This window comes from Arvicanthis niloticus, chromosome 23, assembly GCF_011762505.2.
Source record: "Arvicanthis niloticus isolate mArvNil1 chromosome 23, mArvNil1.pat.X, whole genome shotgun sequence".
In the NCBI taxonomy this organism is placed as follows: domain Eukaryota; kingdom Metazoa; phylum Chordata; class Mammalia; order Rodentia; family Muridae; genus Arvicanthis; species Arvicanthis niloticus.
This window is the reverse complement of record NC_133430.1, coordinates 40432544-40690777: the sequence shown is the minus strand read 5'-3', so window position 1 is coordinate 40690777 and position 258234 is coordinate 40432544. Positions and strand designations below refer to the sequence as shown.

Here is a 258234-nt window from a genome sequence, read left to right as displayed (position 1 = left end):
CAAAAAATAAAACCAAATTATGTTTTAGATGCCCCCAATCCCTCTTGGGACCTCTGTCATGTCATCTGTGGGATGTGACCTTCTTGCTTTATATGCGGTATGGTTCTGAAAGAAGGTGGGGGAGAGAAAAAAGAAGGAGGGCTTTGGGAGGTGATTACATAAGGCTCCAAGGTAGACACTCCAAGCTTGAATCCTTATTTTATAGGATTCAACCAGGAGATATCTGCATAGTCACCACCTGTCTCCTACTCTGGATGCTTTTTCATCTCAAGCCTGTCACTGAGAAAGCCATCACCAGATGTAGTCCTTAATCTTACGTTTCCAGAACCCAATCCTAATGCCCCCCCCCTTTCTTTATAAACATATATCTGTGGATTCAACACCCTCTTCTGACCTCTTCTGGCACAGGGCAAAGATGTGAATACATACATACAAACAGAACAGACACTCATGCACATAAAAAAATAGAATAAATATATCTTCTTTCAAAGATTTGATCAAAGTATGTTTCCACATTGCTTTTCAGGGTGCCTGTTTCTTAGTGTGCAGGCAGAGAATGTCATTTCCCTCTCTTTCTGGGGAAATGCATCATGTACCCCCCCCAAAAAAAAATAAAAAACTGCCAATAAAATACTGCGCCATGCCAAGAAATATTAGGCATATCCTGATTTCAAAGATATTGGATGTCACATGGTAGGTGTAAAGGAATCTAAGATTAGAAGAGGCAAATCTGAGGGGGGGTGGGCTGTGAGTTCTTAGCAGCATTTGGAACCAGAATCCTGAGGGGCTCAACTTTCTTCCCTAGTCAACACTGGTCCTTTGATCTGACACCATAATTAATGTGCTTTTTCAGCCCAAGCAGCAGATGAGGTTGACAGTTCCATTTAACCCTTAAGGTCCAGTTTACCATAGCTGGAAAGTCGGTATATAAACTTCACACAAGGTAAGTTTGTGTGAAGAATCAAGCCCGCTGGGCCAGCCAACACATTATGAGAGCCCAAGTTACTCCACAGGCACTAAACTGACTGCTCTGTCACTTACAAAGACATCCTAAGAGGTGAGGAGCAACCCTACTTCACCATGGTTCCCTGCTGCTCTCAGAATGCACATTCTCTGCCCAGGGGTCAAAGTCATTACTGGCATGCCTCCTGTGGGTGATTTAAAAGCCACAAATGAAATTACACATTTTAAGGAACTAACAGAATCAATCACTTTCTACAAACAGATACAAGCCAGGTCAGTTTCAGCCCTTACAAAGTTGGAGATTGCTTTTCCTATCTCTTATTTGCAAGGAAGGAAACTTCTGAGCTCACAAAATGAAGATGAATAGTGAAGACTTTCAGAAGAAATTAATTTTATTGGAAAGTCAATTCTTCTTCTGACAACACTAGATATTTGTGGGACAGCTCTTGGTGTTATTGACTCAAAGAGATAACGTTTGTCCTCGATGATGGTGCCGTTGCTATGGTAACATCTTTTAACAAGACTAAAAATAATGAAGCCTGTGTCTAACTTTGCTAGGACAAGTCAAGCCTTTCTCCAGAACCATCTGAAAGAAGTATCTGTCGGCTGCCACAGATTTATTTTGAATTAAGGGGCATGTCATTTAGGGGCTGAATTGTTTTTATTTCCGCCTGTTTCCGCCTGACTCCGCCACTTCTAGATATCATGGCTCTGCAGGGCACTGCAGGCACATGTCTAACCAAGAGGAAGAAAGATGAGTTTAAAGAAAGATGAGTTTAATGAGTCACAAAGAAGCTTTCTTTATTGCAAGCGCATCCTGTATTCTCCTTGGATCGGGTCCACAAGGCTTCTGGGTCCCCAAGCCGTTCTTCAGTAATTCCACAAGGAGTCTCACAGACAATGGCAAGATTGTTGTTAGCTACATTTGGAATCGATAGAACTCTATCTGGTGAATATCGACTGTATTCAGAAAGGACTCGGGCTCTTGGCCCCATAGTCTTCACGAATGTGCCTATGTGTGGAGAAGGGAAGAGACGAGACTGACTACTCTGCCCAACACTCATTACTTCACTTCACAGGTCTGAATCAAGAGCCTACTATGTTTCAGGCATTTTCTCCCTTCCTCAATTCACAGGTATGAATCAAGCACCTACTGTGTGCCGGGCTCTTCCCCCTTCCTCAATTCACAGGTATGAATCAAGCACCTACTGTGTAACAGGCACCTTGTCCTTTTCTCTTTCCTTCTTTTCCTTCCATATTTTACTGAGCACCTCCCTGAGTGTTACAGTTACAATGAGAACACATCACCATGTGTTATGAATAAAGCTGGGAACCTGATGATGTGCAGTTGTTCCTTGGGATTGAAACACTCCCTTCTGGAGGGACAAAGGAGGTTGCCAGACTCACAAAACTCATGAGAAACTTTATAGACTCAGGAAAAGCACAAAGCATACAAGATCAAGTCCCTTTCCCAGGTTAGATAGTATGGAAAATGCAAGAAACACATGGAATGACCAGGTTGCAGTTACTAAGCAATTTAGAGACAAGTCTTTGTTTAAATAAAGTTTTGGTAAAATGCATAGAGCATGAATCATTTACCCTTATAGACCCCATACAAAAACATTTCTAAGAACTGGGATTGCCATGTGGAATTCCAGTACAATTGGATAGACTGTGGAATATTATCTTAGTTCTGCACCCATCCACACACTTTCCCTCCATGTGGAAGATGACCTATTACCCCAGATTCCTCTCATTTATTTATCAGTGGTGTTTTAAGGTTTTGTGAATGGGTTCTAGTACCTTTCCAGACTTAAGATCCAATGATATTTCCCTTTTCTTTTTTTGCATATCTTACATCCTTTTCTCACTTGTCAGCTGCACTCCGGACTTTTTTTTTTCATATTATTTTGTTGGGATACTTTTATATAAGAATCTAGTCATCTGGATACTAATATATAATCTAACCCTTTCTAGCCTCTGTGGGCATCCCCACTTATGTTATATGTGTGCATGCATACACATAACCACATACAATACACATAAATAAAAATAAAACTTTTTCTAAAGTACAAATGTGAAATACCATAGGAGGCAGCAGGGAGAGGAGCCCTTTCGTCCCAGGCAAAGGCAACAACATGTAATGAGGAAGGGTCTTTTCCTGTGCATTGCTATATCCTCAAGGATTATAGCTCTGCCTGGATGACTAATTAATTACTGAAACCATCTGCTGAATGAATCACTAAAGACACAGCAGAGAGGATGGTGAGGTTCTGGTTCCTCATAGCTTGGAAGAATTCCTCATAGCTACAGAAGAATCTTAGAGCACAGGCAGCAGGTAGGGCAGGGGCTGGGTGCTATAGGCGACCCTATAGGACACAGTGAGGGCATGGACTGGACCATCAGGAACAGGTGGCTCCACCACCAGCTTCAGCTGATAGATGCCATTCAGGATGCACCCCCATGAAGCTGAGACATTGACAAAGAAGGAATTCAAGAGCATGGACATGGTGTGGTTTCCAGTAACCACACTGTAACTCTCACACTGAGGTGAGAGGTCCAGTAATTGACCTAGTTACCAAAGTACCAGAAATAAAATTGAATCTATTTAACCTTACATGCTCATGTGTTAATATGTAATCTTTGATGAATACTGGTGTACTGGTGGGTTGTGTCTTTTTGTTTTGTTTTTTTCATGCTAAGGTCTGAGACCTTATAATTCATAAAACATCACATTCAAGCTCACCATTAGCTCGAGGGCTTAGAGCTACATGAGGGGCAATCACGATGGGTGGTGTCCAGAGAGTTTTCTTCTGTCTAAATCCTCTTCCTGTGGCTTACCTACTCATTTTTTCTAACAGCCTATGAAGTATTAATATCAAACTCTACAAGAAAGATGAAGCTCAAAGATGTTAAAGGAGTTAGGCATGGCCTTCCAGCCACAGAGCAGAGAGCCAGGATTCCAGTTCTGCTCTGAGTTTGAGCATCATGGGTAGCTGTGGGCACTCGTCCAGTGAGAAACCACAGCCTGCACTAAGGGTGTCACTCACTGAATCTACCTTAAAGAAATAAACAAGATACTGGGCTTTGGTCCAGAGATGCTTCTTATAGCCGGCTGAGGCCAATGCACACACTTGTAACTGACCTAAAAACCAAGAGCAGATGTCAGTGGATTGGTCAAACCTAAACAAAACACTTGAGTCACCTCCTCCAAGGTACAGGGGACATCACAGAAAAGAAGGGATGTAAGAGCCAGAGGACGGGGTGGACAATCAAAAGATGTCTCCTGACCATGTCATTTACAAACCCACTATGCCTGTGGTGACCCGAATCAAACTGAACCTGCCAAGATTTCACCATGGATGAGAGAGGACATGAGGGAGCCACTCTGTGAAAGGCTGCAGTTGACGGTCACTGCGGGAGAGGATACCATTTTCTTCAGTGGTGTACCCACTGACAAGTTGTCCACGCTCCGGTTAATAACACTCCACTCATGTTTGTGTAAGCATTCTTAATTCAGCTCAATGGGCCACACACAAAAAGATGACTTGTGAGTAGGAAGGGGAAACACTGAGAAAAACGGTGTTAGCAGAAGAGGGGATGAGGGGGTAGTGGGGTGAAAACAACTAAAATTCACTGTACTCATGAAACCATCAAAGAATTTTATTTAATAAAAAAAAATTAAAAGACAAATAGCTAGGTTCTTGCCAACTGAGCCTAGGACAATGACACACAAGAAAACCTCTACGTTTAAGGCAGCAAGGAACCCATGCATGGGAAAGAGCCTTTTTAAAGACTTTATCAAAATGCTTATTTATCCAGAATCAAGATTTCTGCTCTGCCAAGCTTAACGACTTCTCTGAGAGGCCAGGCTCTGGAGTGTGCCTTTGTGGCTGACTGAATCACCGCTGAAGAAACTGCATCAAACTGAATCAGAGTGACAAATGCCTCCCAAGTCGAGATAGCCTTGACATTCAGTGAACGATGAAGCCAGAAGAAGAAGCAACTCCAGAGAAGAGAAACTAATAAAAATCAAAAACATTGGGAGAATCTCATCACGAAGCATCCAAGTGGAAAAAACTCAGCACCTCAGGCCAGACAGGCGGAGGCTAAAGTGTAGGAAAATACAATAAAAGGTCACAAAGCCATGACAGCTGGGAGCACAGTCACCAGCAGGATTTGTAAGACTAAGACCTTTTCTGTCTGTGCCTATGGCTTCCTGGTTCTGGAATCAGTGTCCCTTGGGATCAGTGATATCCACCCCCTACCCACCCAAGCCCTGGAACACTGCCCAGAGACTGGAGGTGTAGACTCAAGACCAGAGCAGAGTAAAGGCCTTTGCTCCAAGATTATGAGGCAGAATGGAGGGCAGCAGAGGTTCAGAGCAAGCAGCACAGACAGAGAGCCAACCTGAGGAGTGAACATGAACCTGTTGGTTCCAGGCATTTGTGCCTCATTGCCTACATCTGCCTACGAGGGTGTCCAGCACCATTGTCTCCTGAAGACATCACTCCCCACCCTCCCGAAGCTCATCTTTCTTTCCAGACGCATTCCACTTTTTAATCTTGCATTCCCCACCTCTGTAAATAATGTCACTGAAGATTCGTTGAAGACAACTACCTGTGGCATATCACTACACACACACACACACACACACACACACACACACACACACACACACCTTAGACTGCCTACTTCAGTACCCTTGATGACACTTCTGGTGCCTGACCCATCCTCCTTCTTGTTTCATTGTAGCTAGAAAGACCTTTTCTCAGTCTCATCCTGACTTGTATGCTCTAGCTAAAATTTTTTATTCTTCCTCATAACTCAACATAAAACACAACCCGAAACAGGAGTTCTCTCCTCCTGCCCCTCCCAAAGCTCGTTTCTGCCTCTGGCTGCAACACTGATCCTCTGCCTCAGCTGCTGCTGTCCCACCTCTGGGTAGTGGCTGGGTTGATGCTCTCTTCCTTCAGCCCTCCCTGACCCTTCACACACGTGTGACATGGGTGTCCACACCCACCCATGTTTCTCATGCCAAGCAACCCCCTGCAGGGTCCCTTTCATACCCCATATCACCAACGCCCCACTTGCTTCTATGTCCTACCGAGCCATTAGCTCCAAGTGGCTATGTGAGATTCTTCCACTCATGTTTTCATCTCCAGTGTCTGTGGTAAGTAAGCCCTGCCAGTTGGGTACACCAAGAAATATATACTGCCCATATAGAACTTTATCGCCATTTTCTACCAAACTTAAAACTTTGTCATAGAGTTTGATAAATATTTCCAGAAAATTGAGTAGTCAGGCAGCCAAGATGTGGTTCCATATCTAAATGAGAATTGAGATTTGAGAGTTTGGCAGTATGATGTCCTCACAAAATGCCAAGAGTTTTGAGTTGACCACATGTGAGGCATGGACAAACCTTAGCAACCAGCACCCTGGAGGCACTGGCCTGGGTAGCAGGGCCAACCTCATAATCCCCTATCTCCACCCTCATCACATGATACTGGACCGCCCATCTGAGCAGGATCTTCCTATGTGAGTCTATGGGTTCTTTGGTTTCTATGATTAATCAACAACTTAAAGAAAAGAAAATGAAGTATTTTCCTCTTCAGAAAATATGTAGAATATGAGAAGTAGATTTGTATGACAGCCTGCCATTTGGTGCCACCACTCTGTTCTTCTCTGGCTCTCTCTGGGAAAGGGGAGCTTGGCTTTTCTGACAACCTGATGGATTGTGACAAAATTGCAGTAATCCTCTCTCCTTGGAGGCAAAGTAAACTTCATAATGTCTCAACTCCCAGTCACTGGTGTTGCCCTCTTGGCCTTGTTCCTGCCCAGGACCCTGGAAATAAGAGGCATAATTCAAGCATGCCCAGCTTTGTTGTTAATGCTCTATTTTCCAAATTGTCTTAAAAATCAGTGAGGCCTGCCATAGACTGAGCCAAGGGTGGAAGCTTTAGAAACACTACACACACCACACCACACCACACCACACCACACTACACCACACCACACCACACCACACCACACTACACCACACCACACTACACCACACCACACCACACCACACCACACCACACCAACAGAGTTCAGCTCCATTTACCACAATAATTATGAATCTCATGCCTCCATTTTTAAAAATCTTAAGACTTTTACTTTTTGACCCCAATCTAATCCGTCCCTTTAATTCAATGATGGTGTTGGTGGGGTGGGGAGAAAAGAATTTATCTCCATTCACACTTTCCTATAGCCAGTACAGATAAAAATGCTTGTGATTGCTCTCCTCACTGGAAAATAAAGATGGTGGTTCAATATCCTAAGAGTTTAGTTTTCCGGCAGATTTGATCAGGTAGAGTGGTTCCAGTGCTAAGTTCCAAGCACAATCCGCCAAAGGGGGCAGAAGCTTAATTGCTTAATTGTCAGCTATAGAAGATCTAACACTGGGAATGCCATTCAACAGTGTCATCAGAACTCGGGTCTTTCCTGCCCTGCTGCCCTCTAAGTATGGACAGGCCTCTTCACTCAAGTCTCTGTGCTCAAAACAACACCGAGGTAAAAGAAGAGAAGAGACATCTCATTGAAAGCATCTCTCTTTAATGTTTTTTTTTTTATTTTTATTAGTAACTTTTTAAAAATGATAATCAAAAGCTTTATAAGTTTGGTAATGCTCAATAACAATATGCCCATACAATTAAAAGTGTAACCCAATACCCAACCTAGATAACTCAACCAACTACCTTTGACTGGTGGAGACATGTGAACATCTGCCTCCCTGTTCCCCCACCTTGTCTCCTAGCTCCTCCTCTCCCCCTCCTCCTCTCCTTACTCCTCCCACCTTAGCTCCTCCTACATATCATCCTGTTAAAATTTAAAAAAAAAAAAAACTTTTCTCTCAAAATACAATTAGAGCATAACTATATCAATTTGTATCAGTAAGGTACAAGATAGACCTAATACCCAGTCCATCATTTTGTTGACTAAACAGAACCTCTGTCACCTCTCCTAACTAGAAGACTTAGTTCTCAACCTGGCTTTTTTCTTGGCTTTAAGATGAATGTCAGCTGAAAACCATCCTCTCAAATATTTTCTCTCAAAGTAAATAGCTGGGACTGGCTATGAGACTATAAGTCTTCAACCTGTCAGAATTCCAGAATGACTGAGTTAACTGAAATTATGGGAAGCACAAAGCATAGCTTCTAAAACTTAGCCAATTTATAGAGACTGCTGAACACCTAGACAGCCCCTATACTACAAGACGTTGGAGCATCTGATCTTCAGCCTTCTGGCCCAGGATCATCTGACAGACCTAGTAATGCAGAATTGTTAAGGGCTGATTACTCTGTCTTGGCAGATATAATCAGTTGACTGTTCAGCAAGTGTGTTCTTTTCTGGACAGTATTGTGTCTGTAAATGAAAAGAGAGGCAATTCTTGCCCAGTGGCTATCTCACCACAACTGGAGTAACTCCAAAGATGCTCAATTTCTTCTTTGAATCCACAGACAGGGAAGCTGTCAGGAGCAGACAGGTCTCTAGTCAAAATGAACAAAATTAACACAGAAATGTTTGCAACATCAGTTCTGTGGACTTCTGACGTTTTGAAAACCAATTATCCATGTAAGGCAATCTGGACTGTTGTCTGCTAACTCCTCTCAGCTATTTCTAAATAAAATATAGAAAACACCCTAACAATAAACTCAGAGCCATGAATTTGCTTTAGGCCCTTAACTAACAGGCTAAACATCTCAAATCAGTTAAAAAAGGATTGGGTCTAAGCCTTGTATACCTAAATGTGTTATATAAGCACAATGCCTATGAGAGTAACAATATTAATCTCACTTTTATATCAATAAGAAAGTTATACCAATGAATACCTTAACTTTGAAATCAAAGTAAGTTTTGTACCATTTAAGAAATTATAACTTCATCTTAATAACAATTATACAGATTTCTACCAATAGGTTATGGCTATGCAATAACTCCTAGCTATTCCTCTCTGTTCCAACAAAACCAATACTTTTCCCTAGAAAGACAGCCCAATATTAACCACCTCAGTCTGCAAGCCCAGGGAATAGGGGCACCGACCCTTCATTAACTTCTTCAAGCTGATTTCAGGCATTGAGATATTAAAAGAGGGGCAGGGGGGAGAGTAAATTGATAAGCCTCTGACGCTGTGTCTTCACTGCATCCAGCTGGAATTCCAGGACATCAGAGATTCAAACAGGTCTGCTCAGCTTGCTTGATGAGTAGATACACCAAGGCTGTGTATTCTGCAATATACAGTTCTCAAAACAAATTTTAGTATCAAGATAATTTTTTGTTTGAATTCTGGAATCTAGTCTTCTGGTGACCTGCCTCTGTCATGTCTAATCCATATAATTCTGGGAGTTTCTATGAGGGTAATGGGAGAGCTCCCACCATCCTCCCATTCCTGTCTCCCTGCTCTTGAATACCCAACACTAGGGAATCCAAACTTTCAGGCACCAAGGCCCTCCACTTCCACTGATGCCTGACAAGGCTACCCTCAACTACCTATTTGGGTGGAGCCATGAGTCCCTTCCTTTGTGTTCTTGGGCTGGAGGTTTTAGAATGGCTACTCCAGCTTGTTTCTTAGGACCATTTGCTTGAAAACTTGTTTTCCAGCCTTTTACTCTAAGGTAGTGTCTGTCTTTGTCACTGAGGTGGGTTTCCTGTATGCAGCAAAATGCTGGGTTCTGTTTATGTATCCAGTCCATTAGCTTATGTCTTTTTATTAGGGAATTGAGTCTATTGATGTTAAGAGATATTAAGGAACAGTGATTGTTGCTTCCTGTTATTTTTGTTATTAGAGGTGAAGTTATCTTTGTGTGGCTAACTTCTTTTGGATTTGTTGGAAGAGGATTACTTTTTTGCTCTTTCTATGGTATAATTTCCCTCCTTGTATTGGAGCTTTCCTGCTATTATCTTTTGTAATGCTGGGTTTGTGGAAAGATATTGTGTAAATTTGTTTTGTCCTGGAATATCTTGGTTTCTCCATCTATGGTAATTGAGAGTTTTGCTGGGTATAGTAGCCTGGGCTGGCATTTGTGTTCTCTTAGGGTCTGTATGACATCTGTCCAGCATCTTCTAGCTTTTATAGTATCTGGTGAGAAGTCTGATGTAATTCTGATAGGTCTGCCTTTATATGTTACTTGGCCTTTTTCCCTTACTGCATTTAATATTCTTTCTTTGTTTTGTGCACTTGGTGTTTTGATTATTGTGTGACAGAAGGTATTTCTTTTCTGGTCTAGTCTATTTGGCGTTCTATAGGCTTCTTGTATGTTTATGGGCATCTCATTAATTAGAATAGGGAAGTTTTCTTCTATGATTTTGTTGAAGATATTTATTGGCCCTTTAAGTTGAGAATCTTCACTCTCATCTATACCTATTATCCTTAGGTTTGTTCTTCTCATTGTGTCCTGGATTTCCTGGATGTTTTGTATTAAGAACTTTTTGCATTTTGCATTTTCTTTTACCGTTGTGTCTATGTTTTTCATGGTATCTTCTGCACCTGAGATTCTCTCTTCTATCTCTTGTATTCTATTGGTGATGCTTGCATCTATGACTCCTGATCTTTTCCCTAGGTTTTCTATCTCCAGGGTAGTCTCCCTTTGAGATTTCTTTATTGTTTTTACTTCCATTTTTATGTCCTGGATGGTTTTATTCAATTCCTTCACCTGTTTGGTTGTGTTCTCTTGTAATTCTTTAAGGAATTTTTGTGTTTCCTCTTTAAGGGCTTCTACCTATGTTTACCTGTGTTCTCCTCAAATTCTTCAAGAGTGTTATTTATGCCCTTCTTAAAGTCTTCTATCATCATCATTAGAAGTGATTTTAAATCTGAATCTTGCTTTCGTGGTGATATTGGGAATTCAGGACTTTCTAATGTGGGAGAACTAGGTTCTAATGATGCCAAGTACCTTGGGTTGCTGATGCTTATGTTCTTGCACTTACCTTTGACCATCTGTATCTCCTTAGTGCTACCTGCCCTGTCTCTGACTGGAGCCTGTCCTTCCTATTATCTTGGTTGTTTCAGAACTGTGTGGGGTGAATGTAACTAATGGGGTTAGAGCTGGGGCCCAAGATCTGCTCAGTGCTCAGGCGCAGACAGGAAGGAACCAGTGCTCCAGGCCTGGAGTGAATTCCTGAGTCCTAGTGGGTCCCAGTTACTCCCTGTTTGGGGCGGGTGTTGCTGTCTCCTTACCTAAGGTACTGCCTGGGTTAGAGCTTCTGGGAGGCCCGCTTCCTCTGGGTTCTGTGAAAACCTCTTTAATATTTTTTAAGTTCTATATGTTTGTTTGCCTGCACATGCATTCGGTATCCACAGAGACCAGACAAGGGTGTCAGATCCCCTAGAACTGGAGTTATAGACAATTATGAACCAGTGTGTGGCTGCTGGGAATTGAACCCTGATCCTCTGGAAGACAGCCAGTGCTCTTAACCACTGATCCATCTCCCTTTTTAAAGAGAGGAGATAAAACAGAAGTTTCCCCATAGACTTCCTCTTTAATCACATTGGCCAGTGCCGGTCACATGGTCATGCTGTGCTATGAGAGAAGTTGAGAATAGGGGCCCAGGCATTTTCTCCTTGGAAATTAGTTGATCAGCTCTGCTGGCCAGAGAGAAAGGCAAGAACAGCTGTGGGGAGACAGCTACTAGACTGTGGGGTGTCGGAGTTCAAATCAGGGTGAGAACCATTTGTTTGATTGCCTCTCAAGCTGTACGATCTAATTTAGCTTCACTCAGTAAGAAAGCCAACATTTCATCTCATCCTGTGGTTTCTCAAATCTTTTCCTATTTATTTCTAAGCTCAGAGCAAGGGATGAAACATGATTACTCATTGTCCCAGAACACTAACAACGCTGCCAGAGGGGCACTGTTGACCTAAAGGAAAATTAGCCGCCACCCACATTGAGCCATGCATAGTTTATCTGGATAGCAAGAGGGCTGGATGAGAAGTTCATGGAGGCTCCTTCTAGCCCTGAGATCCCATGGCCTCATGCCAGTATTCAACTGTCTCCCAGGGGACTGAAGCACAGCAGCTAAGACGTGTCAGGAGAGAGAGACAGCTGACTCACACTGACTCCCATTGGCCTTGGGGATTCAAACATAGCAAATTACAGTGATTTTTCAAATCACATCGACTTAGTAAAAATAAGAACTGGTGGATAGGTTCCAGCATGTTCTTGAAGGTAGTCCTATAATGTTTACAAGAAAATTACTGATCCCTGAAAATGAGATTTTTAAGGAAAACTAAACAAAGCACTAAAATAGATTTTCCTCCATCTTTGTATTGAAACTAATGTCTAGAGTTTACAGAGTACAGAACAATACATGTGGACAGGGCTTAAAACAAGTCCTTCACAGCCAAACATCAGCCTATGCTAATCCATACACAATAAAATAATAAAATAATAATAATAACAATAAACAGCTAAAATTTTTAAGTCTTTTTCTGAGTTCAGTATAGGCCAATAATCAGCATTGTCTCTCATTCTTCAAAATAATATTACCTAGTATTATTTCTATTTTATATATGAAGACACAGACACTATATAACCTGCCCAAGGGCTTATTGCCCAAATTGGTGGGACCAGAGTTTGAACGTGATCAGTTTCTAGAACTCACCCTCTTGACCATTATAATTTATTGCTTTGATAATATTTTAATGTTACTTTTTATGTTTTTACATTTCTATTCCACACTATTATACAGAGCATGTTTTTCTCTTTTTCATAATTTGGCATCAAAGATAGGTAGACAGACAGGATGAGGTAGGGGGCTGGAGAGATGACTCAAAGATTAAGATCTTTGGCTGCTTTTGTTGAAGAATTGGGTTCTCAGCACTCACATCAGTCAGATCATGATTTTTTGCAACTCCAGCTCCAAGAGATCTCTCACCCTCTTCTGGCTTCTATAGGTAACCCCTGACACACACACACACACACACACACACACACACACACACACACACACTTGACATATATACACAGAGACATATATACATGACATATATACATAGACATAGAATTAAGGTTAAAGCCGGGCAGTGGTGGCACATACAATCCTAGCACTTTGGAAGCAGAGACCAGTCTGGTTTATAGAGTGAGTTCTAGGACAACCAGGGCTCCACAAAGAAACCCTGTTCCCCCAAAATAATAATAATGACGACAATGATGATAGATAGATAGATAGATAGATAGATAGATAGATAGACAGACAGACAGATGAATATTAAAGTTAAAAATAGAAAAAAGAAAGGAAGAGAGAACAAACAAACAAACAGAAAGAAGAGAGGGAGGAAGTGGGATGGAGGGAGGGAAGAACAGAAAGAAGGAAGGAAGGAAGACTGACAGAAAACTCATAACATTCTTTTCATCCACGGCCTCGCCATCCTCCTCCAGGAACATGTGAAGACATCATATACATCTGCACATGAGAAACACGTAGTTTACAAAGGAACAGATGGTCAGCATGGAACAGAACTTGCCAGCCATGGCTCATGACTGTAATTCAGGAGGTGAGGCAGGAGGATTGTTAGGTAAAGCTAGTTTAAGGTCAGCCTAGGCTACAGAGGGAGATTCTGGCTTGGGACATACTCATCAACCAGGATCAGCTAACAGCATCCCCAAAATCACTCTCAGTCAGCAAGCACTTTGCAATCTGAGAGACAGTGTCCACTTGATGTGGCCTTGACCACCACAGAAAAGGAAAAGAACACATAGAGTTGTGTGAGCCTGGTCCATGACTCCTGTCCACACTCCACTGGTTTTTGCTTATTCTGATGGTTCTAGTTTGTAGCTGCCTGCAGCCACGAGTACCAGGTTCTCCTGAGACGAAGCCTGGGAATTAACGGGAATGGAGGGCGTGAGAAACGTGGGGCCAAGGCAAAGTATTCTGATCAAGGCCCGAAGTTTAATAATTTGCTTTCACATATAAAGGGGAAGACCCACCCCCCAGAGTCTCTTCTCGGTTCAGCCCAGGAGCTGGGCAAGGAGATAGCAGTCTGGAAGGTGTCAAGGCTAGCTCAGCAGGCAGTCCATTCTTCTTAGTTCAGGTAGCAGGCTCCAAGGCACCAAGGCTGGTAATGCAATACATCTCAGGTCCTACTGTTGTTTGGTCTATTGTGATAAAAGATTTGCAGGCCTTCTCAGGTCTGGGGGAAGGGCACAGTTTCCCCCCCTTAATTTTTTAAGATGGCAGTGCCAATATCTGGACGGGGCACAATATTTCATCCCATCTAGGGTCTAGAGTGGCCAGGCAACTGTGCCTGGCTTAGGTTGGCATTTATATTACTCCTATATTACCCGTCATTGAGGAAATCATACATAGCATATTGAGGTATGCCTCTGCCTTAGGTTTATGGGAGCTAAAAATTACTCCTATAATTACCCATCATTGAGGAAAACATACATAGCATAATGATGTATGCCTCTGTCTTAGGTTCATAGGAGCTCAAAACACTCTTACCCATCATTGACTAACTGGCCATCATTGGCACACTCTTTAGACCAAGACCACATTCAGACCAAAGGACCTGTGGGCATGCACTAGATGCAGCTCTTCACAGCGATGTGTAACTGCCATGATGAATAGCTGAGCTTGTTGAGAGTGATCCTGTGTGAGGGCAATCAATCTGCTTAAAATACAAGGTTCAAAGGTTAAAAGCAACATGATTATCCAAACAATATAGAAAATAAGGTTGGAAGTGGATTAGCAGGGATTAGACACAAAGTCTGGCCACCAGGTATATAGTGGGTGGCTTTAAGTCATGATAAAAAACACTCTTCAGTAAGAGTGGAGATTATATGCCAAGTTAAATCAGCTAGTTGATAAAGATTTTGACCCATCTTTATCATTAGAATCATAATTATTAGGCTCAAGATCTGTGTCCACTTGATGGACCAGTCTTTCAGGCAGCCATCAGGCTCCAATTTCTTTTTCTGAAAAATGTAGACTGACCCACGACCCCAAATTAAAACAGGATTGGGACCATACCAAGTATTGTTAAGGAGCCTTTCCATAAGACCCTGGCAAATAAGTTGGAAGTAACTGGATGCCAGTGGCGATCCGCTGCAGACTGACCTTTAGCATCAGTTTGCAGAAAATTTAAAACAAGACAAAAGCAAGGTATGCTTTTGGTGACCTTGTGGGGTATAATTCCCCCTTTCTAGTTTAAAAAAAGTAAATTTTTTAGAATTACTTGTAAAAGAAGGGAAGGAGCACCATTAGCTGCTTTTTCCACACTCAGAGAGTTATGAAGACTAGTTTAGCCAAAACAAGCTGAATCGGTTGCCTTACATTGCTGTGACCAAAATGCCTATAAGCAAAATTATAAAGAAAGAAAGGAGGTTTGGGATCATGGTGTCAGAGGGTTTTGCTCCAATCCACGTTAAAGATATCACAGCAAAGTAGTTAATGGCAGTAAAGACTTATCAGATGAGGAAACAGACAAGTCAGAACCAGAGAACCATTATTAAACTTCAAAGGTCCATTTACTTGGACCAAGTAAAGCCCACCTCCTAAAGGTTCCATGGCCCCCCAAAATGCTGCCATCACCTGAGAAGTGAGCAATCAAAACATGTGTCTATGGGGGACATTTCAAATTCAAACCATAACACAAGGGCAAGGAATGAAATTAGTCTATATAGCCACAGTGATGAAATAAATGTAGAGAATATTTATCATCATCATTCCTACCATACCTTCTTCAAAATAATATGGGCCAATGCATTCAAGATTCTAATGAAAGTGGCTTTTACCTTAGAATTTTATACCCAGCTAAAGCCTAAATTGACCATGAGAGAATATTAGAGAAACATGCAGACGTGCAAGCTCTCAGAAATTGCATATTTCACATGCTTCTTCTCAGTACTCTATCAAGCTGGGGTGAGGGGGTGATGGCATTTGATTGGCAGTGACAAGAAAATGGGATGGTAGCCTGTCAGACCTCAGTGGCCTGATTTATAATGCACTATCATTTCCCATAATACTGTGTCTATAAATAATGTCTAAAATGTATAAGTCAAAAAAAGTAGCAGTAAAGGTGTATCGCTTGGAAATAGAGAAGTAAATTATAAGAAAAACAATTTAAAAGAGTTGAAAATATTTGGTCCAGAGTAACAGAACTTGGAGATTAGTGAAATGGAGAGAGAGAGAGAGAGAGAGAGAGAGAGAGAGAGAGAGAGAGAGAGAGAAACCAGCCTTATTGTCCTAGGGAAGAGAAGAGCTAAAATCTAATTGAGAGGTTAATTCAATATGATCTGCCTTAGAAGAGGAGCATCTCATAGCATCAGTTTGGTTTTGTTGACTAGGTAGAAGACAATAATAGTGACCAGAAGAACTGGGAGATTAGAACTGTGGGCAGGTGAGTTCACTACACATTGACCTGTAAACAATGCCCAATTTAGGAACTAGAGACGTGGTTCAATGGTTAAGAGTACTATTTTCTCTTCCATAGGACCAGGGTTCAGTTCCCAGCACCCACATGCTGGCTAACCACTTTCTGTAGCTCCAGTTCCAAGGGATCTAACGTCCTCTTCTGGCCTCTGGCATGAAGGTGATGAGCAATATCAGATGTTGGATAGAGATGGGGTGGATGAGATCTCCTGGAAAGACATACAGTTCAAAAGAGGGCAAGAAACTAAATCAAACATCTCATAGTTCAATGCTCGATCAGCTGATGCCAGGCCCAAGGGCTCATCCCCTCAGGACTTGCACAGCGCCTTTACCTAGTAACCACCATTTTCAAGTCTGTCTGTCTTTCTCTCCACATGAAATACAACTAACTTGAAGTTATTGACCAAATTATTTAATCTTCAGTTCAAAAATATAACTAACACTATGCACATGTTCAATAAACTACATTAAACAGTGTATATATATTATATAGTTTGTTAAAAGACAAAAATAGAAAGTCTAATGTGTGAAATTCAAGACAGTACCAGTCTTCAGCATGTTCTACTCAAGCATTTTTATTTTATGTGTATGAGGGTTTGTCTCCATGTATTATGTATCTATGTCTGTGTACCATATGCACACAGTGCTTAAGAAGGCCAGAAGAGGGCACAGAATCCCCAGGACCTGGAGTTACAGACAGTTAGGAGCTGCCACGTGAGTTCTGAGAATGGAACCTATGGAACCTGGCTCTTCAGTAAGAACAGTAAGTGTTCTTACTGCCATGCTGTCTCTCCAGAACCCCAACTTAAGCATCTATCTAAAAAATCTCTTCTCTCTGCCTTCTCTTTCTCTTTACTCGTGTCAGAGTACTGATTCTAGCAGCACAGTGTTTGCCTGGACTTGGGACAGTGTGGTATTCGTGTTGGGGTCCAGCTGTGGTACTCCATCCTCCCTTTCCTCCCTCTTAGGGTGTCCAGACACTGCTGCACACTGGACTGAAAGGATAAAGTGGATTCCAGAATGGATGGGGTCTGCAGGATCCTGGTCTGGCAGGAGTGAGTGGGGTTGAGGGAGAAGGCCTTCTCTGAGGAGCTTAGTGTTATAGCTTTTTTAGACAAAGGTCTTCTCCAACGATCTTCAATGAAACAGCTCTCTGAGACAATCTTATTTTGTGAACACACCTTTATTTGGGATGGGCTAGTACATGTATACTTTATTTGGAATGAATCAGAGCTATACATATGAACCTTGGAGAGTGGGAAGGGGTCTTTCCTAAGATAAAGTTTCATTGGCTTGAGGATTAAGGTATTGTGGATACCTCATTTGCATGGAGAGGGATCCCAGGAAGTTGAACCTTTAATTTCACCAGGGATTACATAACATTTTCCAAATAAAGTGTTGGTTGGGCTCCACAGATCAGAAGAGAAGAGGAAGATCTGCTAAGAAAAAAGTCCTCCAGTTTTTTCAGCAAGCTCAGGAAAGCTGTCCCAACATGGTAGACTACATCATTAGTAGCAAGGTGCAACATGATAGGATAGGGAAAACAGAGAGGTAATGGTGTAGGAGGGCATTTCGACCTGAAATTGCCAAGTGGGCACGAAGATAAGACCACCTACAGTGTCAATTGTTTCTGTGTTCGTGGAAGCTTTCATCAAAGACAAGCGCTAAATGAAAGGCAACAACCGTACAGGACTTGTAGATGCCCAGTACTGTGTTACCAGCCAGGGAAGTGAATTAGCTCACAAGCAGACAGCAGCAGAGCTGGGCTGGCTCCAGGCACAGAGTCCAGGCCAGGGCAGGCAGCTTCTTTTGCTGCAAAATCATCCCTGTTCATTTCTGAGCTGGTAGCCAGGCTCCTTTCTGATGTGTTGTTCCACACAGTTGGCGCTTGCTCTCGCCTCTGAGCTTCCTTCCTCTAGAACAGTGGTCCTCAACCTTCCTAATGCTGCAGCCCTTTAATACAGTTCCTCGTGTGTGGCAACCCAGACTGTAAAATTATTTTCAATGCTACTTCATAACTGTAATCTTGCTACTATTATAAATCACAATGTAAATATCTGTTTTGGATGCTCTTGGGGGATCCTGTGAAAGGATCATTTGATCACCAAAAGGGTTGAGACCCACAGAGTTCTGAAGACTTGAACATCAGCCCCAGAATCCATACAAAGACGGACATGGAAGCATATGCCTCTTCCTCTATAATCCCACTGATCCAATAGAGATGAGAGGGAGAAAGGAGAATCCCTGGACACTCAAAGGCCAGCTAGCCTTGTGGACCAGTGACAAGCCAAAGTCTAGAAGGGAAGGCCCAATATCTGAGGTTGTCCTGTGACCTCCCATGCATACTGTGGTATATATATACCCCCACATGCACAAACATACAGAGTTGAGGGAGAGGGAGAGGGAGAGGGAGAGGGAGGGGAACAGAGAGAGGCAGGGTGGGGTGGATTTAAATTTTCTAAACACAAAGTTTTGAAAAAGGCATCTGTGTGAAGAAATCACGACAACAGACACAGGTCTGTTTGCTCAGCAGAGCATCACACTCTGCTCTCCAGCCAACTCAACAACTACTCAGATTTCTATTATCCATAACCATGGCTTGTGACCAAGGCAGAGCACACATGGCTTATTTCTCTGGGCTTCTTTCCCTGGTAGCTAAGGCAAATGCAAATGGTGTTATCTGGTTTCGAGTCCCAACAGTGTACAGACTGTTCCCAAATCCCAACTTTCAAAGGCAGAATGTGCTCAGAGGGCCATTAGGTAGGTCTGAGAAGGAAAGGCTTTAAGGATTGTTTGTCAGGTAGAGGGGAGAGGAGGTTATGAGCAGGGATTTTGAGAGTTCCAAAGACTTCCATAATCTCTGCCATTAGGAACAGGCTGCTTAACTTCACCGAGCTTTCGGGACGGCTTAGAATAGCCAGGGTCACTAAGAGTTGTCAATCTAGCTGGTAGAAATACCCTACAGTGAGCTTCATCGTGTGTTCACTTCAAAACAGCAACAGTGACTTATGTGGTATGGTATGGACTAAAGGAGCATTAAGAAAAATACTTCAATGGATGGATCTGGAAAATACAATAACTGAGAAGAGCCAGATTCAGAAATATAAAAATCACATTGTTCTCTCATATGTGGATCCTAACTGGCAAATATGTATGCATGTATAGAAGGTAATACTGGCTGAATAAAGGCTATAAAAATAGATGGAAGACAAGGAGAAGGAACCAGGGGTACTGAGAAGGGGGTAGAGCAAAAGGCCCCATGTGAAAGCAGGAAGGGACAGAGGGAAAGTAGACATGGGAGAAGAGAGGAAAGGGGCACTCACAGACAGAAATTTTGGGTGAAAATGCTATAATAATGTCTAATATTTGTATGCTAATAAAATCAAGTTTTTTTAAAAAAAGAAAGAAAACAGCCTAAATACTCCATAGACACGTTTCCTCCTGATGAAAAAGGGAGAGCTACAGAATGTACACACCAATGAAGACTCTCTCAAATATGACTACCATGTGACCCAGCTATACCACTCCAGGGGACTCTCAGTCCACACACCACAGAGATCTCTGCTTGCCCATGTTATTGCTGTACTGTTCTCAGTAGCCAGGAAATGGATCCAGCCTCAACATCTATCAACAGACAAATGGATGAGGAAACCTTCTCCAGTGAGGCGGCTCCGCCAGTAAAATGCTTGCTACACAAGCATGAGAACCTGAGTTTATACTCCAAGGCATGGCAGCACATCACTGTAATCCCAGCACTGAGGAAGTCTGAGATGGGTGGACCCCTGCAACCTACTGGCCAGCTGGCCTGCCTGCCTAATTACCAGTGAAAGACTCAGTCTCTGAGATCAAAGCTCCTGAGAAACAACACCTGAGTGACCCCTGGTCTCTACCTGCATACACAGGCACTACATACCTGAACACACACACTTCATTCATACACACAGAAGAGAAGATGAAAATATGGTTCATAGATACAATGGAATTCTACTCTGCCGTGAAGAAAAAGCAATAGGGGCATTTTCAGGAAAATGGGTAGAACTGGAAATTATGATTTTTAAGCAAAGTATCCCAGTCTCAGAAACGCAAATACTAAATATCTTCTCTCTGATATAGATCATAGATTTAATTTTTAATGTATAAAGGTGTATGTGTGATGCGGCCCAAGCTGCCCCACACTTGAGGGCCAGAAATGTTGAGAACTGCACTACCCCACGTTTGGGGGCCAAAATGTCGAGGACCACTCTGTCAGTGTTTGAACCCTCACTGCCAAAAGCCTTGGGGGCTAAGTTGTTAGAGCCTGCACTGCCCCAGGCTGTTCTGGTCAGCAGGTTGAGGCTCAGGAAGTGAGGACGGACTCGAAGAATGGAGACCAGACAGAGTGTGATTCAATCCCGTTTATTCTTCAGTCTCTCTTCCTAGTCCAAGTCCCAAGTCTTGAGTTCCTAGTCCCTAGTTCCTAGTCCCTAGTGCCTCCAAGTTCCAAGTTACTTCTTCCAAGTGCTAAGTGCCTAGTGTCTAATTCTAAGTTCTTCCTCCAACTGCCAAGTGCTTAATACCTAATAATCCTTCTTCCTTGAGTTCTCTAGTCCAAGTGTCTTCTTCCTCAATGCCTAATTCCTACTCCAAGTTGTACTCCTCTCTTCTGTCTGCCTCTTGCCTTTTATATGTCTCACTTCTAAGCCACGCCTCTAAGTCATGCCTTTAAGTCATGCTCTTAGGCCTTGTCTCTAAATCTGATCTCTAAGTCATGCCCTTAAATCTCAACTCTAAATCACACCTTTAAGTCTCACACACCCAAGGGAAGATCCTGGGTATCTAAAACAAGATTTTATCAGAGTGTGCTCAGCTTTTATAGGCTAATGTAATCAAATCTCTTGTCAGGGTATATGGCTCAAGATGGCTGCAAGGATGATAGCCGCCTTGTGTCAGCTCCCCACATATGTGGGTAGGTGGGCAGTGGTCATGAAACAGAAAAGGTCTTAAGGGGAAAGAGGATAGGAGATGGGACTACACTAGGAAAGAGGGAATGGCAGGGGAGGGAATGGAGGGGGTGTCAGCAGATCAATATTTGGAAACACTGTGATGAAGTCCCCTACTCTCTATGCTGATTTTAAAAATTCATATAGCACATAGTAGGAGCTATCAAAGCTACCAGAGAGGGCTCTGCTGAGTCAACACATCAAAGATATCTACACACGGACAAAAGATAAATAACCAAAAGAGTTATGTTGTACCAAGGGTTTAGTGGAGTCGTGTTGTACGTTTCTCACATATCCAATATCACTAAAGAGCCCAGGAACTTGGCCAGATGACCCAAGAGAAGAAAGTACCAAGGGTGACATTTGAACCTCACCCCTGCTCCTGTAAGCAAGTCTAAAGGAACAATTTGGATGACAAAAAGAAAAAGAAAAAAGACAGAAAAGTAGAAGGGGACGGTTGGAAATAGGGACGGGTCAGAGTAAGTGGGAAGGGACAATCGAGGGTAAAGACAATCTGTGAAAATGTGATAATGAAGCCTAGCATGTGCCATCAACATGCTAATAAAGTCATGGCAAAGAGTGACATCATTCTGTCCTAAACGTGTCCGTGCTTTGCATCGATTGAGACTGAAATGACGACATGCAGTCCCTGGTACAGCACCGATCACACTCATGAGCATAACCTTTGTTCTCTGGTTCCTTGATCCTGTTTAAAAAAAAAAAGAAAACTATTGAGGACCCTCCCCCGCGGAGATTTCTGTCTATCAATGTTTACTATGGCACACATGAACATTTAGAAGTTGTTTTTCAACACTAAGCTATTGGTGCATTTTTCAAATAATAATAATAAACCCATTGCATGTGAATGTCAGTAATCAGCACCTTCATCTTCTCCTGTGGCTTCAGCCTGCAGGCTTCTGGTCAATGAATCATGCCATGGTGAATAACTGACCATTCTGCGCTTTTTTTGAACATTTTTTAATTGAGTATTTTATTTATTTATATTTTAAATGATATCCCCTTTCCTGGTTTCCCCTCTGCAAACCCCCTATCCCATGCCCCCTTACCCTGCTTCTGTGAGGGTACTCCTTCACCCACCCACTCCTGCCTTACCACGATAGCATTTCTCTACACTGGGGCATCAAGCCTTCACAGGACCAAGGGCCTTCCCTCCCACTGATACCAGATAAGGCCCCTTCAGCTTCTTCAGTCCTTCTCCTAACTCCTCCATTGGGGTCCTTGTGCTCAGTCCAATGGTTGCCTGTGAACATCTGCCTCTGTATTTGTCAGGCTCTGGCAGAGCCTCTCAGGAGACAGCCATAAGCACTTCTTGGCATCCACAATAGTGTCTGGGTTTGGTGTCTGCATGTGGGATGGATCCCCAGGTGGGGAAATCTCTGGATGTCCTTTCCTTCAGTCTCTGCTCCACTCTTTGTCCCTGTATTTCCTTTAGACAGGAGCAATTCTGGGTCAAAATTTTGGAGATGGGTTGGGGGCCCCATCCCTCAACCAGGAGCAATGCCTAACCTCTGGATATGGTCTTGACAGGTTCTGCTTTCTAACCTAGCCTTCCCCCTCCACTGACTGGGAGGAAAGTGTGAATACATGCTTATTCTATCCCATAGCCAATCCCTTCTTCCCTCTAACATCCAATCTGCCATCCTAGAACTCCACGAAGTTTTGCTTTCAATTGTAGTTTATACAGAATGGCACAGTTGTACAAACAAGAGAAACTTGACTTGGTCATGCTTAAGAAAAACAAAGGGGGCAGGGAGGTAAATCAGCCATCATTAGCCAAGGTAAAGTGATACTAGTCTGTCCTAACAGTCAGAACCCCACAGCACCTGCCCCTGACACACCAAGGAAGAAGCCCCACTGTGACCTGATGGATAAAGTGAGTTCTACCTTCCTTCCTCCCTTCTCCCTTCCTCCCTCCTTCCCTCCCTCCCTCCCTCCTCTCCCTCCTTACCTCCCTACCTCCCTACCTCCCTACCTCCCTACCTCCCTACCTCCCTACCTCCCTACCTCCCTACCTCCCTACCTCCCTACCTCCCTACCTCCCTACCTCCCTACCTCCCTACCTCCCTACCTCCCTACCTCCCTACCTCCCTACCTCCCTACCTCCCTACCTCCCAGATTGGAGATACCACCTTTTCCCAAGGGCCAGAATGTGGTTCAGATGTGAGGTTTGTGTAACCTAATAAACACGCACCAGATAAATCAGAGGCAAGAGCCATGAGCCTGAACTTCTCCGTGTTAGTAGTTGCTCTGTCTCAGTAGAGACAACAGCTAGAAGCTTGTGTCTGGGTAGAGCACATGTCACCTGGGCCCTCTGGCAAGCCTGATGATATCTGTAGGAAAACCAGATTCGCTGAGAGCTCCCAGATTCCATCTCATAAGCTTGAGGCAACTCCAGGCTAGAAAGGGACTATGCCACAGCATCAGATCAGCAGTCTCAGCACCTGAGCCACCTTTCCTGGGTAAGTGTAGCTACCACCCCCCATCTAAGAAGCCTCTCTTTGCAGCAAGTGGAGACAATCATAGAAAACCACAACTGGACATATGCAGACATGAATAGATCATGCTGGAGCCCAGCCCCAACAGATACGTCTCTGTCACAATTCCTGCCTCTGTGAGTCAGGGAACATGGAGGATGGGGCAGAAAGAGTTCAAGAGCCGGATTATCAGGAAGACTGGTGAGACTGTCTCTCCTAGAAATGGCAGGGATATTGGCAATACCAATGACCACGTTAGTGTGGAAAGGGAGATTTTCACCGAATCTCACCCCTAGACAAAGAATTACAAACAGCCAGTGTCTGCTAGGAGAGAGAGAATTAACTCTCCTGAGTATGAGCCCTCCCTTGTTGTCTGTCCAGAGCAAAGTGGTCAACCCTGACACCATATACACATGAACGACAAAAATAGACTCACCCAAGTTGTATTTGTAAATTACACACACACACACACACACACACACACACACACACACACACACACAATCAGTAATACTCAAAGAAAAAGAAGCTATCAACTTGAGACACTCAGGGAAGAAACATGGAGGGATTTGGAGGAAGAGTATGGGGTGGGGTGGCTGGAGGGAGGAAAGAGAGGGGGAGAGTGATGTAATTCCATTTCAATTTGAAACATTTAAAAATGAATCAATGATTTTTTTTTTAAAACAAATCTCTCAACCCAAGCACTATCACAGTGGTGAAAGCAACTATAGCCAAAGAAGCCGTGGCCAGGGGCCATGAGCCGGAGGCAGGAGCAGGAGAGTTTCAGTCCGAACTACAACCATCCTCCAGTGGCTGACCAGAAAGTGGGTGGTCCCATTACATGCCAAGCCCACAAATGTAGCCTTTCTTGTTCCCAGGGACCCCCACCTCCCATTCCATGAGACACGGAAGGCTCAAGCTCTCATCCCCCTCTCTGGCTGGCAAAGTGAGGGCTTCTAAGTCAGGTACTAATGGGCACTTTTCTGGTCACAGATCTCAGAGTGCTACAAACAGGAGGTATGCGTCCCAGTCCTGGTTCCCATTTCCAAACTGTCTCTGCAATGGTAATGACTGTGGTCACATTTTCTCAAACTTATCTAAGGACAAATTAATCTGGTCCCAGAAGTCATTGGCTTTTCATACAGACAGCTCCGACTGGCCTCTCAGAAGGGACTCGTGCACTCACATTCCTCAGGCCAAATAAGTGTTAAGCTAAGATAACCTCCAGGCCGGTGTCCTGCCTTAGCTTCCTTCCATTTCAAAGACCTTGAAGTAGCCATCCTGGATGCGTAACACAACTCTGCATGGTTTCCTCCAGTCCGTTTTGCTTCTGAAGGGCCCGCCAAGGGTCCCAGCACACCAAACAGTGCAGGAGCACCGTGTCTCTGCCACATGCTCCTTCTGGAGTTGCCTAGAGCTGTCAGAAATCACCAAACTATAGTCTTTTATTTTTACAGATATGAGAGACACATATCCAAACTCAAAGTGACAGCAAGGTGGGTTCTGTCTGAAGCGTGGGTGGAGGCACATTCCATGCCCCATTTTCAGTGTCTGCTAGTTCCTGGCAAGACTCATTTGTCTTAAGGGCTGGATAACTCTACTGTGTACCACCTTCTGCTCTGTGGGTGTGCTTGTCTCCTCCCTTACAAAGACACTTATTCTTGAATTTAAGCCAATCTAAAAACAGGATGGCCTCATCTCAAGATGATTAACACTGTAAGGCTCGCATTCACTGATTATTTGTGAACCTCTGAAGGGAGAGAATATACTGAAGCAACCCTGCTCTGAGAGAATGAAGAAGAGGCCAGCTCTCATAAGGGACATCCCGAAACAAAGTTTCCTTCTGCCAACCAGCCTGCCTTCAACTATCTACAACTATCTACTATCTATCTCTCAACTATCTACACTCCAGGTGTGACAGAGACAGACTGGCATAAAATTAACAGGAGAAAATAGCTGCCCAAGTCTTTCTGTAAAGGCTTGGCATCTTCTACTTAACCAGATGCTTCAAGATGGCCTGTTTCTCACCACAGCTGAGAATACTGTTACACTATGACCTTGTCTCTGAGATCTGTTTCCTATTCACCCTCAAAAGGAAACAGTTAGGCTGGCTAGAAAGTTGGACACATTCTCAGCAATAACTACAATGAAGTAACTTTACCCATGGAAAGAGCCTTTCTAATAGATGAGGAGAGACTGAAGAGGTGGCTCAGCCCATGAAGTACTATCCTTGCACGTGTGAGGACCTGAGTTCAATTCCCAGAACCTGTATGTAAAGAAAGCTGGGCATGGGGGCACATACATGCAACCCCAATGATGCAGATCCCTGGTCTCCCTGGCCAGACAGACTAGTCTACTTGGTGAGTTCCAGGCCAGTGAGAGGCCTCACCATTTAAAATGAAATAGCAACAGCCAAAGTTGTGTGGCCTTCACATGCATGCATGCACAAATGTACATGCACCGGTATAGTACACACACATGTGGGGAGGGGGAAAAGAGAGGGGAGAAGGGAGGAGAGGAAGGGAGAGAGGGAGGGTATGGGGAGCCAAGGCGGCTATCATCCTTGCAGCTATCTTGAGCTATATACCCTGACAAGAGACTTGATTACAACAGCCTACAACAGCTGAGCATACTCTGATAACATCTTGTTTTATATACCCAGGATTTTCCCTTGGGTGTGTGTGACTTAAAGGCCTGTGACTTAAGAAGTGAGACTTTCTCAAGCTCCATCCATTTGCCTAAGAATTTCATGAACTCATTGTTTTTAATAGCTGAGTAGTACTCCATTGTGTAAATGTACCAAATTTTCTGTATCCATTCCTCTGTTGAAGGACATCTGGGTTCTTTCCAACTTCTGGCTATTATAAATAAGGCTGCTATGAACATAGTGGAGCATGTGTCCCTGTTGTATGTTGAAACATCTTTTGGGTATATGCCCAGGAGTGGTATAGCTGGGTCCTCAGATAATACTATGTTCAATTTTCTAAGGTACCACCAGACTGATTTCCATAGTGGTTGTACCAGCTAACAATCCCACCAACAATGGAGGAGTATTCCTCTTTCTCCACATCCTCGACAGCATCTACTATCACCTGAGTTTTTTATCTTAGCCATTCTGACTGGTGTGAGGTGGAATCTCAGGGTTGTTTTGGTTTGCATTTCCCTGATGACTAAGGATATTGAACATTTCTTTAGGTGCTTTTTGGCCATTCAAGTTTCCTCAGTTGAGAATTCCTTGATTAGCTCTGTATCCATTTTCTACTGATATAGATTAAATGATATAAATTAAATGGAAACTTCTCTAAGGATGAATGGTATTTGTGGTCACTAGTGATTTTGATCAACTTGACAGGATCTAGAATCACCTGGAAGACAGACCTCTGGATGTGCCTGTGAGAAATTGTCTTGTTAGTTGAGGGAGGGATGACCCATTCTTAGAGTGCGTGGCACAGCCCCACGGGGCAGGGTGCTAGACTGAATAAAGAGGTGAGTCAAGCATAACATTTCTCTTCCTCTGCTTCCTAACCACAGACACAATGTGACCAGCTGCCTTTAGAGGCTCTTATCATGGCTTCCCCGTCATGACGAACTGCACCCTAAAACTGTGAACAGCCCTCCCTCTCTCTGTCCCTCCCTCCCTCTCTTCCTTCCACTGATTTTATTATTTTGTCACACAAATGAGTCATTATTACACTACTGATACCAGAGCAGTGTCCTGTGCAGAGAGTGACTGGGCCAGTTAACTGAGATGGAAGGACATGCAGATATAAGGTCATGTAGCTGGTGTTCATGGCTTCATGTTAAATTAAGCCCCTGAGATGCATATTAAGTTAGATAGGCATGATCATTAGGGAACATAAATGTCTATAGATTTGCCATTTTGATATTTGCTACAGAAAAAAAAAAATGTTGCAGACTCAGGGACCAAGGATAAACGCTGTACAGCACTACTGAGCCATGAGAGGTCCTGAGCCAGAGTCTCCAGGCTCATCTTCAAGATGTGTCCCCAGGAGTGGACAAAGGCCATGGTGTTCTAATGACAGCTCAGCTTGTTAGAAGCAGAATAGGGTTGCCAGAAGGGCTTTCCAGCCCCAGGTGTCTTTATCATGTATCTGGATGGTTAGGTGCCCTGGATGCCACTACAGGGAACAGGAAACAACTCATTTTACTTGAAGGTCAGACTGCTGGAAGACATATGCGGGCAGTGGTCCAAGGGCCTGCTGGGTAGTCAGTTTCCAAATGGGTTAGGATCATGAAGCACAAAAACACCTCCACATGTTCCATCCCTAACACCCGCCATTCTTACCCAACTGTATCCTCACATTAGCTAAAAATTATCCCAGGATCCCTGTGTCCTATTCACCCCCCAAAAGAAAAATGGACAATTAAGGTGATTAGATGATAATATTTTCCAGAAGCCTCATAATCTATATCCATGGCTTCCAGGGAATTTATCCTCAATATTCAGCAGAGACACTAAACCCCAAAGGCATACAGACTCTCAGAGCAATGTGTCCATGGCAGTGGAATAACAAGGTCAGGACAACAGCAGCATCCGTAACCCAGAAGATAGCTGCCATTAAAGTTATTTATACACCTAACAGCCTTTCAGAGACATTCTTGTTGCGCCTCACAAAGCCCCATAATAAAGTCTACGGACCAATCGAAAATTTGGGACTCAGCCATATCAACAGGAGCCAAGAATGAGATTTACCTCTAAAAGACCTTAAGGTGTGGCTTTTGTTAAATGTTATGAAATGCTTGCACACATTGACAAAGGTATCAGCAAAAACACAGCCACAGTGGAAAGAAAGGCATAGAGACCTTTCGACATTCCAAATCCTCATCACGGAAAGTCAACTGAAAATCAAAACAAAACCCTAAGCTGCAGGGCTGGGGAAACAGCTCAGCTGGTAAAGTGCTTGCCAAACCCAATGTGGTGGTCCTTGGGGCTTGATGGTCATCCAGCCTAACTGGTGAGCCCATGATCAGTAAGAGACGCTGTGTCATAAAGCAAGGATGGCAGTTCCTGAGGAGGTTGATGGCTGTCATGTACGCTTCTGCTCTTTTGTCTACTTTGTAACTAATTTTAACAAGTGGAGAGCAATAACTCCCACATTTCCAATTTCCTTATTCTGATACTTGACTTAGTCATTCAGCAGACATTATTTCCTAAGGATGCAGCTCTCGTTTCTCTGATGTCTCTCTCTCCCTTCCCATTGAAACAGTTATCACCAGTTTTACTAAGCAGTAGTCAGAGCCTGTGGTGTGACTGTAAACATCCCCCGCCAGTCTGGGGATGTGCTACGCTTGCACTTCGGCTCGTCTATAATCTACTACCCTTCTCTCTTACCGTCTTCTACACTGCATCATCCCCTTTCAAACCTCACACCAGTTTCTCTCCTCCAAGTTCCTCTCCTTATCTGCTTTCTTAGCTTCCAGAGTTTCCCCTCTGCTTCCGTCTGCACTGGCTCCTCTCCAGGCCTGTCACCCACCATACTATTTCATTTTCCTTCCTAGGGGGCATCACTGTTTCTTGAATCCTGTGTCTTCCATTTTCTTGCTTTACCTTTTGTTTTCCTGGAGTATAGCCTCAAGCAGCTTTAAGCCTAAATAAGATGCATGAGAAAAGAACTTAAGGTATATGGGATTCTAAGTTGAGAAATCCCTTTTGTAAATCTTTAAATTCTTAAAAATTGTATGTCTGCACAAGTACATGGGTCATGATATACACATGGAGGCCAGAGGACTGTGTGGAGCGGATTCTCCCCTCCCACCATCACGTAGGTTCCGGGTACGAGGCTTGCATGGCAAACGCTTTTCCCAATGAGCCATCTCATCATCCCACTTTTTACTTGGTGTTACTTTTAAGGAAGTCAATGTCACTCTGATGTTTGATCCTCCAAATATGTTTGCAGTCCACTGTAAGCTTAGAATGTGTGCTCTGTACTTTTCATGCTGTGAACACTGCTCAATTATGTATTGTATTTAATAAGACTCTTCTTCCTTTAGCGCCTAGTAGATTATCTCAATCTCAACTTTGTTTTGTGGTTGGAGATGTGGCTCAGTTGATGAAGTGCTTGCCTAGCATGCTCGAAGTCCTAGGTCCAGTCTTCAACATCATGTAAGTGTGGTGATGCGCAGCCCTTAGGGGGTAGATGCAGGAGGATCATAAATTCAAAGAGATCCTTATGATTATTTGAATTTAAGAGCAGCCTTGGGCATGTGAGACTGTCTCAGAAACAAATACACAGCCAACTTATAAATTCTATTGGTAAATTACCTGTGCTGCTTTTGCCTGTCTCCTCTGAAACTCCCTGTCCTGTATCATGCTGGTCCCCTGGCTTACAGCTAGCAGTGTTAAAAACATTGCATTCTTGAAAACAGCTAGAAGGGTAATCATTTCCAAGAGACTCCAACATTTATACAATATTTATCCCATTGTACAAAAATGCCTGTAGTGGGAACAGAAAGCCAGAAGTTCATTCATGGCTCAAACAAGAACTCTGCCTGCCTCTACTCCTCTAGCACCCCTGGTCAGATGTTACTCGCTTGCTCTTTCAAGCTGGCTACTCTAGTTGTCTCTGAGCAATGCTTCCGGTACCTGCTTTGATGAGACCTTGCTTTATGTCTACTTCTTTCTCTCTGCTTCTTGGTACTTATCCTTTTACTTCTGCTTGCTATATACTCAAAAAACTCACTTATCCAAAACGAAAAGCACCGCTACCAGTTTTGAACACGGGCCACACAGAACAATCCAGAAATTGGAAACATCCTTCAAAATAATGTATAACTGCAAGCTAATCAGGGGAGAACATTTTTTTCAAAGTAGCTCACTGAGGGATTTTCTTAAAAACACAAGTGTCAGTTGTAAACAAACACTAAGGCTCTCTGAGTAGAAGAAACCTAGGAATCATTGCAACTGAATACAAAGTGGAGGATGGACAAGAAAGAGGCAGGATGGAAAGACGGGAGCTCTGCTCTAAGGCTCTGACTCACACCACAGTTCACCTGCCTGCTTGTTGAGCCCACTTGTTTTGTCTACAAATCTGGTTCCATTTCCATGACACCTGAGAATAGGAAAACTAGAGGCAGGAAAACAACCTGGCGGTTGCTGCGGTTGCTGCGGCTGGAGTTGGCAGAGGGATTTGTTTTGAGGGGCAGCAGGGAGCAGTCTTTGGTGGCAGAGACAGCGGAACTTCTCTGCATGGAACTGTGGGGGTGACAACAGACTCTGTGCTTCTGTTGGAACCACACAAGTTCGTCAGTGAAGTGAACGGTTTGTAAGTCTCCACTGCTGAGCAGGATGTGAAGGGAGAGATGAGAAGCAGTCTGTGACAATGAACTGTATTACAAAAAGAGTGCAAAACCACACTCAGGCAGAGACCATGCATGTCACCTCCGAAATCATTCTCCAAATATATAATTTCAGTCTAATCAGAGAAAAATATCAGAAATGCCCATTTCCAGATACTTCTAAAAAGTAACTGACTAGAAACGTTCAAAGGTGGAACTCCCCTAGGTTTGAGGAAACCAAGGAAATAACTGAAGTGCAGGCTGGCTTCTGGAAGAAGGGGGTATCAAAGGCAGAGACTACAGAAATAGAACAGGCTCGGCACCACTGGATCTAAGAATAACGTCCAACAGTGGTAGAGGACTCCAGCACAGAAGAAGGCTGGGTGACAGGTAGCAGTGAACACAAATGGAAAGTACTCAAGGGAACTGAACTCCTTAAGAAAAAAGGACACTACTGGGTATAGTTTCAGATTTTATGAGTTGCTAGGCTGAAGGTAACATCAACAGAAAAATTTGTGTTTCTGGCCAGAAGAACCTAGAAGAGAGGTCAAGATATTCACAGCAAGTGAAAACTAAAACATAGCCCAGAAAACCAAGAGCAGAAACCAGCGGTACAAATCAGGGGGAAGGCGGCCAGACTCTGTGGATAAGGCTCGGCCCTGCAGCCACAGAACTTGGGAAGGTTAAAGATGTGGACTGAGGGCCGGTGCCACTGCCACAGGACTTGCAGTCTAAATTCTTCCAAGTTAAATATCTGCTTGAAAATTAAAAAACTATTCCTCAGAGGAATACATACAATTCTAGAGTGCTCATAATGTAATATATAAGATAACAAGACACAAACTCCAACTGTTCAGTATGAACAACAGGAATAAGTGGTCAATTCTTAAGAAAAAAAAACTAAACAAGAGTCTGAGCCCAACCAGATGTTGACACTTAAATATGAGAATTTTATTACAGTTACAGTTATGCATATATGTTCAGAAAAACATGCAATGAATAGACAGACCATCTCAACTGAGAGAAAACTCCAAAGCAATTAGAAATTCTAAAAGAAAAATCCATTTATAAAAGGACATTACGATATGGCCTGACGAGTGAGGAGAGGGGATAGGAGCTCAAAAGTTCATCAGCTATAGTATACTTGGAAGAGCTTTTTTAAAAGGCAAGTTTTCCATGAGCAACCTGCCCAGTAAGCTCTAATAAACATACACAGAAGTATCACCGCTGTCACAGATGGAGAGGAAGTGGAACATCACTCATTGCTGGAGGAAAAGAACTTAGCGGGGCTGCTGTGGAAAAGCTTCACAGCTCCTCCTCCGAGAGGTAGAAAGGGGCTGACAAGATGGCTCAGAGAGTAAAGGCACTTGCTGCCAAGGCAGACAATCTGAGTTCAATTCCAAGGACCTACTTGGTGGAAGGAGAGAACCCACTGCCTAAGTTGTCCTTTGACTTCCACACACATGCCTCTATTGTTAACAGCAATCTAACCCTACCAATATACGCAGAAGAACCAAGAACAGATATCCAAACAAATGTCCAGTTATTCACAATAGCACAAAGTGGACACAATCTAAATGTTCATGACCGATAAACAGAAAGCATGCTATCATCACACAAAAGAAAATAATTCCTCGAAGGTTCAGAGGAATTTCTCTCAGTTCTGGACACTGGAAGGCGTTAGCATTTGGGGAAGACCTTCTTGCTGCATCAGCTCAAGGTAGAAGTAACAGAGAGGGAGAGACGAGGGAGGGAGGGAGGGAGGAGAGGAGAGGAGAGAAAGGGAGGGAGGGAGGGAGAGAGAGGGGGAGGGGGAGGGGGAGGGAGAACGAACAGGCCTGGACTTGTCCTTTCATAACTGACCCACTCATGCTGTGATGAGATCATTCCACTCACATTTGTCAGACCCTCATGGACTGATCACCTATGGAACACCACCTCTAAATGTTATTGGAGACTCCATTTCCTACAAGTTTTTTTTTTGGGGGGGGGGGGACACACATTCAAATCATAACAAATATAAGACTTGGTAATATCCAAGTAATGGTTCTTCTGAAGTTACCAATTCCATATATTCTCCATGACAACCCACCAACACTTGCTTTAGGAACCTCATGACATCCCCTGGTTTTGTGTGGAAATACAAAGGGTCCACCATACTGAAATCCTTTAAAATAAATGCCAAATTAAAAGGCATTGATGATACCATCATAAAACTATAGGAGAAACTTCTGGGTAAGAGATGAGCAAGATTTAAAGCCACATTTCTGTGACACCTTCTTGAGGCAAGACTTCTGTCATTACCCTGCTACAATAACTAGAAGCTCACAGTGGAAAACAATGGATCTAGATTCCCACACTTAACAACCTACACACAAGGAAATAACCCAAAGTGAGACTTATGGCTTCTTGAGCTCAGACTAACTATATATGGAACATCCTAGATCGATGACTCCAGCCGTCTTAATTAGCCACGAGAGCAAATCCCACAGAAGGCAAATCCTTTGCAAAGAAAGGACCATGGCAGCTTTAGAAGGAGTACAAATGACTTCCCATTCTTCTGAGCTGGCTCTGCAATTGCTTGGCCAGCAGGGGGAGGTAAAACGGTTGCTATGAGTTTCTGGAGTCAGGCCTCAAAGTATGGGTAGTTTCCACTTCCAGCTGCCACTTGTCGGTCCAATGAGGAAGTCCTGCGAGGAAGAAATGGGACATCTGGTGGCACTCCAGGCCAAGGACAGCATAAACTTGGCCAGCCCTGCTAAAGTGAATCTGTTCCTCCTTTAGATATCCCAAGTCACACTAAAGGACCAGATGGGATATTCCCACCCATCTTACCCCATGCTGCAGACTGGAAGACAGAATAAGTGAAACACTGCTAGAGTGACAGCTGCTGGGCCACTCCCCATGGTCATACATCCCTAGACATGACGTTTCTCAAAACTGAAACCTGGGAACACCCGCCCACATACACACACGTCAAAACTCAGTTAAACATATTAGTATGACTCAGAAGGCCACAGGGTCGACAATAAAGACAAGCAGGCAGGCCCCTGCACCCTTCACTGCTTATTTATTAGGGACACCCACAGTACAGAATCTCACACAGCTGGGAGAGGGAGGATTACATCGCTTTGGGGAGCACCTTTGCTTAGTCTGTAACCACTTTTGAGAGAGTATATCATTTTCAAAGATGAACACTTATTTCCAAGTGTGTAAGCTGCCAGCTGCATCCTGCTGTCTGAAAATAAAGAAGCCTGGTTCAACAGGGGCTGGAAGAGTCTTAGATCATTTTTTTACTTTGAAGTGGATTAGAAGGCTTCCCCGCCTGGTTGAGGCAGTTTGTAATTTTCATATGCAACTTTTCATGTTGTTTCATTTTCACATCTATGCACAAACAGGTGCTGTTTTGAAAAACCAAGAACACCACACTCATCCACAGGTAAAACTGTGGCTTCCTAGCGGGGGGGAAAATGAACATTTGCTGCCCTCTCCTGCCACAACAATGAAATGAGGAACAGGAGAGGCTGGAGCTGAGATGAAATCCTCAAGCCTAAGGGGATGGACATGCCATTCTCATTATACTCCAATCAAAAGCCAGACAACAAGAGAATGTATTGGTAATATTTATATTTGAAAGTCCCCCATTGATACATGAGGTTTAGATTACAACTTATTTACAGTAAGTGATTTTGTTTGTTTTTTTAAAAAAGGGATGGGTTGAGAAAGAAAGAAAATCGAGGAGAGGATGGGGAAGAGAGGAGGGAGGGAGGAAGAGAGGAAGGAGGGAAGCAAAGGAAACCTATATTCACAGACATCATACACGGGTGTTCGTTTCCAGGAGAGATACTACGGCCGCTATCGTGCACAAGCAGCAGCACAGATGAACATTCCGCAGTTCAAGCTCTGATCATCCTCCTCTCAGGATGCACAATCCTTCTTTCAGGAGATGCAGAGGAGTATAAAACGCGTTGCCAATATACTTATTACAAAAATCCTTTATGGCTCTTCCCTAACTCCACGCAGAGAAGCAGCTGAGCCAGAATACAAAAATAAAATATTCATGTGCAAATAAAACATCATTGATCATATCTCCTGCCACCTTTCAGAGACAGGTGACCGTCACTTTGTGAAAATGTTGGTTAATAACATCAAAGGAGAGAAGCTCTTCCTTTCCTGGGCCAAGTCAGTGTATCCAATTAAAAGGGAAAACAAGGCAAGAAGGGGACGACCTTTGGACTATTTAGTGATGCTGATACCGACCTCCCATCCACACACCATTCCCTACCCCCAGTCCTACAAAAACTTAAAACAGCTTTTAAAGCTCTAGGTATACTTTATTTCCCTCTCCATAATGTGACTGAGCCTACGGTTATGTATTCCCTATAGGGGGTGTGAGTACAAGTGCTCCCTAGGTCTGCACCTTGGACTGTCACATGCATAGGAGGTACAGAATCAGCATGATCCTGCTACTTAGGGAGAGAGCCCAAGGAGGACCCCTGCTCCTGCATCCAGTCACATTCAGGGGATTATTCATTTATTTTTTTTTATGTTCTTTTATTTAAAAAAAAAAACAGTCAATGTTAGGAAGAGCAAAATATAATGCAAATTGCAGTGGACAGTAAGTAAGCAGTGACAAGGGAGCACTGGGGAATGGTCACAGCGAGGAGTGGACACTTGATCCAGAGAAGACGGTCACTCCGCTCACACAGCTGCTACAGATCTGCAGCCTGCAACCTCGGCCGGCGTCATTCTAAATCACAGGTTTATATTCTAATTTTTTATTCCAAGGACACTCTTAGTCCCATCCCTAAAACCAATATGGTAGGGATAAGGCTGGAGTGGTCACCACTCACTAACTACAATATTTGCTATTGAAAAAATATATTTATATATAGTTCTGGAAACTATGAAGCAAACAAACTATAACGCAGAGCTGAGTTTGCCACAGCTAACTAACTCACATTAAGTGACAGCAGGATTGCCCAGGGAGGGTCAGACGGGGGGGGGGGGGGGCTGCTGCAAATGCAGCAAGTATGTCCTTAAATATGTCACATAGTGCAACAATCAAGTTACCTGGGCTAGCTTCTCATCACCACACACAACATGACAGAGGTCACATTGTCACTTTTGGTTAAAAAGGAAAATGAGTGTTTCTTCTCCGAGATTGCCCTGGGAGTTCCGACAGACAGCTCTCATCACATCTTTAAATAGTCTAAAGCTTAGCTTTATTCCTCTCAGTTGAGAATGGCCAACAGACAAAACTGACAGAAAGAGTGCCAGTGCTGCCTGCCCTTAGCTCTGAGGACAGGACACAGTGCAGAAAGAGGTCCTGGCCTTTCTCATGTCAAATGAGCACATTTCATCCCCAGGAGGGGGATCACAGTAAGCAAAGTCCATACTATCAAAGATCTGTGTAATGAAGACGGAAACGGCTAACCCAGAGCTAACGGGGCTGAGCTACGGTCTACGTCCTAACATCCATGTGAGCTCACAGCTCTCTCTGACACCTTCCAGGTACTCTTTAAGAGCCCTGTGCATCCCACTCAACCATCTTGGACTTGGTGGTCAGCATACCTTTAAAAAACAAAAAGCAAAGAGACCTAAATGAAAATATCCATAATTAGCTTTCTTTTATGTACACATTGTGACTGACAATCTGGAAATACTTCATAATTGAAATAGGTCAGTGGTTTTTCCCCTCCTTTTCCTTGGAAACAACAAAGCTCTATATAGTCTACTTTACATTTTAAAGGAAGGAAGAAAATATACAAGCCCATATTTATACTGTATTTCTACTAAGAGCAACAACAGCTCATGTGTATTCATGTTAGCTATGATCACAACTCAACATATATGAACACAGAATCGGCTCTATGCCATAAACACTGCTGGATGTGATGGTTCGGGGTTATGGGCTCACGCTGTCCCGTCTCTAACAAGCAAAAGCTTCCTGGAAACAAACCCCACAACACACATTTGCCAGTACACAGCAATGCAACCACGTCAGGTAAATACATACAGCACACCTGTACATCGGCAACTTACCTACCCACGTGGGCCTCTTCCTTTAACACACAGCAGAGAGCCAGTAAGTACATCTAGAACACAGCCCTCCGCTTCCTTTTTTTTTTTTCCTTAAACAATTTGGTCACGATGCACCTTTGATATAAAAGCATTTTTTAAACTTTATTATTAATACTCAGGACATTAGGAATTTCCAGATTTTTTCAGTAGCATTTGTAGAACCACTTTGGTAACAAATACAGTAGTTAGGAATATGCATCCAATTCAGAACGCATAATATTGATCCTGAATCCTTTCTGGCTAAAAACAGGGCTGGCGCTGTGATGAGCTATAGAACAAGAATCTACAGAAAGCCACTGGACCATGTTTTGTTTCTCCCAGAGGCTGCATCCTCTTTTGCTGAAACACTTTGTAAGTACACATTAGAAAGTAAGGCAACAACTCCAAACAGTTCGTGCTGTTTGCTCAACTCGGTTCCCAACTGGATGCGCAGTCCTGGTGCTCAGCTTCATGGTTCTATCGTTAGTGCTCTGTCTTTCTTACTTCATAGGATCCAAAAGGACGTTCTCTGACATTTCTAAATTGTCTCTGGTCTGGATGCACACTGACGTCTGCAGCTGTCGCTGCAGGTGCTGAAGCCTGCGCGTCCCACTGCCTGTTTTCAAAGGATTCAAGACACTGATTTGGACTCACCATATCTGATACGAAGCCCAACATTCCCTTTGCTACCATGCTTATCACCTCTTCTTTTTTACTCCTAATCTGAAGACTAAAGGAGTACCAGGAACACCTGGTTGCTGGGAAGATGCTCACCCAGCAGACAAACTTCATCAGGGACTTCTGTGATTCACAGCCCTGTTCCACGTGGACTTTTGACTCATGAAGATGTGCAAAAGGAAAGGATGTCACATTACAGTCATGTCCAGAGGAGGGCGCTATACAAACTTATAAATGACAATCTTTTCTTCCTTTACTATAAATACATTTAACAGCTTAGCAGAAAGACAAGCTAAATTTAAGATTGTTCACATTTGAAAATTGTATCATACTCTCTGCTAGTGATAAATAAGGAACTCCTGATAATGGAATTTTAACATAGCAATTTCCCCAACAGATCTCTGTAGACCTTTTGTTTGTTTGTTTTTAAAGAGGGTTAGAACAATGATTATGTATGCAAAGTTCTGAGAGTCCATCTACTGTCAACACTTTGAAGTCCTTATGTTTTCCTTTCCTTAGAGACAGGTATATACAGTGCTGCTGTAATAATGAGACAAATGTGAAATCTACTGTAAAGTTGCACAATACAGAAAACTGTTGCTCCATCCTTCTACTACACAAGCGTGTGACCCACGGGTTAGCGTGTCGCTGTCAGGTTGTTGTTAAGTTGGAATTATCCCATCGCGTCTAAGACCTCTCTTTAACTCCAGATCTTCCAATTTCTTCCACAGTTCTTCACGCTCCTTTTCTTTCTTTTTCTCACTGGGGAAAGAAACAGAAAACAATGTAAACAACCGAGGGGAGTTGACGAGAGTACCCAACAGAAAGCCTTCCCTCACAGAAGCCTGGAAGCGGCTCTGAAGCGTGCGTTGTGCGTTCATTCGGCAGCCAGCTTCTTGCTTTTTCCTTTCCGGTCTTTCCCTTCTGTGGGTTCTATTCCGACACTCCCTGACAGAGGTTGTACTAATGAACAGAATGGAAATCAAGTCTACTTTAAGGTCTATATTAACATCATGTGTAGATACAGTATAAATTATAATCCAGTGTACAGTTACTGAGAAACAGAACTAGAGATGATTTCTAGTATCGTGTATCTTAACACAATGTGCTTAGTGGCTTTTAAATGCTAATGGCCCAGTTAGAACCCAACCTGCTATTTGTTCTCAAACTCTCAAAAGAGAGGCTGAAAATGACATTGACAGACAATGGACAAGATCCAGAAAATACATTCTCTCCTTTAATTGGGTCTATTTCCTACACAATGCATACTGAAACTGGTCATTTCTGAAAACACATAATCAAAACATACTTATGTTATATATTTATAAATTATAAAAATATATTAATGATCTGCATAAACCCTTGTGGACACTGGAATTATCGTGTATTAAAATTTTAAGTGAGCAAGCCTTCAAACTTGGTTAAATACCAATTTTGGTTAAATACTGATATGTGGTTATTAAATAACAATACATGGTTAAATACTGATACTTGGTTAAATACCAATACCAGTGATCTCCAGAATTTCAGACTGAATTGTTTGGCAAAGTTTACCACAATGGATAAGCCAAAACAGGTTCAACAATCTAAATCTGTCAAAGGCATTTTGAAACTTCAGTATTTTCTTTAAAAAAAGTTTTAATATCAATGAAGTAGAAAGTACATAATCAAAGAACACAAAACTGTATTATAAATTAAATACATTCACACTTATTAAAAATATTTCATCATGTGAATTCTCACCATTCATTCATTTCATTACCTCTAGCTTACTGCAATGAACTGGTGAAAAGACAACACTGTGAATTCACAAATGCAAACAATCCCTGCGCACGGCGCAGCCTCAGACTTGAGGAACTGGTCCTTGCATACCCTACTTCAACAACAGTAGTCCTTTACTCAAAGACATTCATAAACATAATATGAACTTGGAATGGAATTCCAATGCTAAACACTATTTTAGTAATCACTAATACTTTGCAAAGTTATATTAAATTCTCTAACAATAGGAAGAAGGGACTGGAGAGGTGGCTCAGTGGTTATGAGTACTGGCTGCTCTTCCAGAGGACCTGGCTTCAATTCCTAGCACCCACATGGCAGCTCACAACTCTAACTCCAGTTCCAGAGGATCTGACACCCTCTTCTGTCTCCTGCAGGTACATGGCACACAAATGTGCAGGAATACAAACATTCATATACATAAAAGAAAAATAAATCAACATTTAAAAAGAAAAGCCTTGAGCCAATAAAAAGTAATTCTCATCTTCCTTGAATTAAGATAAAAATTTTTAAAAATTAAAGAAACCCAAATAATCTGACCTTCCCATTGCACTTGAGGGTTATTTAATCATACAACAAAGACATCTGTAGCTTCACTTCATAATTAACACTCTAGCAATTTAGGCCTTCTTTAATGTTTGGCTATCTTAAACGCAAGCGGCACAGTGTGAATTTCAGCAAGCATAATGGTTTTCAAACATTTACTTATGCAATAACTTTGACCTAAAACAACTGCATTTAAAGGCATACTGGGCAAGATTAGAAAAGTCTCCAGTCCTTATAGATTATTTTTTTATTTTTAAAAAATAAAAGTTGGAATTTATTCAGACAACTATTTTAGGCACTGGAAAGATGGCGCTGCAATTAAGAGCCTAATGCTGCCCTTCCAAAGGACCAGGGCTCAGTTCCTAGTACCTCCATGGTGGCTTACAAACGCCTGTACTCCAGCTCAGCTCCAGGGGGCTCCCAAGTCCTCCCTCCTCTAGCCTCTGCAGGTACCAGGCACATATGTATTACACGCATATACTTGCACACAAAACATTCACATGCATAAAAAAAAATTTTAAAAGATTTAAGCATGTGATCCCACACTCAATGGAGCTGAGTCAGGAGGATCACTTGAAGTTCAAGGCTAGCCTAAGCTGCTGGCCTCCAGACTCTGGACTCTCAGGTGTAAGCAAGCTGCTGGGGACTTACCACTTGCTTGACAGTATACTCTGGGGATAACATCAATCTAAATACATGTTCTTAGAGAACACTGATTTAAGTGCATGGACATAAGTTCTACAGTTCAAGCAATGTTTAAATGACTTCTCTGGTTGCAGAAAAGCAACTGTTTGGGAACTTTTTCAACTGAAAACCAGTGCATCCTGTTCACACTACCCTAATCTGTAGCTGACGACATGACATCATCTTCTCACTGAAGCTGCTCACTCGAGCTTACCAGTTCTACAGGATGCAGGACGGTTTGTCCTGTGACTGTCCTTTGGATGAATGTATGCTGAGGTAGCATGCTGCTGTCATACTCATGACTACTTTAGTTTTAAAACTTACAGTCTCGGCTTCAGACATTCTCATCCTTGCCAGAGAAAACCCATGCTGCCCATGGCCTCTTCTTCCAGCCCGAGCAGCCACTGGTCTGCTGTTTCTATGGGTTTTTCTCTACTGGCCTTTCATATAGATAGAATTATATAGTGAAAAACGGTAAATATTTCTCTTGTTTTGGTTGATTTTTGTTTTGTGTTGTTTTTTGAGACAAGGGTCTCAGGTAGCCCAGACAGTCCTTGAACTCACTAATAATGATCTTGCTCCTACCTCCCAAGTGCTGGGATTCCACACGTGTATGCCTGGCTGCTAGGAGTCTACATAGCCCTGATGTATTTAGCACCACCATTTCTCCCAGAGTCTATCTGTCGGTGGGATCTTATGACCTTGGCACACTGCAGCGCTGGGGCCCTTCCCTGCACACAGCACCAGTGCTGCCTTCCCTGCCCCAGCATGACAGCGTTAGAAGCTCACTCCACCCACCATTCTGATTTCTAATACTTTAAAATCTGCTTTGAACTGAAGCCATCAACTTCCTGTCATTAACTATGAGCTCACATTTGTCTCTTTCATCACAGCCCCAAACATCCATGTTCAATTACTAATATTCAGTTACTGTCATTTCTATGGAGAAACCCATACTTTATCTCCTTGGTACAACCTTCTATGTTTGTTTGTCTGGCAAAAAATCATCCTTGCCTTTTAAAAACAAAACAAACAAAAAACAATGTTCATTAAAGAAATCCATCACTAAGAACCAACTGAATATTCTAGCATATTGAATCAATTTCACATTTCTGTCTATTCTTTGTTCTTTTAGTTAAATCCATTTAATTTTCAAGTGAGTATTTAGCTTAGAAATTAAAATATTATAAAATAACTTCTTTGTGGAAATCCATTAATGAAATCAGTTAATTTGAAATACAGTCTTTTATGAGTGTGTGGGGGGGGGGTACACACCATACTGATATGAGTGCTCACACACACTGATACTGGAAATCGAACACGTTTAATCCCAGCACTTGGGAGACAGAGGCAAGCAGATTTCTGAGTTTGAGGCCAGCCTGAACTGCGAAATGAGTTCTAAGATAGCCAGGGTTACACAGAAAAACCCTGTCTTGAAAAACAAAAGCAACAAAATAATAATAATTATAATATAAAAATAAAATGAGAGAACCATGCAAATAAAAATATAGCCTTAAGCACTTCAGTATTTTCTAACACTAGACCATTAAAGTCTATATTCTCTTCACTGCTCTTTTAAGTTATGATGAATTTGATGGTTTCTAGACTAGAAAATTGGTTCTGAACAAATAGCGCCTGGCTTCTCCTGAGCTGGAGTAAAGTACATCAGTTTAATTTTAGTTTCGGTGCACTGTCAAGAGGAACCAGCCCACAGGACTAACATGGGCCTGGAGGACTAGCTATATGCCAGGCTCTTAAGCTGGTAGAACAAAAATAAAGAGAGAAAGGCAGCAGGCATCATTAAAATCACACCATTACAAAACCATCTTACTTAGTGGTGCATTAACGGGCACAGCTAAGGAGCATGCAGAGGGAATGAATAAGTAAATAAAGAATCTGCTGGTTATGATCTGATATGCAGCTGGGTAACTTTAACAGAGTTCAGAAAGGACTCAAGAGCTTTATGCACAGCAGACAAAAGAGCTTTAAAAAGTTACCGCTGACGATCTGACTTGTATGTGGCTGTCAGCTCATCAAACATAGTGCTGTTCATTTCCATAAATGCCTTCAACACGTTGTATACCAACGCCACAATAGCCCTGTGAGGCAGAAAGAGAGAATGTACCAGTTAGTCTTCACAATGCGGTGCTGAATAGAAAAGCAAAAGGACAGTTGTGGCATGAGCCAGGCCTCCTCTAGTGTACATACATACCAACTTTTACTGTTTTCCTTTGACAGGGTCACTCACTTCTAAAGTGCATTCCGATCACCATAACCCACTACCCAACCTCTCTCCCAACCTATTACCCTTACTGCCCCTACAAATCCCTTTCCCGAATACATGTAGCACAGGCCAGCCTCAAACTTAGTGTGTAGCCGAGGATAACTTTCAAGTCCTGATCCTCCTGCCTCCACCTGTCTAGTGCTGAGATTATGGACATGTATTAGCACACCTGGTTTCCCACTCCCTTTTACACAGTTCATTTCCACATCAAGAGATGCAAGTCCTTTACTGTTCAATCTTCCTGAGGGATGGCAAAGTTAAAACCCAACTTTGTTCTTCCAAATTATTGCTACCCAAGCAGATATGCTCATAGCCAATGCATAACAAAAGGCAAGTATAAGATAAAGCTGCTTTAAGGGATGGGGAGATAGCTCAGGCAGAGGTGTGTGTGTGTGTGTGTGTGTGTGTGCGTGTCTGTCTGTCTGTCTGTCTGTCCAGTTGCTGGTGTGCACCCATAATCCCAGCACATGGGAGGCAAAAGTAAAAGCATTGAGAACTTAAGGGCACTGTGGGCTACATATATAAGGATACTATCTTAAAACAAAGAAATGACAGACAGACAGACAGAGCGAGCAGTCATACCCTATAAACAAGTACCGGTGGTTAAAAAAGAACAATTACTTTTACACTCAGAAGCTGTCCCTGTGGAAACGAGTATATAAATCATTTGCGCTCAAAGCCAGGCTACCACATGCCTTCAAGCTGCTTTCCAGTGTGGTTGCAGCAGTCTGTCTGTTCCTGCTCACCCTTTCTGCTGACCCAATATTCGTGCTGAAAAGTGTCGAGCTGGTGCCAGATGCTCTTGGCTATGGCGCACTACTCTACAGCCCCAGTCCATGCTGCTGGACTGTTCTTATCAACAGAATACACACTTGAACAATGAGAGGACTGTGCTGGGACAGACTTGAAACATTCAGACTGGGCAAGGGAAAAAAAGGTGTTTCCCTTTTCAAAACTTTCAAGGTTGCTTCATTTTGCCACAAACTCCCCAATCTTACTTAGAAGGTGTCTGTACAAAATGAGGGCTCGTGTTAGTGGGAGGTCTGGTGTCTGCTGCCCAGCTTCTGCTTGGTGCCCAAAAGAAGGGAAAGTTGAGCTAAGGCTCAAGATTGGCCTTCTTCCCAAGGGAAGCACTGGAGAAGCACTGGATCTGGGCGGTTACTGACACTGCCTAGAGCTGCTCTCCAGAACCTTGAGGGAAAGTCTGCACAACGGGGCTTAACAGCTCTCTTTCAAAGTTCTATTAATATATAAAGTATTATAGTTAGAAAATTGAAACAAGGTGTTTATTTTACAGCCCCATGCAAAAAATTAAAAGACAGACCAAACAAAACTTTCCTTTAATGCATAGAGAAACATGCAAAGGCATCTCAATATAAAATAACTCTCCTAGGGCTAAATTAAACTTGTCCTTGAAGATTATAAAATTGAGTCCCCCTATAGAAATCTAACTGAGCTGGCTGCTGGGAGACAACGGATCTTCCTATCAAAGGTAAATCTCTTCAGCCCACTTCTTCACAGCCCCTCAGTATTTCCTGACGCTGGTGTTGGAGAAAGCTCTTACGGGCCTCACTTCCTTTTCCAGCCTTGTCTCTAGCACTGTCTCCAGAAGGCCTTATGCCTTTGCCCTCCCGAGCCCACAGGCTTCCGAACTCGACAGGCACTTTTAACAACCTGTGTGTCTGTTTACATGGAAGAAAATGGACCCCTGTCTGAAGGGGCATTCCTATCACCACCATCTAACAAACTCCACTAGGAATCTATCTGAAGCCAAGTACAGCCTTTCCCCAGCACTCAGGAGGCTGAGGTAAGAGAATCATGAGGTCAGTATGGCCTGTACAGTAAGATCTTGCCTTGAAAAAATTAACATGTTTAATTTGAGCCCTGCCAGTGGAGCACCCTTTGGGGCTCCAGCACATTCCCAAAACACATCTGGCTACCTTCAGACAGGACAGAATTCTCTCAAGTAAAAAGATATTTTAACTAAACAGTACTACTTTGTTAAGATATCTATTTGCTTTTTCAGTCCCCCAACCAGTACATCTCCTGAGGGATTTCTATCTTGTCATGTGTGCACCTTTAACAGCCACAGCATCTGGTGCACAGCGAGCTGCGAGACATTTTACTAATAAAAAGGGAAGGGGAAGGGACATAAGACCAAACAGGAGAGGGAGGACAGAAAGGGAGGTGGGGGGAGGATGGAAGGAAACTAAAGACATACGGATTCCAATGCTCTTTTGAAATCCTATAAAGGCTGGAGAACATGATGGGAAGGATGACGTTAGAGTTTTCTTCTATCAAACTCATGATGTATTCATTATTCCAATAATAGAGTGCCCTTTCTGCCACCTTTAGGAAAGAAACAGAACAATTATAACACAAGTTATAATCTTTTCAACCAAAAGTATTTTAAAAGGATGTTTTAAAATCATTCAATCAAAATTATAATTAAATATTAATAACTCTTTACATTTTGTAAGATTCATGATATTTCAGGAAGTTACCAGGTGGCTCGTCAGTTTGGGGAGAAAGTTTTCTTGGGTTTTTTTTTTCCCCCTACCTGTTAATTTATCATCTGTTTAAGTCTGTCTACACATCTCAATCTATTTCCACACTCTTCCCTACACAGTTCCCACTCACACTGTCATCAGCTCAGATTTCAGAGCTGCTTGTCTGGCTTAGGTCTTGTTATACTGGGTCTTAAATGTCCCCAAAGGCTGGTGTTTAAATGCTCTGCCTGCAGCCTGTGATGCTGCTGGGAGCCGGGAGGCCTTCAAAGGTGGGGTCTGGCTGGAGGAAGACACCGTTTGCTTATTGATTTGGATCCTGTGCTCTGTCCACAAAACTCTACCTTCACCTGCTGGGTCTATGTTCCTCATCTTGAGCTTGATGAACTCAAATGGCTTCTTTTACTTATGTAAATTGAGAAATCATGATTTAAAATGAAAAGAAGCAAGATTTCACACACTGGCACACTGAGAAACTGGAGCCTTTCCAGCAGGTTCAAAACACTGCTGACTTACTGGGTACTGGTCTCTGAGCACTTAGAAACAGTCCTCAAGGAACACTAACACACAGAAGCCACTATGCTGTGAACACTCATACATAACTGCTCTTATACCTTGTAACTGGTGCTATTATTCCAGTTTTATAAATGAGACTTAAAGAGCTAGGTGGTAAGTCACTGGCACGCAAGGTCACATGGCTAGCAAGTGGCACATGCAGCAGCCTGCTCTCAACTCTTTCCTGCTGGTTCTGTTTGATGTAAATTGTGATGGGGGCTGCCGAGCAGAACGACCAACCTGTACATACATACACAGGAGCTACCTAAGATCATGGCAAAGAGTCGGTGTGCATGACTCCAGGCTCCTGGCCTCCAGGACTATGGGAAATAAATTTCTGCTGTTAAAGCTATTTGGCCTAGAGCATTTTGTTATGGCAACCTGAGCCTACTATACAATCTTTCCCACTTTCTTCTTTTTTGTTAAGTCAGACCCAGGGCCCTGCAAGTGCTACGCAATGCTCATCTAGTGAACGTCATCCTCACCCAACAAACCATCGCTTTCTTTCTGGCGCTGAGTGTCCAGTGAGCTTCTCTGACATGTTCTTTGTGAAAGACTCTTGGCTTCCACTATACCAAAGAGCCTCATGAAAATAGAAAACTAAGCAGTCCTTATGTTTGAGCACTATAATTCAGTGTACTGTGCACAATCTCTATACACTGTTCTGAACTTTTCTATTTGTGTCCAGTCTGGATACCACACAGAGTGATGGTCTATCTACTTTTCCCTTTTGTTCTGTGGGGTCTAAGCACTAGGTTCATACACTAGTATGTCTTTAGATTTAAACATGGGAACAGTCAGGGCCTCAACCTGACAGCTTAAAGGACAGTCCACCATCGAATTAGAAGTGTGCTTCTGTGCTGATGAACAGGGTCTTCACGAGGAGCAGGATGATGAGTCTGCTAGATCTGTGAGGTGGACGTTTGGTAAGACAGCCACCGAGTAAGACTGTCTTCAACTCTGGTCCCATTCTCTCCTGTGTGGATTTCACAGCAAAGCTGCCAGGACCTCCTTCGAAAACACCAAGCACACCTTCCCTGTGTTCTCCCCAGACAGCCACAAGGAGGCAGAACAGGCTATGGGGAGGTCATGGGCTTTTGCTGTTTCTGCAATAAGCCACATTTAAAGTAAAAATCCATCGGCATTCCCTTGTACATCTGGAACCTTGAGCAAGGCATGCGCAGCCTCCTCAAGAGTGGGACAGACCTCCGCCGGACAGCAGCCAGCTTCTCTTCCCTCCTCCTCAGGATTACTGACTACTCCTCATACACTGAGGAAACCCCAGCAGCTCACTTCATCTAATTTACCCAAGTCCAGTTATTTTACAGCTTCCACCTTTGGTATTGACATCATGCCTTCTTGCAGGGCATTATGAGAATTAAAGTTAAGAGACAGAGCCTGTTAGAGGCAGATGCTCAACAATTTGTTAACAAGTAGCAGGGGCTGGAGAGATGACTGAGTCACTAAGAGAGTACTGCCTGCCTTTTGCAGAGGAACCAGGTTCAGTATCCTGCACCCACACGGCAGCTCACAAGCACCTGTAACTCCAGCACCAGGGGATCTGAGGGTCTGAGATGCCTCTGGTCTCTGTGGGCACTGTACTCATGTACACATACCCAAAGATAGACACAAAATTTAAAAAAAAAAAAAAAAACAACTTTTTTTTTTAAAGTCGCTAGTGTCCACGACGGTTGTTTTTCTGACACAAATGACGTTTAACCTAATGAGTTTGCATGGCACACACCACTCTGACTCATGTTCCCTTTATTACTAACCTGAAAATGGGGGCTAGAAACACACTTGGCAATTTGTTTAAACAAAGGTTCTTGGATTTTAACAAATTGTGACGGTTCAATCACATCCAAGATTTCTTCCAGCTCCCGAGGAACATGACCTATAAATAGGAACAAAACAGAAAATGAGATCCACCACTAAAATTTCCACATGATCAATTTTACTTATTATTTTAACAAAAATGTACACATATAGCAAAAAACAAAAACCAACTGAACCAGACATTATTCTATTTGTTTTGGCCTGGGATGATGGTTCAGTGGGTAAGAGTACTTGCTATGAAAGCACGAAGACCTGAGATCAAATTCCCAGCACCCACATAAAAAGACAGGCCAGACCATAAGCATGCCTGCAAGCCCAGCGCTATGGGGTGTTGAGACAGGAGCATCTCCAGGGTTTGCTGGCTGACACTAGCTCCAAATTCTATGACAAGTCACTGTGTCAAATGTTCTTTTCTGGCCTCCATGTGGATGCCCTACCCATTGCCATACACACAAAGAACATACCCGCTTCACAAAGAACTCGGCACAGGGTCTTCTGTTACAGCAGATTACTACCCTCTCACTCTTCAGGCCTTTGGAACTCCGCCCACTGCTAGCAACCAAGATATTTAACACCCAACCCAACCCCACTTTTAAAAATAATGGCTGGCACTCCAGAACAAAATTGCATTAGTCCACACCACCACAAAAGAACACATAGTCACTCAACAGGCAGCTGTCATCTTACTAGCAAACTCATTCATGTTAAGGTAGCACGGTAACCATATCAGCACACACTGACCTGTTTCCTATGCTTATATGCACACATGTGTACACACTCTCTCCCTGTCCCTCTCCCCTCTCTCTATAGCACAGTCAATCTCATGGCCTCGGGGCTGTATGCAAAGGAAAGCTTGACGATCACACAATGGAGCAAGATAGATTTAGATAGTTGTATAAGTAGAATGAAAAATAAGAAATAAAGACTATTCACTAAAAATAACATTAGAAAGCTAAATAGGCAATGAAAATATGAAGGATGGCACTCTTTCATATCTCAAGGTACAAAGGGCAGCACAGATCGCCTTCTCCTCGTGCTGTTAAGAAATGAAGTCATTTGCTGAAGCTGTACGGAATGGCCTTAGGATCACAGCTGAGGTGAGGAAGTGGGTCTTCCTATAGACCCCATCCTTTATTGACACATACATTCCCTTGGGACATAAAGCTGACAGGTGGCCTCTGCTTCCAGGCTAAGAGAGGGCTTCAGATCTGTGGTGGAGACAGTTAAGATCCATTCAAGCTACTGCTTGGGGACTCCTTACAAACACACACGCTCAGGTGATTGTCGTGTCTCATTCCCAGTGTGTCACGCTAATGGTCTGATGTGCATTGTGAGACCAGACATTGCAAGCCCTCACCCACAGTACAATTTAACATGGGAACTGGAGCAGGATGTTCAGGAATCTACCTACAGTGACAGCAAACCTTCAAGCTATGTAGAGTCACTACAAAAGTGACCTCAATGGAGCTAAGTAACTGGACACACCATGGAGCTTGGCCAGGGTTATATGGAGAGAAGCCCAGGGTTCAGAGTTCAGGAGGCAGGTTCTAGTCTACTGGCAGTGTGCCTGGGTGTGCTACTTAACTTCTCGAAGCCCCAATTTTATCACTAGTAAAAAAATGAGAACCCCGCCTGCCACAGAACTACAAAGCCAGGTTTGAGTGAGGCGTATGCTCATGCATGCTTGGCCTCACAGTGAGAGCTTGGTAAAGCACTTACTGTACCACTGGCATTCTCTGATCTTAGGTACCTACCTCTTTTTGACTGCATGTTTTAGGCCAAAATTTCATTAACCCTCTAATAACCTAAAAGGAAAAGAAAAAAAAAAGAGGCATTTAATGTTTGACATGATTTTAATGAAGATGGTTTTTTCTTAATTTTTTTTCATATTATGGAAAGGAAAAAAAAAAAAAGCTTACTGGTTCTGTAAGGGAAGGGTCTTTCTCCAGAAACTGTACTATACAATACGCCAGCTGAACAGGAAGGAAGAGGAAAGGACGGAGCATTAATTCGATCCAATGAAAGGTGGGAGCACACAGCACACTTCTCCAAAGCATCCACACTATGGTTTAACCTCACAATCACTTCATCTGAACCCTCATGAAAACAACTGGAATCCAACTATGTTGCCAGGCTAGTCTGGACTCCTGAGCTCAACATGATTCTCCTACCTCAGCTTTTCGAATAGCAAAGACTGCAGCTAAAGCTATGCTTTTCAAGTCAATGACAAAGTAACAAGGCTCCAGAGGAATTTTGTTCTTAAAGGGCACTGAGACTAGATTTTGGAGGCTACTGAAAGGCAGGGCAGCCTGAAAAGATCTCACAGACATTCAAGTCTGGGCCACCCCTCAAGCTCTGGGCTTCAGTTTCTATGGGAAAGAAGGCATTTTGTGAAAACCCAGGCAAGTGCCTATGGGGAACCTGCAAACGAGGCTTCCTGAAGAGATCAAAGGTTATACTTGCCAAAGACAGAATCTGGGGAGTGTTCCCAGTCTCAACAGGAATGCTTTCAAATAACCATGAAATGTTACATCTTGCTGCACAGACTAAAGAGAAGTTTTCTAAAGGGCTAGAAAAAATTCCTAAACAGGAAACCTATCCTCTTAAAAAACAAAATTTTGATGGTGTGCTAAATCTGGAACATATGGACTAATTCTTTCCTCAAAATACAGAGTTTCACATTTAAGAAGGAACACTGCTTAGAAAAATGTGTTACATTTTAATGCAAACTCAAAAGAGAAGGGAGCCAGAGCCTTAGAACACTAAACTTAAAAATACCACTCCATCAATTATGCCTCCAGTGACTGGAGTGCAGTGCTCAGCACAGCAGTCACAATGAGGGCAGCCCAGGGCCTGAGTCTCAGCACTGCTCCTGATAGGTGTGGCTCTGTTCTGAGACAACACACTGTACAGCCAAGGCAATCCTTCTGCGTCAGCCTGTTAGATGCTGAGACGACATCTGCGAGTGGCCACACCCCAAAAGATCTGATTTTTAAAGTAATGAGGGATTTATAAAAAGAACAATGTGCAGTGCTGTGGTGAAGCCCAAGGGGGCAGAGGGCAGTTAAAAGCCCAGGGCACAGTGAGACAGGACTAAGTATTCAAGAACAGTCAGCTCGTTACAAGGCCCCAAGATGCCTCCCTCACCCAGTACACCCTCACATGCCTTACATTCACATGCATCCTACTATGGGCAATCTTTGCGACAGGGAACCTTGTGAACATGGAAGTCTGCGATGAAATAACAGAGCAAAGCCTATTCCTATCTTAAAAATAGTTCCATGATTCTACTGTGTGGGGAAATAAAAGGCATACTTTCATACTTTTCTTGGGGAGTATTTTAAGCTTTAACATAACCTTTCCTTTAAAATAAAAATTTAAAAAAAAAGGAAAGAAAACAAATTCTTCTAAGAAATAGTCCACAAACTTTTCATTTTGTTTCAGAAGGTGTACTTAAAACTAGGTGTGGTGGCTCACCCCTGTAATCCCAGCACTCAAGGAGGAAGAAGCAAGACTACAAATTTCCAGCCATCTCTGGCCACAGGGGAGACTCTATCAACAAAAGAGTTTGAATTGGAAGCTCTACCTGGGCATGGAAGAGTGACAAACTCCTGACAGTGTGTAAAGGGAGCAACACTTTCACCAGGAACTGTTTGTGTTCTGCCTTAAGTGGTAGAGCGAAGCCATTGATAATACTGGGAAAAAGAAGAGAGAGGGTTAGCAATGTTAACCCACACACTGAACCCGGACAAGCTGTTGTTATGAGCTGGCTAACTCTTAATTTATATTTGTCCAAAAAACACAGCCAATCCCTCCCACCAATGACATTCAAGCCTTTTTTTAGTTAAAGAGATCATTTATTAAGCAGGAATTTTAACAGAAGTAAATTTGATTATGAACAGTAGACAGTGCCCGAAGCTTCTTACCAAACCATGTTTTGCCCTCCCTCTGTTCCTCTGTACAGCTGCCCACCAGCTAACATTCTCTTAAAGCAAGAGCTGTCTGTCTCCAGACCGCCTAGCTGCCCTGCTCTTTCAACATCCTTGCCATCTCCAGAAACCATTTCTCTTCATTCCTGAAACCTCTGCCAGCCTTGGGAGGTCACTGAGAGGAAGCAGGGAGACCCACCTTTTCCTCCTCTTATTAGAAGGAAAGACTAAGCAATTGCTCTGCCCAGCTCTATCAGCTGCTTGGTTCTACCTCTGAGGGCAGCAGCTGTCTACAGCTCCACACTTGGCTATGCAGTCTTTCCAATTCATTATAAACCTGCTTTCAGCAGACATGAGAAAGGACAGGTGGCCTACATGCTAGGCCTAGAGAATAAGGTGCTTTGCTGTCACTGGCCTGACACCCAATCAGACTTCATCACTGAAAAAGCTGTGAGCTTCTTCGGGTCATTTGTGGGGAAGTTAACAATATGTAATTATGGAACAAAGAACAAAGTCAGCTCTTTGGAGTCACTTGGGAAACAGGCTAAGCACAAATGAGAAACAAGGTACGTGGATCAAGAGCTCCAGGCCCGCCAGCATTCCCTTCTGCCCCGGAACAGGACCTGCAGAGTGAGGCTCACCTGAAACCAGCAGTTAATAGCAAATTCTTACCTTCCTAATATTTCCAGCAGTTCAGCTACACCATTGAAGTGTTCTGTTTCATAAACAAACCTGAGAAGAGAAAGAAGAGAGAAAAAAGGAGGGGAGGGGTGAAAGAGTAGGGAGGGGAGGGAAAGAAGTTAGCACATTATCTTCAGCTACTGAAGGTTTACTTAATGTTTTTGCAAAGACATCAGCTTTACCCTCTTACTGCTCACCATCAACTTACCTTAGAAAAATATTGTTAATTTGTTTTCGGATAAATGCTCTAAGCCCGAGAAACTTGCCATAAATCCTGTGCAAGACTGTTTTTAAATAGTCCCGTTCTCGAGGGTCTTCACTGTCAAATAGCTCCAAAAGCTGTTGGTGTTATGAACAACAGTAGAATAGAAGGCTGTCAGAGACGGTTTTAGTAGAGAATTTAGAAATTCTATTGTTCATTATTTACAATCCCTCTGTTCCTTTCTTCCCTCTTCAGAAAGCTACACCGCAGTAGCCTTTGGGGAAGCCAGCTACACTGAGAACAGGGTTTTCTATCCTGGGAAAAGATCATGCTGCAGCAGCAGTAACAGCCACAGCCAATGCAGTACTCACGTGACCAATAGACCATTTTCTAAGAAATCTACATAAGTGAGTCCTTCTGTGAGGTAGTTTTATCCTGCCTTACAGAGGAGCAAACTGGAGCCCAAAAAGCTTAAGTAACTTGCTGGTGATGCTGGGATGTGAACCCACAGAATGCTTAAAGTCCTCAGTCCTCAACTGTATGTCACTAACTCCTGGGTTTTTCAGTACACACAGGAACATGAATTCAAGTTAAGCCCTTCAGCTATACCAGAAGGCTCAAGAAGATCAAACAACCTAACCCAAAGCAGACACTGAAATTCCCAATGACCCCAGCAATGTTGTTAGTCTGAATTGTTATACAAGTCTGCCCAGGGTGGAAATCTCAACAAAGTAAACATGTCCTATGCTGTGTGAATGGCATGATTTAGGTTTGGATCATTTACAATTTTAGCCACAGAATTCTGATAACATGGTCCCAAGTCTTATGCCATAAGAGAGAAAACAAGTTTAGTCTTAAGTGAAGTAGATTGAAGTAGATTCAATCTAATTCCTGTAAGAAATCCCAAGGTTCTTGTTTTGTAACACATGTTGAAGAGATGGGAACAAAGCTCAGTGACAGAACTCATTCATTCATATTCATTCTCTCTCTCTCTCTCTCTCTCTCTCTCTCTCTCTCTCTCTCTCTCTCTCCTTCCCTCCCTCCCTCCCTCTCCCTTTCTGTCTCTCCTTCTTTCTCTCTCTTTGTGTGTGTATGTGTATGCATTTATATATAAGCATTATATATAGATATATATGATTATAGGCATTATAATCCCAGTACTCAGAAAGCTAAGACTAAAAGACCTTGGAGTTCAAAGATAGCTAAATTAACAAAATCAGCTGGTTCTAAAATTTATAAAAGTCACCTAGAGGGCCAAAGCAAGTTTGATCTCAGTTTTAAAATTCAATATAAAGCTACAGTAATCATGAGTATGCTACTGACATGTGGTAGATATGTAAGTCAGCAAAACAGAGTAGAGTCTACCAAAAACTTTCAAATTCATGGTCAACTGGTTCCATGGGATGCCAAGACACTTCAGTACAAGAAGAAGGTCTTCAAGCAAAGGTGCTGGGACAAGCAGATAGACACATATAGAATGCTAAGTCAGACCTCGAGCTCGTACTACAAATTCAAATGAACTCAAAATGGATAATCAGCCTAAAGACAAGAGTAAATGATAAATTAAAGAAAACATAAGAATAATCTTCACATCTCCAAATCAAGTGATTTTTTTTAACTCGGACAAAAAATAAACAAAACAAAATGAACTGAACTGAAAACATTGGGGATGGTTGTAGAATCCTGTAAGTATGTTTAAAATTCCTCAGCTGGTGGGCTGGGAGGTGGGAGATAGAGACGCCATCTCCAGAGCCCATGTAAAAAGCTGGATGGTACATGCTCATCATCTCAGCACTGGGAAGAGGAGACACAAAGATTCCTGGGGCTCACTGGCCAGGCAACTCACCAGCCTCCACATGCACACATGTACATGTGTACACACACCTGAGCCCCATACATACATTTAGACACACAGATGTAGACTACTGAATTGTAAACTCCAAAAGGGTGATTTTATGTTATATAACTTACAATTTAACAAATCTGCAATTTTGTAAAAATGATACTGGGAAAATTTCTCTGAGTTTCTCATTTATACATAAATGAGTCCAAGTAATGGAGCTGTAAATGAGGCTGAGCCTGTCAACAAAGAGGAGGCAGTAATCAAATGGACATCATTTTGTTTCATATTTTTGTTTGATAAAAGACAGTTCTAGGCAAACTTTATTAACTAAAAATAAAGTAACTTCAAATACAGCAGGAAGTGAAAACTAAACAATAGCCTGGACAGGGAACCAGGGCACAAGTTTGGCCTCTCACTGCTCGCATCCATCATCTGTTCTATCTGTTCATTCTAAGTGAGTGTTTTGAGTGAATATTAATTGGTGTATACTGAGGCCTAGCCAATGAGCAAGGAGGTGCCAGGGATCTAGTGATATGCAAGTCAGATGTACTCTGCTTTCAGAGTCTAGTCTAATGGTGTATAAATAAACAAAAAGCACAAGTATTTCAGTGTTGTACAAATGTGTGATGGATCTATCGCCTCCTCGTGGAAGGGTAGAAATAGAGAGCACTTTCAGGGAAAGTGATACATACAGCCGTACACACACACTATATACACTACATACATACACACACTATACACTACTTATATACACACACTACATACATACACACATACTATATACTACATACATACACACTATACACTACATATACACACACACAACATATACACACTATACACTACATACATACACACACTACATACACACACACCACATACTACATACATACACACACTACATACACACACACCATACACTACATACATACACACACTATACATTACACACATACTACATACACACACTATACACTACATACATACACACACACACAAGAACTGGGACAAATGTTTATATTTATCAGCTTTTTGCTACTATAACAAACTACTTATTAAAAAATGATTTTTTTTCAATCTCAATTTGAAAGCTGACTGTCCAAATGGCATAACATACATAGCTCCACAGCAAGGGCCACTAGACCACACTGATATGGGGGTGAATTATACAGGTATACAACAATAAGGAAGTGAGTAGATTACAACTCCAACCAAGAACGAAGAGAGAGACTGGTATCTTAGAAACCCTACCAAGAGTGTGCCCCAAATGCCTTAGGGGCCTCCCACTCATCTCCACATCTTAAAGGTTCCTCATCATTTCTCAAACTATCACCTTGACTACCAAGTGTCCAAACACAAAAGACTCTTGGTTGGGGGCATGTGGGTGGGTTTTGGGGGGGAGGGTTGTCACTTAAATCATGCCCAAACTAATACAATGTTCCCAGGGAATATGGAATAGGCCAGGCAGCAGCCTAACTGACAGATGACACTTAGCAATAACAGTCACATCTCTGCCTACTTAGCAATAAAATAAACAAGGATGTATTGAGGTCTTTCATCATGCCATACATGTCCTTGCTGCTGGGCACACAGAGTGCTGGACAAACTTCCAGCTAACTATGAGAGGTAACCAGCAAGTTAACAATTTACTTGCACAGGTAAGCATTCTACTTAGAAAAAAAGGCATGTGGCATTAATAGGCCAGAAAGGAGAAGGAAGAATCTGTGTGCTTCAGCCCGACTCATTATCTATCTTGTTATGTAAGAGATACTCGAAATTACACAAGACAGCTAACCCACCTACTGCATTCCAGTCCTTAGCTATGGAAATTATTAACCATTTTAAGTTCTATTTTTAATTGGGTTTCTACTTTAAGTGAAAGGGCTTAATGAATAATGTGCGGCTAACATAAGAAGAGGTTTGTGGGGGTGGAATGGTAGCAAAACTTGAATGATGCATCACCAGCGCTGCTGGAGCGCTCATCTTAAGTGTAACAACTATACAATTAAAGATTAACTAAATACTTCACTAGGGTTTCAAAAACAAACAAACAAGAAGGAAAAGGCTGTCTTAGTGAGGACCTTTGCAGAGTCCTCTAAACACACCACCTTCTGTGACAAAGATGAACTGTGGTATTCAGCTGCCCCCGCTGGCCTGGACAGCACAGTTCTGACAACAGGATGATGGGGCTATGGCATATAGGCCAAAGGGGAGACGCAGGAGCAGTTCTGACTTCCACACAACTTCTCCATATCTATAGATTATGTCATCCACCATACCATAATCAACTTGTCAAAGAAAACCTCGAGTTTACAAATTGTTACAAAGCAAAGAGAGATATGTTAACGCACTGAATCCAACTTGAAAGAAAAAAAGAAAGAAAGAAAGAAAGAAAGAAAGAAAGAAAGAAAGAAAGAAAGAAGAGAGAAGAGAAAAAGAGAAGAGGAGAGGAGAGGAGAGGAGAGGAGAGGAGAGGAGAGGAGAGGAGAGGAGAGGAGAGGAGAGGAGAGGAGAGGAGAGGAGAGGAGAGAAGAGGAGAGAAGAGGAAAGAAAAGCCTCCTTGAGTCTAACAGAAGTCAACTGTGTTAGGATTTAGAATGAAAATATAAACATACACCACGCTCTCCTACCTCACCCCCACCCCGTACTTTACCTACTGTACCCCTAACCCTCAGCAGAAGGACCTGGAGAACATAGCAGACTGTCAGATTTTGTGTGGGTTTCCCAACCTGGAAAATGGACAAAAAGTAGCAGGGTCTCCATCCTCCAAGCAGGCATGAGCTAGATTTGATGACCCAGCAAGGAGAAGCACCGGCCAGAGCAGCTTCACAGTCTACTGTCCATACCCTTTGCACCCGTGTGTTTCAGTGTTCTAAAGAGTTACAGTCTGAGACTAGAGAACATGACAAGTGTGCCATCTCAGATATCATATACTGCTAAATGAAGCATTACCAAGGTAACCGGAGTAAGTGCACCCTGCGTACTTCAGTGAGGTCTCAGCCAGTGCTCTCTCCCCTCTGAACTCCCAGTTTGAGGGTAAGGCAGAAGACCAGGAGGTCTCCTTTGAGGGACACTCGGATCCTGAGGAAAGACATAATAATAATCTAGGGGTTCTCAGGGCTGGCAGGGTCCTGCTCGACTATCCTGCTGTGAGCCACCACATGCAGAGTACCACAGCTGTAAATACAACATGTACACACGCACACAACCCAGAAGCACAAGCATTAAGTGGGTCATGGTACATGAGCAGGTAATGATGGCTATTATTTAGAACCAGTAGACAGTCTACCAAATGAGCAACTCCAAAGAAAAAAGAACACTGCAAGGAGTAGGGAAAACTTGCAAAAAAAGCTCAACATTCTCAGAGCTCCAACCCTATTAGGTTCCTGAAACAAATGAGAGATGCTGTAACAGATGACAATCACAAAATTTAATTTAAAAAAAAATAAGAGCTTTTGGAAGTCAAAATGAGGAGAAAATACACATCTTGGCAGAAGGACTGTAACATTAAGCGGCAAGCTAGTACCTTGCAGCAGTCAGCAGGGGCACGTGGAAGAAGAGACGACAGGTCTAGAAGCAGAGCAGAGACTAGGAGACAACCAACCAACCAACCAGAAAGAATGAGGACAGGAAAACAACATAAAGAAAGCAAATTATCTAAGAAACAACTCAGTGCAATTTCCCCAAGGCATTGTGGGGTGGGGAAGGCATGTATGTGTCCTTCTATAAATACAGCTCATGCACAAGAAATGAAGGTCTCAAAAACCTCCAGAGCTCTAAAAAAGACAACAAATTGTACTATGCTCATTTTCTCAATACCAACCCTGAAAGCCATGAGTCAATGAAGCGATTCCTTAAATACCTCAGGACAGATTACCAAAACAATGTATGTGAGTAGTTAAGTATATGTGCAAAATGTATGTAAATAGTAAAAAGTGTTACCAGACAAGTAATCTCCAAGAATCTGCATCTCACCCATGCTTTCCTCCAAAACATCAAGAGGTAAGATGTAGCAAATGAGACAAAGTTAAGTGAACAAATACATGTCCCAAAGAAAGGCAAAAGGAGTTCCCAGGGTGAGGCTGTGGGCAGAGCTGGGAAAGCAACCAGTACAGACTAGAAAGAACAGGATGAGCAGGACTTCAAGAAAAAGAAAAGGCCAAGACAGACAAACTGGCATGTGCATGTGTGTGTGCCTGTGCATTTGAGACTGTGTGTGTGTATGTGTGTGTGTGTGTGTGTGTGTGTGTGTGTGTGTCTCCTAGGAGAATTAAGGGAGGAACAACTGGCCAACAGAGGAAAGAACCAGGTGAAACATGCGGCAACTTTTAACTTTAGGGTTTAAAACGCTCCATGCTAGGTGGAGAGACTGACTGCTGGCTTTTCCTGGCGCACCCTCAGGTCCTCTGGCTGTCCTTCCCACCTTGCCATTCAACCCGGAGTGCCGCACAGGGTTCACTCAGCAGTAGATGGAGTCACTCTGAAGCTGGGGCTTGTACGTAGCTCAAGTAGCTCATCAGTGAACTCTGGTAAACTGGGCTGGCCAGGGTGTATAGCATAGGGATTCCCCCTCCGCCCCTCTGTAGTTTTTTAGATCTCTTGGTAGTCAGGGTCTTACTTTGTAGACCAGGCTGACCTTGAACTCACTGAAATAATCCACCTGACTACTCAGTACTAGGATTAAAGGTGTGAGCCACCACACCCTGCTTTTTTTTTTCTTAGCTAGGGAAGTGTTCCAGCTCTACTTATAAAGCTGAGGGAAGGATGCCCTTAGCAGCCTTCAGACCCACCTGAAGACTTGCTGCCTAGAAGTCTGCCCCTGGGCACTAGGCAGGAATAAACGTGTTCCACTTCTCAGTAACTCCCACCTGGTGGACAGGGACTTCTTTTCCTCTTCTATCCCTGGAGGACCTCTGGGGACTTGTCTTCATTGGTAGCTCTTTCTCCAGCTACCCAGCGTTCGGTGGTTTACATGCCTCTGGTATTGTGTGCAATATCTTTGACTGACACGTGTATCTAACACTGAAAAGTAAGTGCAGACTGCAACTTGCCTACTGTTCTCTACTCTGACAAGCCAGCCAAGCCCCCAGCCAGGGACTCGAGTCTGCCTGGTCTTCTCTTACCCTCCACTTAGAAGGCTCCACTGCTGTGGCCAGCTGTGGCCCTCTCGTTCCCTGCTTTACCCGTCTACCCACCTATCTTCTGTAAGATTGTCTAGCATGTCAGCTGCAGTGCAAAGGTAAGTAGACAACACCTGATATTAAGCAGTCAGTTGGTATACTGGCCCTGTTAGCAGTGTTGGAGTCAGGCTCCAGTGGGACAAAGGGGTTTCTCACAGTCTTTTTCTCTCAGAAGCAGGGAATTTATATTCCCTTTAATGCCTTGACTCAATTTTTTCCTCATAAAATAGTCACTGATAAGCTAATTTTTAAAAACAAATGCCATTAAGTATGCTACATTGTGGTTTAAAATGACTAACAAGTTCTGGGAAGAAAGATACTTGATTTTGAATCTTAAATTTTTTTTTTTTAAAATTAGATCTGAATGGGCACAAAGTATGAATACTGTTTCTTCATGTAAGACCTGTGGAAAGGGTTTGAAGATTTGCAATGGGAGAAGTATTCTGTCTAAATAATTAAAAAATAATAATAATAATAATAAAGGTATTTAAGCAAAAAAAAAAAAAAAAAAAAGTTCATGCTGGAAGAGAGAGTTTTCTCTCACAGGGGAGCGACCGTACTTTGCCGGAAGACCACACATCCAAGACTATGTGGGCAGCACAAATTGGTTAAAAGGTGGGGCAGAGAGCTGGAGAAATGGCGTAGTGGTTAAGGCCCTGCACACCTCTAGAGGACACAAGCTTGATCCTAACATCCAAATCGGACATCTCAGGTCCTCTACTGCCTGTGCACATGCCTACAAACATATTCACATACTTACACGAATATACATAAGGAAATAGTAAAATAAATCTGTATTTTAAATTTATTTTAAGTATTTTTAGAAGAATACAAAGTGGGGTGGGTGGGGAAGAGGTCTGTGAGGAAATGGGGTAGGAATGTGATCAAATCACAAACAAAATTCTCAGCAAACCGGTAACATTCTAAAAAGAAACCCAGGCTGGTTGTAATGGCACAGGCCTTTAACCCCAGCATCTGGGAGGCAGGGACAGGGGAACGTACACAGTGAGTTCCAGGCCATACACACAGGCCTCCATAACAGACGTGTCTTTTAAAAAGAAAAAAGTTAACCTCACCCTAAAACAAACACAACAAATTAGTCCATAATAAAAGAAAGGCACTCACAGCACCTGGGATATAAACATGACCACACACACACAGCCATACAAATAAAAATAGTATGCTCTAATTTAATTAGATTTTATGTCACAATTACAATAGACCTGGGAGAGGAAAGCCTTACATACTTCTCCATATAAAGCAGCATTTTTGAGAACAGCAGAAATTTTCAAGAAATCTAAGTGTAAGAGTACGTGCTTTTCAATTCCAGCACTTGGGAAGTAAAGACAAGATCCAAGTTCAAGGGAAAGGTAAGATGGAGGGGTGTGGTTGTGGTGCTGAGTTAGTTGCAGGCAAGATGGCTCAGGGCGTAAAGGTGCTTGCTGCCAAGCCTACATTCCTGAATCCAATCCCCAGGATCTATCTGGTAGAAAGGACAGAACTGACTCCTGCAAGTTATCCTCTGACTACCATGCACCACACATGTGCAGGCACAAACTAAGTGCTTTCTATGCATTATTTTACAAAAGACACGTTCAAGCAGATAATGAATAAAACTGGATGTTCTAAATGTCTTCATCCAAAGACACAGCACTACAATTCAAGCTCCATGTTTCTGGCTCTGCTGGCAATAGCTATTCTGAAATGAAAAGCTGAGTCCCTTGGAAGTCCCTGGACCACATGCTGCACACTTGGGACCCACAAGCATTGCACAGCTAGCTCTATCAGCAAGCCAAGGTCAGCCTCCATCACTGTCCATCAAGTCTTTTCTATATACCCTCCAAACATCATGTGTTCTCTATGGGTCTTGCCTTAGTGCACCCGCGAGCACATGTGTATGTGTGCATGTGTGCGTGTGTGTGTGTGTGTGTGTGTGTGTGTGTGTGTGCGCGCGTGTGTGCGTGTGTGCGTGTGTGTGTCTATCTCAGCTGACATCACTCTGCCAATCGGCTGGCGTCTGTGGAAGCAGCAAGAAACTACAGCACACCACTGTAAGTTTTTTTGGCATGTTTCTCTCTAGGGAGTCCTGACAAATGAAGCTCAACTATGCAATGTAAGGTAGACCAAATATATGCGCATAGTTAGGGAATAATCTTTCATCACATGTCCTTTCACATGCTTGCTTTCTCCTGTGTCTACCTCAGCTAAACGTTCCTTCACTTGTGCTTGCTGCAGCAAAACAGCATCCAACTGACTTTCCAAAGAACCCTTAAGTTTCCACTTTCAAGTGTGGGTTTCTGGCAATCATCAGGCTTGATAGCAATCCTCACTGGCCCCTTACAGAGGTCTGGAGTCAAATGCTAGTCTAACGATGAGGAGGAAATGGGGTGTTCTGTTAGCTGGTGAAGCTAACACCCCAGGCAGAAATGTATTTTCTAGTTTATTTGCTGTAGCCTCTGGGAGACAAATGTAAATACTCTGAGATATTCAGGGAACTTGTTTGGAAAATATCTTTGTGTTTGAGTGGGGATTCAAAGTCTCAAGGACTTTACTTCAGACAAGAAGCTAAAAGTCATTCACAGCTTTGTTTGGGCAATGTCCAGCTTTATCTTGAGGCTTTAAATACATAACATCAAAAGATCACTTTTGAGGTCAAACTTAATGATTTGTGTAATTTGCATAATAATTATGCCACTTTGGTCTAAATATAACTGCAAATGTGAAGTGCAAATTACTAAATAGCTATCTCCAGCAGTAGGTATGTTATAGGGATTCTTGACTTGTGTCTCTTAGCAACCACTGACTGTGTGATTTAGAGAGCAGTTGAAGGCAATCTTTAGAAAGATGCTGCTAGAGAGCCACAGTGATTCACCCAAAGAAACAGTCCACGGCTGGCAGTCAGCCTGTTTCTAGAAGAAGGGGTGGGAATGGCGGTCAGAAGAAACCATTTCCCAAGACCCCTTAAGTAAATGAAAATAACCTTTATTAACAGCAAGCGTTGTTCCGTGAGCTGTGGCAGGCTGCAACTTACACAAATCTAAAAGCTACACTGCCACATACATGGTACACTACACAGTAGCCATCTTTGACAAAAATTAGATGATTACATTTTTAAAATGATAGAGGTTCTATAAATCTCAACTTTATAAAAATCACAATGTTGCTCAAGTAGGGCAGTCAGAATTTTCCTGGATGAATAACAAGGCCCTTCAAATGGAAACTCAAAAACTCTGGAACAAAACCCAACAAGACAGGCTGTTCTGTCTGGAAATCATTCATAATCCAGACTTCCAGCTTTTCTTTAAAAGCCCAAGGAGCCCAGACACCTGGCTTGCTCACTGTCTGGCCGAGATGATGCAGGCTAGTGGGAGTGGTCAAAACAGAAGAGTCACCACACTCTGCCATCACAACCACACTGCCTCTGTGTCGCCTGTCCTCTGTAAACATCTAAGCATTCATTCCTGCTTCAAACACACATTCAAACACAACACTGGTCAGAGGACATAAGTTGGCAAAGTGGAACTGTTAATTTAAAAGAAGAAAAAGATGAGCCATCTAAGCCATAGGGTACCCAAGAAATTTAGAGTAAAAGTCAGATGTCAAATAATCATAAGATGCTTGGCAAATATAACAGGCTAATAATGGATAACTTCACAACCTGAAGCCATAAAAGAAAATACAATGTAAAATGCTATCAAGGGCTGGAGAGATGGCTCAGAGGTTAAAAGCACTGACTGCTGCTCTTCCAGAGGTCCTGAGTTCAATTCCCAGCAACCACATGGTGGCTCACAACCATCTGTAATGGGATATGACACCCTCTTCTGGTGTGTCTGAAGACAGCAACAGTACTCATACATTAAAAAATGAATAAATAAATTGTAAAAAAAAGAAAGCTATCAAATGAAAGTTGATCTTCAGTGAAAAAAGTGATAGCAGACAACAGATAAGCAGTGCTCCCAGCCTTGTTGGGAGCTTCACTAACTGCATCCTGACATTAAAACGGACCTGCTAACATACTGTGGCTATCTGACAGCTACTTTCCAGATGAAGAAAGTGACAGACAGCACAGTAGTGCAACTTGCCCAGGGTCATACAGTGAAAACTACTAGAGCTGGGCTTGGTGACATGTGTGTGCATCCTTAGCACTCAGGAGGCAAAGGCAGGAAGATGGTCACAGGGTTGAGGTCGTCCTGGTCTATCCAACAAGTCCCAGGCCAGCCTGGGTGACACAGTGAGACTCTATCCTAGAACAAATAACAAGTCAGTCTGAACTCAAACCAGCCTCTAGACTTAACCACCTACCCACTCTGCTTCATGGCAGGGAAGAAGTCAAGTACTGAACAGGCACTTGAGATGCCACAGAAAGCAAGCTCCAGATTTTAAAAGGGCAAGACCAGAGGCTAAAACGAAGGAAATACAATGAATACCAGTCATAAAATGACTATAGAAACATAGGAAGGCTTAATGTGCAAATAAACTGTGGTTTCTGAAAAAGGCAAAGAAAATGAGAATGTACTTACAACAGAAGCCTCCTTGTTCGTTATGGCATATAGGGTTCTTTTAAATGCAAAACAGGGTAGACAGATCAAAAAAACAGGAAAAAGACAATCACATGCTCTCCAGAATTATCAACAATCTGATATATTTCCTTCTAAAACTGTTACTACATAATGCTATGGTCTAAACGTGCTCCAAACTCATGTTTTGGAAACTTGTTTTCTAATCCCACAGAGTTGGAACCATTTGGGAAGTGTTCAGATCACAATAATACCCATGAATGGAGTCCCACCATGATAAGAAAGTGACTGCAGGAGTACCCCATTTGCACCCTGTACCTTGTACCCTTGCCATGTGAGAACCCAGTGACAGGATGCTGGTCAGATGTCAGTCAGCACACGGATGTTGAACTGATTTCCAGATCTGTGAGAAGGGAGTTTCTGCTCTTTAGAAATTTCCCAGTCACAGGTACAGCAGTTTCAGCCTGAACCACATATTTGCTCTCAGTTTTGCACCATGATCCGAAAATAGTAAAGGGAAAGTTCCAGAAATAATTACAAAGTTTTAAACAGTCGTTCTGAGTAGCGTGAGAAAGCCTCAGTATCCCTGTGCATTTTACCCAAACATGAATTGTCTGTATCCATGTTGGGTCATCAGTGCCAGCTCATGCCCACCACTGCATCGCAGTACTTAGATACAGGAGTCAGTGTTGCCTATGGCTTCAAGATCCACTGGGAGCTCGAAGCACATCTCTCATGTAAAGGAGAAAAGGTCTTTAGAATTAACTAAGACAAAAACACAGACATGCCTTTCCCCTAAAACAACAGACCCAGACTCAAAGGCTAAAGGATTCTATAATGTGCATGTACCACTTCAAAACAGACCACAGATCTCATTCTTCTTACTAATGAATGTTCTACCACACGAATGCCTATAGTTTCTCCAATCAATCCTGATGAAGACGTATTAAGTTGTTTTCTAATCCTGTAATCAACAACACTGAAGCATTTGGTATCTTTGTAGGCACATTTGGTTGTATTGCATCAAACCGCTAGGTTAACACTTGACAGAATGCTATGAGATTTCCTCCTCAGAACTGAGCACTTTAGTAAACAGATGCCATGTGCACTTTATCACTTACAGGCACTTATCTTCCGATGGGCTTTTGACTTACTCAGAAGAGTCCCCTCCACCCAAACCTCTGTTATAGCCCTTCTCCTGTCCCAACACCACAGTTTAATGTATCTGAATCAATTACTTTTTTTCTTGCAGTACTCAGAACTATTTAATTAGTTATCTTTTTCAAAAATGTATCCCATGAACTATAAAGATTCTAAATTTTAAAACCCAAAACTAGAATTTTAATTAGGACTATACTAGCTGGGTACTATCATGGTACATGCCTTTAGTTCCAGCACTCAGGAAGCAAAGGTACGTGGATCTCTACGTTAGAGGCCAGCCTGGTCTACAGAGTGCATTCCAGGACAACCAAGACTACCCAGAGAAACCCTGTCTCAAAGTGTGTGTTTAGGGGGTGGGGAGAACCTATGGAACTATACTAAATATACAAACTAACTTAGATTACATAAATATATTTATGATGGCAAATTTACTTTAATCTAGCAATATATTGCATTCCAAAATTTATTCAATGCTCTGTAAAATGTTACTGTTGTTTCACATATATTTAAATTTTTGTTTAAAAACTAGGAATACAGTTTAGCAGTAAAATATATAATTAGCCAATGTAAGGCTCTGGGTTAAACTCACAGCACTAAAAGAGTATTCCAAAGGGTGAAGGTATTTTAATTAATATTAGAACCAAGCAGACATGGTGACATGAAAAGGGTCTGAAAGGATGAGTATTTAATGACAATGAGATTCCCAGAGAGAACCAGGAAGTGACCTGTACACGTCATTCCATAAGAAGCCCACTTGTGACTTAAGAAGACACTGAGTCTCAGAAGTATCACCAATAATGTGTTTTATATTGAAGGCAAGAACACTGTGGATCCATACTTCCAACTAAGCAAAGCAGATCAAGCAACTGCACTGGGGTGGTGTGTCTTACTTTGCCTACTTCTAGCCTGTTGATGCTGCAATTTACGTGATGTGAGTGAGCCACCCAAGCTTAGGACGTGCTGTGAGCATGCAGAAGAGCCCCTCCTCAGCTCTACAAGCAGGAGCAAACTGGGAAATTGGGGTGGGGGGGGGAGGTTATAAATCTCAGAGCCTGCCTCTGGTAAGCTACTTCTCCCAGCAAAGCCACACCTCCCAAAGGTCCCTAAACTCCACCAAGCAGGAACCAAGTGTTCCAATACCAGAGGCTGTGAAGGGACATTTCTCATTTAAGCCACCACACTTCAGCCTGTGAAGACCTCCCAAGGGCTGAGCTGCAGGTGTGTGACACTTCTTTAAATGACAGTTACACAGCTCAAGAATGAGGTGAGTGCTGTAAGCACAGGCATCTAACCCATCTCTCTGCTGTCATTATAAACAAAACTGATTTTCAGTCATTACTGATGCATGAATCTGCTACAAAGAGGACACTTCTAAAAACCCGTTACAGGCCTCTACCAGCCTTGAAAAATACCACAATTCTAATCAATGACTTAAATGAGGTCAAAAGTCAAGGGTACTTAAGGTCATAAGTGTCATAAAGATGCAAGGCTGTAGATAAAACGATAATAAAGATCCATAAATGTCTCCAAACTGAAGAGAGCTGACACTCCATAGAATGCACGTCAAGTTTCACAATTAGACTAAAAGCTATATAACAAGGAAGAAAACAAACCACCATAGCTTTACAGCAACATGCACAGTCTACTAAAGTCAGTCAAGACCAGAAGTTCAACATAAATTAGCAAAATCATTCAACCTCAAGAAACATTATGAAGTTCCCCTTTAAGAAATTGGGAGTTTCTTAAAGGTATGTGCAGTAGTGGCACATACCTTTAATCCCAGCACTTGGGAGGCAGAGGCAGGCAGATTTCTGAGTTCAAGGCCAGCCTGGTCTACAGAGTGAGTTCCAGGACAGCCAGGACTACACAGAGAAACCCTGTCTCGAAGAAAGAAAGAAAGAAAGAAAGAAAGAAAGAAAGAGAGAGAGAGAGAGAGAGAGGGAGGGAGGGAGGGAGGGAGGGAGGGAGGGAGGGAGGGAGGGGAGGGGAGGGGAGGGGAGGGGAGGGGAGGGGAGGGGAGGGGAGGGGAGGGGAGGGGAGGGGAGGGAGGGGAGGGGAGGGAGGGGAGGGGAGGGGAGGGGAGGGGAGGGGGAGGGGAGGGGAGGGGAGGGGAGGGGAGGGGAGGGGAGGGGAGGGGAGGGGAGGGGAGGGGAGGGGAGGGGAGGGGAGGGGAGGGGAGGGGAGGGGAGGGGAGGGGAGGGGAGGGGGAGGGAAAGGAAGAAAGAAAGGAGAGAAAGAGAGAGAGAAAGAGGGAGAAAGAGACAGAGAAAGAGAGAGAAAAGAAAAAGAAAGAAAGGGAAAAAAAAGAGAAAAAAGGGAAAGAAAGAGAAAGAGAGAGAAGGAGAGAAAAGAAAAAGAAAGAAAGAAAAAGAAATCGGGAGTCACAAGGGAATGGAACACCAAGCTGAACTGGCCTGATCAAGCTCCAGACACAGTGATCACAGGTATATTTCATACTTTAAGACAAAAGGACTTCTACAATCTACTGAAGGACTCAAACTCTGACAAATGAGAAAGGCTGATAGAATTGAGGACTCAATCCATGATAGAGAATGCACAGGAACAGCTGTACGTCAATGCACAGGGCACACCAATGTAGTGCCAGAGGATTCTAATGTGCACAGCAAAACTCTTTCTCTGTGTACCCAGAGAAACAGGTATACAAGCACGTTTGAGTGATGACCAACTCGCCTTCCCTGCCCCCAGCTGGAATCTCAACGTATCCAGGAGTACCCATAAAGCCTCAGCTCTTAGCAGCCTGCCTGCTCCTGGTACTCTGTTGGGTTGGAGTCTATAATCCTGCTACACTTTGAACAAAATATTAGCTGTGGCTCAATGAGGATATCCTGAATTCTGAATTTAGTCTAATTAGAGCAGGGACATGAGCTCACTATGAAAGTTACTGGCTTTTACCCCTGATATGAGATCAGCTATCTGCCATAATTATGTATTTTTCTTAGGTTCTGCTTATATAAACATCTCAGTGGGAGATAGGTATTTTCTTCCCTATGTGAGGTATCCCATATGGCAATCAGAGGAGCAGTCCATATAGCACTCTCCACTTCAGTATCCACTGTACACTGTATGATATTGCAGTGTCTACATGAATACTGAATATTATATATGACAGTGTCCAGGTATACATGAGTAAAGACAATAGGAACAAGGAGGTACTCATTAAAATTCAGTTTCAGCAAACTATCCTGAATCTCAGGCAGAAAGATGTAGTCGATACTTTAAAGATGTAAGATGAGAAACCAAAAAAAAAAAAAAAAAAAAAAAAAACACAACAGGTTCTCTAGGATGACTCAAATAAATAGGCTAGAATTAATCTCTGCAAGAAAATATTAAAGTGTTAGATTGAGCCATTTCCCAGCAGTGACAACTACAGTCTTCACACTTTGATTACCTGTGCTCTGCACCCACGAGCATGCCTGCTCATTTTAAATGGATCTATCGTGAAGTGCTTTAAGAAACCTTTCCTAGATAGTAAGTTTGAAAGCAACATAAAGACTCACACACTGGACCTGAAAAAGAGCTTAGCAATGAAGGCACTTGTTGCCAAGCCTGATGAGCGGAGTTCAAATCACAGACCCCACAAGGCAAAGAGAGAAATGACTCCAGAGGAGTTGTCCTTTGACCTCTCCACTAGAGTTGTGATACACACATGCCCATACAAATACACATAGACACAAAATAAATAAATGTAATTTTTAAAGGTTTGTTCACACTCGTCATATAAATATAATTAAACTTTTAAAAAAGAAAACTTACAAAGATTTAAGAATAGATATTCCTGATGTTTAGCATAAAACTAAATTCTACCACAAATAATTTTTAAAGTGACAAATAATACTGTCACTTTTAATGGGCAATAACAGAAACTACCTCATGTAAACATATTTATTTAGGAAACAACACAATCTCACTGGCAAGATTTCTGCTGTTTTTAACAATATCTAAGAAAATGCGAGAAAGAGTTAGTAAGTAAATTACATGCATTCAACTACCAAAAAAATTGCTTACCTGTAATACAAATTTCTGATCTATGTATTTTTTGGCAATGCTGGGTTGGAATTCTTGGCTTTCCAAAAATCTTATGAAAAATTCATATACAAGCTGCAACAAAAAGATTATAGTTAACTTAAATTAGACTTCATTAAGAATATTGAAAACCACAAAAACATGTTACACTAAAACTGACAGGGTTTAGGACATTATGTTTAATTAGCCTATCAACCCATGAATCACGTAGGCCTTTCTTGTGACTCACAGTTATTGTTATAATTCTTAACTTTTAAAATTAAAAGAAATATAGCTAGACAAAGCAAATAAAAATCCATATTCTTATCATTTATAGGGAACCTCGCTGTCAAAATTCTCTCTCTCTGTGTGTGTGTGTGTGTGTGTGTGTGTGTGTGTGTGTGTGTGTGTGTACACACGCTGCACAGGTAGGTAAGTAGTTCAGGGGTAGATCTCTCCTGCCACCATGTGGTCCTGGGGATTGAACTCAGGTCACCTTGATGGTAAGTACACCTTGACCTCCTGAGCTATCTTGCTGGCCCATTGTTAACATTTCATGTCCACCTCTCCCTCTGAAACATACACCTGTACTATATATAAATAAATATTTGCATATCTTGATACTTTTGCCATTCAAACAATACATTATGAATAATCTGTGCCAACAGTATCCAAACCATCCTTTTTAGTAAATAAACCATTACTCATAATTTATACTGAATTCCATCCATAATTAGGTAATCTCCTATGCAGATATTTAAGTAGTTTCTATAGTATTTCTCTAGCAAAGTGCTCCCCAATTCATTTTATACAGAACACACAGTTTTTTTAAATACTTTACAAGTAAATATTTTTAAAGGAAGATTTATCAGATCAAAAGATTCCCAAACACTCTGGACTGTTCATAATCACTGCCCGATTTTCTTTAAGGACGTGTGCTGTCAGGAGCTGGTGAGATGGCTCAGCATTGAAGACCACTGACTGCTCTTCCAGAGGACCTGAGTTCAATTCCCAGCAAGCACATGGTGGCTCACAACCATCTGTAATGGGATCCGATGCCCTCTTCTAGTGTGTCTGAAGACAGCAACAATGTACTGATATACATAAAAGCACTACAGCTGGGGGCACAGATCCTCATTTGGAAGCAGCAGTCTCACAGGCAGAACCTATCTCAACTGCTCAGATTAACTGCGCAGGACCTATGTATTCTCTTTCTTTGTATAACAGGCCACACAGACTACACAGCGGCATTACTGAAGTACAACTCTTAAGAGAGGAAACCTGGGCTCAAAGCCCAGCTCTGTTCCTTCCTGACTGTAGAAGTCTAAGGATGTTTGTCTTCTGAATTCTGTTTCTTTCACTTTGCAATGGAAGTAATAATAAGATTAAATGTAATGTTACACACAAAGGACAGTTGCAAACATAATCACCATTATCTGCCTAAAACAACATTCATGTTTTTTTCTTACACACTTAAAATTAGCAAACATACCCAAAAGCATTCATTTCATATATATGTGTAAATATTTAATTTATATATTTTATATGTATTTATAAGGAAAGGCTGAGAAATTTTAAAATATGTATCATTTCATTTTATAATAAAATGTATTACATGTTAACATAAACACACACATATATATATAAAACAAATGTTCTTTAAAATCTTTATTATAAAGAAAGGAACTAAAATATGTATGCTGACACATGCCTGAAATCCCAGCACTGAAAGACTGGGCAGGAGGGCTGTGAGTTCAAGGCTAGGCTTTCATTTTCAAGGGAAAATCTTGACTTAAAAAGGTAAGATAATACAGAATTTCATTGTTTACATTTTGAGTAACACTCTTTAATACCTGATATAACAGAAGACAAATTTATAACCACTTCACTATTCAAGCTGTTGAGACTTATTGTTAATGTATAATTTTTTTAAAAAAGTCAAGGTTTGGTGAAAAAGTATTTCAGAGTCTTCTCACACAATTATAGATCTTCTTCTTTAATACAAACATCAAATCAACCATCATTTCTGAAAGCAGAGCTGCAGCAGCTTAGAAGTTATAGCACATGAGCAAGACACCTGGAGCTCAGCTCCAAGGACTCGGGTCAGGATGATGGGCATAGCGGCTCCTGGAGCTCCAACTTCAGAAGGCAGGGGACATCCTGGGAGCAGGCTGGCTAGCCAGACAAGGTGCACCACTGAGCTCTGTTTGGCTGAGAGACCCTACTTCAAAGGATAAAGGTGAAGAACAATGGAGGATGATTCCCAATTGCAGCCTCTGGACTCCCTGCACTTGTATGTACTTACATTCATACATATGTACAGACACACACACAGAGAGAATGCAAAAGGTAAAAAAATAGAAAAAACAATGGGTTGTAATACAGAATCTGAAATGATGCCAATGAACTATTCACTATATCACAGTCTGGATGGACCTTGATCATGTATGCTCCTAACATGAGTTATTTTCCAGTTGGGAAATATTGGCTCACTGACTCAGACTGAGTTTTCAAATATTGACACATTCCATTTCACAATATCTTTTTTCTAATCACATTTTTATTTTCTCCCAAGAACAGTCTAAAGCTTGGTATATAACGAATATCTACTATAAGACAGATATATGCTATACTACATAACAGATACACACTGTAAGACAAGTACAGACTTTCTAAAGTTCAAATTCTAAGTTATGCTTCCAGTATTCAAATTCTATCGGTGGTAAGAAGTGTTATCAATTTGCCCTCATTGTTTTAGAGAAATATCTGACAAATACCTAGGTCTTAACAACCGTTTGTTGTTTTGTCAAGCAGCTAGTCTAGCCTGCCATCCAGAGCAATTACAGCATCTTTCCGCAGGACCACCACAGTACTATGATTTACACATACTTCTCATGTCACCATGCAGAATATTCTTAAATGTATAATCAGGGGTCAAAATTTAATAGAATCAGTCATTTTGCATGCTCTTCAAATACACTTTTAAGTGAAACGGACACCTTTAAATGTCAAGTGAAGGCAGGGAATGCAACTGAGTAGTTGACTAGTTTGACACTTGTCTTTATTTGTGCTAAGTCAACAAGCATTTTTAAACACCACTGTTGGATGGAGTGGTAGCATACACCTTTAATCCTGGCACTTGGGAATGAGAGGCAGACAGATCTCTCTCTGGTCTACAACCTGGTCTACACAAGGAGTTTTAAAAGAACCAGAGCTACATAGTGAGACCCTGTCTCAAAAAACCAAAACCAGCATCAAGCCCACATTTTTTATAATGAGCAGTACAAACAGTACAAGGATGAACAACTATGATTAAAAACAAAGACGTAATAGGGGCCAGAAGAACTGGCTTAGTGAGTAAGTGCTTGCTGTCACACCTAATGAGGGAATTCAATTCCCACAGAAAGAGAGAGAAGCAACTCCCAAAAGTTGTCTTCTGACCCCCTCTCTCTCCCTCTTCCTCCCTCCCTCCCCCACCGAATAAATGTAATTTAAAACTTTTATTAAATGTTAGCAGGCTGCAGTCAAGAGGACTGACTGATCTTCCGGAGGTCCTGAGTTCAATTCCCAGCAACCACATGGGGGCTACAACCATCTGTAAAGGGATCCAATGCCCCCTTCTGGTGTGTCTGTAAATATCTACAGTGTGTGTGTGTGTGTGTGTGTGTGTGTGTGTGTGTGTGTGTGTGTGTATCAAATAAATCTTAAAAAAAAAAAAAAAAAAAAAAGGTGTTAGCCTTGTGGGCCACTAAAAATAATCGAGGGACGTCTAAGGGTCCAGAAATACTACTAACAAATATTCCTATAGAAGTCTGGTGCTTCAGACTCTAACACTTAAATTTGGTGTTCCTAGTTCCAGGATTAAGCTCGGGGTTCAGCTGTGCCTACTGAGCCTCACTGCCCTGTCCCCCGTTAGCACTGAAGGACTTTCTCGAGCTGCTGCAGCACGGTGCTGTGTGCTGTAACGGCAGCTATGTAGGAAGCCGAGGCATGTCTAGTTGTAGATGTGGCCTGGGGGACACAGAGATAGCCCATGTCAAAATGGGGGATGGTAGGGGAGACAACTAACAAAACTACGTGGGATTTTTTTTCCTCTTAAAAACTTTCTAAATTCAAGAGGAAAAGTCTTTCCCAGTGATGTGTGAGGGGCTCTTGTCATAATATGCTTAAATCTTCACTCCTCACACAACTGCTCTCTTTCAACACACTTGTTTTTCAACTCTTACAAGAATTCCAGACTTACTTAAATGACTCCTTGTTCTGAATTCCACACAAGGTAAAAAAGATCCATCTCCTAGGCCTGATTTAGCCAACAGGCTTTCTACTTAGACTAACAATTTGATTTCTCTATCCTGGTCCCTTGAAAGCAGTTGTAATATAAAGTAACTTGGTGGAAAACCTTCAGATGCATTTATGAATAAGCTCAAAGTAGTTCTGCACTTAAGAAACAAACTGACCTCAGAATAAAACAATCTCCCTTGAGTTTCTAAAGTGAAAACTGGGGTGGGAAAATAAATTACTATTTGAGGTCTCCTGAGGAAGCTCTGTGAACACAAAGCTCACCCCCTGGTGTCCAGTCTCACTGCAAGGCACTGAAAGCAATCCTTAAACAGAGGTCTTGCAAAATAGTATTCTACTGGAAAGGCAGATCTAATCTCAGAAAACCCATAAACAATAAAATAACCATAGCAACTGTGTCATACCAGCTTACAATATATCAACAGAATTACTAAAAAAAAAAAATTAAACAACATGTGTACAAATAGACCTCTGATATTACTTTATCAAACACCTTGTGAACTTAATATTTTGTTGTCTATTTCTAAGTATTTCCAAAGATCCATACATAGACAGAACAGACAGACAGACAGCTTAGTGTTTCTGTATGAGTCACAAATTTTGCACAATAGTCAGTTAGTTGGACAGTAAAAATGACCAACTACACACTAACCAATCTTGTGACTCTCTTCTTCTCTACAGTTCTCCCACAATCACGCTTTGCTTTTCTCTAGAATGTGGTCCAGAAGCAGCATGTTGTGAATTACAGAATTCACAGTCAAAGGATGTACCTCCACACTATGTCTTGGTCAGAAAAAACCTCAGTTGGTATACCAACTACAGAGCTATTAGACGGGTGAAGCAGTACACAATTCTAGCACTTGGGAAGCAGAGGCAGGATGGCCAGTCAGAAGACAGCCTGTACTACAGTGTGAGCTTAAGGCTAGCTCAAACATCATAGGGAGACCCTATCTCAAAAAAAAAAAAAAAAAAAAAAAAAAAAGGAAGGAAGAATAGAAGGAAGAATAGAAGGAAGGAAAGGAGAGAGGGAGGGAGGGAGGGAGGGAGGGAGGGAGGGAGGGAGGGAAGAAGGAAGGAAGGAAGGAAGGGAGGGAGGGAGGGAGGAAGGAAGGAAGGAAGGAAGGAAGGAAGGAAGGAAGGAGGGAAGGAAGGAAGGAAGGGGAGCAAGGAAATGCAGGCCAAGCACTGCCAGCTCCCAGCATGTGCCAAAGCCTTGGGTTTATCCCTAGAACTTCAAGGACAACAAGAAAATATTGAATTTAGTGATATGCTATTATGACATCAATAATCTATCACAAAGATAAAGTTTGAATTTCCATGTTTTTGTGCATATGATTGATATATATGTATACACACACACACACACACACACACACACACACACATATATATATATATATATATTTGTAAGGGTTGTACATCAAAATATAAGAGTCATTTCTCTGCTTCCATCTTGAGTTCCCGGGAGTAAACTTGGATTCTGAGACAGGTGCAGCAAGCACTTTCACACTGAGCCATCTTGCCAGCCTAAAGAGATTTCTTAAACACTTTCTGAATGGTCTTGTTAGTTTAAGCCACATTATTGAGAAATGAAAAAGTGACTAATTAGTGCAGTAAGGATACCCAAAGAAAACCAAGGACTCTTGGGAAAAGTCTGGAGCCTGTACCAGGATGCCCACACAGATGGAGCTGAGCAAGCAAACACTCTCCTAGGAGTGGAATGATGTGAGTTTCACCTCCTATTTTGCTTTTTATTGTTTTATCATTTTAGACAGGGTCTCACATAGCCTTAACTGGCCCTGAACATGTTACACAGCTGAGGATTACCTTGAGCCCCTGATTGCCCAGCCTCTCTCTCCCAAGAGCTGGGATGGAAGGTATGTGCCACCATGTCTGCTATTTCTGTGATTCTTAAAAGTAAGTTTTCTTTACTTGACCCAACCTTAGTCAGACATATTTGCCTCAGAGCTAAGAAAGAACTGGAAGGATTATAGGCTTGAACAAGATGTCAGCACGCATAAAGCCTGCCCATTTTATAAACATTTCTGACTTCGTATCTAAAAGGGCAAAAGTCTCATACACCAGCTCTCATTGTAGCTGTAGCTTCCTATGAACCAGCAATAATATTCCCACAGAAGGTCAGGAGCTAGGATGCAGTCCTCACATTATTGCAGTAGCTTGGGAAATTAATTTAGCCTTCTGTTTTCTATCATTATGTACACTTTTAATTGCAGATTCTTTATAATGATGTCTTAACAATTTTTTAAGTTCGGGAAGATAAACTGAAATATTAAATTAAGTCTTTGCTGAATTTTAGTGGAACTAAAGTGAGTGTAGGGAATGATCTGCAGATGATGAGAATGGCCTGGCTCCTCACGGGGATGCACACAGATGGACAACAGTCTCAAAAGAATGAACATTTTAAAAAAATTCTATTTTCTCTCAGACTAAATTTCAATCCAATTGGCTAGTATCAAACATTACGCTGCCCTTGCCCCAGTAAATAACCCTTGACCCATGCTCATGCAAGCAACCCTAATTCAACTCAGCAGGTTTAATTTAAAAAAATAAAATAAAATAAAATAAAATAAAAAGAAGAAGCAGGATCAAGTCAAGCATTAAAGCACACGCCTTAATCCCAGCACTCAGGAGGCAGAACCAGCAGATCTCTGGGCTACACAGTAAGTCTATTTCCAAAACTGAAAAGAAACTGAAAAAAAAAAATCAGAGTAGGATGCAGCCCTGCTGAAAAAAAATCTCAGTGACAGAAGGAGGGGTGACAGGGAAGGGAGGGAAATAACAAAAGTATGTTATGCTCATACAAGAAGTCGTTAAAAATGCTTTTTAATGACTTTTTAAATTCTTTTTAAAAAAGAATAAAGTATAACAAGATTTCCACCATTGATTTGTTCTTTTTTGAATTTTGTATCATCTAGAAAATACACATGAAAAACACAATAGGCCTATAAATTTCTTATATCTTATAGTATATATAATTCACCAGATGATTAAAGAACCATCTAACCTAAGAAAGCACATAGTATTAAAACTAATGTAATTTGCCCAACCTTGGTACCTCTAAGAGGACCACACAGTATCACAAGCCTAGGGACAGGTTGTGAAAAATAGGCCTGGAAAGAGCCCTGTAACCAGAACAGTATGCAATGGACCCATAGCAACAACCTATAGGTACTAAAAAAGGACTAGCCAAGTTGCAAATCTACATAAAAAACTCTAACATGGGAAAAACATACATTAGATTCCTCTAGGCCTTTCACCATGCTCAGTGAGTGAGCACTACACACACAGTGGCTCCTGCCAGCTGGGTGCTGATGGGCAGGGCTACACTCCTCCTCTCCTACCCTCTCTCTCCTTCCTGTCATTTTTCACTGTCCCCTAAAGACACTCCAACTCAATGGAAAGAAGGCTTTAGGGGGCCGACACATTCAAGAGGCTCTAGTTTCTTCTTTTAAGGAATGCTGGCCTCAAGAGAGGACACAAAAAAATAAGGAGCTGGTGTGTAAGTAAACTAAGTAGGTGGCCTGGCACCGGTGTCCCGACAGCTTTCTCTGCTCTTCCTCTTCCTCACTGCCATTTGGCTTTGACCTTTGCATAAACTAAGGAAACTCACTAACTGATATTACAAAGACAGACAAAATGTCCCCGAGCACCGACTGCTTAAAAAAAAAAAAAAAAAAGAGGTACGTAGTACTCTGTGACCTCATCACATCTAGCTAATACAAATGTGAAGAAGTCTGTTCCTGTCTGAAACCCCACAGGCAGGATGGTAAAGTGGCTCAGATAGGGGAGATGAGGGAGTAAGACCTGCGGGCTGGACCTGCAACACAGAGACCCAGTGGATCACGCAAAAGTACTGCACTGAAGCCCACTGTTCCTCTCTTCTGGCATGCTAACTATCAAGCTCAAGAAACACAAGAGCATTCTTCAGTTTGCCTTGCTGCTTCGTATTCTAATTTGATCTCTTCCTTCCAGGAATCCCTGTGCTAACCAGGGTAATAGCTAATGGAGTTTTCTTTTATAACATAAATGAAAAGTCAAAGTACCTGTAAGTGGGGCCATGATGCCTCGAGGGTAGGTTCGTCTTCTTCTGGGTCGAATTCATTGCTGTCACTAGGAGGGAGAGTTCTGAATATATTGCAAGATACCTAAAAATAAACAAGCAGCAATCAGCTCCAAGTACCTCTGGCAGATGCTCTGGGGACACAGTGTATTAGGGAATGCCATGGAACTGAAAATAAGGACCTCTTTCCACGGGCTTCAGGCTGGGACCACCTCGAGGCAAAGCTGCAAAGCCCAAGGGCCACATCCGGAGGTCTCCTGAACAGGACTTCTTGTCCTTGCTGATCAAGTCCTGTGTCTGGGCATGCGTGTCCCACCAGAGCCTGTCTTGTTTCCATACAGTCAAGTGTGCCTCTAACAAATCCGTTTACACTAATAGATGAAGAACTACTAACGGCTTGCAAACACTCCCTGTCCCTGGCTCATTCACAATTTCCACATTTATTGTTAAACTCATAATAAAATTTCTGATATTCACACAGATTTTAAAAACATTGAATCAGGAAAGAAATTTAAGAACCTTCCTAACATCCTTTAAAATCAAACCTAATCTTGCCCCAAATGGTTTGCAAATTACTATGGAAGCTGTATGTATGTCTAAATTTCTACAAACTCACCATTTCATTGCCACAGGCAATATCTAAATTAAATGCTGACTGTTTAAACAAACGGCTGTAAGGCTGGAAACTGTTGAAGATGGACAAATAAGATTCAATGTATCTCCTACTACGAATATTACAAGACTCCTCACAAAACACATTATTTCTTAAATACTGTCAATGCTATTCTGAGTTTCTTTTCCATTTCCTTGCTAGCTCTTCTCCTCCATACTCACCTAACCTTGTAATCAAGCATAACCTCTGATCTGAAGACTCAAACAGGAACAGCAGGGAAATGAATGGAAGCAGAGAGAAGTAAGTGACTGCACATCAGAAGCCGTGCAGGACTTCTACACAGGGTAAAAACTACTGTGCTGCTTTGGATTTTGTTGTTTTGTTTCACTGTGTAACTCAGGCTGGCTGCAATCTCAGAGATCCCCCTGCCTGCCGCTGCCTCCAGAGTATTAAGGTTAAAAGTACTATGCCTGGCTGCTGTGCTAGTTTGAAAAAGAAAGGAGAAAGGCTTTAGAAGTCCCATAGGTTGGTGTGTTTCTCTGTTCAAGCTCTTTATTAGTACCTATGTGTATACATTGTTCTAGGCACTAAGAAAATAACAGTGAACAAAGAAAAGCCCACCCTTCATGAAAATTCTATTCTACTTAAAACTGCAATGCCCACTTCCCAGATATGAACACTCAACACAGATGCAGAAGCTATGAAAGGTAACCAAATGTTACTTGAAGTACAACTGGAAGTCGTGATGGAAAGCAGGGAAGCCACATGACTTGATTTTACCTTTTAAATCAGTCGAGTAGCTTCAGAGAGTTTAGGTGTATAAGGACAAAGGTGCCTCAAACTAGAAGGTGCCAGAGAAAAGAGTATATGTGGAGAGAGAGAGAAAGGATAAAAGATGGGTATGCAAACTGACTGCTCTTCCAAAGGCTCCAGGTTCAATTCTCAGTACCCATGTCGTGGCTCACACCTTTTTGTAACTCCAGTTCCGGGGAACCTGCCATCCTCTTCTGAACTTCACGGGCACCAGGCATACACATGAACACATGCAGACATGTAGACACACATTTTAATTTTAAAATTTAAAAAGTTAATCTTTTTACAACAAACAAAGAAACAAAGTATGGTTTCCCAAGATGAAGACTGGGAAGCAAAACATGTTTTGTTTGCTTGTTTTGGTAGAAAGACTCAGAGGTTCAGTTAAAGATGTACTAAAGGCAACAAGACATATGAAGCTGTATTTCTGAACTGGACAGTTTGGGGTTAGAGACACGTGAGAACTTATGTTATAGGTACTTAGTGCCATGGTTTGACTGGCTCAACTTGGAAGGTTTGCTGTACACCAAGAAGTGCACATTTAAAGCAGGGGTAGAAGAATCTAGAGGTTGGGTCTCGGAGCTTAAAGAGGAACCTAATGAGAAAGAAGAGAAAATAGCAGGGAACACTGTCCAGAGGCTGAAAAGGATGTCATGTCTATGGCAGCCAAGAAGTGTGTGCCATCACAACTCTGACGGAGCCCTGGAAACAGAAGCCCAGGAGCTGAGCTGCTAGGTTACAAGCACTTAGCTGTTACAATGGAACCTGGGGTGTCAGAACCTCCCCAGTGCTCTAGAAAGTCAGCTGACAACAGTCTATATTTTATCATTTTATCTCAAGTAACAGGGAAAAATATTAGAATATTCTTTTGCTGTAGGTAATTTTCTCTTCTAGCAATTATGAGATATTGTATTTAAGAAGAAACTAGTCACTTAGAAACTAGTGACCTATTCATCTAGAAGTCTTAGTCAGCCAGTCTTACATAGCCCAATCCACAAGGTCCTTTAGCCAATCTCAATTACTGCCAGTGATTTATTTTCAAATCCTATTTTCATTTGACCTAAGTCATTTATACCTGATATGCTTTGGGGGAACCTTAGAATGATAGTCACCACTCCTCAGTTCTCATCCACACCGTCTCTATCCTCCTCTCTTCACATCTGAGTCAGGAAAGGGGAGAAAACAGCTATCTATCTAGACAATTTCCGAGTAGACACTAATGCTTGTACATAGCCTGGGACATGACAACTCTCTGGCAGGACACCTGCTGAAACAGCCACCTGTTCTCTGATCTGTCTCTCCCTAGTCCCAGAACTAAAATACTTGTAATACATGTGTAATTTCTAAGGCCTACAAGGAACTCAATAAGAAAAAAAAAAAGTTTAGATGTATTTATAAAGTTATGGGATGTGGGTTTCTTTAAACTAATTTCAATTTAAGTTTTCCAGGTGATTTACATGTATTCATGTTTAATGACTATACAGTCTCTGGTTTAGTCATTTCTGCTACCACATCAAAAGAGCACCTCAGTGTACAGTCATTTCTTTGGTGTTTATTAGCTTAATCCTACATTTTCTTTAGAGGAGTTTGATGGTCTGAGTGAGCAGCTCTCCAGCAAAGGGGAAGAGCAGCAACAAATGGCCCAGCTTTTGGTTCAACCTGGAATTTAGTATGTATTAACAAGATGCCATGTACACTAAGAAACCAATCTAAGACAAGACTGAAAGGACTACATAAGGCTGTCATTTGCAACATTCTTCAAAGTATAAAATTGGAGATAAACTCTCTGTCCAGTCAATTAGAAACATACATTAATTCCAGGAATAGTGTGAAAATTTTAAATACTGTGGCTATAGGGAAACACTAAAAATTAGGGGGAAAGTTCCTAGTACAGATTTAGTTGAGTACCTCATGCTAACTGACTGTACCACTGTGGCTTCAAGAATAAAAATGGGTAAAAAGAATACTGTCATCAAAAGAGTCAAAAAGCAAAGCCTCCGCTCATAAGTGAACAACTCAGGACTGAATGAGTGGGTGGGTGAGATAACTAGTAACAGTTAACTGATAGTGAAGTGGGCAGGTCTAAGTGTATAGTTGAGTTCGACAACTATTTGAACATGAAGTCAAGTCATTCCTGGATGGGGAGTAGGGATCTCCTTTAAATCACTTGATTTATCTGCAACAGTTTGTTGTGGGGCCCAATATGGGGAAAGGGCACCTGATAGCCCCACCCCCAAAATGATGAAAGTCATAAAGTTTCATCCATTAAAGCACTTGTGATTACAGTGATTGGCTAACAGTCCAGCTGAGAGTCTTAGCATGTGTACGCAAATAGATCATGACCACCAGCAACCGCCGGGATCATGCTCAACCACACAGCAATTCTACAGTGAGCTTATGTGGCTAGATGAAAATATACATATATTTCCAAAGGTTCAAACAAACTCTCTTTATATTAAGATATATGAGGAACTAGAGGCACTAGTAAGTCCTCTCTTTTATTAATTCAGAAATAGATTACCAAAAAAGAACAATGGAAACTTCCTATGTATATGAGGGGGCTAGAAAGATAACTAAAGGGTTTAGAGCACTTGCTCTTGCAGAGGACCCGGGTATGATTCCCAGTACCCACATGGTGGCTCACAGCCATCTATAACTCTAACTTTATGGGTTCTGACACTCTCTTCTTCTGGCCTCTGTGAGCATCAGGTATGTATGCAGTACACACTCATGCATAAAGGCAAAATACATATATAAAATAAGTAAATCATACACTAGGCTTTCTCAGCTATTTTATTTTAACTTAGGCTGGTATTAGAATGAAGAAAAAGTGTAAGACTGTCTGTGAGGAAGTCTAACTCACTTTCATCCCAAAGATATAATGAACAATGACTACTGTAACCCAACTATAGGCTTGAAGGCATGGCCTGACCTCCAACCTCCAAAGAGTAGCCATAAAGGAGAAAAAGCTAAGAAATAGAAGGATGGAAGGAAGCAGTGTAAAAACCTGTTCAACTCTCTCAAAGGGAGAGAAAGCAGGGTTAGGAATTAAAGTGCAGTTAGCAACTCTTACCAGACTCTTCCCGTTACAGTATGGAGACAGAGTGAACTGAGCATGGAGGTCCTCGAGGTAACAAGAGTCTAGTTCTTAGAGTTCCTTCCCTGATATCCTTCTTCCACAACCCCACCGCCAGCCCTGGAGACTAGGGATGGGCCTGACTCATTCCTTCATTTCCTCTAACTTGCCCTGCCTCTATTACATTCTCTCATTTTCATTACTGTTTCATTTCCCCCACCTCACCTGTCCATCACCTATCTCCTTCTTGGGTTTTTGGCCTATCAGTGACACTCCAAGGCATTCCCAGGCAATAGCGTCCCTACCTGAACTCCCCACTCCTGGCTCACATCCTTGGCATCAAGCATTTCCAAACCTCTCCACTCTAATGCTGCCTTCCTTAAATCCCTTGTTTGTTTTTCTGTTCACTCTTTAAGACCCTCAAGGTCTCCTTACTGGTTTCTGACTGCTTGGCACCTAATAAACAGAAATAACTAGGCTTGACAAACAGAAACAGGACATTTAGCTACATCTAAATATCTTAGGACATTTTTAAAGTAGAATCCATGTAATATTTGGGACAATCTTGTTTAAAAAAATATCTGAAATTCAAGTTTAACCAGATGCCTTGTATCTGCAGTTGCTAAATTTGACAAGTGTAAAATTACACTGATGCTAGTAAGAGCCTGTACAAAAGAGGCGAGCCACTGAGGTGAAGGCTCAGATCTAAGGACTACTGTGAGGACCTGCATCTCCCTTAGTTCTTTCAAAACTTAGGCTACTGCTGATAACTGTGAGCAAAGCAAATGTCAAAGTCATGGCCAATGTGAGAGAGAAGACTAAATTCCCATTTATGGCTGACTAGCAAATGAGGCCATCTCTTAGCTTTTTAAAATCATTTTTGACTAAATAATATATTACTTTGAGACTTATAATAGCTCAATACAACTGTTACTGTTTAAAGTTATTCAATGTATTGAACCCCCATCCTCACTGTCCCCCATCCTTTTATGTCCAGAGAAACCTCATTGTTATTTTGTTATTGCTATATCTTGCATATTATAAAAACTATAGTGGCTGGCAGGAGTAACTACTCCCTAAGCATTCACCAACCTGAATACAGAACAGAAGAGAAGGACAATGAACAGTAACAGTTAGTCTTTGAAAAAGAATAAATACTTGGATTTCTTTTAGTTACATATCTATTAGCCCCATTAATATTTATGGGTCTACTAAACTAAGCAGGTAATGTAATCTGGAGACATCACTGTATCACTTTATAATAAACTGACCTAAATCATTTCTCTGTGCTCTATAACGGGTTTTCTGTATGGCTGAGTACCATCATTACTGAATAAAAGCAGATGAACTAGTTGACCTCAGAACATTCTTCCCATCTTAATCTGTAAGGCTATCATTTCAAACAACTATGCGAAACTCAAGCATAACAACCGTAAAAGCAAAAAATAATACCCCACAAGGTGTAAAGTGAATTCCTGGGATTACATCTAAAAAAAATTAATTTTCAAACAGAAAACCCATGCAAATGGTGTCATCTAGTGAGTACCCACATAATTAAGACGCATTACTAGTGTTCTGACATTATTCACAGTAAGACCCCACACAAGTAAACAATTCAATATCCTGGAGTTTTTCTCACTTAGCTTCTTCACTTACTTGATCATCCAGCCAATACTCTAACATACATTGAAAAGCCACTGAAAGATTTACCTAGGTAAGCACTCGGAATCCAAGTGAGAACCCAGTAATTACAATGTTGAAGCTAAATTAATACAGTATTCTCATAACCTTGTATCAACAATGATTAATCCAAATAAATATACTAATAATGTATCTAGAAAGAAAAACCAGGAAAATTTTTGTCTAGTCAGGGTTTCTCTGTGTAGCCTTGGCTGTCCTAGAACTCATTCTGTAGACCAGGCTGGCCTCAAACTCACAGTGGCCTCTACTTTCCACATGCTGGACCTGAAGCCGTGCACCACCACCAGGGAGAAAATAGGAAAATCTTGTTCATCAGCATTTCTCATAGATGGCATTTTTAAAAGCAATTATATCAGAAGCAAAAAAAATATGAATATAAACATGACTTAAATCTCTTAAATCAGATTTATCTGGATACATAAAACCATTTTCAAACATACTAAAATTTATACTAATATTGAACTAAGAATAAAATTCTAACAAATTTTCTAACAAAATATATATGCATATATAAATATGTTTACAGAAAATATACAAAAATATAAAGTGTCAAGTTACAGTAACAACAAGTTTAAGAATTGTTAATGGCATAATAATAATGATAAAACCTCTTTTGAATTCTGCCCTTTTAATTGATTATGGATAAATCATAAAGACAAAGACAAAAATCCCAAAGCATATTATGATACTGTTTTAAGAACTATCAGAAACAGTTAAATATTATAATATCAATGTTAAATAATATTACCAATATACTTTTAATTTTCAAGACAAGAATTTTAAGAAGCTACTATTTCAACCATGTTAACTTGAATCAAACAGGACTTCCTAAGTGTCTATCAATGACCTTGCTTCACCCAAGTACAAGTCTCACCAGCCCCATGACAGTCAGAAACACTGTGAATGTGGGTGTGGTCATATCCCAATTTTTAGTAAAAAATTACATTTGTGGACAAAATTCTATGCCTTTGAGGAAACCTTCCCTGACTAAGGACATTCATTGTATGGCTTATGTGACAGAAAGACATACATTCATAAAAGTTGTGAGATCTTTTACAACATTCACAAATCTGTGTGTAGACTAAAGGATTTCTAGAGATCTTGTAGTGCACTCAGCATCACAAGTCAAATCTAGATTACAGGCTTTCTAGAACACAGTATTACTTTCTTATACCTTCTGAAAAGGCAGAAAAAAATCCTTAATGATTTTTTCAAAAACTCAGAGACAACTGATAAAAGAAAACAACAATTTAAAAAACTTTAAAATATTGCCTAGTCAGAAAATTTTAATATACAGATGTTTCCCAAAGAGTATGGATGAAATTTTTTTAAATGAACAAACAAAAACAATGCTTAGGCATCTCCTATTTTCCTAGCTTTTACAAGGAAAAAAAATATTTTTACTTATATTTCTGTTGTCAACTGTTTCATTTTGCCAGGTACCTAGAATATATTTAGCCTGGACTATAGTGAGATTCTATTTTCAAAAACACCAATTTCTAAAGGTTATTTCTGACTATATTAGATATATAAGTTGTACATTCTTCTACAAAATTTAAAAAGAAACAAAAACGTGTTTTTATTGCTACTGTTCCTCCTGGAAATATTTAGTGGTTCTTATAGTCAATCGGTACAATTAGATTAAGCATATAATTGATTATTTCTACAAATAATTTAGCCCCTTAATATTCTGCGTATCAGAAGGATGAGAGTCCTGTCAATTACAAAGAAAAAGGAACCTGTCCTGAGGGATCAAGAACAGAAAGTTAAAAATTCAGAATACATATCAAATGTAAGTTCAAAAGTAGTTCTGAGAAACATGTCAACACTTCATTATAAAAGACCAAGGGGAGAAACTGAGCAATGGCGATGACTGTTCTGCCCCTCTGGCCTTGACTTGTACCATGCTAATTAGAAAACAGAGAAGCCCCTACAACAGGAAAAGAGATGAGATGAGAAGGGAAAGAAAAGAAAAGATGACATTTAGGCATGACCTTGTCCATGTACAGTGATTTCCAATGCCTAGCCCTTCAAAGTTCATAGAGGGCAGCAGTATTTATATAGCAGAAATGAAAAAAACCCAAGTGTTCATTCACTAGTGGAAAATCTGATTTCAAGGACAGAGCAGGAAAACATACACACACATTTGGACAAGAGTATAAACAGTGAAAAAATATAACATGTAATAATAAAACATTCTCATACAACTAAAAAATCTACAGCTATTCCTAAGAACTTAGATGCATGTTATTTATATATTGAATGAAAGCAGACCCACCAGTGTGTGTGTGTGTGTGTGTAATTTAGATAAAATTGAAAACTATGTAAAACTAAATAGTGTTATTGTCAGATCCATACCTGTGCTCTAACCCTCTCTGTACCACATACAGTCTTACTTTAAATGGGGCCTCTGAGGTTTGTGGGTTTGTCCGGACTGAGACTGGCTGGGCTGATTCCTTTCTAACTCAATACCCTGGGAATTCCCCTTTGAATCTTTTCTCTGGTGCTGACTGATGCTCCAGAGAACAGGGTAATCTGGAAGCTGAGGAAGATGCTTACAGATTTTCTTATTCAAAGTAGCCCCCAGAAGACCACCTCTCTCAGCAGTGCCTACAGTCCCCAAGTAATAGTTCTTTCCAGTTCTAGCATCTCTGGGGAGGCAACCTTGTTTTGGGGGGGAAATCAGTTCACTACCTGGTTTAGAGAGAGTGAGGTAGAACAGGAATCATGGCTTCTTACATAAATTTTGCTCCAAAAGCAGCTGGTTTTACCCGAAGGCATCCGTTCTTCGAGATGTATTTGTGCCGCCCCCTTGTTAAAGAGTGTGTCTTAGATCATTTCCAGGGCACCTTTGCCATGGCTTTAGAGCCACTTTTCTCTGATCAATCCAGGTAGTGAAGTTCATCAGCTACCCAGCTACCAAAATGATGATTCTATGATCTCTCCCCATTTTCCATGTCCTCATATGTCTTTATTTTCATGAATTTAGTTGAGACTCTAAGTGATAAAGGAAATAAACTATGCACATGCTCAATCTATTTACTAAAGAGTCAGCAACTAATTTCCTATCAAATTATTTCTTCCATCTTCTAATAATTTCTTCTAATTCAATAATTTAATCTCTTTATACAAGTACATCAATCCCTTTTTTATTGGGAAAGAATCCAATCAAACAGCAAGAAACCTAAATGACAGCTGCCCTAATCTTAGCCTAATCAAAGCAAAATGAGAGACCCACATGAGCTCCTGACTCCCAAGTGCACTGATCTCAGTATGAAGCAAAGTAGAACACTAAAGATCATTCAGGCTGCAGATGAACACAGAATTCAAATGAATAGATTCAAGCCACCCTTTCATTAAATGAAAAAGTACACACATCTTAAAGGGAAAGTCAGCACCAGAAGTCAAGGCAGAGAAGGCTTCATCCTCAGCTTTCTGTCACCATTTCCAGTCCAGAACAGCTCTGACATCATCTCAAAGTGGGTCTGCTCAGAACCAAACTGCCTCACTGGGCCCCACTTACACTGGGAGGGTGTCGGTCCTACCTTCTTATTCTTCTAGTAGGTTGCTATTCTTTTGGCCTTTTGGCGGTATCCCTGATTTTATACAATTATTAAATTCATCAAACTTTCACTACCTAAAATGTTGAGTATGTTTAAGTTTGAGGTTTTAAAGAGGAGAGTAAAGACTGAGATGAAATTGGTTAAAAAAGAGTGCTAAGTATCCAAAAATGATGCTCTGTGATGAGCACAAGCAAACAAATACAGGGAGACCCTTATCATATATGTTCTTCTCCATTTCCCTTCTCTCTGTACCCATCTGACAAGATCAAGACAACAGCACTCAACTACCCACTCCCATGTGCTAAACTACTTGCCTCACTCTCCTTAGAAGAGCAAAGACCTTCTTCACAGAGACTGGAAAAAAGTAAAAATATACTTCTATCGCACATGCTGCCCAAGAGCGCCTGTGACCTCTTGCCCATGTCTGTCTTCCTAGCTGGCTCTGTTCTCTGCAATCTAGACCTGCCCTTGACTTTCCTACTACCCACGAGTCCAACCACAAACCCTCTACTATGGTCGGCTTCTATTTCAAGATTAAACTTCATTCAAAACACAGGGCATCTTTTTACCTAATGAAATGGTTACAGAGATATTGAATTAATTATCTAGAATGAGATCCTCACACAAAAACATCACAGGGAATCAACTGCACAGAGATGACTATACTGCATTCTCTCCAAAATTGGAAATGTAGCAGTAAACCAAAAGTGAAGCTTGTTGATATTAAATCTTAGAATCCAAAAATAGAGGTATAAACACCGAAGCAGTCAGTGCTCACTCTGTATAAACACAGCATAGACCCTTGTACCACTGGCGTCTACAGACAAGTCCCATCCCCATTTCCCCTACTCCACCCCTCTCAGGCAAGCCTGAGATAGGCTTCATTCAACCTTGGGATTTCTGAGAGCCAAAATTTGCAAACGAATAGAACAACACTTTGGCTTAAACAGGAGGCTTTTTTTGAGACCATAAATGCCGAACAACTGCTTTGAACACTGAGATTCTAAATCAGCTAACACTATGAGAAAATTTTTAAATTTTAAAAGAAAGTCTCTGAAATTTAGAATTTTAAACAGCATACACAAAACATACACTACTCCTAATGTACATTTCCAGCCATGGCACTTGCTCCCACTTGAAAATGCTGTGTTGTGCTGGAGATACGGCTCAATAGCTGCTCTTCCAGAGCACCTGGATTCAGCTCCAAGCACCTACATGGTGGCTCATAACCATCTGTAACTCCAGTTCCAGAGGATTTGATGGTCTCTGTGGGGTACAGCATGCATGCATAGTGATATAAATGAAATTAACATATATAAATCAAAAAAGTGAAGAAGGAAGGAAGGAAAGAAGGGAGGGGGGGGAATTACTATGCTATCGTAGAAACACTGCCAAAACTGTCACCATCTCCCCCCTATACCTGTGCACCTGTTTCATGTCCTGAACTAGCTTAGGGGTCATCAATATACACCACACTTAGATTTGACCACACAGAGCCTGCCTGTAGGCGACAGTCCTCCTTACTCTACACTTACTACCCAGAACAGACTAGGGAGAGCTGATGCTGGCTTCATCAGGAGAAGACAGAGGAAATATAGGTATTAGCTCCTCTGAAGGAAACCCGGAGAAGGTTTAGGGCTCACACATATTTCAACATCACTACCTTATAATTTTTCTTATTTCCTACTCTGCTATTAAGAGCATCACAAATTTTTTAAAAAATAAAACAAAGCTCCATTTCCCAGCACCTCTATCATCTAATCTTAACAAACAACCTTTTTTTTTTTTTTAAAGGAAAACAGAACAGGCTGTCAAAAGGAAATGCATTAGTCCACACAGTGTTCTACATTGCCCTCCTACAAGGCCCAACTTCTGTATGGAGGACAATTCACAATATTTCAAAACTGGTCTTTAAAAAAATCTTTTGCTACCAAGGGCCTAGAACTATCTTCTCCACTATGGCTTACTCAGCATTTTATTGAAGTCTACTTGCTCTTCAGCTTATCAATACCCACGGCAGTCCTAGTTTTACACAAAAGCATCTTTCTTGTATATGTGGTCCCCTGTGCCCACTCATCACTGGCCTTGCGTGAGGACACATCTCTTTTCTCCTCCCTGTTGCCTCTAGCCCTCAGGTGGACGGACACTGGGACTGTGCTTTCACACTCCAAGACCTTATCTTCTTGCCACACTACAGGGGAACCTCAGAACTCATAGGGTAGCACATTTCATCTTGTTTCAGTTTATAAATCAGGCTTGGCTTTAAATATTGGTCAGTAGCCAGCTACCTCCTGGAAATGGACCTGTTCATTGTTTTCCTGCCAAATTCTTGCCCCAGGCATTACAGTCTCTGAGAACCCCACTCCAGAGGTCACGAGTTTTCTCTGCTTCTTCCTGCTAATCAACTGTGTGCAGGCAGCTTTCTTCTTGTCCAATCAATCCTCCTCTCCTCTACTCCTCTCCCTTCCTCCAGCCTCTTTCTCCCAGCAAAGAAATAACTACACTGTGGAAATGCCAAGAGCTAGAGCCGTTGAAGACACTCTTCATTAATGATTCTCTTATGCACGATGCAACTTCCCATCTTCTTGATGGATTTTCAAGAAGCACTGCTATCCCTGTAAACTACACATTCACTTTCAAGATTAAATTTAAAAGTTGGGGGGGGGGGGGGGAGACATGTTGAATGCAATTTTCTTACTCTCCATAGCTCGATGCCAGTTTCACAAAGGAGGGCTGGAGACAGAAGAGGAGGCCACTCAGTACAGTGGGATGCTTTTACTGGGTATCGGTGAATGACAGGTCATACCACTCAAAGATTAAGTATACTAAAAACCCTGAACAACCTTAATTTAAAGCAGGCCAGAAAGAATACAGCTTGAAAACTAAGCAAATGGTTATTTCCTAAGTAAAAACGTTTTTTAATTAAAAAAAATTAAAATTGATCATAGTTAAAATCCCTCTCAAACCTCTTAAGAATTCTTGAGGGGGCAATAAGTTGTTAAGACAGGAAGGGCATGAATGCACAATTATATCAAGAAATATTATTTAGTGACTTAAGGGGAAGCTGGAAGAGGAAGTAAGAAGTCAACATGATCGAGACATATTCTAACTATGCATGAATTTTTTTAAATGAGTAGAAGTTTTTCCTATTAAAAAGTGAACACTCAGCCGCACAATCCACACATAATCTGCCTTTGTCAGAAGCAACCAACAATACAAAAAAAAAAAAAAAAAAAAAAAGATTTTATAATCTTTAGATTCAGGGTTGGAGAGATAGCTCGGTGGTTTAAAGCACTGGTTGCTTGTTCCTTCAGAGGTCCTGAGTTCAATTCCCAGCATTCACATGAGGGTTCCCAATGGCCTATGACTGTAATCTCCTATGATCCAGTGTCCTCTTCTGGTGTGCATGCATGCAGACAAAACAGCCATATAGATAAATAAATCTTTTTGAAACATAAAGGTTCTTTAGATTTAGAAAGGCTGAAGAGGCTAGGTATGGTGGCATATACCTTTAAACCTAGCACTCAGTAAGCAGAGACAGGTAGATCTCTGAGTTTAAGGTCAGCCTGATCTACAAAGAGGGTTCCAGGACAGCCAGGGCTATATAGAGAAACCCCGTCCCAGAAAAAAAAAAAAAAAAAAAAAACAAGAAAGAAAAGTTCAAGATGAAAAGCACAGTATAGAGGCAGCACACACACACAAATAAATAAATAAATATATTTATAAATAAAAATAAATTTATATAAATATAAATAACAACGTACCCAAACTGATATTAAGATAAAGTTGCTCCCAGAAGCTAGAGGTTATTAAATCAAAGTCCCAGTGCTAGGGGTGGGCTATGACCCTATAAGTTGTTAGTCAGTAAGACCCCCAAAACAATCTAGACAATTGTAATTGCTGTTGGTTGCCCATCTGGTAGACCACAAAGAAAACAAACTAGATCTGGCCTGGAAGCTCCCTCCCTGCTACCTAGCCTTCATCAGAGGGTACCATGCAGGATGCTAAGAGAGAATAGGCAACAATGGTCTTGCTCAGCTGTATACCCTGTGTGCAGCATCACTACTGTCCAGCCCACAGGAGAAAAGTCTTTCAATTCAACAGTGGCAAGACTATCATAATGGTAACCAACCTCTTTCTGGTTGATCTGTTGCTTGCTCTATAGTGCAAAATCCACATCTGGTGCCATAAATCCCAGTCAAAGGCCACAGCTGAAGAAGTCACAGGCCCTAGCTAGTGGGAAGCCATTATTGCTGTTTTGAAAAAATGGACATGATATGCCTGTCGAATTGCCTTCAGAACAACTGTTTATGCCTTTAGAATAGTGCTGCCAGAAGTTTTTGCCACGGAAGCTTCCATTTGCAGTGATGAGTAATAAGTAAAGAGACTAACAATTGACCAAGCATTAAGAATAAATGACTAAGGGCTGAAGAGACAGCTCAGTGTTTAAGAGCACTTGATGGGCTCAGTTCCCAGCATCTGTATGGTGGCTTATAACCATCTACAACTCCAGTATCAGAGGACCCAATACCCTTTCTGATTCCTGCAGACACCAGGCACAAACTGTGTATACAAACATATATATGCAGTACATTAATACACATAAAATCTAGAAAGGGAAAATATAAGAAAATATAAAATATAAGAAGGACCAGGGCTAGAGAGATGGTTCAACAGTTAATAGTTTGTTCTGCTCTTACAAAAGATCCAGGAAGTTCAAGTCCTAGCACCTGTGTCAGGCAGCTCACTTACCTGTAATTTCAGCTCCAGAGGATCCAAAACTCTCTTCTGGGCTCCATTTTCTATATACAAAGCTGTACACAGACACATAGTCACAGACACAGACTCAGACAGACAGACAGACAGACAGACAGACAGACAGACCCACCTTTTTTAAAAGATTATTTATTTTTAGATGTATGGGTATTTTGCTTTCAGATGCATCTGTGCACCGTGTATGTGTAGTTGCCCTCAGAGGTCAGAAGAAGGTATTAGATTCCCCCAGGACTGGAGTTACAGGAGGTTGTCAGTACCATGTGCTCTTACACTATGTGTAAGCAGTCAGTGTTCTTAACCACTGTGCCATCTTTCCAGCCACAATCTTTTTTTTTAAAAGCATAAATGACTACTAGCTACATCCAGCTATAAACAAGATATCTGCATCACCTCCTCTAAGGTTCAGGGAACATCAAAGAAGGAACAGGAAGAGCTGGACGAGGTAGGAACTAGTATGGAAAGCTGACTTCAGGACAGAGAGTGACTATTTCACTCTTCAACTCTCAGCAACTATGATACCTGCACAAGATCTGTACAAGACTGTGCATGCTGCCCCAGGAGCAAAAGGGGCTCACTGGACTCCCAGCCCTCCAAGAGGATCATATGTAGTCAACAGCTGATGGAGGAAGAAGGCATTTCCTTCAGTGCTGCAGCCAATGGTGAGATGCCCAGGAACCTGCAAACAAATCCCTATATCCCTGTCCACTCTCCTGTCACAACTCACCTGAAACTCTCTGGATTCCCATGCTCTGCAAAAGGAAAAAGGGATGAAGGCAGAAGCAAGGCGAGATGGGAAGAGGATTAGGAGAAAGGGGAACAAGGGAGAGTAACAGAAGCTAGGAATGATTATGATTCAAATAGGTACATGTGTGAAATGCTGTAGTGAAACTGAATTGGTGCATGCTAATAAAAATATTCAAACAGAAACTCTGGGCTGTACATATGGTATAACTGTGTGTGTGTGTGTGTGCGTGCGTGCATGCGTGCGTGCGTGCGTGCGTGCGTGCGTGCGTGCGTGCGTGTGTGTGTGTGTGTGTGTGTATTTACAATATTGAATACATGTCCAAAAGTCTTCCTATGTGAGCTGTAGGTACAGTTTCAGTGGGGAACGTACATGTCTAACATGCACATGGCCCTGAGTTCAATCCGCAGCAAAGGCAAAGAGAACAACATCTTCACAGAGCAGGGCCAGGCCCAGGTGATTCCACTAGTAAAGTCATTCTGACAACTCTATTTAACAGCTTTAGTTGCTGATATAAGCTGAAAGAGACAGCTCCTCCCATAGATGCTCTCACCTAGGCATCTAATGTAGACCAGTTAATGTACATATGGCAAAATCAAATTTAAGCTATTTGGGACTCTCCTTGCACAGGGAGGTTGGGGGAGGGGGGACGGACATAGAACGTACACACACAGAAAAATTGCAGTCAGGCTGGAGAGATGGCTCAGCGGTTAAGAGCACTGACTGCTCTCCCAGAGGTCCTGAGTTCAATTCCCAGCAACCATGTGGTGGCTCACAACCATCTGTAATGGGGTGTGATGCCCTCTTCTGGTGTGTATAAGAGAGCGAAAGTGTACTCATATATATTAAATAGATATCTAGATAGATAGATAGATAGATAGATAGATAGATAGATAGATAGATTCAATCTTTAAAACAAAACAAAACAAAACAAAACAAAACAAAACTGAAGTCAATATCAAGAGAGCTCAGTGACCCAAAGGAACATTCACCAGAGAAGCACAAGATGAGAGCTTCTGTTCCTCTGACAAACGGCTAACGCTAACATCTGCCTCTGGCCTTGCCTAGTCAATTCTTCCTGCTCTTTCTAAAAATGTCTTTTGGTGACCTTCAATATTATAACCATAAGCTCTCTCCTATGTACCAAGAATCTGTACATTTCTAATCCGCTTCTGAGGTCTTCTTTCTGAGGTGCTTCTATACAAGCATCTTGAACTTCCCCGTTCTCAAAATTTCCCAGTAACTTCAGTCAGCAAACACCTCTCTCATATACCTCCAAAGCAAACTCTAGCCAGGATATAAGTACATTCTCTTATCAAATGCAAGAACATGACCAATGACAAGTTCTTACATTCTCCTGTTTCTTACCATTCCCAATGCTACATGTAATTAGTCAATGCTACATTAATAACAAGAAATCCTCTATCATTCAGTCAACAGGATACACAGTAAAGTTAGCAAAGCATCCTAACCTATGTATAGGCAGACTTTGAAGACCTTAATGGAGAATTCCTAATTCTCCACAAAACCATATTATTCTATTAAGAAGCTTAATCAGAGCTATGATTTTCAGTTAAATCAAAGAATATGAGCATTTAGATAACCAAGTGACATGATATAATATGAAAGAAGAAGAAAATATTAGCAATGGCTAAGAAATAATATGAAGGACTCAAGTAAAAATTTCAATAGAAATAAAAGACTTTTCAATATAATTTATATTAAAGTTACATTAATTCTGAAACTTACATAGCTGCAGTAGTCAGAGATTTAATCACACACTGGGAACAACAGAGGCTTGAAACCAAGACTTGTCAAGTCATAAAGACAAAATATACAAATGATAACAGCAGTAACCATATGATAAAGTTGTAGGCTTTTTTTTTTTTTTTTTAACAGAAAAATGGTAAGATTTTACTCAAATGGCAGCATATCCTAGGTCCCGCTGCAGTCTGAGAAATCACTGTGTCACCATGGTCTCAACTTCCTCATTCTGCCCACTCCTCAACTGCCTGTTCCCACCTAGACCATGGCACAGACAGCATGGAGCCCCATCTCTGTCCCTGCCTGCTGCCCACCTCCATGCTGGCAACAACCAGTTCTATATGTACCTTTTTATATTTGGTCTCAATCAACAACAGTAGCAAAAACTCAACTCAACTTCCAACCAAAACCTGTTCTCCCTACTGCTATACCTTAACAGAAGCACAAGGGCCACAGCCACCTCCCACCACTAGGGCCATACACCACAACCACCTCACACCACTAGGGCCATACACCACAGCCATCTAATCTCCCTCCTCTCCCAAAACAGCCAAACAAACAGAAAGTGGCTCCACCTGCAGTTTCAGAAGTAACTCAAAAGTTAACCCTTCCTTCCTTCTCTACCATATCACTCTGGCTCTTGGCTAAGGGTTGTATGTCTTCTCTAACATCACATTCCACTACTGATCCTGCCTTTACCACACCATCTGTTCTACTGCCATTAAAATATCAATGCTGCCACCACTCCTCTACCTTAGGCCTGTAGTGGGCCTCCACTGTCTATAAGGAACTTGCCCAAACTGACCAATGCATTATTAACACGTTCAGCTTCCAAAACATGTTCCCACTGTAAGTGCATGCCCACACACAGAGACACAGGCACACACGCACACAAACACACACTGTTAATGCCACAACAACACAGCACTGTATCCCCTTGTATGTAAGTGGTTTCAGAATTCCCTGGGAGCTCAGGCACCTGGAAAATCTTTTTATATCCTACTAAGGCTTTACACATTCTGGGTAGTCTGCCATGAACACCGTGTCAAACCTTCTCTCTTCCTTACCTAATAAACAATTCTATTAGTATGACATCTTTTAATTTGTTCACATTACTCTTTCTACAGTTGGCAGAAAACAACCACCTTTTTTAGTCATCAAAAAATAAGCATATAAGCTGGATATGGTGTCATATGCACATAATCTTGGTACTTGGGAAAGAAGCTATGGCATGGAGATCATAAACTGAGACTGGCTTAGGCTACAGAGTAAGTTCTTGGCCAGCCTACACTACACACAAAGGTCCTGTCTCAAACTAACCAAAGGCTGGGGATATAGATCAGTGTTCACCTAGAATTCATAATGTCCTGGGATTAGCACTCAACACCACCATTTTTTTTTTTTTAAAGTAAAAGCATGGCATTAAGTCGTTCAATAAATACTACCTAGAATTAACAAAGCTAATGCTTTCCCCAACAAGACTACATCCCACATTTGGAGTACCCTCAAAGAAATTATTTTTAGAAAAAACATGCAAATACAAAGATATAAAATAAACAGTTCAAATTTATACATAAATAAATATGAATAGGTTATTTGAAGATCAAAAAATTGTAAGAAATATTTCAAATGGATACTTGCAACAGTATCAAGAAGACGAATTACTATTAGTATGGTATGTATGTATATGTGTATGTGTGCATATGTGTGTGTGTTTGTATGTGTGATTGATAGATAGATAGATAGATAGATAGATAGATAGATAGATAGATAGATACATAGATACATAGATACATAGATACATAGATACATAGATGGATGCCATAAAGGCAAAAGCTTGACCCTAGAGACAGACATTACAGAACGGAATATAGCAAGATCCAAAGCAAGTTAAGGTCCTGATACCTTTTCCATTAGAGAAGACACCACAAAATTACAAAACAAACCACTTACCTAAGTAACCAACTGCTTTGGAAAATGATTAGTAAGCCTTGAGAAAGCCATTCTAAGTAACTTGAATAGTGTTGATCAAAAGCCATCCATTTCAGAACTGGAAGGGTCTAAGATATCATCAGCTCCCTCCATTAACAATAGGAGAAACTGAAGCTTGAAAGAAAAATGAGTTACCAAAGTCTCATCACTAGTTAAGATGAGTAGTAAGGACAGTAACTTCCACGTGCTCTCCCTAAGACTCTTCCCCTATAAAGTTTCTCTTCTCCTGAAGAAAAATTGTATGTTATATTACTGATTGTATTTACACATAAAGTGTTTTTCTTTTATTCTAGTAGCCTGTGGGTGGTATTCAAACTTAGCTTAGATGGTAAAAATGGCTTCCCCAATTCATATCTTACTTTCTCTCTACTTCATTGCCCCTCACAAGAAAACCAACCCTCCAAGTACAGGTCCCAACAAGTTGACTAAGATTTTGGTATTTAGGCTGACAACATACATGTCATTCTGATTCATTACTCATTCTTGTTTTCAAAACCACCTTGCATATTTCATTAGCATTTCATTAAAAACACTACCACTTCCTCATTCTGGTGAAGTAGTATCATTTCACAATAACAAGAAAGAGGGGCAGGTAGGGACAGTGACTACTCACCAGGCAGGATCATCCTTGAGCTACAGAATTTGAGAGAAACTGAGGCAATAAAACAGAATACATCGAGCTGATAGAGAATGTAAACTCTACAAACATGGACCATGCAAATTCAAGCATCTAATAGCAAAGCGTAACAATGTACTTCACTAACCCTTTGACATGAGTTAGAAATTGTTCTAGGAGATTTACACACATTATTGTTATCTTCACAACCCTCTCTCCCCCCCAAGAGAGTTATGACACAGGGAGATAAGCAAGACCAGAATTTGTGAACATAAAGACCTTAGAGGTGGCAAAATAGGGTGGCCTGGGGGTTGTGGGGAGTACCAAGGTGGCCTTTGAGTCTAAGCCTTCTTACAAAGCAGTAAGCATAGTTAGCCTGTACAGACATGCTGGAGTACTCAGAACACCAATGGACACACAGAACAGCCATTTATTTAGGAAAGGCTCTCAGCATCATACGAAACTGAGGACCCCAAAGATAAGTAATTCAGTGATAAAGCAAGTGAGTGTGGCCAAAAGTGGCCCTTGGGCCTAGGAAGGCTCACTTTCTATTCTAACATCAATTCTATAAATAGCCCAGATTACATAAGTACCATAGCAAATGAATAGCTACCAAATTTTATAAATTATATATAAAAATAAAGATACATCTGACTTTCAAGTAAGGATGCTACATATTTAAAGTTGCCTAAAGCGGGGCTCAAGAATGTCTTAAAACAAATATAAATGGCTTAAAGGCAAAAGGGAAGGTAAGCCACAAAAAACGATGGACTCTCTTAGGAAACTAAAGCTGGTTTAGGGTAAGTTGATTCACAAAAATGGAAGAAATTTTTACATTATGCCAAATACCAGGTTTAATGATGAGATATAACTGAATGATAGACTATCTTCACCATAATTTCAGAGCCTGAAATCAGTTAGACTCAGCTAAGAGGCATTCTAGCGCCTACTAAGACACGTGGGACAGTTCCTCTCTAGGATACTCAGCTCTTACTTGGAAATCTTAGATGCATGTGTGGAAGGATAAAAGCAGCACCTTCCATATGAGTGGACTGTCAAGAAGCAGAGGAACTGAAGGAGGAAGAAAGCCCTGGGTTTGTTAGAAATAGTGGCCCTGGAAGCCAGTCCACTGGGGAAAAATGAGAATAAGAATTAGGGGCCAGACCCTACATGAAAGGGTGAAATGGGAAGAGAGGGAGAGCAAACGCTGATAAAGATATGGGGCAATGAATGGACCGCTCATTTCTGGTAGGAAGCCAAACAGTATAGCCACTCTGGACATTAAGTTTGTCACTGATTTACAAATACTTAAGATAAGTTGAATTACAGTGCTCAGTACCTATCCAACGTAGCTGAAAATGTATGCCCCACACAAGCATGCAGATTTCTAGAGGTGCTCTAGTTATAACTGCCAAAATGTGGGCGAAACTAACTTTGCAGGTAAATGAAAAGGCGGTGGCACACTGAGACAATGGAATATTACTGAGCACTAATAATATTGAACTGGCTGAGAATGATGGGTCTCATCTGTCATCCCAGCACTAGGGACACTGATGCAGAAATGCTAAGAACTGAAGATCAGCCCGGGCTACATAACAATGCCCAGGCTAACCTGTGCTACTATATTCAATTCCATCTCAAAAATCAAAACAAGAATGAAAAGACATTAAGGAAGCCAACGTGAAGAGGGCAGCTCGCGTGTCTTAGGAAGTGCTATGAAGTCAGGGACAAGGTCACTGGTTCTTAGAGAAGGGCGGCACAAAGCTCCTCTGTGTGATGCTGTGTGATGCACCTTGTCAGTCATGAAGCTCCTCTGTGGGATGCTGTGGGATGCACTTTGTCAGTGGACTTTTCTCCAAACCAAAGAACGCACAGCATCCACCATGGACCCTGAAGTAGGCTACAGACTCTGGGTAATTACAGTGGTCCAGTGGAGCTGGTCAGTTCTGAAAATGTGCCATTGGGGATGGTGAGAACAGAGGCCACCCATGACTGGGGATTGAGGCAAATGGGAAAGCTCTGTACCTTCCTCTCAATTTTGTTGTGAAAAGTAAAAGCCCATAATCTTTTTTTAAAACATCACTTAACATACAGATGTTGTTACAAAAAGATAAACTAATGGGCCTCCAAGGCCATCTATAAGATGATGGATAAACACAATACATTTATCCAATAAAATACTGAGTAGCTATAAACAATGCAGCTTTCTATGTATTGAAAACTGCTAAAGGATGGCATATATAGAAAGTGTGTGCAGACACCACTAGTGTGTTTACAAAAATAATGCAAATATATCAGCATATGCTTCTCCTCTCACAGAAGGTCACAGAAGAAAGCTATAAGCTGGGTGTCTCTGAACACACAGGGAAGCTAACACCCAGAGAGCGTGCTCTGCAGAGCACAGGTGGGCAAGAGAAGATGCTAAATGTTTGTCTTGGAGATTTAGAAAGAACCTACACTCAGAAGCAGGGCTGTTCAACAGTGTAACTGCTAACAGCTGAAACTAGATGGACTGTTCTTGTGTAGCTTTCCTGCTCTTTTACAATGCTTACCAGCATTGTAGCTGTAACCTCTACCCAGTAGATGTTGGACATACTCTCCTCCCGTATAGTCGTGACTACAAAAAATGGCTCTGGACATTGCTAAATATCCCGTGAGACATAAGTGTTCTTTGTTGAAAACTACTACTCACAAGCAACAATGGTAACAATTAACTTACAAAATACTTGATAATAAATTCCTGCAAAATAAAACAAACCCAATACATATGTACTGTCATATATATCTGTTTTCATTCCCTTTCAGATGTACATATGGATGTCACATACCAATCACTTACAAGCTCATCTCTCAAAGTCCTTGCAGATGGTGAGCAGGCATTCCTTGTGCCTGTTCCTCTAATGGCTCCCAATGATGCTCAGCCCCTTAAACCTCTGTAGTTGCATTGCTTCCTCCATTCTTCCCGATGTCCTCCCCCAAACAACAGCCCCTCAAGATAATCTTCTAGGATGCTAAGGAAAGCAACCACATCACAGAAACCTAACGGTCATATTTTGGCTCAATTTTTAAAAAGCTAATGTAATTATTGACACAGTAATTGCATGCATTATACAAATAATGTTTCTTCCTATAATTCCTAAGGACCACACACAGTGCTATTGTTCTAACACCATAAAAGGCATTATTGCTGATTTCAAGGAAATTACAAAGAGAAAAATTCATTATAAAGCCAAGAGAGGCCTTAACTAGATTCTCTATGTCATAACTTTATTAAGTATGATGCCATTTCTAATACACCACAATGTAGAGGCGGTGCGAGTTAAGATACTCAACAGGCTTGAATCGTTTCAATCAGATCTAGAGCTGGTTGATTCTCTTGTGTCTTTGCAGAGATCCATGGCACCCTGGCCCTCAGCTTCACGCTCTGAGGTCACTCCTTCAGCGCTTCAGTCGATGGGACGGTCAGGGTTTCGTCGTCATGGGATCGTGCTCTTCACATCCTAGTGCTGTGCTGGCTGCTTGCATCTAGCTCTCAGGAGGCTGGCTTTTGTTTGTGGAGGAAACCTCAGTGACCTCACTGCAATCAATATACCCATGAGTGGCTATGGAAGATGCTTAAAAGTGTCAGCGGCGAAAAAGGAAACTCACCATTCTAACTACTTCAGGGTAAGTCTGCTCTGTCAGACAGCCTCTGCTTATTGTAATGTAGTCCACCAGTTCATTAAGAGTGGAGCGCTTGTATTCTTTCATTTTAAGATCAGATAGCGTGTCCATGAAGTCAAAAATGACACAGCACTGCTGAAGTTTCTTTAGGAACAGTTCAGGCTGCTCTGAGGTTGGAACGTCTAAGAAAAAAAGAGGAAATGGTGTGAGTCTGTCATCAATTTTTAGGCAACAGGAATTGTTGTGAAAGTTACTTCAAAAGTAAACTCAAAAGAACAAGACAACAGTGTTCTTGTTACCATCAAACATAGGTAGGAGACACGGTAAACACCACGTCAGAGACCTCATGTCTGAAAGCACAACACAAGTGCCTTTGTTTACTAAAGACGGACTAAATCCTAAGAGCCATCTGCAGGTTAAAGCAACATTTAGCCCAAAACACCCCAGTGCATCCTTAATATCCAAAAATCATTGAGAAAGGTCGAACTTGCCCTTACAAAGTGAAGCCACAAGTTTTCATTTAGTTTAAATTTGTTTACTAAAAGATTTCAAAGCAGAAATGTCAGTCTATTTATTTCATGCTGACATCGTTGGTGTTTAAAGCATAGCTGCTTGTGGGTTTTGTTTTTTATTTGTTCTGTTTTTGTTTTATTTTGGTTTGAGCCTCATAAAGTTGCTTAGTCAAAGAAACTTGGAAAACCAACCAAATGAAATAATGCCAACCAGTACAGCAATGCTGGGGAGACAGCTCAGCTGGGAAGTGCTTTCCACACCATCCTGAGGACCCAGGTTCCATCCCCATCACAGGAAAGCCACGCATGATAGTGCTCATCTGTAACCTATGCTGGGGAAGCAGAAAGGCAGGATTCCTAAGGCCTGACAGACAGACAGACAGACAGACAGACAGCCTGCCTAGCTTGCTGCTGGGCCCTGGGTCCCTGAGAGAGTCTGTCTCAAATAGCAAGGTGAAGAAACATACCCAAAGTTGACCTCTGGCCTGCACATGCAAACACGTGAGTGTGCACTGGCACACATGCGCGTGCACACACACACACACACACACACACACGCACGCACACACGCACACACGCACACACGCACACACGTATGTGTGAGTGCACAAAAAGCACAAATGAGAAGTGAAGTAGAGGAACCAATTACACTTGGATCTATATATTTTGACCCATGTTCTTCTTTAGCAGTGAGAAAACCCTAATAACAGCTTTATGAAAATGTTCTCAGAGGGCCAGCAAATTGACTAGTGAAGGAAAGGCATTTTCCACAAGCCTGGCTGGCAATCTTAATTTAGTCCTTGAAGCCCACATGGCTGTCTGTAATTTGTCTTCCAACCTCTACATGTGTGCTATGGAATGCATGTGTCCATATATACATACATGCACAAAAAATTAATAAACATAACTTTAAAATTATTAAATGCTCTCAGAACAAGCACTTGCTCTCTTTTCGAACAAAGAGCAGATTAGGGCCCATGTATACAGCTCAGTTGGTAGAGCACCTGCCTAGCACTCAAAGGGTCCTTGCTCCTAATCCCCAAAAGTGCATACAACAAGTGGTGGCTCTGGCTCATAATCCGTGCCCTTAGGAAGTGTAAGCAGTAGAACCGAGACTTCAAGAGCATCCTCAGGTCTACAGCCAGCACAGGCGACATGAAACGCTTTCAGGTGAGTGCTGGGGTGGTGGCAAGATAGTTAAGCAGTTCATGCTAATTACCAAGCCTGACTGAGTCCAAACTCTAGGCTCCACAGAGTAGAGAGAGAACTGATTCCAGAAAGTAATTTTCTCACATCCACAGGTAGTATATGAATGCACACACATGCACACACACTCAATAGTTTTTCATTTTGTTTTTAGTGAAAACCTGTCAGAAGTGCAGAGAGTGTTTGTGGGGTGTTCAGCTACAAATGGAATACCTACATCAACCTCCCTCCCCAAGGACCAGGGATCATTCCGGAAGAGGGTTAGGCAGAAAGATTCTAAAAGCCAGGCTTCAGAGAAGACCAGAGCAAAACTGCCTTCTGGACATGGCAGGACCATGTCCTCATAGCGGCAGAGCAGCTGAGGATGTCTGTACAAAACCAAGCCAGGTAACAGTCTACATGACGTGAGAGGAGTTCAAAGCCCTAACAGAGGAGCTATCGACAGCTGGTAGCTTCTAGGGGAGAAAAGTTGATTTTCTTTAAGGATGTGGCTCCTGGTAAGTGAAAGGACATCAAGAGGATGGCCCTACACCCAGGAGTGTTGGAGCAGCACAAACTGAAGTTGACAGAAAAATTTTTTAAAAAGAGACTGAAGTTAAGGGATGTGTAAGGAGGTAGGGGTTGATCTGAGAGAACTTGGAGGGAAGAATGAGGTATGAATTGATCAAAATATATGTTATGAAAATATCAATTAATAAAAACACTTTCAAACTACATAGGATAGGTAGGAGTGGTGGCATATACCTTTAGTCCCATCGTTGGGGAAGAAGAGGCAAATGGATCTCTGTGAGTTCAAGGCCAGCCTGGTCTACATAATGAGTTCCAGGACACCTTTGAGGAGATCCTGCCTCAAAGAAACAAAACTAAACAAACAACAAAAACACTACATCGTGTGCGTGTGTGAGAGCATCTCCAGCTAGGAAGAAATATGATCTACAATTGGCTAGTCTACTTTACCCCTATTTCTTGCTACTATTTTATCTACCCCCAACTCCTATACAGAAAATTATAATCAAGTGTGCTGGTTTGAATGAGGATGGCCCCAAAAAAACTTCATCTATTTGAATGTTTAGTCCTAGGTGGTGGAAGTGTTTGAGAAGACTTGGAGGAGGGATGTCACTGGAGGTGGGCCTTGAGGTTTCAAAAGCCAAAACTATTCTCTTTAGCTCTCTCTCTGCCTCCTACTTACAAAAAAAGATGTAAGTTCATTGCTCCAGTGCCATGCCTGCCTGCCTGCCTGCCTGCCTGCCTGCCTGCCTGCCTGCCTGCCTGCCTACTGCCATACTCCCTGAGACTGTAAGGCTATAAACAGTTTCCTCTCTAAGTTGCCTTAGTCATGGTGTTGTCACAGCATGTGATAAGTAACTGACAGACTCAGGGTAGGCTCATCTGCCATCATCCAAGTAAAGGACTCATTAATACTGAGAATATATTTACAGGTAAGCAGGTGGCATTCTCTTCTATTTAAAAAAAAAAAAAAAAAAAAACTGACTATTGAGATTTCAGATTGAGTTATGCAGCTAGGAACAGCACTTGGGTCTCGTTAGTCAACCCACATGCGCTCTGCTACTCAGGGACTCCACACCAGTCACCAGTTCACCCCACACTGTGGACCTGAATGAGAGTTTTAATGTTGGAAAGGGAACAGGGAAAAGGCATACTCATGTAACATTAGTTAAAGGTTCTGGATGTTTTAATTAATGCAAATTTTGCTACCACAGATTTAACCAAGCCCCCCCCCAAACTAGACTCCCCAAATGAAGAGTGCTCACAAGTACATAAGTTTAAAGCATTCTCGAAAGACAGCTTTTTAAAGAGCAAACCTTCATTCAAGAAAAAACAATATCAGGTGGTCACTCAATAGATTAACATATTTAACAAGTCAAAACATTCAGGCAGTTGGCATTTAGAAGCTTTTTAATGGTAAGCAGTTAGAATCCATTCTTTATTCATGCGAACTGATCCATCACAGACAAATCTGAAGCAGGCTATTCACCTACTGGATAAGACATAATAGCTTAAACTCATTGGATGCACTGGGTACACTCTTTGTGCTCTAAGCACTTAGACACACTAGTTCTCACTTAATCTCTACAATATACATAAATAGGTGCTTTTTTCAACTTAATAGATAAAAATCAAGACAAAAATATTCAGTATCTTCCACAGAATCATACAGCTAATAAAAAGTGGAGACACAATTCAAACTCAGGATGTCTGGGTCCAGAGCCTGGACTCTTCTACACCATGCAGCAATCATACACACGGAAAAGCCAGAGTCAGATGCAGCAGCAGGAGAAAGCAGAGAGAATCACAACCGCACTTCCAACGCGCCCCCCGTGCATGAACGAGCACGCTGAGCCCCTCCTTTAGCTGCCTCCAGAGCTTCCCAGGCAGAGCAGAGCTTTGCTTTCTATTCTCTACCCTTTATCACAGATTCAATTCTTCTAACAGGGCCTCCATTCATTAAAAAAAAAAAAAAAAAAAAAAGCTTTAGCAGTCAGGGCAAACCACAGGATTTGGGGCTGTCCTTTAAACAATTTGTATAGTAACAGCCTGAGAAAAAAATCCCATCACAACTAAAGGTTGAGCTATAAAATCAGTTGAAGACCAAGGACTGCTTCTAACTACAGGAAGGCTACAGAGGGTAACATAAACCCAAGCATTTACGACAGCCTGGGAAACATGGACTAAGTCTGTCTCTCTGTCTCCCTTTCTCTCTCCCCTTCCCATCCCACCTTCCTGGGTAGGGGTGGGAGCAGGAATGGTCCAAGCAAGGAGCTCTTCCTGTATGGACTGGCACTGGGACCTCTCCACACCCTCATCTCCCTAGCCTGGGTGAGTTGTAAAAAGATAGGACTGAGCAGGGACCAGAGGAGTGCTGTGTAGTCCAGAAGGTTTCAACAAAGTAGAAGTCTAATATCTATGGGACCACTCCCAAAATAAAATATACTCTTTCAAAAAACATTTATTTGAAAGGGAGGAAGGGAACTAGAGAGATAGCTAAATGGTTAGGAGCAGTGGCTCCCAACACCCACAAGGCAACTCACAACTATCTGTAACTAAGTTCTGGGGGATCGGACACCCTCCCACAGACATACATGCAGGCAAAACACCAATGTTCATAAAATAAAATACATAAATTAAAAAGGGGGGGGAGAAGGACTAGGTACCCTGCCCTCCTGCACATGAAAAGAGGAAAATCTCATAAATTACAAGACAGCAAACAGTCAGTACTTCTGACTACAAGTATAAGTAACAGTTGCCACTACTTCCAAAACCAAATCACCTGAACTTCTAAACACTTCTGAAGTAAGCTTAAAATTGGATGAAAATGTTAGACACATACGAGTAAATGTAAATCATTAAAACAAAATGTCATCAAATAAATAACTCTCAAGCAAGCAAGCAATAGATCTATCCAATGGTATTGTTTGGCCTACAAAATCCATCCATCCTGCCCACAGAAGAGCCCCATGGAATCATAACCAGAAATAACAAGAAATTAATACATAGTTGTGTAACAGCATGAAGGTCATTAGCACAAGAACTCTCCCAACCAATAGCAGGGAGAATAAACTGATCCAGTTAATACAGTCAGGTTGCATCAATCTGGAAGGTTGTTAGAGTTACAAGCACCCTACTGCAGAGGGAAATGCAGTGAGCAGCTAAGTTTGTATCCCTTTGCTGGTCCTGGGTGTCCCTACTCTTAGTCCCCCAAAACCTTACAAAAATTGAATCATCCTAAGTAAAGTTCATCTGCCTCCTGATAGCTGGTCCTGGTGTGGTTATTCACTGAACATGCATATAGGGTCTCTGAACCCTCCACTGGGTGTCTCTGCTCCCACTGCCTTGTGGATTAAATCGGCTGAAGATCCACAAGAGCGGGGAGACCCATAAAAAATGTCAACTCTCCTAAGGTATGCACACACAAATAATTTAGAAACCTACAGGAATGACATGTAATGAAAAAGTGACCACAATATTCAAGAGAGAGCAAGTTCAGATTAAGGGATAATGTTTCTCTTTGTATAGAGAGTGCTTCATAGAATACCCATGGTTACAGCAGCCATAGCCACTCTCCTTATCCTAGCCTACAGAGGGGCAAAGGCATGAGGAGTTCAAGGTCAACCACAATGACATATCAAGTTCCAGGCTAGCCTTGGATACATGATGCCCTGTCTTGAGTCAACTGATAGATGGAAAGGCAGAGAGATGATAAAATAAATACTAAGATCCAGCAGAGACCAGGCATGATACTACTATCTGTAGTCTGATGCCCTTCACCCTACCTCTTTAAACTCTGCCTTAGAATGTGCTAACCCTGGTCGTGTATGCGATCAGTTTCTCTGGCAACCCTTGATGATCTTCAACAAAACCAGGAAGAATTTTCCTTGTCTAAGGCATGAGTCTACACGTAGAGAAACCTACAAATAATGTCTCAATTTTAAGAAGATGCTTCATACAAATTATTAAGTATATTTAGCCCTAAAAGTCTAATACAAAAATGTACTACACATATGGTAAAATGCCTATTTGACTCTGGGGTCTGTCCAAATCATTTTCAGCAATGCTACCTCTGAACACAGAATCTCGTTGTGTTGCAAGTATTTCAGAAAACCTAGAAAGAATTATGCATGCTTCCATTCGAAATTACTTTTGACATAATAAGTCACAAACAGCCAACAATATTTCATCAGAACAAGAAGACAGCCAGGCTATGGTGACACATGCCTTTAATCTCAGCCCTCAAAAGTTAAGGCCAGCCTGATCTACAGATCAAGTTTCAGAACAGTCAAAGCTACACAGGGAAATTTGTCTTTAAAAACAAACAAACAAACAAAACCAAGCACACAAAGAGAAACCTAAGAATACAATTACCAGTTTTTAAAATGAATCAAATAATAAAATTAGACTTCAGCCTTAGGAACTAGACCGAAATGTAGCATGATCCAGGATACTTCAAGGTACAAAGTAAGAAAGACTAATCCAAATCCAGATTGTTAACTAAAGTATTGAATTCTTCACCTCTAAAATACCTGTGTATTCAAACTTGCTGTTTTAATGGGGACGGTGAGAGGCACAGCACTTCTACTGCTAGGTATTTTTATTCTATAAAAGCCTATCATTTCATTGTGTGGCCAAGGCTGAAACCATGGTCTTTAAAGCAAGAACTTTAAAATCCTTGTTTCAATCCCTCCTCCACTTCTGAAATCCCTTCTCTTTCTGTTTGCTTATAGCCTGCAGGAAAAACCTTCAGACTCTTAAGCTAAGGAAGGGTCCTGAGAAACATCTACAACAGTGAAAGCATTTCTTCTTGGCCTTGGTCATAAAAGCTGAATGTAGAGGTGAATGCTTTCCGAACTCTTCCCAATCTAGTGGGAAGCCTGCAAATACAACACTACCAAAACCCTGAGCACAAGTTATTAGTCAGCCACAAGAAACTAAAATGCCCAGACACAAGGAGGAACCAGCACAGTAATAAAGAATGCTTCCTTTTGCAAACATGTACTAAGATTCTAACACACATTTTCCTCTTAACTCTCAGAATGTCCAGTACCACTATTTCAGTTGAAGAAAGTCATGTCCAGAACAGTGCAAGTCACTTGTCCAACATCCCTTAGTTCCTGACTGCCTGTCCCCCAAAACAGTCTTTTTTTTTTCCCCTGAGACAGGGTTTTGTTTGTTTGTTTGTTTGTTTGTTTTCCCCTGTGTAGCCCTGGCTGTCCTGGAACTCACTCTGTAGACCAGGCTAGCCTCGAACTCAGAAAGCCACCTGCCTCTGCCTCCCAAGTGCTGGGATTAAAGGTGTGCGCCACCACCGCCCGGCTCCCAAAACAGTCTTATCACAGGGCCTCAAAGAAAAAGGTGGTGGTGGCAATGATGATGATGATGATGATGATGATGATGATGATGATGATGATGACAACGACGACAACGACGACGACGACGACGACGACAACAACAATAATGACAACAATGATGACAGCTGTGATAACAGTAACTTAAAACAGATTTGTCCACTGTCATGATTAGTGAGTTACCTTTAAGTAATCTAAAAAAATACCAGTATGTTTTAAAACTGAAAAACATACAACTGGTCTTAAACAAATGAATAATACAGGTGGCTAAACTTAGTTTTTAAATAATAACATTACTTATTCCTCCCAGTTTAAATAATCACCATGTGTCTACTATTATTCTTTCATGGACCTCTTCAGTTTCCTTTCCCAAAGCCAACAAACACACGAGGTCTAATTTATAAACAAAAACCAAAGGTCACTACTATAAGCACACACTAGAGTGGCTTGAGCAGCAAAATTCTCATTTGAGGCTTTCGTGTTGTTCTAACACTTATACTTGCGACAGAATAAACAGAAAAGAAATAGAAACAGATCTAAGTCTGTGGCCACACGTGCAATCACACACCCATACACAAACACATATGCACACACACATGCACACACACTTCTATTTCCAACACTTTACGAGCTTTACCTTCTAATATCAAGGTAATCACTGAAGTTTGAAATGAAATACTGTTAAGTTATACTGTTATTATAGGTATAAATTACTTTCCTGTTACCAGCTCACCACAGGACAGAAGCCACCAAAGCCTCTGACTTACAAGGTGGGGGTGCTGGAGAGATATCTCAGTAGTTACGAGCATTTCCTGCTTTTCCAAGGGACCCAGTTTCATTCCCTGGATCTACATGGTGCCTCATACTTATTTGTAGCTGTAATTCTGTGTGACCTGACACCTTCTTCTAGACTCCTCAGACATCAGGCATGCACAAGGTGCAAAACAGCATACACAAAAAAAAGAAGAATTTTTAAAATTAAAAAAGACTAAACCGTGAGCTAAGAAAATGACTGACTCAGTAAGAGTGCTTGCTATACAAGTATGAAGACACAAGTTCCAGCAACCATAGAAAAGGCTGGGCCTGACTGCACAAGGCCTGCATAAGGGACATGAGCTCTGTAACTCATTCATCACTCACTCACCAGATAGTCACTGGACACCCACTGAGGGACAGCACAGAGACAGAGGTGAACTGACCTGAACCTCGCATACTGGTACACAGATTTATTCCAAGCACCCAGGAGGCAGAGCCAGGTAGATCTCTGTAAGGCCACCTGGGCTATAGAAAGATTTCAGAAATCCTAACCTGTATGTTACAGGAGATTGAGGGGAAGGCAATTAAAAATACTAAATAGGTCTATTATTTTATATGTATATGCTCCAGAGGAAATAACGTACAGGGCAAAGCAGGCTACATATGCTGCAGCTGGAAGGTACAGTTTAGAGCACAGCATTCATCTGAAAGAAGAAATTGAAGAAAATATTCAAAGTAGATAGAGGAGGAGGCCAGCAAAGGTGTCTACAAGAAAGCATCCCACTCAGAGAAACAGTCAATGCAAGGGTCCTCCAGTGGGAAGGAGTGCAGGAGAGTCAGAGGAAAACCAAAACCCCGTGAGTGTGGGTAGGGCTGCAGTAGGAAGTGGGGAGATGATGGACAGACAGCTGTGCAGCACACTGGGCCTCACTGTTTATCAAGTAACCCTGAGCTTAGCTTCCCTTTCTGTAAAATAGGAGAAAATGTAGTTTACAAGGTTGAGTGTGTATGAAATAAAAGGCCATCTGTAAAAGTAGAACTGCTTTCTGAAAAGAAGAGAAAGAGGAGAAGGAAGAAGAGGAGGAAGAGGAAGAAACTTATCAAGTATCTCCTAGATACAAGAGAGTAAATTTTCTACTTTATACCTTTTATGATGATTTCTGTAGAGAATTTTTTATATTTTAACATAACTTCAAATTTATTTTAGAAGCACTTTTCAAATAAAGTCAAGTATTTCTAGAAACATTAAATTTTTGTTAGTATCAGATTCCAGTAATATCAAACAACAAAAGCTATCTATTTGAACACATACACAATCATAACCTGTCTTCTCTTCTGTAGCTGGCTTTGAGACAAGTAGCAGATCATAAACAACTACAATAAAAGGGAATCGGCACAATAAATTTCTTGGGTGTGTGCAACTGAAGCCTGATCTTTCACCCAAAAGTATATAAACAACAAAAACCTCAAAAGATTACTTTAACAAATGTCACAACTGTAAAGTAGAAGGGGGAAAAATGACCAGAATTAAAGGTTTGCAGGAAGCACTTATGCAGTTACATGGCACAACCCACACAAAATAATTTCCCAATAAAGTAACACATTATTTTCAACCATTTCCATTGATTGAGAATCTTTTCTCAGGAGATTATTTCTACAAGGGATAAAAATGGCCTAAGCATTCCCATTTGTTTTGAGGATTAACATCATTTCGAATCATCTCAGAATGAGATGAACCTGTAGCTGTTTTAACAATATGAGGCTAGAAACAATGGGGAGGGAGAGCATGGACGGACGGACGGACGGACAGACGGGAAGATGGATGGGTGGATGGACGACAAGCAGATACCACATTACCATCAACTGAGCTGTTAATTTATAACCTAATAGTCCAGACTACTCATAGACACCATAAACTCTTAAAAACCGATGTACAATACCAAAAGAAAAAAAGCATCAGTCTAATGCTACAACGGCAGCTTAGAGATACTCATCAGCTAGGAGGTTTAAACATTAAGCCTTAAGCTCCTGAAAATGAACAGAACTAAGGAGAGTAGAATGACCTCTAATCCCAAGAGTACCAAAGCTTACATTTATAATTAAAGTCATAATCTGAGTAATGAAACCCAGTGACAGCATGTAGTACAGACACTAATTATGCTGCTGTCCTATGCTTTACTGGATAGCTATTACTTAACATATATTAAATACAAAGGTAAAGCTATATATTAGTTGACGAAATCCAAAATTACAATTTGAAATATCAAGCTAGGAGAAGTAGTATCCACTTGAAATACTGGTATGCATAAAAACAATATTATCTGAACATGAAATAGAGAAATTAAATATATGTGTGTATACGTATTCAATATATATGTAAACTATGTGACTGTACAACTCCAAAAGTTGAAACATGGAGAGCAGTAATAAAAAGAGTGCCTGAAAAGCACTTTCAGACAGAAAGGCATTTTAATATATATATTCAACAGTAAGATGAGAGTGATATTAGCTTTGGCTCAGATATATGCAGCCAAGTCCCTTCTTTGCTAGGGCTTCCTGAGGACAGCCGCAGCACTGAAGCAGAGCTACCCATGCTGATGATGCATTCCTAAGACCCAGTTTTCCCTAACTCAGTGTTTCCATGTTCAATGTTGGACCCTAGGTAGGACCTAGCTAAACATGTCACTGGGTAGTTCAAACATTTCCTCTTCTTTTACTCTTAAAACCACTTTCCCTTTTGAATAACTTATTATTGTTTATAACTGCATCTTCTATTGAGGAGCCAAATGAGATATGAAAAACATGAGCCAGTTTTATTAAACATAGTCGACTAAAGCAAAAATGGACAACTAAGTCCACTATCTCAGAAGTCTGCCAGTCATAATTCTGGAAAAGCATCATGGAAATATTTATGATTTCAAGCAAGTTAGGCTGAGAACTTAAGGGAAACAAACTCATTCTGCGTTCTTCCAAGCAGTCTAAAATTGGAAGACTCAGGCTCAAATCGGCTTCACCATGTACCTGCTGATCAACTGTGAGTACTGCAGGGTGACAGTTAAGACTGCCAGTTCCAAAGCTGGCTTTGCTCAACTGAGCCTCTGTCTCTATGCTCTCATACATGAATGGTAGACAACTGCACCTATCCGTAAGACTATTTATAAAGATAGCAATAAACAAAGGGACATATGAAAGCCAACTAGAACACATATAATGTTCAACAGACTTTAGCTTCTAAATTATTATTGATAAACAAAATTAATCTAAAAAGGAAATTCTCAATAACAGCTCAAAGATTTCACAAAAGATCACACAACACACAAAATATTTCATATGGTACTCAAATACAGAAAACTTTAAATGTGTGTTCTGAGGGTGTGGCTTAGTGGCAGAGTGCCAGTATACATGAATCCTCAGCACCACAAAAGAAAATGGAGACGTAAACATTTCTAACCTGTTGGTATGAACAGTTTTCCCTCCCTTTCTGTATCTACTTTTTCAAGCCACATTGAAATAAAATAATGTTGAGCTTAGTTGTTACAACCCACTGAGATTATTTCAAAATGAAATAGTAACTTATTAGAGAAAGGGTGGCCGTGATGAGGCATGTGAGCTAACCCAGCAGTCAGGCAGGCACAAGTCAACCGTGCAGTGTCTTCTGGGCCACGTCTTGTCCCACCATGCAGTTAAAGCACTCAAGCTGTAAAGCTGCATGCACACAGATGACAATGTCCACTCATATGGTCATAAGTACAAGCTCACGGAGACTGTTCTCAGTGACACTTCCACATTTAAAACTTCTCACAGCTTAAATCTGTGCAGCAGGCACCAGGCACACAAGGAAACGAAAAGCACATAAAAATGTGTGCTTCAAACTTGTGATGAAGCCAGATGCCTTGTGCACAGAGGGCTCATGGATCCAGAGGGGTCAAAATAGCCTGTGTGAGAAACCGTTCATTCCTGAGAATGGTATATCTTTAACACTACAAACAGTGTTGAAGGCATTTATTTTGCTGAATGAAACACCAAAATAAGCAAGGGTCACTGAGGACGGGTCAGGTACAGAGGGGGCGGAGGGGAAAAAAAAAGATTCACACTCTAAATAGCCATTTCCTGGTTCAGAATAAGTTTCTGAAAGTCCGGAATGAGTCATTCTTTCCCAGTCATTTCATGTGTATGTAATAATAGTAAAAACTTAGCAAGCATTTACTCTGCTGCAGTCACCACTCTAAGCAGCTCAGATGTATTAACTCCTTAACTCACTCCACACTGTCGTGAGACACATGGTATTTTGCATATAGGAAACAGGGTCACAAAGAAGTTGTTACTTCCCTACAGACACACAGCTGGAAAGGCACCCATACACACTATACTACCTCTGCCAAAAGAGTCATGTGAATAAATCTAACCAGTTTTTAGGATTTTTTTTTTTAGTCTAAAATCTATAGCATACAGAAGGGATGGGGGCGCATCTGTGAGAGTTAATGTTTTTTAAAGACTTCAATACAGATTGAAGCAGGCATGCAGCCATCTAGTTCCTCTTTGAACCACACAAAAAGACAAAATGACAGGTTGACCAGAATCCCCAGCTGGCTTGTTACTTCTTGATATTTAAAAGATCTCACTATGGTGTGTTAAGTCTCTCAAAAGATAACCCAAGTCCTCTGTGCCTGCCAACATTCCCTTTGCACCAACACTAGCTTGCTTTCAAAGACAGCCACAGTCCTTGTTTCCATGTATTTATTTCTCAGAGAAGTAAATGTCTTATTTCATTTTGTCCTGGAACACCTGACATGTCGGTTCCACCTAAGTTCTGGTGAGATGAGTCTGAGTGTTCGTGACTGTGTTACCGGCAGCAGAGCCTAAGGTCTAGAAGAGGTACATAGGTGAATATGCCCAGCTGGAAACAGGAGTTAAGGAAAGGATGAATGAGACAGAAAAGAAGATATTTAGTGTGAATGAGAAATTGAACACATTACAGGGAATATGAGAGAAGACCTGCAAGCTTTTTAAGCATTCTCAAACTGGGCTATGCCATTTCATAATCCTAATAACCATGTAACTAAACTAACTAGGTCTGATTTCTCTGCAGTAAAATGTAAATTTCAGCAAGGATGCATGATTTACTCAAAATTGTAACTGACATCACATTCAAGACATTATTCTTATGGATTATATGAAGATCACTGCTCCTTCCATGCAAACGGACATTATTATATTCCTAAATAAAGGGGTTCCCTGCTAGAGTTGGTTCAAATACTAAGACTTCTAAACCAGATTCAACTACTGGGCCAAGCGCATCGCTAGATGGTTATCAGTTCAGAAGCATCTTATTCCCTACGTTACTCAAAAGCCATATTTGCAGCTCACTTATCATAAATGTACTGTTTACCTTAAAAAGACACACAGATCATTACAGATCGTTGGAATTCATGGTACTTTCAACTTTCCTTAAAATTTCAAGTGTTTTCCAACCTACTAACAACTGATACTCATAAAGTAATCCACAAGACACTGATAAGTCCTGTGGAAGATCATATTTAAAGCAAAATAACTGAATAAGAAGATACATTATGATATCTGGCCAGTATCCACAATACTTTAAAATTAAGAACAGAATGAATCATTTATACCAAAATATTAGTTTATTATTTTAATACGCACGTATCCAATACATCCTCATTTTAAATTAAAATGGTTATTTACAAGGACTAATTCTTCTATCAACTCCCATTTAATCTAATGGGTTATTCTCAGGAGTACTGTTTCTGAAAGTACATTATCTACTAACTATCTAACTATGTAGCTCATAGACACGGAGTAACCGCCATAAGAAGTCACTGCTGGGGAGCATGGATGTGAGCTCAGCAGTGACGTGTTCGCCTCTCACAGACGAGCCCTACATTAAATCTCTAGCACCTCAAAAACAATATTTAAAAGAAACACACACATACACACACACACACACACACACCACTGCCATTTCAATTAAGAGAGCACATAAGTGAATACACACCCAGAGCAGGGCAGAAATGACTCAGTGGGTAAAGCTGCTTGCTACTAAGCCTAAAAGCCTTAGTTCTATCAAAGGGACCCAGACAGTGGAAGGAAAAGAGTTGTCCTCTGAACTCCATACACATGCCTCCGCACATGTGCACCCACAAACAAACAATAAATAAATGTCTAAAAAACAATCTTGTTTTATCCTTGCTTAGACTAAAACCCCAGAGATGGAAAAGCAAGTGTTCAAGTTCATACAGTTACCAAGTGCCAACTCTCTTAAGGCTAACAATGAAAGCTGGCCATGGAAGCCGCTGCAATCCCACTATTCTGGAAACTGAGGCAAGGGAGAGGTCAGCCTGGACTACATAGCCATACTGCAAAACAAAACCCTGTGTCCAAAATGGGGAGGAGGGAAGCAGGCAGACCGGCACATCCACCCAATACACTATCTAAAAGGAAATGGTAGCTGCAGTGCTATTAATAACTAGCACTTACTGAGTACTCTCAATACAAGTCAGAAACTGCCAACCTGCTTTAATAACAAAAGCTAACAGCAGCTGGCATACATTGAGTCTTTACAATGAGTCAACATTTACAGAAATTACTTCATAAATCAGTTTACACGTGGAGAAAATAAGGTACACAGAGGCCAAGTATGCTACCCAAGGTCACAGAAGCAGTTACATCAAGAAACACAGCACCAAAACCTCTGCTCTCACCATCGGCAGGTGAAGTGGACTAAATACCTAGAAGCCACCTCAAGCACATGAAAAATATTCTATAAGAAACTGATACTACCAGTACCACTCAATTTTCACAATAATCATATAAAATGAAAAAAATTAAAAAACAAAAGAAAGCTAAGAGTCAGGAGGTGATGGCACATGCCCTTTAATCCCAGCACTAAGGAAGCAGAGGCAGGTGGATCTCAGTGAGTCTGAGGCCACAGAGGAGGCTACAAAGGAGTTCCAGGACAGCCAGGGCTATACAGTGAAACCCTGTCTTGAAAAACCAAAAAAGAAAAAGAAAAAAGGGAAGGAAGGAAGGAAGGAAGGAAGGAAGGAAGGAAGGAAGGAAGGAAGGGAAGAAGGGAAGGAAGGAAGGAGGGAGGGAGGGAAGAAGGGAGGGAAGAAGGAAGGGAAGGAAGGGAGGAAAGGAAGGAAGGAAGGGAAGAAGGGAGGGAAGGAAGGAGGGAGGGAAGAAGGAAGGGAAGGAAGGAAGGAGGGAGGGAAGAAGGGAGGGAAGAAGGAAGGGAAGGGAGGAAGGAAGGAAGGAAGGAAGGAAGGAAGGAAGGAAGGGAGGGAGGGAAGGAAGGAAAGAAGGGAAGGAAGGAAAGAAGGAAAGAAGGGAAGGAAGGAAGGAGGGAGGGAAGGAAGGAAGGAGGGAGGGAAGAAGGGAAGGAAGGAGGGAGGGAGGGAAGGAGGGAAGAAGGAAGGAAGGGAAGGAAAGAAGGAGAAAAGGAAAAGGACCAATAAATAGTTACATAATAAAACCAGAAAGTATAAGCTTTGAAAAGGAATAGCCAAAGTAAGGGCTGCAGAGAGAGGTTTGTATGCTTAAGAGCCCAGGTTGTCTTACAGAGAACCTAGGTCTGTTCTCCAGCACCTGCATGGTAACTCACAACTGTCTGTAACTCTACCCACACCCTCTTCTGGCTTCCTTGGGCACCAAGCACCCACATAGTATACAGGCATATATATAGGCAAAATGACCATACACATAAATTTTTTTAAATGAGTAATAAAAATAAATTTTAAAAAGAACAACCAAGTTAAATAATACATATCAAAGATTTATTTTAATCTGTTTATTAATTTTTTCTACTGTTTTACTGATTCATTTTTGAAGGGAGGAAGGGAAAACACCAAGTATAGCAGCAGAGGTAGAGAAAGAGAGTGAATAGGAGAAAGGGGATTTAGACATTGTCTTAGTTACTATTCTAACATGGTGGAGAGATAGCATGACCAAGTCAACTTATAAAAGCAAGCATTTTACTGGGGGCTTGCTTACAGCTTCAGAGGGTGAGCTCATGATCACACAGCAGAGAACATGGCAGCAGAAAGCATAACTCTGGGGCAGTAGCTGACAAGTCACATCTGATCCACAAGTTGCAGTCAGAGAAAGGGAGTGAGACTGGACCTGGGGTGGGCTTTTGAAACCTGAGAGCCCATCCCCAATGACACGCCTCCTCCATCCAGGCCACACCTCCTAATATTTCCTAAACAATTTACCAATTGGGAACCAAACATTCAAAGATATGAGCCTATGGGGGCCAATCTTATTCAAACCACTACAGATAACTTATTTAAGTAATTTAAATGTCAAATAAATGCATAAGCTCAATTTAAGGGAGGTTCTTTCAAATCAAGTGTCAAGTACTATATCTTACTGGAAAAGCTCTTGGCAAAATGCATTGGGCCTCTGTCAATCTCAGCATTCAGGAAGCAAGAGGCAGGAAGATATCTGTGTGTTTGAAGCCAGCCTGATCTACATAGGGAGGTTTAGAACAACCAAGGGTACATTGTGAGTCCCTGTCTCTAAATAAATAAATAACTAGAAATCCACAAATCCACATAAGACCAACAGTAGGTCCCAACTGTTCTCAGAAAAACATGACAAGCCACTTGAGACTGTTCTCTTACCTTAAATGGTAATTAAGTATTTAAGAATAACTATTTCAGAATAACTACTCTGAAAAAAACCATAAACTGCTTCACTTAGTACTTGGTCATCTGAAACCACTGATAAAGGGTCAAAGAGAGAAAACTATATAAAAAGTCTTAATGATGTATATAGTCCTGCCCTGTAGAATGAAGACTATTTTGGACTAAGATATACATCAAATGACAACTTCAGCTCCTTGGCAAATGAAGCCCAGATGTGTTAAATACAGCAATGAGGAAAACCGTTCAGAAGAAAGCAAGCCCATACAGTTTACAGTTTGAGTCTGAACCGTAGACCATGGTTCCCTCCACTGCCTGACTAAAGGCTGCCTTGCTATACTCAGCCAAGACACAAAGGACACCAATTTCAGAGCATACGCATACTGTGGCAAGAAACAAGGAGAATATACAGCACTTGGTACGAAGCATGCGTGCATATGCATTCCTATGTAGTAGTCATTTGTATCAATATTAAGGTACAGGTAACATTCTTATCAATACTCCTTTCTGTGAGCATACTTGACCTGACCTGGGCATTTGTGTGGAGTTGAGCTGAGCCACTGGAAAATACAAGCAAAAAAAGAACAGTGAAAGACGGCAATTGTAATCAATGGGAGAATTAATGCTCAATCCAGTTCCCAAAATTCCTTTTATAAAGCACTTTTTGCCCTGTGTACTGTAACAACATGTTTTGTATCATTTTAAAAATTCTATTTAGTAAGTTGCAACACCATAGTTTTTAAAATAAAGCAGAACAAAAATGAGTAATTCAACACAGTAAGTGTAAGCTCTGTTTCATTTCGCTTTCATATTGATTACACTTACACTTCTGTGTGTGAGAGTGCATGTGCACTTACAAGCATGCATGATGTGCACACATGTGTAAAAGGTAAAATCAATTCTTTACTAAAAATAAAAAATAACATCAAAAAATTTCTAGAAGAGCTATTTCCATTTTATGTAATTTGACTTTTTGCAATAAAGATAAAATACATTAACTAAATGATTTGTACAGGGATGTATGAAAAATCCTAACAATTGCCTACCAGACCATTTCTTACTTATTAGGAAAACTACAATCATGGTACCCACAAAGTAGAGAGCTGGAAACATACATCCAGAAAGTAAAGTAAATATCACTTAAGTTTTGTACTGGACAGTTCTATCACTCTGACAGCATGCCTGAGATGGGGTTGTGATGGCTCAGTGGGAAAGGGGTCTGCTGCAAACCTAACGACCTTACTTCTATCTCCGAGACATGTGTGATAGAAGGAAGAATCAATGTCAGTAACGTGTCCTCTGACTCCCACATTCACACTAAGCATGGTAGTACACACATAACACACATATATGCACACAAAATAATGAATTTTAAAAATTATTTTAGAGGTTGAAGATTTAACTCAGTAGTAGCATGCTTGCCCAGCAAGTGCAAAGCCTTGGGTTTGGTTCTCAGCTTATAAATAAATAAATAAATAAATAAATAAATAAATAAATTCTTTTTCTTATTACCAGAAATAGTAGAAGAAAAAAGGCTGTGTGAGCTACCTGGCCCTGTGCTTTGGGTTGTGGCAAAATAGTATACAGAGTAGGAGGACATGGTGGAAGAAGTCTATTCTCTTTATAGCAACTGAGAACCAAACAAAAACACAAGAGATCCTAATATCCTCTCCCAGAGTACACAGCCAGTGGCCTGACTCCCTGAAAGGAGATCCTTCCTCCTAAAGGTTCATCCTCGCCAAACATTGCCACTGGATGCCAACCAAGCCCTCAATAGCCAGATATGAAATAACCAGCATGAAAAACAAAGCAAATACATAAAGTCTTTGGGACTACTCCAGATCCAAATAATAGTTATCCACACACACATTTAAAACAACCATGGTGCTTGCTGAGTGTCATATGACATGCCCATAATCCCAGCACTCAGGAGTCAGAGTCAGAACTCTCTAGTTCCAGGCCAGTCAGGACTACACAGTTAAAACTGTCTGCCAAAAGTTAAAGAAAATAAGTAAATAAAGGAGTGCTGGGAGTTGAAGCCAGGGCCCTGCACCCACGAGGCAAACACGCCAGTAAGCCAGATCCACAGCCATGTAAGTTTCATAGGAGCTGTATTGTCAAAACAAATGAGTAAGAGCCGTCACACCGACTCACACTTTTGTAAAGCTCTTCAATGTTCATTTAGAAAGTACAAGTGTCCAGAATCTCAAGCCCACTCTGGCTTAATTTTTTTTCCTATATTGAATAGCTTCTAGAAAACTCCACAGTTTGCTCATGAGAAAATAAAAGTATAAATTGTCAGTACTGTTATAAAAAAATGTGACTTCACAGACCACTGAATCATCTCAGGGACCTCCAGAAGGCCCAACACACACTGGACATCTTACAGCATTGAGGAGTGAACCCAGGGCCTTGGGCTATATATGCTCTGCTCTATCACAGAGCTGTGCCCTGGCCTTCCTGAGCATATTCTGACAATATCTGGTTCGAGATCTGGAATATACACTGAGAATACACAAGATCTGCCTCTGCTTCTAATCTGCCTCTACAACAGAGTAAGCCCTAAGCTTCTCGAGGTCCTAATTATCTCACCAAATCGGGGGAAAAAACATCTGTCTCCTGTCCATCACTCACTGGTTTCAGAATATAGAAATTGCACAGACTTGCACTAAGGGCTCTTTGGAAGATTAACTTCTCTTTAAGGGAAGCTCCTGAGTATTACACAGGTGGCAGCTCCACCCGTCTACCCCCAAACATGCTCATCCCTTCACTCGGCACTTTGCTAAATGAACCCACTGGCTTATTGGCCCACCCTTAAAACACAGAGACTTAACACAATGTTGACTTCCAAGGCTGGTACAATAAAACCAAAAAGTGGCTGTCTACTTAATTCTGTGTAGGCAGCACCCAGCACAGTACTGGTCAGCACATGTAAATTCTTCCTGATAAATCGTATCCAGAAATGACAGCCTCGGAGAATAAAAAAGCCTGAAGTGGCTTCTCTGAGCCTGCAGATTACATTCACACTAGTTTTAAAAAAAAAAAAAAAAAAAAAAAAAATTTGGCAGAGGGAAAAAAATACATGTACTCCAATATTAGGTTGACCTGTATGAAGTTTCCGATTTTATAAGTCAAAAACTGTCAGATTTTGGTACTTTCTTTTGTCTCGATTTTACATGTTTTATTTTGTTAAGGGTACTGGAACTAGGAGTGTTAATACTGCCAAAAAACGATGACCCTCAAACTGGAAGACACAGACAGCACTTTCCACAGGCAAATGTGCCTTGTGTTACTTTGCTGTGTGAATGTTTATACTCAAAAGGCAGAAAAGGTGAACTCTGACATGCCCACAGCCCAGCTCCAGCGATCACCAAGCTTTGCCAATACTGTTCCACACATAACTTTAAGGAAATTTATTTCCAAAGCACCGATTTATTTCCTTCTCCCATCTGTCTGAACCCTGCTTACCTCTGAACTGAATCCTCTTTTTTCAGTTAACCTTTCAAAATCCTCCCTACACAACTTTACAAAGGAGACACACCAAGAAAGACTTAATGCTCACTAATTCCCAACCTCAGCATAGCTCACTTCCTTCCCTCTCTCACCAAAGACAGGGTCAGCTGACATCCTGGTATAAATGCTAAGAAAATGAATGGCTTACAACTAGAAAACCAATTATTTTGCAAGTTTGGTAATTTCTCTGCTTTCAACAATATTGAAAGAAATGTCCCTTGTAGTCTCTTTCTCTCTCCTCTCTCCTCCTCTCTCCTCCTCTCTCCTCCTCTCTCCTCCTCTCTCCTCCTCTCTCCTCCTCTCTCCTCCTCTCTCCTCTCCTCTCCTCTCCCCTCCCCTCCCCTCCCCTCCCCTCTCCTCTCCTCTCCTCTCCTCTCCCCTCCCCTTCCCTCCCCTCCCCTCTCCTCTCCTCTCCTCTCTCCTCCTCTCTCCTCTCCTCTCCTCTCCCCTCCTCCCCCCCTCCCCTCCCCTCCCCTTCCCTCCCCTCCCCTCCCCTCTCCTCCTCCTCTTTCTCCTCCTCCTCCTCCTCCTCCTTCTCCTCCTCCCTCCCGCCCCCTCTCTCTCACACACACCACATGTTTCCCAGCTGGTGACACTATTCTAGAAAGTTCTCAAACTTTTGAGATGTAGCTGACAAAGAGGCCACTAAGGCCTTGAGAGGTCTCCTTCTGCCCAAGCTCTCCAGTTTCTGACAAACAGGATATGACCAGCTACTGTAAGCTTCCACTGCAATGCCTTCCCCACCATGATGGGTGGGACCTGATAAAACAGGAGTTCTCAACCTGAGGGTCACAACCCCTCTGGGAGTTAAATAATCCTTTTATAGGTGTTTCATATCAGATGTTTACACTATGATTCGTAACAGTAGCAAAATAATTACATTTATAAAGTAGCAATGAAAATAACTTTATGGTTGGGGGGTCACCACAATATGAGGAACTATATTAAGGGTCACAACATTACCGAGGTTGAGAACCACTGCTCTAAATTATGAAACAAATAATCTTCTCCTCCCTTAGGCTGCCTTTGCCAAGTATTTCTCCCCAGCAATAGAAAAGTTAACAACCACAGGGTCCAGCTGTAATCAAAAACTATTTTGGCAAAAGTTTTTTTTTACCTAAGTTCAAGGCCTGAGTAACACTGCAATAGCAGAACTCTTCCCATTCCTGTCTCAATTATCTGAGTACGGTCTGCAGTGCCTTAGCACAGTGCAATCCAAGAATTCAAGTGGGAGACTTAATTCTGAACTGTCTTCTGCCAATCATCAAAATCCATCCATGAACAAAAAACTCTTATTTTAAGAGAAAACTCTATTCACATCACAAGAGTAGAAGAAGCAATTCTATTTGATATTTTATCAATTTTTAATAAAATGTTTAATATCATCAAATCAGTCTGAGTTATGCAGTAATGAAGATAAATTCTGTTTATTTCTAGGCTGGGTTAACATTAGTGCCTTGCTAGATATGGTGGCACACATGCATAGAATATGCTAGATAGAATAAAGCAACAGAGACAGGTGAATCGTGTGTCGACCCTGGACTTCATGTTTGGGATGGTAAGGTCAGTGTGTAAAGGCACTTGCTACCAAGTGCGATGACTTAAGTGTGATAGGCAGAAACCCACCTGATAGGAGAAAACCAACTCTCACAATGGTCTTCCGACTTTCATATACACACACACCACACATACAAATACACACAGAGACACACACAGAGATACACACATACACTAAATGTAATAAAAAAATAGTGATCCTTTCCATTCTCTAACTTCAAATTATACTTTATCTTTTTAGATTTATTATTATTTTATGTATATGAGTGTTTTGCCTACATGTATGTCTGTGCAACACACATGTGCTTAGTGCCCAAGAAGGTGGTGGGCCTCCATGTGAGTGCTGAAAATCGAACCCATGTCCTTTGCATGAACAAAAAGTGCTTTTAACCACTAAGCCAACTCTAGCCCTCTATTTTTATATTTTTTAAATGTTAAATAGTTAGCAATGAAACTTTTAAAAATAAAACAGATTATGATAAATCTTGCAGAGGAAAACAGAGGTAAATACATCACAGAAAAAGAAAAAAAAATGTGCTCACCGCCATAGCATGGTAACAGGAGACACATGCTATCTGTAAATGCAATTGGTTCACTACTCAAGAGTAATGAAACCACTTAATTGTTACATTTCAGTATTTTAAAACACCATGTTATGCAACACCTGTCTTAGTTAGAGGTCCTACTGCTGTGATAAATGCCATGAACAAAAGCAACTTGAGGAAGAAAGGGTTTATTTCAGCTTAGAACTAACATATCAAAGTCCATCACTGAGGAAACTCACAAGGCATGAATAGAGGCTGAAGCCATGGAGAAGTGCTGCTCACTGGATTGCATCTCATGGCTTGCTGTTAAATGCCCCCCAGACCACCTACTCAGGGGTGGTACCACCCACATTGGGCTGGGGCCTCCCATATCATCACTAATTAAGAAAATATCCTACAGGCTTGTCTATAGGCTAATCTTACAGATCTATTCTCTCAATATCTGATTCTCTCTTCTCAGGTAACTCTAGTTTGTGTCAAGCTGGCAAAAACACTACCAGGACACTACCTAAACATAAAAGAAAAAAATGTATTCAACACCAAGGGGGTGGAACAAACCTTGTTATACAAAATTCAAGCTTATTTGAGCAAAACTGCTTGAAAATTGCTGTCATGTGGCCACAAGTGGGTTGGAACTATGCATATGCCATACTCTATCTAAAAGTATGAACTTTGGGAAGTGGCTAAGCAATTTAACTGTGGAGTTTTGATTATTAAAGAAAAGGGGTTGGGGGATAACTGGAGTGATAATGAAACACAGCTTAAAAACAAAGACATCTGAAACAAGGCAACAGAGAGTAGAAGTGACTCTGAAAAAAAGGGAATTGATCTGGATGAATAAAAAGTGTTCAACTGTATTTACTAAGGACCAAACAAGGATACAAAGGGCCCTACAGAGACCAAGAAAAACCCTGTTATCATCACTGCCCTTACTCAGAGACAACTGTGAGCTGGGTCCAGAACTTACAACTACATACTGCTCCGACATCTTTCTAGGTATTTTCTATGTCCTACGCACTGTTAATAGAACCAATAAATCAGCAATGAACAAAAGAGACAAGGAGTTCAGACAGCTAAGTGTCAAGAGCAACACTGTACAGAATGTCAAAAGGATACAAGAGCAGCAGGGAAGAGAAAAGGCAAGGCAAGCGGGCAGACAGGAGCCGGCTCACAACACCTAACAGTACAGCAGTGCAGTAAGTACTGGAGGAGGAGGAGACAGTCATCCGTATCAGAGATAACATCCTAGCTGACTGTGCAGACAGCCAACGAACCTGGCCAGAGCACAAGGAGAAGAAGGGCTTTCAAGGCCCTGCAAGGGAACCAAGAGGAGCAAAACCCAGTGTCTAGTGGATCTAGCTTAGAAGGGGAGTTACAGTCACTGACCTTGAGAATGGCAGAAAACCTACAGAGAGGAATGTGATGGCACATTTCACCAGCTTTGTGAAAGGTAACTACAGAAATACTAGGCTGAGGGAAAGACCTGGGGGGGGGGGGGGTCCTGCAATAGGAAGGAAAGGGCAGAGGCAGGGCAGGGTGGGAAATGGAGAGCAGGGCAGGAAGAGAGGGCTCAGCAAGGGGCCAAACAGATGGCATTTGGGCCACGCAAGAGAAGACAGAGTCTTTCCCTAAAATGGGCAGCCCTAAAAGAGATCCCAGAGAAATTCAGGGCATGCTAAATTTGAGGTGCTTAGCAGGAACTAGAAATGGAAAACTGGACTGAAGAAAAGCTAAACCTGGAGATGTAGACTGAATACTCTCTGAGGGGAAGTCAAGAGCATCAAAATGCATGGGCACTTTCCTTCCCGACCTGTCTCTGGATTATACCAGTTATAAAGAGCAAAAGAACCTGTAGGCATTTCCTTTTCCATAAAAAAACTTGCTTATATTAACACTACTATTTTTATGTTCATCTGCCTTAAGCATATCTTGAGTCAATCACCCAGAAATACTCAAACACAGCTTAAGAATGAGGCAATCACAAGAGTGGGGCATTTACAGACTATTTTCAGACACAGTTATAATTCAAGGCAAAAGAAAAGTACTCAGACCTAGGGTGTAAATCTAGATCCAGACTGTTAGGTTCAGGCCTATCCAGACTCTGATCAACAAAGGGGCTCAAGCTGGACTAGGAGTTTCCTCAGAACTGACACAGCTCTACACTGCAGGTGGCTATAGTTGCACATCAAAGCCCATGCAGCCACTGGGCTCCCTAGACGCTATTCAAGGACTTGTTGTACATTTCCAAGCCACCTCCTGGCCCTTCCCTCCCCACAGCGACTCACCTTCCCTAGAAACTCTAGTCTCTACCATTCCCTCACTCTATCTCTTGCTGTCCTCACAGTTACATAGCCTCCTTCCACTCGAATATAGGCTGGGCATGTCCATTCTGCTTTTCCTCTCTGCTCTCTATCAGACACAATAACAGACTTACCCATACAATGGAGTGAGTGGTGTCGGCAGTTTCTTTACTGCCCCTCCCATACATGCACTATCTGAAATTCCTTCACAATTTTTTCCAACTAAAGAAGCACTGTGGGAACACAGCCTTCATTTTTAATATCCTAATATTTCAGTAAGCCACAATAAACATATTTATGCTAATAATTTCTTTTGAATTTAAAATAAATCTAAACAGCAAAAAAGAGCTACCCACAACAATCTTGTCATATCACCTTAGAGGTCACACTTCTGGTTTGGCCTGGTTTGAGTTTGACAACAGGATCTTATGTAGCCTAGGCTGGCCTACAACTCACTATATAGCCCAAGAATAATCCTGAACTCTGATCCTCCTGCCTCTACTTCCCAAGTGCTGGGAATACAAACGTGTGTTACCCATACCTTGCTTACAGTATCTATTTTGGCCTAGATGTTACTCAGTTCACAGGAGATGTGGACTACACTAGGGCCAACAAAATAGCTCACTGGGTAAAGACGCTTAGTTCACAAGCAAGCCTGGTCTCTCCCAGATCCCATGTAAAGATAAAAGGGGAGAGAAGTCTATAAAGATTTTTCCATATACATGCTTGCATGCATGTTCTCTCTCTCTCTCTCTCTCTCTCTCTCTCTCTCTCACACACACACACACACACTTTTAAAAAGCATACTAACAACTATGCAATGAGAATACCCTCCTTCCTTGTTTATATGCAAACAAATGATCAGGTATTTCCATTGTGTACCATTTAATTTAACAAGTAACCTGTTACAACTGTACAACCCATTGACCGCATTTCTGATGGAGAATATCCTTAAAAGTATTTTCTTGAGGAACTATCCTAATGACAGTCATTTATAGCACTTCTCTTCCCAAACCCACTCAACTTTCCTCTCCTCTCCCCCACTTTTCACAGATTCTTAAAACATTTCTACTAGGAAACTATTTTTTAAATTGTGCTCATGAGTATAAACATTTGTACAAAAAGTAAGTTATCTAACAAATCCTAATACACACATTCTGCCCTAAGGTTACACACACAAACATGTCCATGCACAAAAATCTATCGTGTAGATGTACCACTATTCATATTATGGGTTGCATGCTGTAACACACGCACATGCGTGCACACACACACACACGCACGCACATACATACTGTGAAAGCCTATCTACTGTTCGCCAACAGCATTGCTAGGGTTACAGCAGAACAGAAAGCGACAAAACCAAAGATTCACAGCACTCCACCTGCCCTCCTTGCTCTCCTTTTCTTTCTGGGCCACTCCAGTTTCCTGCTTTCTCCTTCCTTACCATCCCATAGGCTGATGCGCTAATAAAGGACTACTTCCAGGAGAATGGGTAACCCCCAAAGGCCACACTGCAGTCTTTCCCCAGCAGTCTTTCTCATAGCCACACAAATGGAGCTCCACGTACCTACCAATCTCCCTGCCTATGCTCTAGCCCCTCCTCTGGGCCACGTAAAATAAGGGCACAACCATATACAACAGGAGGTATGGAGTGCATGGACACCAGAGTTATGGGGCCCTCCCCAACTCTCACTCTAGGAGGGGATGCCAACAGACAAGTTCAGTTTGGATAATCTTTCTGTGTTTGTTTACTTGTCTTGGGTTTTTGTGGGATGGATGGATGGATGGATGGATGGATGGAGACTGGGTCCCTCCTTGTAGCTCTGGCTGTCCTGGAATTCACTCTGTAGACCATTCTGGTTTCAGAGTCAGAGATCTGCCTGCCTCTGCCTCCCAGGTGCTGGGACTAAGGGTGTGTGAACTGTACTCAGCTTTGGGGTGGTCTTTTTGCAAGCAGACTTCAGCTGAACTCCCAAAGACGGTCGTTGTTGGTTCAGAGAGGGTAGTCCTATACAACAGTGGAGTCCCTGTGTTGCCCAGACTGGCCTTGAACTAGCTACCTTCCTCTCACCTCAGGCTCTCAAGTGAGGAATTAAAGGGATGGGGTACCATGCCCAGACTATGTTTTAGGTTTTAATTTTTAGGTTTTTAATTTTAATGTTTAGGTTCTTAAATTTGTTGCTTCATACTTCACAAATTGGTCTTATAACTTCCAAACATCTTTAAGCACAGCACTAAATCCAATCATAATACATATTATTTATTATGTCCAAGAATCCTTTCTAAAACCATATACTTTTTATTTTGAGACTGGTCTCGATAAATAGCTGTAATATTTGATATTTGATATTTGATATTGCTATTGCTTTTGCTTCCCAAGCACCTGACATTAGGCCTGGCTTAGGAATTTGTAAACTACATGTGTGGTTTCTGTTTGTGGCTTCCATCATATCCTTACTGTGGAATACTAAAGTAAGACAATCAAAGAAACAAAGACAAACACATATCAAGAGGGAAAACCTCCAGTCTAGACCTGCAATCACACAGAAACTTCTGCTCTGAAACTGTGAGCTAAGCCATGGTCTGCTGCTCTATGGCATGACTCACAGTTCTGAGCACTGCAGGACTTAAGGACATGTCTATATGAACAGTACACATATGAATGTTCATACTTTCATGCAGACTTTACATGATAGCCCAAACCTACATGGTTTTGAAAAAAGAATAGGATGTCTTATTTTCTAATTGGAAACTAATTTCATGGGAAACTGCCCTAAGTAGCTGCTGTTTTCAGTTGAGAACTTAAAACTTGCTGTTTCTTTTACATGAATATAAGATGCCCTTTAGAAGTCACCATTAAACAAGCAGAGTTCCATGCTATTATGGCTCTGAAGCCTCTTGTAAAGGTTTTTAAAGAGTCCTAACAGGTTTAAATTAACCCCATGGAAAGAATCTGGCATTCTAAAAGGATCTGATGACTCAAGCCTTCTCTGGACTCCCCAAGCCTCTGTGTTGGAAATGCAATCAGGATGGCCCTGGCAGCAAGCATGAAAAGTACAACAGCAACAGCTATGCAGGCTCCCTGGATCTCTAAGTGGTTTTGTGTTTTGTTTTGTTTTGTTTTGTTTTGTTTTGTTTTGTTTTGTTTTGTTTGAGAGTATTTTGTTTTGTTTTAGATATGGAGTGGAGAATGGGGCTAAAGTGTTTGTTTTACTTCCACAATTGGGCAGAAGGGTATTTATTGGCTAAGTAAGAACAGCCAATTCTTCTAGCCTAGGAATTACCAGAAGTCTTACCAAAACCCAAAAGTTACGTCTTTAGACTATTTCTATAGCCTCAAATACTAAGGCCCATTGTACCAAACTCTACCTGCCCTTGCCTGTGTGAGAGCCACAGAGCAGGGGAGGTAGCTGGAAATACTACCAGGCTCCAGAAGCAGCCAAAGGCAGTCAACTGCTATAGATGTAGTATCCTGGCATAATAAAAGGTAAGTCTGGCAAATAGCCAAACAAAATGTGGTAGGCTGTGTTCAAGTAAACACAGCAGATGGCTCTAATGCAGAGTACCTACATAACAACTCCTTCTTTCCATCACTATAACCAACACTAGAAACCACTTAGTTTATTAAAAAAAAAAAAAAAAAAAAAAAAAGCAAATTTGCCTCAAAGTTTTGCAAGTTTCATTCCATAACTCATTGACCACATTGCTGTGGGGCATGTGGAGAGGCATCGCGCCAAAATGCACAGGGCAGCAAAAGCACTCACCTTTAGCCAGTAGGCAAAAACAGAAGAAAGAAAGTGCTGGGATCCCACAATCTGCTTAGAGGTCACACCCCAATGGCCCAAAGACGCCATCTTAAAACTTCCACCTACTCCCACTTGTACATTTCTGGGAAAGAAAAGCCTGTAACACCCAGATCTTTGGGAGATGTTAAAACCCAAGCCACAGCACAAGGCTGTGCACTTCAAGCACTAGTGAGTATCTTAACCTGCTCACTCTAAATGACGGGAGCTGCTCTGGCCTGCCTACTAGATGCCAACAGCAATCCCCTCCTCTCCCATCCCTACAGGCTCTCCTACCAGGTATCACAACCGTCTACATTTCGACAAATGCCCCTTACAGGTCAAAGCATCCCTACCAGTTCTGGCAGCCCCTGACTCATACAGCAGAAATGAGACAGCAGAGGTGCTACAGCAGAATGGACACAGAAGGCCCATTAAGAGATGAAGACTTCCTTCTGGACGAGAGAACTGAGATCTCCAGCCTTGGTAAAGACTCCAGCTGGGCAAGTCAGTGACCTGAGTAAGGGACCATCCCTCAGATCCTGGGTTTACCTTAAGTCATGCTAAGAGACAGGTAGAATAATTATCTCCTGAATGAAACGATGTGCTTTTCCTTCCCAGAATTATTCCAACCTCCTAGCACAACCACGAAGCTTACATTTGTCTACTTTTCTGAATCACTCAGAAAAACCTGCCCCCCTCCCTCCCTCCCCCCCTCCCTCCCTAATCCCCACCACTTCCCCACCTCCAACTCTACCCCCCCACCCCCACCTCTACCCCCCCACCCCACCCCACCCCCGAGCAAGCAAGCTTTCTCTGGTACTTTGGGATTCCTTATTCTTTCTTTAAAGCTCCCGTCCCTCTCATGTGGTTGCTTGTCTGCCATGTGGCGGGTTGACCTCCATACCAACTTAACAATCATGGCTCCACACCCGTTACCCCATCTCTTTCCCATTCTCCTCCAGACAGCTGCTGAGATTTATGGCTTGCTTGCCCTGGGTTGTTTTTTGGTTTTTATTAATGCTAATAAATTTGTCCTTGAATTTCTATGAGTCCATTCTTAAATCTTTTATTAATGATACTAAAAACCCCAAGAAAGGTTTCTGATTTTCCCAGTTATCATTTGACAATCAAACAAAAAAGGACTCCCCAAAATTTCCAGTAACAGAGGGAACTGACTCCCAGACGTTGCCCCTTGACTTACACACACACACAAATGGGAGTTGGGGTAGTTGTATTTATATATTTAGGTGTTTTGCTGTCATGTTCCGTCTATCCACCACATGTGGAAGCCAGACTCCCCTGGAACGGGATTTATAGATGGTTGTGAGCCACCATGTAGAATGCTACAACTGACGTTCATGAAGTTCATGTAGAACTGAACCAGGACCTCTGGAGGATCAGTCAGAGCTCTTACCTACTGAATCATCTCTCCAGCCCCCAAGGTTTTTTTTAATAATTTAAAAAAAAAACAAAGGTTTGGGGCTAGGTGAGATGGCTCAGCAGATAAAGGCATCTGATAACAACACTGACCAACTGAGTTCAATCCTAGGAGTCCCATGGTCCCAGGAGAGGATCAACTTCCATAAATTGTCCTCTGACCTCTACATGTGACAGATATAAATGTAAGGTTCTTTTAAGCATCTTCCCAAAGCATAGTGGCACACACAAGGAAGAAGCAGGTAGAGATCTCTGAGTTCAAAGCCAGCCTGATCTCCATAACCAGTCTCAACCAAGGTATTCAAGACCATCTCAAAAGACAAAACAAACAAAAACAAACCACTGACAGGGAAAAAATAAAAAAACACCTGATAATAGCGGGTGCTATATCAGCAGCCAATCAAAAGCAGCCTGCCTGTGTCAAACTGCATCCTAGTAGGTCGTCCTGTACTCAAGATAAACTATTTCTCACAGAACAAGTGATAGTATAGAACATGAGCAAAGCATTCTGGGTTACTTGCCAGGCAAGCTCCAAATGGCACAGGTTCTTCATCTACAGTGGAAGTAGTGCTATCTGCCTTAGTCACTCATTCTGTCTATAAACTTCTTTTAAATCTGGCTAACCAATAATGGCAGTCAATTACTCAGAAGACATAAGATAAAAATTATCCTTTTGAAAATGTGTTTTTGGGTTAGAGCTGTATCTCACTGTGAAGAGTACTTGCCTGACATGTCTAAAGCCCTGTTCAACCCCTTGCATTGCATAAACTATGTTTGTTAGCACACGCCTGTAATCCCTGCACTTACTCCTGCACACCTCACTCACTGGCACAGCAAGTTGCTAGCCTACATTACATGAAACCTTATGGAAAAAAGTGTGTGTGTGGGTGTGTGTGGGTGTGTGTGTATACTTGTAAGACATGTTAGTGCACACCTGGTATCTAGCATTTAGGAGTCAGAAGCAGGACTGTTGCACGTTTGAGGTCGAGTAACCTGATCTACAGTCCTGGAGACCTGACTTCAATCCCAGAAACCACAGAGACATGGAAGGAGAGCAATGATTCCACAGAGTTCTCATTTACCTCCACATGCAACACACAAGCCCAAACCCATACACCATACACTCAAACAAAGTGATGAATGTCTGCACACAATAGTAATAACTGCTTTTTAAAGATTTTTTGCACAAGAAAAATTAGATGCCATTTTCTAACCTTTCAATCCACAAACCTCAACAGGCTGGAGAGATCAGGTGACAACCTGCTCTGACCCCCTGTGAACAATGAAAGCACTCCCTGTGTCTGTCAACAAACATGCGTGCATGTCAATAAACACACACACACCAAATTACTTTTCTAGAAATTTATCCTACAGCTTTTTCACCTATGCATACACTGAAAAACACAATAAACCATTCCTCCTGGTGTTCTTTAAACAGAAACAAATTAGAAACCAAATGGTTTTCAGTATGTTCACACATGGAAAAACTGTATAGCCACTTAACAAAAAAAGGACAAATCTTTAAGTGAGATTAAAATATCCCCTAGAAGTACTTATGGTGAGTATATGACTACCATCTTATTTTTATAATAATAATTTTATATATATATATATATATATATATATATATATATATATATATATATATCCTAAAATGAGTATTAATGTATTGTTGTTTGGACAAGCATGTTTAAGCCATTTGCTTTTTCTAGGGCCCAAACTTTAAACTTCAAACTATCTTCACTGTTCAAATTTGTCTCAAACTTTCATTGGCTTTTTATGCCAAGCACTGGGATGTGATATCACTAATTATCCATCATCAATATGATGACAGTGCTGGACTCCCAAAAGAAAGCCTCTTCCAGTGTAATTATATATACGGAGTCAACCTCCAAGACTCAAGAGCCCTTCCTGGCTGTCCTCTTAATCTAAACCAACCATCAGCTCAGAATCCATACAGACCTTGGGCCTGGCTACATAGCTGGGCAGAAGCCAGCTTGGGCTGCCTGAGAATCAGGCTTTACAAAATGGAACCTAGAGTGAGGAATACAGCTCAGTGGTGGAGAGCTGGCATGGCATGCCTTGACCCTAGACAGATGAGAAGGAGGAGGAGAAGTTTAAATTAGTAGAATGTCTGTATTTAATAAATATTAAGTAATTTATACTTTAAATTAATAGAATCTTTGCATATGAACTCCGATTTACATGATTACTTTTTTCTCAATTTATTAATGAAAACTAACTGATATATCTCTTCTTCTTCCACTTAAATCTTGAAAGAATAATCAAAGCCAAATGTCCAAAAGACTGACAAACCTGACAACAAAAATTTAAATCTAGATTTGAAATAACCGTCTTATCAAGGCACACAGTAAAAACAGTACTCCAAGGGGTTTTTCTGGTTTTAAAATACACACTTCAAAACAAAATGTCAAGCACTCACCATAATAGCTGCGGCCTTTAAACTGCCCAGCACCCCCTCCCTTGCCCCAACTCTAGCCAGTTTAACTGCTCCGAAGTGGAACATTCTAAGCTGCTAACAATGAACTAATCACTCCCCTCCTCCTCGTTTTGCTGTTTTTCCATGACATTTTGACCTTTACTCAGCTGCTGTCATCACAAACATACAATGCCCATCTGATACCATGTCAAGAGATTTTTTAGAGATACATAAATATGAATGTCTTCCTTTTCCATTGAACGAGTGAGGCAAAGAACTCTGATTAAATACCTCACCCACTCAGAGCCCAGGTCCAGGCTGGCTCCAAGAGACTTTACAAAACTGGTGCCCCAACAATACACCACATGGTTCTTCTCTTCCTTGACTCAGAACACTATCTCTGGAGTAGATACACACACCCAAAAGGAGCTAACAACCACACTTGGTGGCATACACCTAGAATCCCAGCATTTGGAAGGCAGAGGCAGGAGATCAGAAATTCAAGGCCAGCATGAACCACAAGAAATTTTGTCTAAATAAAAAGCACAAATTAAATAGTTAAATAAATAAATAAATAAATAAATAGCATTGTCCTTCTGATACTGGATTAAACACTGGTGTCATACATAAATTTATGTAGGTATATATGACATAAAAGTAAAATCTCTGAGGAAATGACTGAGGCTAGTGGGATGGGAAGGGGAGCCGGAGAATGTGTTCACATGTATTTACATGCACCTATGAAACCATCCTTATGACACTCAAGACCCATGCCAACTTTAAAATATAAATAAAAATCAGGCCACCCAAAGAGTATTGGTTAAGTAACTTAAATATAACAAATCTGCTCAGTTTACTAGGAGACTGTACTGGTAAAGCAAAGATCAATGCAAGCTATCACATGACTCCTCAAACCGCCAGAAGCATTCAGGTACTGCTCAATACTTCCTCTAACATAAACATTATAAACATTAGCAAATGTTATTTTCCTATTTACTTAGAAGATAACATATTTGTTGTTGGATAAAGTTTTGGGCAGCCACTGACTGCCAACCTAGTAAGCAAAACTAATCACCCTATCAGAAACAAAGCTACAATCTTTTCTTTCTAACAGCATGTTTAAGTAGGATGAAAGGACGGGCAGGATGTCCTGTGGTTCAATGAGATGACTACCCAAACACAAAGCTGCCCCCCACTCTGACATGCTGGAGTCTCATCCCTCTGGAACTGTAAGGCCCAAATAGACTGCAAGGTCCTCTATAAGCTGCCTTAGTCAGGTCTTGTGTTTTATCACAGCAACAAAAAGTAACTAATACAGGACTCAAGGGCTTTTTTCCCATGATTTTTGTTTTGTCTTAACTCTTCTACAGCAGGCTATATTCTGTGAAAAAACAAAGGTTGCTTCAGTTCTCTAAATGTTGCTTCCAGTAGAATGACACACACATGCATACTCGGAAACCAAGGTATGAGACCAGGTGGCCCTTCACCTTTCACTGATTTCTTCCTGTGTTTTGAGAAAAGGGTGTTTCTTGAGCTTTTCAAATGTGAACCTTAAGAAGATTTTAGGGGGCTGGAGAGATGGCTCAGTGGATAAGAGCACTGACTGCTCTTCCAGAGGTCCTGAGTTCAATTCCCAGCAACCACATGGTGGCTCACAACCATCTGCAATGCAATCTGATGCCCTCTTCTGGTGTGTCTGGAGACAGCTATACATATACATTAAATAAATAAATAAATAAATAAATAAGATTTTAGAAGACCCTTAGAAACGTAGATTGTAAACATCTTATAAATTTCAAGAGTTTTATAAACATAAAAATGTTTTTAAATAATCTTTATTAATCCCAAGTCACTATATACATTTAAAGAATGCTAATACATTCACACTTGACGCTTATCATTTATTTAGTCTGTAATTTAAGGGTATGTTTTGGGTGAATGATGGACCCTTATAGAAATTCCCTATACCTCTCCAGCTTTTATGGCCCATAACTGACGACAATATCACAATATAAGATAGAAAACCACCTAGTTACAAGCAAAATCTCTTAAAATATTTGAAATCTTAAGGGAAAATTTATTGTGTCAATCGCAAAAGCTTTTCTCCCATAAGACTACATACAATCCTATTATGTCACAAAAAATAATTTATATACAGGCACTTACTTTCTAAATAATTTGGCACGGGGAGTGTAGGGAGTTCAGGGGAGTGGAGGTGGAGGAGTAGAAGAGGGGCTGGCTCTGACATAACTCTGACTGGTGTTTGAGAATACCCTTGACCTCTTAACCCTTACACCTGTCTACATTTCCCAAGTGTCAGCATTACAGCTATGGTGCCACCATGCCTGCCTTTTATAAGTAATTTTTACAGAGGAGACACTCATTTTAAAAAGCTTCAGAACACAGAATTGCTAAAATTTTGAAGGTATTGAGAATAAAGTTACCTGAAAAAGAGAATATACAAGATGTCAGAAATGTAAAAACCACACTTCAGTAGGTAACTTGAAGCGCTATGGTATCAAAACTGGCAAAGGGTGCAGCAGACATTTAGATGGCTGGTCCACAAAGGGTGCAGCAGACATTTAGATGGCTGGTCCACAGAGGGTGCAGCAGACATTTAGATGGCTGGTCCACAGAGGGTGCAGCAGACATTTAGATGGCTGGTCCACAGAGGGTGCAGCAGACATTTAGATGGCTGGTCCACAGAGGGTGCAGCAGACAGACATTTAGATGGCTGGTCCACAGCCTTCCCTACTAGCACATGTGGTTGGTAGTACAATGTCTGTGTGCGTGCCTACGGATGTGTGCGCATGCCTGTCTGTCTGTCTGTGTCAGTCTGTCTATACCTGGAGACAGAACCTAGGGTCTTGCATATTCTAGGCAGATACTCTACCACTATAATGACTGGATTCCTACCATCACCAATCTTTTGAGACAGGGTCTCAATTAAGTTCCACAAGCTGGCCTAAACTCACTCTAGCTCACACAAGTCTCCCAAAATAGCTGGGATTCCATGCACAAGCCACTCAGCTGCTTCTTGTCATCATGAGAAATGAACCAAGCAGCACTCCCTCTGGATGAGTGCCACAGGTACTCTAGGCCAACAGGTACAGATGTGGAAACTGTGGCTCAGGAAGAGTAAACACCACTTACATGTATTCTTCAGAGGAAGCTCAGCAGAGTCCAGCTAAGTCCGGATCTCAGATTTCTGGTTCCAAGCTCAGTGATTCCAGCTTTTTGTCTGGCGTTCTGCAATCTCTCTTACATGTTTTAATCTAGATGTGATTAGTATTCATGTTGAACTTTATTTTTAAAATGAATTCCTATTTTCAACAGTTTCTTTGAAGTCCCATCAATCACTCAAGTGAAACCTTGACCATTTTGAAGGCAACGATGATGATGGGAATGTTTTGGACACCGTGAATTTTTCTTAAAGAACGTAAGACATCTTTGATCTTGGGAAAAATATGTTTTGTTTTGTTTTGAAATTACTCTCAAAAGCAACTTTTGAGGAAACAAACTCACTTTAATGAAAGTAAAACATTCAAAACAAATGCTTTCAAAAACAAATGCCCTAGATTTACTCTGACTTTAACTAAATCAGATGAGAGCATCCTCTCTCATACAAATAAATACACTGAGGTGCCAAATGAGGACATAATTATACTGCCAAAATGCTGCAGCTTTTTTTCTCTAGCTTAAGTCACTGTGACAGAACAGCATTCTATACTGACCAAATCTTAACTCAGGATTTAGGACTACAGTGGAACAGATCTAAGTAACTGTTTTTATGTACCTGAAGATTAACTGACAACAACACAGACAAAATAAACATCAACATGGAAGACCAGGATATGAATCAATTAGAAATAACCTAACAGGAGCCGAGGATTTATGGAGTCCTTACTAGGGTATGAGCAGCTCTCAATGTTCTCCATGTTAACTCATTCATCTACCACACACCCTACTATATCATCTCCCACTTTACAAATTAGAGGCAGAGTCAAGTTAGATGACAAATGCATCAGTGACACTTGCAAGAGGAAAGTCAGGATATAAACCCAGTCACTGCAGCCCTACAGTCGACAGAGAAGATGTTTACAAGTCTTATAAAGAATGGTGACACTTTTATATAAAATGTGCAGAACACATAAACCTAAGAATGTAGAAAGTAAAGTGGTAACTGCAGAGGCCAGGAATGGGTAGTACCTGGTAAACCCTGGTAAACTATCTCTCTCTCTCTCTCTCTCTCTCTCTCTCTCTCTCTCTCTCTCTCTCTCTCTCTCTGTGTGTGTGTGTGTGTGTGTGTGTGTGTGTGTGTGTGTGTCCCTTCCTCTCTCAGTAAACACCAGAGCCTTATATATCTATATGTCTACCACTAAGCCAGGGCCACAATTTCATTTTAAAATGATAGAAACATCCTAAACTTGGACCACAGTGATGGTTACATTCTCTGAGCATTCAAAAAAAACTAGAAAAACTAAAGAACTGTACATGTTAAATAACTGAAGTGTATGATATGTCAACAATATCCCAATTAAATAAGGTAATAAATAAAAATGACGATGGTCGAGGCTATAGATGTAGCTTATTGTCACAGTGCTTGTCTACCATGTGCAAGGCTCTGGAGCTGATCCCAGCACTGCAAAACATGCTGTTTCATATTTTTATGATAGATAATAATGAAATAAATTCAAATATATTTAGAATTATTTACGAGACCATGAGCACATATGAATATAGACACTACCACTACCACAAGGGTAAGGAACTGAAGGAAAATACGCTACAATGCTTGAAGTGGTAAAATCATCTCTGCAGCTGAGAAGGGGCTCGTGTTTGCATCCATCTATGTGGTGTGAGTGAGGAGGGATGGGAATGAAGCTGAAGAGATAGCTCAGTCAATAAAATGTTCGCTATGCAAGTACGGAGCCATGGTTTGACCCCCCCCCTCCCCCAGAACCCACTAAAAATGCCAAGCAAGATAGATGTACTAGTCATCCCAGCCCTGGGTAGGGCTGAGACTAGCAGATCCCTGGAGCTCACAGGCCACCAAACCTAGCCCACTACACAAGCTCCAGACCAATGACAGACTATGTCTCAAAAAAAACAAAATAGCCCTGTAAAATAACAGCCATGGTTGACCTCTGACTTCCACACACACACATGTATGAACATGTACATGTATAAGTAAACGCACATGTACACACACAGGGGAGGGCAGGGGTTGGTTGTCAAAGATGCAAAAGAAATTGTTGCTGTAGTTTCTGAGACAGGGTCTCACTATACACCCCAGGCCAGCCTCGAATTTTCAATGTAGCTCAGGCTAACCTAAACTCATCATCCTTTTACACCACCATCTCCAATGCTAAGGTCACAGATTGGTGGCAGCATGTGCAGCTCCTAGTGCTCTGTGTGTGATGGCATACATCTACAATCTCAGCACCAGGAAAGCTGATACAGGAGGATGACAAGTTTAAACCCAGCCTGGGCTACATAGTGATAACCTGCATTCTAGGGTGAGTTTGTTTGTTTGTTTGTTTGTTTGTTTTTAAAAAGAAACCTTTAGACTGCTGTAAGGATACAGAAAAGGGGCACCTCCTTGAGGCCAGCAAAGGATACTCAAAGCTGTTATCTGGTAAGAATTCACCAGAGAAAAAGAACAATAGAGTGGGGGGACCAGAGGCAGCAGAAAAATCCAGGACTCGGAATTGGAGATTAATTTGCTCAACAAGGTAAGTTCCTGCCAGGGAACAGAGAAAAGGAAGGAAGGAAATGAGGTAGGACTGTAAATTTTACCCATGAAAGTGATGTTTTCATGCTGGGTCTAGTGCCATCTTATCACTGGACTAATTTGACTCAAAAGGGCTGGGATCCTGCCAAAGGTCTCACACAGGTAGAAAGCAGCAAATTCCTGTGTCATTTTGTGTGCTGACAACAATCAGCACTTGTGTGGATTCTTGTTTGCTTGGAAGCCAGGAAGGATGAGAAGGCAACCTGGTAACTAGAGAAATGTGTACATAAAAACCATTCTCCAAAACACAGGGGTTGAACTTAAACACTTTCCTCAAACTGCAGCAAAGAAACATTTTGGGCTCAATTCTTTTAATTTTCCCATAAACAACACAAACAAAAAGCAGAACATCTAAGGAGTTCTCAAAACAGATATATGACTTAGATGTACTGCTTCAGACCAAGAGTCCCTGTCCTGGAGATCAAGATGGCAGAGTGAGAGCAGGAGCTGTGTGACCCACTAGGTAAGTGTCACTCAGTGTGACCTCACTGTCAGTCACTCACAGTGAGGACCTGCTGTTAGGTCTCACCAGGCTACTGAGTACTAAGCAGAGTAAGACAGCTGTGGTGATTTGAATAAGAAATATCCCCCAAAGGCTGAGGTATTTGAATGCTTGGTTTCCAGTTGATGGCACTATCTGAGGAAGGTTTATGAGGTGTGGCTTTGCTGGGCGCATTTTAGCACTGGGATTGGGCTTTAGGAGTTTCTGCCTCTGCCTTACTTCTAGCTCACCGCACTCAAGCTTGCATTTGAAGATGGGAGGTCACAGGGTCGTCCCCTGCTACCATGCCTGCCATTTGCTGCCATGCCTCTCCAAAATGATGGATTCTTGTCCCAGTGGGGCTGTACGTCCAAACAAGCCCTTCCTTCTCTAAATTGCTTTCTGGTCTCGGTGTTTCGTCACAGCCACATAAAAAGAAGTAACAAATACAACAGTCCACACTCTGTCTATTCCAAATAAATTTGGAGGCTGGGGGATAGCTTGGAGATAGAGCATAGGCCTGGCATCCGTGAAGCCCTGGGTCTGACTCTAGCACTGAAAGGAGAAAACTGTTTTCAGAATTACTTTCAAGAGCACACAAATATAGACAACACACCCTCCGCCGCCCCACCTTAAGCACACCATATTGTTTTAATTTGTACTTTTCTGTACTCTCTTTAGGAATGCAACATTCAGACAAACTTAGCTCAAAGATTCTAACTGGGAGGCCTAGGAAATGGCTCAACACCTGCTGCCAACATAGCAGAAAGAACGGGCTCCCACAGTTGTCCTCTAACTTTTGCCTAAGCACCACAGGGTGCACATGTGAGCACACAAAATACACGCAAAATGTGATTTTTAAAACGTAAGGTTCTAACTGAAAATTTTATATCAAAATCTTAAACATTTTTGTAAGACAGCATTCAACCAATAGCATTTTTATGCCAGTGGGTCTTAAAATGTTACTTATGGTTTTAAAGTTTTATTTTTTTAATTATGTGCCTGTTATGGGTACGTGCATAGGAATGCAGGTGTCTGAGGAAGCTGGCAGTGTCAGATTTCCAGAAACTGGAGTTACTACAGACAATTATGAGCCACCTAAGAACCAAACTTAGGTCCTCAGGATAACGGCAAGCAATCTTAGCATCTCTCTAGCCCCTTCCAACACTCCTTGTAATAATGTCAGGTATGACTGCAAACACCTGTAATCCCAGGTCTCAGGCGCTAAGAGAGAAGAACAGCAATTTTAATGGAAGGCCAGCCTGGTCTACATACTGAGCTTTAGGACACCCAAAACTACAGAGAGACCCTATCTTAAAAAAATTAAAAAAAAAAAAAAAAAAAAAAAGGAAAGAAAGAAAGAAAGGAAGGAAGGAAGGAAGGAAGGAAGGAAGGAAGGAAGAAAAAGAAAAGAGGACATCCTGGGATATATAGGAATATAGGAAGTTCTAAGCCAGCCTGGGATACAGAGTCAGATCCTGTTTCAAAAAGCAGAAAAAAGAAAAAAAGGTCAACAACAACAAATACCACACATGAGCCAGGTATGGTGGCACTCGCCTGTCATCCCAGCACTTGTAAGGTAGACAGAATGTAAGAAGTTCAAGGTCATTCTGCTAATATTCAGTAAGAATAAACTACAGGAAGCCCTGCCTCAAAATATCTTTTTGAAAAACAAAGACTAGCTGGGCATTGTGTGCACACCTTTAATCCCTGCACTCAGAGGCAGAGGCAGATGGACACGTGTGGGGCTACATAAGGAGGTCCAGACAGCCAGGGACATGCAGAGACCCTATCTGAAACCAAAACAAAATAAAAGGGTAGAATAGTTGTGTCCAGACAGTCAGTAGGCTAAGAAAAACAGATTATTTGAACGTACAAGTTCAAGACCAGCCCAAGCAACATTCTGAGACCTCAGCCTCAAAACACAGAAAAATAGCAGAGGGTCAACACATGCTATCTACAATGCACAGTCCTTCAGTGTTGGATTTTACTAGTAAAAAGGGCAATACATGGAGATAGTCCAACTCATGAACAGACCATAAACCAGGAACTACACAGTAAATACCTACCAAGCAGAACAGAGAAAGCTTTTCAGGAAGCCTATCTCTTAAGCTGAGCCCTAGAGAAACAGAAGAGGGAGGGAGTTTCTTCTTGAGGGAAATGAGCAGGGCAAAGACACTGAAGCCATCAAGAACAGAGTGTGTGGCAGCAAGCTGGGGACAGGCCAGCTGGTCCATACAGGATTAGAAAGAAAGCACTGGGGCTTGTCCAAATCCATGTCTGATCTGTGGCTCCCAGCCAAGCCATCTGGCCTGCACATCCCCAGGTGAGATTCCCCAAATGAGAGCCACAGGAGAGTTCAAGAGCAACTGAGACTGCTTCCCAGGAGACTTTTAGTCACACAGTCATTTACCAACAACTGTCCCAGAGCAAAAAGTGGCATAAGGAATGAGCAAAAGCAGAACTGTAAGTCCCATGTGAACACTGAAGGAGCCATGGATAATGCTTCCTACTACTGCCCTGGCCCAAAAGCACTTCAGTGTACGTACTGTGTACTATAATAAATCTCATCTCTGCAGAAATAACGTGTCTCCTGGTGTAATGGCATGGTGAGAGTTAGGTAAGGGCTTTACTTAAAGGCCCTTATTTAAGAGGTCCAAGGGGCAGAATCTGAGGCAGCCATCTGGGAAAATCCCAACTAACTCAAGCAGCATCCTCCCAACACCCCAAATGTGCTTTGCTAAGAAAGGCCTGCTTTGCTGGGTAAGGCCAAAACAAAACAAGCTCTTTGAAGTCCTGATTAAGCATGCAGTTCCAAATCACTTCAGAGTCCTCTGAGCCCAGATCTGACTACCTCAGTTCATTACTCAGAAATGAGGTCTTTTGGAAGGACTTCAAGGATAACTCTCCAAGCTACTCCCAAATGAAGCACCTACCACACACAGGTAGACTGTTCCAGCATACTTCCTGAGCACAAAAGACCTATACACTGCCTATACTGTCCACAAGGGTCAACTTCTGAGTTCTGAGTTTCCTCAATGTCCCTTAGCTTTTCCAGCCAAAAGGCTTCTTCGGTACCAACTTTAAAAATTCCCCATCCAAGAAGTTCATCAAGTAACTCTTGAGAACTATTTACTCATCATATAAGGTCTTGGGAGATATATATGAATGTAGGGGTGTGTGTGTGTGTGTGCGTGTGTGTGTGTGTGTGTGTGTGTGTGTGCACATTAACTGTTGATTCTCATATACCATTGTTACTTGGGCACTCAAGTAATTCATACCTTCAGCATTCAGCCAATACCCAATACAGGGTTACCAGAATGAACAAGTGATACCAGATTCTTCACATAAATGTAACTAATGTCAGGAAGCTGGGAAGATTACGAACTGAAGTAATCAGGAAGTACTTCAGAGGGAAGACATGAAATCTCACAGTGTTACTAAGATCATCTCACTGGGGAACTCCCAAGGAAGTTTTTTAAGAAGCCAAAAAACAGTTTACAGCTCTAAAAGGTGATTGAAATTAATGATGACTGCTTGAAATGAGAACTGGCATGCACACAACTATTATTAAAACACACACACACACACTAATGAATACATTGTAATATGCATAAAGCTGGATAACAATGGCTTGATTGTAAGTGGAATGCTCTGCCCTTACCTCAGCTCTCCAACCCTTTTCCACACTCAAGCAGCCACTCAAGGGAACTGTGTTCTTGGAGCCAGCCCATCTCCAGCCACTGATAAAGCTGGGACTCTGCCCGGACTGAGCAGTTAGCTCCCCACAGCTGCTGAGTCCACTCTGCAGCACCACAGCACTCTAGATCAAATGCCTCCCCTTTAACATGGCCGTGGCTACAAAGAAACCCATGCGCTGCCCTGAGCAGGGTTTCTGAGCACCTTACACTCAGCCACCATCCTGTACATGCCAGAAACTCAGCCGTGCACTAAAGGTAGGGGAAGGATTATAAAACATAGGAGGCTGAGGAAGGAGAATGCTAAGGAGTCTGACTCAAAACTTTAAACGACAAGGGATATTGTGGCATGAAAAAACTATAGACCTTTAGAATCTAAAACAGGAAACTTTGTAAACTTAGTATAAAAAGCGAGGGGTTGGGGGCATAGTGGTGCACTCTACATCCCAGCAGCAGCACTCGTGAGGGAGACACAGGCGGATCTCTGAGTTTAAGGCCAATCTGGCCTATAGCACTAGTTCCAGAACAGCCAGGCCTATACAGAAAAACCCTGTCTTTGGGGGGGAAAAGGACAGAAAGAAAAAAAAAAAAAAAAGAAACAAACAAACAAAGCAGGAGGGAAGGAGGGAGGGAGGGAGAGAGGGAGGGCTGGCTGGCTATACTGCTGGGCTAATGAGATGGCAAAAGCACTTGTTCATTCCCTGGGACTCACAGCAGAAGAATCTTGTCCTCTGATGTGCCCACTGTGGCACACACACATCTACACTCACACATGTATCACTAAGCATGTACTTCACACTGGACACCATACAGCACAATAAACACTTCTCTAGCCTCAGAACCCAAGGAGGAAGTCACTACCTGAAGAGGGTTAAGAGGGCTAAGGAGCAAGGAAGACCTGCTGTGCAGGATACACAGGCAAAGTCAGCTACAATCTGACTGTCTCAAACCTGGGTGACACTGAACATGTGAAAGCTAAGTCACTGTAGGTAGGTTTGGTGGTGCACACCTACAATCCCAGCACACGGTTTGAGACAGGCAGAGGATCAGCAGTTTAAGGCCAGCCTGGGCCACACAGCAAGACCCTGTCCCAAAACAAAAAACAAAAAAAAAACAAAAAACAAAACACACACAAAAAAAAAAAAAAAAAAAAAAAAGGAGGAGGGAGGGAGAGGTGGAGAAGGAAGAGCAAGAAGAGGGAAGAAAAAGGGAGATAGAGGGGCCTCTGTGCAAAGTTTTAAATGTCAAACAAAGTGCTTCAAATTTGTCCTTTACAGAGAGGAAATGGGAAGATGTGAAAGGTCCGGGACTCCCCAGAAAGGGGTCCACTTAAGTCACAGGATAGCACACACCCAAAGGACACACGAGAGACCGTCTTGCTGTAAAGCACATGAGGTGGTTTATTAAATCAGAGCTCTGGGCCAGCCCATATCCCCATATCTCACATAGGGGATAGAGGGACTGACCTCGTGGCTCAGGGGCATAGCACTTATATATGGGCGGGGTAGGGAAAAAGCGAACTTTCGCGCGGGTGCACAGGATTGGTTGTTTTACCTTTTTTGAACACTAGTAGGCCGTACCATGGGGGCAGGGTGTAGTTCTTCCCTTGCCAGTCAGTTTCTGGGATGTTCTTAACAGGCCTTTGTACTGTAACTCCCCCCTCCTCTGTAACTAATTAGATGGACCCAAACCTGCTGGCAGGTGCTTTTCTGCCGAAGGTCTAAGGCGAAAAATTTACACATATTTCATAAGATGGCCTTTATAATTTTTCACTCTACAGATGTTTGTTTAAAAAAAAATGCCATAATCACATAGATTTTGGGAACTGGTGTGACAGGGTGTGACAGTGACTTGCCTACTGTCAACATGGGATAACAGAGACAAAGCAAGGTATTTGAATTCCTCTTCCTGTTAGATGTGACAGGCCGCTGTGGAAGGACACCATGGCAGTAGGCTCCTGAGGGGACTGATGGTACTGCAGGCACTCTCAGAAGGCAGGGAGCCGGCATGCTCAGCTGACTCTCTCTCCTTTCCGTGCAGCCCAGTACTCTGGCCCAGAGAATGGTGCCACCATGCTTCGGGTGGCTCTTTTTGCCTCAACTAATCTAATCTAGTCTATCCAGGCTTGCCACTGAAGTGAATCCAGATCCGGCCGAGCTGGTGATCTGTACGAACCATCAGGGTCCACTTCAAAAATCAGTGTTTGAGATTAGCGCTGCGGTAGGCCTGCATCAAAGGGTGACAGGCTGCAGGCAAGGATTCCAGCACAACCCCCAACTACCCAAGTGCTCAGAACAGGTGAGCTCAGAGTGAGCAGCGCACTCCAGGGCTCAGGGAACATCAAGCAAGGTGGGATGGGAAGGCTCTACAGAGCCAGAAGATGGGGAGACAGAAGCACACTTATGCAACACAGACATCTGCTGACCCTGAGGAGCCATTGCATCAAGTCACTTCAGCTGTGGCTATCTGAAGTTCTACACAAGACTGGGCCCACCAACATTCCATCATGGATGGCTGAGAGGCCCACAAGTGGCTCATGTCTCCCTTTAGGGGTACTTACAATTAACAGTTGTTAATTGTGTCACGTCTTCAGGGGTGGAGCCACTGATTAGTTGCCTTTGCTCTTCAACCTCCCACCCATGCTCTGGGGCAAGAAGATAAATTAAACTCAGTAGCCACACACACGAAAAAAGACATTAAAGTAGGAAGTGGACTTGGTTCCAGCAGGAGACAGTGGAGAACAAAGAGGGGAATGTATGTGAAAACAACTAAAATTCCTTATAAAAATATATGAAACCATCAAAAAAATGAATAAAAATCACTAACCATGATATTAGATATAATAAGATATGTAATATCTTATTTATAATAATATATTTATAATTATTTATAATATCATATAACATATAATAAGAATTCTGATTCTTAGCCAGCATTCTACAAAAGTTAAAAATGTAAAAAAAAAAAAAAAAAAGTAAGAAAAAAAATCAGCAAAATAAAAATTAAAAAAAATTAAAATTAAAAAGCCCAAATGGGCAGCCTGATAAATGAAAGAAAATACTTACAAAAGTCTATTCTTATTAGGGACCTGTAGCCAAACATAAAAAGAATCCTGACCCTTGTTAATAAATTCAATAACCCACCAACACATAAGATCAGAACAGATATTTCTTCCAAGAAGATATCCAGGTGATACAGGTAACCAAGAGACAAATGAGAAGATATTCAGTATCCTTAGGGAGTGCTAGTTATCCCAACATGATGGCTAGAAAGGAGTTGTGAGAATGTAGAGATAGAATCCCATACATTCCTAGTAGTAATGTCAGGTAGTATATAGCAGATTTGACCTGCCCCACAGGTCCTCAAAGGGTTAAACAGTTACCCAGGAATTCCATTTCTAGGTATTTACTCTCCAAAACTGAAACTATGTGAATAAAAGCTTATGTATGGATGTTCCTAACAGAATTCCTCCTAATAGTCAAAAAGTAGAAACAAATGTTCACCAACTGTCGTGGTTTTGAATATGCTTGGCCCAGGGAGTGGCACTATTTGGAGGTGTGGCCTTGTTGGAGTAGGTGTGTCACTGTGCGTGTGACGCACACTTTAAGACCCTCATCCTAGCTGCCTGGAAGTCAGTCTTCTGCTGACAGCCTAAAGATGAAGATGTAGAACTCTCAGCTCCTCCTGTACCATGACTGCCTGGATGCTGCCATGTTCCCACCTTGATGATAATGGACAGAACCTCTGAACCTGTTAAGCCAGCCCCAATTAAATGTTGTCCTAATGAGAGTTTCCTTGGTTTAGGTGTCTGTCCACAGCAGTAAAACCCTAACTAAGACACCAACTGTTAGTATTCTGTCTAAACTCCACTTCCACAGTTACCTGGCAACAGCCAGGTATGCTCCTCCCCACAGTTATCTGGCAACAGCCAAGTAGGCCTGGTCCACTATAAAAGGGGCTGCTTGCCCCCTCCTCTCTCTCTTAATCTCTTACTCTCATACTCTTACCCTCTTGCCTCTCTGTCCCATCCCCACTTCTCTTCCTCTCTCCATGTGGTCATGGCCGGCTTCTACTTCTCTTTTCTCTTATCCTTCCACCTTCTTGTCCCCACCTTTGCCCTATCTCCCAAATAAACCTCCCCCCCTTGGAACCGTGTGGTCTGGAGTGGTCTGTTTGCTGCAATCGGACGGCTAATAACAACTAACACTGGTGCATTGGCTGAGAATCAAACCTGGGTCAACTGCTTGGAAGGCAGCTATGTTCACCATTATCCAGGCTAACGCGCACACACATTGACACACAGGCACACTACTGCACACAAAGGGTTGAGAATTTTAGACAATGAATGCTAGAGAATGAGAAAGGTACAGAGGGGAGTGGCTGGAAGAAAACACACTGCCCACACCAGGACAGAACTAGTCGATTTACACCATTACTTCCTGTTTCAAGTCTCTCACTACAGGCTAGGGAGGAAACCGTCTCAGCAGCTCAGAGGAGCAAGCAGTGGGCACTGCAGGGCTACCACAGGCTTTCAAAAAGTCCCCCATGCATTACAAAGAAACAAGGAGCTCCACTTCCCCTCCACAGGCTCTTTCCTGAGGCCAGTTACCTGAAGTAATACTTTCAAAAGCCAAAGGACAAATTAGAGCACCTCCTGCTGGGACAATGGGGGTGGGGGTGGGGGGTTACTGAACAAATCTCGTCTTAGAATGAAAAGAAGCTACAGGTTGAGATCTAACTTGAAAGTCTAAGGGTTTTTTTTTTTTTTTTTTTTTTTTTTTTTTTTTTTTTTTTTGTAAAACAGGTTTCACTACATAGCACTAAGTCTTCTGAATGCTAGGATTACAGGCATGTGCCCCCACACTGGACAATGAAGTCAAGTCTCTGCACGACAAGATGACTGTTTATTAAATATTGAATTCTGTACAATCTTATGACAGGTACTAATCAAAAGCAAGGGCACAAAAAAAGTCATCATTTGTGCATATAAGGTGTATGTATATGAAATCATCTTTTGTGCATACACATGTGTGTGTATAACAGACGTGGGCTTCCTGTTTAGACTCAAGTCCCACCCTCAAGTATCTCATTATGAATATACAAATATTCCAAAATCAGGGAAGGTGCATATCAGAACTCCAAAAAAATATTAAATCCAGCCCCAAGCATTCTGAATAAAGGATACTCAATCTGCACTACATTAGGAAATTCAGAAGTCTCTGAATTTTCTAAATAAAAATAAGTCTTCAAACAAACAACAGGATTACTGTGGCATGTATGAGTCTCTTGTGCCTGGGGCCCTGCAGCAGCTCAGTTGGAAAAGCATCCATCTGAGGACTAAACATGGAGAACTGCATGCTCCTGAAAGGTCCGGGACTCCCCAGAAAGGGGTCCACTTAAGTCACAGGATAGCACACACCCAAAGGACACACGAGAGACCGTCTTGCTGTAAAGCACATGAGGTGGTTTATTAAATCAGAGCTCTGGGCCAGCCCATATCCCCATATCTCACATAGGGGATAGAGGGACTGACCTCGTGGCTCAGGGGCATAGCACTTATATATGGGCGGGGTAGGGAAAAAGCGAACTTTCGCGCGGGTGCACAGGATTGGTTGTTTTACCTTTTTTGAACACTAGTAGGCCGTACCATGGGGCAGGGTGTAGTTCTTCCCTTGGCCAGTCAGTTTCTGGGATGTTCTTAACAGGCCTTTGTACTGTAACTCCCCCTCCTCTGTAACTAATTAGATGGGCCCAAACCTGCTGGCAGGTGCTTTTCTGCCCAAGGTCTAAGGCGAAAAATTTACACATATTTCATAAGATGGCCTTTATAATTTTTCACTCTACACTCCCACCACTCTAGAGCACTCTCTTTTGAAGAATCCTAGCTTGAGTAGCTCCTTGTTGTCCTTGCCCAAACCTGCAAGTACTCAGTCTACTCCCCTTCTCACCACTGCCTCCTTAAACACATCACGGTTTTCTTCCCCTTAGAATTCTAGGCCTCATTACCAAGTGTGTGGTTTGAATGAAAACTGTTCCTGCACTCTCAGGCACTTGAACACTTGGTCACCAATTGGTGGTACTATTTGGGAAGGTTATGGAACCTTTATGAGGTGGAGACTTGCTGGAGAAGTAACATCCCTGGGAGTGAGAGTTTATAACCTGCCCCACTTCATTTGTTCTCTGCTCTATTTGTGGTTAAAGAAATGATGTCTCTGCTTCCTACTACAACCACCCTGTCTTAGGGTTTGACTGTAAACAGAAACCATGACCAAGGCAACTCTTATAAGGACAACATTTAATTGGGACTGGCTTACGTTCAGAGATTCAGCATCCAGGCAGGCATGGTGCAGGAGGAGCTAAGATATTCATCTTCATCTGAAGGCCGCTAGAAGACTGGCTTCCAGGTAACAAGGACTAGGGTCTTAAAGCCTACGTCCACAATGACACACTTTCTACAACAAGACCACATCTGCTAATAGTGTCATTCCCTGAAGCAAGCATATTCAAACCACCACACACCTGCTGCCATGCCTTCCCACCCCCTATTACTGACTCTCTCTGGAACCATAAGCCAAAATAAACTCTCCCATAAGTCACCACTGTTTTATCATAGCTGTAAATGCTGCAGCCCCTCTCTGCCAGTACCATTCATAGTGCCACCCTCATACACCACAGTATTCCACCTTCTTCTAGGGCAGCAGTTTTCAGCCTGTGGGTCATGACCCCTTTCGAATAACCCTTCCACAGGGGTCACCTAAGATCATCTGAAAACATATTTACATTATGATTCACAACAGTAGCAAAATTGCAGTTATGAAGTAGCAACTAAAATAATTTTTGGCTGGGAGTCAGCACAACATGAGGAGCTATATTAAAGGGTCGCAGCATTAGGAAGGTTAAGAAGCACTGCCCTAGGGCCCAAAGAGTCACCTAAGACTGAGCTCTGCACTGCCCACTGAAGCCCTTGTGGAGGCTTGTGGGGCTTGCGTGGAGTCATCACATCCTTATTATTAAGAAAACATGCTCCTTTAGACGTCAGCTACCCTGCATCTCATCTCCTACGTGCCGGTGGACAGCGGCACTTTCACAACACCAACTACCTGAACTTCAGAACCCACCCCCCGCCCCCCACCCCCCCACCCCCCACCCCCAGCACTGGCAGTACCAAGAATACCTGGCCAAGGAGTTTTTCCCAGACAGCACCCTGGGCTGCAGGCCTTCTCACTCCACTGATCTCATCCACCATGCTCAAGAAGAATGGCATTGTTCTGCTCAAATGACTCAGGAAGCTGGGAGTCCATGATGACAATTCTCTAGGGTTTCTATGCTGGCTTCAACCATGTCATCAACTGCACAGAGGCCATCAATTTCCCCATCCTGAGGCACATGACCATAGCAAAGCAGACTCAGTGAAGCTGCCAGATCACAGGGTCAGCTTCTCCACAGCTGCCTTCATGTGCATCCTGCAACCAACCACATGAGCTGTGCAAACAGGGTCAAGAGTAGGCAGCTGCGGACTATCTGGAGCCCGTGACACCTAAGACCCTCATACATCCAAGAAAGCTCTGATGGGTCTAGGGCATTTCCTGTTTCACTAGGCTACAAATCCTTTCTTCCTATGGCCACAGACAATGAGATCTACTACAAAACCCAGTTATTATCAGGACTGCAACCATTAAGTGCCAAAAATGCTAATGGACAGCCTAGAATTTCAACTCATAGATCCCAAAATCCCAACACAGCCTCATTATCCACCCTGGATCCATCGTCCCCATATCACTACCTATCAACTAGCAGACTGGTCTTAGACACTGTCCCTCTGAACCATGAGTACAGGAGCCAACTGTCAAGCGTCTAGCTCAGAAGTGCCTACTGGAGGGACCATGGATGCAGCCCTGGGCCCAGAACTTTAACCTTAATCTGCATGTGAATTTCTGACGGCCAGCACTGTATCTGTAATCCCTGTAGAGCAGCATCCTGTTGCCATAGTTCTGAAAGCTGCTTAACTTTGGATACCAAAGTCCAGGGGCTTGTCTCTATAGCTCACTGCTCTCTATATGGAAGCTTACTAAGACCCATATCTATCTCAGAGTTTTGATCCAGTTTATGGCCATCCATGACTGAGCCCTTCCTATAGGCCAGAGGTGCTGCCACTGCACTATGGTGCTAGTTATATTGTTTGCATTGCATTCTTCTTCCTTCCAGACCTTTTGCAAATAAGTAGCCCTTCATTTATTCCTTATGACCACTCTACAATTGGAGCCTTCTGAACACTCCCCTTTTTACTACCAGGCACAAAGAAGGGCCAACTAACTTCTCTAAGATCACTAAGTCATAATGGCACAAGAGTACAGCCTGGCTTGTCTGCCCTCAAAAATCCACTGGGTCTTAGCACTCGCCCTGTAGTAAGGAATGGTAGAAAGCTGCTGCCGGTTCCTGTTGCCCTTATCAGCAAATGTCTTGAACATTCTCTGGTTTTTGTTCTCAGCTTTCAAACCCGGCCTTGAGACAACACAACAGAGTCGGCATCCACGCACTCACCTCTGGACAGGAGTTTTCTCCAGAGAGGGATACTAGAATGGCAAGGAAGCAAGCAGGCCACAATGGCAACACTCCATGTCTCTCAGCTCTTTCAACGTTACACTTCAGACTTGAATGTGGCTCTAATCAAGAAGAATTTTAATATGCATCTTCACAATTGCATATACTTACATATTAAAGAAATGTAGTATAAAATCAGCAGTGTTTCCAAATCAAAGACCTAAAGAAAAAATTCCTCTGCTTCTTTATAGATTAGCCTTCCAATTCTCAAATAACCCTTCCACTGACTTACATGGATACCACCTACAATCTTTAGATCATCCCAATGTGAACAGTCCTATTACAGTGGTTTACATGGTTTACTGTATTCTAGTTTTATCAAACAAATTTAACTTTAAAATTCAAAAACTTCTCCATTGCCAAGGAGGAAAGACATTCAAGGAACCTACTAACCAGTTAGTCTAGTCAGTAAACTCCAGTTTCAGTGACAGATCCTGCTTCAAAAAATATGAAAAAGCAACTAAGGAAAACAGCTGTCATGAACCTCTAGCCACTAGTGAGTACACAGAAATAAATCATACACACACACAAACATAATATTGGCTAGATATGTCTACAATCTCAACACTTGGGGCAATGAGGCAAAAGGATTGCTTTGATTCCAAGACTAGCTGACTACATAGTATGTTTAAGACTAACCTGGGATATACAGCATGACCTTGTCTCAAAAATGAAAAAATACAAATAAATGTCTTTATGTTTTAAAATTCTGTGATTTGGGTATGTCAGAGGACCAAGATGGCCTTCTTCCTAGTCATTCTCATCCTCTCTTGTTGTTCCAAATGAGACTCTGGCTATATATTATAAGCACATGCCTGCACCTGGTAATTGCCTGGGAACTAACAGAATTCAGACTTGAAACCTGACAGGCAGCAATGAGAAAATAATTTGAGAAACAAATTACATTTGAAAGCCAGTAATGTATGCCTAAGCTAGCTAAAGCCCAGAGGAAGTCTTGCCCGGTGTGACCTAGGCGAGTTGGCACACAGACGAGAAAAAATGACTTAGGAGCCTGTGGGAATGTGACAAGTCCAAGAAGGTGTTACTGCAAGTCTGACTTAAGAGCGTCTGCCTATGAGCCACCTTCTCAAACACATACAACAGATGCACAACCACGCACTTACATCAGCTAGAGGCATATACTGATTACCTGCCCAAATCTATGAAGATAAATATTTATCAAGAAAAGTCATCAAATTAAATATTGCTTCATACTGTCTTCTGGACATAATAGGGCTGTTGAACTCATAAACTCACAGCAAGTGTGGTTATCTGCACAAGACTGAGCCCAGCAACATTCCTTCATGGACGGAGAAGGAGCCAGTATCATTCCCTGCTTGAATTCAGGCCATTAAAATATAGAGTTCCCCCTGCAAAAAAGGAGTCTTTTTTCACCCTTGAATTCCAAAGCCCTTGCAGCTTGCTTTGGCCCAAAGACAATGCCAAACATGATTCATGCAAAAACATGCAAAGTGTTTAAGCATGTGTACAGCCATCTCATGCTACATACAGTCTACCAAGTGGAAAAGACTAGGTTCATCAACTGGATAAGGTGACTCTCAAGGCCCAGGAATGCCTGTAGTCACAGCTGAACAAGTCACCTACCCATATTTGGTATTTCAGATATTTGAGCAAGACCCTCAACTGCCAGATGACTGATAATGCAGGAGGGATCCCGAGAGAACAAGAACACCACACAGCTAGGCCCAGCCCCAACTGCCAAGCCCCTGAATGGAGAGCTAAAGGAATAAATGCCATTTTAAACCATGTTTTGAAGTGTTTGTTAAGCATTAAGTTACCCAAAAACTCAACATGCCCCAGCATAATGTAAACCACTAAGCACCAGACAAACACCAAGCTGCAAGAGCAAAGCCCGCAAGGGTGGCAATGGTGTTGATGAAGCAATGAGAAATGCGAAGCAGCATAATGCACAAGTCACTGCTCAGTTCACCCAAGTGCAGCAGAACTGAGCAGCACTTTATGAAGTAAAATCATTAACATAAGAATCTCAAGAAGCAAGGAGAGCCGGGCGGTGGTGGCGCACGCCTTTAATCCCAGCACTTGGGAGGCAGGTGGATTTCTGAGTTTGAGGCCAGCCTGGTCTACAGAGTGAGTTCCAGGACAGACAGGGCTACACAGAGAAACCCTGTCTCGAAAAACCAAAACAAACAAACAAACAAAAAAAAAAAAAACAAAAAAAAACAAAAAAAAAAAAAAAAAGCAAGGAGAATCAAAATTTTCACACCAAAAGAATTTAGTTTTTTTCAATGTTCCACACCATTTCTGAAAATAACTAAGTACTTTGCCCTCCCAGTGAACACCAAAAGTAATGCCTCTCAGATGGGCATGGTGGCACATGCCTGTAATCCTAGCCCATAGGAGACAGACAAGGGGAGATCTTTGGGAGCTCAGGGCCAGCCTGGTCTACAGAGCAAGTTGCAGTGAGATTCTATCTCAAACTAATAACAATAATAAACAAATAATGCTTCTCTAACTTTATTATCTAGAGGGATAGTCAGCTAAAGTCTTATGGAAAAAGAAGCAGTTATACCAAAAACAGGCTTCACTCTGTACTTAGTTGACACATCCAGATGAGTATATGGGTGACAGGTGTCTGCAGGATGGAAAAGATAGGACTAAACACACAAACTTCTACAACAGAACTAAGCACTTAACTACACTGAAGTGCCATGTAATGTCTCACGTGAGAGTAGCTACAAAGACCTAGTATGATTGCTAGATAGCATCAACACTCATAGATACCAATTTTAGCCCTACTGTTTGTCTGCCTCCTATTAGCTAGAAACCAACCAGTCAGATCTAAGGTATATTACTACACTACATTTTTTTTTTTTTTTCGAGAAAGGGTTTCTCTGTGTAGCCCTGGCTGTCCTGGAACTCACTCTGTAGACCAAGCTGGCCTCGAACTCAGAAATCCGCCTGCCTCTGCCTCCCAAGTGCTGGGATTAAAGGTGTGCGCCACCACCGCCCGGCACTACACTACATTTTAATTAATATTTTAGTGTCAAGATAAAAAGGGAACCCTTTTTATTAATTATTTACATCCCAAATGTTGCTCCCTACCGCCTTCACCTCTGAGAGGGTGTTCCCTCCAGGTATTCCCCCACACTGGGGCATCAAGTCTCTACATCCACTCCCACTGAGGCCAGACCAGGCAGCCCTCAGCTACATATGTGATGGAGTGGAGAGCCTTGGACCAGCCTGTGTCTCTTTGGTTAGTGGCTCAGACTCTGGGAGCTCCCAGGGATCTTTCAATCCAAAATTTCTGTCTAAAAGAAATTCAGGGACAAAAAAGGAGCAAAGACTGAAGGAATGGCTAACCAGTGACTGGCCTAACTTGGGATCCATCCCATGGGCAGGTACCCTGACACTATTAATGATGCTATGCTGTGCTTGCAGACAGCTTAGCTGTCTCTGAAAGGCTCTACCTAGCAGCTGAGACAGATGCAGATACTCACAGCCAAGCACTGTTTGGAGGTCTGGGACCCCTATGGAAGAGTTAGCAGAAGGATTGAAGGATATAGCAACTCCTTAAGAAGAACAACAGCGTTAACTAACCTAGGAACCCTTCTGTTCCCACTCTCCAAAGGTGAGCACTGTTACTGTTTCCTTCAGACCAGCTCTCTTTTCAAAGCTGTACAATGCCACACTTTCAGCTTTACACATATGCCTTGGGGGGGGTGGTCCATTCACACGTGAGAATGCATGCTCCCAAATATATTCATCTGTTTGTCTTGGGAGGGCTAGAAGGGTGCTCTGCACTGGAGTTCTTGCCTACCAGCTGGGTTTGAGCTCCAGTCCCACAGAACAAAACACATTCTTCCAAGCTGTCATTATGAACCAAGTAGAATCCTCCTTCCATATGAAGCTGTTGGGCAACCACTTACATGGATTGCATCACAGTCCTTATCAAGAATCTTTTGGTGCCTGCTGTGTGCCCAATGCACCATAACTTCTGCTAACCAGAACATGCCACAATCATAAGCCTATGAAGACTGCCATCCATTTCCAAACCCTGCAATGACCTAATGGTAAAATACTGCATTAAAGCAGTATTAGATGGGTTAGTTTCTAAAACAGCTCACCCATTATCACCAAAGAGAAGCCAACAGTGTGAAAGACCCCACTCTCCCTCTAAAAACAAAGAACAGACAAAAAGAAAACCTAGCTATTTAATGGCTGGGAGAAAACTGCCTTCTTGGAACTAAAACAGGAATTGTTTGGATGGCTGAGTGAAAGTAGCCATCAAAGTTCAGAGAGCAGTTTATCTGACTGTGAAAGTGGGTGTCCAGGAAAAAAAGAAACTCCCTAGAGCCAGATTCTGACCAGCATCGCTTCTACAGGTGCATTCTCCAAAGGATGGCCCTTCAGGGTCTGCTCACATACACACCATCACCTTTAGGTACAGAGGACAAGGACAGAGTGAAGCTTATGAAATTAAGCTTCCAGAAAATTAAAGAGCCTTGAAAATAAATTTCCTGGTTAAAGAAAATCTCCCCAAATGCTGTACAACCTTTTATAACCAATATACAACCTTGTATAACCAATGTCTCTGTTGCCCAAAAATACAGAAAAAGCTCCTGGGCACGGCAACCTATCCATGGGGGCTACATGTAGGAAAAATGAGGCAGCATTGGGTGTGTTCAAGACCAACCTGGCCTACAGAGTGGCAAATTCCAAGCTAGTCTGGGATAGAGCAGAGCTTCTCTCAAATGAGGAAGAAGGGACCAGAGAGTGACTCGGTGGTTAAAAGCACTAACTGTTCTTCCAAAGGACCTGGGTTAAGTTCCCAGCACATACAGCTCTGTAACTCCAGTTCCAGCAGAATAACACACCTCTTATGGTTTCTTCAGGTACTTCATGCACATTTTGCACCAGACACACATGCAAAGAAAATACCCAAACACATAAAATTAAAAATAAATAAATATCAAAAAAAAATTAAGCAAACAAAAAATTTTGAAACCACATCAAATCCTTCTACCTAATCTTATGCAAAGGAAAGAAGGCATAAATCACTTAAAACTCTTCCTATATATTAAAAAGTGTAATGATTATGTATCAGCGGGAGGCAGGAGACAGAAGAAAGGATTCCTATAATTGCAAACTCAAACTTTTCCTTTTTAACTGCACCTGTTCAAATCTAAAATGAAAAGCAGTCTTTAAAATTTTCTGAGCTGGAATTAAAAGCCCCAGCTGTTCTTACAAAGGACCTGGGTTCAATTCTCAACACCCACATGGCAGTTCACAAACCATCTGTACTTCTAGGAGATCCAGTGCTTTCTTCTGACCTCTGTGGACAGCAGGTCCACATGTGTGCATATACAGATGTGCATATACAGATGTGCATATACAAATGTGCATATACAGATGTGCAGACAAACGCGTACTCATCTTTTAGATTCTCAACCTGTATGGTGCAACTGAGAAGCCAGAATAGGAAAAGGGAAACCAAGCTTCATGGTGGCACTCACCTTTAATCCTAGCAAGAGACAGAAAGATCTCTATGACTTCTAGGCCACCCCATCTACATAGAGAGTTCCAGGAAAGCCAGGATTGTCCCTGGAGAGAGACTCTGTCTCAAAAAGGGGAAAGAGGAGGTACAGAATGCCTGCCTCTCTCTCTCTCTCTCTCTCTCTCTCTCTCTCTCTCTCTCTCTCTCTCTCTCTCTCTCTCTCTCAGGATCCCCTTCCACTCACATGGGCCCAAGAGACCACATGAAGCCCATGCCTTACGGCCCTGGTCCCATCCCCATTCTCCTCTAACACATTTCAAGGAAAGGAGCTGAAAGGTTCCAGGTTAGTCTCAGCAGCAATTCTGTGGAACATCAAATTTGTGCCCAGCCTAAGCCACAAATGTGACAGGAAATGGAACTGGTTTTATTGCTCAGGCTGCAATGAGGTTACTTAAAGCTTGTATACTGTATCTGTTCCTCAGGGAAATCAAATCAATGTTAGCTAGTAAAGACCCCACACATCTTGATATATACACATTGCCACACTTATTCATTCAATAAGTGCCTATCCCACATCTCCCACATGTCAGCCTCAGACACAGATAAAGAGATAGATAAAAAAAAAACCAGGAAAGGAAACTTAGACCCATGACCTTACACGGTGCTTGGCAACCTTTAAGAATCAGGGGCCTTTCAGAGACTGTGCTCTGCCAAAACATCACCTCTCAGGCTGCCCGGGGTAGATCTTAACGGTAAACCCTGTCTTTAAAGAGACAGGTGAGCTTATGGCACACCTCCAGCAGGCACTGTGAGGCACTACAGGAATGAATGTATACAAAGAAAATCAGTATTGATGCACTCACAGGAGAAACTGCTTTTCTGCATCAGCAAGGACAGATCGAGGATCCTCCCCAGATACCAACAAACACCAGCAAGAGTGGCCTTGACCCTGACCTCAAGGACAGAACCATACAACTGTCCATTACCAAGCACCTACTGGCTGTCAGTTCTGCTGAAGGCACTCTACACACATCCCCTTACATGAGTCCTGCAAGGTGGATGCCCCACCACCTCAGATCTGTGGTGACCACAGGCTTTGTGGTCATTTGTCCAGGAGAAAGGACAAAATGAACAAAGATGAATGCCTTTTCTCAGCCTGGCAGAAACTGAAGGCAGATCAAGGACAAGTTTATTTTATAATTCTCATTACAAGTGGACACTGTAATAACCGCAACTTCTCAGAGGAAAGAAAAAACATCTACATACATTCGACTAAATACAGGTTTCAACGCTAATCAAAATTACAATGTGTTCAAATCCTACTTTCTCATAAAAATAGCTCTAAGTAAAAATTCACAGATGATGAAAAAGTTTAAAATACATATTCTAGGCCACCTGCTACAAAGATACTTTTGTACAACTCCTAAAAAACTTTTTTTAAAGAGGCTTCAATATTCCTACTTAACATAAACTGTTAGGATAATAGCTATTTCCTTTCTATCCAGGTAGCACCCACTAACCACTTAACTATAATTGGCAACTACCAACAGTGCCCCCTGACATTTCACAATGATGATAACCAGTGTCATGACACTGATCTAATTCCCCAGTCTCCACCCACTCCAACTTGCCATGCCAGCTGGAGGAGACAGGTGAACACAAAGCTTAACATCTGTCATAACACAGGGAGCTCACACTTGGCTAGACTACCCCTTAGGCTCAGTCATGTACTCATTTTGACACCTTCCAAATGTTACCCAAAAATTCTTTTTAGCTGCTTTGTAAAGCACACTAAGCAAATGTTATATAGTAATTTATCATTTTACCTGATGTAGTCAATAAGACTAAATAGATTTTGAAAAGCAAACACCTACATTTCTGAACACAGCACACAAAAAGATATTACTCACAAAACCCAACTGAGAACCAAGTCATAGATCAGGTAAGAAATAGCTATAAATAACTGGTAACAAAAACACTAACAGCTACTATATCTATATGATGCATATTCTATATACCTATAATCTTTATGTATATAGCATTTCCCAGTATTCCTAGTGTGAGCTACAGTAACTCACAACTGTCCTCACAACTGACCATACTCTGGGGGAAGTTATTAACCACTAACCTTCTCCAAATGAATCAGACAAAACTTCATGACTACCCAACCCAACTGCTCTATGTATGAATGTAAAGTAAATGAAGTTTTAAAGATTACTTTAATAAATGAACTAATTGATTTAAAAATAGATTATTATCGCCGGGCAGTGGCAGCGCAGGCCTTTAACCCCAGCACTTGGGAGGCAGAGGCAGGCAGATTTCTGAGTTTGAGGCCAGCCTGGTCTACAGAGTGAATTCCAGGACAGCCAGGGCTACACAGAGAAACCCTGTCTCAAAAACAAAAACAAAAAAAAAAATTATTATCAAGTATAGAGTCACATTCCCAGGTATGCTATCGGAAAAATGACTATAATCACTCTGAAATCCACTAACCATTAAGCACAAAAGTGGTCATTTAGACACTGACTGTATCAAAAGCTCCAAAAGCTCCAAAGCTCCCTGGTCCTTTTATTTACCTGGTTAGACTCTTCCAAAGGTGAGAGCCTGAAATGATTTCAGATGATCTCTTTGCCTTGGGTAAAGTGTCAAAAATCCGGTTCCATTTCCAGCAGGAAAGCACTCAAATACAAACTATACACAGAAAAGTCTTGATAATTTTTGTTATAACAGAAAGAAAAAACTTGCGGAAGAAAACAGGGTCTCACTATGTATCCTTAGCTACTCTGGAACTCTCTATATAGACCAGGATAGACCAGAAGTCACAGAAATGTGTCTGCCTTGCTTCCCAAGTGCTGGGATTAAAGGCATGTGCCAGCCAGCTATGGCAGGAAGATGTTAAATATTAAATAGCAAGTGACAAGATGAATTCTGTTAACTTATTTTCAATCTGTCATATTTGAAATCTTTCAATTATTTATTTCTAATCTGCATAATAATCTTAATTAAAGCACAAACGTTTACTGTCTTGCCTCGTTGTGGTTTACTGCTGCTTAAGGTCTCACTGAATACATTTCTGTGGATGTTGCTGCTCAGGCTGGTTTTATTTCATCTTGTCATAACCCTGGGCAGGTGGTCCTAGGTTCTATAAGAAAGCAGGCTGAGCAAGCCATAAGGAGCAAGCCAGTAAGCAGCACCCTTCCATGGCCTCCTGCTTCCAGGTTTCTGCTGTGCTTGAGTCCCTTTCTCCTCCACTTCTTTTTTGATCATGGTGTTTTACTGCAGCAACGGAAACCCTAATTAAGATAGATGCTAACAGGAATTCTAGTTTTTAAAACAAAAAGTAAGTCTAGTTCTAATCCTCTAAACCTCTGCTTTCCAGTTTAATTACTGTATCATGTCCATCATTCCAAGAAGTGGCTCATCACACAGTGAACTAAAGACTGTGAGGCAGTGTGGTGGCTTCTGTCTACAGTTCAGGGCTTGAGAAGCTGAAGTAGGAAAATTGCCAGGAGTGAGTCTGAGGACAGCCCAGAACAAGACCCTTTCTCAAACACAAAACAAAACTACTAAACAACCACATTAAACCTAAGAACATATACTATAAAGACTTGGTAGCTAGCATCTGGGAGCATCAAAACAGCATAAAATTAAAACTACAGATTGGATTTAATTTTAGAAAGACATGATTTGTTTATGTTTTCAGAATGAAAATTGCAATACTTTTAAAAAGCAAACAATTATTAACTGACTAGTTTTCAAAGAAACCTCAAGAGCATTAAAAATGACAAATACAATGTTACCATGACAACTGTTTAAACCCCAACTCTAGTTAAGGATGTAGCTCAGAGGTAGAGCAACTACCTACCACACGCAAGTCAACAGGTTTGATCCCCTGCACCATTTTCAAAACGGAGAAAACAGATTCTAATAAATTCCCACTCTAACAATAAGGCCATCTCAAAGGAATACTCCACTTTGTTACTGAATATCCCGTCAACCAACTACACACACTACACAAGAACGAAAGGGAAGGAAACAGTATTCTTCCATCTACAGAGAAGGTTCTGCAGGTCAATTGTACTTTGTGGGCAAACAACTGCCCTGAGAAAGAAAGACAAACTGTAGTCTAGATGATTTGGCTCCTGACAACTTCAATAATTTCACCAATGTGATTTCTGGTCCTAATGATGTTATCAGAAGACAAATCTCAGCCAGGTGTGGTAATATATGACTATAATCCCAGCAGTTGGGAGTGGAAGCAGGAGGATCAAGGCCAGCTTCTGCATCATAGTAAGTTATGAGATCCTTTCTCAAAGAAAAAGAATCTCACCAATTTACCTCCATTTTTAGATCTCAGCATAAACATTACTTCCTCTAAGAAGCTCCTTTGTTTTCCAATAGAACTCATCACTATCAGGGTTCTGTTTGAACTAATCATGACAGATCACTTGCAAGAGCAAAGACCCACACTGTTTTGCTTACTGCTGCATTTCTAGGACAATGTCTGGTCCATCCTAAGACTCAACAAAACATTTTAAATGGATGAGTTGAATTCCACAGTCCACTAAAGTATTTTAATGAGAAGGTGAGGTCTCTGAAAGAAATGAGTTAGTGAGGTCATTAGGTGTTGAGGCCCTCTCCACTCCACGCTTGGCGGCCACTGTTTCCCAGCCCAAGTTGTCGATCAGGTCTGCAGGTCAGGGGAGACAGACAGACAGACAGACAGACAGACAGAGAGAGAGAGAGACAGAGACAGAGACAGAGACAGAGACAGAGACAGAGACAGGATAAAGGGGAAGAGACTCGAAGAATGGAGACAAGACAGAGGTTCTGATCAAGTCTCTAGTCTCTTTTATTGTGTCTCTCTCTCCTTTATTGTCTCTCTCACTGTCTCCCGTATTCTTTCTTATATTCTCTTGAAGGGAAATCTGGGGTATTTATAGGCTTTTGTCACGTGACTTGTAGGTGCGTGAATATCACGTGCCTTGCAGGTGTTGATATGACATAAGCCTTACAGGCATGTACAGCGTGGATAGCACGTGCACCTTGCAGGCTTGGATACCATGTGCGCCTTACAGGCAAGTATGGCGTGGATAGCACGTGAACCGCATGCCTTGCAGGCGTGGATAACACATGCGCCTTGCAGCTGGGGGCAGTAAACAGCAAAACAAAATATGTGGGATATCAGAGTGTGCTTCAGCTGTTGTAGGCTGTTGAAAAACAAGTCTCACGTCAGGGTATATGGCTTGAGATGGCTGCAAAGCTGATAGCCGCTTTCTGCTAAAAGTCGGCTCCCAACAATTAGGCAGACTCCCTTTGTGGCAACATGACAAGCACATTATCATGACAAAACTTTTTAAACCTGTTTCAGAGAAAGCTCACCTTGATTCAAGAGTGTAAGTATAATCTAGCACTCCTAAGATGAAAGCATGTAGGACGAGCAGAATGACTTAGTGGGTAAAAAGCACATACCACCAAGCCTGACCACACATAGTGAAAATCTACAAGAGAGAAATTTACAAGTTGTCATCTCCTCCATGGCACATGTATGCACACAACAAGTAAACAAAGTATGTAAAAATATTAAATACTCTTAAAGTGTCTAAAGCATCCCATTCCAAGAGTCCTCCACTAAACCAGGAAACCTTATATAAATTCCAGGTTAGCTGAACTATCGTTAACAACACCAAATCCTAATCTAAATACAGTACAGTATAGCTCAATTCAATAGTCTTACAGAACTCTGAGTCATATTTCTCAGCAAGCAAGTGCAACAACAGGGATCTATCTATACACTGGAAAAGTTACAGATGGTTCTCCCAAAGTTCAACTGCTTCCCAATTTGAGGCTACTGAGTTTTAATTTTTCATCTTAACTTGCTTTTGACTAAGGTATATTTAAGCTTTCTTAAAACAGCCTACACATTATTCATTTCTTTTTTACATCTTTACAGTTTCTTTCATGTACATAATAAATTTGTCATTTCACCCCATTGCCCTTTCTTGTCATCCTCTCTCTGAATCCTCTTTTCTGGGCTGGAAAGTTAGATCAGTGGTTTATAAGGCTGCTATGTGGTCAAGGTGTGGTGGCACACACACTGATTTTTATGAGTTAAGACTAGACTGGTCCACATAGGCGTGCTGGGACAGCCAGGGCTTCAGAGATAACCTGTCTCAGATAATCAGAAACAAATGCTGCTGTGAAAGCCTGAGGACCTGTGTTTGGATCCAAGGTGCTCACCTATGTGATAAGAGAAGCTCACAGGCCAGGTAGCCTGAACTACACAGCAGTGAACAAGAAATTCTGACTCAAGATGAAAAGCGTGGACCAGCACCTGAGGTTGTCTTCTGGCCTCCACATCAATACATGGCAAGCACACAACTGCACTCAGACGAACATATGGATACACACATGAACAAAGACTAAAGACACCTTTTTTTCTTCCCAACAAGCCCTATTCCCACTTTGAGATCTTGTGTGTTGGAGTGTGACTCACTCACTGAGTCTAGTTTTAGTTGTTTGCATGAACATCAGTGGGGCATATTTACTGGAGCTTGGGCAACTTTATCAGTGGCTTCACCACTAAAGAAAATGCCACGCCTCTCCCAGCAACCACTAACTGCCCATAATCCACTAGTGAGGAGTGGGGCCCCTCATGTGCCCCTCCCCACATACAATGGAATGTTGATAAGCCCAATCTTGTACAGGTCATACACAGATAACATGTGCAGTGTCCTGCCCAGAAGCCTATCACATATTAGTTCTAAGTGATAAGGCATCATTACAAACAACAGTACTTTTGGATGGGTTTGTCAGGCTGAGTCTTTAATGACTCTGAGAACATGATGATACCAAGACAGTAGTAAAGCTCCAGGCCAGGTTGATTACCTGGCATATATGTAAGATACTAGGTTCCATCACAGCACTTCAAAACGTACAGTGTTAGAGGTATCAATAACCTAAAATTTAGAGCCTATCCTAGCTTGCTTTCTGTTGCTGGGATAAAACACCATAACCAAAAGCAGCTTGTGAAGACAGAAAGAGTCTACAGGTTCTATCTAATCCATCACTGAGCAAAGGAAGTCAGGGCAGAAACTCAAGGCTGGAACTGGGAGGCAGGAGTTGAAGCAGAGCCCATGGAAGAACATGCTTGCTGGCTTACTCTTCATGGCATACTCAACCTGCTTTCTTATACAACCCAGGGCCACCTGCCCAGATGCAGCATACCCACAGTGACTGGGTCCTCACAGACTTACCTACAGGACAATCTGACGGACGCAGTTTCTCAATTGAGGTTCCCTCTTCCCAGACGACTCTAGCTTGTGTCCGGTTGCCAGAACAACCAGCACAACCCCAAACTGGAAGGTGAGCACTAAAAACCATAGGACACAACAGTCAAGCATGCTGGTACACCCAGCACTAAGTCTGTGAGTTCCAGGCCAGACTGGGATACAGAATAAAACATCTCAAGAAGCAAACAAAAGAAAGCCAATGAAATGGCTCAGCAGGAAAAGCACTTGCCAGACTAATAGCCTGAGTTCAATCCAACATAAAGGTGGAGAGAGAAGCCTAGCTCTACACCGCTGACCTCTCACCAACCTATACATGGTGTGGAACACAAACCCCACCCAAACACTAAATAAAGAATTAAAAGTTTAATTAATTTAAAAAAGACGTGAATAAATGTATTCTAACATTCATGTTGACAGGACAGATGAAGGTGAACTTTTATTTACTGCAGAGGCCAGCAGAGATCACCAGATCCCTCCAGCTGTCCTTCCAGGTGACGGGAAAACCCTGTGCATGCTGGGAACCAGACTTAGATCCTCTCCAAGAACAGCAAGGATGCTCACCCCTGAGCCATCTCTCCAGCCATGGACTCTTGCACTATTGAGAGTCTCATGTCATGTGGTCCAGGATGGATGGACAAGACTTCACTATGTAACAAAGACTGGCCTTGACCTCCTGATTTGGCCTCATCCTCAAGTGCTGGAATTACTTATAAAAATGTGCCACTGTACGCTGGGGAAAAGCACAATGATTTTTTTTTTTAGCACTAACTAATCCAGGAAGCCTCAACCCTACACAAGGAAGTGGAAGAAACTGAGGAAAGCTGCAAAAGGAGAGGTGATCTTCCCAAGGGAAGAGACAATTGGTTATCTAGTGCCAAGTGGTCAGTCCTGAAAACATTGAAAAATGAATCCTGTTCTACAAAAATTCAATTTAAGTGCCAAATAACTTAGTTCAGCAAACTAAATGGCCACCTAGACTTGAACTCAAGCTGTTTCCTACAATAAGCTTGTTCCCCAAAGGAAGCAAAACTGAGGTTATAGCAAGCCACTCCTAGTGTGCCAAGCCTTCCTTCCTGTGGCTGGCACACCTTCTGTAAAACAGAGTAACTCACCTTGGCTTCCTACTTGGCCTTCTTCTAACTCCTGGATTCCTGCTCTAGGCCATTCCCCACCATGCTAAGGTCCTAAAGCTGGCCAAGTCTTGCTCTTCCTGCTCCCTGTAATCCCCTTAAAACTTTCAAGGTTCTTCAAGTCAATAGTAAGATGGCTCACTCAGTATACCATCCCAACACAGTACAAGCAATGTCTTACATTAGCCCCAGGCCTCACCTGGGCTCCCAACACACAAACACACACACACACATATACATACACACACACACACCACCACCACCACCACCACCACCACCACCACCACCACCACCACCACTAAGTAACAAGTTGAAAACAAAGCAGTATTCCAGCCAAGTGCAAGCTAGTGGATGGGCCAGAGACAAAGGAGGGCAAAGCTAACTTTGTAGGTGTCCACTTCTTCAAGTGTCCCCTCTTCCTAAAGGCCTGTGCGTGTGTACTTGCACATTTGTAGATTCATCTAACAGCAAAGTTCTATTTTACCTGTTAGAGTAAACAACTACCAAGGTAAGTTTGAGAACCTGCCCTGGTAGACAACTAACTACGAAAATTCATGTACCCATCAATGATTTTGCCTTCTACCTGTCTATAATTGGAATTACTGAAGGTAACAGTGACCCACTCTAGGTGCTGAGCCTCACAAGCGGTCTGTGGGACACTAGCATTAATAACAATTACCCCGCAAGAGCCAGCTCCATTCTGCTCTTAGGCCTAACTCTCACCGCTCTGCCTGCTCCACTTTTCCTTCCTTAAATGTAATGGATTAAAGGAATAAGTATTTTCCCATTGCGCGGTTTTTCTGTAACCATTAAAGGTTATTATTTATAACCATTAATAGTCTTCAATTTCTACAGTATGCCCTACCCTGCCTGAACCAAATACTTCTGGGAATTTAATCTGACTCTATCAAGTAGGTCCTATTACTCTCCCATGTCAAAGTAGAAAAGATGAATAGACCCAGCTTTCCAAGTGCATGTCACACCCATACCTACAATCTTACTGAATCGAAGCCTCTTACTAACTTAAATAAAGCACACAAATTACATGTTTTCAAGGAAGGTTTTTCATTACATGCTTAGGTCTACTGTAACATGAAAATAAGATTCCATAATTCTGAAAGGAAAAAAATCTTCAATTATAAAATATTGAAACAAAATCTTAATTGGAAGGGATAACTTTACAAACCTAAGAAATATCCTAGGCCTTTTCTTAAAATCATTAAAAATTTTTACTGATCAAAACAAGCACTAAAAAATTTAATTTCGAATGATGTCACTATAAATATTAAATGTAAGTTTAATGAATGAGGAAATTTGACCATATGAACATCACTTCAAAAGTCCATCATAATACTTGGATATGAATGTTCTCCACAAGCCATATAAACAAAGTCTGGTGATCTGATCAACCTACAGCCAGTCTCAAACCAGCAAAAACCAGCCTCTTTGTACCTTTATTAGCGCTTCTGCAGAACAAAGTAATGAACCAGTAACAGCCCTCTAAGTCTGCCACACGTGAGAGACACATCTCTTCTTCCTTCATAAGACACTGATTCTTGCCAGGCAGTGGTGGCGCACGCCTTTAATCCCAGCACTTGGGAGGCAGAGACAGGTGGATTTCTGAGTTCAAGGCCAGCCTGGTCTACAGAGTGAGTTCCAGGACAGCTGGGGCTACACAGAGAAACCCTGTCTCAAAAATCAAAAACAAAACAAAACAAAAAACACCGATTCTTTTCTCGCCCTGAAACATTTAGATTACCACAGCACAAAGTCATGTGCAGGATTTCAAATAACCACTCAAATTTGATCCTTTAAAAAAAAAAAAAAAAAAAAAAGGAAGGATTGCCATCATAATGGCTCATGCCTTTAACCCTGTCTCACAAAAACAAACAAAATAACAGCAATTTTTTTTTTTTTTGGGGGGGGGGGGTTTTCAAGACAGAGTTTCTCTGTGTAGCCCTGGCTGTCCTGGAACTCACTCTGTAGACCAGGCTGGCCTCTGCCTCCCAAGTGCTGGGACTAAAGGTGTGCGCCACCACCGCCCGGCTAAGCTAAACTATTAATAAAAAGGTTTCAAGGCTAGAAAGATGGTTCAATGGTTAAGAACTGTTGCAGAGGACCCAGGTTCAGTTCCCAGTATCCACATGGCAGCTCACAACCATCTCTAACTCCAGTTCTACAGAATGAAGTACCATCTTCTGATCTCCATTGGCACCAAACACATGGCGTACATGCATACATGTAGGCAAAACACTTATATACATAAAGTAAAATAAATCCTTTTTTGAAATCTAAAAGGTTTCATCAAATAGGTTTAGAAGTTGATATCAAGATTAAAATAAAATTTACATTAAATCTTATCTGTATTAAAACCAGCTTTTTTTTTTTAACTTTACTATTTCAGGAGAAAAAAACAAGTATCAATCTTACTATTACTTATCAAGCAAATTGTCAACCAATGCATTAACTATCAGTGTTCACTATTACTAAGAAATAGTTACTGAATGTCAACTATGCATAAGTCTCTTAACAGCACTTGATAGAAATAAATGGTCTACAACAAAAACTACCTTTCAATCATGAAAGAAGACAGATAACAAACAAGGTAACAAAGATCAATGTTCTGATCGTAAGACATATTAGGAAGCCCATAGTGGTGCTCACCTTTAATCCCAACACTCAGGAGGCTGAGGCAGGCAGAGCCCTGTGAGTTCAAGGACAGACAGGGATACACAGAGAAGCCTTGTCTTGAGGAAACAAAAGGCCAGGGGGTGGGAGGTGGGGGGCGGGGATAAAGGAATTGGAAGGTAAATGGTGGGCATGGTGTCTCTCAGCAGCAATCCTGGCAGGCTGAAGGCTACAGGATCAACAGCTGGCCACAACTACATGAGCCTGCCCCTCCCCCCCCCCCCAAAAAAAAAACCATAATCCCAGCATTTAAAAGGTATAGATAAGAAATTCAAGGTCATCTTCAACTACATAAGAAGCTTGAAGCCAGACTGAGTTACAGGAGAACCTGTCTCCAAAAAGAATGGGAAAGAGGAGGAGACAGGGTAAAAAACTTGAATCTCATCTGAGCTAAAACCTGAAGAATGATAAGCAGCCAAGGAAAAGTTCTACACACAGAGGGACTGGCTCCATCCACTTGGCACTTCAGCATTCATACGACCTGCCGTGGTGACATCCTAGAAAGACCCATGCAATTATTAATTCCTTTTGTAGTTTAAAATGTTTGACACATAAACATGCATGTCACTAGCACAATACTCAAAAACAAAATACCAAGGATAGCTCTCAACACGCCACTCTAAGCTGAGGCATTTGTCTAATGAGAAGGAGCAAGAACTGAAGCGAGTCTGTGAGAACCTGGCAAAAGCAACAAATTCTCTCCTTCAAAATAAAAATCTACACAAGGGAACTTTGCCATTCTAGGAAGCTTTTGAAACTGTACACAGTGCACAAGGTCTCAGCTAGATGGAACTGCAAGTGAAGAACTGAGAGGGGATAACAAGACACTCTAAAACTCAAACTGCTACAAAATCTACAAATTTGGGGGAAAAACATTATGTCACAAATGGAAATTCCACCCTGGTCTTATGCAACATTTGGGCTGCAGTCAAAATACATGTATTCTCGAAGTATTATCTGACCTTACTCATATGCTGTACTTATAAGTTATAAATGAAACAAAAGAAATTCATGTTTAGGCTTAGGTCTAATCTTCAAGATATTCAGATACAACTAAGCCTTGAAGAATACAGATTTAAGCTACACATGTTCACTTTATATGTAGAGTATGTTAGGGAATGGGGAGAAACTTGTAACATTTTAAAAATAGGAAAAACAAATATAGACCAGAGATACCAAGACTTAAGGAAAAATGTCAGGAGTGCATAAAATATATAATACAGCATATCTAGTTTATCACTGGCTACCAGAAAATATACATAAATCCTATACAAAGTTAACCATTTGTCAAAATTTGGAAACATAAGCACAAATTACACATGATGCCATTCACAACTAGAGAAACGTAAAGGCACATAAACTACAGTATGTAAACCAAATGCAGTAGCACAAGCATAATTCCAGCTACAGAAGAAGCTGAAGGGAATGATGGGTTCCAAGTTCAAGGCCAGTCAGGATTTTAAAAAGTAAAAAAGACCTGGCATAATAAGACCTTGTATTTAGAGAGAAAGCCCATTATTAAACCCTAACTACATAAAATTAGCCACAGTCCTTACTGCCGTACTATAATTTCATATGTGCCTCCTACTGCTCCTGCTGTGAACCCAAGAGTTGCCAATGTCTGCTTAAAGCTGGGTGACATCTGCATAAGTAGTCCATCTTTCTGGTTAATTACAACAGGCAGTAAACTATGGTCTCCAACGCTTCTCATGTCCTTTTCATCACAGTATATAAACCATACAACTCATAAAAATGTATGGTAATCCTTGGACTGCTGGTCAACAGCAGGCTAATAGTACAATTTTGGAGGAATGAAAGTTACACAGTGTTCCATCAGAATCAAGAGTAGAGCAGAGAGCCCTGAACAACCAATCCCACAACAGCCACATCTCAGAGACAGCCATTCACCACCATCCAACTATGAGCAAAAGACCAAAACCTAGCGGCCACCAGCCCCAGCCCTCAGCAGTGCTCACAGGGAACATGACACCACAGGCAGCAGCAGCACAGGGAGCCGAGGCTTAGTAGCCTCATGATAGGAGCACCTGCTGGCCGGGTCAAAAGGTTTTAGGACCTAATATTTTTTAAGAAGATATGTAGCATTCATCAACAGAATGAAGCTAAGGCTTCCTTTTTGGCTTCAGATATGTATCTACCATACTGCCAGTCCAGAAGAATAACCTCAGAAAATAACAGGGCCATACAAGTGCTAGCGTTCCCCATCACTGATGGAGAGTAGGAAGACATCCATGTAGCAAATCTTACAAGCCCCCCGCACATGTCCAGTTCAAGCCAGTGACCTCACTCAAGATTCTACCCTTGCACGGGGTTCTAGAAGAAGCACTAGAATGATGAAAGTAGGAGGGTCCCACCTTACTGTATGCAAAGACACCTCCTCCATGACTCTCTACCACAGTATCCCAAGCCTCTTGTGTAGGAGAACTGATGGGAAAAACTGACAACAGGCTGCAGGAAAACAAATAAACCAGAGAGATGGAATATACAAAGAATAGTCTGCAATTCTGCAGGGGCCAGCCATGCCAAAGACAGCCTGGAGAAGGTGGTAATGAAGAAGATAAGAAAAACCAAGATGAGACCCCAAGGCAACAGCTCCCTCAAAATTACATCACATCACAATTTCCAATGCAGATACTCTGATAACCTTAAACTACCAACAGCAAATAGACAAAAGCCGTCAACCCACCGGCTGAGAACACGTCCAGCTGGGAGGCTGAGAAGGGCACAGCTGCATAAATGCTGGCTCACTATCTCTACCATCCGGTCATCCAGTGAGAAAAAATAAACATGGAATTCCAGTATCAAGACAAAAGGTTTTGATTATTTTTACTTAAACATGTCTCTTTTCAACAGTAACTATTTTGAAGTCTGGTTTTGCTCAATCCACTTTCAAAGGTTTTTAAATTGCTTCCTATTTAACCAAGTTAAAATCTTAAAGTTCCCTTTTAGATTTATTTTATACATGAGTGTTTCACCTGCATATATCTATATGTGCATCATGTGGCCCACAGAAGTCAGAAGAGGGCATTGGATTCCCTAAAACTAGAGTTACGGACGGCTGTAAGCCACCACCTGGGTGCTTAACCACGGAACCATGTCTCCGGCCTAAGAACTTATCTTGGTTTGGTTTGGTTTGGTTTGGTTTGATTGATTTGATTTTCAAGTCAGGATTTCACTGTGTAATAGCCCTGGCTGTCGGGGAACTAACTCTGTAGACCAGGCTGGCCTCAAACTCAAAGACCTGCCTGCCTCTGCCTAAAAAGTGCTACAATTAAAAGCGTGTACCACCATGCCTGGCTAAGTTCATTTTTAATTTACAATAAAAAGTTTACAACTGGGCTTTTCTAAAAAAGTAAAGATAAACTGCTGACCTATATGTTATGCTCAGATTTTTCAAGTGCACAGAGAGGCAGGAGACGATAACCTCTAATCACTGTGTTCAAGGGATACTGTAGACACAAACATTCCAAACTCCACAATCTCAAACACTTCTGCTCATTGAAGGAATATTCTGCCCATGCTCATCAGACACATAGAAACGAGTATGATTCCAAGCTAGTACTCTACTTTTAAGCCATAAATGATGAACACTTGTTGTCTGACTTTTGGCTCACATAACTGTATGATAATTCTCTATGCCACAGAAGTAAATAATTAGGCTCAGTGGTTAAGAGTGCTGTCTGCTCTTGCAGAGGACCTGAATTCAGGTCCCACACTCACTGAGTAGCTCCTGTCTCAAACTCAGCTTTATGAAGTCTAACACCATCTTCTGGCTTCCGATACTTGTATATATACACTAACAGAGACACACGCATAAACCTAAAAAGAAAAACACTCAGCCGGGCGGTGGTGGCGCACGCCTTTAATCCTAGCACTTGGGAGGCAGAGGCAGGCGGATTTCTGAGTTCGAGGCCAGCCTGGTCTACAGAGTGAGTTCCAAGACAGCCAGGGCTACACAGAGAAACCCTGTCTCGAAAAAACCAAAAAAAAAAAAAAAGAAAAAGAAAAAGAAAAACACTCTTACCTAAAAGCAAATGAATTGAGTGTAATCTTTCACACATAGAAATACAGTTTGACACTTGGTTTTAAGCAGACTCTTTACCATTCCTTTCTTGAAATAAAAATACTACCATGTTCCTCCAATGGTGCAGAACAATTTTAGTGTTAACTTATATACATGTTCTTTTAACTCACAGCAGAACTCATAGCTATTTTTTTAAACCAAATACACACACACAAGTTTAGCTACCTAAAGAACATAAACCATCAATCTACAATACAAACAGACCAATAATTCTCATTCTATTTTTATCAGATATCCCTTTGAGAACCTGAAAATACTATGAAATTCTTCCATTTAAAAACAGGTAAGAGAGACAGGCAATACGGCTTAACAGGTAAAAGTGCTTGCTGCCAGGTCTGATGACCACAGTTCAACCTGTGGAATCCCATGGTACAAGTAGAAAACCAAATCCCACAAATTGTCCTTCTGACCTCCACACATAGTCCATGGTACAAACTGTGGGAACCGACAGAAGGCGGCTATCATCCTTGCAGCCATCTTGAGCCATATACCCTGACAAGAGACTTGATTACAACAGCCTACAACAGCACAGTCTGATAACATCTTGTTTTAGATACCCAGGATCTTCCCTTGGGTGTGTGAGACTTAAAGGTATGATTTAGAGATAAGATCTAAGGGCATGACTTAAAGGCGAGGCTTAGAAGTGAGGCATATAAAAGGCTACAGAAGAAATTATTGTTAGGTATTAGGCACTTGGCACTTGGAAGAACTTGGGATTAGGTAGTAGGCACTTGAGACTCGAGACAGGCAACTATTTTTAGACACTTACACTTGGACTAGACACTTCAAAGAAGTAACTTGGAACTGGGAAAGAGACTAGCAATTTAGGACTGGGATTAGGACCTGAGACTTGGTACTAGGAATTAGGGTCTAGGAACTAGCGACTAGGAACTCAAGACTTGGGACTTGGACTAGGAAGAGCGACTGAAGAATAAACGCGATTGAATCACACTCTGTCTGCTCTCCATTTCTCAACCCCCCCGACCGGGCAGACCAGAGCAGCCTGGGGCAATGCGGGCTCTAACAATTTAGCCCCCAAGGCTTTTGGCAGTGCAGGTTCCAACACTGATAGAACGGGTCTGAGACATTCTGGCCCCCAAACGTGGGTTAGTGCAGTTCTCGACATGACATTTTTGGTGCTCAACGTGGGGCAGCTCGGGCTGCAACAACAAACATGCTCCGATACATACATACACATTCATGAGCACATAAAACAAAATCTTTTTTTAAAAAAAGGGCTTACTCTCAATAACATGGCAAGATACCAGTATAACAGTATAAAGTGAAAAGTCCAAAAACATTCAAAATAGCTACACCAATAAATTTAAAACATTCAGAATTAAACTTTTAGGTTGAAAAAGTTTGTCACTGCAAAACTAGGCTCTTGTTTTATCATTTTGAAAAACTTGATTTTCAGTTTTTGCATAGAGAGCATCTTAACACTGATGTATTACTCACACCCTGCCTTCTGAAATGCCAGCTCAGACCTAACAGGTGGTACTCAGTGGCATGGCACCCCACTGTGCTGTGCCATCCTCATGTTAGAAACCAGAAGAGAAGGTTTAAGGAACGCCCTTGTCCAGGACAAAACAACTAGTGCACAAGCTCCAACACCTGTGCCTAGCAGAGCCACAAGGACAATGGAGATGCTGCACTATCGGACAGCAGACTTAAGAAAAGTGTTCCTTTCACAAATATCTTTGTTCCAGCCCAGTACCAGACCTGCAGTTACATTGCATATCCTAGTCTGTATTTCACAAGGTAGATGTACAAGATAAAAGAATCCAGCTGTTAGAAAGCACAAAACTAGCTCGAGATGGTAATTTAGAAGTTCTTACAAGCTGTCACTCCAAAAATAAAAATGGAAGCTTCATCTTTGGGACTGAAGTTTAAGTGTTTTAGGGGGTAGAGAGATGCTCAGTGACTAACACTTGCCAGAACTCCAGCATCCACAAAAAAGCCAGGCAAGTGGGTGGCCCACCTGAAATCCCAGCTCTCAGAAAGCAGAGACAGGGGATCCCTGAAGCAAGCTAGCCAGCCAGAGTAGCCAAATCAGGGACCTCTGAGCTCAAAGGAAAGACCCTACCTCAATATATACAGTAGAGAGTGATCTAACTTACACACATCACAGACACAGACACAGACACAGACACAGACACAGATACTCATGCACAGACAAGTGTTTCTATGGGGTTGGAAAGATGGCTGAGGAGTTAAGAGAATGCTCTTCCAGAAGACCTGGGTTCCCTTCTCCACACCCACATGGTAGCTCACAACTGCCTGAACTTCAGTCCAAGAAGATCCAATGCCCCTTTTTAGTTTCTGTGGACACTGCACACACATGGTGCACAGACTTAAATGCAGGCAAAACAGCCACACACATAAATAAAAAGGAAAGGGGTATTTTTACAAGCTGGGATACAGCTCAGTGATACAGCACTTGCCTGGCATGTACAAGGCCCTGGGTTCCTAGTAGCATAAACTTTAAAAAGTGTTTTCGTTAGAAAGAATTCTACCACAGAGACAAAGAATTCTTTTCTACAGAACGGTGCCTCCAGTCACCATAGTTCTTGAAATGCCTGAAGTATCTGCAAAATGCTCTAAAAAACAACTGTGAAGCCAGAAATAATGACACCACTTTCATTACAATCCCTTCTGCAGAGAGGTAGAGTTTTTCAAAACTATGTCATTCAAATCTAAACTTGTCAATGGTCTAACGAGGAAGAAAAAAGGACAGGGTGAGGAGAAACCAACCAGGGGCAGGCAGTGACTACTGCTGATTTGTCTAAGCTCTGAGTTTGCCCAACCAAGATAACTGACAAGCCTGCTTCCTGAACTGCTTCAAGTACAAAAAGCATCCACGTCAACTGTGAGAGGAGGCTTCTTTTTTTCCTGGTTTTTTGAAGCAGGGTCTTACTGTCTTACTGTGTAGGCCAGGCTGACCTTAAACTCACAACTCTGCCTCAGCCTCCCAAGTGCTGCTATTATAGGCATGTGTGTGTGTGCCACTAATGATGTAGTTCAAACCTTGGCACAAAGTTTGACTTTATTATATATATAAAGGTATATAGGTATAGATATATAGGTAGGTAAGTAGGTAGGTAGGTAAACAAGTAAATAAATAGGCACTAAATTTTTACTGGGTTTTCCTTACCAGTAAAACGGGTCCTTAGGTTTAAAAGTCTTAGGTAACCCCAAAAAAACTTTGAGAAGTATAAAAATAGAGAAAATTGAAATGTCTAAAAGGTCAACATATCATTTCATTAGACACAGCTGAGAAAAAAGGTAGGCTACTGTATACACGTGCATAGGAGCACATGCTAGTGTTGCTTTCTACAGGAAAAAAAGAAGAGCCACCAAGGACACGAGCTTCAGAAAACCAACTATTACAAGAGGGGCAAAAAGGAAACTTTCTCTTCATTTTCTGTTATAGTTTTCCAAGTAACCAGACCTTCCATGTGGTATGCACACACTGATGCAGGCAAAACACTCACATACATAAAATCAAAACAGATCTTAAAAACAAAATTCACAAAATCTGATCACAATGCATATTGTATTCAAGCAAGCCTTCTGAACTAGTCAGGAAAATGCTATAGAAAATTAAGGCCATATCTATTGTTTAGTATTTATATACAGTTAATTTTGGTTTATTCTATTTTTTTCTAAAATTATGCTTTTAAAAAATCCTAGAAAAGAAATATTTCCTTTATGTTTTTTCTATTCGGTAAACTACTTCCAAAAAGTTGATGAACATACAAGGCAAAAAAATGAGCCAATCTACTGTGAAGAGCACAAGAGTCAGGCAAGTACCTCAGTCACTACAGAAACCAAGCACACACACTTCCCACATCTGCACCTGACTCTACTCCTCCCTGTCATTCTCCAGAAGCCTAAGTATAAAACCCTTGCTAGACCATGCCCCCACATCATGTGACCTATGCAACAAGCACTGTCAGGCTGTCTGAAACTGGATTAGTGAGTAGTGTCTGGTCCATCTGTCCTCTAATTCTCCTCTGCTGATAAAATATGCAAATGTACAAAACCTATTCTTAGAAAAGTTTTAATGCTACCAGACATAACTTTAAAAATTCAGACAAAGGAGCTGAGTAAAATGTAGCTCAATATGAGAGTACCTGCCTAGCATGTACTGGACCCTGGGCTCAACCCCCCAAATGAAAAAGAAAAAAAAAAATCTATGTATTTGTCCAATAACCTCATAAAGGATGTTTGACATCACTAAGTAGAAGGCAAATGCACATCAGAACTCCAATAAGCAATGTCACAGCCTTGGTAATGCTAGTAAAGGGGGAGGTACCCACTGGTGAGGTATGGAGAAATCAGAACTCCTGGACACTGACAACAGAAATACAGCTCCTATAGAAAACTGCAAAGCAAGACTTCAAAACCTAAACAAATGAGCCAGCAGTTCTACTTCTACAGATGTGCCCAAGAGAAAGGAAAAGTGGGGTCTCTCAACAGACACCTACATACTCATGCCCGCATTATTCCCAACAGCGAAAATGAATGAATGAGTGAACGAAAGATAAACAGTATGTGATAAACAGAAATACTGCTCAGTCTTAAAGAGAGTCAAATGCTCAGCCTGGTCTATACTGTGAGTTCCAGGCCAGCCAAAACTATAAAGCAAGACTGTCTCACAAACCAGGAGAAAAAGAAGAGGTAGAGATAAAGGGAGGAAGGGAGGAAGGAATGGATGTGCACTAATGAACTAGCAATTCAGGTTGTCTGGTTTCCTTTGAGCTACTAAAGATGTAGTTGCTGGGGGCTGAGAGGTGACAGAGGGGCACAGAGAGCATGAAAAGATGGTAGATGAATGGTTGTAATAGAGACTCAACAGTGGGAACACACTTCCTGCCACATGAGCTGAGCCTGGTGGTGCCAACTTTTAATCCCAAGACTGGTTAATGGACGATCTTATGTCTACTTTAACTGTGCATAATCACAGCAAGAAGAAGATAAAACGTGTACTCAGCTTTTTCTCCCACAAGCCCCTTTACACATTTCCATGAATGCACAGTTAATTCAAGTGACTACATGAGCCTGAAAGAATGCACATAGTGATTACTCTCTAAACCTAAACGCTTCATCTGGGCTTGCTGGAAGTAAAGCTCTTCCCCTGACACGGATGTCAACAGCTATCCATGTCTACTTCAGATTAAATATGTTAACAGTATGTCTCCCGACCTTTGTATTGATTCCCTAGAATTTTCCTTCATATTTCCCTATAACTTCATACAAACAATTCTCATTTTACTAGCAAAATCTTAAATCAAAAATCTTCTACCCAGGTATGGAGACACATACTCGGAAGGCAGAGGCAGGCAAAGGCAATCTCTCTGAGTTTCAGACCAGCTACACAGTCAGTCCCTGTCTAAACAGAGAGAGAGAGAGAGAGAGAGAGAGAGAGAGAGAGAGAGAGAATGAGAATGAATATGAACGGAGGGAGGGAGGGAGGGAGGAAGGAGGAAGGGAGTATTCTCTCCCTTAAAACTTATCAAGAGCTCCTCCTTCCTACTTGGCAGACAAATCATCCTTTTCCCTTTCTTTTCTCAGTGCTGCAGATCAAACCCCAAGTCTCAGGAGCGCTAGGCAAAAGCTCTACCACTGTGCACCTTTCTAACCCCACACACCATCCTCACAAAATCAACATTAGTATAGCTCCTACCATTTTCAAGTACAAACACTGAGATCTTATTTATGAATTTCTCCTCTTAAGAAAAAGTGTTCCCGTCGGGCGGTGGTGGCCCACACCTTTGATCCTAGTACTAGGAAGACAGAGACAGGTGAATCTCTGAGTTTGAGGCCAGCCTGGTCTACAGAGTGTGTTCCAGGATAGCCAGGGTTATATGGAGAAAATCTGACCCCTGAAATACCCTGAGCAACAACTGAGGGTCACACCAGCTGTTCTTCTACCTTCTGAGTCCACATACAGCTACAGAAGTATGCAGTCTGTCCAAGTGTGATGGCACACACCTGTGATCCCAGCACACGAGAGAGGCAGGAAGATCAGTGCAAATTCAAGGCCAGCCTGGTCTATACTGTGAGTTACAGGCCAGCCAGGGCTACATAACAAGACTCTGTCTCAAAAATCAGGAGGATAAAGAAAGGGGGAGGGGAAGGAGTAGAGGGAGGGAAGGGTGTGCACTAGACAGGCTGTCTGGTGTCCTCTGACTACTGAAGTCCTTCACATTGTTCTTCCTTCTTCCTTAGCCTTAAACACTTAGACAAAAACGCACCTTCAAAGATAGAGTCTGATGTTTCCACACTATACCAGCTATTGATATGATACATTTCAAATAACTCCTTTCACCAACATGAAGCAAACAGATTAAAATTAAAATGGATAAAGTAACCACCTAACAAAATAAAAAAATAATAAAAGATATAATTTAGAAAGAAAAAAAAGATTAGTGCTGACATGGAAACCTCACTCTTAGACAGGCCTGGTAGTACATACCTCTAATCTCAGCATCAGGCAAGTAAAGGCAAAAAGATCAGCAGCTCAAAGCCAGTTTTAAGGCAAAGGACACAGGGTTCAAGGCAGCCTTGGCTACATAAAACTCTATGTCCAAAAAACTGAAAATCCTTGCTCTAAATGCACTCTAAAAATTAAAGTGTCACACAAATATGATCACTATAAGCATGTTTATACTAGGTAAAAAATACAAATAAATGCATGTTATTAGTTATAAACTCTACTTTCCTGATCTTTAAAATTTAAAATTCAGAAAAAAAAAATTTTAAATTCAGTATTTCCAAATGCCACTTCTTTTAATGCAAGTTAGTATCTTTTTTTACTGGGGTCTACTTTCCAACCAAGAAAGTGCAATTAATACATGTCAATAAGCAAATCAAGAATTTAAAAGCAGATAGGGTCAATAAGACTATTCAGCAGATAAAGGCCCTTACTGCCAAATAGAACCATCTGAGTTAGTCCTAAAACCCATGTGGTGGAAGGAGAGAACCAACTGTCCTCTGATTGTCACATGTGTGTAATGTGCAAGTACACACACACACACACACACACACACACCAATGTTGGAGGGGCAAGACATTTGTGCCATTTAGTTTTCCAGCTTAATTCAAAAATTCCCCTATAGGATAAGTCTCTTTGGATGAGCCCTTTAATAAGGAAATCGGGTTGACCTGGTCACATCCAGCAACTTGAGGGTCTGAAACCTCTCTACCTTTCAAGCCACTACACATGAAGAAGTACACAGATATGATATGAAGATACTGACGTATGAGGAAGGTAAGACAATGGCACCTACTCATGGGTCTTACCTTTCAGCAGTGGCAGAGGTGTGAGCTCAATGGGCTTGCCTTGAGACCTAAACTGTGAGGAGCTTTGCGACCTCTTCTGTCTGGCTTTTCTGACGGACTTCCGAGAAAATCCGTCTACTTTATCCACTGATGGAGGAGTAGTTGGTGCTGAGGACATATCCCTACTGAAGAGAGAGAGGGAACATGAACATGGGCCCATGGGGAAAGTATTCTTGTGCACTATACCCATCTTAAAATTCCCATACAATACTCATGAAAATGGTAATATGTACCAAAAAATAAAAAATGGGATAAGAGAAGTCTTGCTGACAGGCAGTGGTGGCACATGCCTTAATCCCAGAACTCAGGAGGCAGAGGCAAGTAGACCTCTAAGTTTGAGGCCAGCCTGGTCTACAAAGAGTTCCAAGACAGCCAGGGCTACACACACACACACACACATACACATACACACACACACACACACACAAAACCTGTCTTGAAAAACACAAAAGAAAAGTCTTGTCAAGGAGAAAAAATATAAGGTAACATAGCCACCATTAAACAAAACTGAAACTCTAAGGTGTCACTGCTCCATTATTATCAATAAAAAGCTGTCTGCCTGGCCCTCAAGTCTCTATATCGTCTGCCCATTTTAATTGCACAGCTCTTCCCATCTTGGGATTCCTAACGTCATTTTGGAACTATTCTGAAGCTGGAAAACGTCCACAGAAACATTTTCCTGACATAATTAATATTATGAATGGGCTAAAACCCTTTTGCACTTCAAGAATCTAAACAAATGAAGCCAGGTGCAGGAGCCAGTAACTTCAGCATTCAAAGGCAGCAAAGGTTATGAGTTCAAGGCCAGCCTAAGCTACATATAACACCTTTGACTCCAACCCTGGGACACACAGTGAGAGGAGACAAAGCACCTCAGTCTGTGACAGCAGGTGATGGCTGACACCCTGAGTGTGCCTTCTCCTGGCACTTTAAGCAGGGCTTTTGGTGCAGTGTGCTGTGCTTACTATTATGAGCCACCACCTTGCAAATGAGGACAGGCTAGAGTACTTGAATGAGAACGCACTAAAGGCATGATTACAATTATTTCAAAGAAATCATTTTAAATAAAGCCATCTTAAGTTATTAAAGTTTAATAAAAAAAAAAAAACAAAGATAAAACCTAACACCAAGTTGAACTTCATAACTTCACAGCCTCCCAAGACGAAGTTGAGTTTAAGTTCAAATATTGTGTTCCATGAAAACAACAGAACTGACTATACATCGTTCTGCAATTTTTTTAATATTCTGAAATTATTCAAAGGAAGGACAGATGCTAAAAGTCCCAAGCATTGAGCTCAGTCTCCTTCACCAAACTAAACCAATGCCAGAAGCATTCAGGTGCTCCTGGGGCTCCAAGCAAGATTAATTGCAGAGAGGATCAACAGAATGCATAGGATGCTGTGCTCAGACTCAGTTACTCAAGTGTCATACCAACACCTAAGACAAGTGCTTTTTTTTAACTTCCACAAAGAGTAAGGTAGTGGCCTCCCCAATGTGTAAGACTAAACAGTCATCTGGATTACCTGGATTCAATTAAAATAACATAAACATGGAAAAGGGGTGGACAATATTAAGGTTTAGTTTGGAATTTTGAGGACTTCTTGGTTCTTTTATTAGAAAGTTATTGTATTTCTTTTAACTCTAATTTGGCTTTAAATATAATGAGGCATATAAAAAACGGAATAGTAAATTATAAAACTATCGAAAATGTCAGGCCTCAGCAAGAAGTTCCCCAACGCACTGGTTCGCTGTAAATTTAAGGACGAATATCGCAATCTCCTCTGGGAATTATTTAAATTTCATTCTAACCCTAGCAGCACGGATTTCTGTAAGCCTCATTCCCCCATCATTCATTCTGTCTCTATTTCTCTTCTCTCATCTCTAACGACGATCCATAGGCAGCTTTCTTTTTTCATCGTTTGCCTCTTATGCGCGCAGCTCTGAATAAATGTCAAGGATTTCAACTCTAAAGCATTGCAGAACCAGTGATAACAGCGGGGTCCCTGCAAAGCCCAGGGAAACGGGTTTCACCTGGACCACTGCGCCCAAAGCTTTAGCATTCTCCAAAGAGCAGGCAACTGGGGCTTTTCAAGGGGGAGATATGAAATCAGGGAAGTAGCCCGTTTGTCTGCAGGTATGTTCACATAAACCCCAAGCCCTGGAGAAGCTGCGCGGCCACAGAATCTTCCACCCTGCTCCCCCGCCCCCACCAGTGGAGGGGGGGGGCAAGAAAACGCCTCAAAAGCGGGAGGCAAAGGGGCTGGTGAGGCCGTGTAGAAGAGAGGTGCTGGCCTCCAAAGCCTCTGCAGGTAGATCAGACAAGTGGGCCGGGCGCTTGCTCCCGCTCACCCCACCCCTCCGCACCCCTCGGCAGCCCGGGCCCGGCCTTCCCGAGCCCGCCGCTCCGCAGGTTCCCCGGGAGGCAAGCCGCCGGACCCGAAGCTGAAGTTACCTTGAAGCTCCTGGGGAAGAATCGGAAGATGATCTGTGGCTGCGCGGAGTGGGCTGCGAGCTAGGGGCCGCGGCGGGGGCGGGCGGCGGCCCGGGACGCACAGGGGGAGGTCCGGGCAGCAGCGGAGAGCCCCGGGCAACTACGGCCGTCCGGGGCGACGTCCCTCCGGTTCCGCGGTAGCGGCAGTGTTTCTAGGCCTCTCGGCTGGCCCCGAACCTCAGCGCTCCGGCAGTGGCAGCGGCGGCCTCACGAACCTCCCCCGCGGGCCCGTCCCATCAAATCGGCACCGACCCGGTTGCGGCTCGGCCGGCGGCTCTTCGTTCACATTCCCGGCGGGCGGCGCCTCTGCTCGTTGCACCGGACCCGGCGGCGGCGGCGGCGGCGGCGACGCGGGGAGGGGGAGGAGGGAGGAAGCCTGGATTTGCAGCGGCAGCAAGCGCGGGAGTCAGGAGGAAGAGTTGGAGCCGCCTGAGCCGCCGCTGCCAGAGCCGCCGTTCGCTACCCGCGCAGGGTCCCCGTCAATGCCCCTTTCTCTCTCCTATTGTCAATATCACCGGGCGGCTGAGTCCATGGCACAGGCGCAACCGAACCTCCTGGCTAGCAGAGCCCGCCTCTGACTCCCGCCCACTGGAGACTTCAAACGGGAAGCGAGACTTCATTGGCCTCCGCGCGCCTTCACTCCCAGGCCAGCATGTTCGGCTGAGAGCTGATCGGTGATTGGCGGCGCGGGGGGGGGCGGAGAAACAGGAGGGTGTGAAGAGACGGGGCCCTCGATTGGGCGAGGCGCCGGGGACCCGGATGCTGCCGCGAGCTCGGGCGACCGGGCCGCCGCTTCCGCCAGGGCGCCTGAAGTGGGGAAACTGCGGCGTCTGCTAGGCCTGAGGGGAGTGCGGCGGGCGAGCCCGAGACTGGAGCTTCCGCCTGGCGGGGACCCTGTGGACCGCGAGCGTCTTCACCTGCGATCTCGAGGGCCACAGTGCGGCCGTCCCGGTGCCTCACGGTTCAGCCCGCAGAGTCCCACTCAGCACGGAACCCACGGTCCCCTGTGCCCCGTGTAAACGCGGCCCTGGGACCGGCCGAAAAACCTCCCAGTGGCCTTCGCTCAACCGGTGGGAGGCCTGGCCACGGGTTGGACTCTCACCTGGTCCCCCCACAAGAGTCAGTTCTGAGTATCAGCTCCTTGATGCCCCTGCCAGCCTCGGTAGGGGCCCGCGCTCCGGTAATATATGCAGATGGCAACTCTGCAGTCTCCCGTTCAGAATACCCGCACTCGCCCTTTCAGGACTCGGAATTACCCAGCCTCCAACTTGACAGATTTTAATTGACTGTTTGAGTCTGAGTTTAAACGGAAGACTAATCTAGAACGAGTACTAGAATACATACATGTGTTTGCATCTTGGGTGAGCCCTAGGCCAAATGGTACGCTTTCAAAGAATATTTTTAGACCATCAATCAATTTGAATGCAGGCTACATACAATAGTCGAAGAAAAAAAAAATCCTTAATATTAACTACGAGGATCAAACTACCAGTTGCTCAAAAATTTGGAAATCTGGGAGGGGAAATAACAGAAAAACTAATAATGCTCATAATCCATAAACCCAAGATAACCACTGTCATTTTGATGGAGTTTTAGTATCGAATTTCATATATATGTATATTCTTTTTTTCAAACTCAAATGTAGCCGAGTTTTTCCTCTCGGTCTCATGTCCTGTGTTACATATAGGTAAGGAGTAGACATTTGTAACGTTCTCTGTGTCATACCCACAAGTGCTAACAATGCGTTTGTGTTTCTGGTTTGTTGCAAATTTCTATCCAGTTGGGTAGAGAAATAATTCTGTGCTATGAAAGAGAATGTTACTGCCCTGAACTGAATTGGGAAAGAGGGCTTAAATGAAAGCAGGCTCCCCCTACTGACTCCGGAAGGCCAGCTGCTGACTGAGTGTCCATATTTACTCTAATAAGTTCACTACCCCCATGCTGCGTAATTATATGGGATTCCAGTCTAGTTCCTATCTTCAAGTAACGTATCTTTCCATACGTCAGTCTTTAGAATGTTTAATATCCTAGCCAAGCAGAGCCTGTTTCTTCAATGTCTGATTGGTGAATACAAAATTAAAACCAAGAAAGATTTTGAAGCCAACTCCATTTCCCTTGGCAACAGTTGAACCGTTAAAAAGTAGTGCACGTTCGAAATACTCGCAGCTGTTGCTTGGAACATTTCACATTTTGTAGAGTGAGGATTTTGCTTGCAAATTATGGATGTCTATAAAGACAATTCGTTTCTAAGTCATTCCGTTTTCTATAAAATAGCTGAGCAACTGAAATGAGCAGGTCTTTTTAAATATGGAAGGATTCTTGCCTGTGTGAGAATTGTTCTCTGGGCCAATAATCTCCTAAGGAGATCTATAGGTCCCAGGAGAAGTGGGGTGTTCTCCAAGGATAATGCAAGGCAACCCACTTGCAATGCAGAAGAAAAATGAGGGCATCTATGCTTCAGTTTAAGAGGAGGCATTAAGCTCAATATTCTGTATACAGAAGGAATGGCCCATTGACTAGAGCAGTAAAGATGACCTCAGGGGAAAGCAGGAAGTGCCCATCCACAGAGGATAGCAGAAGGGTCTCTTCCATCTGTTGTGATATCCTGTGTTTGCTGGGTTCGATGAGTATATTATTTAGGTTTAATAAACTAAACCTTCAGAGCAGACAAATGACCTTACAAGGGTCTCACAAGGGAACAACAGAAAAAGCAAATATTAGAAACAACTATTATGATTTTTTTTTTTTTTTTTTTTTTTTTTTTTTTTTTTTTTTGGTTTTTCAAGACCGGGTTTCTCTGTGTAGCCCTGGCTGTCCTGGAACTCACTCTGTAGACCAGGCTGGCCTCAAACTCAGAAATCCACCTGCCTCTGCCTCCCAAGTGCTGGGATTAAAGGCATGCACCACCACTGCCTGGCTATGAAATCTTTGACAGCCCTCCTCCAGAGTTAGTGACAATCTAATAAGTCCAACCATATTTTAACTTACATAGCAAAGTTGTCAAAACAATTTGAAATGTACATTCACACCCACCATCACCAGCAGTGACCCTTATCCTAAGAAAAAGTGTTGGGACCAAGTCATAAGGTAATGAAGCTGATATGTGCCTATTTTATGGACAAATATACATGTATTTAGAACATATGCTCCCCCCCCCCAAAAAAATGAGGAGAGATGCACTAACAAAGAAATTTGGTGACTGGTATCCTAGATATAAACAGACATTTCAGTCATGGGGAGGCCATTATCAAGTGACAAAAATCAGTTCACTGTTACCACATGAAAGTATCCACTATCCAGATCTCAAAGCTGAGCTTATGGGGATCTGTTGGCAGCCTGACCACATGATCAGAAGACACAGTATCAAGTGGTAGCTACATAGAGACTGAAGCATCAGAGAACTGGTTATCCCTTAGACACATCTTCACAGGTAAACTAGTTTCATTTGCTGGGGGTGGGAGGCAGGAGTCCATGAAGCTAGTCACAGACTGAAGTAAGAAGACTGGGAAAGCTGTGACAGCAGCTGCTTAGGAAAACAGTGACTGTACCCAAGGAACTGATGTCATGTTTCTTTGCACTGCATTTTTTCTACTAGGAAACACCCCCAGCAGTGACATTTTCTTGAATCATAATTTTAGGACTGCAATTGCTTTTTCAGATATACTTCAAAGGTCACAGCTCTTTTACAGCTTTCTGTGTGGCTAACGTGGCTAATCGTGGCTCAAGATTTAAATGGTTATGTGCTCTTGACTCTACCCAGCAGGCTGAGCTGTAATCTAAACTGACAGCAGTGACTATCTAAGGACCTTTGCACTGTCTTATTGGGAGTTTCTGTGACGGATCCAGGAAGAAAAAGAAGCTTTACTATCACTGTTGGGGAAGAGACGGGGAGGGGAGGGGCTGGGGACATGACTCCATCCATAAAATGCCTGCCCCGAAAGTATAAGACCTGAGTTCAAATCCTCAGCACTCAGATTTACCAAAAAAAAAAAAAAAAAAAAAAATCTGTGTGCCATCATGTGCATGTGCAACACTGGGAGGGGCGGGGGGGGGGGGAGGGGAAGGTGCAGATGGGTAGACTCTCAGACCTCACTGACCAGTCAGTATAGCCAAATGGTGAGCTCAGGGTCCAGTGTGAGGCCTTGTCTCAAAAGATAGGAGGAAACAGCAGAAAAGACCAAATGTTGACCTGTGGTCATTACACACACACACACACACACACACACACACACACACAAGAAAACAAACTTCAAATATACTTTATTTTGCAGAGAATAAACTACAAGATAATATACCAGACAATACTTTTGCTTGTGAAATTGTCAGTTTGCACAATTAAATGACACTGAAGCTATACCAAGTTATAATCATAATAAGAATACAGACTCTGAGGTCAGAGGTCATCCAGCTCTGCCCTGGCCTTGATTTCCTGACAGATAAATAAACAGACTCAGTCTTAATTCTGAGCTTCGCCTCCAGACTTAAATGAGGGTCTGTATTTACTTCAGGCATATTAACTGCTCAGTAGTTATTAACACAGACATCCTTTTTCTTTTTAAGACTTTTCCTCCATCTACAAAGTTTTACATTTTCCCCCTACTGCCCCTCCTCATATTCTGGCATTCCTCTTGTGACAGAAAGAAGACAAGGAGCGAGGGAATGCACTTCCACACTAAGTGATAGAACTGTGGGAACATTCATTACCAACAGCAGGCTTGCCCTTTACAATAGCCATATATTTCTGAAAGTTACAAAAAAAAAAAAAAAGTTTAAAAAGAAGAACAGTTGATCTCTACTTCCAATTCTAGGAGGTTCAAACTACTTGTGCTCTAAGCTTACCTGCTTCTCTTCCTCACTGTAACTCCAAGGACTATAGTCTCGAGCCAGCTGGGCATGGTGGCATAGACCTGTAATTCCAGCCATTGAGAAGCTGAATTTGTACTCGCCATTCTGGCCAGCTTGTGTTACAAAGTGAGAGTCTGGATCCAGTCTGAGATACTGTGTGACTTTTTCCAGGGGAGGGGGTGAAAAATTTACCTCAGGTGGGGTACCAGGATGGGCCAAAAAAAAAATTATTCCAGGGGAGGAAAGAGAGACAATTCTCTCTAAGGGTGTAGCCCCTGATAGGTCAACCATGCTTCCTTCAGTAGTTGGCCCCACACCCATGAGTGTAAGAGCAGCCCGAGTCAGATTTATTGTGTTATAAAAGATATATTAAGAAGAGAACATGAAAATAGGGTGAAAGGGGAGAGGGTGAAAAGTGGATCTAGGAGGAGACGCAGTGGGGAGGAAGGGGGAACAAATATCAAATACTCCAGATGCATGTATAAAAGAAGTAATAAAAAGATCATATTCTTTTTTTTTTTTTTTTTTTTTTTTTTTTTTTGGTTTTTCAAGACTGGGTTTCTCTGTGTAGCCCTGGCTGTCCTGGAACTCACTCTGTAGACCAGGCTGGCCTCGAACTCGGAAATCCACCTGCCTCTGCCTCCCAAGTGCTGTGCCACCACTGCCCGGCAAAAGATCATATTCTTAAAAATCAGCCTGTGGTACAAATCAAAGCCCATCTCAAATAATGCCGTGCTAGCACCAGGACCCTGGAGTCCAACTTTTCATAATGCCATAAGGCCAGGTCAAGAGAATAAGCATGTAACATCTGCAGTTGGCCATTTACACGCCATTTACACGCTTTAAGATGTTTGCACCATTATGTACTGGGAAAGGTGCGTGGGGCCCCCATGCTTCTGGTAATTTAGATACACACTAATGGTTGGTGGAAGAAAGGGGAAACTTTCTCCTTTTTTTTAGTGGTATAATCTCTGGTAAGGAGGCCCATACTATCAGTATCCTTAAGAAAACTCACTGGGTCCACGAGAAGAAAACAAACCAAATGTGAAATTAGAAGAGGGTCTAGTTGAAGAAAGAAGGATATAGCAAGAATCAGGGGAGAAAAGGAGGGCAAGGGGGGGATGTGTGTGAATAGGATCCAAATACATTATGTACATATATTAAAATGTCCTAACAAAATCTATTTTGTATAATTAATATCTGGTAATAAACATTTTGGAAAGAAATTAATCCACTCTTTTTCTGGGACCTCCCATCATGGGCCACATTCATACCAAACCTGTAAAGAAGGCGGCCCAGGTCACCATCAAGAAGTACTCCCCACATCTGAGTAAATGCCTTCCACACCAACAAGTATGAGTGCGAGGTCACCATTTTCTCCAAAAAGAACGATTTAGCAGATCCAGGGACATCCTGTGAGAGGTATCTCTATCCAGCTGCAGGAAGAAGAGAGGGAAGAGAGATCATTATGTTCCTGAGGTCTCTGCCCTGGATCAGGAGATCACTGAGGTAGGTCCTGACACCAGGGAAGTGCTGAAACTTCTGGACTCTGTCAGTCCTTCCTCTCTGCTGGTCATTCAGCCCATGCTGGGGATGAGTTTCAAAACATGGAGTTGGGGGCTAGAGAGATGGCTCAGCAGTTAAGAGCACTGACTACTCTTCCAGAGGTCCTGAGTTCAATTCCCAGCAACCATACGGTGGCTCACAACCATCTGTAATGGGATCTGATGCTCTCTTCTGGTGTGTCTGAAAAGAATGGCAGTGTACTCATAAAATAAATAAATAAATCTTTAAAAACAAAACAAAAACATCTTTGAATCTGGTCTGTAGTATTTTCAATAAACCTGAGCACAATTTTAAGACAATTAAATTAAATAAAATGTAGAACTAAATTAAGTTTTCCACCTAAGTCTAGCCTAGTGAACTAGTGAGTTTATTGGGGTTACCTACAAAAACACAGGGGAAGGGTTGTTTATAAGAACTTGGTTGACTCAAAAGCAGCTACATCACCAAAAAGCCCACCCCCAGCATAGGTAACAATACACAATAGTGTCCTTAGAGCCACCTGCACAATTTGCAGACAGCTCAGTCAGAGGCTCTCCCCTCCCCATCAACTGTCTATCAGCTATAACCTTAGGGAGGGGCCCTGTGAGTCTTCTAACTTTCAGGAGCTCCCTAAGCCTAGTGAGTTGGCTTTCCTTTCTAGACCTTAAGTGTTTCATTTACTTTCTGAGGCTGACCAACTTTTCTCTTCCCTCCTGAAGGGAACCTTCAACCAAGAAACAGCTACATAACACTCAACTACAAAGAGAGACTGTGTCTCAGAAAAAGAACTAAGGACCTTGTTTCCAGGCGTCACCTAACCTTTAGCTTGACCTTTAGTCTAGCCAACCTTAATATGATGAGTATCTGTTTCCCTCCCTGACCTTTCTTTCCCTGTGAGGGCCACACCCTCCTCCTAGCCATATGATTTTGGAGTTGTTGACCATCATGCTTCACTCTCCGCTCCCTCTAGAGAAATGGGTGCATGACTCAGATGGCACTTACATCTTCCTCAACATTTGCTTTTTAAATGTTGGGATCATAAACCATAGAAACCTTACAGCTGTACCTTGCAGGAAGCCAACCATTTGGAAAAAAAACAACTTGACAAACATGCTTTAACATTAGAACTGCTGGATCCAGTCATGCCTAAAGCTCGTTGAAGTTAGACAGATCAGTAAGTTCCCTTGCTTACTTAAGTCACTTTAGAATTTGATTTTGGTAAGCTACTCCACAAAAAAATCAGATTAGGGACACAGCAAGGTTGCTAATTACCACAAGCCTCAATCTACCGTTAAGCCTTAATTGTAAGGTTTTCTGCACATTAAAATAAGTGAAATATTGAGATGAAATCAAATCTCATACATGAGGGAATCAGTTGACCCGGGCAAGATGTTTTTTTCAAGTATAATTGTCAAGCTTAATTTACTCACATAATTGATTATTATTCAAGTTCAGGCTCAAAGTAGATATCTTAAGAATTATAGGCTTAGGGCTGGAGAGTTGACTCAGCAATTAAGAGTACTTGCAGGGCTGGAGAAATGGCTCAGTGGCTGACTGTTCTTCCTAAAGGTCCTGAGTTTATTTCCCAGCAACCACATGGCTCACAACCATCTGTAATGGGTTTTTGATTCCTGGTACCTACATGATGCCTCACAACTACCTGTGTCCAGTTGCCAGGGAATCTAGTGTCTTCTTTTGGCCTTTGCAGGTACCAGACATCATACATGCATACATAGGATTCATACACAAAATATAAAAACAGTTTTATAAAGTAAACCTATAAAAGAAATGCACGTAATTTTGTTCACTTTTTTTCTGAGACAGGGTCTCACTCTGCAGATCAGACTGGCCCCAAGCTTACAGAGATCTACCTGCTTCTGATTCCCAAGCACTGGAACTAAAGGCCTGTGTCACTATACTTAGCTCATGCATGTAAACCTTGTGTGAAATTAGTAATGATAATTACAAACTTTTAGTATACCTTTATAGGCACCATTTAATGAACTCTGTTGATATATTCTTTGCATTTTATCATTTAAAAACTTAGAACCAAGGTTTCCCAATATCAGAAAACTATTTACCAATAGACTCATAGTTGGAACTCAGTTCTTCCAAAGGCCAAACCTCTTCCCACCATATCAAATAATCTCTGACTATTTGCAGGTGACACATACAAGTAACTGAAGAGAAAGCTAACATTATTTTCATCTTATAGAGAAAATACTAAGATATGGAGGTAAAACCTATATGAGAATGGTAACAGAAAAAAACTAGAAATGTTGGGTCACACCTTCTGTGGTGGTTTGAATATGCATGGCCCACAGAGTGGCACTATTAGATGTGACCTTGTTAGAGTAGGTGTGGCCTTGGAGTAGGTGTGGCCTTGTTGGAGGAAGTGTGGCACTGTGAGTGTGGGTTTTGAGACCCTCCTCCTAGCTGCTTAGAAGCCAGTCTTCCCCTAGCAGCCTTCAGATGAAAATGTAGAACTCTCAGCTCCTCCTGCACCATGCCTGCCTGGACACTGCCATGCTCCTTGGTGTTAATGGCCTGAACCTCTGAACCTGTAAGCCAGTCCCAGTTAAATTTTGTCCTTATAAGAGTTGCCTTGATTATAGTGCCTTTTTACAGCAATGCAAACCCTAAGACACCGCCCATCAACAGCAACCTGAACTCCCTTATATTCTTTGAACACTATGAGCTAGTGACTTCAGCAGACAATTTACAGTTTGGATGTGCTGGATTGTCTAATTCAAAATCACCCATGCCCGTGAGCACTGGTGTCCTGCCCTACACACTCAGAATCCAAAAGGCATATTTCATTTCCAAGGCCATTTATATCTGTTTTGTGCTTGGGCAGGAGAAAGGCATTTTCTTGCCTCTCCCAAACCCCAGGCTGTATACAATCTTTCCTGTGCATGGTGCTATACAAAACATATAGAACCCATGATGCTCCCTTGTGCATGGTGCTGTATAGAACATATAAAACCCATGATGCTCCCCTGCGCATGGTGCTATATAGAACATGCAGAACCCATGATGCTCTTCCAGTTTCTTTTCCTCAATATTTCTTTTTCTAAAACCACAAAAAACCCCTGTTCTGTCTTTGGTGAGAAAGACTCTCGGCTGGTAGGGTAAGATCACAGAATGCGTCCAAATCAACCTCCTTCTGCTGAATAGAAGATTTTCTAGAGAAGTGGGGTCTAAAGAGCTTTGAAAAGACAGAAGCTGTGGTCATATCCAGTATTTGAAAAATGTTCTTTTTGATGGTATTTCTAGGTAAAGAAAGTATATATTCTCAGATTTGAAAGGTGGCTGACCCATTTAATAAACCCATCGGCAAAAGGAACAAAGTATTTATGAAAGGGGATCTTTAAAGCAAGCACTGGTAGCTGGAGAGATATGGCTCAGTGCCGAAGGGCTTGCAGTAAAACTCTGACAGCCTGAGTTCAATCCCCGAGCCCACTCTGCAGGTTGTTCTGACTTACACACACACACACACAAACACACACACACACACATAGACAAAACATACACACACACAAATAGACAAAAACACACACATACAAATAGATGAAACATACATACATACACACACAAACATACATACACACACATACACACAAATAGACAAAAACATATACACATGTGCACACACACAAATACATGGACACACAGACACACACGAACAAACATACAGACACAAACACACAAACTATACACACAGACACACACACAGACACACACACAGACACAAACACACACAAACAGAAACACACACAAACAATCATTTAAAAAGAAAAAGAAAAACAAACATTGGAGGAGACTCACTGGAGACATAAAATGCCTGTTATCTTGAGCCTGAAGAAGAAAAAAGTTATTAGCTAAAACCCACTGGCTTCTATGGTCACCAGCAAACAATGGTCAATGGTCACCCTCGGGAATCACTGCCATCCTGAGATGATCAGCACATTTTGACAAGCCCTCCATGCACTTAATCAAGAGAAGTTCTGCACTAAATTTTCGTGATTTTATTCCATTGTGTATTCATCCCAAACCTTATGCGCATGCTCCCTGCATGCGATGCAGGTCTGAATACCACATGTAAGTTTCCCTCACTGTTGTGCAACTAGAGGTCAAAGGCTGATGGCTTATGCAAAACCATCTGACTTGGAGTGAGAGATGGTAAAAGGAGAAAGAGAGAGATCATACAGGTGAGGCTTGGAACCCTTTTTCATTCTAGCTGGGCTCCGCTAGAATGTGTTTGTTTTCTGTTTAAGGTTTTGTTTTATTTTTAAATGATTGGCATATGTGATTTATACAAAATGATAGTTTCACAAAGTCATTTTTGCATATGTACACAACCCACTTCAGTTATATTACCCCCAGTTTCAGCTCCCCAGTTCCAATTTATCTTCTCGCAACCTCCAACTTACTAGTCCCTCCCCCTCTGATTTCATACCCCCACTCTCTCCCTCTCTCCCTTTCACTCTTTCAGAATGTTTGTTTGTTTGTTTGGGTTTCTCTATTTAACAGCCCTGGCTGTCCTAGAACTCCCTCTGTAGACCAGGCTGGCCATGAACTCAAAGAGATCCACCTGCCTCTGCCTCCCAAGGCCTGCGTCACCACCACCCAGCTTCAGAAAATCTTCTATTAATTTTAAAAGTTAGCACGCAAACAATGCGTCTCTCCATGGCATTTTCAAAAATGTGCGTCATCACTACTTTTCAATTCCAGATTTCATGGATGAGAGAAAAACATTCAGGATATGTCTGTCTGAGAAAACCATAGAATGCTTCACAAATTAGTTTTCGTGTCTTTGCTCCGGGCGGGAACAAGCTAATCTCCTTCCGTTCTGGTGGATGTCTTTGCGGCTGAAGGGAGGACTGCGGAGCTCTTTACCCTGAGTTAGGAACCACACAAATGGTTCTCACAGAACAGAAGACACTCGTCTTCCTCCAATTTAAACCTTTAGTGCTGGCAATGAAACTGTATGTCCTCACTTCCTATGTTTAGGGATCTGGGGCTTTGTGGTAAAATTTGGTGTATCTCTCCGCAGCCAACAAAGACCTTCTTGAGCCGGTGTAAGCAGAAGGCGACAGGTTATGAGACTTAGGGATAAGCACGGTTCTTGTTCTGGAGGCAGGCTGTGCAAGTCCTCGGGCCTTTTTTCTCTCTTCCCTTGGTGTGACTGGACTTCATTCCTCACTGACAAGACTAGTTATACAACATGGCACGTCAAACTCTTAACTTCTGTACCGTCTCCAATGAAGATAGCAGCCAGAACTTGCACTGGCATCTTCAGGCACCTACACCTGACTCAGTCAACTGGATGAAGGGTATTGGAGTCGTATTGTACAAATGGAATCTTGAGGGGCTTTCTGGTTTTCCCAAGTGTGTTGGGGGTGGGGTGGGGTGGGATGGGGAGAGAAAAACCAACAGCCCTGAGGTACACCTGATTGTTGTCTACAACATCTTAATTTCCTCAAATTAAATTTATAGTAGAATTTATGTCCTAAAATATGTTTTAAGTTATTGATGAGGCTCTGCCATTTACCAATCTCATAAACCACTTTCTCATTTGGTCTAAAATTTATGGACCAAAAATCTGAAACTACTTATAACTTTTTTTAATTATACAGGTCAAATAGTCAAGATATCTTTTACATATTTATTAGACTCTTATATTTCTTTTTCTGCAAACTATTGGTGCCTTTTGCTTATTTTTCTAATTGCAGTTGTAGTGCACTTGTGATTTATGGACATGACTCACGACATTAATTTCGCATAGAGTATACTATATTTCCTTTGGGATTTTTTTTTTTCATTTTGAAGTATAAATTCTCCAAAAGCCTTTCTTTTAAAAATTCATCCCCCTGGAAATCTTTTGTACAAAAATACTTTCAAGGCTCACCAGGGACATTCATTGTAGAATTTTAATGACAAATAGAAACAATTTAAGTATGTCTCAGTTGAAGGGTAGTTAAATTATAGTTCAGCCATACTGTGGGGGGTAGTGCAACCACTAAATAAAAGGGTACTATCTGCCATATAGAGAAATGTCTATCATATAAAGTGGGGGGGAGGGAAGTAACTCAGAATAATGAGTAAAGCGGCCTCTTGTTTATATTAGTGTGTATGAGTAGATAAATAAACATTTATAAAAATAAACCCAGATGCTTAGAGGACTTTGCTAAAAATTTGTAGAAAGTGCTCTGGATGGATGTACATGGAACTGCTACAGAAGAATAACCTTGGCACGGGTTGGAAGTGTTAGTGGAAAAAATTAGATTATAAACTTAAATATTATTTTAATGTTTATAATTTTAATAATTTTATCATTTTTATTTTAAATTTATTTTAATTTTAATTTTAATTTTTTTCAGGAAGCAACTTAGACTTACAGAGAGCCAAAACTAACAAGAGGCGTATACCTGCCATATAGCTCTAGAAATAAAGCATCACAAGCGTAGTATAACCTTCAATCATATTCCTTTTGTGCCCCAGGTACCAGCACCTGGATCTGATGCTTTTTATTCCCGTGATGTCATGATTTTACTAAATACACAACATAGAGTTTTTATATGCACTTCTGAAGTCTGGCTTTCAGTCAGTGTGGTGGTTTGAATAGGGCCGGCCCCCATAGACTCATGTGTTGGAATGCTTGGCCCATAGGGAGTGGCACTATTAGGAGGTGTGGCCTTGTTGGAGGAAGTGTGTCTCCTATGCTCAACACCCAGTGTGACACCCAGTTTCCTTCTCTTGCCTGTGTATCTAGGTATAGAACTCTCAGCTCCTTCAGCACCATGCTTGCCTGGATGCTGCCACGCTCCCATTAGGATGATAATGGAACCTCTGACCCTGTAAGCCAGCCCCAATTAAATGTTGTCCTTATAAGAGTTGCCTTGGTCATAGTGTCTGTTCACAGAACCTGAACTAAAACAGTCCACATTGTTTGTACTTGCTTGTTTTGTTTTAGGGCATCAGATCCTCCAGAACTAGAGTTATAGACCATTGTGACCTGCCACGTGGGTGCTGGGCACTGAGCAGAGGTCCTCTGTAAAGGCAGCAAGTGCTCTTAACCTCTAAGGCATCTCTCAAGTCCCACATTGTGGGGGTTTGGGTTTTGGTTTTCTGAGACAGGGTTTCTCTATATAACAGCCAGGGCTGTTCTGGAGCTCACTCTGTAAACCAAGCTGGCCTGGAACTTGCGGAGAACAGTAGCTTGCCTCTGCCTCTAGAGTGCTGGGATGATTAAAGACTTTTAAGACCTGTGCCACCACTGCCTGGCCCAACATTGTGTTTTTAATGTAACCATACTAACAGGAACACTAGAGCCTTCCTTTTGTTGCTATTTAGTATCTGTTCACAAAGGTTCTGCAGTTCACTCGCCTCTTGTTTTGCTGGCTTGGGTCTTTCCCGGCATACTACTCTTTTGAACAGCGATGCTATCAGCATTCCTGGACTCATCTCTTAGGCCTTGAACTTTCCCGAGAGTTACATTTCTAAAAGAAGAGGCAGGCGGGTCGCTTTCCTAAATGATTACACCAATTCATAATCCCACCAATGATCTATGAGATTTTTAAAAGAGGATTTATTTATTTATATTTCTGTAGCACATATGTGCTTACCTGGGTTTGTGTGTACCACCTGCCTGCAGGTGACCATGGAGACCACAGGAGGATAGTAGGTCTCCTGTAACTGGGGTTACCGGTCTTTGGGAGCTACCAGCTGGTGATGGAACTCAAGTCCTCTTCAAGAGCAGTACTTAACCACAGAATCTTCTCTCCAGCCCTGACAGATGAGATTCTATTACTGTAAAAACAAAAAAATATATAAAAGTTTAAAAATAGTTTAAAGTTAAGAAAGTTTACACATAAAGAAAGAAGACATAAACTATATTATTCTCTGATTTTATTTATTAAATTCTAATCTGCATTAAGCTAATTTTGAAACACATTGTGTGCTAAAGAATCTAAAATGACATTTGATAAATAATCAGTCGTCACACTGGCGTTAACTGACCGAGTCCTCCGTTACACACTTTGCATCTTTTTCTTACTTGATAATTGGTCCAGCCGAATTTTAGTCTTATTTTATGGAGTTCACCTTGAAAGTCCACTAGGATTTTACAGTAACTGCCTTAGGCCCACAAATGACTTTGGTTTAAATGTACATTTAACTAATGAACTCATACTCTGAACCCCTTACTGTATGAAATTCCATAGTCTCAGCCTGCTGCTGCTGTTCAATCTGCACCATAGCTCAGCACTACCATACACAATGGGCCAGTAGCCTCCTCCTCCTTGTACCCTGAGCTTTCTTCATTGGTCTTTTTTCCTAGGAACTTTTATTCATTCATGATGTTCTCCTGCAACACTCTGAACTCTTACTCCCTGCCACGGCCACCACCTCCTCCTCTACACCTTCTTCCTCATCCTCCCCTACATGATCATCATCACTGTCATTGTCATCGTCATCATCATCTGCATCAGTTTCTTCTCCCAGAGGCTGGCTAGGGTCACAGCTACTCCAAAGGTCCTAATGTCACTGTCCTAACTAGGGTTTCTATTGCTTTACTAAAACAACATAACCAAAACCAACTCAGGGACAAAAGGGTTTATTTCATCTTACAGCTAATAGTCCATCTTGACAAGAAGTCAGGGCAGGAACACAAAGGAAGTAAAGTAGAGGTCCTAGGGTGTGATGCTTACTGACTTACTCCCAGAGGCCAGCTCAGCCTGCTTTCTTTACACCTCCAGGACCACTTGCACAGAGGTAGCACCACCCACAATGGACCAGACTCTCCCACATCAATCATTAATTTAGAAAATGCTCGATCTGAAAGAGGCTTGTTCTCAGTTGAGGTTTTTTCTTCCCTCAAGGATTGTGTCAAGTTGAAAAAAAGCCAACCAGCACACTCTCTACCTTGCTCTGGTACTCACTGTTCTCACGTGGCTGTCTTCCATCTTGCAGACTCTGTGCTTTAGTTTAATTTAAACAAGGAGGGGGGCTTGAGTGCTGTTGGTGTAGGGAGACTCGGTAAAGCAGAAGTGAGAGAGGAAGATGAGCAGCAGCCCCTCTGTACACACCACTCTTTATCTCTGTAACCGTGAAGTGGAGAAAGTCGAGAGGCGAATTAAGAAGAACCGGTGTTGAGGTTTCAACAGTTCAAGAGCCTGGCAGCAGCAACGGCTTGGAAGAGGAATGTGTCCTTCTTGCCACCCACAGTCCTTCCGGGGGAACTTCTCTATTGTCTCCAGACTTGCATACGCATCACCTTATGCAACCAACCTTTGGGCAACTCTACAATGGCTGGAATGATCTCTATGTTACCAGTCAAGACAAGAGGTTTAGAGGTTGTTGGAAAGATGGCTCAGTGGTTAACAGCATTGGCTTCTCTTCCAGAGGACCCAAGTTCAATTCCCGGCACCCACGCAGCAGCTCACGCTAAGCAAGCACTCTATCAGCTGAGCTATGACCTCAGCCCTGTAGAGTAATCTCACATTTTTATCTCTATTCTTACTCAGTGGGGAAAATATGCATAGAGCTATAAAGATAAGTCAGAAGATACGTCAGTGATAGAGCACCTGGCAGGCACAGAGCCCTGGGTTCAGTCCCCAGAACTGTAAATAAGTGAAGAGTTTAAAATGCATGTAAAATTTAACGCCTTAAACCTTTTCCTTGCAAACAGCTCACATACCTGAGGCTGGCCTCCAATTTGCTCTAGAGCTGCAGTGGGCCTCAAGTTTCCAATCCTCTGAGTGTTGCATGCTGATGAACACCTTAATTATACTGTAAAACAGATGATCTTACAAAGCTAAAACTCCAGGCCCATTAAGTATAACTCCCTGTACCTGTCCCAGCCCCACCCTGAAAACCAGCATTCTTTGTTCCCGTGATATTGATGGGAAGTGGAATACAAAACACAATATTGTCTGGTATTTGACAAGTGGCATCTTCATTGAGCGTGCCTCAAGTTTCATCCATGCTGTACCATGTGACAGGACTTCCTCTTTGTGTGTGTTTATCTTGCTTTTGGATACAGGATCTCACTATATAGTCAAGAATGGTCTCAACTCCAAGACCTAAGCAATTCTTCTGCTTTAGCCTCTCAAGTAGCTGGACAACCTGTATGCTTCAATCTCCTTCTTTTGGAGGCCGAAGAATAATCATTTGCAGGTATATATCTCGTTTGCTTTCTTTATTCACCCTTCCTTGGACAATTGGGTCGCATTCACCTTTGAGCAGCTATAAATAAATAATGCTACCATAAACATCGCATACATGGATGTGGACTTACCTCCTCAAGGTAAGTGATCTTGCATTCAGTTCTTTTGGATAAATGCTCAGAAATGGGATTGTTAAATCATATGGTGATTCTATTTTTAGCTTTTTTTTTTTTTTTTTTTTTTTTTTTTTTTTTTTTTTTTGGAGAAATTATGTTCACTTTTAAACAAATAGCCCCATCCCCACGGACTCTCCTGCAAGATGTTAACAGGCTGCATATTGCCTTCCCTCTAATTAAATTGAAAATAGCAGTCATGCTCATATATAACCATTAAAATATGTGTAAACGGCTTCCTTAAGATGCATCAATTACACTGTTGGCAGCTGCAGACGCTCCCATTTCCTCTCAGTCTCGGTTAACAAGCTGTTCTTCACATTTCACAGCTCCTTCTCCTGATATCAGGGTCACAGGAACACAAGCTATGGGATAGAAGGACCTATGCTCCAGTGAACGAAATGGCGGCCAGCATATAATAGGCATTCAATAAACGGCTAAGCACACGACTACAAGACCACATTGCTGAGTGTAGTTTGGATGGTTGTAGTTCTTCTCGTACCAGCAAGCAGGAAGTAGCACAGATGGCAAAGAGACATTCGATGGCATGAGTGTTGCCAAAATGACGACACCATGCCTAAGACACACTCAAACTAAAGCTCTGGTACTGTGATGTCATCATACCAGCCAGGAGGGATGTTAAAGCTTACTAACACACAGAATTTGAACGAGAAAGCCAAGAGAGTCTAATAAAAGGGCTGGACAGCATGTCCTTCCCCTCCAGCTCTAGCAGGAGGCAGTGTGGACCCTGCGGGAGGTCACTGGATGCAAAGCCACCATCATCCCAAGTGGAAGAGCCCTTGCTGACCAGGTTGCTGCACACAGGCTGGTTGGAGCCCTCTGGATGGATGGGGATGTGGAGAGAGACAAGAGTCCACATACCCAGAGTGGCTACAGTCTCTTAGGGAGAGCAAGTTCTCCTATTGTCCCTACAGCTTTGGACTTGATGAAGAATCTTAAGACATAAAGTGGAGGAAAATAGGAATCATTTAAATCATCGAGCATCATTAAAAATTAACTTTAGAGGCTGGAAAGATGGCTCAGCAGTTAAAAGCACTGGTTCAATTCCTAGCACCCACAGGGCAACTCTCCGTCACTCCAGTTCCAGGGGATCCAATACCCTCTTCTTGGCCTCTTCAGGTACAAAGGACGTGGTGTTCAAATACATATGCAGGTGAAAAACCCAAACACATTAAATAAAATAAATCTTAAAAAAAAATAAATTTAGACTGAATTTTTAAGAACCCACATGGATTTATAAAAGTCCTGGAACAGCTTACTTGGTGGAAATTATACTGTAATGTATGTAATATGTCTACATATCCATGTGTGTGCATGCATACTCAGAGGCCAGAAGTTGGTGTTGGGTGTCTTTCTCAGTTGCTCTGCACTGCGGTTTTTGAGGCAGGGTCTCTCACTGAAGCAGAAGCTTACAGTTTAGCTAACATAGCTGGCACACGCCCTCCAGGGATCTATCTATCTTTCCCAGCCTCTGGGTTTGCCATCACAGACAGATGCCATAACTGGCTTTTTATAGAGGTGCTAAGAATTCAAACTCAGGACTCTATGCTTGTGTGCCAAGCACTTTACTGACTGAGTTGTTTCTACATATTTTAAGAATTAAATTGCATTCTGCCAACTGAGCTACAAATTCAAACCCAAAAGCAAATCTTTTCATTCTAATTTTTTGTGGAGTTTCTACAAAGCAATATAGGAAAGGCCTTGTGGTTCTCTAGATTTCTCAGTGTGAACGTTTGTTTTAGATTCTTACTATATAGCCCAGAATGGCCCCAAACTCACAGTATCCAGTGAATGAATGTACTTCTATTCATTTTTTTTTAAAGATCTATTTTATGTATATGAGTACACTGTAGCTGTCTTCAGCCGTACCAGAAGAGGACATCAGATCCCATTACAGATGGTCGTGAGCTACCATGTGGTTGCTGGGAATTGAACTCAGGACCTCTGAAAGAGCAATCAGTGCTCCTAACCACTGAGCCATCTCTCCAGCCCTTGTAAATACACTTTCATTCTAATGAAGAAGCTAAAGCAAAGAAAATCAAAGGGCTAGAGAGATGACTCAGCAGTTAAGAGTGCTTGCTGCTCTTCTAGAGGACCCCAGTTTATTCCCAAAACTCATGATGGGCAGCTCACTGTAACTCCAGCTCAGGACCCAGTGCTCTCTTCTGGCTCCCTCTGGCACCCTCAGACTCAGGCCATACACACAGAGAGACACATACTCTTACAAGTAAGTAAAAACAAATCTTTTTCAAAAAGAAAATATTTTAATAGGCCTGCACCCCACCTCCCAAAGAATAAAAGACGAAGTTAGTTTGCTTAGTAATTTGTGTGAAATATTTCCTCATTAAGTTCCCAGGAGCTACATGGTGGCTCACAACCACTTATAACTTTAGTTCCACGGGATCTGATGGCCTCTTCTGGTCTCCCTGGGCACCACAGCATGCGTGTGGTGCCTACAGATGAAACACTCATACACACAAATTTAAATTAAAAAAAAAAAAAAAACTAATAAGACTGCCAGGTTAGTGTATCTATAAAACAAAGGTGGTACAAGCGGCCTGAGGGTTACAGATTTGGAATCATGCAAGATAATCAAGTAGAAAGGTTCCTGATCCTGGGAAGCATCAGGTAGATGCAGTTGGTATGGTCCTGTCCAACAGCCCTATGTGTTCTTATCTGATGCTCACTTGCTGTCAAACTGGACCTTAGTGATAATGATGGTGGTGATGGCAGTGGACATGGATCAGAGCATATAGTAAAAATGTGTCCCATCCTGATCCATTTAAGTCTTTAGACACTTACATGGATATGGAAGATCCATTTCCTTTTCTTCTTCTTTTTTTTTTTTTTAATCAGATAAAGAAGCTAAAGGCCAAGGAAATGATTCACTCTGTCCTTTCAGATGGCAGAAATGATAGGTAATACAGTCCAGGTAGACAAACTTGACACCCCACCCCCACCCCCACCCCAATCCACAGCAGAAAGAGAGCCCTGACTTCTGAAAGTTGTCCTCTGGCCTCTGGCACAAGCACCCATCATGGTATACTTGGAATTGAATTTCATCTATTTATTTTTGGGTTTTTTTTTTTCAATATAGGGTCTCACTAGATAGCTCTGGCTGTCCTGTGACTCACTCTGTAAACCAGGTTGGATCAAGTACTGGCACTGTTACACCCAGCTGTGTTAGTACTTGCATTTGCATCACATACCATAAAGTAAAAAAAGTCAAATACCAAACAATCTAGCATTCAAATGCACACCATTTCCTTCTTCCTTTCTTCCATCCAGCCCTCACCTCTCCCCACACCCCCACCTCCCCTCACTCCCATTCCCCACCTCATCACACCCCCACCCCCATCACACCCCCACCATCCAAGCTTGCTCTTGCTTTCTGTCCTTTTTAGTTCTATTGACAACTTGACACAAGCTGGGTCATTTGGGAACAGGGAACTTCAACTGAAAAAAATACCTCCAACAGATTGTCCTTTAATTAATGTCTGACGTGAGTGGGCCCAGCTCACTGTAGATGGTGCCACTCCTGGATAGGTTGTCCTGGAGTCTATAAGAAATCAAGCTAAGGAAGTTATAGAAAGCAAGCCAGTAAACAGCTCTCTTCCATGGCCTCTGCCTCAGTCTCTGCCGACAGGTTCCTGCCTCAAGTTCCCAGTTTGGCTTCCCTCAGAGGATATGATTCAGGATATGAAAGCTGTTCCCTCCCCAAGTTGCCTTTTGTTATTGGGCTTTTTTGGTTCTTTTGTTTTGTTTTTGTTTTGTCTCTCAAGACAGGTTCTCTCTATGTAGTCCTGGCTGTCCTGGAAGTTGCTATGTAGACCACACTGGCCTCGAACTCATGGAGATCCTCTTGCTTCTTCCTCCTGAGGGCTGGGATTAAAGGTGTGAACAACTATGCCCAGCCCCAGGTTGCTTTTGGTCACAGTATTTTATCACAGCCATAGAAACTTAACTAATATTCCTGCATAGTCTTCTTTTATTATGATCTGTCCTTGGGGGTCTAACCTAGGGTCTTGCTCAATACTAGGCCAGCCATTTCCCATGGATCTGCATCTTCAGTCCCCAAGCCCATAACCTTAAGCATTTCGTATAGAGTTAGGAATTCAGCTCAGTGGTGGGAACAGCACATTCAAGGCCCTGGTTTAATCCCTGGGACCTCAAACAAAACAGAGCAAGTTAACCACTTCAAGCTACTGCCTCCTGCATCTGAACATGAGGAAGAGTGCTGCCGACAACAGGAACCATCTGCTTCCCCGTCCCTAGGTTGCTTCTTCTTCCAATTATGGAGTCGGAGAACTTCTCTAGGTTCCCCATTTGCACACGTGGAAAGCTGGATATGAATGGTCTGTCTCACGTTTGCAAGGTCTAACCACGACACTGCTCTGGGTCACAGTGACAGCAAGGGATCTAGTCTAGAACTCAGAATCAACAGTTGGTGGCTCTGTGACTCAGGCAGCAGTAGAGGGACACTAAAGTGCTTCACCAGTCAGCCTGTCTTAGCAGGAGGACCTAATTTTAGCAGCCTGCACCAGTATGGCTAGACTGATGGCATGTCCGGTGTAATCTCAGTTTATCAGTCAAGACTCGATCTGGCCCAAAGTACATTGTAGCTGTCTCCAGACACCCATATGAGGGCATCAGATCCCTGGGATTTGAACTCATGACCTCCTGAAGAGCAGTCGGTGCTCTTAACTGCTGAGCCATCTCACCACACCACCCCCCACCCCCCAACTTATTATTTGGGCTTCTTAATTCTTTATCTTTGGCTAACGCTGATGGTGGTCATGGCTGATGGCTCCATATAGCAGAAGGAAAAATCCAATGGAACTAAAAACATATATAGCATGTCACATTCATCACAGAGAATACACGACTAAAGAAGACCAATAAAAGCAGAGAGAACAGCCCTAGCCCGGTTCTTACAGATGGCACCTGGATCTGAAACAGCCTTTAAGGCTTATTAAAAATATAATAATAACTTAGTGCACCTTTAAAAAGAGTTACTAGGCAGGGGAGATGACTCAGTGAAGGGCTTGCTGTGCAAACATGGGGACTGGAGTTCAGGTCCTCAGCACCCACATAAAAAGGCAGCGTGATGATGCCTGCCATAATCTCAGCACTCGGAAGGTAGAGACCCGAGGGCCCCTGGAGTCCAGCCAGCAAGTCTAGTAGAATCAAGATTCAGTGAGTCTTAGTCTCTCTCTCTCTCTCTCTCTCTCTCTCTCTCTCTCTCTCTCTCTCTCTCTCCCCCTCCCCCTCCCCTCCCCCTCCCTTTCTCTTCCATTCCTCTCTCTCTCTCCCCCTCCCCCTCCCCTCCCCCTCCCTTTCTCTTCCATTCCTCTCTCTCTCTCTCCCTCTCCCTCTCCCCTGCCCCCTCCCGTCTCCTCCCTCCCCCCCTCTCTCTCTCTCTCTCTCTCTCTCTCTCTCTCTCTCTCTCACACACACACACACACACAGACTACAAAAAACTAGAGTTACCTGGCAGTGAGGCAGAGCTGCAGCAATTCAGTCTATTGAATTGCTATTAAACCCACGGCAGCCTCAGCGCTCAGGAATCAGACCTACTTGGGGGAAATACTGGGTTAAATTTCCTGTTACAGCTCCTGGGGGTGGGGTTTCTGTGTGGTTTTAAAGTCAACTTGCTCCAAATGGAAATCAACCTGAACAGAATCCTCACCCCAAGAACTGCCCTGACTGTCTTGAATAAGGTGGGTCCCCTTGCCCATATAAATAGGACGTGACTAAAAGACGAGCATCTCTGTCACCTTTTGCTGGGGTGACCTCTGCTGAGTGAGGTGATTTTCCTGCCACTGCCGCTACTGCCTCTGCTGTCATGGCTGCGGATTCCTTTGCTGTTGTTACCAGAACCAAGTGCCAGATTGGGACTGCTGAGACACTAGCCTTGTGGACCTAGTGCCACCACCACCACTCCTGCCAAGAGAGAGAGAGAGAGAGAGAGAGAGAGAGAGAGAAGAGAAGAGAAGAGAAGAGAAGAGAAGAGAAGAGAAGAGAAGAGAAGAGAAGAGAAGAGATATCAGGGGACTACTGCTTAGGCACTCACCCCAAGGACCCAAGGACCATGTGTGATTCTGCTGTCCTTATTCTTTTAAAGCTGACTTAAGAAATTCCTTAGTGTGTATTCCATTTGTTCTGTTCCTCTAGAGAACCCCAACACAGGTCTCGGAGAGAATCTTGAAGTTAAATCTGTAAGGATTTCATTCAGTTCTTTGGACCAAGCTCTGGTACCTGTGAGGTTTCTCTTCTAGAGAGATGTACAGAATGCAGCTTTGTACCTACAGTTTAATTTAGTCAATAAGGAAGACCCAGGCTCAAGCTGGATTCATACAGCGTTGGCCCTAGGCTGGGGGCTAATGCAACGGAAAGGGAAATCCAGAACAGACAGTGCTGCAGAAGGAGTTAACAGGGACTCGGGAACAGGCACCAAAGAGCACTGTGGAGGGTCGGAGGCAGCAACTCCTCCATCATCAAGCCTCTGAGGACCCGAGTTTGATCCCTAGAACTCAGGTGGAAGGAGAGAACCAAGTCCCACAAGTTGTCCTCTGACCTCCACCTGTGCACTGTGGCGCACGCTCACACATGCATGTACGCACATAAATGGATGGTTTTTAAAAGAGCAATTTTCCAGAAGTAATCATACGGATAGCTTCAGCAACTACCCAACAACGAGGAACTGAGGGGAAACAGCTTAGAGAAGCACTGTCCTCCAAACTCAAACAGTTACATGAAGACGTAAGAGACGGGCTGAGCCATCTACAGAGGTAACTCACTTACCCTAAGACACGCTTTGTGAATGTGTTTGCAGACAAACATGGGAAGACCCGAGTCCCAGGATCAGGTAAAATTAACCACATACTTTATGCCTCTGTACTTAGCACGTGTTGTCCTTTCTGCCCATTTTACTTTCTGTAACCCCGTCCTTCTCTTTCTGTCAAGTAAACTAGTTTTACTCTTAAAATGCAGTCCAAGTGTCATGGTCTCATACTCTGTGCCTGAAACAGAATGAATTGGTTCCTTGTCCCTTCTCCTTCTGCGTGCTTCGCACTCTCACCTGAGGACTGGCTTCACTGAACACACTCAAGACTCTGAGAGCTGACACCAAACCTACCCCAACATCGCCTACCAAGTGCCTGCCCAATATGTATTGCGTACTTGCACTAGTTTATTTCCTGATGCTGTAACAAAATGGCTGAGCCTGGATTATCCTTGAGGAGATTGAAAAGCAACACTGAGTAGGAGGTTGCAACTCTAGTTTCAGTGTGGCCTCTAGTTTGGATCCTATTGTAGGCAGGAGCAGGAGTTGAGATCTTTCTTCTGGAGAGACAGGAAGCCATAGAGGACCAGGCTCAGCTCAGTCCTCCTCCTCCTCCTCCTCCTCCTCCTCCTCCTCCTCCTCCTCCTCCTCCTCCTCCTCCTCCTCCCCCTCCCCCTCCCCCTCCCCTTTACCTCCCCCTCCCTCCTCCTCCTCCTCCTCCTCCTCCTCCTCCTCCTCCTTCTTCTTCTTCTTCTTCTTCTTCTTCTTCTTCTTCTTCTTCTTCATTTTATTTGCATTGATGTCTTGCCAGCATATATGACTGGTGAGAGAGAGAGTGTTGCATCCCTTGGAACTGGAATTACAGACAGTTCTTTTTAAACAAAGCCACTCTCAAGGACAAAGGGAATGCATTAATGCCCTTAAAGAACTACCCCATTATTTAATTACCTTCTGCCAAGTTCCAATCTTTTATTTTATTTTTTGCTTTTGAGTCAGGCTCTCGCCCTGTAGCCCATTGAAATTCACTATGTAGCCCAGGCTAGTCTTGAACTTGCAACTCCCTGACTCAGCCTCCCAAGTGAGATTGTGCCCAACTATGGTCTACTTCCTAAAGTTTTTGTCACAATGTTAGCTTTCTGTGATTGTAACAAATGTCCAAAACAACCCGTTTATAAAGAGAAAAAGACTATTCTGCTTCATGATCTTAGAGGTTTCAGTCCATGGTCAAGGCGGCTCTCCTGTTTGGGGACTATGTGTTGGTAGAACAAGCTATTCACTTCATGGTAGTTGAGAAGAAAAGCGACTTAGAAGTGCTCTTGAGAGGCAGAGAGAGGCAGAGAGAGTCAGAGAGGCAGAGAGGCAGAGAGGCAGAGAGGCAGAGAGGCAGAGAGGCAGAGAGGCAGAGGCATCTCTGTGAGTTTGAGGTCAACCTGGTCTATAGAGTGAGTTTCAGGACAGCCAAAGGCTACACAGAGAGACTCTGTCGCAAAAGCAAACAAAAGGGGAGAGACAGAGACAGAGACAGAGACTAACATCTCACAGTCCCGCAATGCCTTTTTAAAAATGCCCACAAAACCTCACCTTGTAAACTCCACCACCTGCAACTAGCATCAAGCTGAGGACCAAGCCTTTAAGCGCATGGGCTTCTGGGAGAACATTCCAGCCCAATCGACAGCAGCTGCTTCTCTACACCACCATGTTGAGGAGCAAGCTTCCACACGTGAGCCTCTGGGGACATACACCAATACCTGGGGACCACGGCAAAATTTACCTCTCAGTGGATCAACTGAGCAGACTGGGAGTGTGAAGAAGAGGTAAACGTGGCCTAAGGTGTTCAGAATCCTCACGTCAGAATCCACAAGCCACAGTATTTCTAGTGTCGTTGAGAGAGAACCCCAGGCTGTCTGCTGGGTTGAGGGCGGGGTTGGATTTTGTTTATCTGCAACAAGGTTTCATCAGGTAGCCCAGGCTGCTCTGGAACTCAGACTCAAAATGCTGCAGTAGCCTCCCGGGTGACATCACCCGGTGCTTTGTTGAAACTGCTGTGGTTAAATGTAAGACAGTGATTTGGTAGTGAGGCAACAGTACAGACAGAAATGTGCGATTTGTAATAAAAGCGTATACAAGATTAGGAGCCAACCAGGATAGAACAAAAAAGGAGTTAAGCTCCTAGGTAGGGGCCAAAAACTGTATCACAGAGGAGGAAACAATCCATCTGGGTCTTGAAGCATAAAGAGAAGTTCGTCAAGCGTGCTGGTTCATTTAGGTGTCTGACGGCACTGAGGGTTAGATAGACATCTAGTAAAAATAGATAGACATCTAGTAAAAATAGTACTTCCTGATAGGTTTGCGAGGGTGTTTCCAGCACAGGCTAACAGCTGAAGGGCAGAGTAGGTACAGAAAATCTGAGCAGAACAAAATGGCAGAAAAGGAAAAAAATTCTCATTCTCATTCATTCTCTCTCTCTCTCCCCCTCCCTCCCTCCCTCCCTCCCTCCCTTCTTCTTCCTTTCCCTCTCCCCCCATCTCAAAACTAGGACACCATTTTCCCTGTCACTTGGCATCAGAACTCTGGTTCCCTGGCCTCTCTGACCTTATATTTAAACCACCACCACCACCACCACCACAGTTTCTTAGGTTTGGGCTTTGGACTAAGAGTTAGGACTACACACACACACACACACACACACACACACACACACGGTCCTCAGGCTTTCATACTTGAAGCAAACCATGCTACTGTCTCTTATGTTCCCCTCCCTTCTAGGGAGCACACTGTGGGTGGGCTTCTCCACCTTCGCAGTAATGAGTCAGGTCCCATCTACTTATGAACTGACCTGCACGTCTATCTACCATCTTCACACTCAAGATAATACACGATAGGACCAAAGACACCCAACAAGTGTACTTTTGGTAAGTTCTTAGAAAGCGCCACGCTCCTCTCACCACAGTCCTAGGACCAGTTAGGTGTACTCTAAGAAACTGTTGGTTCTGGGCATGACGTATCCAGGGAAGAGCTGGAAGTTCCTTACCTTTGGAGTGGAAGAATGAACAGTGGGGATCCATTACTGTTTATGCCACATACATTCTTCTTTTGGATTTTAGAGACAGGATCTCATGTAGCCCAGGCTTATCTCAAACTCAGTATATAATGAGTGGCCTTGAGCTCTTGATCCTCCTGTCTCTACCTCCCAAGTGCTATGTGTTTTTAAATATTTATATATCAAATGTATTAATTATATATTAAACCATAAATAATTAAAATATTACATACATACATACATGCATACATACATACAGGCAGGAGGTGGTGTGGTGCATGCCTTTAATCCCAGCACTCAGGAGGCAGAGACAGGTGGATCTCTGTGAGTTTGAGATTCCAGGACAGCCAGCCAGGGCTACACAGAGAAACCGTGTGTGTGTGTGTGTGTGTGTGTGTGTGTGTTGTGCATATATATAGGTGTAGGCGTCCTCAGAATCCAGAAGAGGGGTACCAGAACTCCTGGAGCTGGAGCTGGAGTTAGGCCATTTGGGAGCTGCTGATATGGATGCTAGAAACAGAGTTTGGGTCCTTTAGAAGAACAGTATGCTGGAGGCCACCTCCAGCCAAATGTCTCTTTATGTGTAGGACATTAACAGGACGGAGCATGGCAAGCATGGTGCCAGGGGGCCCTCCCCGTCCCCTTCTTTCTTCCTTGTTAAACCATTAGATTAATTCCTAAAGCTAGCCACCAAGGTCTATTCCCTTATTTGGCTACTTTCTTAAGCCTGCCTCATTCCCAAGGCTGATCACTAAGGTCCAACTATCAAAACATCAAGGTCCACCAGTCAAAAATCCCAATTTGGATACCCTGGATTAACATACCCAACCAGAACTGCCCAGCTCATTGTAACAGAGACTTCCCTTTTTCCCTCTGAAAAGTAACGCTTGCAAAACTATTTGCTGCCATTTCTGTCCAACACAGATTTAGCCTCCATGTGTCTTTCCTTGCCTTGCTTAATAAAGGATTTCTTTGTGTTTGGAAATTTGTGGTTTGGGTGTGGTCTGTGCCTAATTCCCAGGTCCAGAGAGGAAAACCTGAGGTACACAGGTACCTTCACTATGTAGCCCTGGAACTCCAGGCTGGCCATAAACTCATAGATATCCACCTGCCTCTGACTCCTGAGTGCTGGGATCAAAGGTGTGCACCAGCACCATGCCCACTACTTATTTTTTCTTTAGATAATAAAACTAAGGCAAAAGTAGTCACATTGTTTTCATGATGTACTCAGGGAATTTTAAGTGGGTTGTTTATCTTTATTTACAAGGTGTCAAACAAGAAGAATGGGGAGAGAGCTAGAAAGAAAATCAAAAGATCAGATCCCAAGTGTATTGCCTTGTGTGCTATTGAGGGCATGTCTACTCGAACTTTATTACATTGTTTGTTTGTTTTGTGTGCATGTGTGCAGGCACACACATGTAGAGACCAGATGACAACTTGGGGAAGCTGGTTCTCTATGACATGGATTCCAAAGATCCAACTCAGGTCACCAAGCTGCATGCCAAGTGTTTTTTATCCACTGAGCCATCTCTCTGGCCACCTCTCTAACTTTTTAAATTGGCACATAGTTATACATATGTATATGCGACAGTGTGATATTTCCATATGGGTGTATATTGTTTAATGATCAAATCAGAGTAATTAGCATATTCATCGCCTCAAACATTTATCATTCTCTGTGAGAACATTCAAAATCTTCTCTAGCTATGTAATTTATTCTCATAGTAAGCTGTGGTTAGCGGACAAGTGACTGGACAGATGGCAATAAGATGTTACAGGTTTTGAGACAGCACATATATTTTATTTTAAGGAACTAGTTGTAAAAAGTATTCTTGGTGATCCTGTATAAATGATCTGGGGATATAGAAGATGACAGTCGTTTTTCAATATATCAAAGTACCATCATCAGATAATCCACATTGAAATATTCACAATTTTACACAAGAGTATTAAGAAAAAAGACAAAAGAAGGCCAGGGAGGTAGCTCAGGGAGGTAACTTCCATAGCCTGTACAAGGCAAACTGGATAAGTTGGACTTCATCAAGAGGAGAGATGGCTCAGTGGTTAGGAGCCGGATGGAGAGCTGTGATGGTTTGAATAGGTTTGGCCCCCATAGACTCATGTGTTTGGATGCTTGGCCATAGGGAGTGGCACTATTAGGAGGTGTGGCCTTGCTGGAGGAAGTGTGGGCTTGTTGGTATGTCGCTGTGGGGTGGACTTTGAATCAAGTCTCCTGGCTGCCTATAGAACACAGCCGCCTCCTCCTTGTCACCAGTACCATGCATGCTGCCAAGCATGATAATGAACTGAACTCTGAAACTGTAAGCCAGCCCTAATGAAATCTTCCTTCATGAGAGTTGCTGTGGTCATGATGTCTCTTCACAGCAATGAAACCCTAACTAAGACAAAACCATATATCTGTAATCCCAGCACCAGAGAGGTAGACAGAAGTACATCTTTGGAACTTGATGGCAAAGTAGGTTCAGTGAGAGACCCTGTCTCATGACACCTACTATGCACCTTGAGTTCCTGTGCACACATGCATGCATAGAAACACACACATACACATATATAAAACCTTTTGGAGCCTAGGATATCACTCAGTTGATTAGCTGTTTACTTAGCAAGCTCAAAGCCCTGGGTTCAATTCTCAGTAACCCTTAAAACTGGGCATGGTGGTGAGTGCCTGTGATCCTAAAACCAGAAGTGGAGCCTGGAGGATCAAGAGTTCAAGATCCTTCTCTTCTAAAATATTAAGCTCTGGGCTAGCCTGGGTTACAGGAGACCCTGTCCCCTAAAATAAAAGTCAATTTGACCTCTCCAGGTTGTAGTTTGCTCACTTGCAAAAAACATGACATTTGGTTGCTGGGATAACTCTGGAAGAGCCTAGTGGGCTGTAGGATACATACCTAGAAGCCTGCAAAGTAAAGGGCTTCCTTCATTTCTTAAGTTTTAATTCAGACAAACAGAAAATATAAAGTTCAACTCCTAGAAAAGCTAACAGGAGGGGCTGGAGAGATGGCTCAGCACAGACTGTTCTTCCTGAGGACCCAGGTTCAATTCCTAGTCCCACGTGGTAGCTACAGACCATCTGTGACTCCATCTCCAGGGAGTCTGACTCCCTCTTCTAGCCTAGCCCTCTCAGGCACCAGCTATGCACATGATGATACACAGGCACACATGCAGGCAAACCACCCATATACATAAAATAATAACAGTATTTTTAAAAAAGTAAACAGATAATCTGAGCTAATTTTTGCTGTCCATTTGGCAACTCTGCCACAAAATTCGTCACTGCCATTAATGCTGTGTTTTGTCTCTTTAGTATTCAATTACTAGTTCACTGCAAAGCCACCTCTCACCTCCTCAGACTACACTAACTTACAGACTCAATAACCTCCACACCTCCAGACAAGATAAAAGAAAGTGAGAAAGAAATAAACTCTATGTGGTTAAACACACCTGTAATCACCACAATCAGGAGGGAGAGCAATTTCAAGGAGCTTCATTTACATAGTGAGTTCTAAGCCTGTCAGGGCTATATACTGAGATCCTGTCTGTGAAATAAAGAAAAGGAGGGAGGGAGGGAGTCAGTGAGTCGGTTCACCAAGATGGCTCAGCGAGTAAAGGCAATTATCACCAAAATTGATGGCCAGAATTCAATCCTCAGGACCTATATGGAACAGAGAGAAAACTGATTCTCACTGGCTGTCCTCAGACCTACACACACACACACACACACACACACACACACACACACACACACACACCATAATATATAAAAAAACAAATAAAGGAAACATCATATAAAAGCAGAGAAGGAAAACCAGACAAGGCCATTAGGTACCTCACCAGGCAGTGTAGTTGTGAGGTCAAGGAACATCTTTGTTCTACAACAGCCAAGTCAGTCACAACCACCAGCAGCCAATGAGCCTTCCTGGACACCTCCTACAGTTGATGCCAGCTTTCCAACTTTTGTAATTCCAAGTGATATAAATTAAGCCAGGTGTGGTACTGCACACCTTTAATCCCAGTAGTTGAGAGGCAGGGGCCAAGGGGCAGGGGCAGGGGCCTGGGGGCAGAGGGAATATCTCTGTGAGTTCAAGGTCAGCTTGGTCTACATGAATTCCAGGGCTAGAACTCAGCTTGTCAGGCTTGCTGGCAAATCCTTTTACCCACTGAGGCATTGTGCCAACTCTCTCTTTTAAAAAAAAATAAAAATGTATTTTATGTGTATGGGTATTCTGCCTACATGTATAACTGTGCCCATGGAGGCCATAAGAGGGCATCTGATATCCTGAAACTGGAGTTACAGATAGTTGTGAGCTGCCATGTGGGTGCAGGGAATTGAACCCTGGTCCTCTGGAAGAGCAGCCAGTGTTCTTCAGCTCCAAGTCATTTCTCCAGCCCCTCTTCTACCCTTTGAATCACTGTCTTGTGCAACAGCACACCAGAACGTCTTGCTCCGTCCTAACTCGAACTTCCTACCCACCAGTCAGCACTACAGCTCTGGAAAGCACCAATCTCAGCTCAAGCATCGGAGACGCATGTCTTGAGAGTCCACATGAGCCTGTTCGACTCACTTGCTTCACTCAGCACACTGCCCTCCAGTTCTATCCATGCTGTTGAAAAGAGCGGGATTTTTCCTTTGTGACACAACAGCATTCTGCCTGGTGTTATACCATATTCTGTACCCATTCAGTATTCGATTCCTTGTTCACTTACATTTTTATATATAAATAAGTGAGAAGCTGGAAAACACGCTGAGAGGCAGGAAGGTGTCTGCAGTCATTAAGAGCACTTTGATTTCTTTACGTCCGTCATTGCTATTGACTTTCTAATGTTATCTTGGCATTCTTGAGATAAATATAATCGGTCATGTGTTTAATACAAAAAACTTATTGGGTTAGATTACCTGGTATTGTAATTATAGATATCTACACATAAACAGGAGTAGCTCCTTTTCCAGTGTTTACCTCATCCTGAAATACAGCCACAATTCCATCGTTCCAGTTTCATTCCGGCTTCTCTGTTGCAGTGGTTTGAATTCGGATGGTCCCATCCTCGACTCACCCTCCGAAGCTGTAAGCACAGCCCCAATTAAACGTTTTCTTCTGAGGCTGGAGAGACTCAGAGGCTCAGCAGTTTAAGTGCTTTGGTTGCTCTTCCAGAGGTCCTGAGCTCAAGTTCCAGCAACCACATGGTGGCTCACAACCATCTGTAATGGGGTCTGGTGCCCTCTTCTGGCCTTCAAGCATACGTGCAGGCAGAACATTGTACACATAATAAATAGTAAGTCTAAAAAAAAATCTTTAAAAATAAACAAATAAATGTTTTCTTCCATATGCAGCCCTAGCCATGGTGTTTCTTCACAGCAGTGGGACATCGAGTATATTTTCCCCAACAACTGTGAGATATAATTTACATACCATAAATTCACCCACTTCCAATGGAGGGGAGGAGCTGGTTAAGGTTAGGTAGTTAATTGTACTTACGACAAGTTGCGGTGTGCTACCATACAGACAGGGACTATGGTCAGTAACAGGCCCTACTGTGTACTGTAACAGGCCCTACTGTGTACTGTAAGGAATGATAAATATTTGAGGCTGTGATCACCACTCTTATCACTGATTTTTTTTGGTATCTATAAAAAGATATTCTTACGTACCTTTAAGCATAAGACAAGATGCCCAAGCCTTAAAAGTGTTAACTTCTTTTATTAAGGCACTTTACAAAAGATTTTTTTTAAGAAAAATGACAAAATTAGCAGTAAATGCTACCCTGCCCCCATGATGGCCCAGTAGGTAGAGGCTGCTGTAAAGCCTAAGGACTGTGATCCCTGGGACCCACAGGGGAGAAAGAGAAAACTGACACATTCGTGTGCATGCACATGCATGCACGCACGCACACCATAGGCTTCAAGTGTAAAATGATGGATGAAATAAGAAAGAATATTTAATCATATAATATTTTTGAAAGGTTATTTTGAAACAAACTAGCCCCGTTGTATTTTCTTTTGCCTGTCTTACGTTAAGTCTCAAAATTAATCTAGTAAGGTAATTTCTTGTTTTCTCAAAGTACCTGGGTGCTGGCTAACCAAGTGTAAATATAGTGTATTAGATTACAGATGCTCCCGATTAATTAAAAAAAAAAAATAAAGTACAGACACAAGTAATTACCAAATATATTTTTCTCATTTAAAGAAAATATTAGACTTCATTCCTAAAAAACTAAACTTCTACTCAGACTCACTCAAACACTTCCATTTCAAGGACCTGAGGTGATGCAGTAAGGTCTTCAGATGGCCAAACAGTCTGATGCTGTATAAACACGTGTGCCATTTCAAGCCTAAGAAGCTGGGTTTAAAACCCATGGCCCAAACCACCCTTCCCTTGCCTCCGAAGCTATCTACTGAAGAGTCCCCTTCAGAGCCATGTCTTCAAACCTCACATTTACTAACTCAACAGACGGGTTTCAAAATGCGGCGTGTAATTTCCCTGTCAGGTCACTGGTTTGTATATACAACTGAGAGCTTTAAAAAAATATTGCAGAATATGTCCGAACCTGAACTAAACCATTCTCAGTATCTGTCTGGGGCAGGGCTTGCTAACGGCCTGCTTTTACAGATGAGCTTTAGAAAGATTTGCTGTCGGCAGCAAAAAATGATTTAAAACGGGAAGAGCGTTTCACATTCCCAGCATGACGTCACTGCTGTTTCCTTCTCTTGTAAGACTCGCTGCTGTGGACCCGAACTCGCTGCTGCACAGAGGATGCAATTTTCAGGCTGTCTTTCTTTGTGAAGGTCTTCTCCATTGCTCCAGGTCTCCAAAGCAGTAGCTGTGCATCTTCTCCTCCGGTCAGCAGAGAATCCTCGGACACGTTCCAACAGAAAGAACGGATGGTGGCTGCGTGGCCCCCATGAAGGCTGGTCACGTGGGTCAGTCCTGCCTCGGTGCAGCTCAGTAAGTGAAGCTTTCCGGTGTTGGTTCCTCCAACGACAAACAATCTGTCCATCTTCTCGTGATACAGGCCACCAATCAGATAGTCCAAATGACCTTCTTTTACATCAGTTACTTCTCTCACATCCTGGATGTTCAAACGTGTAATTGGTTCATCTGTATCCAGATGATTAAGATCCCACCAACAAAACCCTTCATCGTGTGTCATGCAGTAAATTTGCTTACAGTCTTTTCCACACCAACCGATACAGCTCACTGATGACACGGAGTTACAGGTGGCAACCAATGCATCCTCTTCATTATCAACACTGAGATCAAACACATTTACCAGCCCGTCAGCTGACCCTGAGACAACCGTGTTGGGATTGCTGGGATGGAAGCGCACTTGAGTGATGTCATCACTGTGTGTCTCTGAATAGGCACCAAGTGGGTCTCTAGTAGACAAATCCGGCGATGTGAACCTTGCATCCCAAAATACCAACAATGCGTCATCATCAACTTTTTCTGCACCAGCACAGATGACATGATCTTTGCAGTTGACATCAAAACTGATAAAAATATTGGAAGGGTAACCCTTGAACAACTGCGCAGGCTTTTCACTAGCTAACCGAGCATCCCAACATTTTACAGTGCCATCTGTGCTTGCAGAATAGACATTGTCACAGGAATTCGCAAATCTGACTCCATTAAGAAGCCCAGGAGAGCCACTAAATTCTCGTAGCAGATTAAGTGTCTCTTTATCATATATTCTTATGGACCCATTTGAACACAAAACCGCAACCAAGCCTCCTTTTTCTGCTTGTACAGTCTTTGATGTGTCTATGCCAAGCAGGTAGGTGGGCTCTTTTGGTTCCAAGGATCGTCTAACAATATGCAGGTTAGCAAACTGGTCCTCAATCTTCTCCATGTCAGTAGAAACATCCACGGCTATAAAACTCTGTAATAAAGATATGAAAATTAAAATTAAACTCAGAGTTTCTCTAAAAGTGCATCTAAGTCAAAGCCCTTTGGGGTAGGTGCTCCTGAGCGTCTACTGTGCAGAACTCAGGCCTGAGCCACTCAGAAAGGCCTGAGCCAAGCTGTGTAATCCCTGGGCACCCTTTCCTGACCTCTTTTTTTACTCTTTCTCTGATGCTCCTAACACTACAGCCACTTCTGTGATGCTGATATTTCCAAAGCCCCACAGCAAAGCTATGACATTCTCTCTTCCTTATCTCCTTCTCCTAGGAAGTTGCTAAGACTTGTTAGTTTGCCTGTCCTTAATAGGTTATGTCTCTGCCACCAAAATGAGCCAATTCAAACCAGATTAGATTATATTAAAGGCAGGTTTATTGGGAAGCTGCTCTCAAGCAAGTTCACTGGCCCCAAGGATTGAGGGCAGGGGAGTCACCATGGGGAGGGCGGGAAGGGGAAGAGAATGGGTACTTGCAGGGAGAGTGGGAAGAGGAGAGAGAGAGAGAGAGAGAGAGAGAGAGAGAGAGAGAGAGAGAGAGAGACCCTGAACTGTCTAGATTATATAGGGGAGCCTCTGGGGGAAGGGCAGCCCAGTCCCCAGGGTATGGGCTGAAGGATGTTGGGAAATTCTGGAGGCCAGGTATGCTTTGGAGTGTAAAATGTGTCCCTTGTCCCAGGGTCTGAAACCAAACAGTCCTGTTGGTGTCTGAAACACTAATATAACTGTCCTATAACATTCTGGAATGAAACAACTGAAATAAATCTCTAATATTTTCATCAGTTCCCTTCCAGGATATAACTAAAACTTAGTTGCCTTTCATCAAATCACTTTTTAAATTTTGTTTGTTTTCAAGACAGGGTGTCACTGTGTAGTGCAGGCTGTTCTGGAACTTACTCTGTAGACCAGGCTGGCCTCAAACTCAGAGATCCTCACCTCCATCTTCCTCCCTCTGGAGAGCTGGGACTAAAAACGTGTGTCACAACCACCTGGCTCAAATGGTTCTAACTACAGAACTTGGCATGTTTTATGCTAATGGGAACTAGCGAGCAGGCGTTCCTCCTTGTTCAAAGACAGTTACTGATCCCACTCACGTCAGCCGCACTGGAATCTTCTCCTGCCCTCAACTGTTCCACGTAACTTTAATTTAAATAGAGAAGTCTAGGCAAAAAATAATCCCCCCCCCCCAAATATTCATGACTTAACCCTGGGTCCTGAGACTAGGTTAGGTTACAAAGGTGACAAAGGGGACCTGAGATTGCAGGTGGAATGAAGGCTGCTGATCAACCTAGTTTAAAACTGACCTCAAAATAGGAAGATTATCCTAGATTATCTCAGCAAACCTAGCATAGTCAAATCAGTATTTTAAAAAGCTGAAGTGGGGAGGGCAGAAGCACTTAGGAAGTGGAGAGATACAATGTTGCTGGCTCTTCATGAAAGGGACATACCAGGGCTGGGGAGACTGCTCAGTGTTAGGGGTTGCTGCTGGTTCTGGCTAGTTTGTTTTCGATTTATTAAGAGTTAGTTATCTGGGAACAAAATTTGTAATGGATTGGCCTACAGTCAAGCCTGTGGGCATTTTCCTTACTAGTGATTGATGTGGAAGTCTCCCACCTGCCCACTGTGGCATCATCCCTGGGCAAATGGTCCTGGGTGCTACAAGAAAGAGTAAGCTATGGGGAGCGAGCCAGTAAGCAGCACTCCTCAGGGCCTCTGCATCAGCTCCTGCCTCCAGGTTCCTGCTCTGATTTCTCTGATCAATAGAAGGCTGAAAATGTTATTTTTGGTCTTGGTGTTTTATCACAGCAATAGAACCCCTAAGTAAGACTGTGTTTCCAGAGAACTTTCTGGTTGCTAGTACCCACTCAGGACAGCTCACAACCACCTATAACTCCAAGGGATCCCATACCTTCTGGCCTCCATAGACACACAAAAGTAATATGTGCAAACACATGAACATACACATAATAAAACATTTAAAGGAGTGGACACATATGTCAAGGAATGTAGCTGAGCTCAAGAATCTGGAAAAGGCAAGGGAAGCATTTCTTTCCAGAGCTTTCCAGTGGATATCCATCCAGACTTCTGCATTTGAAATTGTAAGGCAATGTACTTGTAATTTTTTTGCGCTACCCAGTGCAGTCACTTGTTTGAACACTGTGGGAGACTAATAGAACACGTCTGCAGTGGAGAGTGCTGGAGCAGTACTTTCAGACAGTGTATAAGTCTGGTTGTGCTAGTGCACGCCTAAAATCCCAGCGCTTGACAGAAGGCAGCACAAGTACAAGCCATCGAGATGGAGACAGTGATAAAACACTTGCACAAGGCCCTGGGTTCGATCCCTAGCTCCACACACAAAAACTCATTAAAAGAGTCAATGTCCACCTGCTTCAACTTCCATGTTAAGAACAGTTCTAGAAGAAAAGGAAAGAAAGCCAAAAGGATATTGTGTGCATCTGTGTGTTTGCAGGGGACCTCTGTTCACAGACATTTACAAAATACTGTTTATAAAGGTATCTTAAATAATGCACAACAAGGGGAAAGAAAGACTTTAAATGTGGAAACAATAGTTTTACCCAGCCAACTATTTTATCACAGTCTACTAAAGGACACTTTAAGACGTGCATTAATTTAGAAATAGGCTGCCTAAGAGATATGTTAGCACATCCCTGTTGGGGCTTATGTGGCAGAGCACCTTGGCACGTGCTGACTAAGGAATGCCACAAAAGCCACGCCCAACTCAACAGATCAAACGCAAGATCATGCAAGAGATTTATTAGGCAAAGGGCTGCCTTGGAGAAGAGAGGAAGAGACAGATGCGGGGTGGAGGGGGGAGGGAGGAGAGCAAGAAAAAGACAAGACAGAGCAAGTGTCAGAAACAGAGAGCGGGAAAGAACAAGAGAGTGGGCCTTGATGGCAGGGACCTTTTTAAAGAGTACATATGTCATATTTGGACCTTGGTGACATGAGACTGGTGCTGAGTCCCTGAAGCAGGCTGGGGAGCACTTGATTTTAAACATCTGTAATCCCAGAACTCCGGGCTAAAGCTAGGCATCAAGACTAGCTCCAGCTACATGGTGAGTTCAAGATCTTCCTGGGTTATAGGAGACCCTATTTCAAAAACAAAAAAAGAGGAGGAAGAAGAAATAGCTGTTGTTTCACTATTAGAAAGAAAGCCTTGTTCATTCCAATGAAAGAAAGTGGCCATTCCTGAAGTACCTCACATTACTAAGAGGCTATATGGAGAACAGAAACAGTACTTACTTTTATCATATTGAGCAACATACTACTGATCTTTGTATATAAGAGATCAGACTAATCTAAATGATTAGGACGTTTAATGCACCTTTTGAGCTAACAGCAAATTTAGACTAGAACTACCCACTGCTACATGCCGGCAGGACATGCCGGCAGGACAGCAATATGGCACTCTGTCCCTTTTGCTGTTGTCTGGGTCTGTTTCATAATGCATCCACCCTCTACAAAGAGTTAATGCAAAGGTTCTAAGGCCTGGAGTAGGGAGGCAGGCAGAGGAGGGCCCACATGGATACTACATCAAAGGAAGCCCAAGAACTAGTAATGTACACATTTCCTATGATATATACATATATGAAAGGAATTTAAATGAAGTCACCATATAATAGGAGAGAAAATGCCCCAAATGGACATCTTATATCACTAAGTAAACCTCTGGCCAGGAATGGGCTCCATATGGTTGAGTCATTGACCAAGGGGTCCTATGGACCACCACACCACTTTCCAATCAGGCTATTGTCAAGGTTTCTGGTTACTCTCCATAATCTGATAGTAAGGCCTTATTGCTGAATACCAACTTACTTATGATATTGAACACTGAGAAATCAAGCTGATGTCCAACTAGAAACTCCATTCCTATTGACCAGCATTTGTGGTGCTGGGAGGTACACCGCATGCTCCAGAAGTGAAAGTGATCATGAACATCACCCGGCTACAAACCCTGTGACCTACAACAGAGCTGCCTGCAAGACAGACTAGCGCACTAGTGGCAGAACGCTACCGGAGTAAACAACCACTGTCTGGTTGGACTTAAGGCCCACTCCATGAGAAGGAAGCTGCACCGGACACTGCCGACGTGGCTAAGAACCTGAGCCTCTGGTCACTGCCCTAGGAAAAGCATAATCTCCTGCTGAAACAGCAACAAAATATCTCCTACACCTACTGATCAGTACAGTGTATTGTTAAGCCCTCCTCAAAAAGGCTTCTTATGGCAGATGGAAACTTAAAAGGCACCTACAGCTGAACAATGTGATGAGACGGAGAGACTTTGGAGCACTCAGCCCTAAAGATGTCTGTATCAAACCCCTTCCTATGAGGTTCAAAAATGTGTAAGTGGTGACAGAAAGATGACAAGAGTTAGAGGTGATGGAGGCTCCAAGGAAACAGTATCTTCCAGATAAAACAGCACTAATAAACACAGAAACTCACAGAGACTGAGATATCACACATAAGACCAGCACAGGTTCAAACCAAACAAAATTCCGGCACTGAAAAGGCAAAGTAGGCAAAGTAGACAAAAAGCCCCACCCCTACCTAAGAAGCTGAATACTACCTGCTGGGATAGAGAAAAAAATCAGTTTTCTCCAATAAAGAGAGTGTCACTGGTTATCTTAACCACATTATTATTATTATTATTATTATTATTATTATTATTATTATTATTGTTGTTGTTGTTGTTGTTGTTGTTGTTGTTGGTTTTTCCAGACAGGGTTTCTTTGTATAGCCCTGGCTATCCTGGAACTTGCTCTATAGACTAGGCTGGCCTCGAACTCAAGAGATCAGTCTGCCTCTGCCTCCTGAATGCTATGATTGAAGGCCTGTATGCACTATATTTTGTTTGTTTGTTTTAATGGTTTTCTTACTTAGTTTATCTGTTTTGATTTTCATTGTTCTGTTGTTTCTCCTGTTTTTGTTGTTGTTTTGGTTTTTTTGGGAGGAGGCTTGGGGAGGTTTCAGAGACAGAAAGAATATGAAGTTAAGTAAAGATAGGGAGACTGGGAGGAAAGAGGAGGGGCAAGATTATATAAAAAATTTAGATAAAAAATTAAATGTATATACTGTGTAAAATTCTCAAATAAATAAAAAAAATTAAATAAACCCTGCAACAACAAATCTCACCTAGTAATGTTGGAGCTGGCGGGATAGGGATAGCTCAGTGATTAAGAACACTGGCTGCCCTTCCAGGGGACACAGGTTCAATTCCCAGCACCCGCATGTGGTTCACAAATATTTGTAACTTGTTTCAGAGGATACAGCATTCCCTGTCCTAGACCCCACAAGCCTCATGAACCGCAAGGTAAAATGAAATTCAAGTCATTACCATCTTTACAGGCACTGCATCAAAACTTCCCGAGTCAGACGTCAGGGTTGACTCTTCTTACACATAAGCACAGTGAACTTTGGGGAGAAGTTTCCATGTGGCAGTCATCACAAAGCTTTAGGCACAGCTACATAGAACCTGGCTAGCAACGTGGAAGCGCCTGTGAGCTGTAGAATAATAATGAGTTCTACTGACAGATAAACAGTGCTCAGGGCAAGAACTCGGGGAGGAAGTTTGTAAGAAGCATAAGGAGAAGTTCTGTTGGTGGAGGATGCTAGTGCACAGAACCACCTTCATAAGGATGGGCGCTATTCACCAAGAGACAACGCTTCAGGGTCTAAACAATGCTCAGGATGTCGGGGGAACTCAGCTGTAGGCTGGCGCTTAATAGGACAGTAAATGATGATCAGTTTGACCACTTTCACGGTGCATTCCAGGTGACCAGACGTCATCCATTTCTTCCTTTGAAGAAAATCGGCCCCTGTGATTGACAGTCTTGACAATCCTGGCCTCTCCAATGCGTACTCTAAGCTCTGCACCCTACATTTCTCTACAAAACCAAGCTTCCCTCAAGATAGTAGAGAAGTGGATGAGACAGGTGTTAGCAGTAAACTAAGTCTATCCTATGGCATTTACAAGCTATAGAGCTTATTTTCACACACAGATACAAACAATATGACAGCTTAATCTATTATGGGAAAACACACACACATACACAAAAATCCTTAAGCCTTAACACATAAATATGCAAGTAAGTCATATGTGAAATACAGCTTCTTACAACTATATAGTTAATTCTCAATCATATACACTAAGGAATCATTCCAGAATGAATACATTTACTTCAATTTATAGGTCCCGTGTGAGGTTCTTCCCCTATGATCCACTTCCCAGTCCCCAAGAGATCCTGGGGTCTCTTCACACTCTTCCAAGGTGAGCTGAACCCACATTTATCCTTTCAAGTGCTTCCTTTGGCACTTGAGTGAGAACCCACCTCTCTAGGTATATGTCTACACTTTCCAGCGTCTGCAGGAATTCTTTCTTATGTATGCCCTGCTATGTCTCTAAGTTAAAGTGATCATTTGTTGTCCTTCTAGCAACAACCCCCTCTTCTTCCTTCCTTTTTTTTTTCTTTATGAGATAGTATCTCATGCATGCTATGGTGGTCTCAAACTCAATATGTAACCAAGGTTAGCCCTGAACAGCTGAAGCACCTGCTTGCACTTCCCAAATACTTAGATTATAAGTATGGGCCACTATGTCTAACTTCCAAAGAAAATTTTTTGAAGATTCTATCCTCTCCATTTTGGTCAGTGATATATAGGTTATTTAAAGTTTAGCCATTGTAAGGGTTACCACTCATTCAACACCCAAATTACACTTTTGGACCATGGGCCATTTAAAGTATGAGATTAAGTCAACACATTACACATATTTTAAATATTTGTTTTTATCATTATTCTGAAAACAGTGTGTGTGTGTGTGTATGAGCATGTGCACAAGAGCATGAGTGGCCACAGAGGCCAGAAGGAAGCACTGGATCTCCTGGAGCTAGAGTTACAGGTAGTTAGTTGTGAGCTGTCTGACAAGGATGCAATTATACTTGTATCTTCTGTAATATCAGGTATGTGTTCTTAACTTCTGAGCTATCTCTCCAGCTCCAGATTACATCTACTTTAAAATCACCAAAATGATCCTGAAATTTTTCCATTGTCCCACCTTCCCTTTTCAGCCCAGCTACTCATTGTCAGCTTTTTATTAAACCAATCAGAGAGTATTTTGTATCTTTACAAAATACTGAGGCAGGTGCTGAGCCATAAGAATAACAATACCAGTACTCACCTCTGTGCCACAGGACTAACAATCAAATAATACAAAGACAACCTTCACACAGCACCCCAACAGTTCAGCTTAACAAAAACAGCTTAAATAAGGGCTGGTGACTAGCTCAATCAGGAGAGTGTTTGTCTAATTGCACAAAGCCCTGAGTTCAATACTTAGCACTACATGCATACACTGGCATGGTGGTGAAGGTGGGGACAGGAAGATCAGAAACTCAAGGTCATCTTCAGCAGCCTGGGACACACACATCTCTGTCTCAAAACATAAAATGCTATTTCTTAAAAAAGAAGGAAAGGAAAAAGAGAGCAATGGGGAAAAGAAAAGGCTACATAAAGAGAATGGATTTCAGGGCAGGGAGGTGGCGTGCTGCCCTCTGCTCCTCTCCCAGAGAGGAGAGAAGAGGAGGTCCGGAAGAGTTTGATTGGCTAAAAGCATTTCCTCTGGGCCAGTGAGATAGTTCAGTAGGCAAAGGTTCCTGCCACCCAAAAAGAAAACGTGACTTCAGGAAGTATAAAGCCAACTCTCCAGGCTGTCCTCTGCAATCCACACATACATACCCTGTGCCACACGCACACACGCACACGCGCACACACACACGCACACACATACACATGCACACGCACGCGCATATACACATACACACGCACACACGCACATACACATGCACACACGCGCATATACACATACACACGCACGCACGCGCATACACATGCACACACGCGCATATACACATACACACGCACGCACGCGCATACACACATACACACGCACACACGCACATACACATACACATGCACGCACGCGCATATACACAAAGAAATGCAATTTTTAAAAGTTGCTTCTCCATGAGCCACAGGATGCATCAGCCAGCCAAAACCAATTTCAATTCACGCCTCACTGAACTGGGAATGGAGAGACAATGACTAGCTCATCTTGAAAAATATTTCACTTAGTTCTGATTAAGAAACTGCAAAAGAGCTAGAGAGATTGGTCAGTGGTTAAGAGCAGTAGCTGCTTTTCCATGGGACCGGGGTTCAAATCTCAGAGGGTGACTCATTACTGTCTGTAACTATAGTTCTGGGGATCCATCACTCTCTTTAGCTTCCAATGACATCCAGCACGAATGTGGTACACATAGCTACATACAGACAAGATAGCACTCATTCATAAAAAAAGTAAAATGAGTAATTTTAAAAATTAAAAAACACAACAGTAGAAACCTAGCAGTGCCAGTCACAGACTTCTTATGTCACAACAGAACTGAGTGGGTTTGATCTACGGCAGGTAATTTATGTGACCAAAAGGCATGGCTTAGAAGTGAGACATATAAAGGTGAGAGGCAGACAGAAGAGAGATGAGAGAATCAGACTATAGAGAGAGAATAAGACACTTAGAGGTGATATACTCTTTAGGGAGACTCTTTAGAGAGCACAGCTAGACTTGGGACTTGGACTAGGAAGAGAGGCTGAAGAATAAACGGGATTGAATTACACTCTGTCTGGTCTTCATTCTCTCTCTCTTGCTGAACCCCGACCCGCGGACCGGAGCGGCAGCTTGGGCCAGGATACAGTGGCCGCCAAATGCAGGGCAACCCGGGCCTCAACATTTTGCTTGGGCCGCGATACTTTTGGCGCCCAAACGTGGGACTAGTGCGGTTCTCAACATTTTTTGGTGCCCAACGTGGGGCAGCTTGGGCCTCAACATTTGCCTGCATGTACATACAAGTATATCACATGTGTGCAGTATCCTCAGAGGCTAGAAGGGGGGGTGGCACTGCATTCCTTTGAATTGGAGTCATATACAGACATTAGCCACCATGTGGGTGATGGAAACCGAATCCAAGCCCTCTGGAAAAGCAGGAAGTATTTTAAAAGCTGAGCCATTTTTTTTTTTGAGACTCACATTAGGTTTTTAAAGAAATCCAGAGTTAATTCTACACACTGACTGAAGAGAAAAGAAGGAAGCATTCTGACAGAAATCTCATGTTTCAAGGCAAAAATGGTCACTAGAGTAACTGTTCTTTTCTTGTGAAAAGACTATTTTCACTGTTATTTTTTTCTTGTGCTCTACTTTCCTTTTTTTGAGACAAGGTCTCATATAGCTCAGCTGGTCACAAACTTGATATGGACAACTTAAGTTTCTGATCCTCCTGCCCCAGAGCTGAGATGGTGGGCCTGCATCACCACACCCAGCTTTATGTGGCGCTGGATCCAAGCCAGGCAAGCCCTTTACCAACTGGTACACTCCTAGTCCCATTATTTTTCTTTTCAAAAATTTTTTTTGAAAAAAAAAATAAATCAACTAAGTATGGTCACACCTGCACTTAGGAGGTAAAAACAGGAGAATCAGAAAGCAGTTCTAAGTAATCCATGGCTACCTAGAAAGTCTGAGGGCAATCTGGTCTACATAGAATGTTGTATAAGTAAATTATTATCCCTTCCTCCCACTCTCCATGCTGCATCACACAGTTTCTGGACTTGGCGCTAGCTCCAGGGCCAAACCCGGATTACCCTAATCCAATACCAGCACTTGCACTCCTTCCAGCAGTAACTGGCTCAGAGCTTTGGTCTGTACGAGCACCCTTGCCCGATGACAGATGACAAGCAGCCCATCTACAGAGAACCACCTCCACCATGAAGCAAAGCCAGATGATGAAAACAACTTTATAAATGCTCAACACTTCCTGACTATTTAGCTACCTCAGGATTTGCAACACAGACAGAAGTAACTTTAACATTTATTATGATGTTGAGGGTGATTCAGGGACTCTGAGACAGACTCTGATTTCATAGCCTAGACTGGCTAGAACTTGTGATGTAGCCGAGGGTGGCCTCATACTCGGGTTCTGCTGCCACAGCTGCCCTAGTATTAATCATGTTTACAGATAATCCAAGTCTTAGGTATGTTGCTGATGTAAGGCAGCTTTCAAAAGAGAAAATCAGGAGCAGAATTTTTAGAAGTCAAACTTAGTCACTATTAGATGGAGGAACTCTGATCTTCTTTTATTTGCCCAGTTCCTACTCTTCCTTTTAACTGTTTAAAATAAAGGGAGGAAGGGAGAGAAAGAAGGATCAGAGAACACTCTTTACAATGATGCTTCCCTGGTGCTAAAGAAAAAACAAGCCACTAAAATGATATATTTTTAAAACTTTACATAGAATTCCATCTGTTAATATTCCAACAATGTATACATATTTTTAAATATATGATACAATCAACATGGTTCAAAATTCAAGACTCTTTTATCTATTGTTTTGGAATATTTATATCTCCAAGCCTCTTTCCTTTCCCCAGGAGGCAGTAAATATCACTAGTTTCTTATGAGTATTTTCAGAAGCTGTCAACTTGGAATTTAATGTAAATATTACAGGAAAGTATTTTTAGCTCAATAAAAACCTGCCAGTGTATTACAATAAAAAAGCAATAGCTTTATAAAACAACTCTTTCAATTTCAAACTCTGCTCTGGCACAAGAAACAAGCAGCACAGAAGAATCTCCTTTCCCTAAACACTTACAAGCATTACTGAGACAAAGCCAAAATAAAATCTCAAGAATTCTCCCTGAAGAAGTCAGCTGAGGGGTAGGTAGGAAGCCCCAGAAAACTCAGGCATAAACATTCATGTACCCTGCCAGTGCAGAGCTCCAAAGGTTACTGTTTCTTCAAGGCCCTCGGGCAAAGTGTGAGATGTGAGAAGCAGTCCAAGGAAGGCAATGACTTGGGACTTAGCAGAGTGGGATGTGGTACAGGGACATCACTAGGATGTCAGCAGAGACACTAGATTCCAGTTGTTCTCAGACCCAGCTGAGACTTTGCCAGTGGAAGAGACACATGGTACATCTGCATCAGATGAAGATGGGCAGATAAGACTTCACCTTTTCTTTGCCTTCCTGCTGGTTGGCCAACAGAAGACTTAAGGATGAATGGAAGAGCCCACAGAAAGCACAAACTTAACTGAACTGTTGTTAGTTCATCAACTTTGCACATGTATTTCCCATGTGGTAAAGAGAACCAACAAAAGCTGACCCCCACACTATGATATCTCTGACTTTTAATAGTACCCATCATTTAAAACAACTTAGACCCAGGGCTGAAAAAAATGCTGGACAAGGGATGACAGGCTTGTCATCCCCATGTTGGGGAAGAAAAATAGGAAGATCCCTGGGGCCCAAGGGCCAACCAGCCAGTCCAGCCCAACTGGCAAGCTCTGGTCCAGTGAGGGACCCTGTCTTAAAGCAGGTGGTTGGTGTTTCTCAGGATGACACTTGAGACTATCATCTCTAGCCTCCATATGTGTGCACACACACATACACACACACACACACACACACACACACACACCCTCATAAATATGCCTGCACAGCCATATACAAAGGCACTCATTTAAAAAAAGAAACTCAAACTTTCAAACTACAACCTTGGGTTAAAGATGTAGCTCAGTTGGTATAATGTCTGCCTACTGTGAGTGAAGACCTTTAGATATATATTGAGTTCTAGGCTAGCCTAGGCAACAAGAGAGCCTGTCTCAAAACAACAAAACAAAAATAAACTGAAAAACCCTACTATACTAAATAGCTGGCCTGCTGGTGGTGGAGGCACATGCCTGTAAATGCCAGCACTCTAGAAGCTGAGGCAAGCCTACAAGTTCCATATCAGCTCCGTTACACAGAGAGACCCTGCCTTTAAAAACGTGGAAGCAAAGCCTAAATGCCTAACTAGAGTCCATTCCTGTTCTCATTCTCTCATGCTCCCGCCCTCCCTCCCTTCCTCTTTCCCTCTCTCTGACTGACTGAACCCAATTTGAATTAAATACATTTCTTTTCAAATATAGTATTTGTTTGAAAAAGTATATAACATACTATCCCACCTTTAGGGGGGAAAAGCATTTATGTTAGGCTGATCTCAAACTTGCTAAGTAGCAAAGATGGTCTTGAACTTCTGAGCCTCTTACCTTTAAGTCTCTAACAGCTGAGAAATACAAGTGTGGACAGCTACAAGCTGATCATATATCACTACCAGCCCACAGTGAAGATAATTCTATTCCTGCTCATTCAGTCTATCTATGTGCATGCAAGAACATATGTATGTGTGTGTGCGTGCATCTGGCATGCATATGTGAGTGCAGGCACACAAGCCATGTGTATGCTGTGTGCAGAAGCGCTAGTCTAGGAAGCCAGTGTACTATAAGAAGGGGGATCACAGGAACCATGCCTCCCCCAGCTGGCTTTTATGTGGGTTCTGGGGATCTGAACTCTTGAGGACCCTCACACCTGTGTGGAAAGTGCTTTACTCACTGAGCCATTCGGCCAGCCCTGAATTCTTTTTGTTTGCTTTTGTTTTGTTTTTGAGACAGAGTCTCCTGTAACCCAGGTTCACCTCAAGCTCACTATGTAGTCAAGAATAATGTTAAATTTTGATTCTCCTGTTCCCTCTGGATTACAGGGCTTCAGGGGCACACCACCTTGTCTGGCTTAAATAGAACAATCCCAAGTGTGATTGTGTCTGTTCTGTCAATGAGAAAAGCAAAGCCAGCATAAGGCAGAGCTGTTTTTCAAATATAAACATTTGTGTTGTGAGCTCGTGCTCTTTAACCTCTGTACACTTGCTGCTGGCATCTTACAATCGATAACTATGTTGCCTCTAAATAAGCACACCCTTATTATCTTTTTAAAGGGAAACACTAGCACAGCATTTGGAAACAGCAGCTTCTAAGGCCTAATGTTATCTGCTTGCACCAAGGTCAGTAGACTCTCATGAAAAAAAAAAAAAAAAAAAGATCAGTGAAAAAAATTACATGGTAGTTCTGGAGCAGATATCAAAGAAACTTACTATACAGTGCACAGACCCCCTGGCAGCTTATCTGAAAACCACAGGTACAGCTTAGAAATCCGGATAAGGGCATTTTACAATTACCAGGAAGGCTGAATTGGAGCGACCACTCACACGCATAACATAAAAAGCACACACATCAGCTTAACTTTAGAACACTTCCCGGAAGCTATGCCGATAATGTAGAGAAATCTGTGTGTATGCTTTAAATGAACGCGGAACTGGCTTTAAAACAGTTACTGGGCTGGAGCGAAGGCTCAGCAGTTACGAGCACTTCCAGAGGTCCTGAGTTCAATTCCCAGCAACCACATGGTGGCTCACAACCATCTGTAATGGGACCTGATGCCTTCTTCTGGTGTGTCTGAAGACAGCTAGAGTGTACTCACATACATTAAATAAAAATCTTTAAAAAAAAAAAAAAATTACCAAGGAATTGTTTGGTTTAAACTGGGAAGAAGTACTGAATATTTATTTAGTGGAAAGTATGCTAAACTGACATCTGCTACAATTCCAATATAGTTTTAAATCTCACATCCATTAATGACTGAGACTTAATGATTTTATAAATTAACATAGCTTAGTAAAACCGAATATGCTATACTAATTCACATAAATGTTCAAGATACTAGAGGGGGAAAATGGCTCCGTGGTTAAGAGCTTGAACTCTCTTTCAATTCCCAGCCCCCATGCTGAGTGGCTCCCAAATGCCTGTAACTCCAGGGAATAGATGCCTCTGGGGTCTGAGGGAGAGCGCACACGCATGCCCTTGGCACACATTTAAAAACTAGAAGTAAAGGTGTAAAGAAGGAGGAGCTGGGACAAGGGCACTTTCTCATACAATTTGAGATCATCTGTTGGGTTATAGATGCAACATTTAAACCATCTTTAAAAGAAGTACAAGCAGATATGGTGGCACATACCTTTCTTTAATCCAGTACTAATCTAATCTAATTTAATCTAGAGGCAGAGCCAGGCAGATCCCTGAGCTCCAGGTCAGCATGAACTATACAGTGAGCTGCTGGACAGCCAGGGCTACCTAGGAGAAACCCTGTTTCAAAAAAACAAAAGGAAAAGAAAAAAAGAAGCAGACCTATGGGGCAGAAGAGCTGGCTCAGAGGTTAAGCGCACTTGTTGCTCTTGCAGAGGACCTGGGTTTGGTTCCCCAAGCCCACAGATAGTGGCTTACAACTGTCTATAAGTCCTTTGAAGGGATCCAATCCTTTCTCATCTCTCCAAACGCCAAGCATTCACATGATACACATAAATGCAAGCAGACAAAACACTGATATAACTAAAGTACAATAAATCTCTTTTTTTCCCCACCTTTCCCAATAACATTTCCCCAGGTGCCCAGGTTCTCAAGTAACTCTTCCATACAAAAGTCACGCTTTAAACTAAGTCTACAAATGGCAGCTTCCCTCAGCGAATACAATGAACTGCCTTTCCTTTCCAGAACAACCAGCTGCCTTATTTTGGAAGTTAAAAGAACTACAGTTTACTATTTCTTCTAATTCTAAAAAGCTGCTTTTAAAAATTAAGCAAATGCCACCTTTAATAACTGCAAAGGGCTGGAGGGCAGGTAGGAGAAAAATACAGAGGAAAACTAAGAACCATTCCCTCTCACAAAGTCTGTATACACAAACTTGTAGCCACTCTCAGCTGGATGTTAATGTTATTTTAAAAGCCAGCTACACAATACATGTAACAAATAACATGTTATAGTTAGAAACTGACAAGCTCCAATAACACTGTATCTATTCAACTTCTAAAGAATTACTCTGTTGGGCTGGAGAGATGGCTTAGGGGTTAAGATGTGTCAGTGCTCTTCCAGAGGTCCTGAGTTCAATTCCCAACAACCACATGGTGGCTCACAACCATCTGTAATGGGATTTGATGCCCTCTTCTGGTGTGTCTGAAGACAGCGACAGTGTAATCATATATATTAAATAAATCGAGTAAATAATTAATTAAAAAATTACTCTATTGAAGAACTCAAAAACATCGGTGGTGGCATACACCTATAGTTCTAGCTATTCAGGAGACTGAGGCAACAAGGTGCCTTGAGTTGAGGTGTTTAAGGCCAGCCTCAGCAGCATAGCGAAGAGGGAGCATGCTGGAACACACACAAACCCCTTACCTTCTTGTGGACAATGAAACAACACAGACAACTAATTCTAAGAGTAAAAATTCTCAGTGCTGGTTTTTTTCTACGGCCATTGATGGTGTGCCAGCTGCCATAATCAAGGGCAATCCTTTTGTGACTTCTAACTACAGAATTTCAATGTGCCTCTCACATCCGGAGGACCATCATGTCTTCCCCTCTTTCCAAAGAGCTGAGACAGAAGTCTAATGCTCGATCTACACCCAGCTTTCATTAAAGACTGCTTAAGTGAAAAGAAAAAAAAAAAATTCTCAGTGCAGCATATTGTAAAAATTAGAAGAAAGAGAGGCAGGAAATCGTCTAGATTAATTCATGAGTTGAACGGCTTTCCTCTGAAGTGGCATTTGAGAGCCAAATGAAAGGAAGGAGGGGGGCACTAGACTCGGTGCAGCAAGGGTCTCCGGGGCAAGCCAGGTCTGGAGGCACTGACCTGGTGCTGCAGACTCAGTTGCTTGCCTGGGCTACCAAGTATGTTCAAGACTACCTTAGACCTCTTATACATACCCTGTAAAAAGTAAAGAAGCCAAGCAGACCTAGGGATGAACCTCAGCGGTACGGCACTTTCTGGATGCCAGATTCAATCGCTGATGGGGAGAAGCGGGGTTAGGGGAATTGAGTCTTAGGCAGAGACGGGAGGGAAGGGCCGAAGCTGAGACAGAGCTGGTCATGGTGCCACACACTGCACTCCAGTACTTGGGGGAGTACAGGCAGGTGCACGGTAAGCTGGAGGCCAGTCTGGATACACAAATTTGTGGCCAGTCTCAGCTGTATGTATAATAAGATCTAGTCTTTTTAAAAAATAAAATAAAATAATGTGGGGAAGGAAACTGAGGCAGATTTTAAAAGCATAGTGTAAGCAGAGGTTAAAGAGGCGGCCTGATCCAGGCAAGAGCTTTGTAGACCAGAGCTGGAGCTTTAGAGTTGGATGGAGTACCAACAAGGATGGCAAAGAAGAAACACACAAGGCACAAGTATTTTAAGACTAAACCTCAAGGAGCTGAAGACAGAGGGGAGATGCTAGGGGCCCAATCACAGGCTTGCAATCATCAGGTTCTCCACAGCAACCCAAGCACTCAAATGCTGCATTCAAAATTCTGGATCAAGATGATTTCTAACCTAGACATTTTAAAAAAGGTTTACAAGAACCTAAGATTTAAAAAATGTTTTATATGTAAGGTGGATGTGGTCGCACCTTTAATTCTAGTACTGGAGAGACACAGGCAGGCAGATCTCTGTGAGTTCAAGGCCAGCCTGGTCTACATAGAGTGTTCCAGGACAGCCAGGGCTACATAGTGAGACCCTATGTTAAAAAAAAAAAATTGTATGTATCCATGTGTGTGGGCCTATGCCCTTGAGTGCATATGACCAGAAAGATGGACACCCTGAAGTTGGAGTTACAGGCAGTTGCGATCCACCTGACATAGGTACTAGGAAATGGAGTCCCCTAAAGAATAGCATAACTCTAAACCACTGAGCCATCTCATATATATATGTGTGCGCGCGCGTGTGTGTAAAATCAGAACCCCACCCCCAAAGAAATCATGGAGAATGATTCCCTGCTCCATGAATAAAGAGCAAGGCCTGTATCACCGGAGGAAGAGCACACAGCAGCCTGCTTGCCTAAGGCAGCCAGGCCCTGCTGATGGACTCAGAGTGGGGCAAGGCCAATAAGAAAACTCTCCAACATCTCAGGCCTGACATTATGTGCAAGATGGAAATAGCCCACAGCTCAAAGAATCTGCTCTATAGTAGACTAAGGTAACTATAGCAACAGCAAAGCCCAAACCTGATTACACTTCACAGTCTGACAGAGTACTTAGAAGTGTTTGTTCCCCAGGGTGAATACTCTATTATTTTACACAATGACCAGAATTCACTCTTAAAGAGAAACTGAGTCTTATGTGATGGCTCAGGCCTCTAATCCTTGAACTTCGGAGCAGAGGCAGGAGGATCAGGAGTTCAAGGCCAGATGTCTTAGTTGCTTTTTTTTTTTTTTTTTTTTAAACTTTAATAAGATACCATAACCAGTACAACTCATAGAAGAAATAATTTATCATGGGGCTTACAGGTGGAAGGTGAGCCCATTATCATCATTTTGGGAGCAGAAAGGAAGGTGTGGCACTAGGGCAGAGGCTGAGAGCTTGATCCACACAAGTACTAGGAGGAAAGATGACACACCTCCTCCAACAAGGCCACACTCCTAATACTCCCAAAACAGTTCCACCAACTGTGGACCAAGCATCAAAATATATCAGTCAATGGGGGCAGCTCTGATTTAAACCACAGCTGAGCAGGCTTGGTTACATATCAAGTCAGAGGCCAGCCAGAGATATATGAGATCCTGTATTTAAAAAAAAAGACAAAAAGAAGAGAGCTGGAGATGTGGTTCCGAGGGTAGCCCAATGCCCTGGTTTTAATCCATACCACAGCATAAAGCAGAGCACTGTGAAGGGTACCTGAAATGCCAGCACTCAGGAAGTAAAGGTAGGCCAGCCAGCTAATCGGACAGAACGTGGTGGTTTGTATATGCTTGGCCCAGGGAGTGGCACTATTAGGAAGTGTGTCCTTGCTGGAAGAAGTGTGTTACTGTGGGGGTGGGCTTTGAGATCCTACTCCTAGCTGCCTGGAAACCAATCATTTCCTGTATGCCTTTGGATCAAGAAAGATACTCTGGACAGTGTAGAACTTTCGGCTCCTCCAGCCCCACATCTGCCTGGACACTGCCAACCTCTAGCCTTGATGATAATAGACTCAACCTCTAAACTTGTAAGTCAGCCCCAATTAAATGATGTCCTTTATAAGACTTGCCTTGGTCATAGTGTCTGTTCACAGCAATGGAAACCCTAAGACACAGGCTAATAGCAGATCTTCACCTCTCCCTCCATTCTCACCCCCAGTTCTGTAGGGTTCACCTGCTGAGGACTTTCCTCACTGTCCCCATTCCCAGGGGATTAGGTAGATCTTAGTGGAACAGCCTGCTTTCCTCCCTCATGTGGGCCCTTTAACACTCCCTCCTAGCTCATCCACATTCCCAAGTGTAAGCTGCCAATACCTAGGGGTTTTATTGCTGCGAACAGACAGTATGATCACAACAACTCTTATAAAGGACAACATTTCATTGGGACTGGCTTATAGGTTCAGAGGTTTAGTCCGTTCTTGTCATGGTGGGAAACATGGCAGTACACAGGCAGGCAGTGTTGGAGAGGTAGCTGAGAACTCCACATCTAGATCAGTAGGCACAGGAAAGCACGTGACACTGTGCCTGGCTTGAACTTCTGAAACCCCAAAGCCCTGTGATATACTTCCTCTGACAAGTCCACACCCACTCCACAAGGACACACCTCCAATAATGCACTCCCCATGAGCCTATGAGGGGTATTTTCATTCAAACCACCACACTCAGAAACACATTTTACCTGGAGCCCCACACATCAGGATCTCAGAAGAATTCTCTACCAGGCAACACACAGCCACCACACTCTGCTAAGAACAAGAGAAGGTAACAGAAAACAAGGAAAAAAAACCCAAACAAAGACAAGACCAGGTATCAGCACCTAGAATTACAATCTTTCGAAACCCAGACACCTAGATGCCAGTGTGAAGACACAATTGGTAACAGACAGGACAGTATGCCTCCACTGGAGTCCAACAACCAAACAACTCTCTTCTTCCTTCCACCCTCTCCAACCCTTTCTTCCACCCTTTCAATCCCCTAACACTAGATGAGAGAAAAAAAGATAGAGAGGAAAGGAAAGAGCTCCCAGAATAAAGTCAGGTCAGAAAGAGGATGACATTATTGTTAGACTACTTCCTCAACACACGATAATCAAAGCACTAAATGTACAGAACACCACACCAACAAAAAGAATATTAAAAGCCACAAAGGAAAAAGACCTAGTATCAGATAAAGGCAGACCTATTAGAATAGCATCTGACTTCTCAATGGAGACTTTAAAAGCCAGAAGGGGCTGGAAAGATGTTCTACAAACTCTAAGGGACCACAGATGCCAGCCTAGACTACTGTACTCAATAAAATGTCAACCAAAATAGACAGAGCAAATAAGACTCATCTATTGCTGGGAGGAGTGAAAACCTAGAGAGCCACTATAAAAATAGGTATAGTAATTCCTCAGGAAGATGAAAACTGATCTACATCAAGATTCAGCCATATCACTCTTGGACAGACACCCAAGCATGCTTCATCCTAGCACAGACACTTGCTCAACCATGTTCACTGGTGCTCTATAGATAATAGTGAGAAACTGGAGCCAAGATGTCCCTCAACAGAAGAATATATAAAGAAAATGCTGCACATTTACACAAGAGTATTAGTCAGCCTTTAAAAATAATGAATTTGTGAAATTCAATGGAAAGAACTAGAAAAATCATCCTGAAGTATTCCAGACCCAAAAAGACAAATATGGTGTGTATTTTCCTATATGTGAATATAAGTTACTAAATCAATGATAACCAATACAATTCACAGAAGTTAGGTATAAAGTTAGAGAACCACAAAAGTTAGGTATAAAGTAAGAGACTGGGGGGGGGGCAATATATCTAATTAGGAAAGGTAAATAGAATGGTTAGTTATGGATGGATGGGAGGCTGGAAAGAGAGGATCAAGTTGTGGGGGAGGGAATACAAGAGACAGTTAAAATTACAGGCCATCTGAAGGGCATTATGGAAATCTAACATGATAGAAACTGCCTAAAATCTATACATATATGATGGTGATTTAAATGAAATCATCAAATAATGGGGGAAACAGATCCTCAACCAGATATCTTTTGTCACCAAATAAAACTTCTAGTCCTGGGATTGGGTTACATCTAATTGAGTTGTTGGCCAAAACAGTCCCATGGGAAACCCAAACAACCCAGGCATTTGCCAAGACTATAGACTGTTCTGCACAAACTGACTGCAAGGCTCCACTGCTGAAGACAACACCTACACAACTTACTGAACACGGAGAGTGCTGCTTACATAGTGAATACTCCTATGTTCTAGCGTCTGTGGAAAGGTACTCTGCATGTTACCTAAAGAGAAATGTAAGCAACAAGCCAGCCACAAAATTGTGGATTGACAATGACGTCATTATACCAGCAGAATAGCTGGTATAATGGTAGCACGACACCTTTGGGAATGACCAACCAACCCTGGGGCATTAGTCGGGGTTCTCTAGAGTCACAGAACTTATGAAATACAGATATATATTCCATATGACTTACAGGCAGCTGTCCAGCTAATCCAACAATGGTCAGCTGAATGGAAAGCCCATGAATCTAGAAGCTGTTCAGTCCCACAGACAAGAGTGTCTTAGCTGGCCTTCTGCATATGCTAGAATCCTAAGTAGACTCCAATGCCAGTGAAGGAAGGATGTGCCAGCAAGGCAAGGGAAGCAGGCAAAGAGCAAGCGCTTCCTTCTTCCTTGCCCTATATTATATAGGCATCCAGCAGAAGGTGTGGCCCAGATTAAAGGTGCATCTTCCCACCTTAAGATCGGGGTCAGAGGTGTGAGTCTTTGTATCTGAGAGGTCTAGACTAGAAGTGGGTTTGTCCACTTTAAACCAAGCACAAAATCTTTCACAGGTGTGCCCTCCATTTCTGGATTGTAGTTCATTCCAGATATAGTCAAGTTAACAATCGAGAGTAGCCATCACACTTGATTTGACTTAAGGCCCACTCGACGAGATGGAACCCATACCCAACACTGCTTGGATGACCAAAAGCCTGAGACTAGATAGTCTAGAGACCTAAGCCAAACAAACACTACTGGTCTAAAAAGTGGGGGTTTGGGGGGGGGTTGCTATACTCAGAGATCAGTGCCTTGCTCAGCCATCATCACAGATGCTTCCTCCTGCAGCCAATGGGAACAGATATAGAGACCCACAGCCAGACATTATGAAGAAAATCGAAGACCTTGGAACACTCAGCCCTAAAAGGGATATCTTCCTCAAAACCCTTCCCATAGGGCTCAGGAAAACCCACAGAAGAGTGTAAGAGCCAAAAGGAATAGATGACACCAAGAAACAAGGCCTTCTAAATCAACATGAGTGAAGCTCCTATGAACTCAGAGACCGAGGCAGTATGCATGGAGCCCCACCAGTCTGTAGTAAGTCCTTTGTGTATACAGTATAGATTCCAGATTAGTGTTTTATGGGATCCCAGAGTGGTGAATGAGTGAGTCTCTGTTACTTGTGCCTTCTCTTATTCCCTTCTGTTTTGTCCAATTCCAATGTATTGGTTTTTGTTTTATCTTAGTATATTTTATTATTATCCCTGAGAACCCTATTTGTTTTCTAATGAGAGACAGGAAGACCTGGGTGAGAGAATAAACTCCAATAAGGATATATTGTGTGAGAAAAACAAAATCTATTTTCAATGAGAGGAAGAGAAAAAGTTTAAGGTCATTGTCAGCTACACAGTAAGTTCAAGGGCTGTGTAGGCCAACTGAGACCCTATCTCCAAGGCTGGGGTAGAGACAGAGGGCAGTAAGATGGCTCAGAGGAGAAAGGCCCTAGCCACATCAACTTAGCAACCTAAGCTGATCACAGAAACCCACACAAAGGCGGGGGAACAAGCTCCACAATGCTGTCCTCTGATCTCCACACATTACAATGGCACACGAGGCCTCTCCCAATAATAATAATAATAATAATAATAATAATAATAATAATAATAATTTTTAAAGTACAAGAAAGAAAAAAAAGTTTTATTTAACTGATTACAGGGAAAAAGTATTGTCTTTATTTTTGTCTAACATCTGAAACTGCTGAATAAATACAATTAGAAGTAGTCTCAAGCAAGAACATTACATAACCAAATTTTAAATTCTTACACTTATATACCAGAAAATGTATTTAAGAAAAGAGATTTATGCTAAAGGCTGGGAAACACAATACCATGATAAAGTCTAGGGGCTGGAGAAAAATGGATAAGAAAATGAATAAGACCTTATAGAAGACCTGGGTTCATTTCCCAGCACCCACAAAGTAGCTCCTAACTGTCAGTAAATTCAGTTCCAGGGAGTCCACGGTCCTCTTCTGGCTTCTACAGGCACCGTATACAAATAGTGCACTTTAATATATTCAGGCATACATGCATACACATAAAATAATAAGATATGTAAGAAGTTACTAGAGAGATGGCCCAGCAGTTAAAAGCACTGGCTACTCTTCCAGAGGACCCAGGTTCAATTCCCAATACCCATATGGTGGCTCAAAATCAGTTGTAACTCTAGTTCCAGGGGCTTTAATGCCCTCTGACCCAGTGATCTGAGCCCTTCTGCATCAATCATCAATAAATAAACTACACCATAGGCTTGCCACTGGCCAATTTGATGCGAACATTGTCTCAATTAAGGTTCCCTCTTCCTGGATGACTCCAGTTTGTGTCAAGTTGACATAAAGCTAGCTACCATAACATGTACCCATAATTAGACCCTTGCCAGGTGAATTCAGTGTCAAGGTTAAATCAAGTTACCACCTCTCATACACTGGGCTATTTGAGGAACAGTAGTAGTATAGAGCAATCCCATCTAAGGCCTGCAACCTGGACAAAACTACCAGGAGGCACAGCTCTTCAGATCAGGCAGCATCTCAAGATATTGACAAACTGACAACTAGTGATGCCCTCTTTTGCATTTTTGGGTAGGATCACTATATAACACTCCAAGCTAGGAGAACGCGCTAAAGGAGAATGTGAATCAAAGCAGGAAGTGGTGGGCTGCAGAGATGCTCCGTGGTTAAGAGCACTGGATGCTCTTCCATAGCATAACCCGAGTTCTCTGCCACAGGACCTGAGTTCGGCTCCTAGCACCCATACCTATCACGTGGCTCACAGTGTCTGTAACTTCAGCTCCAGGAATTGGATGTCTCTGGCCTCCATGGACACCTACACTCCTGAACACACATTTACATATAATTAAAAACAATAAAAATATCTCTTTAAAAAGTAACCTTTAAAAAAGAAATATTTAGTCTCTTCTGATGTTTGTGCCATAAAGTATTAAACATTTGTACTGTATCATAAGATCAGAATCTAATAAGTTCCAAACTCCTCCATTCGTTTCTGAACACAGTAAAAGGATCTTAACAGAGAAACAACAAGAGGTATAATTCTTGAATTGTCCTGTAAAAGCCAGATAGTAAGACAAAAATCTCTTACTTTATAACTCTGATGTGAAGGATAAAAATGGGAGAAAACAATGCCTGCTGACTGCTCCTTCACTCACAGTGCCTGGCAGATCCAGCTTCGGCACTCCCTGCTGTGCTGCTGGCTACTACTGCCACCTAGCAGCGGATCAACAGTAAGAGAATGTTCGGCTTACTCAGGATCTGTTATCCCTCTAAAGACAACATAGTCAGAGTAACACGCATTTCTGATGCGGACTTTGACAACCAAAACTGAACTGAATTTTTCTCAGGAGTTTCTGTCTCCATGGGCAATATAAATTATTTCCATGTGTGCCTCTAGACTTTTTTTTTTTTTACCTCAATTCTAATCTCTCTTAAAAATTCCAACCCCATTATTCTAGAGCAATGGTTCTCAACTCTTGGGCTGTGACCCCTTTGTGGTTGTATATAAGATATTCTGCATATCATGTATTTGTATTATGATTCATAGCAGTAGCAAAATTACAGTTATGAAGTAGCAATGAAAATAATATTATGGTTGGGGGTCACCACAACAAGAGGAACTGTATTAAAGGTTGCAGCCTTGAGCCGGTGTTAGAGTCTGCGTAAATCCCTACATCCACTTGGATGTGGCACCGAATTTTCAAACATATCCAAAATGGTCTTTCCTATGTTTTGTCTTTATTAACGTCAAATCCTATGTACCTAGGCTCAAAATTAGATCACCTTTGAGGAAGGAGAAGCCAAGAATAAACTAGTTCAATATTCACCTGTTACCATTGTGTTCCCTGTCACTTCTCATTGGCAGCAACCTTACTCTGACACACAGGAAGCAGACAGAAAAGACTTTACCTAGACCAGTGGCTCTCAACCTGCCTCACACTGCTGTGGGCTCACTCTGTAGGCCAGGCCTGCCTGCCTCCCAAGTGTTAACATTAAAGGCATGTGTCATCACGTTTTTAAGAATGATAAATACTATGATATGTTCTTTTGTTGTTTCTGTATGAACTATAGGCACTAAATAAGTTTAAACTTACCCACGGCTGTATTTTCTATCCATCAACATTCTAGTAGGCAGAATGTGCTACTAAAAACTATTTCTCCAGCAAGAACTACAAAAGATTGCTATTCTTTCCCAAGCATCCCACCTCCTTTTAAGTCATCTATCTCCTACCCTTGCTTCACGATTCACTTCAAAAGCTGGGCAGTGGTGGTGCACGCCTTTAATCCCAGCACTTGGGAGGCAGAGGCAGGTGGATTTCTGAGTTCGAGGCCAGCCTGGTCTACAGAGTGAGTTCTAGGATAGCCAGGGCTACACAGAGAAACCCTGTCTCAAAAAACAAAAGCAAAAAAAAAAAAAAAAATTCACGTCAAAAGCTACTGATTACATAAAATTCCTATTAACCCTGCACAAAGTGAATTTTAACTTCCTCTAAATACCAATGTATTGTGATATTCATGCAGTAATAATTGTATGCCAAGTAAATCCAAGTATTAATTACCTGTATTTTACACATTTTAAATTGTTTCTGCCTGCTAAGGAGTATACAAAATAAGAAACCCATTTTGCAATCTCTTTCTGTTTACAAGACAGGGTCCCACTATGCAGCCCTGGTTGGTCTGTTACTCACTATGTGTCTGTTGACAAGCCTTGAATTCACAGCAATCTTCCTGCCTCTGCCTCCTATTACAAAAGGATTACAGGTGTGTGCCACTACATCTGACTTCCAATCTTTTCCTGTCAGTCATTCTATCGATCTGCAGCTAAGCAACACTATCTTCTCAGTAGAGGAAAACAAGGAGACAAAGAATTACTCACATGGATGTAAAACAAGGGCAGATTTAACAGGAAGACCCCAAAACCACCCTAAAGTCTCAGAAAGGCCATCTAACTCCCCTCTCACCTTTTAAAAAGAAAGTAGGTTTCTGCACAAGAAATAAAAAGAAACAATATTGATAAACCATCCATAATCACAGCTTTGAGAAGAGCCCAGTTCATACCAGCCTTTATTCTCTTAAAACTCCACGCCATAGTTTGGGCTGCTATTTGTGATGAAGCACCATGACCAAGGCAATTTAGGAAGGACATGGTTTATGTGGGTTATCACTTCCTTATCACTGTTCATCAGCAAAGGAAGTCAGGACAGGAACTCAGAGGGCAGAAACCTGTCTAAAACCACTGATGCAGAAGCCACAGAGGGGTGCTGCTTACGAGCTTGTTCCTCCTGGCTTGTTCAGCCTGCTTTCTTACACAGCCCAGGACCACCCTCCCAGGAGTAGCCCCACAATGGACTGGACACCCCCACATCAATCACTAAGAAAATGCCCTACAGGTTTGCCCACAGCCCACTCTTATGGAGGCATTTTCTCAGTTGAGTCTCCTTCCTCTCCCTGACTCTAGCTTTTCTCAGGTTGATATAAACTAGCCAGCGGACTTCAGGAAGGCAGGATTGAGGAAGCTAAGGAACTGGTCAGATTTCAATATCATACGTTTCTCTATCTTCAGAGAGCATTCAAGGAACAATAATGTATTTTCTAGCTACTTCAAGAAACTCAACAAGTATTCAACATGCTCCTATTTTACAAAAAGGATAGGACAGCTTAGATTTCCAGAATGCAGTAAGTACTTTATGACATTATATTTTTATGTAAAACACAAACCTACACATTAATCATTTAAGACAAAAATAGCCCAATGATTCATAAATTGCATTACTTGAGAATGGCTCAGAGGACTGTGATAATCTCAAATTCCTTTCTTAGTTCTCAAAACTACTTTGTAATCTTAAAGATAAAATTTAGAATAACTTCAAACAATACTTCAGTGCTACACTAAGGCTAGAAGCATCACAGGTAGGGGGAAAACGTGAAAAAAAAAAAAGTTTCAACCTTTATTTTCTTTCTTCCTTACTGGAAAGGATTCCTGTTATTCATGCTGACAACCTTAGGTCTGAGCAACACAGGACTGAGGCTCCAACGAGAAAGAAGAGGGATCTAGAGAGGTCATAACTGAGATACAAAAGGCCGACAGCAACAAGCAAGTACAAACATGGGCAAGGGAGAGACCTTTATTTCAGTCATGTGGTGGATATAACAGGTCTTCATGCTCCTGGAAATAACCCTCATTAAAGCCACAGACACGAAATCAGAGGTGGGTCTAGCTGTAAGGAGAAAGGGAATCATCAGGAATGGGACAAGAGAGGACAATGGGGGAAGTTAAATATGGCTCAGCTATGTATATGAAAATGTCATAATAAATCCATCAACTATACTTAATATATGCTCACAAAAATATATTAACACAGAAGGAGGCGAAGGCACATGTGAGAGCTCACATCCATGAGTTGAATCAGCAGTAACACAGAAAACAGGACCTGGCTTTAAGGGAAAATTGCTGTACAGGACTTAGCCTTGCTTACTTTTGCTGGGGGGTGGGGGGTGTCGAGGATGGGAACACCACCACAGTGACAACAGGACAACCAGTAGCAATCCCTGGACCCTGTTTATTTTTTTAAATTCCTACACACAGCTATTTATTGGTTCTTTTGTGTACATAGGTGATATAACATGTACTGAGTTCTTGCCATGCACCAGGTGCTGGTCTAAACGTCTTTTATACATCATACTTTGGTCAGCCTTCTGAAAAGTCCTATACAGTAAGCACATTTACAGTATGAACTTTTATTGTTATTTCTTTTCTTTGATCCTTTTTTTTTTTTGTCTTCTGAGACAGGATCACTGCTGACTGCCTCACATTTACAGTGATCCTCTTGCCTCAGCCACTCAAGTTCTTAGATTACAGGTGTGCACTACCACATCTGTACATCACATCTGATGCTCCCAGCTGATAATTAAGTGAAGGATAAAAAGTAAAGTGAGGCCGAACATGCTCACACACTTTCTGGCACTGTAGGCACTTAGGTGTGGGAGGATCGCCACAGTTAAAGGCCTGCCTGAGTATGTTCAGTACCAACCTGGGCAACTGTGTGATACCCGATTTTATACCCTGTATGAAAAATGGAAAAATTAAAAGGGGCTGGGACTATAGCTAAATGACAAAAGACTCACCAAGAAATCACAAAGTCCTGGGTTCTAGTCCAGAAGGAGGTGGGGTGTATACACTTTAATCAAAAAGATTAGAATGGAAATGTGATTCTAAGGACTAACCACCCCTATGCTTCTCCCCTGCTAGCTACTGGAGTCTGAGCTTAAGCAAGGCCTACATACAACAATCTCTCTACAGCCCCAGCTGTCCTGAAACTCACTACATAGACCAGGATGGCCTCAAACGCACATACATCCACTGCCTCTACCTCCAGAGTACTGCGAAGGGCAATCGGTGCTCTTATCCACTGAGCCATCTCTCCAGCCCTATGGCTAAACTCTTAAAACACTTCCTAATAGTGTCTTTCAAATAGTAAAAGATATATTTTACTTTATTTTTATCAAATAGCAAAACTATACAACACATAGAAAATTTATAGTAAAAAAAAAGGAAATCATACACATGGTAAAAAAAAGTCATTTTTAAAATAGTAGCTAAACAGCAATGAAATACTATTTTATGATTACCTAATCCAAACTAGCAGCTGGTACTGATAAGCTTGTGATCAAATTAGAATACCCAGTGACAGTGTGAATGGATACAACTGTTTTGATCAGCAGTTTGCAACACCTTGGAAACAAAACACTCTTACAGGACTGCTATCTGTGAAGCATACTATCAGTCAGTCAGCATTTACAGCTTGGTGAAGACATGTATTTTACAAAGCATCTGAAAACGTCCATCCAAAAGCCAGATGTAGTGGTACACATCTGTAATTCCAGCACTTGGGATTGAGTTGGAGGTCAATCTGGTCTACATAGTGAATTCCATGACAGTCATGGGTACAGAGACCCTGTCTTAAAGGGGGGGGGGGGGCATTCAAATATAAAGTAATACTAGGCGTTTTATTTATATTCATTGAAATTAATCAGCATAATTTAAACAACCAGCTCACAACCATCTGTAATGGGATCTGATGCCCTCGTCTGGTGTGTCTGAAGACAGCTACAGTGTACTCACATACATAACATAAATAAATTTAAAGGAAAAAAGGAAGGAAGAGAGACAAGACAAGCAGGAAGGAAAAAAGAAAACAAAAGAAACCGCAGGGCTGTGGTGGCACACGCCTTTAATCCCAGCACTTGGGAGGCAGAAGCAGGCAGATCTCAGAGTTCAAAGGCAACCTGGTCTACATACAGAGTTCTGGGACAGTCAGGGTGTGTGAGTGCCTGTGTGTGTGTGTGTGTGTATATGTGTCTGAGAGAGAGAGAGAGAGAGAGAGAGAGAGAGAGAGAGAGAGAGAGAGAGAGACTGAGACTCAAAAAAATAAACCAAAACAAATAAAGACAACATCAATTTTGAAGTGTAATTAAAGTTAGAAGGCCAGAGAAACAGCTCAGTGAGTAAAAGTGCTTGCCAATGAACCTGGTAACCTTTGTTCCATCCCCTAGAACGCATTTGGTAGAAGGAGAAACAACTCCTTCATGTTGTCCCCTGACACACAAAATGAAATGTAAAAGAAAGAAAATTAAAAACCAGCCAGCATGTGAAGTATTCCCTTCTAGCTACTTGTCACATTAATAATTAATAACATCAAGTAAGTCAAGGAGGAATTTTATTCAATTAACAGTGTTTGTCAAGTACAGGTTTAAGCCCTTCAAATATTCACCACAAATAAGAGGTGCTTACTGCTATTCAGTTTCACAGCTGGGGAACATAAACAGAGCAGTTAAAATTAAACAGAAGAGAAGTGATGACTCGGGAGTAACCCAAGCCAGTTCACTAAAATCCTGTGTTTTTAACCACCAGCTCTGCTGTCATTCAAGAAATGGTAAACTCTTTTTTATTTTGTTTTCTTTTTTGTTTATTTTGAAACAGGATCTCAATAGCCTTAGCTAGCCCTGCACTCTACAGTTATCTTGCCTCTGCCTCTGAAGTCCTGAGATGAAAGGGATGTGCTACTATACCCAGCCATAAACTTTTTCTTGGAGATGTAGCTCATGAAAATCACTTGTTCAAGCATGTATGGGGCCTATGATTCCATCATCAGCACATCTGTAAAGACAGACAGCAGTAGGACAGGGATGTAGTGCATAGGTAGTGGGCTCATCTCATCTAGCCTGCAGAAGATGATCGCAGATACAGTCTTGAGCAACAAGAGAAAGTAAGCAAGAGAGAGTGGGGGGGGGAGGGAGAAAGAGAGGGAAAGAGACAGCGTGCTCACACTGAGGCAGAAGTAAAACAAATCTGAAGCCAACCAAGACTACAGAACGTTTGTCAGACAAACACCAAATAGAGACTGTAGCCATCATTATGTCAAAATCCACCCACTTAGTCCGTGAAGACAAGTGATTTTCCTCTTTCCCTTTACCTAGCATTTTAAATTCTAAAAACCTACAAAATTATTAAAATGTTAAGTATTAAATTACTTTTTCAAACTTATAGAAAGATGAACACCAGAGACTTCCAGAATATGTATGTAGTATTGCTCCCTTCCGCTTTAATTCTGTGCAGCATTTACCCGGAAGCATGGAAAGTGCTGTGATGTGTAACTTCAAGGAACATAAGGTTCACAATTACCCCCAGGCCAAGGCTGGCTGCAGTGTTCTAGCCAGAGGGGGGAAAGGAAAGGGGCTCTTGGATGAACACCATCTGCTCAGCAGAGCCTTCCTGCCCATGGTCCCTCCACTTCCCCCTCCTCCCTTTACTTCAGGGACTCATAACAGTGGATGTCTGTTACCCCAGCACTCCAGAGGCTGAGGCAAAAGGATAGTTTAAGGATAGCCTGGGCTACATAGTAAAACAATGTTTCAAGGAGAGACTAGGAACTTGAAGGAATAGCTGCCTGTAGAGCGTTGAGCATTCCCCTAGCGTACAAAGTCCAGCACCACACAAAATCTGACGGAGTTGATGAATGCCTGTAAACCCAGCAGGTCATCCCTGGCTACAAAGTGAGTTTAAAGTCAGAGGGGAAAAAAAAGCAAAAAGAGCCAGGTGACTTTGGCCCACACCTTGGCAGATCTAAATTAGAGGCCAGCCTGGAGATTCCAGAAAAACCAGGGCTACACAGAAAAACCATGTCTTGGAAAATGGGGGAGGGGAGAGGGAGTAAAGGAGAGAGAGAGAGAGAAATAGAGAGAGAGAGAGAGAGAGAGAGAGAGAGAGAGAGAGAGAGAAAAGGAGAGAGAGAAAAGAAGAGAGAGAGAGAGAGAGAGAGAGAGAAGAAGAAGAAGAAGAAGAAGAAGAAGAAGAAGAAGAAGAAGAAGAAGAAGAAGAAGAAGAAGAAGAAGAAGAAACGAGACAAGACAGGAATACACAATCCAACCAGCCTTCTTGATGACACAGGCCTGCATGAGACACTATGTCAAAAATGAATAAGTAGTTTAATATTAACATTCTCTTCTGTTTATTATGCCACATTGACAATAACATTGAATAAAGTTAATGAGAAAAACTGAAGAAACTAATCAAACCACCTGCTTGTCAGAGCCAAAAGAAACCCGGGACAAATGGCTGACTGGTGCCTATTAACATACCAAAGGGCATGCTGGCCTCTAGGTTCCCTCTACAAGGCTGGCTCACAATGCTGCCTGTTCTGCTGGGATTAAAGGTAAAAGACTGTGCCCAGCACAAGGAGAATTTAGGGGATTAAGAAACTAAGAACAAGTTATAAATATCTGGCTAGAAGGCGCACTGTTGTAGTAGACCGCCAGCATAACAGATCAATAGCTAGGCACACAGCCAGGTTAGTTATCCATAGCTATGTATGTCATAGACTTCTAGCCAATAGAATGAGAAAGAAAATAATCTAAGCCACTTCCAGGCCTGACCCACAGAAACTTCTCTCATATGTATGTCTCCCGGTCCTTTCCCCCTCCAAATCAAACCAAACAAACATAAATCTTTATGAAGTTTTTATATTATGACTGCCTAACTGGAACTGAGTTTTCATACACTTACTCCAGTGTATCTATACTAGTACTTAGCTAAGCGACTCACCTGTCTCCCCAAAACTATGAATTCTAGCAAGAGATAATGTCTTTGTGTGAAGATAGGGGACTCCTAAAGCTGTGTTTTGCTGAGACTCCAGTTCCCATAAAACCTACTATATATTCTCAGTAAAAACAACAGAACTCAGAAGTTTGAAGTGGTTGGGGTTTGTTATTGTTTTCTTGACACTGGGTCTCATGTAGCTCAGGCTGCCCTGAAACTCACTGTGTAGCTGAGACTAGACCTTGGATTCTGTCTACAACTTCTAGTTTCCCTCCTACCCTCAAACCCAGCCTTCTCCATGCAAGGCACTGTCGATCCCAAGTGATGTGGTTGTCTGAAAGGCTGGTCTCCTTATCATAAATTCCCATCACCTAAGGTCATGCTATGTAAGTGGGGGATACATACAAACCTATGACTACAGTAAACTGGGAAAGAGGCCAAGAAGAGCAAACTTTCTCAAGAACAGTAGTGTTATAATCTCATAAATATTTCAAAATGGCGTCAATCAAAACCATCATGGACTGCACGTCACATGAATTCTTAAGATGACACTTCTCTGAATGATTAATTCTAATTTTACAGAAGAGGATTATTCAGTTACCTCTGCTGCTCAAGAGGTGTTTGGGTCCTTCACAGCTGTTTGAAGGTCTACCTTACCAGTTACCTAACAGAAACTTTTTCTCTTAAAATCCCCACTACAGATTCAGCTGTAGCACAGGGTATTTCACCCTTTCGAATCTGCGGATGGCTGAGTAATGGCTCCCCAAAATACTTAAGTCCTACCTACTCCCTAGAGCACATCAGCATTCCTCATTATGACAAAAAGGCTTCACATCTGCATAATGAAAAAAAAAATTGGACTATCTGGAAAGGCTCTACATATCACAAGTTTCTTCAGAAGGAGGAAGTGGAGGCTTGGTTATGGAGGAGGAGGATGGTGACGGAAGCAGCCATTACTGACTACCGCAAGAGGAAGGAGCTACAAGTGAGTCCATATGTAATCCTAGCACCTGGAAGCCTAATACAGGAAGGTTACCATGCATTCAAGGCCGGCAGGGGGTAGAGCATGAAACCATCTTTAAGAGGAAAAAAGAGCCACAGCCTATAGTCACTAGAAAACACGGCTTCCTCCATGACCACCAGGAGGCTTCAGGAGGCCTTTGCTACCTTGACATTAATTAGCCCAGTAACAAATTTTAGACCCAAGTTGAAAGATAATACATCGTGCTGCCCGTTGTTACCTATGTGCATGTCTGTGTGTGCCTGTGTGCTGGTGCCTGCAGAGGCCAGGAGCAGCTCCACATCTTCGAGAGCTAAAATCAAAGGCCTTATGAGCTGACCACGGTGGATGCTGGAGACCAAACCGGGGTCCTCTGCAAGAGCAGGAAGCTTCTGGGTCTCTCTTTGTTGCCTTGGTTGTCCCAAACCCACTAGGTAGAAAAGGCTGGCTTGCAACTCAAGAGATCTGCCTGCCTCTGCCTCCAGCATGCTGGGATTAAAGCATATACCACCATACCCTGTATGGAAACCATTCTTAATCACTGAGCCATCTCTCCAGCTCTACATTTATTTTGCCGTAAGTCAATAAGTCTGTGGTAATTTGTTAGAGCAGCCATATGACACTAATAAACCTTTTCAAAAGTTTAGCAGTACTCAGCTATGGTGGCTTCTGCCTATAACCCTAGCATTTATGGAGCTGGGGCACTAGACTTGAGGCCAACCTAAGATAAATGGTGAATTCAGGACAGCCTGGGGTATTTGTGTGAGAGCCTGTCTCAAAATCAGGGCCAGTGGGAGTTCTCATCTGACGTCCTAAAGTTGATCCCCTGGACCTACAAGGGGGAAGTAGAGAACAGATTCCCATGTTGTAACTCTGGCCTCCACAGTTATAGTACCATGTCTGTCTGTCTGTCTGTCTGTCTCTCTCTCTCTCTCCTCTCTCTTACACACACACACACACACACAGACACACACACAAAGCTTAGCAGTGATCTGTATATATTCCAACTATACATTTGAGCCCTAGAACAGACTGGAGTACAGTGACACTGTGGGGTTTCCTTTTTTTTTTTCCTCCATTTGATTGTTTTTGTTTTAGAGAGACCACTGAAAATGTAGAAATGTAGGGTTTCTGTTTTCTTTCTTTCTTTCTTTCTTTCTTTCTTTTAGCATTAGAGAGGAAAATCAAAAAACAACAACAACAAAAAGCAATGTCTTAAGCTGGCTGTAGAACACTGGCCTTTAAGCCCAGTATGCAGGAGGCAGCGGCAGATGGATCTCGAGTTCAAGGCTAGCATGGCCAACAAAGTTCCAGGCCAGCCAAAGCTATGTAGGTTGAAACCCTGTCTCAAAAAACCAAAGATATAAAAAAACAAACAAACAAAAAAACCCAATGTCTTCAGTTCTATTTATAAATAATAGAAGGTGCAGATTCGGTTGATGTGAAAGCCTGTAATTCCAGCACTTGAGAGAACATCAAGTTCTCTAACTTCAAGGCCAGCCTAGCTCACAAAGTGAGTTCCAAGACCACCAGAGCTACCCTGACTCCAAAACCCAAAACCAAACAAACAAACAAAAAACCAAATCTGCAAGTTGCAGAAAACACAGTCATGATTTTAAACAAACGTTTAACTCCCAAACTACACTGACAGGAAGTGAAAGAAACCTCAACAGTCACGTGGGCTGACTTACTTCTGCTCTCTGTTCTATAAAATCTAAGGTAAAAATACAAGCCACTTCTGTTCTCTGGATAATACTGTCCTGATCCCAAGATAGGCCTGTAAGTGGTCCACACAGAGTTATCTCACACTTACACTGTTAACTAGCCTGCATGTTTTTGTGGTCCTTAAACAGTAGAAACAGGTATAGTTGATACCAATATCATAGACTTCAAGTCCACATCCTCACTGAATTATCCCAACCCTAAGAAGCAATCTGACACTCAACAACCTGAGCTTCACACAAGCAAAGTTAGGAACCAGACCTTTACACTGATGCCTTCCTACCAGTTCATCTTACATGGAAAATAATAACCAATTAACTGGTTTCCAGGTATAATGCTTAGGATTTTAAAATAAACTCAAATTATGAATGAAAATACTAGTTGTACCATCTTTTAATTTTACATTCGTGAAAGCTGAATTCCCTCAATTTAAGTTGTCAGAGTTCGCCTAGATAAGACATTTCACAAAAATGAGACGGTGACATCACTGCCTCTTGGGTGGCTTTTTGTTGTGAATTAGGGTTTTCTGTGTGAGAGAGACAAAGTCTTCCTACGAAGCACTGGCTAGCCTGAAACTCAAGAGATCTTCTTGCCTCTACCTCCCTCCCAGTCAGTACTGGGATTCCAGGTGTGCATCACCACACCCGGTCAACACCTAGCTCTGTGGATAGCTGTGTGGATTAGATGACACGACACGGAAGTCACTTAGCACAGTAGCCTGCATCACAGCACAAACTGTACGACTTGGCTCCGAGTACCAAGTGAAAAATCTGCTTTTTGACATAGAAAAAGGCCGGAGCCAGGAGATGGGTGTGGAACGAGTAAGAGGAAGGGTAGGCAAGAGCGAGCAGGGCCAGGAGGCATGGACCACACATCCTGACATACAGAGCCCACGCGGCCCCTTCGCATGCACATGCTCCCTTTCACACCACCCGCTCCCCTCCGCGCTCCCCGCCCAGGGCTCTCCACGCACATGCCACCCAGTGGCCGCCAGTCGAGAGAGCTGCCCGCCCTGGATAGTCGCCCAGCCCAGCCAGCCCAGCTCAGCCCAGCAGAAGTCAGGTACCTCAGCAGCAAAACCCACACTGGAGCTGGAGAAAAAGCACGCTCCGCTCACGGCCGACTGGAACTCCGCCCTCCGGTTCTGATTGGGTAAAATTATGGAGGAAACTGAAGTCGATTGGTCCATAGTACAGAGGCGGGCCATAACCAGCTGGCTCCAAGAAGCGCGCTTTCGCTTGCTTCCATCCGATTGGACAAGAGTAGACGATATGCGCATGCGTAACCCCGCCTACAGACTACGACGTACAACACCGCCCCCTAGGTCAGGTTAAAGGAAGTCTCCGTGACCCAGCTTCCTGGATGTGTGGCCAATAAAAGGCAAGAACGTCACAGGTTCCGCCTTTTCATGCGGTTGTGGCTTTGTAGCTTTTTCCTGCGCTGCTTTCGCTTCCTCAGACTGGGCTGTAAAGTTGTTAACGCGGACTAGGGGAGTGCGGGTGAGGTAGGATTTCGTGGATCTGAAAACCACACGAGATCACAAAGCCTAGCGATACACGCCAGTTTGAACGAGCACTACCCGGCCTTCCCTCCAGCATGGGTTGACAGATCAGTTACAAAATCTGGAGAGAGTGTTGCCTTGGCCCCAAGGAACTCTGGGATTTGTAGTCCATAATATGTCCTGTCTTCTTGTTGCTTTTAAATTTTAGTTTGATACAGGGCTAATGTTCCAACTGCAGTGGTGTCATGACATCTGACTCTACCAATAGGGGAATGAGCTCTGTCCTTAGGTATGAGGAAGCCCAGAATCTAGTTTAGGTGAACTCTATCGTCTTTCATGATAGATGAAGACCTGTGGTATAACATTTCATGAAGAACATGGTAGAACATTTCACAAAGAAGTGAGTTCTGTTCCAGTTTAAACAACTCAGAAAATATGTACTTGGTTAAGCGATAGTGCGAGCAAGCCAAATAGTCTCTGGGGCCTGGAAATATATTCAGCTGGGGTTCCTGGAACTAATGTGCTGTGTATGTCCACAGGAATCTGAGTCAGGGGAACTAAGGGATATCTTGGTACCGTTAAACAGGAATCCTTCCCCTGGAAGTCCCCCATGGTGATTTTAGGTTGGTCCCGCTTACAGCTATTAGAGTTGGAAGTAGAAAATAATGTTTGCTTGATTGTAATTCCTAAGTAATATGGGGCTTGTGCTCCAGGCATAGCCAGGAGTTCTGACCTACAGTGAGTTGAGAATGGTTAAGGAACTGATATACTCTTCTCCTGAACACTGAGGAGCTGTGTTCCACTACCCTCTGGACCTTATTCTTTGAAGTTACTAAAGGGAATTCCTGGGAAAATCGGAGTTGGGAGCTTGTAACCTGACTCCCCAGGTTTTATGGGTTTTCCAATAATAATCTTTGCCATGCCTTAATTAGTCTTTATATCACAAGTACGTAATGATGGTTCTTATTTTAGGACTATGAATGGATCAGTGTAACCCCAGGAAGCCTCAATTTTGCTATCCATCCAAGAACAATGGCTTGGGGAAAGAGACATCAACTGTGCAGCCGTAGTGCTGGATAGATTGGAGCCCCTTCTCTTTACTGGTGGACCCATAGCCCCAGGGTGTTGAGGTAATTATTTAAAAACGGCCACAGGTCAAGCCAGCCGCTGTGCCTAGCTCAGCTGCCATGTCCTGTGGCCAGAGGCCACATGCGCACCACAGCTAGAAACGGCCAGCCAGAAACACCAGCCCTGCCACCCATGAGACGCCAGTATGGGAGATGGCTCTGCCAATCTTCCACGCTGTCTCCGCAAGGCTGGGCATTGCCCAGACCATCCCGCCATCCATGCGGGCCCAGTAGGAAAATGAGACTCTAATGCTTAAATATTAATCAAATACTTTATATATTTAGTAATACTCAATAACAATATGCCCATACAAAGAGACTTGTTTCCCAATTAGCTAACCTAAATAAAAGTTGTTACTCATGACTGCTCTGCATACCTGCATGGCACTCCATCACTCCTACACCTCTGCTCTCCCTAGCTCCTCCTCTTCCTTTTCCTCTCCTCACTCCTCCTCTTCTTGTCCCTACTCCTCCCACCTTAGCTCCTCCTACACCAGGGATGTGCTTCTCCTCCCCAGAAGCACGTGAACCATACCCCAGTAGCCTCTGGTTGTAACATTTTACAGAAATCTACCTGGAACAAGGTAGTTTGGGTCTCAGTGGATAGATTGGCTAAGAGCTATGCCCTGGCTTATGGGGGCTTGGGGCCTTCCCAAAATGGGAGAAAAAGACAAAATAGGACAACCGTAATTACAGGGCCTTTGTCAGTCTTTAGGGGTTTGGAGAACCTGGTGACAACCCATTTGTCATTATTTTCTGTAGCCTCCTTCAGCTGGATATGGTGGATTCATGGGGTGACCTCATTGCTGTTCCAGCCCAGATCCTCTTTACCCACAGAAGGTCACCAGGCTGGAACTTGCAGACAGGCTCAGACAAGACAAAGATGCAACCTCTCCAAGGATCTGATGAGTCTTGCAGGGCCTGTAAGGACTTGAGGCAATGGTTAGTCATTTCTGACTTAGGAACTTGTTGATATGGGTGCATCTGGCCCTTAAGAGGGCTAAAGGTAGAAAGCTGGCCCAATTTGTGCCATTATCAAAGCCATATTTTTAAAGTTTTGTTTTTACCCTTTTTACCTGTCCTGAGCTTTGTGGCCTGTCTAATTAATGTGTAATGACTTTCACAGATTTGGGGATATTTTGGCTATGAAGGCCAGACCGTGTCAGACCCCAGAATATGGGCAAGCCAAACCTAGGGACCAACTCCTGGAGAAGCTTCTTGGTAATTGATGCAGTCTCTGTGCTAGTTGGGGTGGGACTCTACCCACCCCAAGAAGCTAGAAAGTTCTTGTATACCCAAAGGCAGATTTGATTTCAGTAAAGTCCAGTTCCCAGTCCTCTCTGGAGGTGTTCTTGGACCTGGACCCCACCCAGGGCTTTTCTTCCTCTTTGGGGGTTTGCCTGCACACAGATGACACCCCTGGAAGTCATGTCCTTGACTCCAGGTGGAGCCTATAGTATCCAGGCCTGAGGAGCTCAGCAGGTTTTCTGGCCCTAAGATTCGTGGCTCCATTACCAGCTGCCTTCAAAGAGATGTTGGAAGTATTGGCCGTCTGTCTGGCAACATCCTTCAAAGCTTATTAAGCTTATGATTTTTGTTTGGCACTCCCTCAGTTGGCCCAGTCAGTCTCCTCTGATGTATAGTCAGAGCATTGAAGCAAATTTAGTCATCATCAAAATCTGGAGGCCTTCTAGGCCTGCCTCCTAGGTGGCCAAGTCTCCTACTACCCTGTTACCCTGTAAACACAGGGAGAAAAGTCCCCTTTGGTGGCCATTGGCCATTGTCTTGGGTAGCCTGAGGGCTTCCAACAATGTCAGGACGTCCCCGTCCCTTTATTTTTGATTCCCTTGTTGGAGGTGAGGAGCCCTCTTTCTCAAGGCCCTATGTATGTGGACTGTGGAAAAGCCTTGCCTGTTATCTCAGTGTACATAGTGATGACCTTGTTTTTCCCCCAGTGGAGCACCTGAGTTAGTGCTAGGAGCTTGGTTTGTTGAGCTGGGCTCCCTTGGTTAAGAGATTACACCCAGATAGTCTTATCCTGGTTTACCATTGCAGCCCCAGTATACCTAATTTCATTCTGGATAAATCTGCTCCCATCAAGCTGGGTGGCAGTGGTGCATGCCTTTAATCCCAGCACTTGGGAGGCAGAGGCAAAAGGATCTCTGAGTTTGAAGCCAGCCTGCCCTATAGAGTCAGTTCCAGAACAGACAGGACTACACAGAGAAACCCTGTCTCAAAACAAACAAAACTGTTCCCATCAGTATACATTACCTCATCTGCCTCCTACAATGGAACAATGGCCAGGTCAGGCCCAACAGATTAAATCAGGTCCACTCTGCAGGGTCACCTGGTAACAGGCTAGGAGACTTGAGGGCTCATGTTATACAGAACCAGATATGGGGGTTGGTTCAGGAGCAGTATTGGGTAGTGGTTACTTGGCTGTCTGACATCCATGTTTCTGGAGTGCCTCATAGGAGGGCCTCAGCCGAATATGGAGCAGTCAGAAATAGTTCCTTCCCCAGAGTAAGCCTATCAGCCTCCTTCACTAGAAGACCAGCGTCAGCAGTGACTACTTGGATACAAGTGGCCAGTGGCAGCTTCCAAGGCCCAGGGATTGAATTGCTTCCCTGGGCCTCATCCACAGATAGGCCATTGATCAAAGGGAATCCTGGGGCCCTAAAACATCTCAGGTTGTGAGTCCCCTTAGAAGTCACTTAAATATTGCCTTCTTCCCTGCTCCAAAGGGCTCTGAGAAACCCTCCTCCCCAGTGTCGTGAGGTCTGGTCTTTGAGAATTTTGGGGGAACCTCCAAAAATGGTGTGTGTGTGGGGGGGTATCCACCAGAGAAGACTACTTGGACATGGGTTTGAGCCAGTAGAAAGTTCTTAGCTGGCTTGTTACTACACTAGGTGTTCTAGATCCTGAGCCTTTTCCAGGGTGAGCTTTTAAGCACAAAACTATATCCTAGGTTGTCACACCTCAGTAAGGACAGCCAGAACTATGGGCTTTGATGGATTAAGTCTGTGTTTTCCTTTAGGCAGGTAGTGCTATCTATACATTGAGTATTATGGTCTAAATGGTTCTCACATTGTGGTATCAGTTGTGCTAAGGTCTGGGGCCTGTTACACAGTGATCTGTATCTGGAGGTTTGTGGCATCACCACCATACCTCTTACATCTTCAGATGTGACTGTTGTCACAACCTTAGCCCCTCTGGGGTTTATTTTGGTTTTTGGTTTTATGGGTGTCTTCTTCTTGTCCCATTCATTTATCATATCCAAAAATCCTTAAAATAGAAAGATTGTGTGTGTGTGTGTGTGTGTGTGTGTGTGTGTGTGTGTGTGTGTGTGTATAGAGGCCAGCCTGTAATCCCAACTGTTACTGGGAAGATTGATTTGGCAGGATGTAAAGTTCAGGGTTGCTAGAGAGCTCAGTTCCAGGCTGTGAGGGTAACTTAGTGACTGACCCTGTCTCACTGTAAAATAAACAAAGGGACGAGAATATAGGTCAGTAATGGAAGAATCTCAATTACTATGTTAAAAATTATAAATTATAAATATTTTTCCTTTACAACAAAACTTTGGTTTTCATTTTAGTTCTCATTTGAGAGTATTAGAACAGTGCCCTAAATTAGCAATTCTGTATAGTAGGGTGCACTGAGTAGCTGCGTAAGTCACAGGGACAGACACTGAAACAGAATTGGCCGCTGTGTTGACAGGAATGGCTGGAGTTAAAAATGTCGGGTATAGACATGTGATCTTGGCAATGAAAGGGTAACAAAGGAAAATTGTCAGTTTTTCTTGAGACTAGTATGGGATACATAGTTTTAGGCTATCCGGGGTCACAGAGTGAGACCATGTCTCAAAATAACAAAAGTGAAACTCCAAATAAAATCATATAATTGAAAATAAAATGTCAAGCTTTATCATGTCAAGAGGAGCACATGTACATAATTAATGGTGGTAACATGAATACCACTGTTAACCTTTTAAAGACAGACAGTTTAGGGCAGTTTCCCTGCCTTTAATGAACTATGAACATCTGTG

The 258234-nt window shown here is 42.3% G+C and overlaps 2 protein-coding genes and 1 pseudogene across 2 annotated transcripts; 1 reads left to right on the top strand and 2 right to left on the bottom strand.

Annotated features, from left to right (window-relative positions):
- Positions 1-38324: 38324 nt before the first annotated feature.
- Positions 38325-183144, bottom strand: Ppp2r5e (protein phosphatase 2 regulatory subunit B'epsilon). Its single transcript, XM_076921996.1, is given in 15 exon segments — positions 38325-38650; positions 42895-42996; positions 45403-45530; positions 48019-48122; positions 48125-48137; positions 49834-49884; positions 49999-50052; positions 51666-51774; positions 52681-52740; positions 52898-53028; positions 69619-69711; positions 77979-78080; positions 101300-101496; positions 180463-180626; positions 182954-183144. Coding segments are annotated over 14 exon segments (1401 nt in total). The 5' UTR covers positions 180620-180626; positions 182954-183144; the 3' UTR covers positions 38325-38550.
- Positions 183145-188387: 5243 nt separating this feature from the next.
- On the top strand, positions 188388-189511 carry LOC143436650 (small ribosomal subunit protein eS17 pseudogene; annotated as a pseudogene).
- Positions 189512-215268: 25757 nt separating this feature from the next.
- On the bottom strand, positions 215269-253027 carry Wdr89 (WD repeat domain 89). The gene is made up of 2 exons (XM_076921995.1): positions 252628-253027; positions 215269-217465 (listed from the first exon to the last, which is right to left on the bottom strand). The coding sequence occupies exons 1-2, from the start codon at positions 252838-252840 to the stop codon at positions 216275-216277; spliced, it is 1404 nt and encodes a 467-aa protein (XP_076778110.1). The 5' UTR covers positions 252841-253027; the 3' UTR covers positions 215269-216274.
- Positions 253028-258234: the final 5207 nt, after the last annotated feature.

Bases quoted from the DNA above. Each gene is read 5' to 3' on its own strand.
- Wdr89 (XM_076921995.1), bottom strand. From the start codon at position 252,840: ATGCGCATATCGTCTACTCTTGTCCAATCGGATGGAAGCAAGCGAAAG. The intron at 217,466-252,627 runs GTACCTGACTTC...TCTTTATTACAG, and splicing joins GTGTGGGTTTTGCTGCTGAG to AGTTTTATAGCCGTGGATGT.